The 288,358-nt window shown below is 47.9% G+C and overlaps 1 protein-coding gene across 3 annotated transcripts; it reads left to right on the top strand.

Moving 5' to 3' along the window:
- Nucleotides 1-178,880: 178,880 nt before the first annotated feature.
- On the top strand, nt 178,881-284,411 carry RASGRF1 (Ras protein specific guanine nucleotide releasing factor 1; the record flags this gene model as incomplete). Of its 3 annotated transcripts, none has more annotated exons than XM_080690553.1 (27): nt 178,881-179,442; nt 203,593-203,699; nt 209,697-209,844; nt 218,676-218,768; nt 221,106-221,359; nt 224,124-224,203; nt 225,305-225,498; nt 225,967-226,076; nt 229,461-229,579; nt 231,670-231,830; nt 236,210-236,273; nt 238,838-238,974; nt 240,668-240,750; nt 245,962-246,210; nt 247,429-247,799; nt 249,778-249,903; nt 252,072-252,242; nt 252,938-253,044; nt 254,022-254,134; nt 256,241-256,301; nt 261,014-261,117; nt 262,513-262,597; nt 266,639-266,836; nt 271,672-271,751; nt 278,721-278,838; nt 280,287-280,355; nt 284,319-284,411. In XM_080690553.1, the coding sequence occupies 27 exons, from the start codon at nt 179,167-179,169 to the stop codon at nt 284,409-284,411; spliced, it is 3,771 nt and encodes a 1,256-aa protein (XP_080546679.1). The 3 variants fall into 3 exon arrangements, with proteins under 3 accessions (XP_080546679.1, XP_080546677.1, XP_080546678.1); XM_080690551.1 differs by having other exon boundaries at nt 179,167-179,442; nt 247,354-247,799; XM_080690552.1 differs by having other exon boundaries at nt 179,167-179,442; nt 245,899-246,210.
- Nucleotides 284,412-288,358: the final 3,947 nt, after the last annotated feature.

Genomic DNA, 288,358 nt, shown 5'->3' with positions numbered 1-288,358 from the left:
AAAAGCACTAAACTATACAAAACACAGTTCATATAATGCCTAGCATATGGTAACTAATTTTAAAATGGGAGATAGTGCTGTGTTGACTGCACAATATTTATCACAATTAAGAAATATAAGTTCCTTAAGAAAATATGTGTGCCAGTTGTAGTGTTGCATGTCTGACATCCTAGTACTTGGGAGGCTAAAACAGGAAGATCACAGGATAGACCCCTCAGCAATTTGGTGAGACGCTTTCAAAATAAAAAAAATAATAAGACAGAGAGTAGAAGTGTATTCTGGAGGTAGAACTCCCTTGGATTCAATTCCTAGTGTGAAGGAGGAGGAGCAGGAGGAGGAGGAGAGGAGAGGAGGAGAGGAAGAGGAGGAGAGGAAGAGGAGGAAGAGGAGGAGGAAGAGGAGGAGGAGGAGGAGGAGGAAGAGGAGGAGGAGGAGGAAGAGGAGGAGGAGGAGGAGGAGGAGGAGGAGGAGGAGGAGGAGAAGAAGAAGAAGAAGAAGAAGAAGAAGAAGAAGAAGAAGAAGAAGAAGAAGAAGAAGAAGAAGAAGAAAAGGAGGAGAAGGAGGAGAAGGAGGAGGAGAAGGAGAGGAAGAAAGGAAAGATAGATTTATGTCTGTTTTCTTTATGGCTGTATTCTCAGTGCTTAGTGATGATTCACACATAATGACTAGGTTTCCTCACAAATAATCATCTAATTCTTGTTCTTATTGATGTTCTGAAAAAGAAGGCTAGTAGAAAATACACCAAAATGTTAATCCTTATTCTGGGTATTGGGATTATGGAGGGTTTCACTTTCTTCTTTTTTGCTATATTCTTAAAATAAATACACATTACTATTGTAATGGAAGGAAGGCAGTAATAAGTAGTGAAACAAAATTAATCTTGTCATCACTTTCTGGGCTGCGGTTTCCACTTTTCCAGCAGATGTCAGGATTCTCATTCTCACTCAGAATGGCTCTAAAAATGTCATGCTGTAGCCTTCCTGCTCCAAGAACTGGTGTGGGGCAAAGGATGGAGAAAGGGATTATCTCTTTACTAGCAAATATTAGGAAATACAATTCAAACCAAAGCTTTCTCCACTGAGGTTTGTCAAATCTGCCCTTTCTGTTTTCTTCTCCTCATATTGATTACTGAATCCCTGGACTCAGAACCACCACACCCTGTTGCTTGAGAGGCCTTTCACAAATAAAGCGTGATGGGAAACCATATGTGCCAGCATCTCGGCCAGCACAGCCTCTCTATTTGGCCACCCTGGGTCTCCTGCTTCCAATGAGCACGGCCCGTGTGATTTAACTCTCACCTCCCTGAGCTCCTTCCCCATCTGATCCAGATCATTATTTCTCTTACTGTACTACCCTGAACAATTGGTTCTCAATTCATAGGTTTCTATGAAACTGGAAAGCAAAAGCTTTTCTTGGTTAAGTCAAGAGATGGATATATATCCTTTTGAATACTTTTCTCCATGAATAGAAACTTTCTATGTTTTAAAAAAGACACCAAACCACACTTAAGTATAGAAAGAGGAAGAGGTTTTCTCAGCCGCCCCACCCCTTCTCAAAGCCACTCTCCTTTTTAGAAGTAACAGTTAGCAGGCTAGTCTGTCTCTGCTTCTAGTAATGTTCTCCCTCTTCAAATGTGCTGTTATGATGACTATATCTGAGTCTGATCTTGTTGCAAGTGTGTTTATAAGTTTCTACTGGATTTTTGTAAAAAGTGCCAGCTGAGGACCCTGAATATTATTAAATATATTGATAACAGGTCTCTGTTTCTGTCGCTCCAGATTCTTCTTTGTTTCTCTTTCAGTCTCCTACTGACCTCTCTTTATATCTATACAGTCATCATCATCATCATCTTCCTCATCAATCTTCACCCCTCAGTGTTCAGACACACAGTTACTGTGTTAGGCTCCTTTTGCACTGATAAGCTTCTCAGTCTCCTAGCTCTGGAGATCTAAAGAAGAATTTCCAAGAACTAAGTAAATGAAAGAGAATGACCAATGAGAATGTGCCTCTCTTCATCCCATCAAAAGGGTTCCTTAATCTTCCACCCCACTTACCTCCCTAGAATCATCCCCTGCAATGCCAGTCCTTATTCCTACTATACCTACCTTGAAATCTCTTTCCTCTTTTTTTTTTTTTTTTTTTTTGCAGTACTGGAGATGGAACCCAGAGGCATTCTACCCTCAGCCTTATTTTTTTATTATTCCTTATTTTGAAACAGGCTCTCACTGAGTTGCAAAGGGCCTCACTAAGTAGCTGAGGCTGTCCATGAACCTCACAATCCTCCTGTCTCAGCTTCCCAAATGCTGGGATTACAAGCATGCACCACCACGCCCAGCTACAAATCTCATTATTTTTCAAATGCGACACTTTTTCTCCCTGTCTTGGTATTTACGGTTTATGTTTCTAGCTTTAAGTCCTCTCTGCTTTTATTTTATTTTAATTTTTATTATATATATATATATACATATATATATATATATGTATATATATATATATATATAGTACTGAGTTTTGAACCTAGAGGTATTCTACCTCCAAGCTACACCACCCTAGCCATTTTTGTTTTCATTTTGTTTTAATTTTGAAAAAGGATCTTGCTACATTTCTGAGAGTTTCACTAAGTTACCAAGGCCAGCCTCCAATCTGTGATCCTCCTGTCTCAGATTTCCACGTGGGGATTACAGGCATGCACTGCCATGTCTAGCTGCTGTTCTTTAATTATTCATCATCTTTCAAACTTCAGTTCAAATGTTACTTCCTTTGCAATCAAAAGGAAAATCACTCAAGATCCAAGAGAGTTGAGTAAAATCACAATGACTCATATCCAGACTATATAAAGAGCGCCAACAAATCACTTCCTCCAAAAGAGGATGCACAAATGACCAATAAGCATATAAAAAGGTACTCAGCCTTGTTAGTACTCAAGGAAAAGCCAATTAAAGCTCAACGAGATGCCACTACACCCTCGCCAGAATGGCTAAAATTAGACAGACTGACAAAATCAAGAACGGATGAAGTCGGGAAGCAACAGGGACCTGCTGAGAGTATAAATTGCTACCACTCTGACCCAGTGATTCCGTGCCTAAATTTATACCTGCAATTGACTGTAAAACCTGGCTACAAAATCCTTCCATTCTGGTATGGATGCAAGAACTTGGCCCTGTGACATGATTTGACCAGTAAAATGAGGCAAAAGTCACTTATGTAACTTTTTTTTTTTTTTTTTTTTTTTTTGCGGTTCTGGGGATGGAACCCAGGGGCATTCTCTCTCCAAGCTACACTCCCTGCCCTATTTTTTATTCTTTTTTTTTTTTGAAACAGGGTCTCACTGAGTTGCAAAGGGCCTCACTAAGTAGCTGAGGCTGTCCACGAACTGGGATCCTCCTGCTTCGGCCTCCTGAATGCTGGGATTACAAGTGTGTGCCACCACACCCAGCTACTTGTGTAACTTTTGAGGCAATGCCTCTGTAGACCCTGCAGCTTCCAAGTTTACTCTCTTGGAACACAGTTGCTACGTAAGGAATTATAGGACATCTCACCAGAAAAGGCACAGAAAACATCAGCAGATGACCAGCTGGCTTCCAGAATGTAGGTAAGACCATCCTGGACCATCTAGCCACAGCTGGGCCCCAGATGCCTCCAATGGCCTAAGTGATTCCACAGGGGCCAGAAGAAGAAATATGAATAGAAGGTTATTGTTTCCAGCCACTTGTTTGAGGGTGGTTTGTTCACAGCAATAGATAATTAATAAGTACATGTATTGAAAGACACCGGCAGCATTATTTCTAAAAGATAAAAATCGCAAATAACCCAACATCAAAAAGAAAAAAGAGAGATTATGGTCTGTTCACTCTGGGATACTATAGACTATCTTGCTATTCTCTTTCTTTCTCTCTTACACACATGTTCACACACACACACACACACACACACACACACACACACACATATATATACTCACATACATACATGTACAACATACTGAAAGTAATAACTAGATGCTGCATGCCCTGTGTTTCTTAATGCATTGAAACGGTCTCTACTGGACTATTAATCTTCTTAATCATCTTCCTTTCACAGAACACTGAGCTCTTGCGGTAGGAATGTTATCTTTTCTCTCTTGTCAGCAGAGTGGTAACTGGAAATGAGGAGAGAGGAAAGGAGAAAGAGAGATAGGGAGGGAAGATGGGAAGGAGGATGGATAGATAACTGGGTCATCTTTTATTTGTATGTGTTGCAAACTGCACACCTCGGATCTACCTCAAAATCAAGGGAAGGAGGGAGTGAAAGAAAGAAGAAAAAAGGGAAAGAAATAGGATAGGAGGCTGCTTCTCTCCCTTTTCTTAGAATCAGTGGCCTTGCTCCTAATCAACTCTCCCCCAGCACCTAAGACACAGCATCCAAGTTCTTTCCCATGGCCTGGAATGTCTGGCCACCCACCCACAGACAGAACATTCCGTGAGCTCAGGGAGCTGTTTTATGGGCTGTCTGTCACCATTTTTTTTTCCCACTCTGGGCTTCTCAGCTGAAATTCCTTAAATGATGAAAACGCAAGAGGTCCGTTTGAGGACAGAAGTGGGCCCTTACCTCACCCTTGTAACCCAGATAAAAATGAGCTAATGTTAACTGTGGGCATGCTGCATTCAGCTGACAATTTTCATTTCAAGAACATCTGGTTTAAAATACTGCGGTGCACACGGATGGTGGTAAAATAGCCTTACAAGTTACACCAGGCCCAATTCACACATCATCCCAGATTTGCATAACCACATTTACTCCTCTCCCCAGCCCACCCCACCACCCCACATTGGCCACTTGTCCTCTTTCTTAGCAAGAGACAAATCTATTCCACAGCCTTAGAGTAGGATAACTGATACTGCTGATGGTGGAGACCACACCTGATTTCAGCTCATCAGGACAAACTGCCCCTGTCCTGACTTTCTCCAGTAGCTGCCTGAAAAGACCAGGTCAACTCTATCCAGAAGTATGGAGGAGTTAACCCTTTGTAGAACAGATGTTAGTCAACAGGAAGTAGGAGATGGGGAAAGAGATATATGGTAAACTCTTTTCCCTTTCTTTGCCCAATAGCCTGTTCCAAGATGCAATAGATTATATTACTTCCCCTAGACAGACCAATCCCTGAACCTCTTCTGAAGCTGTGGCTAGCTCAGGTATATATTCCCTTGTATTTGCTCTTCTTCCTTTCTTGCTTGCTTTATTTTTCATTTCTGTTTATTTCTACTGTCCAGGGACTTATAACTTAACAAGGCATTGATATGTATAATTTTGCCTTAGTTTGATTCCAGCTACTTACACGGAACCATGAAAGATCCCTTTCAAGAAGGTTTCTCCTTCTTTTCACAGATGGGGAAACTAAAGCCACACATGACAAAGTGGCTTGCCTGTGGTCATTTGGAGATCAGTGGGTGACTCTAGATTTCTTGCCAGCCCACAGTGACCCCTTTGTTCTGATTTCTATTCTCTCATGGAGTATGCAGCTCTTAGCAGATAGATTTTCTATTTTTTGACCTGCCTGGTGTCCACAGCTGAGTGGAACTCGAAATGAAGGCTAGAAATACCAGTTGTCCCAGGCTGCTCTTAGGAGCCGAAGCATTGGTAACTCTGGAGGTAAGGCTGCGTTTGTGAGCTAGCCCTGCATGCAGAAGGAGAAGAGTGAATAAGCACTGGGAAGCTGAGATGGAAGTTGGAGAGAGATCTCCCCTCTGGCTTCTGAGTTTTGTACATAATATGCCTTTCAATGAATTAGAGTGTTTTTGTTTCTGACAGCTTGAATTCATTTCTGTTACTGATTATCAAGTAACCCCTGACTAAAATATCAGCATCATTTGATCACCTGTCCACCCATTCATCAAACATATATCGACTACTCCATGCAAGGTGTTCAGAGGTATGCAGGAATAACTGCTAAGGTATTTGCAATCTTAGAGATAAGACATATATATTTCATAAAAATTATTATTTACAATATACTTACCATGTTCAAAATCAATATGCTGAATATTTGTTTAATCCTTACAACCATACTATGAGATGGATACTATTTTTTCCCCATTTTATCAAAAATCAAACTGAGTGTCAGGGAGTTGTAAAGTTACCCAAAATTACCCAGGCAGTGTAATGAGGAGCTGGAGTTCAAATCCAGGCAGTCTCCTCTACGTGAAGTAATTGTAATATAATGTAGTAAATCCCAGAATTGAAGACAAATAAATAGACAGCAGAGAGGCCAGGGAGCCATGAGGAAATAGGGATGCTGACTAAGAAAGGATTCATAAGGAGATAAAAATTGAACTGGAAAATTGAGCTTGGGAGGGGAGAAGAATCAATGTTTGCTCAACCAAAAAGGGGAAGGCATTTTGCTTAGGGGTGATTACAAGTTTCAAGACAGGTAGCAAAGCAAAGATGTTTGGAGAACCTCACCCTTAGTGCCAGGCTGTGGAAGGAGAAGGAGGAGTGTGTTGGTGGAACAAACAAATATGAGGAGGTCCAGAGAGATCAAACTCGAGACTCCCTGTAGCCTCCTCCTGCAGGTTGATGTCCATCATGTGGAAGTGGGGGATTAGTAACATGTTATAAGGACGGAAGTGACAAGATCATTGGCCACAGTCTGGAGATGGATTGAGAGACCGGGAGGGCCCCTAAAAGCCTCTGGGAGATGAAGAAAGTCAGATCCACCACAACAGGGAGGCCAAGGAAGAATCAAGCTGGACAGATGCCTGCAGGGAGAAGGTAATAGGCATCCATTAGATGGAAGGGTCAACCAAAACTGACTTTTTGCTGTTGTCTTAAATACTTTGTGGATCAAAATAGAATAAAACCAATAATCATTTATTTGGTTGATCCATACGAAGTGACTGTTTCTGTAGGTCAGGATGGTTTAAAATTATCAATTTTACATATTTATAGCATTTATCTAAGTATACTTTCAGCGCTATAATTACCCCATAATCCAGTTTCCTGAGGACATGCCAGCCTGTGGTGGGAGAGTTGTAGGAAAGAGATGCAAGAAAACTGATTCTAATTCCTGTCCTGCTACTAGGCACCTGAGTAATTTGGGAAAAGTGTTATTTTGCCCTATAAATAGCATAACCCCAAGGTGGATGTGGTGGAGCACACCTGAAACCCTGGTACTTGGGAAGGTGAAACAGAAGGATTTCAGGTTCAAGGCCAACCTCAATAACTTAGAGGGCCCCTCAAAAACTTAGTGGAAAACCATATTTTTTTTTAAAAGGCTGAGGGGCATAGCTCAGAAGTAGAACACCTCTGGGGTCAATTCCCGGAACCAATTAATTAATTAATTAATTTAAGAAACAAATTCTGCCTGTACTACAGGACTGTTAAAGGGTTCAAATGTTAAGCAATATGTGGACATTGTATGAAACCCTGTAAAAGTCTAAGGTGTGTTACACTGAAGTAAGCTCGTCCAGAATTCCTACCACTGAGCCCTGTCCCATAGTGTGCCTCTAGTGTTCATTACCAATCCAACCCTCTTCCTACTACCTGTTCCCTCTCTGGTCCTCTGTCCACCTGTTGCTGAGGCTGTCCTTGAACCTGCAATTCTTCCATCTCAGCCTCCCAAGTTATTGAGCTCACAGCCGTGGGCTACCACGCCTGGCTCAATAAAATTATTTTAAAAAATAAAAATTAAATAACCCGTGTCAGTGGGGCACAGGGGTACATGCTTATAATTTCAGTACTTGGAGGCTGAGACAGGAGGATAGTAGGTTGGAGTACAACCTCCGCAACTCAGTTAGACCCTGTTTCAAAATAAAAAGTAAAATAAGACTGGGAGTATAACTCAGAAATATAACCCCCTTGGTTCACTTCAATCTCCAGTCTCACACACACACACACACACACACACACACACACACACACACATGCACGCACAATAATCCGAGTAGAGCGTTTAGCACGGGGCCTTGGCACATGGTAACACTTTATAAATAATGTCAGACGTTTGCAGAAGTTTGGATACACCTCCCCAAATCCTAGAGGCTACACTGTTAGGCTGCAGCCTTTCGCGGAAGCTTGGGGGATATCTTTACACTCTGCCTCTTCCTTCTGCATCACGGGGAGCAGAAGCAGATCCCAAACTGGGCTTCCACGTTTGCTTTTGCTATTTGAGAGCCCTTTTTCGCGGAGCTGGGGGCGGTGTTTCGCAGCTGCCTATCGCAGAGTCAGCAGAGGCCAGAGACTGAGAAGCTGGGCGCTCAGCTCTCCCCGCGACTAGGAGAGGCTAAGGGGGGCGGGATCTGTCCAAGGTGCTGAATCCGGGGGCTGCGGCGGGCGAGGCAGCCGGGTGTGTCGGCGTCCATTGTTGGCAGAATCTATGGGCATCTTGGAGAAGGCCGACTGTGGGGACCAGGGAAGCCAGGGTGGTAAGTGCTTCTCCCACCATTTCCCGGAAGTGCTCACATGCAAGCCCCTTACAATTTCGTTCATATTTTCAGGATCAGAACCTCTCACCGCCCACTCCTCACAGATTCCTGCAAAAATATAAGATGCCTCCCTCTTCAGCTCTTGGGGGGGGGGGGGACAAAAACAAAAAACAGACGCTTACCACCCAGCCCCGCTTTGTGACCATTTCCTACAAAAACCCAGGCCCCTACGCACCTTATCCCCACGCGTCAATGCAAAAATAACTTAAATTTTTAAATAGGCTTTCCATTCCCGTCTCCCACAATTTCCTGTGATAAAAACAGGCTCTCCCCTACAAGTCCCCGCCTCTTGCCTGAGGCTAAACAGCTAGACTTACTTCTTGGGAGCTTGAGGTCCCACCTAGGCGACCCTTGGAGACCCCTCTGCAGGCGCTTACCTGATAGGGGCGCTCAGCAAGCCAGGCCACCTGGGCCGAGACCACCGGTGGTGCCATTATCCAAAGCACATTCAGAAGGCGCCCGGCATCTCCGCCCGGGGCCGCAGGCTAGGGTTAGGCAGGACCTGGGGCTACCCCGAGCCTCGCCGTCCTGCAGAGTGACTGTCCCAGAACTTCTTCAAGGCGCAGAAACGGTGCCAGTCCTTGGAAGCGCTTCGTGCTCCTCCAAGTTGCGGTGGGAACAAGGGAGACTTGTTTTTAAAGAGAAAGAAGCCTGAAAGAAACCTGAGAATTGCCCCTCCTACCCCCCCCGGTTCCGAGTGGCTGGTTTGCAGGTCTCAGGCGCAGTCCCAGCCCTCCAGCTCGGTCTTCCCGAGGCTCCGCGGGGAGCACTGTGCGGGGCGGGGGCGGGGGGAGGGCGCGGGGGCGGGGACTGCCCACCTGCGGCTGCCGGAGCCGCGCCCGCCGCCCCGCCCTCACCGGCTCCGAGTGGCCAGCCGGGCTCAGCCTCGCTCAGCCTGCGCCAGCCAGCGCGGGGGCGCAGGGACGGAGCCCGCCCCCGGGGCCCCGAGAAAGGAAGGGGTCGTCCCAAAGGCAGACACTGGAGTCTCAGACCCGAGCAGGGATTCGAACTCTTGCCCTGCCTTCCTCACAAATGCCTGGGGACCCCAGATGGACATCCACGGTGTGGGGACGAGAGGGAGAGAAGAGGGGGCAAGGGTGGTCCTTGAAACTTAGGGGCATTCTGATGGTCAGGGTCGGGGTCCATACATAGGCTTACCTTGGGGTTTCATTCCCAACTCCGTCCTTTCGCCCACCTCCGACCTACCCACAGGTCTGTTTTACAAAATTAATTCATGGCGATTTTACACCATCGAAAGCCCAAGGCGCTATGTTTAAGAAGTGAGGTTTCCTCCGTCCAACCCCAACTGCCCTTTTCCCACTAATCGATTTCCCAGAGATATCCTGAATTTTTTTATCTCTCTATATAGCGATATAAATACATAATTCATATATATACACATATACATTACCTAGATATACATAGCACCCATACACACACACACATATAGATAGATAGATAGATAGATATAGATATATATCGAGATAAATATATATGTATCTTGTATTTGCCTACCAAAAATTGTCCTACATCTAGATCAAGTTTGGTTATTTATATTTTCCTAGAAAAGTGTCCATTTCATTTGCATCTTCAAATGCTGGCATAAAGTTACATATAATAATGTCCTCTTTCCATTTTTTATCTCCTCAGAAATGGTTGTATGCTTTCTTTGCCTTCCTAATATTGCTTATATTTGTTTTCTACCATCCTATGCCTACTTGTTGTAACTAAACTCACTGGAGGATTATTAATTTTGTTGATCTTTTAAAAGTATAAATATTGCGAACTGTAATGTGTCTTTACCACTTACGAGTCTCAGTAGTATCACTTATGGAAAGGTTTTCCACATAGTGGAGGTTATTTGGGGAAAACAACACTGTTTTTATAAAGTTTTCCCCCACAGAGCAGGTTTGCCTAGTCAGATCTGCAAGCCTTATCTTTCATGGCATCTACATTTCCCATTTTGCTTAGGAAAGCTTCCTGCCCAGAATCACAATACTTCTCTACATGTTCTAATAATTTATAGCGGCGTTGTTGTTGTTGTTGTTGTTGTTGTTGTTGTTGTTGTTGTTGTTGTTGATGTTATATAGATTGTCAGTCCATCTGGAAATTTCACTTGTGTGTAACATAAGATAAAGATTTGACAAGAGTAAGAAGCCACCGTCCCCACTAGACTTCTTTAGAATCCACTTTTCTATTCACTGATTCGAAATGTTTTTAAATGTACCACATTAAATTGCCCAAACAAACTCTTTATAGGCAATGTAAGTTCTTTTACACAAAAAGAGTAGAATCATTTATTTTTATCAGGGTGGATTTTTCATTTACATTAATAAGTTGGGTTTTTTTTTTCTTTTTTAGGGGTGGTGAGGTGTTATTTAGCTTTGGGATGAGGTTATGCTAAGAGAATAATTTTGAAACCATTCTGTTTCTTCCCATCCAAAAAATTTAAGTTATTAAATAATTATCTGTTCACTGAAGGTTTACTAGAATACATTCATAAAAGCATCTACACATGATGAATTTTGTAAGAATAGATCTTTGATTTCTTTTTGAAATTTATTAATGACTGTCAGAGCTTTTATTTTCTTACTGTACTTGAGTCAGTTTTGGGTAATTTATGTTTTTCTAGGGAAAAAAAGTCCATTTCATTTGCATTTTCAAATCTACTGTCATGAAATTTAAAAAGTCCTCTCATATTGATCTTTCATCTTCTTTGAATCTGATCTTATATTTTCTTTTTCAAAGTTAATTATGCATTTATATCCGGGCGTGGTGGCGCATGCTTGTAATCCCTATGCTTGGGAGGCAGAGACAGGAGGATCGCGCTGGTTCGAAGCCAGCCCTGCTGGCTTAAGAGACCCTGTTTCCAAAAATAAAAAAGTATATAGGTCTGGAAGTGTAGCCCGGAGGTAGAAGGGCTTCCAGGAACCCCAGTACCACCTAAATAAATAAATAAATAAATAAATAAATAAATAAATAAAAATTTATACCCTCAATATATTTGCTTTGTACTGCAAGAGAGCATAGTGTATTGGCTAATAGCACAGATGCTAGAGCCAAATTGAGTTTTCTTTCCAGCCATGGGATCTCTAATGAGACACTAAACCTCTCTATACCTCAGTTTACCCCTTCACAAAATAGGGTTAATAAAAGCATCCACTTTACAGAACTGGGGTGGAGGCAGCCAAATGAACACATGTGAGGTGCTTAGTTCAGTGTTTTATAGGGAGTAAGCGCTACATATGTGTTAGCTGAATTTGTTTGTCTGATCTAACAGCACTCAAATTAAACTGTTAAAATCTCCCAGGATGCTTGAAATTTTTTTTCAGCAATAAAATTTATTGAGTCTGGACTATGACCTGATCTGCCTTCTTTGATGTAGTAGATAATCTGCTATGAACAAGACTGACATGTTTCCTTATTGGCTGGCTGGCTGGTTGGTTGGTTGGTTATTGTTTTGGTTTGGTTTGGGTTTTTTGCTTTTGCAAAGAAGTCTTCCAAAATTTTTGGTTTGATTGGGTTTGGGTTTTTTGCTTCTGCAAAGGAGCTTCTAGTGTGACCCTGCTTCAAAATAAAATATAAATAAATAAATAAAAACTGCTAGGTGTGTAGCTCGGAGGTAGAATGCCCCTGAGTTCAACTTTGGCACCTCCCTCCCCAAAAAAGAGGGTGTTATAAAGAATATGTGACAGAATTTGAGCATTGGTTGAGAGGATAGGGAGAAGGTTCACAACTTCTAATTCAACACAAGCAGTTGAATTATAAGAGAATCACATCAAATAGAATTCTGACACCAAAAAGAAAAATAGAACATGGTCCTCAGTGCATGGCTCCCCCTGCACTCCAGTCAGTGAATATTTCCCTTTCTTGAGCAGTTTTTATTTTCCGTCAGGTTTCATTTTCCATCAGGTTTTATTTTCCATCAGTTCTCTTCAGGAAGGGAGAGCAAGACAGGCTCAGGATGAACACTGAGATCCATAGGCCAAGGTGCTCGCAAGGATCCTGGAGATTGAGAGGCCAAGTCCTAGAGGGATATGATGCTTTCCTAAGATTGCACAGCAAATCAATACAGCACCAGGCCCCCGGGTCTCCTGAGACCAGAATGTACGATTGGATTTGTTCCAGACTATTGCAAATTTTAAAATAATCTTTACTGGATTTTTATCACAAATACGTTACATATATATTTCAGGAAAATACAGAGAAGACTTACTAAGTCCTTCCGTTTCACAATTTCATTTTTAAAAGTGTCTTTCCGGTATTTTATTACACATCTAAATCAGCCTGCCATCAATGGCCGCAAGTAACAGAAAACCCCATCTTAAACAGAGAGGAGCTTGTTCTCTTTTCTTTTAAAAAGTCTGCTATGAACCCTTAGCCAGAGATCTACTCTTATGGCAAATGTTTAAGTGTACAACACATCTCTAGAGAGGGACTTGTTTTCTTACATGGCAAAAAGTCTGAAGGTGGACACTGGATCTTGATGATGCAAAGGCTCAGAAGCTTAAGGGCAGGCAGCGATGCTCGTGGCCTTGCCTTTGAGCTCACTAAAAGCCTGCTGAAAGCTCCAAGCTTAGTGTTCATATTACAAACCGGAAGAATGGAAGAGTGGGGTTATACCTGAAAAATGTCCTCAGCAGTTCATTTCCCAACAGCAGTTCAAGGAGAAGCAGTTCAAGCTTCTCCTTGAGTTTTTTTTTTTTTTAAGTGGGTCCTATACAAGTGATGGTAGAAATGTGGAAAGCAAGATTGTCACGATAGTATGAGTGCGAGAAACAGTTTCCTTCCTTGGTCTGGCCTAATGGCACCCCAAAGAAAACAGAGTTCTGTTGGCAAGAAAATAAATGAAAAGTGGGCAAGGGGATTATCACATGCTTGTTATTAAAATTTTGCAAAATGAAATATGTATTATTTATAATAAATAAAAATATAATTTACCCAAGTAAAATTAAATAATAGAGCACATGATACTCATCCTCATTTCTTATTTATAATGTTGGCTATTTGGGGTCTCTTTTCTCTTAATTAGACTTGATTGGGGCTTGTCTATTTGGTTGCTTTTCTTTCAAAAATAGAACTTTTACATTTGTTGTAGTATTTTTTTTTTTTTTTTTGGTGGTACTGGGGTTCCTGGAAACTCTTCTACCTCTGGGCTACACTCCCAGAGTATTTAATATTTAATATTTTTATTTGGAAACAGGGTCTCTTAAGCCAGCGAGGATGGCTTTGAACCTGCGCTGTCCTCCTGTCTCCACCTCCCAAGTGCGAGGATTACAAGCGTGCGCCACCACGCCCGGCCTTGTTATAGTATTTCATATATTTAATTCACTTTAACTCATATCTCTACCTATTCCATATTCCTGTTCTCTTTAAATTTGTTTTGTTATGTTTCCCATGTTTTTTAGCTGAATCCATAATTCAGTTTTATGCTTATAATCCCAGTGCTTGGAGGCTAAGACAGGAGAATCGCAGGTTCACAGCCAGCCTCAGCTACTTAGTGAGGCCCTCCGCAACTTAGTGAGCCCCTGTTTCAAAATAAAGAATAAAAAATAGGGCTGGGAGTGTAGCTCAGAGGTAGAATGCCCCTGAATTCAATCTCCAGTATCGCACACACACACACACACACACACACACACACACACACACACACGATTTACTCTAGAATCATCACAGAATGTTATAAAAAAGAAAACATTGGAATTTGGTTAGGATTACAGTGAATTTTTTTACTTGATGCAATACCAATTTGCCCTTAATAAAATCATCTTGCTTGGCAGTATGTTATCTTTTTCATATTGAACTTCCTATTTCTTGCTATACTTATTCCCTGATATTTTAAGCTTTTCTCTAATGAAATTTTATAATTTGTCAATTTACTAGGTACCCTTGATGTTTCAATTGACTCCTTTAGTTTTATAGTTTTCTTGTGGTACTTATTTTACCTCAGTATTGTGTGTATATTTTCGTATTTTATTTCTTATCTAATAACATTATTTAGCATTTTGGAAGTCACACTAAGGAAGAGAGATGATGGTGTAAATATATTCTCCATTTCTGATTTCATTGAAAAACTGGGTTAGACAGTATGATATTACTACCTTGGACTGGAAGACACCCTAACAAATCATTGGTGATGAATTATGACCATGATAAGTGTTCTTCAAGATTCACAAGTGATGTAATGACCGTATGCGTGAACCTAGGTGTTTCCAAAACAGGTGCAACCATCATATCAGTCATTAGAACCTGGTACCACACATCATCTTTGAGTATCCTCAAATAAAAGATTACATTTTTGCCGGGCGCGGTGGTGCATGCTAGTAATCCCCGCGCTTGGGAGGCGGAGACAGGAGGATCATGCAGGTTTGAAGCCAGCCGCGCTGGCTTAAGAGACCCTGTTTCCAAAAATAAAAAAGTATAAAAATAGGTCTGGGAGCATAGCCCAGAGGTAGAAGGGCTTCCAGGAACCCCAGTACCACCAAAAATAAATAAATAAATAAATAAATAAATAAATAAATATAAAATAAATAAATAAAACAAAAAAGATTACATTTTTAACCAAAAAGTATTCTCATTTTTAATTACCACGATACCATTCTATAATCTTCTAATTGTTCGGAATGACTCTGAGCTCTCTACGTCAACTAGAAATGCCTGGTGTTGTTTCTAAGAATTATCAGCTCCAGGCTGGTATTGAACCTCAGTCCTTCTCAAAGTGATTGGTGACCACAAGACTCTAGACCCCAGAGAAGCCCAGTCTGCTCAAGCGTAGCCTCCAAAGCCCAAGTGACACACTTGTCTGCAAGCTTCCCGTGCTCTGCCATCTGAGTCGGATCAGAGATGACTTTCTCCCCGTCACGCCCACACTGTGTTGGTTTGGATGAGAGCCACGGGAGCACAAGAAAGATTTTCTGACAATAACTTCTAGGTTTCTTTTATCTCTTTGAGTCTCTGCTAAAAGGATGGAAACATTTATAAAGATTGCTTGGATTACTCATTCTGGCTCATTCAACCAGTAATGGGAATAAGTCACCTAAAAACTGTTATATTTTGAAGGAACCACCATGAGCACCATCATCGAACGTGGTTTTCCGAGATACAGATTCAATTCACTTTCTTTATTCATTGTATTCACTCGGTGGTTTCAGCCAGCCTACATAATGCAGTGATGTTTTTGTAAGATGGTACCCAGCCAGGACTCATAGGGGTATATGTTGAATACTAACAAGTATCACGAACAGAGATTATGAATTTGCCAACAGCAGTAATTTTTCTTAATCTGCATTAATATTTTCTTCATTGCTCGTTTTCTGCAGTATGGACAATCAATAAGGCAATAAGGCAAGCCCTAATTTATTGCATTTGCTGCTTCTGTGGTATAGATTCCTTTATCATAGATTATTTCAAGTTATCAAAGGAATATCACTGAACGCAGAGTTGGGGAGAGTTGCAAACTATTGTATGGTATTTCTACCATACAGCCACAATAGGCCCATAGCCTCGAAAGCATACATAATGGTGAAATGTGTTAAATCATTAGTAAGGGGTGAATTCTGAGCATTTGTTTCCAGTAGACTTCATTTAATTGTAAGTTGTTATAACAATTTTAAATAATGACTATGTTTTGACAACCGGCTGGCAAAATTCCAGGAAACTTAACTGTCAGTTCTCACAAGCTGTTACAAGCCAGCTCCGAGACGCTCTCATCCAAGCTCTCCCAAATTATGGAAGGGCTGAGCGTGAATGGCCCCTAGCAATGACGTGGTGCCATTCACATTTGGAACCGGTGGAGAAGCCACAGCCTTTGGCTTACAGAAGACTGTGGCTACAACTGTTGACGAGAACAAAGCCCTCATTCTCCCAGCAGCTGGTCCAGTATGATCTACTCTATATCTTTCTGCTCAGTGTATGACACCAATAGGGACGGCATCATGTGGAAGCTTGTTGGGAATGCAGAGTCTCGGACCCCACCCAAGACCTGTTGGATTAGAATAACAAAATCTCCAAGTCCCCAAGTGATTTTTATACACACATTAAAGATTAATTTCTCTTCACTTTCTTTTTTTTTTTTTGGTACTGAAGATTGAACCCAGTGGCAGTCTACATCCCCAGCTGTTTTTTATTTTTTTATTTTGAAATAGGGTCTTGCTAAATTACTGAAGATCTTGCTAAATTGCTGAGGCTGACCTCCAACCTGCAATCTTCCTCCTATCTCAGTCTCCCAAGTGTTAGGATTACAAGCCATCCTGGCTTAAAATTTAAATTTCAAGACAGTAGTTCGGAGGCAGTTTGTGCAGTAAAACCACTGGGGATATTAAAAACATCCTCAGCTGGGCATGGTGATACACACCTGTAATCCCTGTACTTGGGAGGCTGAGACAGGAGAATCGCAGGTTCAAGGACAGCCTCAGCAAGTAGTGCGACTTTCATCAATCTAGCAAGACTCTGTTTCCATATAAGAAATAAAGTCAGGCTGGGGATGTAGCTTGAAGGTGGAATGCCCCTAGGTTTAATCCCCAATGCCACAAAAAATTTAATTAATCAATTAATTAATCAAAACATCCTCATACCTGGATCTCACCCTCAGAAATTGTTTAATTGGGTAGTGCAGACCCCAAGTGTGGCTAGCTATTTATTTACTTATTTATTTATTTTTGTGGTACTGGGGATTGAACCCAAGGGCAGTCTACCTCCCATGCTATACACCTCCAGCCCTATTTTTTATTCTTTATTTTGAAACAGGGTCTCACTAAGTTGCGGAGGGCCTCACCTAAGTAGCTGAGGGTGGCCTCCAACCTGTGGTCCTCCTGTCTCAACCTCCCAAGTAAAGAGATTACAAGCGTGTGCCACCACATCCGGCTTAATTATTTTCTATTTTAAAGATTCCCCAGATGATTTTCCTCTGGAGTCCAGAACAAGGATCTTGGCTGGACTACATTGTCTCCATTGATACCCGAAGCTGCTGCTTCGAATTTCTCCAGAAAAACAAGAGTCAAAGCAGCCTCACCTGGAGGCAGCCCAGTGACCAGAGTCTGGATGGCTGAAAACCATCTGGAACCATCTGAGACCTGGAGGCCCCCACAATGCCCAGGAGCCCCATTTCCTCCTGAGCAGATGGTCATGACCCCTTGGAACTTTAGTACTAGCCATTGTGAACTGTGCTGCTATGAACATGGGTATACATATGTTACTGTAGTTCTCTGATTTCAACCCCTTTGGAAAGATACCCAGTAGCGATATAGCTGGATCGTATGGTGGATCCATTCCTAGTTTTCTAAGGAATCTCCACGCTGATCTCCATAGCAGATGAACTAGTTGGCACTCCCACCAACAGTGCAGAAGAGTTCCTGTTTCCTCACATCCTCACCAGCATTTGTTGTTATTTGACTTCTTTATGCTTGCCACCCTGATTGGGGTTAGATGGGAACTCAGTGTAGTTTTGACTGCCCATCTGGGACAGTGACCGCTCTGGGGTGCCAGTAGAGGTGGCCTCTGACAGTGGTTTTGTGATGCCAAATTCACGCTGCCAGCTCTGTTCTGGCTCTGTCTTCACCCCAAAGAGACCACGTCGAAGGTGTCCCCATAAGTGCAACAATATTGATTGCCATCATCCTCCCTAGCATCTTCTAAAGGCTCCTACAGAAACGGGTTCATCTCTTCAGATTGAACATACTTCATAAAAATATTCAGCAAATATTTCAGCAAAAATAAATGTCCCTAAATAGCCGCTCTCTCCAGTTGCAGTCATGATCACCAGTGTTCCTCCGAAATACCTAAAATAGAGTCCCGGCTTGCAGTTCCCTCTAAGGAGCGTCCTTGTTTAGCTAACCTAGTTAGAAGCTGTGAGCTTGTGCTTTTGGGCCCTGTGAGAGCCTTGTGTTTTTAAAATAATCTTGTCGAAAAACCCTCACTTCTCCCAAAGGAGGTTCAGGATATGCAAATTTCCAGGAACCGGGAGCCAAGAGCTGGTCTGCGGGTGGAGATGCGGCCCTTGTTTGCAGACTCCCAGAGGGAGCCATCTGCTTAGACTTGGACCAGGGGCAGCGTCCGAGCAAAAGGCCCTCTGGAGACCCTCTGGAATGCTTCCCTTGGGCTGTTTCTCTGCTTGTGGTGTTGGCAGGATGGAGTCCACCCCTCAGTAGGTTCTCCAAGGACCCCTGTGTCCCCCAACATCTTTCGAGCAACAGATGTGAAGGACAGGTCCTGCATTTTAGCCCAATTCTTGCTGTGACCTAGGAGGGAAGTGGGCATCCACCCTCACCTGCAGCAGAGAGGGCACACCTGTGGCAACAGGGACCAGTCTTCTTATGGCTGAATTCGGCAGCTGACTAAAGCAGTGGAGTTAAAGTTTATTATCAGTCAGGCATGGTGGCACACACCTGTAATCCCAGTGCTTGGGAAGCTGAGACGGGTGAATCACAAGTTCAAACCCAACCTCAGAAACTTATCAAGACCCTTAGCAAGTGAGTGGGACCCTGTTTCTAAATAAAATCTAGAAAAGGGCTGGGGAGTAGCTCATAGGTAGAATATTCCTGGGTTAAATCCCCAGTACCAAAAAAAGAAAAAGAAAAAAGAAAGAAAATCTGTTGTCAAAAACCAATAGTGGCAGAGGTGTCCAACTCACCCTAATCTGCCAGGGACTTTGAGAGTTTAAGCATTGCAGAGCCCAGGGTCGCAAGAATCCTCTCAGTCCAGGAAATCCAGAAAACTGGATTTGTGCTACTGGTGGTAACACAAAGCTACCTCTCTTAAGACCTGGAATAGCAGCCATCAGCTGAGTTATCATGGTGACATTTTATAAAATTAAAAGACAAAACAAATATTCCATGTCCATGAGTCAGATGAGTACAATTATTATTACTACCATTATTATTATCATTATCATTACACTCATCATTATTATTATCAATCTTGTCATACTGGGGATTGAGCCCAGGGTCATTCTACCTCTGAACTATACCCCCCACCACCACATTTTAAAGCAGTGTCCTGCTAAGTTGCAGAGAGTCTCTCTAAATTGCTGAAGCTAGCTTTGAACCTGCAATCCTCCTTACAAGCACTGGAATTACAGGCATGGACCACTGTGCCCTATTAACCAAATTTCACTGGGGGAGGGAGTTTAAGAAGGGTACACCCAGCAGCAGCTTCAGGGCCAAATCAGAGCTAAGGCAAGGGACCCTTCCCAAGGAGGCATCTGCTACGGGTACCAGGGAACCGAGGCAAGCTCAGAACAGAGCAGGCCGGGGTGAGAGTCAGGTGGACGTCCGAGGGAAAGAAGCTGAGCAACCGCCATGGGCTGACCGTGGCCGCAACAGCACAGACTCACTTTCCTGGCCTAGCTGGCTGAGCGTGGATGAGTCAGGCTGCTACCGACTCCTGCACAGAGACACTAAAAGACGAAGAGGAAGGAACTGTTAAAGCACATTCTTCTTTGTTACAGAATCAATGCACTTCTAATGGGGAAAATGGGCAAAGTATAGAAAAATACAAAGATTAAAAATGTCATAGAAAAACATCACCCCCAACAAGCCGGTTTTTAAATTGATGTATAATCCTTTTTCCCCTAAAACAAACAAACAAACAAAAAATTCATGTGGTCCAGTCCCAAATACTTATGTTTAGGGGAAGAAAACCACTCTCCAAAAGTAATCAAAAGCAACTGAGATTTTTCACTGGATATTTTCAAAGGAGCAAAGGGAATCTCATTTATGATGTACAGAAATATTTACAAATCCCATCCCTATCCTCTTGAGACCCCTCAGACCTACAGATCCCCCGTGCTCCTAACCCCTCCCTCCCAACTACCACCCCAAACACCGCCATAAACCTCAGTACCCAGGTGTTTCTCTCACAGCTTAGTTAGTGCAAAGAGATGGAGGATATGAAAGAAAGGAAAGCACATGGTATATTTAGCAGTAATGAATACCTTTAACTATTTATTATTAATATTCTTAGTGTGGGGATCAGATCTCACCAGGCTAAAATTGAGGTGACAATCGTGCTGTCTCCTTTCAGAGGCTGCAAAGAAGCGCTTTTCTCTCCTTTCTCAGCGTCTACTGGCTACCTGCATTCTTTAGTTCCTTACTCAGACACTTCCTTAACTCTCTCTTGCCTTCCTCTTTTTGAGACCCTGTAATTACAATCAGGGCTCCAGGATATCCCAAGATAATCTCCCCATATCATGGTCCTTAACTTTTTAATATCTGCAAAGCCCCTTCTGCCATGTTAGGTAACATATGCACAGGTTTCAGGGATGAGCCTGTAGACATTTTCTTAGTCTGTTTTCTGTTGCTGTAACAAGAAACCTGAGACCAGGTAATTTATAAAGAATGGAAGTTCATCGGACTCACAGTTCTAAAGCTGGAAAGCCCCAAAGCATGGTGTAGGCATCTGCTGAAGGGAGTGCCTTCTTGCTGTCTCACAAAGTGGCAGAGGGGACCACCTGGTGCAACAGCAAATATGCTAGTTCAGCTAGCTCCTCTTCCTCTTGGTAAAGCCACTAATCCCATCCTGAGGGACCCATCCTTTCGATTTCATCTGATCCTCATTTCCTCCCAAGGTCCCACAGGCTGCTAACATATGACTATAAGCTCAGAATGGCGGGAATGTCTCTTGCTTTGTTCAGAGCTATACTTGGTACTTAGGACAAATGTAAGAACAGTAAGAGTAACCTATAGCATGCTGCCTCTTGGTGGTATAAGACAGATGGATATTTGAATGAATTAATGAATAAAATAACATGCCACAAAAGATAGCATTACTAATTAAAATTCCAAGGAGACAACATATTTTACTATTATATGTTTGCAAATGCAGAATCCAAATGATGTATGGCACTCCCATAGACTTGTGTTAGGGATACAGAATGGCACAGACCCAATTCAGAAGAATTTGACAATATCTAGCCAAAATACACAGGTAATTGCCATTTGACCCAGCAAACCCACGTCTAAGAATCTGGCAAAATGATACATTGGCAAAAGGGATAGAAGACACCTGCAGAGGCTACCTGCCGTGCGGGGCTTGCAGTAGCAAAATGGAAACTGGAACCAACACAAATGTCCATCAACAGGGGACCGGCAGAATAAGGTGTGGTACGGCTGTGCAATGGAGGTCTATGCAGTCCTACAACAAATAAGAATGACCAGCAATTCCATTCCTAAGAATCTGGCCCAAAGAAATAAAAACACATGCCCTTATGTGCATAGCAGCGTTAATTGGTAATAACTCCAAACTGAAAGCAATCCAGTTGTCCATCAATGGGTGAATGGATGTGCAAAATATGGGATAGTCATTCAGTGGGGTGTGATTAGCCCATTTAAATTAACAAAGTACCAATACATGCCACAGCATGAATGGAACGCAAATAAAATTACAGTCAATGAAAAATATCAGGAATAATATGTTCTATGACTGCATGAAATGTCTTGAAAAGGCAACTTCGTAAAGCAAAACACAGACCAGTAGTCACCTGGGTGTGGGGTTGGGCGTGAGGATTGGCAGTCAATGGACACAAGGGAACTTTTTTTTTTTTTTTTTTGGCAGTACTGGGGATGGAACCCAAGGGCATTTTACCTCTGAGCTACACCCACAGCCCCAGTTTTTATTCTTTATTTTGAAACAGGGTCTCACTGAGTTGCAAAGGGCCTCACTGAGTAGCTGAGGCTGCCCACTAACCATGATCTGCCTACCTTAGACTCCCAAATGCTGGGATTTCAAGCGTGTGCCACCATGCCCGGCAACAAGGGAACTTTTTTGGGGGGGGATAGAAATGTTGTAAAACTGGTCTGACTGTAGCAATGGCTGAACAATGATAGAAATTTACTAAAATCATTGAATTATGCATTTTCAATTGGGTAGACTTATGGTCTGGAAATTATACCTCAATAAAACTATAAAACAAAAAAAGGATTTAGCAAAATTTAAATGTTCAGCCATGAAATGATTCTATGGTCTGAACACACTTGAATGTGTCCCCTAAGGTTTCCAGTGTCAAGTAAAGTATTAAAATGCTGGAAAATTAATCCAACCATGATGTCTAAAGGGGAAGTCTTTGGGGGATAATTAGGATTAGAGAGTCATGAGGGTGGAACCCACAAGATTGAATACTATCAGCTTTATAAGAGAAAGACCATACACACATGCACACACACACACACACACACACACACACACACGCATGTACATACATACACACACACATACTCACACACACACACTGTCTCTTACCATGGGATTTCCTACTGGTGTAGGAATCTGCCAACCTGATGGCCATCACAGATGTTTCCTGGGACCTTCAGAACCACATGCCAAAATAAACCTCTTTTCTTTCTTTCTTTCTCTCTTTCTTTCTTTCTCTCTTTCTTCTATAAAAGAAAATGCAGAAATTTATCGAGTATGCCTTAGGGATGAAGAGAAAAGTCTTACGCTTTGTACTGTAACAAGAGTCAAATGGTCTTGAATTTTCATCTCTCCCTACAAGTTTTCCAAGCTTCCACTATACCGTAGCCTCCCTCCCATTTTTTTTTTCTCATCCCCAAATTGAAAACCTCCAAACTGGGGGCAGTGGTGCACATCTGAATCCCTAGTACTTTGGAGGCTGAGACAGGAGGATTGCAGACTGGAGACTGTAGATCTCTTTTCTTTACAACTCATCCAGTCTATAGTATGGTGTTATTGGCAATAGAAAATGAGCTAATGCAAGTGATCTTGTATTAGTACCAAGTTTTTTTTAAAAAAAAAAGCAAGGTGGAAAACTATGTATTGAGTGATATGCCTTTTCCATAAGGGAGAAGGTATTTTAAAAAGAAACAGTAAAAATAGAAATCCAAAATTGACAACATAAGTTTCTATAAGGAGAGGGATCCTTCAGAATTGGAGCGATACAAAACAGAGCAAGCTTGCTCTGGATTCTGGAAGGCAGATTTCTTTTGTATTTTACTTTTGAATTCAAACCATTAAAATGTTTCTTGTAATTGAAAATATAAAAATCAAAACCAGGTGCAGTGGCTCACGCATGTAATCCCAGTACTTGGGAGGCTGAGACAGGAGGATGCAGGTTCACGGCCAGCCTCAGCTGCTTAATGAGGCCCTGCTTCAAAGCAAACAATAAAAATAGGGGTGGAGTGTACCCTGGACGCGGACAACCCCTGGGTTCAATCCTCAGGACTGCAATAAATAATTATTTAAATAAATAAATCTTTCAGGTTCCTCAACTGGAAACAAACTGTGTATCAACTTTGTTACACAACTGTAAGAGTTATTTCCAGTAGGACTTTGAAACACATTATCTTGACTGTGCCTCTCCAACGAAACTGATGTTAAAAGCATCCTCGCAGGGCAGTCAGTGCATCCTGACTCGGAGCCCAGGCTAAGTGGCGAGGAGGGCCAGGACTGCATCGGCCACCCAGGGCGGGTGTCATCAGCGGCCGTATCTCGGTGCTTGAGTATAGCAGAAGCACAATAAAGGGTGAGAGAATAAAGGGACAGCAGGTTGGCAATTCGCTGTCAAACGGTTCAAAAAAAGAGAAAAAAAGTCTCTTTGAGCTATTCTTGTCATTTTTTTTTTCTGTAAACTAAAAATTATTTCAAAGTAGGAGACAAGACCATGAAAGAATGGATGAGGCACCAATTTATTTTTCTGCAAATTATTAAATAAAGAGAAAGGGTCTGATACTTATCCCACTTGTTCTTCCTATAGTTTTCATCTCAAATATTTCCTAAATGCCCGTGTGTGAAAGTCCTAGTCTAGTGTGGTGCTAGTCAGAGGTGGTGAAAGTTCTGAGAAATGGGGCTTATGAACATCTTCAGGTTCCTGGGGGCATGCCCCACAAAATGTAGAGGGACCCCAGGTTCTTCCTCTGTCTCTTTTTCACCACCTGCCCATGGTACAGCCATGCTCTACCACATACTGCTACATTGATATTGGCTCAAAGCCAAGGAGACCAACTGAGCGAACCTTTCCTCTCTACTAGTTCATTATCTCAGGCATCTTGTTCTAGTGACAGAAACAGCTAAAATAGCAACAAAATAGCTAATTGGATGATGTTTTTTGACAGAATAGTCCAGCTGATGCTGACAAAAGCAAAGGATTGAGGAAGAAAAGGTGCTCAGCAATCCTGGGTCTATGCTGCACGCATCCACAGATGCTAGGACTTCTAGAAGGGTTGATGGAACTGTTTGGCAACAGTTGAATCAGGGGTCAGTCTGAACATGATCAAAAGCAAGGCAACCAGACATTAGAAACATGTAATAAGAAATACTCTTAGCTGGGCATGGTGGCGCATGCTTGTCATCCCAGTATTTCGGAGGCTGAGACTGGAGAATCACGGTTCGTGGACAGCCTCAGCTACTACTTAGTGAGGCCCTTTGCAACTCAGTGAGACCTTGTTTCAAAATAAAGAATAAAGCCGGGCGTGGTGGTGCACACTTGTAATCCCCACGCTTGGGAGGCGGAGATAGGAGGATAGCACAGGTTAGAAGCCAGCCTCACTGGCTTAAGAGACCCTGTTTCTAAATATATATAAAATAGGTCTGGGAGTGTAGCCCGGAGATAGAAGGGTTTCCAGGAACCCTAGTACCACCAAAATAAAGAATAAAAAATGTAGTTCAGAGGTAGAATGCCCCTGGGTTTCATCCCCAGTAACATACACACACAAAGAAAGAAATACTCTACCTATCACCTACCTATTCCTGCCAAAATAGAATCTGAACCCAAATCTAACCCAGTGCCTAGAACTTCCAGAGCAGGGGGGATTTCAAGGGGTGATTTTGTCCCCTGGTGAACATTTGCAATGTCTGGAGTCCTGTGGGGTGGTCACAACTTGTGGAGGGGAATGTGCTACTGGAACTCTGATGCAAAGACCACAGTGGTGCCACTAAAGCCCCTGTGCACAGGAGAACCCCCCAGAGTAAAGAATTGTCCAGTCTAAAATATCAGCAGTGCAGGTGTGGTGGCGCACACTTGTAATCCCCGCACCTAGGAGGCAGAGACAAGAGGATTGCACAGGTTCCAAGCCAGCCGCCCTGGCTTAAGAGACCCTGTTTCCAAATAAAATATAAAATAGGTCTGGGAGTGTAGCCCAGAGGCAGAAGGGCTTCCAGGAACCCCAGTACTACCAAAGATGATAATAACAATAACAACAACAACAACAACAACAACAACAACAACAACAATAATAATAATAATATATCAACAGCACAGGGGTGGCAGACACTGTTCTAGATCCAGATGCCTGTTTATAAAATATATGGGAGCCGGGCGTGGTGGCGCACACTTGTAATCCCCGCGCTTGGCAGGCAGAGACAGGAGGATCACGCAGGTTCAAAGCCAGCTGCACGCGCTGGCTTAGGAGACCCTGTTTCCAAATAAAAAATGTAAAAATAGGTCTGGGAGTGTAGCCCGGAGGTAGAAGGGCTTCCAGGAACCCCAGTACCACCAAAAAAAAAAAAAAAAAAATTAAAATATATGGGAGGCACACACAAAAAGTTAAATGACAGTGGGACGAGGCATCAGCCAAATCCAGAATACTTGAAATTGTATGGCAGAAATCATCTGCTTTCCTCCACAAATAAATGGATGAAATGGAGAAAGGAGGGAACGCTAGAATTGATCCCTCAGAGACAGAAAATAAGCTCAAGGTGTGGTCATCATTTGGATCCTGGCGCAAGCTAAACAACTGTACAAGACATTTTTTTGAGACAGTAGGAGATACTCAGACACACGTTGACTATTATTAGATAATGTTAAGGACGTGTTAATTGGGTCAGATGCAGTAGTAGTACTGAGGTTATTTTAAGTCTTTATTGGAGATGCATATTAATTATTTGCAGGTGAATGATACGAAACTTTTAAGCTTTGCTTAAAAACAGTATTTTTCAAAATGCAGGTCCTAGACCCCTGGGAGGAATACCCAAGATTCTTCCCAGGGATCTGCAGAGTGGAAATTATTTTTATAACAATATAAAAAAGTCCCTTGCCCTTTTGATGCTTTGACATTTGTGCTGATGGTACAAAAGTGGCAGTAAGTAAAACCGCCCGAGCCCTACACACCTTAGCAGAAATCAAGGCAGTGGTGTGGGATTGTCCTGGGAGATGGTTTGTTCTCCACAGCCATTTATTCAGAGTAAAAGGGGGGGGGGAAATAAAACTTTTAAAGGCCAACTCCACTTCAGAATGTACTGCATGAGACAATAAAATTTATACATTTTGTTAAACCCTGATCTTTTGAATATACATCTCTTTGTTTTCTGTTTAATTTTGAAACAGAGTCTTACTAAGTTGCTGAGGCTGACCTCAGACTTGCAATCCTCCTGTTTCAGCCTTTTAAGTGCCAGGATTGCCAAAGTGTTTCAAGCACATTTGTTTTACTATTTCATCTGATAAAATGGAAGCACACATCATGAACATGTGTTGAGCACCAAGGAATTATTGTTGTCTACACTAAAAGCACTTGGGGAATTATTTGAGTTTTGAGCTGAACCAGCTGCTTTTTCCATGGATATAAGACCCTGTTTCAAAATAAACAATAAAAAATAGGGCAGAGGGTGTAGCTTGGAGGTCGAATGCTCCTGGGTTCCATCCCCAGACCCGCAATAAAAATAACAAAGTAAAATAAAATAACCAGTAAATTATGGTCAATTCAGACAGGAATATGGGAGACACTGTCCCAAAACATCAACAAAACAAAGTGTCATTTCAAAGTAAAATGGTGGATAAAATTTGTCCACTGGTCAGGGAATTTGAGCTTTCAAATGAAAATCAGAATTTGAGAAAAATGAGTACCTGCCGACTTTCTAGAATGTAAGGAGGTTCTGATGACATGGATGTAATTTTGTTTATATTGTACCATGAAGTATATCAACACTTGAAATTTCTGACTTAGCCATATGACCAGACCACAATAAACACCAGCTTGGGTGAAACATAGATTCCAAGTGCAAGAGGTGTAGATCAAAGGTAGAATGTTAGTGGGTTCAAACCCTAATACCGAAAAAAGGATAAGGAGGAGGAAGAGGAGGAAGAGGAGGAGGAGGAGGAGGAAGAGGAGGAGGAAGAGGAGGATGAGGAGGAAGAGGAGGAGGAGGAAGAGGAGGAGGAGGAGGAGAAGGAAGAGGAGGAGGAGGAGAAGGAAGAGGAGGAGGAGGAGGAGAAGGAAGAGGAGGAAATTGAAATATGCCTTCATTTTTTAACTCCATGTGTGAGGCCAGGTTTTCTTTAAGTATTTCAAATAATAAATTATAACTAAATGAATAAATTATAGCTAATTAATGTCCACTTTGGACATTAAGAATACAACTATCTTCCACTTAACTAGAAATTGAAGAGATTTGTAAAAATGTAAAACAAGCTTACTCTTCTTGCTAGTTTTTTTTTGTTTTGAAAAATAAATTTTTCATTAAAATATGTTGTTTATATGAACATGTAATGGATGTGTTGAGAAAATATTTTAAAGTTTTTTTCAGTTTTATTATCTACTATAAATATACAAATTTAACTTTCATAAACTAAAGCTCTTCAGGGTCCTCAATATTTTTAGAAGTGTGAAAGAATGCTGAGACCAAAAAATGTTTAATATGCTTTGATGGGTGCATTATAGTCTCACATCATAATGTAAATTATGTGAGACCAAAATATCTCAGAAATGCTTTAAAATAATTCAGAAACAAAATGAGCAAACAAAAAAACATGTTGTATGATGGGAAAGAAGAAGACAGGCCCGGCTAGACTGAATTGAAGTTGGGTGATGGCTGCCTGAGGATCAGTTGGACTACTCTCTCTGTTCTTAGTACATTTTGAATTTCTATAACAAACTCAAGATTGTATTTCCTTCCCTCAGATGTTGCTAATGCATCTGTACATGCCTTCCTGTGACTCCAGGACCAGAGTTAAGAAAATCCTCTGTGCACTTTGTCAAGCCCCTGTGATCTAAGAGTGTCTTAGGAAAGTGACTTCAGTGCAGCAAGAAAAGTGTCAGGTCACAGCCCTCACCTAGGCTCGAGGCTAAGGCAATTGCCCCAGGAGAAACATTTGGGAAATGGGGAGGTCTGAGGTCCCTTCTCTGCATCCCTAGAAACATGAGCCACATTGTTGAATGTGGTATGTCTTACTGGAGCTGTCCAGTGGGTGCATGGATCTGGAGCTCAGGGAAGTGGTATGAATTAGAAACAGGTTTTGGGACTGTCCACTTCATTGACAAAACAATGAAGAATATGTGTGTGTGATGGGTCATCATCCCGGAACACAAAGGGGACAAGGAGAGAGGCTTGAGAAAAAGCACACTCTAGAGAGAAACTCGGGCATGACGGCACACTCATAATCCCAGTACTTGGGAGCCTGAGACAGGAGGATCTCGGGTTCCCAGACAGTCTCAGCTACTTAGTGAGGCTCTCCGAAACTTAGACCATTTCAAAATAAAGAATAAAAAAGGGCTGAGGTGCAGCTTGGAGGTAGTATGCCCCTGGTTCCACCCCCAGTACCAAATAAGAGAAAGTGGGGACGGAGGGAGGGAGGGAGGGAGGGAGGGAGGGAGGGAGGGAGAGAGAGAGAGAGAGAGAGAGAGAGAGAGAGAGAGAGAGAGAGAGAGAGAGGAAGAAGAGAGAGAAGAGAGGAAACTGCTGCAGGAGACCAGTAAGGAATTGGCAGAGGGCATGGGAAAGGAGCCCAGGAGGCAGGAGAGTGTGTGGTCAGAATGTCAAGGAAAAGAGAGAGCAGCAGTGTGTCCGATGCAAGAGTCTAAGTGAGAGTAAGGATGGCCAGCACCTGGTGAACTGCTCCCTCCGGGAGGACGGACTTGGTCCTGGGAGGTCAGTGGTAGGTTTGTCCCAAGCAGTTTGGTGGTGCAGCAACCAGACCAAAGAGCACAGGAGGTGCCGATGGCTGGTACAGACAGCTCCTAGGAAGTTGGGCTGACAGAGGAGGATGAGCACCGCATTGAGGAGCATGTGTTATTTATTTGCTTAAAACAAGAGAGACTTGAGTTTGGTTTGGTTTGGTTTGTTTCTGTTTTGTTTTGCTTTGTTGGTGGTACTGGGAATTGAACCCAGGGGCATTCTAACTTCAAGCTATACCCTCAGTTCTATTTATCATTATTATTATTATTATTATTATTATTATTATTATTTTGGTGGTACTGGGGATGGAACCCTTCTACCTCTGGGCTACGCACCCAGACCTATTTTATATTTTTATTTGGAAACAGGGTCTCTTAAGCCAGCACGGCTGGCTTCGAACCTGTGCAATCCTCCTGTCTCTGCCTCCCAAGCGTGGGGATTACAAGCCTGAGCCACCACGTCTGGCTTCATTATTTATTTTGAAACAGGGTCCCACTAAGTTGCGGAGGGCCTCACTAAGTTGCCAAGCCTGTCCTCAAACTCACGATTCTCCTATCTTAGCCTCCCAAATACTGGGATCACAGGCATGCACCACCTTGCCCAGCTATTTATTTTTTTATTGGTGCATTGTAGTGATACATTTTAATGGGATAAAATGCCCAGCTATTTTAAATGAACATTTTAATATTTATTGGTTGGTAGAAAGAAACCAATACATAGAAGTCAAAAGGATAGCAAAGACGGTGGAAAATCAAAGGGAGGAGAGGATGAGGAAGCAGACTACAAGGAACAGAAATGACCCACAAAGAGCTGCAAATTCAGGCAACAAGGAGATGTTATTTTTTTCACAAACCAATTTGGCTTTTTACAGATAAAAAAATATGGCACAGATGGGTTAAGACCAAGACCACACAGGCAGCAAATTACAGAGCCAGGATTAGAACCCAGGCAGCTTAATGACAGTCTGACTTCTCACCCACAATGTGATTTTTTTCCCCTAAAAATATATACGTATTACATCAGTATACATTTCTATAAATAAATGCATACACATACATATAAATGCAGATAATTCACATCTATATTCATGAAGAAAAAGCCAGTTACCAAAATATGAAGAGTGGTTATCTTTGGGATTCTAGCTGGTTTTCATTTTCTTTGCGCTTTTTCCATATGTTTTAAATTTCCTACAAAGGGCCGATGCTTTGTGTTGTAATAAAAAAAAAACAGTTATTTTTTAAAGCCGGGGAAGGAGATTGAGATGGCGGCATAGCTCAGATTCTCATTGTTCAAGTCTTGGCTTGAAAAAAATCTCGTGGCCAAGTGATAGCGGAGCATAAACGGATGACTGTGCCTTCCAGCAGCGCCGTAGGACCCACAGGACATCTCCTTAGTTTGCTCAGAAGTTGGACCTCCTGCTTAGCACCTGCCAAAGCCAGGGGCACTTTTCCCTGGTGATGACTGTCACCTGTCTCTAGCAAAACTGCTCTATCTGGGGACCATGACACAGGATCTTAGCCTCCTGGATAGAAAAATCCCACCATGTTTTCTCCATGGCCTCTCTGAAAAGAAATCAGGAAGTCTTCATCCCTTCTGGACATGCATCCAGTCAACTGGAAGGGTACGCCCCTGGCTCTTTGCACACCCAGGACCGGGTCAGAGGCTTCCTCCCGGCCTCCACAGGTGCAGATCCCTGTGTGGGCTTCCTGGTGAGCTGGTTCTCAGGACATCCACAGGAGGTTGCTCCAGAGTGTACCACCCCAGGGACCCACTCTGGGGAACCATTTCTTCCCCCTCGTGGAAATTTCTCCTTGGAAAGACATTGTAACCATGGAGACAGGTGTGATGTCTGCCTGGTGACAGGCATTCTGCAGCCCGCCCTCCCTGCAGCAGTCCTCTTTGGAATGACCAGGGCAAAGGCTGTGTCGTACTGCTGTTCCCTCTCCCCACTGGTCCCTGAGCAGCCATGACCTTTTTTTTTTTTTAAACCTGTCAAGTTTGGCATGAGTAACATATAGTTACTAGATTCTGTAAACTCCTATGGCTGCTCAAGAGAGCCAGGCATGGTGGAACATGCCCATGATCCCAGTACTTGAGAGGCTGAGACAGGGGGATCACAGGTGTGAGGCCAGCCACAGCAACTTAACAAAACCCTGTTTCATAATTAAAAATAAAAGAAGAACTGGGGGATTAAACCCATGGATCTTCAATCCTCAGTACCACAAATATAATTAGTTAATTAACTAAACATCTTCAAAGATAATTCACAGGCCAAAAAAAAATGGAAAGGAAGAAATGTTTGGTCGTTCTCAGAGACAAGAACTGGGCAATCCACAGGGACATGTGATGGACTTGTGGACCACAGGGCATGGACAGTGACCGCAGGAGGTGGTTTAGGTCCAAGGCCAGGTCTAAGGAAAAGAAAGTTCGGAGTGGGGAGGAGCAGGGATGAGAAGCAGACACTGACCATCCAGGGGAGAGGCGTGCAGGACATGGGTGGGTGGGGGGTAGGCGCAAAAAGCCAAACTAGGAAGCATCACAACCCTCCTGTGGGGCCTTTGTTCACATCTGGACTCTAAGAGGTTTCCATGAGAATCTGCCCAGAGAGTGACACTCCATCTCTGGCGATGGCTGCCGTCTTTTACCTCCAAAGATTCACATGTCTACACATCCACCAGCACTCATGTGCCCAATGCCCGGCTCCCAGTTCTCGAGGATACTGGATGGGGGAAGGGCTCCTGCCCTCAAGCTGCAGCCACTCTCCTCTGCCTGACTGGTGTCTCTCCTCCATCTAGAAACATCCTTCAACCCCACTGACTCCTCTCCTCCCCTCCAAGGGCCAAGCCGAGAGGAAGGAACCAGAGCTTCGGAGGCAGCCCTGGCAAAGTGCACGTCTCATCTCAGCCGCCCACGAGGCAGGTGGTCTTGAGCCCCTGTCTGTCTCCTCTGGACCTCAGCATCCTCCTTGTGAAGGGCAGATCATGTTAAATAAGAGGTGCTCCAGAGGCCTGGGCGCCTCGCTCATCCTGGATGCTCTTCCTGGGGGCCATACTCACTCTCACCACCAGAGACAGCCTTCCTCTCTTCTGCTCTGCATCGCCCTGTGTTCATTCATTCCTTCATTCAACAAATATGAACTAAAGTCTTCGTGTCCTCCGGTCTGGTGCTGGGCACTGGGTCACAAAGTGGAAATGCACACAGCCCCTGCGCTCCAGGTGAGAAAGGCAAGGCAGGGCTGTCACTGCCAAGTAACCCGAGTTGGGGAGCTCCTGCACGTGCATCAGCACCCCCTTGCCTGGGGGAGGTGGGCACAAAAGGCTTTTCTGCAAGGGGAGTGATTCATAAAATGTGGAAACCTAAGCAAATGTGTGTAATGCCCGCGAGGACATCGGCGATGTGTAAAACAAGGTAAATGGCCGGGCGTGGTGGCGCACGCTTGTAATCCCTGCACTTGGGAGGTGGAGACAGGAGGATCGTGAAGGTTCGAAGCCAGCCTCGCTGGCTTAAGAGACCCCGTTTCCAAATAAAATATAAAATAGTTCTGGGAGTGTAGCCCGGAGGTAGAAGGGTTCCATCCCCAGTATGACCAAAAAAAAAAAAAAAGTAAATGACACTGTCTCTGTTTCCACACTTTAGAGACATCCGTGAAATGCTAACAGGGGGCAGAGGTGGGGAAGGGTAGAAGGGGTGGGATTCCCATGGATGAAGATGGTGACAACAGAAGCTAATATTGAGACATGCCAGGGGCTTTCCTGTTTCCCCAGGATCCTCATGAAGGGAGTAACTTTTTGGGATTTTTTTGTTGTTTTTTTTTTTTTTTTTTTTTTTATTGAGACCCTTACTTTGCAAACGAGGGAGCAGCGTGAGCGGTCCTTGTTCTGTCTGTCAGTCGATGACCTCGACCGGGTGCACAGGGGACTTAGCAAGAAGAGCAGGCGGCCTGCATCTTGACTGCTGTCAGAGGCCACCTGGTCCCCATGGTTCTCACGCTACCATGGCGACAGTCAGTTAAAAATAGTTTAGTCACAGGTTGAGGAATCAAGGCACAATGGCACTGGGAAAGCTCCTGGCTCTCCGGAAGGATGAACCGCAGGAGCTGGGGGCTTCTCATAAAGGGAGCGCACCACCACATCCTCAGAAGGGTGTGGCGGGTCTTCCTATGGAGGTAGACGCAGCTGCTAGGTCAACTAGACACGGCCGCTGGGGAGGCGGAAGCAAGCATAAGGAGTCAGGACGACGCAGCATCCTCCTCCCCGGCTCCCTCTCTGTCCAAGGAGTCCCTCAACCTTGTTGCTTTGGCCCTTCACCTCTAAAGAGAGCTTCTCACAAGTGCATACATGTAATTCTAGCACTTGGGAGTCTGAGGCAGGAGGATGGCAGGTTGGAGGCTGGCCTCAGCAACTTAGTGAGGACTTTAACAACTTAGCAAGGCCCTGCTTCAAAATAAAAAATAAAAAGGACTGAGAGTGTAAGTAGAATGTCCCTAGTTTCAATTCCCAGTACAAAACAGAAGAGCATCAGTCTTTTGTGTCCAGACCTCAACCCCAATCCCCCCCCAGCTAACGCAGAGCCTGACTTCTAGTGGGTACACAGTACATGCTTGTCAAATAAATAAATAAGGAAGTGAAAATTACTGTTTTAATTCCTCGCTTTGAAATGTATTTTAATATTTCGGACTCATGCACTAGCAAGCCACGATATGTTTTTGTTGACGAGACTCATACTCAGCATGTCTGGACTGGATCGATAGGACCAAACACTGGTTAGCTGCACAGCAAAGCAAATTTTACTTTTTGCATAAAGGCTCTGCCACCAATCCTGGTAAGCAAGCACACGGAATGGGAAGCCCGACCAGTCTGTATCCCTAACGCAGATTTCTGCGCGCTAACCCTATCGGCAGGAGCTCGGCTTCACAGTTTTAGGTTATTGTCTAATTCGTCTAGCGTGAGCATGAGCACCAGGGAAAGGGTAGACGTGTACAGTTTTCAGGAAATAGAAACTTACAAGCCAGACATGGTAGCACATGCTTGTAATCCCAGCATTTTGGAGGCTGAGACCGGAGGATCACAGTACAAGGACAGCCTCAGCTTCTTAGTGAGGCCCTCTGCAACTCAGTGAGACCCTGTTTCAAAATAAAGAATAAAAAAATAGGGCTGGGGTATATCTTGAAGGTAGAATGCCCCTGGGTTCCATACCCAGTACGAAAGGAAGGAAGGAAGGAAGGAAGGAAGGAAGAGCCGGGCATGGTGGTGCATGCTTGTAGTCCCAGCATTTGGGAGGCTGAGACAGGAGGATCGCAGTTCAAGGACAGCCTCAGCTACTTAGTGAGGCCCTGTGCAACTCAGTGAGACCCTGTTTCAAAATAAAGAATAAAAAATAGGGGAGGGGGTGTAGCTCAGAGGTCAAATGCCCCTGGGTTCCATCCCCAGACTCACAAAAAAAAAAAAAAAGAAAGAAACAAAGAAACAAACAGGAACAACTTAGACAAGGTTACAGAGTGGTGGTTTTACAAAATGGAGTTACTTTACGTTAATCTTTGCATAGAGAATATCTAATTATATTCTCAAAGGTAGCTCCCCACCCTCATTAGGCTAAAATTCAGAAGGCAACTTGTCCTAAACCACACAGCATCTGTCTTCTGAGTATCATGTAGGCCCTTATTACCAGACTTTTTGTATCTAGATATAGAAATTGACCTCATACCCAGAATGATGTTAAGACACTTCTGCTCAGAAAGATCATTGTTTTAAAGAGATGTTCAGGTACAGTGTTTGGATGCCTGCAGGAAGATGAGGGCTACACGTTGGCAGCACGGATGATTCCAGAATCCTGGGAGAGGAGTGTGAGCCTTTCGCCTCCCCTGTCTGCGCCACAGGACAGGTTATTTGCATAATGATCCCAGTGCATACATTAGCTCCTGGCTCTTCACAATGCCGAGAGGCCAATGGGTGTTATTACTGTGATTTTATCTAGAACTGGGTCACAAGAAAGGACAGAGTTTCCAAATAGTTTCCCAAAGATCAGACTCTGCACCTGCACATTGAAGACATTAGTGAGAGCCCCTGAACTGCTAGAACTAGTTGGACTGTCAGCTCTTCCTTTCAGAGAATACATTTCAAAGCAAGGGGTTAAAACAGTAATTTTCATTTTCTTATTATCACTCGAAAAATATAAGTATGTACTGAATACCCACTAAAGGTCTGCTAGGGAAGGGGGTTGGGGAGTGAATGGACAGAAACCGACTCCGATGGGCCCTCTTCCTCCCAAAAAATCTTACCTCACCCCTTTGTGGAGCCTCTGCCATCTTCAATCACATCCTCCATCACCAGCGTGCAGTTCCAATCACCAGGCCTTGGACTTGGAAGGTGAACGACACCCAACTATGTATCTGCAGCCCATGTTTTCCGCTAAGTTTCAGACATATATCCATCCCTCTGCCTAGGGATGTCTCCACGTGGTGGTCTCGAGCCTCAAACAACACATCCAAAGTCAAGCACAGCCTCTCCTACTGAAGCCATTCACCTCCTTACATTTGTCTTTTGGTCACAAACCCTGTCACATAACCAGAACCCAAGTGAGTCACCTCTTCCAGCCACACCTCCTCGATTGATTGGCCAACCACTGAGTCCTGTCCACGTCCCCTGTGAAATGGAGGCCTCCTTTCCATCACTGCACAGCCTCACCTGCATAATTTGGGCAGTTGCTAGAATGATCTTCCACCTCTGACCCTGGCCTCTATGCCCGTCCCAATCCATTCTCCACAACTACATCTGTGGAACTTCCTGGTCCAGCCGTGGCGTTTCTCCGCAGAACACCTCTTTTTTGAAGTCCCTGAGGCTCTGAGACAGAATGCATGGTATGGTCTGGGGCCCTCTGACCATTGCTCACCCCTCCAGTCGCACTGCATCCCTTCCTTGCATGGAGTTATACCCTACGTGCCCTCCGTATTATTACTTGTAGCAAGCCCCAAATACATGGTGCTCCTTCTCACTACAGCCAAAGCCTGTTGAAGGTTGAAGAATACAGTGTATTTAAAATATAAAGAAGCACCAGGCGTGGTGGCACACGCTTGTAATCCCCGCGCTTGGGAGGCAGAGACAGGAGGATCGCGCAGGTTCGAAGCCAGCCACGCACGCTGGCTTAGGAGACCCTGTTTCCAAATAAAAAATGTAAAAATAGGTCTGGGAGTGTAGCCCGGAGGTAGAAGGGCTTCCAGGAACCCCAGTACCACCAAAAAAATAAAAATTAAAAAAAAATAAAATATAAAGAAGCACCAGGCATGGTGGCGCACGCTTGTAATCCCTGCGCTTGGGAGGCAGAGACAGGAGGATCGCGCAGGTTCGAAGCCAGCCACGCACGCTGGCTTAGGAGACCCTGTTTCCAAATAAAAAATGTAAAAATAGGTCTGGGAGTGTAGCCCGGAGGTAGAAGGGCTCCCAGGAACCCCAGTACCACCAAAAAAATAAAAATTAAAAAAAATAAAATATAAAGAAGCACCAGGCATGGTGGCGCACGCTTGTAATCCCCGCGCTTGGGAGGCAGAGACAGGAGTCGCACAGGTTCGAAGCCAACGTGCTGGCTTAAGAGACCCTGTTTCCAAATAAAAATATAAAATAGGTCTTGGAGTGTAGCCCAGAGATAGAAGGTTTTCCAGGAACCCCAGTACCACCGAAAAATAAAAAAATAAAATATAAAGAAGTCCCCACATAGGATTTTAAAAACAGTGCCTTATTTTAAATGTGTGTGACTAACCCACTAATGCCAATTTGAAAGAAAAACATCTCAATGCAAAGTAATTGAAGTGATTGAAAGACAAAGGGTTGGTTATTTATACAATAATTCACACTGCCTTTCTAGCCTAAGGTCTAAGTAGAATGACCATACATCCTGATTTGCATAGGATTGAGGGGGTCCCAGGAAATGGGATTTTGATGGTAAAATCAGGAAAGTCCTGGACAAACCAGGACAAGCTGGTCACTCTAAATATAAAGCAGTAGTTGATAGTGTATGAGGACCTTCCTCCAAAGCTCTCCAGGTACCTCTCTGCTCTGGCTGGATAGGATGTATAGATAAAAGGCCACATTTGAAGCAGGTAATAAAAGAAAAGCCCAGGCCCTCCACACCTGTTGCCTGTCCCTTTCCTGAACCATGTCAGAAGCCATTTCTTTTTTTTCTTCCTGGCTCAGCTCTTCTGGGTTCAGCTCACCCCACTACTGTCTGCTGAGAGCTCCCTGGCGTTCTTCAGCTCCCTGGCATTCTTCCTATCAGGGGTCACCTGACCTCATGATTTTCTGCTTGTGTGTCAGTTTCTTCCTCTAAGAGATGAGCACCTGAAGGCCAGGCTGACCCACAGACACTCGGTGGGCCATTTGTACAGCCCACCCTTCAGTTCCACCTGAACTGTTGGGGATGGACAAGATGGTAGACCCAGACAACTAAGGAGGTTTCCTTGGCACTGCCTCTAGGCCAGGCACAAAAGGTAGAGAGATGGCTTGAGCCTAGCCCCAGTCTCAAGAAGCTCAGCCTCACTTGAAGAGATTAGGAAGGTGTCCAGAGAGAGAACGAAGAGAGCCCAAGTTCCATCATCAGGGAGATTGGAAATGAAAGGAAAGCGTATATTCACACACACAGGCATCAAAGGGCAGAGCACTCAGGAGGCCCTTTCCCAATCTCATCAATGTATCAGACCCCCCCTTTCTGTCTCCAGGGAGTAAGAGTAGGGGCAGGCGGGGGAAGGGGGGCAGCCTTCTGGGAGGAAGGAGACCTTGGCTTCCTGCCCCCAGAGGCAACAGACGCTGGGTCCCATGTGGGTCCACTTGTGGGTCTTTGTGGCCACTGGTGCACCAGACTCCAGCCTGGCTCCCTCTGTTGCTCTGATCTTCCTGCACATGCACAGGTGCACAGGTGCACAGGTGCAGGAGGGAGGCCCTGCTCCATCTGTACACACTCTCCATGGGAACCCAGTAGTGGAATATAATTCAATTGTTGGCTCCAAACAGAGCATATGCTTCCCTGCTACCTTCCCAGTGGCCATAGTAATCACAGGCTGTGACTTTCTCTCCCCAGAAAAATAAAGGACAGAGCGTCTGGTTTGTCACAAGGGTCCTTTAGTCTCCTTGATAAGCAAGGTTCAGGACCATAGGACACAGAACTGGCTTTGAATCTCTGGACATATACCAGCCTTGAGATGTTTCTAGGTATGATGTCATCTCCAAACTTCTTTCCCATCATCAAGATAAAAGGGATGTTAGTGATAGCATCACAAGATACCATGGGGCTTATTGAAAATGTATAGGCAGCACGTCATAAGTGCTTAATAAACAGGCTCTTCCCTGTGTTATCTTGTCACTCCAGATAAACACCACCACCCCTAGTTCTGAGCTGGACCCACCTAAGTTCTCTGCCTGAATCTACACAATGGATGCCCAATGGACAACAGCATCCTGGCTAGGCTGCTAGGTCCTAGGATGTAATGATATTTTAGATATAGTTTGTATGGCCCCATAATTCTACAGGATTGAGGATGTTGCTCTCCTTCTGTCTCCTTCCAAACTGGAATAGGGATGGGGCAGAGCCTATAGATGGGGCTCTCAGAACCTCTACTTGAGTGGCCCAGGGCACACAGAGACAGTTGAAACCAGACAGGTCCCTCCTTGGCTTCATACTTTAAGCCTTTACAGGACAGTCAAGCATATGTTGCTGTAATCTATTTCTGCACATCCCATGAATTTCAACTCTAGCTCTGCCACCAAACACTGGGCATGACCCAAGAAAGTCCTTTCACCTCTTAGAGCTTAATTTTTTCTCATCTCCAAATGGGATAACGTGACCTCCTTTGAGGGAAGGGCCTTTATATGTATTCATAGGTATAAGCTATTCTTTGTAAGCTGCAAAGATATGAAGATTCATGCACTTAGAAGGAGTGGTGATTATGGAAGCCATCATCAAAGGCACGTGTGTTGCTGTGGGAAACTAGGCGCTGGACCATTTTCTCATCTTTCCACAGGTTGCTGGAATCACAACTTCTAATTAATGCACAGTGATATGGCTTGACCCAGTTTCTCAAATTAGAATGTTTTAACTATAACTGATGAAAAAGGTGAAATTCTTGATAAACCTCCTTCCCTTGGGCTTCAAGCTTACTTTAGAGCTAATGGGTAAATGTATGCATTGAAAAAATACATGCATACATACAGACATACATACATACAAATATATTTGCTTTTATATAGATGTATTTATATATGCACTTATTCAGCAAATCTTGATTGAGTGCTACTTTGTACCATGTGCCATGCTTAACATTTTATCTGACTTCTGCTGAAACTGCACATGGATTCTATGTGGTAGGTAGATATGGTTACTATGATGTACAAATAAGGAAACTAAAGCTCTTAGGGGAAGGGATACTGCATTGGGGGCACATACACAGCAAGGGGCAAAAAGACAAACCCTTTTCCTTGACCCAAGCATCTGTTCTTTCATGATACCATATGATTTCTCCAGGCCTCGAGGAGAGGAACCAGGGTTATGTCTGAGAAGGTGCGATTTAATGCTTGCTAAGCAAGTCAGGATGGATGACAGGTTGTGATTTTTATGTGCCCTGTGTCTCCTTCAACCATCCAACCTTCCCTGGAACCCAGTGGCTCATCCTTCTCCCTGCTCCAAGTAGGGCCCTGGGATATACTTACTCTTTCTTTTCTTGCCAGAATCATCAGTTCTATAGCTTTAGGCCACTAACTTATCCTTAATCCTGTTTCTTCCATGCTCTCCTTTTCTCCATCCCAGGCCTGTTTATGCCTGTACTGGCCCTATGGCCCCATCCTCTAAAATGGGCAGCCACATCTTTACTGCACACAGCCTGGTAGGCAGCTGCTGGCCCAGGAAATGGAGTCCAACAGATCGAGGCTCTTCTGATTGCTCACCATTTGTCTTTGAAGAAAGTGATTGGATTTCTCTAAGCCTCAGTTTTCATATTTAAGCTGAGAGTAACAGCTGTCTCCCAGCATCATTGTAAGCACTGAGATAAGGTGCCGCAAACACCTGCTGCATACATTAGGCAGTTCACAATTTGTTATCTTTAAATATTTAATTTTGGTGAGTAGAATAAGATGTAAGTCTAATTCCCTTCCCAAATTCAACCCCAATAGATAATATCCAACATAATATTATTTATTATTTATTATTATTATTATTATTATTATTATTATTATTATTATTATTTCCTTTCCATGTTTCTTAGTGGTGTTTGGCTCAACATACATTACAGTCTTTCCTGAATTTAACCCAATTCTTGGTCTTCTTCAGTATGAACTACATACAGTTTTCTCTTTGTATCTGCATTCCAACTGTTTTTATTCCTGTTGCTTCAAATAGGATTTTATAGCATGCAGGGAAATCCCCCAGTCCCTACTCTCCCCACTCCCCAGCCCCTACCCTCCGCCAGAACTGCTTCTTATCCTTGGCCATTTATTCTTCAGCCATACTACTTAGTCTAGTTTTAAGAGAGGTTTGGGAGCTTCAGGTCAGGATTTGCTCACCTACACAGAGGATGTAAGTGCTGGAACGTTCGGAAACTTTTGTCTAAATTCCATGAGCCTTGAAATCTTAAGCACTCAGATGTGTACACACACACACACACACACACACTCACACACACACACACACACACACACACACACACCTACTTATCCCTTCCCCACTAATAAGAAGAAGACAAGGCTGAGACCGGAGGATCGTGGTTTACGGACAGCCTCAGCTACTTAGTGAGGCCCTGTTTCAAAATAAAGAATAAAAAATAGGGCAGGGGGTGTAGCTTAGAGGTAGAATGCCCCTGGGTTCCATCACCAGACCCACAAAAAAAAAAAGAAGAAGACATTGAAGAATGACAGTTCCCTCCCAGGTGTTCATCCATTCAAAATCTTGTGGAACAAAGCTAGAAATTCATTTAGCAGGCAGAAAATTCAAAGGGGACTCCAAGAACTCTCAAACCCATAGTGCTTTGCCAGTCTCCCGTTATTCTAAACCCTAAGATGTTTCACTAATCTAGCAGTTCTCAAAGTGAAGTCCCCCAACCAACAGCTTCAACAGCTCTTGGGAACTTTCTAGGAATGCAGATTCTCAGGCCTTGCTCCAGGCCTACTGAATCAGAGCCCCTGGGTGTGGAGATCAGTGTCCTAAGCTTTAGCAAACTTCCTATTTGAGAATCACTGGACTACACAAGCAGAAGTTTACTCGGAGGCTACCAAGGGTTTCAAAACGCCGGTCACCTGGTGGTCGGCAGTGCAGTCACTTGGAAGGATGCAGCATGTACAACAGGAACCACAAAATGACCTGCTGCAACTGGACCATGTGTGATCTACAAATTGGCAGGAAGCAGATTAATACCCTTAAGATTCTATTGTTCCTGTTCACCATGACCATGCAATACTCTATTTATTCTGGTCTCCTTTTGAAATCAAAAACACTACAGCTTTCTCAACCTGGGTCACAAACATCCTACACTGAGTTTATCCCAAGGTAGCTGATACATTCTGTAATGGTGAATGGAATCGCTTCAGCTGCAGACGCCTACCATGGACGCCTGGTGTTCATCCAGTATCCTGAACATTCTTTCTTAATCGGCCACTTTTCTAACTCTTTAATTCTTGTCACTGGGGAGGGGGGCATTGAGGTTTGAGCCCAGGAGAATTCTACCTCTGAGCTGTACCCCTAGCCCTTTTATTAAATTTCAAAACAGGGTCAAAAGTTATGTTATATGCATGCACCAGTGTGTCAAGATCAAAATCACAATTCTATATAATTACTAGGACACAACTACAAAAGAAGAAACTAAAACTGAAATTCTTACTCTTACCAATTATTTTCTATTCGTTTCTCCCTTTGTTCTTTGTAAAGGGTTTCTGGGTTTTGTTGTTGTTGTTTGTTTGTTTCTTTTATTTATTTATGTGGGCACTTTTTTATGGTACTGGGGATGGAACCCAGGGGTATTCTACCTCCAAGCTACACCCCCAGCCTGATTTTTTGTTCTTTATTTTGAAACAGGGTCTCACTGAGTTGCAATGAGCCATTAAGTAGTAGCTGAGGCTATCTGAGAACGGAGATCCTCCTGTCTCAGCCTCCCAAATGCTGGGATTACAAGCATGCGCCACCACGCCCGGCTTTGCTTTTTTACTTAGGATTTAAAGACTTAATACGTCTATTTATTTGTTGGAAATTTTGCCTTTACTCTTTCATTTTGCCTTAGACTTTTATTTGTGTTAATATCATAATTTGTTATTTTGCTTTTGGTTTTCTGATATGAATTTATCACCCCTTTGTAGATGAGTTTTTATAAACAGTTTCTTTCTGGGTTTTGACTCAGCTGATACACACTGTTCAAACTGCCAATTAAACACAGAGAAAGTGGCCAGAGATGAAAAACAAAAAGGGATTGGTCTACTCCTAGTGAATATAATTTATCTGTGGGGAGAAATACAAGAACTTTACATCTAGAGAAGCTCCCCATACACACACAGCACTGTTGAAATCGGTGGTTGGCTAATTCTCTGTTGTGGTGTGTTGTCTGTCCTGTGCATGGCAAAAGGTTTCTCAGTATTCAGAGCCTATACCCACCAGATGCCAGTTGTGACAACCAAGGATGTCTGTAGACACTGCCCAATGTCTTATGAGGGGCAAAGTCCCCCCCTTTGAGCATCAATCTTCTAGGAGGGACATTTCACACCTTTCTCCTGGGCTACTCCTGGCCTGTCCCCATCTCCTTCCACCAAAGGTTTCAGAGTGAGATGTGCAGCAGATAGTCTGCCTGGCAGCAGTGGAGAAAGTTTCTGCTCTGACTTCTAGAAACTTCCATGTCTGATGATACCTTCCAAATCTCTGGTGGGAGATTTTGTAACCCTTCATTTATTTGAATGCAACCCGATGATCCCTTGCTCTTTGCGGAGGGGGCGGTTTTGTGTTCCTCTGAGTGTGGCCATCTTCCCACAGCTGTCTGCTCCTGCAGTTCCAGTTATGAGTTCTCTTCACTGAGTATCTCTGACACAGACTTCAGGTTACAGGAAGCATGTAATTAAATCTGTAGTCAACTCTCATCAGACAGCATTAAATGGAGGAACCTGGAACAAGGAACAGTGTTCTCTAAAGAGAAAAATATTTTACATGAATATTTTGGTATTTGGTAATGTGCTGGAGTTCATAGAGGGGTGTAGGAGGTGCTGAATAGAAATCCAATTTGTAGTGATTATTTCCAAATTAAGATTAGCACAGAAACCTTTCGAGAGTGGGAGGTAGAGTCTGCTGTTCCAGAGAAGAGGATATAAAGGTGTAGGTGGGGAGAGTGAGAAAAATGGAACATAAATGTTCTTCTGATGGGAATGGGGAAAAAGCCGGCAAGTCTCCTGAAAGCTGAGAGCTAAGGAACCATTTAGGGGGCTATCCACCAGCCCAGAGACCACCAGCAGCGGCCATTCCTTAATCCTGACCTGTCGGCGCCCTTAAGCGCAGCTGATAGCTTACAGATTGCAGTTTTCACATGGTTAGCATTTAAAGAAAAATGAGTGAATGCATGTGAAAGCCTAATAAAGGGATTTATGGTGGGATCCTACATAAATGATTTAGATATGCTATATAAGTTGCACTGAACTCTCATTATATTCCGTAAATATGGATAGAGTAGCTGTTTTGGGTTTCAAATAAAATTTATGATGTAAAGATAATTGGTCCACATTCTGTGCCATTGAGAGGTTCACACAGTACTGCAGAAGGTGGAAGGAAAACCCTAATTATAAGCACACAGCAAAGGCATCATGGTAGATCTGATGGCTGTCCAGTGGAGGGATACCCACTTCTGTTTGGGAGACAGTGAGGAGAGAGAAGTCAAAGAAAGCTTGCTGGAGGAATTAAAACTGAGCTGCAGCTGAGTGGGTGAGTCACAGTTATCCTGGCAAAGGGGTAAAGGCATTCCTGGCAGAGGAGTCCACTTGAGTCTTGAGGCAGCTTGGTGGGTGCAGAAAAGACAGAAGTAGTTTGTTATCACTGAGGCATTGGGTTTATGATTGGTAGTCATCATAAGGGCGTGTGTGTGTGTGTGTGTGTGTGTGTGTGTGTGTGTGTGTGTGTTACTGAGGATGGAACCTAGAGGCATTCTACCTCTGAGATGCATCCCCAGCCCAATTTTATTTTTTACTTAAAGCAGGGTCTCACTAAGTTGAGGAAGGCCTTACTAAGTTTGAGGCTGGTGGCAAATCTGCAAAACTCCTGTTTCAGCCTCCCAAGGCCTTGTGCTCTTTTACAAATCCTGGTATTTCATTATGTTAGTGATGGGAACCCACTAACCAAACCCACTTTTCTGAGTCATTTTCTTCCATGGCTTCCAGAATTGAGGGTACTTTCCTGATTTTCTTCCCCAGTGGTTGGTCCAACTCAGTCTTCATATGTGGATCCTTTTCCTCTTCTACTTTCTACATATTAGCATATCCGAGGAGTCTGCCTTTGGCCTTTTCCTCTTCTCTCTGTACATACATTCCATGGTGTTCCATACCATCTGTCTACTGGTGAATCCAAAATGTGCATCCATAGCTTCATACCCCTACCTCCCACACCTAGGCACATTTATTCAATTGCCGACTTCCCATCTCTAGTATTGATATAGCTTAGATCTGGGAATGTCCCACAGACTCCTGTGTTGAAGCCTCGGTACCCAGTGCAGCAAGGCTCAGAGGTAGCGCTCTTGGGACCGAGAGGGCTCTGACATTATCAATGGGTTAACCCATCGCTGATGACATTTTTGAGAGGTAGAGGTAACTGTAGTTGATTACTGGTCAGAGGTAGTAGGTTACCAGGGCATGCCCTGGAAAGGTATTTCTTCTCCCTAGCCCTTTCCCCTCTCACTCTCTCCTTCTGGATTGCCATGGGCAGAGCATCTTTTCTCTGCCACAGCCTTCTGCCTTTCCTGAGGCCCAAAGCAATGGAGCCAACAGACCATGGACTAGAACCTCTAAAACTTGAGCCGGAGTGAAACTTTCCTCCTTTAACTTGTTTTTCTCAAGTATTTTGTCACATCAACAAAGAGCTAACACAGTATTTGTATCAGAATTAATGTTCAGTCTCATGTAACAAAGATCCAAAATAACAGTGGTTTTAAAAGTAGAGAATCTTGAAAATAAGATACATGCAGCTGATAAATGTTATCTAGAAGCTCCCAAATACCCCCCTCTTTTTTATCTTTTTATTCAAACAAATTTAGAGCATAACCACATTATCCTCTTGGCCCAAGATGGAACCCCATTCATTCACCATGACAAAGTTCCAAACATCTGGATAAAAGAAAAGACGATGAAGGAGCAGTGGCAAGCCACGTTCCTCAAGCATCAGACGTGGAGACAGATATTTTGCATGCAGGAATTTTATTAGGATGTATACTTGAGGGAACTCTGTGGGCAAATGAAGAAAGTGGGGATTAGACAGAGGGGCTAGAAATTCCAAGGTAGCAATATTGAAGTTAAGCCACAATAAAGTATTTGAAGAAGCAGGACCAGGGATGAGGCTTTTAGAATTGTCCAGGCAGGAAATATGTGGATCTAATAATGGAATATTATTAGAACCTGACATTTTCTTCAACAGGAAAGCAAGCACTTGGCATCCAATTAGTGTCTCTGGGTACATCAGGAGGCATACTGTAGGTTAGGAAAGACATTTGTTAAGCTTTCTCTGCACTCATAGAAGCAAAACTATTATAGGACCATTCCAAAAATAACTGAGCCAAACTGGTGAGCTGCGGTTCAGCTATACGTCAGCTCGATCAGCAGAGACACAGAATATTGTCACTCCAAGAAGATAGACAGGTAGACTCTGCATCTGTCCCAGAGTTCTCACCCCAGCCTTTGATCTCTTTTTATTTTTCTGTCCCAGATCATTTACCACCCTCCACCAGAAACTCAAGATATTTGCATTTAGAGTTGACATCTGCTCTGGTCTCTTCAATCTCATAGAACAAGAAGCTTATACAACACATTTTTTTTATTTTCTATTTATTTATTTATTTATTTTATTGGTGCACTGTATTCATACATCATAGTAGGATACATACTTTTGTAGACATACATGCACACTTTTCCCAGTCAGCCCCCACCCAATCCCCACCCCATTCTCTCCCTATCTCTCCCTCCCATGCTTGGCTTAGTAGTTGACGTCTAGTATTATGGCAATTTATCCAAAATTAAAAATGATAATCTCACATAACAGTTTCATTTGTCTGATACCAAGCTTTTGATGACTTAAAGATAACATTTCAATATTTCTTTTTGCTTTCTTTCTTACCAGAGAATATTTTTTTTCTATTTTTTAGGTGAAACTATCATATATTTATATATTTATTTTTCAGAAAAAAATCTATCCTAATATGGAATATGGACTCTAGGTACCCAAAACGATCTTGAAAAAGAACAAAGCTAGAAGATATATATTTTCTGATTTCAAACCATATAAAGCTACAATAATTGAAACAGTGTACTAATGTTCTAAAGGCAGATATATAAACATTGGAGTTAAATAAAAGCCTAGAGCTAAATTCTTCCCTATATTGTCAAGTTATTTTTGACAAGGTTTCCACGAACATTTGGTGGTGGAAATATTAATCTTTTAACTAAATATTGTTAAAAATAATAATTACATGGAAAAGAATAAAATTGGACCATTACCTAATCCCATATACAAATATTAACTCAAAATAGATAATAGACCTAAATATAAATCTTAAGACTATAAACTTTTAGGAGAAAATCTGGGTCATTAAACTTCACAACATTGAAATTGGCAGTGATTTCTTGGTTATGATTTCAATGGCACAGGCAACAGAGGAGTATACAAACTCCCTAAAAAATAAAAAAAAATATTGTATATCCAAAGACAATGTAAACAGAGTTAACAGTTACTAATAGAATGGGATAAAATATTTCCAATTGCTATATCTGAAGGTATATTAATATTCCAACTAGAAATCCTAAAAATTAACAACAATAAAGGCAAACAATACCCTTTAGAGATAGGTAAAAGACTAACATAAATATTGAATCTCCACAGATAACCAATCTTAGTTGTCTGTTGGATGGAAAATCTTGTTTCTCTAGTTCTGGAGTGTGTTACCTATTTCTTCTTTGTAGTTAATCTCTTTGAGTATTTTCTCTAGTGCTGGTTTTGAAGACATAAATTCCTTCAGTTTCTGTTTGTCATGGAAGCTTCTTATTTCTCCATCTAATTTGATAGAAAGTTTTGCTGGGTAGGAAATTTTTGGCTGGAAGTTGTTTTCTTTCAGAGTTTGGAATATGTTACTCCAAGCCCTTCTGGCTCTCATAACTTGGTTTGGGAAGTCTGGAGTGATTCTAATTGGTTTGCCTCTGAATGTCACTTGGCCCTTTGCTTTTGTTGCCTTTAAGATTCTCTGCTTGGCTTCCACATTGGTCATTTTAACAATTATGTGGTGTGGGGATCCTCTTCTCTGATCCTGTCTAAAGGGAGTTCTATAAGTTTCCTGGACCTGTGTATCGACTTCTTGCTCTATGTCTGGAAAATTTTCTGCTATTACTTCTTTGAAGAGATTGTTGATCCCTTTGGTTTCACTTTCTTTTCCCTCCTCTATTCCAATTATTCTTAGGTTAGCTCTCTTAAAATGGGCCCATATTTCTTCAATATCAGATTCCTGCTGTCGGATATTTTTTTCTAGATTAGAAACTATGCGTTCATTTTTGGATTGCTCATCTTCTAAGAGCGAGATTCTGTTCTCCATGTGTTCTAATCGGTTGTTTGTGCTTTGAATTGAGGCCTTTACTTCATTAATTGCATCCTTTATCTCTTTTTGGCTCTCTCTGAGTTCTTTTCGAAGCACCTCTATTATTTCTACAGTTATTTTCCTGATTTGATCTTCTAGAAATCTCTGATTTTCAGTTTTATTGGGTTCTGATGTTGTGGGGTTGTGGGCATTTATTGCTCCAGTATTATTCCTCTTTCCCATGATTTCGGATGTTTGTGCCTTCTCTGGGTTCTTCCCTTGGGTCACTATGACTTCACTTAAGGTGTTCTGGATCTTGAGTCAGTAGTATCTCAGACCCCACTACTCCTTTACTGGGTTTTATCACAGAGTCTCCGACCCAGAGAGTCAATAGAGGCTGCTTTAGACTGTGGGGGGTGCCAGGTTGCACGTTCTCCTATGGTGTGATATCTCTGCCACCGCCCCTCCCCCACTGGGTCAAGACCCAGGGAGTACAGTACTAGGATTTCTCCTCTGTGGCCCGCAATTTGACTCACTTTTCTTGAGTACGCAGATGTAGCTGTACTGGCCTCGCTGAATTCGGTGCTGCTGCTGCCGGTGGCAATATGGCGCCACTGCTATGCCCTCGGCTGTGGGGCTGGTGTTTTTCTTCTTGGTTTTGATTTCCACTCTGAATCCCTGCAGCGTGTGCTGAGCTCGGCCACTGGGAGCTTTAGATGCTCTCTGCGTGGAGAAATCCCGCCTGGCTGTTCCGCAGTGGCTCACCTCAGCGTGCTGTAGCCATCCCGTGAATTCGCCGGTGCCGCCGGCAGTATGACGCTGCTGCCACGTCTGCCGCGTCCTCGGGCGTGAGGCCGGTGTATCTCCTCCATGGCTCCGTTCTCAGTCCGCTTTCTCTCTGGAGCCTGGTGAGTCTTTGTTTCACTGGTGATGGTGTTTTCTGGCCATGAAAGGCGCTGATTTTGTGGTAATGGAGATTTGTTGTTAGCGGGGCTCTTAAGCCCCGCTTTTCTCGGTCGCCATCTTCCCGGAAGTCTATACCACACATTTTTGTCATGCCTGACCGTGCCTGTCATACCCACTAACCCAGATAACAAGTTCAGTAAATGCCAAATGGAATTGAAAGTATCTTGCAAGTGAGATCACAAATCAATTATCAGCAATAGTAATAATAACAACAATAACAGAAAACATTTATTGTGGCCCCTCCTTTAAACCAGGCATACTGCCAAGGGATGTACATGTATGATATTATTTAATTCTTTCCCAAACACGGTGAAGTATGATTGTCCCCATTTGAGACAGAAAGAAACTTTGGTGCAGAGTTAAATAACACTCAAGCCCTCCTTGCAAGGGGTAGTTCATCTGTTAAAAAAAAAAAAGAAAAGAAAGAAAAACAGATAGAAGGTGGGCATGGTGGTACATTCCTATGATCCCAGTACTTGGGAGGCTGAGACAGGAAGATTGCAGGTTCAAGACCAGCCTTAGCAACTTAGGGAGACTCTCAGAAACCTAGCATGACACTGTTTTGAAAAAATAAAAAAAGCCGGGCGTGGTGGCACACGCTTGTAATCCCTGCACTTGGGAGGCAGAGACAGGAGGATCGCGCAGGTTCGAAGCCAGCCGCGCGTGCTGGCTTAGGAGACCCTGTTTCCAAATAAAACTGTAAAAATGGGTCTGGGAGTGTAGCCCAGAGGTAGAAGGGCTTCCAGGAACCCCAGTACCACCAAAACTAAAAACTAAAAAATAAATAAAAATAAAATAAAAAGGGCTTGGGGTGCAGCTGGGAGGAAGAATGCCCCTGGGTTCCATCCCTAATAGCAAAAAATATTTTTAATCTTTAAAAGTACCTAAATTGAGGCCATTACTAAGACCCAGCAAACGTGACACCAATTCTTGCATGATCCCAGAGCTATCTGTGACCTTAATGTCTACGAGGCACTTTCAGAAGAGTTAGGAACCAGCACATGTTCACCAAGAATGAGCAAGCTAAATCAACCTCATTTCTTTTCCAAGTATTCATTTTGCCCCAGCATCCTTGAAAACACCCTGCATCAATGGCCATGTATTCCAAATCCTGCCCCCCCCGCCTCCAACCCTGCCGCACAACCTCCAGCCATATGCTCCTCTGGGAGTTTCACACATCCCTTTTACGTAGGCATTTATTTCTAAGGCATCAAAGGTGTCATCACAGCTTCTCTGTCATCCCTCCTCCACAGCTGTTGCCCTCTTCCTGCAAAGTCCCCATCGTCATCCCTCAGCACCAGGTGGAATGCACCTGACCCTAAAATTATGAGACCCAGCTGCCTCCAGCCACAGGCAGAGCAGCATCAACTGAAGCCCCAGAGTCAGAACAGCCTCATCCCAGCTGCCTTGGCTTCTCAACTTGTCCGCCCCAAGGACAGGTTTGCTCACACAGGCTGGGACAAGGAGCCAGAGTCCCACCCCTGCTGGCTGACACGTGCCTTGGCCACTATATCCCTATCCCACCTCCCTTAGATGTGAAAGGGTACTGCAGAGGGACGGCCATAGGTATAAACATGGATATAAAGGGCTTCTTCAGTTTTATAGCAATAAAGCAAGTAATCCATTTTAAAAGATTTAAATTTTAAAAGATTTAAAAGATTTTATCCATAGATAAAAGATTTAAATAGACAGTTCTCAGAAAAAGACATACCCAACATTACTAACCACCAGAGAAATGCCAATCAGAGCCACAATGACACATTACCCCATTGTTAGGATAGCCAGTATTTAAAAAGAATTAAAATGATTATTAATGATATGTTTTGTAGGGAATGTAGAGAAATTGGTTCCCTTGTCTATTGTTGGTAAAAGTGGGAAGGAGTGCAGCCACTATGGTAAATAAAAAAATTTTAACTCCATATTGTTCAGCAATCTTACTTCTATTTAATCAAAAGAATTAAAAACAGGATCTCAAGAAGATATCTGTACTCTCATGTTCACTGCAGAATTATTTACAATTAGCCAAGAGGTGGGAACAACCTCAGTGCCCACTGATGGATGAATGGGCACTCATCTTGGTATACACACACACACACACACACACACACACACACACACACATATGTATGTATTATTCAGTCTTAAGAGAAGGAAGCCCTGCCATATGTACTAATATAGATAAACCTGGAAGACACTGTGCTAAGTGAAAGAGGCCAGTCCCAGAAGGACAAAATCTGCATGACTCTACTTATGTGAGATATCTAAAGTAGTAGGCCGATAGATGCAGAGAGCAGAATGGAAGTTGCCAGGGGCCAGGCAACAGGGAAATGGGGAGTTGTATAATGGGTACAGAGTTTCAGTTGCACAAAATGAAAAATTCTAGAAATCTACTGTAGAACATTGTGCTGATAGTAACTATACTGTATACTTAAAAAATACAGGATGACAGGCATGTTAGGTAGTGCACATCTGTAATTTCAGTACTTGGGAGGCTGAGACAGGAGAATTATAGGTTCAAGGACAGCCTCAGCAAGTAGCGAGACTCTCATCAACCTAGCAAGACCTTGTTTCAAAATAAAAATAAAATAGGGCTTGGGTGCAAGTTGAAGGTAGAATGCCTTTGTGTTCAATCCCCAGTAACACACACATACACACACACACACACACGTGTGTGTGTGTGTGTGTGTGTGTGTGTGTGTGTGTAGATTCAGTGTTATTTTCACCATTTTTAAATGTAAACTAATTCTTAATTAGCTGTACATATCATTGTTCTTAACCACAACACTTTTAGACTTGTTTTAATTTTTTTTAATTAAGAAAAAAAAAAGCAGGAGAAGAAGAGTGTATAATCCAGAGCTGGTTTCGCTTGCTCTTTAAAATTCATCTTGACCTGGATGGCAGCTACATGGGCATATAGGTGTATAAGAATTTAGGTTTTGCCGGGCGTGGTGGCGCACACTTGTAATCCCCGCGCTTGGGAGGCAGAGACAGGAGGATCGCGCAGGTTCGAAGCCAGCCACACACGCTGGCTTAGGAGACCCTGTTTCCAAATAAAAATGTAAAAATAGGTCTGGGAGTGTAGCCCGGAGGTAGAAGGGCTTCCAGGAACCCCAGTACCACCAAAAAAAAAAAATTAGGTTTATATAGACATATAAATTTGTTAATGTATATAAGATCATTGCATTTAATCTATGTATAAATGTTGTACTTCAATATAAAAAGGTCAATTAAAGGGTTAAAAGTAGCCCAATGCTTGGAGAGCCTTCACTGGCCAGCTGAAGAGTTTAGACAGTCTCCTGGGATCAAAGAGGTCATGAAATAGTCCGAGCCAGGGAAAGGTCCCAGTGAGAGACGTGCTATCTCTGAAACCTCAAATTATTTGGCTACTTTATTTTTCATCTCTGTAACAAACTACCTGAGGAAACCAACATTAAAAAAAATGAAAGACTTATTTTGACTCAGAGTTTCAGAGTTTCAGTCCATGGTGGCTGACTCCATTGCTTCTAGGATGATGGTGAGGCAGAACATCATGGTAGAAGGGAGAGAGGGAGCAAAGCTGCTCACCTTGTGGCAGCCAGGACACAGAGAGAGAGGTAAGGAATAAGACGTAGTCCCCAAGGGAGCCCAAGGACTCATTCCCTTCAACCAGGCCTCGCCTCCTACAGCTTCTGCCCAGTTCTGATAGTTCTCCCAGCTCTGAATCCTTCCATGGCTTATCTCATTGACTACTGGGCTCTGTACCAGCAGCGCTCGGGGCCACACATTGAAAAAATACTCTTGAGACTTTATGTTTGGTCTCGAAGAGGGGAGAGGGGAGAAGGCAAGAGAGCCAACTCCCTGAACAAAACTCAGCTCTTCCTTTTATTTCACCTTTACAAGATCAGGATCGGGTCGTCGAGTTCTTGTCTGTCTCTAACTATAGACATGAAGCCTCATGTTAGGCATGTTTTAGAAGGTGAGTTCTGTCTGGCAGTTTTGCAAGGACATCAGAGATGCTGCCTTCAGCTTTCTCATGTGTGGCCTTCTGTTCTTCAGCAAAGCAAGCCAAAACAAGTACAGAACAGGGTGAAGTGGCTTCCATAGCAGAGAGGCATGAGATGACTGCCTTCAGTTCCCTCAAGAAAGGCAGCCTTCTGCCAAATCCAGCAAGAAGCTCCTTGGTCCTTTAGCCAATAGACTTAGAACCCTTTCCTGCAATGAATGAAGTCAGCACCCTCATATTCCAACCACTTTCCCAAAGCCCTACCTCTGAACATTGCTGTGTTGGGGACCATGCCTTCAATATGTGAGCCTTTGGTGGACATTCCAGATGAAAACCATAACATTGCCCTTATATGTGGGATGAGTGCACTCCTTCACTTTCCCACCACCCTGAGCTCCGTGGGGGTGGGGGGTTATCATGGTAACCACTTAGCACCCAGTGTAGTTCCTGGTACCCAATCACTTACAGGAAATCAACAGAAAAGGCAGGCTGATGCTGAAGGCCAGCCAGTGTTGAGAGGGCACCTGCTGCAGGCAGAGTTATAAAATGGAGGCCAGAGGTGCTACTGGGATACATAAATATTCCCAGACTTTTCTCCTCAAAAGGAAAGGCCTTCTGTCTGAATGGCTTCCCTTAGAAGCTCTGGTTGATAGGGTTTTGTTGTTCTTTTTGAGGGGAGTGCCAGGAATTGAACCCAGGAGCATTCTACCTCTGAACTATACCCCCAGAATTTTTATTTTTTATTTCTAAATAGGGTCTTGCTAAGTTGCTGAGGCTGGCCTTGACCTGTGAGCCTCCTATCCCGGCCTTCCAGGTACTGGGATCATAGGCATGGGCCACCATGCCCATCTCTGGCCAATAGCTTTTAGTGTCAAGTTTCACCCACAGATACTCTAATATTGGATATAGCTTGCCAATTCTAGTTCAAACATTTTCCAAAAGGAGATTAATGAAGATACCACTTTGGGGGTTAAAATAGTCTCTCATTGCCATGGCAACCCTGCAGGTCACTGAAAAGAAGGCGCTTAGGACTGGCAGGTATCCTGCAGTTCCTAGGGCAGGCAGGAATGAAGGGGGAAGTGTGCCAGAAAGAAGAACAGTCAGGGAGGTAGGACTCTTTATCAGGAAGGATGCCAACATGCCCCAGCCTCCTAACAAGACACAGACCGGAAGTGGTAAAAAAAGGCAGGCATTCACAGGAAATAACCAAACTCTTGGGTTCAGTTATGTTTGTGGAAGGAGTCAAGAAAGACATTCTTTGTGCAGAGATGAATCAGGAGGCTCCTGAGCAGGCCCCTGCATCTGGACAGTGCAGAACATCTGAACCCACAACCGCAAAAGAACAGGAAACTAGAATATATACTCTCTCCAGTTTGTGCACCATCCCAGAGGGGGCTGAAGGATGGAAGAGAAAAGAAGTGATAGAGAAAGGAAGGGATGATGAAGGGTCTGATCATAACCAAGACAGCCTCCTCTGTTCAAGGCCCCCAGGCAAATGCATAGAAGTCCGAGGCCAGACTGGCTCCCAGCTCCTTAAGACCTCAAGATAGTCACCAGCCTGGGAAGAAAGCCAAAGACAGATTTTGAACCCACCTCAGGGGCAAAAGCTTTCCTGAGATACTTCAGGATCATTCACCACCCTCCTCCAATTCAGGATCTTTCCTCCATCACCATGACAACCCATACTTCACAATAATGGGCAGGACTCTTTATCAGGAAGGATGCACAAAGCAAACCTGCAAAGATAATGGTCCCCCACTTCAGAAGGATTTCTGTTAGGATCTCCCAGACTATCAGGAGAGCTGTTGAGACCCCTGGCCATGGGCAATAAGAACCAAAGGTGCCCAAGTCTGACAAAAGGGACTCTGTTAGAGCACAGATGCCTGTCCAGAGAGCACATAGATAAGGTGAATTCCAGTATTCTGTAGCCCCTAATAGCACAGATGAGGAGGCTGAAGAATTCCAATTCTAACTGTGCCTAATCACAAAAGGAAGCTATAGAACACCGAATGATGAAAAACTGACATGCAGAATGGAAGCTACCAAAGAATGAGAAAAGCACAATCCCGTGATACAGAGAGCAGAGGCATGCAAGCCAGGCTGTTCAGCACGTATGTAGTAGCCACTTCACTAGTTAGCCTTGAACTGAGCAACCAGTACAGTTCTCCCAAGTGCTGTGAGTACATCCCAACACCCAATGCCCCTGCTCCTATCAAAGCTTCTGCTACAGAGCAAGCTTGCTGTAAAGTGGGGGCTAGGACCATGGACAGCAGCCTGGAGGCTGCATATTGGACTTCTCCAGAGGTTGCCTGTGAATGGCATTCTAGAGTTAAGCTTCACCACTGGGCATACAAAGAGAAGAGAAGTGGCTAGTCTGCTAAGCCTGGTCCCAGAGGGTATCTGAGTATCCTTAGGCAGAATGTCTTGGGGTGAGGGTACAGACACAGGGGAAGCCAAGCACATTCAGCACAGTTGGTTCTACAGGTCAACGGGAAGACAAACTAACCCCTCGGGAGAGAAGAGATGATAGTCTGGTGCAGGTTCAGGCCTAGCCCAGTGAAGGCAGAGAAACCAAAAAAAGCCAGAATTTGAGGAATTCGGGACTTTGGCTAAAGGTTTTTAGAAATTACATAGCTCAACAAGTTCTTTACATGGGGAAGCAAAGACCCTGAGATCACACAGAAAGTCCGTTCTGATACTAGAATAGACCAAAAGCCCCAGGCTCAGATGGAGAGTGGCTTTCAACACACCCATGAGGTCCTCATACAGCTTGGAACTAGGAAAATTTGCTATCTCATAATGAGCAACAGAAGTAAAGCCTACCCCTGCCTGTCAGGGCCTTGGAGTGTTCAAACAGCACTCTATTACCCTATGAGGACAGGAGTCCTTAGTTGCTATGTTAAATTTTAAAATGTGGATATAAAGCAAGAGACACAACATCTTCCTTCCCTGCCCACTCTCCATTAGAAAACAGTTTCTCCTCTAATAACTTTTGGGCAAATATCTCAAGATTGGTGGGGTTTTTTTTTTGTTTTTGTTTTGGTACTGGGGTTCCTGGAAGCCCTTCTACCTCCGGGCTACACTCCCAGACCTATTTTATATTTTTATTTGGAAACAGGGTCTCTTAAGACAGTGCAGCTGGCTTCGACCCTGTGCGATCCTCTTTTCTCCACCTCCCAAGCGCAGGGATTACAAGTATGCACCACCACGCCCGGCAAGATTGGTATTTTAAAGAATAATGGAAGGGGCAAGCATGGTGCTATATGCCTATAAACCCAGTACTTAGGAAGTCGAGACAGGGAGGGTTGCAGGTTTGAAGAAAGCATCTGCAACTTAATGAGATCCTGTTTCAAAATAAGGACTGGGGGTGTAGCTCAGAGGTAGAATGTCTCCCCTCAGTTCAATCCCCAGTAGTAAAAGAAAAAAGAAAGAAAAGATTAGTGGAAGGAGATGGAGATGGAGAAATGGAGGTGGGAAGAAGGGGAGGGTAAAAAGGAGACATGAGGAAGAAAACAGATCAAGTAATGTTATATTTATATATGAAGGTATCACCACCAATCTCACTAACATGTATAAAAAGGGAGGAGGGGCAGTGGGGTGAGATCCGGAAGGAACATACTAGATATGTGTGCAGATATGTATGGCTTAGATTTAGAATGTCCTTCCTGATCAAGTTGTGCGATCAGGTTTTTTTGGATTAAGACAGTGAACATGTTGACCAAGACAATATATAAATGTATCACTTTGAATCTCACTGTGTTTCATAATTACAGTGCACCAGTAAAATTATTTTAAGGGGTCCTGAACTATTAGTGTAATGGTGACACTCCATGCACAGTCCAGCCCTGTTCATACACCTAGACCCAGTAGCAGGGCAACGGGTAAGTTACAAAGCTTAGTTCAGAGATACCGGCAATATGGAGGGGAAAAAATCTAGATTCGAGAGCTCTGAGTGACATTCTCACACCTTCGCACCTGGCCGCACAGGTGTTCTGGAACAAGAGGTTGCTTAGTCAGGGTTTTCCTCTTGCTCTGAAAGTATAGCTAACACCCACTGTTGAGAACAAAAGGTGGTGATTACCCCACACTCCTAGTCCAGGCCACCGCCAGCACTAGGGTCAGTTTCCTAGCAACAGGGTCAGCTTAGAGATGCCAGTGCGGACTCTTGGCCCTACTCCCATCCCTAGACAGAGGGGGTCACAGAGTGGGAATAGGCACTGTCCAGTGAATGACACATTTGTGAAGAGAGGGAATTTCAGTTTGCTTTTCCCACTCTACATGGGATATGAGCTATTTCTCTACCCCAAGGAAGAAGAAGGAGGACCAGAGAACATGTAGATTTATAGGGGTGCTTTCAAAATGAAAAGACTGGATTTGGCTCCCTGGTAGACATCTGCTTGGTCTCCTATACTTTCAAGTATGTCTATGTGACCTGTGCTTGGAGGAGCTGTCTGAGAAGAAGGGATGTCATGGGAGAGACATCCCATGTAACTTGCTAGAGAAACAGGAGGTCAGGTCATTCCCTCTGACCACCAGTCTCCAAGAGGGTGGAAAATGATTTCTATCTGGTTATAGTTGGTGGCTTGGCAGTGCCGGCCAGGCTAAAATACCACTGCAACCAAGACATAAGAAAGCAGATGTCTTCCTGCTTCTCCTCCCACATCCACTCCCAGGGGATGCTCTGGCATCAGTGGACAGTGAAAGAGACCGTACCTCACCCCACAGCCCCAGTGGCCAGGATGCATCCCAAGCCCTTAGCACTCACAGTCTCACCTGCTAGGAGGAAAGAGGAGAAGACATTTAAGTAGGTGTGAATTCAAGCTGGGCATGGTTGTACATGCCTCCAATCCTAGTACCTGGGTGGCTGAAACAGGAGGGTCACAGGTTCGATGCCAGCCTTAGCAACCTAGTGAAACCCTGTCTGAAAAATAAAAAAATGAAACAGAAATAGAACACCCCCAGGTTCAATCCCCAGAATGAAAGAGTGGATGAATGAATTGATTGATTAATTAATTAATAGCTGAGAACAACATTTTAAATGACCAGGACCAAGTTCTCTGTTAGGGCAAGTGACTCACTTTTCCACAAGTAGCCTGTACTATCACTAAAGGAACTTATATGAGGGGAAGAGTGTGCCAACAATTGGGGAAATTACTGGGGAAAGAAAGAAAAGAGAATTCCATTTCACCTGCATATTCTATTGCCTCTGCTTAACAAACCAGTCATGCTAATATAAACTACTTGGCTCAGAAGCTTTCTAAACCTGGAGGAGGGCAAGTGAGGCTCACACTCAGAGACCACAGACATGGCCAGAGATGGGGCTGCATGGCAGAGGAATGAGAGGTCCTGCTGCTAAGGCCAGCTGCTTAACAAACACAGGAGAAGGATATGTCAGGCTGGGGGCTTAAACTTGAGCCCAGACAACAGGAGAAGAACTGGTTGCCTGAAGACGTTCGGGCATTCTCATGTGGAAGTTTATCCCCCATGGCTTAATTGATCACCTGCTCTGTGCCTCCGCGACTGGGCTCCACAGTGTGGGACCTGTGGGAAGATCTGGAGACAGGGGTCACCCACACACCATGAAGCCTTAGTCCTGCCACCAGTTTGTGGGCTTTTCTCTCCTACAGTAGATACCACACCAGGTGGCCACCAGCTGCTCATAAGACTTCTCCCACCCCAACCTCTGACTCTCAATAGCAAAGAGGACTCTTGATCATTTTTCTCTCCCAGCATCCAGTAAGGGCCAGATCATAATAGCTTCTCAATGAATGTTTCTCAAGTGAATAGCTAGATGAATAATGGGATGGATGGGCGGACAAATGGCTGAATGAATGAATGAATGAATGGTTGACTGCATGAATAAATCCTCAGAAAACAAGCAAAATTTCTCCCTATTGTATTCTGCTAAACAACGGTGATCAGGCTTTAGACTGAATCCTCAGAGGATAGGAGATGTTTTTGCTATGAAATATCAGTGATCTGTGGTTTCTAACTGAGCTAATAATGATGGGCCTGTCTATAGTCAACTATGCTTTCCAGAATCATCACAAAAACAAAGCTTCAAATGTCCACCCTCTAGTGTCCAATTGCTAGACTGCACCTCTGCTTCTCATTAGTTGGAAACATTAGTCTTCAAGAAAGCTTGGGCAGGGTTTTTTTTAACTAGGAGCACAAGGGATTTGACTTGGAATCATTCCACTTGTCCATCTGTGGAGAAAAAGACATTGTCTTCACAGTCCTATGTCTCCAGAGCAGAGCATCTTGTGGCATCCCTGGTATTTTTAGAGTAACTATCCTACCCAAATATATGTGTTTGCAAAATAGAACTTTGATTATTTTCAAAAATATTATGTAAGACGGGTGTAGTGGTGCATGCCTGTAATCCCAGTATTTGGGAGGCTAAGACAGAAGGATCACAGGTTCACAGCCAGCCTTCGCTATTTAGCGAGGCCCTCTGCAACTTAGTGAGACCTTGTTTCAAAATAAAGAATAAAAATATTGGGCTGGGGGTGTCACTCAAAGGTAGAATGCCCCCGGGTTCAATCTCCAGTCTTGGAAAAAAATCACAATATAGAAAATTGTCTGGATTTGAAATTTATTCATAATATACAAAGACATTATAAACCCCCAAAGGGGGAGGAAATTTTGATTTTTAAAGCATGATTTCAAATAATGAATAATATTCTTAATTTTGTATCAGTTACTTGGGTGAGAAATTTTCTAGTCATTATTTATTTAGCCTAAATAGTTTGATCAACAATTTCATGTAGCCATTTCAGGTACCAAACCTGATATTTTTAAAATAATAGATGCCAATTCGAGTTTTACATAAAAATTTAAAATACTTTCTCTATAAGGTTTATATAAATTTAATCCCTAGCATTTTCCCAGTATTTTATATTATTTTCTAATCCTAATTATATGCTACATGTATAATACATTTTCTCAACTCACCCCATAAATGTCCAAAAGTCTTCTCCAGCTTTCCCCATGTGCAAAGCAAATGTTATTTTCTCTACGTGCCATGATTTGAAAGCATGTTGTAAAGGGCTTGGATAGAAGGTCCAACTCAGAACCTCTATTCCAACTCAGAACTTCTAAGATTTTTGTTTAAAAAAAGTGTGAAATTCTGGCATGATTGTATTTTAATAACTTAGAGTTCATTTTAAATAAATAGATTTATATAGGTATATAGATGCCAGATGATAAACAGATAAATTAGATAGATGATAAACTGATAAATAGAGTGAGTCAGAGGTGAGAGTCTAGAAAAGTTTCAAAACTTGACTGCCACGATTAATGTGCATCAGGTTATATTCTCCAAGGGTGACTATAATAATTTCTTGCCTCCCACATGATCTCCTTACACTGTGATTTTGGTTTTCCTCCCATAACAAAGTGGAGTCTGTGTCTCCTTTCCTTAAGTCTAGATTTGTGGATTTAATAAAAGATGTGTCATGTGACTTCCAAAACTAGGCTATAGAATGCAATACATTTTCAGTGCGGCATAGTGATCCCAGTACTGGGAAGCTGAGACAGGAGGCTTACAGGGTCAATGCTAGCCTCAACAAGTTAGGGAGAGTCTCAGAAACTTGGTGAGACCCTGTTTCAAAGTAAAAATCAAAATAAAGTAAGGCTAGGGGTATAGCTCAGAGGAAGGAAGTATGAAAGGAAAGAACGGAGGTGGAAGGAGAGAAGGAAGGACATTTTTCTTCCTGGTACTCCTGGCATGCTGGTTCTTAAAACTGTGCCACCATTCTTTGAGGAAGCCCAGGAAGCCCTGTGCCAAGATTACATGTGAATATTTCAGCTTTGGGCCCAAATCAGCACCCAGCTGATGACAAGCACAACCTTGCCAACCATCTGAGTGAGACATCTTGGAAGGTTTCTTAGTCCCAAGCTAAGCCACCCTAACTGACACCACATAGACTAGAGTTCAGCTGTCCCATGGAGCCCTCCTAAACTGCAGCTTGTGAACAAAGTAAATGACTGTTGTCCTTCAAGCCAGGAAATGTCACAGTGATTATTCAGAAATAGAGAGCTAGAACAACAGAGAAACAAATTAAGTCAGAAGAGGATAAATTAGCAATGCTTATTAGAAGTTTCCAAAAATATACATGCCCTTAAACCCAAATATTCCACTTTGGGTCATTTAATCCTAAGGAACAAATTAAAGATGTGAACTAAGATTTTTACTATATAAGAATTCTTCGAAATAGCAAAAAGTTGAAAAGAACCAGTTTCAGCCACCATTCTCACTGTTGTGACCCAAAATACCTGACTGCCACAACTTAGAGGAAGGAAAATTTATTTGCTCACAGTTCTGGAGATTTCAGAGGTTTCAGTCCATGTTAGGCCAGGTGATGTCTGTGAAGTTCAGGGCATGGCTGTGTGAAGCAGAGAGAGCACAGAGTGACTCCACTCGTACATCATGTAGGCCTGAAGCAGAGAGAGAGAGAGAGAGAGAGAGAGAGAGAGAGAGAGAGAGAGAGAGAGAGAGAGAGAGAGAGGAAGAAGAAGAAGAAGGAGGAGGAGGAGGAGGAGGAAGAGGAAGACGAGGACAAGGAGGAGGAGGAGGAGGAGGACGAGGAGGAGGGGGGTCACATGTATATGTATTCCCTGATGCCACATCCCCAAGCACCCCTTCCCAGCAATTGGCTCTGCCTCCAACAGGTCTGCCTTGCCCAAGATGTGAGGTCTGGGGGGCATTTTAAGTCCAAACCATAACACAGCCTAAATTTTCAATAGAGAGGTGGGTAATTCAGTTGTATATCTAATTCTGTTGGTCTCAAACTTGATCATTACAATCACCTGGGGATTTTCTAAAGAAAAATTAATCTCTCCTCTGGATCCCTTATTGATGAATATTAAAGCTGTTTCTAGTTTGGAGTTCTTAAAAATAATTTAATATATTAGACTTTTATTCTTTGGTACTGATGTTTTATTCTCATACACTAATAGAAGTGAGTTAGATATATCAAAGGCATATATAATTTTAATTGTAATAGATAACTTCCACAAAACATATAGTATTTACATTCCTTTTAGTAATATAGGACTCCCAATTTCTCAACCCTTTTAACAAGCCTGGGTGTAACTGACTTCTTAGATTTTTTTCAATGTGATGTAAAAACATTGATTTTATCTTAATCTGCATTTCTCTGGTCACTAGTGTATGCAAGCAAATGTTTCTTCTTCTTCTTCCTTTTTTTTTTTTCAGTACTGGGGATGGCACCCAGGGGCATTCTACCTTTGAGCTATACCCCCAGCTCTATTTTCAATTTATTTATATTTTTTGTGATACTGGGGATGGAACCCAGGGGCATTCTACCTCCAAGCTACACTCCCAGCTCTATTTTTTATTCTTTTTATTTTGAAGCAGGGTCTCACTGAGTTTCAAAGGCCTCACTAAGTAGTAGCTAAGGCTTTCCTCGAACTGCAATCCTCCTATCTCAGCCTCCCAAATGCTAGGATTACAAGCGTGCACCACCACACCTGGCTTTATTCTTTATTTTAAAACAGGGTCTCAATGAGTTGCAAAGGACCTCATTAAGTAGCTGAGACTGTCCATGAACCTCGATCCTCCTATCTCAGCCTCTCAAATGCTGAGATTACAAGCATGCACCACCACTCCTAGCTCCTTATGTTTCTTCTTATAGGAATTTTCTTTTTATACTATTTATCCATTTTTCCCCCTTCTGAGAAAGTCAGTCAGATAACTTATCAATTTGTAGGAGTTGTTTATTAGGGATACTATGCTTGGTCGGTCAGATAAGTTTTAGATATTTTCTCTCCGGGTGATGTTGACCAACACAACAGCCACCAACCACCTATGGCTACAAATATCTAAACTAACTTTAGTTAAATAAAATTTGAAATCTGAAAGGTTGAAAATAGAGTTACGGAGTTTAGGAGGAAGGTAAAAACACCAACCGGGTTATCAGAGACCGCTGCTTTATTTGGCTCCAACCCCAGTACCCTCCGGGAAGTCAGCCGGCCGTGGGGGAAGGGACCAATGGGCCACGCGTCTGGAGAGTTGCGCTTAGTCCTGATCAGCCAGCTGAGTCACGTGGGGGATCAGAGGTACCGAAGTTTTACAGGCATGCCGATTCTCTCGCGACATCTGTAGTCTCGCGATGTTAGGAGTCTCGAGGCACCTGGAGTCTCGCGATATCTCCACTTCTGGCTTCCGGGGTTCCGCCTCCTGTTCCCTCTGCGAGATCACGTGGGGGAGGGACCCAACTTATCAAAATCCATTTTTTTAGTCAGACAAGCTTCACTTCAAGTACCCAGTAGCTACAAATGACTGGTGGACGTTATACTTGACAGCGTGGAGCAGAACATTTCCATCACCGTGGAAAGTTTTACTGACACTCACTCTTCCATTTGTCCCCCTTTATTTATGTTACCTTTGGGCATATTAACTTGAATTTTTATATAATTAAATTTAACAATCATTTCTTTATATGTATATATATTTTTCCTATATATTTTCTAAATATATCTTTCTTAAGCAAGCCAAACCTTTGCCAAGGTTATATTTTTAAAGCGTCTAGTCTTACTTCTAATGCTTATACATTTTTGTTTCATCTTTAATCTGTAAAGAATTTTCATTTACTCGTGAAAAGACTTTGCATCTAGCCTTGTTTTCTTCCATGCATGTGTATTTTTTTAAGTAGCCCACTTCCTTATTTGTGTAGTTTGTTTTTAACGTTCTGATGTGCGATGCCTGTAGTCACACTGATTTTTTTTTAATGAGTCATGTTTTGTTCTCATGTTAGACAGTTGATCAGTGAACATTCACTTGTATTTTAATCTAGGTATTCAGCAACAATGTTCCTTCCTCAAAAGTGGGGAAACTGTGTCCTGGGAATGGTAAGTACGCAGCTCAAGGTATAAGGACAAGACTGAGGCCATGAAATGCATCTGAGAACAGCCAACTTGCAGAACAAGGATCTCACAGTGTCCACAACACCATATCTGCCTCCTGCACATCTGCTAAGCCGCTCTTCTACCACCAGTGCCTGAGCTCAGCTGCAGACACACAGAGATGATCTGGTGTCAACCCAGAGCCCCAGTGTCCCTGGTCACCACTACCATTCTCACACATGCATAACCTGCTCCCTGGCTGGTGCCCAGACACACTCTGAGACCACCCCTGGGCTCAGCCCCTGGATACCAGAAGTGTGATGCTACACCATGGCTCATTCATGTGGAAGAGCCAGCAAAGAGGCCTCCCTTGGAAAGAGGACTGGCCCATAACTTGTGAGGCCCAGTTAAAAATGAAAGTGCCAGTTTCCTTATTAAAATGTGTTGTTGTTGTTGTTGAGTTTCAAGATGGTGATAACGAAGTGTAACCAAGTGCAAGACCCTCCAAAGTATGGGGCTTTGAACCTCCGAGGGGTCATAGGCCCAGGGAACTGGGTCCCCACTAGAGCTGCTCCCACATTCAAATTGAGGCACCTTGTTCCCCTGGCACCAGAGCCTGGAGCCTGAACAGCAGGGTTTGGGAGTGTCCCATCCTCCCTTCACTCCCCCAGGCCCAGACCATGCCTCAGTGTAGAGGCTCAGCCTTAATTCCCCTATTTAGAAAAGTCAGCTCCATAGAAACCCCAGGCTCTGAGTCATACATAGCCTAGCGGTGGACAGTAGTGGACAGAGCCCCTTGGGCTCCTACAGAAGAAGCAAGAAGCTGACTCAGGACCACAGGAAGGGAAGGCCTCATGCTCTGGAACCAGGCAGCCATGAGGTCATATTCCAGTTCACCTCGTACTGCTTCCAGGCAGTAATCCCTTCTAGAAATAAGTTGTTATAGGGCAGAGGCCATCTCTTCCTCGATTCTTGCTTTTCTAAGAGAAAAAATTCAAATGCAAATCACAAATAGCATAAATTTTTGTTTGGTTGTTTTATGTATTTATGTATTTATTTGTTTATTTATTTTTGTAGTACTGAGGATAGAACCCAGGTACATCTGAACTACACCCCCAGTCCTATTTTCTAGTTTTTAGTTTGAAACAGGTGCTCACCAAGTTGCTGAGGGCCCTGTTAAGTTGCCGAGGCTGGTTTCAAACCTTTGATCTTCCAAGTCCTGGGATTACAGGAGCACACGAGGTCTAGCTAGGGAAGTGAGGGCATGCATAAAAGAAAGTCATGATAAAGGTGTTACATTCAGAGACAAGCTCCAAAAAGGGTTACTTCCCTGGAGTGGAAAATGGCATAGATAGAAGAAAGTGGTCAGATTCCAGAAACAGGATCTGGAACTGGCCGCTTCCTACAGAAACTGAAAGAAACTGAGATTTTTTCAGCCTGAAAACTTTCCCCCTTGTGTTTGGGAAGGCCACTCTCTCTTTTCACACCCTAGCAGAGGAAACTCCCACAGGTGTCTAAGTGAAACCCTGGGATGGAGTTGGTAGGGTTCGTCGGTCTAGAGGGCAATTGCCTCTAGGCAGAGAAACTTAATCTCTTCTGCTGTGAGCTGCCAGACCTGCTCCTCAGTTCCATTCCTTTCCTGGCCTGTGCATCTATAACCTAACTACGCAATAGTTAACTACCTGTGGGACCCTGTGGTCCTCCTGTACTTCAGGAGCTGCCGTGTGGGTCAAATGAAATGAGCCCCCAGCACCTGGCACAGAGCAAAGACAAATGAACAGCCACTGTTAAGAAGAGGCAGTGTAGCCACAGGGCCAGAGCACGGGCTTCCCAAACAACCCATCCTGCCACCTGCCAGCCCTGCGGCCAAGGTCCCCAACATCTCCCTGCCTCCACTTCCAGGGAGGCGGCGAAAGCTGATCCTTCTAGCACATTCCTCCTGTGTCCTTTTAAGAATTAAGCATGTTAACGTTTACAGCTCGACTCAGGACACTGCCTGGCACATAACAAGAGCCATAGGAGTATTTGTGTTTTGATTAGGGGTTATAGATGAAAGCCGCCTGAGTACGTGGGGTTTGGAATTAGGAGAGTTAGGTTGGAGGTCTTTCTCTGTCTCTTCCACCAAAGAGTCTCTCCCCCGCCCCCACTTTGGTACCAGGGTTTGAATCCAGGGGCATTCTACCTCTGAGCTATACTCCTAGCCCGGAAACAAGGCCTCACTAAAAGTGGCTAAGGGCCTCTCTAAAAGTTGCTGAAGCTGTCCTCAAACCTACGATCCTTCTGTCTCAGCCTCCCAAGTGCTGAGATTCCAGGTATGTGCCCAGCGACCAAGGAGTCTTAAGCAACCATACATGTCTCTTCTCTGAGCTGCAGTCTCCCTGTGCACTTCCCGGACAGAATGGTTGGTGTCTTCGATTGTTGGCAGGATCAAATGCTCTCCTGGTGCCAAAGTGCTGATAAGCCAGATGCCAGTGCTGGCTGTTGTCATGGTGATTGTCTTTTTGCTCATCAGAATCCCTGGCCTTGTGGGGCCCTGGGCAGAGCACAGACCACATTCCTTCCTTTGGTGATGTTTGCTGCCCACACTGCTCAGGGCTGGGTATATGGAGGTAAGTCAGCACCTCTGCCCTCCAAAAGCTCACAGCCTCCTACTGTGGCAGACAAATAAACACATGAATGATGCCAGAGGACAGCTGTGTTCCAGAGGCCATTGTGCCTTCACTGCCAGTGGGATCTCGGCCAGGGACATACCTCTCTGAGCCCTGGTTTCCTCACCTATAAAGTGGCTACAGACTGGACTCAACAAAATAACGTGCAAACGCTCCACGCATTGGAAAGTAACAGATGTTGCCTCTGGTGTGTTCTCTTCTAGCCAGGCATCTCAATGATGACAGAAGTGGGAGGAACCCTGCACTCCAACCCAAGCCAAGGGAGTTCACCCAGAGGTTGCCCTGGGGTGGAGGACCAGGGTCTGGGCTGCTTGGATCTCTATCCAGAATGAAGGCGATTTCCTGGACCTGGATTTGCTGTGCCTTGTTCTCTTTATAAGCGTTTGATGCTTCCTCCATCCATAAAGATGAAGACATTCTTCTGCAGGGATTTAATATCAGGGCTGCTTGCCTGGCCCCTGAGGGAGCCCTCCCTGGTTTCCTCGTCCTTTTGAATCTAACCCAGTACAGTTTTATTCTCTCCAGACAAGCCTGCATTCCCCTTAATGCCCCTGGAATTGCTTGCTCACACCAAAATCCGCTGCCTCAGGGGTTTCCAGGCAGAAGTAAGCCTTCTTTTCATGAGCAGTCAGGCAATAGCCTGGAGCAGGAAGGGGGGGCGCCTGCATGCCCGGCTGGGCCTCTGCAGATCGCGGGTCACCCCAGGCCTCCCCTCTCGCTGACCCTATGCAATGACTCCTGGGGGTGGCACCCAGGCCAGGGAGGAGCTGTGCAGTGACAAGAAAGGGCATTTACATCTACATCTGAGCCCATGGCCTGTGACTGAGGAGCCCTAAGGATGTGAGGTCCCTTGCTGGGAGATACCATGGTATCACTGGTTTAGAGCCTGGGTAAAGAAGATGAACACATTTTGAGGTGGAGGACCAGATGTAGACATGTCTACAGAAAGCCATCTGCTCCTCCTTCTGGAGCTGGAATTCATAAGCCGGCATCTCTAATAGGCTGTAAGGGGTGGACATGTCTGCATGTGTCTATTCTTTAGGGGCTTCTATTCAGCAAACATTGATTTGGGGACCACCTTGTGCTGGGCATTAGGCCAGGGGCTTGGAATTCCAGAATGAATACAAGTCATCTGGGCCCACCCAGCTCTGCCAGCTCCTGCGGGGCTCTGGGTAGGAGCTCAGACCCCAACCCTGGAAAGTGGCTCCGGCCAACCCTTGCACTCACCAGCCACGTGTTCTCAGGTGTGTGACCGCTTCCAGAAGGCCATTCTGCAGCATGTGTGCAGGCCTAAACCCGCCTCCCAGGACCATTCATTCAGGAGGTGGACTGATGCTGTGTAGGGGAGAAGGTCGCTGTCTCTGGTGGGGTGCTACAGCTATAAACTGAGGACAGCCCCCACATATCCCCAAGGTCCATTCTGGGAAGCAAGTGCAGAGGCCACACACTTTGCCTTCGGGTTCCCACAGTCCAGGGCTCAAGCCTGGACTCTGTCATCCATTGTGTGACCTGGGACATGTCATTTCTTTTCTTTGGACCCCAATGCACCCAACTATAAACTGGGGATGACGATGGTAGTACCTAGCTCAGATGGATGTGCGATAATTAATCAAGCTGATCAAAGGTTTTCAAAAAGGGTTTTGCACAGGGGTGTTCCTGGCAAGCCCTAAATAAATGAAAACTTTCCTTTAAACCATTAATAATCCTTGTAATCCAAAGAGCAATGTAAAATTTGTTCTTATGTTTCTTTATGTATGTGTTTGGACCAATCAAAAAGTTGGCAACGTGCACTGCACCGAGTTATGAGGAACTAGGATAATAAAACCTTTGGAGAGCCAGCCGCAGGCATGCCGCTTCTGACATGCCTTTCTGTGGTTGTTTTGAACAGTACCTTGCCAGGTGACTACCAGTCTTTCCAGCGTCATAGGCTACGAGGGACTCTCACGTCCCCTTTATACACCTGCACCGTCCAGCCACTGCTATTGGAGGGAGGAGGTGCGGCCCCTGGGCTGTGAATCTTGCTCATCTGAGCCGCCTCTGCCTGCCCACCCCATGAACCCAAAGCTCAGAGGCTGAGTCTCTCTTGGCAATTTGCAACCTCATGAAAGTGCTCAGGAGCCCCGGCCACCTCCAAGAGCAGAAAGGGCTCTGTGGGATATATGCTCCACTCACTGTCTCCAAGTTCTGGTTTACACAAAGGGAAACTGAGGCGTAATAAAGGTTAAAGGTCATCTCTGGAGTTGAGGACTCAGCCAGGGATAGAAACTGGGCACTTTAACTTCTGGATCATCAGCTACCATTACAGTTGTACCGTGGAGTCCTGGTACAGGACTCCTGCATCAGAATCACCTGGCAGAGCGACAGTGCCCAGGCCACACCTGGACCAATTAGACCAGAATCTCTGAGGACGAAGGACATGGGCATCTGTATCAGAGAGCCAAACTTGTACACTGCTGCAGTTGAGCAAGGAGACCCCGTGTGAATCTGTCCTTTTGCGTTATTTTAAACCCTGCTTTTGTCCTGCCAAATTCCAGGAATTCTGATGTAACGGGATAGACATCAGGTCATCGGGATCATTTAAAACTGCCAAGTGACTCCAACAAGCAGCAGAGGCAAAGAAGCATTGGCTTAAAGTATCATCTTGAGCCAGGCATGGTGGCCATACTTGTTATCCCAGCATTTGGGAAGCTGAGACAGGAAGATTGCCCTTCACAGACAGCTACTTAGTGAGGTCCTTTGCAAGTCAGTGAAACTCTGTTTCAAAAAAAAAGAATAAAAAAATAGGGCTGGGGGTGTAGCTCAGAGATAGAATGCCCCTGGGTTTGATCCTCAGTTAGAAAGAAAAAGAAAGAAGAAAGAAAGAAAGAAAGAAAGAAAGAAAGAAAGAAAGAAAGAAAGAAAGAAAGAAGGAGAGAAGGAAGGAAGGAAGGAAGGAAGGAAGGAAGGAAGGAAGGAAGGAAGGAAGGAAGGAAGGGAGAGCCTCTTACTATAAAGCCTTTTACCCCTTTTTTTCCCTGGTACTAGAGGTTGAACCTAGGGGCATTCTACATCTCATCCCCACACCCAATCCTTTTTATATTTTTGTTTTGAAACAGTAGCTCACTAAATTGCTGAAGCTGGCCTTGAACCTGTGAGTCTCTGCTCCCAGGGTCCCAAGTAATGGGATTACAGGAGCATGCCACTGTGTCAAGCTCTGTATTTACTCTTTAAGGAAAATAATGAGACTTAATTGTACATTTTACCTTTTTGGTTGAGATGCAGTCCATTGCATGTTAATCTGCATTCATATTTCTGGAAAGAGTCCTGTTCATAGCACAGAAGTTTGCCCTGTGGTGTTGTGCTTTTGCACACAAGTGTAGTTTGACTTGCGTAGATTCCACTCCATGGCTTCCATTTGCCAGTTCAACAGAAATTTATTGAATTTTATTTTATATAAGTAACGATGCGCTATAAAGGATCAATCTAAATCGACGACATGATCAACAACCACCTTTAATATAGTAGGAAGAATATAAGTTTAGTTAGGACCATGAAATGTTCTCTTAACATACGCTCCTATGAACTGAAAAAGACAAAAACATTTAGTGAATATCTGCATTTTCTGAAGAAAGCGTTTGGGATAGACTTCCACTCAAATCAGACAGAAACCGCGACTCTGTTGTTTTAAAGAATACCTAAAATTCCAGAGCTTTGTAGTGCTTTAATTTACCTACCGGCCATTTTGGAGAAGCCTCAGAAATAAGTATTCTTCCATCCCAAACTTGCAACTGCTGCTTTCTTTGGGGAAGCCCTCAACCCAGCCCCAGATAGCACATTTTGAATACTCAAAGTCAATACCTTGCTCAGTATAAAACACAAAGGCTGCTCCTAGAATCCTCGGGCGGGGAGCAGAGGCTTGAGCCCCGATGCCCAATGCCCAAGAAGCCTCCTCCTCCACTTCTGCACGGTCCTCAAGCATCCAGCACAGGAGCAACCAGGTTTTCCCAATACAGGTGCAGGTGCCCCGCTGGGCTTCCGAAGGCTGTGTCAATCACCCACCCTTATCAGTTCTCCGTCCAACACTTAGAGTCACAAAGCTGGGCTGGAAAAGTGATAAGGGGATGTGACTGGCTGATGAAGAGGTTTTGGTGGAGCTTTGCTGGACCAAATGGAAAAGCGACATTTGAGGTCCCGTCCGCTGGATCCTCTAGGCAGCTCCTCCCCCACCCCCTGCCATTCCCTGCTCTTCTGCTCTGTGCTGGCTCTGCCCAGCCTCTCCCTCAGACACCTGGAGAGATGCTTCTGCAGAAATGGAGCCCCACAGCCCTGGACAGCTATGGAAAGTGATTGATTCTTCGAAATTAAAAAAAAATAATAATTAGAAGTAAACATTATTTTACATTTTTAAATTATTAAATTAATCAAAGCAAGTGAAGTCTTTACCCAGTGGCTTCTGCAGGTCCGAGATCGAGAGTCCAATAGGTCCTGTTCTTCCTCGGGTCTGCTGCTAAGCCCACACCCACATGCCATTCATAAAGTCCCTGCAGCAAGTCTCCTCCTCCAGCCAGGATTGGTCCTCCAGAGGGGCTGGCCCCAGGCCAGGGCCCAGCAGCCACAGATCTGCTGCAGCTGGTTGTGTCTGTGGTGCTAAGTGGCCTTGATAGGATTAGACCAGGGTGGAGTTGGGGTCTGATGGTGAGTGAGTTCTCATGGATCCAAGCCCCATGCCCTATCATGTCAGGTTCTTCCTCTTGACTGTTTGACCTTCTAGGCTGATTCATACACAGAATCTTTGAAAACAGAAAACTATTGACATGGCTTCCATTGTAGAGGCCTTAATATGATTCTCTATATTGGAATGAAGTCAAAGAATAACCATTCAAGCCAGGTGCGGCAGTGCACACTTGTAACCCCTGTACTTGGGAGGCTGAGACAGGGAGATCACAGGTTCGAGGCCAGCCTCAGCAGGGGGAGACTCTCATCAAATTAGCAAGACCCTATTTCAAAATAAATAAAAATAATTAAGCTGGGTGTGGTGGCGCACGTTTGTAATCCCAGCATTTGGGAGGCTGAGACCAGAGGACCGTGATTCGCGGACAGCCTCAGCTACTTAGTGAGGCCCTCTGCAACTCAGTGAGACCCTGTTTCAAAATAAAGAATAAAAAATAGGGCAGGGAGTGTAGCTTGGAGGTCAAATTACCCTGGATTCCATCCTCAACCCCGCAAAAACAAATAATAATAATAATAATAATAATTATTATTATTATTATTATTATTATTATTATTATTAAAAAGGGCTGGAGGTATATCATGGAGGTAGAATGCCCCTGAGCTCAAGACCCAGTATCAAAGAAGAAAAATCAATTTCAGGAATGAACTCCTATCCAGTAGTGCATTGTGAGAAGACCATCGATTGCGGGTCCCATCTTCTTGTCATTTTCTAATTATATAGACTTACAATTAATTGAATCTCTTTGAGCCTTGGTTTTGTAACCTATAAAGCAGAGAAAATAAATACATCCCTTAAATCATCCCTAGGCTGCTTAAAACACCTAATATAATGTGAATGCTATTTAGATAAGTAAAGGAAAAACAAGAAAAAAAGCTGTACAAATACAAATTTTCCCAATTTTTTTCCCCCTGTGGTGCTAGGGATTGAACCCAGATCCTCGCTCAACATGCTAGGCTATAGGATAAGCCATATCCCCAGAACTTCCCCAAGTATTTTCAATCCGCCACAGGTTGAATCCACAAGTGTAGACCCTGTGGAGGTGGAGAGCTGACTGCACCACCCGACCCCCGAAGTTTTGTGAGCGTTCAGTGAGAAAACAGAGGGAACTAGCTAAGTTCACACCCCAGGCCACCTACGCCCTGGTTTTAATCTTATAGGTTTTAGCAGGTCTCTTGAGCTCTCCAAAACTCAGTTTCTTAATATGGGGGTTATAATAACCACCTCGAAGTGTTGCCCTGAAGATTAAAATACACAGTATCAGGTTAAGAGCCCATCTGTGTAGTAAAACTGGCCTGGATTTAAATCCTTACTGGCTCTGTGTGAGTTACTAGAATACAGTCATCTCACTTTTGATATCTGCAAAATGCCCATGACAGCAGGACCTCACAGTGAAGGTTGTGGAGATGAGTGACCCAAAGCCCTCAGCATAGAAAACTTAACAGAAGGGTAACTGATGCTAACAGGACAATGCCACCAAGAACAGTGACCCTGACACAGGAGGTCCCCATTGATGGCTACCATTCAACATTCCATGAGTATTCCAAAAGGTGTGTTGCTTGTGCCTCGTGGATGGCTCCCCAGGGTGGGACTGGCAAGTCCTGTGAACGAGCCCCCTCTCATGCCTGTGAGAGGGTCACCAATTACACAAGCAGCTCCTTAACCAAGACCAAGAGATTACACAGCTCTTAATCAGATCTATGGGGCTACACATCTCTCTCCCTCTGACTCTTGAAGGTGGAAAGTCAAGGGTCCAGGGTCCAGGATTCAGGATCCAGAGAGAGACCTGGAATCAGGGCCTCTGGGCCAGTGAAGCCCATCCCAGGACACAGGATTAAAAGCTCTAATGCACCAGGCATTCAGTCGATTGAGAGGAGAGGAGAAAGAGCCCCGCCTGTAAATTGGTGGTCTGAACCTAGTTCAGAGTCCTGAGGCCAGCCTCGGGGCACTTGTACAGTGACCATATCTGTGGTCCAACCCCCTTGTTCTACAGATGGGAAACGGAACCTGTGTTGAAATCAGGCCAGGGCCTGAAGGATACAGCAGTCTATTTCTGCCCCTTGCTCAGAGTATGCTCTTGATGCAGACTAGAAGGTAGGCGTGTTCAGAGAGAAGGAGAGCAGCCTCTGAACAGGGGACGGGGAGCTGGTACCCAACTGGCCCCTGGACTGCAGGGCCCCGTCATCATCTCCCAGGGGCCCACACTGTGCAAGATAGACAACAGGCAAGGCTTCATGTCTTCCTCTGTGAACGCAACTGTCCTATTTCTGGACTCTGATGATGCCCATTTTTACAACGCTGGCCTTCATCCCTAAATACCAACAGAAGCTTGGGAACTGTTGGGTACTCTGGATGTTCAATCCTAGAGCACGTCTATAAAGCCAACTCTACACCAGGTTAATACAGAGGGAATGTTTGATGGGTAGAAGGAGCCAGGTTTCAAAGGCCCCTTCCCCATCGAATTGCTTTCCTAGTACAAATGATGTTCACATTTAGGTGTCTAAATCAAGTAAACACTCAATATGTATATTTCTTATAAGCATTCTATCAAATTCACTTACATGGGCTTTTTTCATTCAATTTAATTCATCCAGCAGACATTGAAAGGCCCTCTAATTGCCAAGGGCTGTAGCCAACGTTAGGCAGAGCAATGAATGTGGGCTTTGCACTTGTGAACGTGAGACGGTCATGGCTGATACAGACCTGCATGCCACAGAGCAGAGAAGGGAGCCACACTCCCTCTGGAGGAGACTGAGAGCCACTGGTGACCTTGCCCCGGAGCAGAGGGAAGAGAATGTAGGACAGAAAACAAGGAGTGGTGAGGGAGAGCCAGCTTCGGGACAATGAGCAGCCCAGTGAGAGGGTGGGTGGCCACAAGGATGGAGTGTACACCAGCACCAGCCACGACACCCCGCACGTCAGGTGAATTAATTTTGCTTCTACCTGGTAAGGAACGGAAATTTCTAGGGCTCCGAGAAAAGTCACATCTGAAACAGGAAGCTAAGGAGAGAAGGTTTAGGAAGAGACTGGTACTCGAGAAACCAGTTGGACAGTTGCTCTCAGCACAGGTGAGAATTTGAATTAAAGCTGTTTGTGGGGAAATTGTGGCCTTTTCTTTAATTTCAAGTGTGTATGTGTGTGTGTGTGTGTGTGTGTGTGTGTGTGTGTGTGTGTGTGTGTGAGAGAGAGAGAGAGAGAGAGACAGAGAAAGAGAGAGAGAGAGAGAGAGAGAGAGAGAGAGAGAGAGACTCTGAATTACACCCCAGCCCTATTTTATTTATTTATTCATTTATTTTTATTTATTTATTTTTATTTATTTATTGGTTGTACTGGGGTTCCTGGAAGCCCTTCTACCTCCGGGCTACACTCCCAGACCTATTTTACATTTTTAATTGGAAACAGGGTCTCTTAAGCCAGCAAGGCTGGCTTCAAACCTGTGCGATCCACCTGTCTCTATCTCCCAAGCGCGGGGATTACAAGCGTGCACCACCACACCCAGCTTTATTTTCTTTTCTTTAAACGTCTCAAGGTCTCACTAGTTTGTTGAGGGCTTTGCTAAATTGCTAAAGTTGGCCTAAAACCTGTGATCCTCCTGCCTCAGCCTTCCAAGTATTGAGATTACGGGCACGCACCACCACATCTGGCCTTAATACATTCTCCAAATAACTATTTATACGTAAGTAACCGAGTGATTATATTGGAGCAATATCTCCATGACACTTGTTGGGCTCAACATGGCACTGTCACCATAATGCAGGGTGTATTGAGGGTGAGCTCAGCCTTTCTTTGGGGACAGCAAAAGTCATAGAAAACCTTCAAGGAAGCCGGGCGCGGTGGCGCACACTAGTACTTGAGAGGCCGAGACAGGAGGATCACAGGTTCAAGGTCTCTGGGTTCAATTATCAGTACCAAAAGAAAGGAAAGGAAAAAAGATTTGACCTCCAAACCTCCACCAGCTGTCAAGGAGACTGGTTTGAAGGCAAAAACAGAATAATTGCCAAGGTTTAGCCAGGCCTTGCCCATCTTTCTTTTTCTTTTCTTTTATGATATGTAGGATTGAACCCAGGCACATTCTGTCTCTGAGCTACATTCCCTGCCTTTTTTTTTCTTTTTTTCTTTTGAAACAAGATCTTGCTAAGTCGCTGCCGCTGGCCTCAAACCTGCAATCCTTCTGTCTCAGCCTCCCAAGCCCTGGCCATCATTTTTAGGTTTCCCAAAAGTCACCCTAAGGCTCCTCCCAGTGGCTTCTCTAACTCTTCTGGCCTCGACTGATGGTGTGGGTCATGGAATCCCACCCTCCAGTTCTCGGCTGGGCGCTCTGTCATATCGGCTTTTCATCTCACACAATCCTTTCCTGCCGACTGACTGGTTCTGCTACAGCCTGCCTGCCTGCCTGCTTGTAAGTTCCTTCTGGCCAGGGCTGTGGGTGACCTCAGCCAGCCAAATCCCCACCCCGGCACAGACCTACTTGCTCCAACTGGGGGCTATCAGACTGTAGATGGGACAGAATCAGGACAGGCAGAGGGAAAGACGGCGACAGAGCACCAATCACCTCTCCCCTGCAGCAGGTGCTGCTGCCTGGCCCCAGCTATGCTCAGGGACGACAACCGGCCATCTGTCTCCTCGCTGGTCTCCATCCGGCTGGGCTCACTTCGCCCAGTTTAATGAGCTCAGGAATGTGCTCGGTTGAGATGCCCAGTGTTTGGTTTGGCATCTTTGAGCCGAAACGTGCCCCAGGCTCTGATCACCCACCTGCAGGATTGTGCAGTTCAGCCCTCAGAGAGCACCCGCAGAGAGGAAGCTCAGAGCCCAAGGGTCATACGTGGAGAAGTGTAATAGACACCGGCCAGGCCTGGCCCGCAGAGAGGCTGTGGACCTGGACTGGAAGCACGTTTCTTTGAAATCCATTTGGACTCCCCCTCAGCCTGCTTCACCATGGCAATCTCAGTGTTGGAGGCGGGAGGTCAAGGCAAAACGACTCCCCTCCTAAAAGCCACTTGGTCCTGAGGGTCCTGGACAGATCTGCTGCCCTCTGAAGCCCACGTGCCAATAGGACATTTTGTTTGGAAGGCTCTGTCAGAGCTGAGCCAGAGATCTCAGGCTGGGGCCAGTCGTCACTAACTCTGATAGGAGAGATAACAGAGGCCTGGAAATGGGGCCTGGATTTCTCAACCCAATTCAGCATCTGGTTACAATTTTGTCCTAACTCAAGGCATAAGAAAAAAATATTCTTTTATATTGGGATGGTTATAGAAAATCTGGGTTGTAAGCAGAAAGTAGAAAAGAGGTGAGAGCTAGGGAAGCTACCTGTGTCCTGCTGGAGGCCAGCGCAGGGAACATTTGAGCCAGACCTTGGGGTGAGGGCAGGTGCGGCTGGAGAGGTGTACAGGCACACAGGAAGGCAGGCCCTCTCCTAAAACCAGGGGCCAAGAAGGATGGGAACCAGCCCGTACCTCACACACCTCTTTGTCCTTTGTTTACGCTCTGTCTCCCCCACTAGGACAGAAACTCTAGGAGTTTTGTCTGTTTTGTTCACTGCTGTTTTCAGAGCAGAAGCTACAGATGGTGGGTGTTTAATGAACATTTGGTAAATAAATGGATTAGCAAGGAAATAATTTACTCATGGTGTGTGTGTGGGGGTGCAGCTTAGGAATTTAAGTTTTGGTCAATACTGGTCCTGGTTCTAATACTCTTAAAATTTAAAAACAAACCCAAAAGTTTCCTTTTTCTTTCATGACACATCACCAGGGCCCCTTCCCAACACAAACCAGTTATCCTGGGGAAACTTGATTCTGCCCTCTGCTCCTGACATCCTCTGACCTTTGGGATTTTCATCTTGGCGTTAACCTTTCCCACCCTTGATCTTCAAATCCAGATCACTTGCAAGATTCTTAATGCAGATTAGACAGAACCAATCCGGAAGCGTAGCCTCTCCCACCAGAGAAAATAGCCCCACGGGACAGAGCAAGGTAGTTCCTGCGAGATTAGATCAGGTTTGAATGTAAGGTCTGTGCCTGGCTCTCCCAAAAGAAGAAAGAGAATCAAATAGGTAGATGCTGCTTTTCTGAAACCTCCATTCACAAGAAACCACACCCCTGCCACCATACTGGACACTCTCAGCAAGCTTCCACATCCATTTCTAAGCTGGGTGTTTCTGATTCACAGGGAACATCCATAGCCAGGTTCTATAAAGTCCTACACCTCCCCGCCTTCTCTGGGTTCCCATGGCCCCCAGCCTGCTGCTGAGTCTCAGGTCTCCATATACCCCAGCCCTCTCTTCCCTTTCCCATACGTGTCCATATCTTTTTGTGAAGCTGAGGCCCAAGCCACATCAGGTGAGCCAATAAAACCCTAACACTCCCTCAACTTCCTTCCTCTTTCCTCTATGCCTTTGTCCTTGGTGTTTCTCTACATTGGAAGTGCCTGCTCTCGCCAGTCCACCAACTAGCCCAGGAGCATGTGTTACCAACTGCTTTCCTGGATCCTGACAGTCAGCAGGAAGACCCTCTGCTCTGTTCTTCCCTGCAGAACTTCTCTCCTGGTCCTTATTTCCCTGCCTCCTGCTCTAGTTATTTTGACTCCATCTTTCCTTGAAGGACAGGGACCATCCCCATCCCCTTGAGGGATCCTAAATGTTGTGTGCCTTATGTTTCAGTCAGCATCCCTACTGCAATGATCCAAAGTACCTGACAGCCACATCTGAGAAGGAAGATTGATTTGCTCACAGTTCTAGAGGTTTCAGTCCATATTAGGCTGGGTCATGTCTGTGGAGCAAAGGGCATGATGATGGGAAACAGGGAAGGAGGGAGGGAGGGAGGGAGGGAGGGAGGGAGGGAGGGAGGGAGAGAGAGAGAGAGAGAGAGAGAGAGAGAGAGAGAGAGAGAGAGAGAGAGAGAAGGAAACCTATAAACATATTTATAGTCCCCAAGGCCACACCCCCAATGACTTCCTCCAGTCAGAGCCTACCTGCCTACTCTATTACCCAATAAATACATTAATCCACCACCGAATTTATCCACTGATGAAATTAGAATGCTCCTGATTCAATTGTTTCACCTCCAAACATTTTTTTACATTGTGTCTATACAAGCACTCTTCCAAGAAACATTCTATATCCAAGCCATAACTGTCTGCCATAGTGGATGTTCACAAATTACTTATCAAAGTGAGAGGTGTTGGACCCATTTCTTTGTACTCTCTGCAAATGGTGTGGGAAGAATGAAGATGAAAACTAATGACTCCTTGGCTAATTTACTATAATTGAGAGCGCATTAGTGGGAAAAGAATCAAGTCTTCATTTACACAATGTGTAACCATTTAACTTTAACCATTAAGCCATTTGATGCTGTCACTCAAATCTGGCAAAGAGAAAGCACCCTTCCTTCTACCTTTTTCTACCCTCCACCCCTACTCTGGTGAACGTCATATGGGTTCACAGAGGTTCCCTATGGTGTGTATGAACACAGGCACCTGGCTGAAACCTATGCTGATCCACCTGTTCCTAAGATGCACCAGTGAAGATCCCGCCTTCCCTCTGACAATGTGGGTGAACATCACTACATCTCTGTAGTCATGACCATCCAGTGCAAGAGGCCCTCTCCTGCCGCAGAGAGGCACAGGCACCCCTCACCAAGCTGTCCAGCATGATTCCTGGCCACTTTCTTCATCTTAAGAATTCTCTCCCTATGTAAGTGTATGATGAGAAAATGGTTGGCAAAGCTAATTTTTGAATGAGCTGAAATATGAGAAGCTGGAGCTAGACTGAATACCTCCTTGTATTCTAAACGAAGATGGGAATTTGACTATAAGGTAGCTACCAGATTGGCATAATGCGGACTAAGCTAAAAGAAAGGTGGCTAAGGCGTGCTGTCTAAAATCAATATTGACCACCAGATACTGACACGTGGAAATCTTGAAAAACAGAGGCAGCTGTCAGCCGTGGATAATTATTTCCATCCCGAACAAGTCACTGCATATAATGGGTGTGGCCATGTCCTAGCTGGGATGATATATAGTGAACAACAGAGTGCCCAGGGAGGGGGATTGAAACCTGGGATGGGGAGCTCTATCCTTGAAGATCCTTTAAAAAAAAATTACAGTTTCACTAAGTAGTTCCTAGCCTAACTGTTGACAATTACAATGTAACTGTACAATGTAATCCTTTACAATATATTCCTATTGTCTTAACCATAAATGTTATGTACAAGTAGTTGCAGCCAGAGTATAGTGGTTAGAAGCAAATATTTATGGCTAAAACACCGTGAAGGCTCATTTGATTCAGATGGATGGATGGATGGATGGATGGATGGATGGATGGATGCCATTGGGGTACCTAAAGGAGTACTAGATAAATTTTAGATTAGAAACCAGATTGCTGCAAGACTTGTATCTGTGTTAATTTGATGGTCAACAGTTAATAAAAACTTAGAGTGGATTAATTCTATTACAATCAGCATAGGTTTGTTAACTATAGTAGGGATACGATACAAGGAAAAGCTGAAAAACAGATTTGCTTCAGATATCATCCTATCTGAAAAGAGTGGTATACATGTCATGATTGGAAAATGATGTGCTTTTATTCCCAATAATATGGCCCCAGATGGAACCATAGACAAAACTTTGGAAAAATTAGCAACCCTAGCAAATGAACTCGCTGAAAAGTAAGGAATAGATGACCCCTTCGCTGATCTAGGTAACTGAGGCTGGCCATGAGTCTGGGAATCTCCTGTCTCAGCCTTCCAAGTACTGGGATTACAAGCGTGCACCACTACCTCCGGCAAGGTGTGGATTTTCTCCAGGTGTCTAAGTGAAACCCCTGGGGGTTGGGGTGGCTCTGAAGCAGCAACTGAGGAACCTTATGTCTTCTCTTGAGGTCTGGTGGGATCCTCTATTCCTTTCCCCTGCTCATTTCTAATCTACCTAACAATAAGACTTTCAGAAAAGACTTTTAGGAAGTAACTTGAACCTGACCACGACTTTTAAGACCATTTTTTTTCCTTCTGGTAAAACTGCCTCAATCGATCCTTGGATAATGTAAGCACCAAGTCAGTATCAAGGTACTACCAGTGCCTCAGAGAAGAGGCCTTCACCAGCCAGGTGTGAGCCAGCAGCCCTCCTGCCTCCCCCCAGCTTCCTGGTTACCACGCAGACATGTGATGAGCTCTGACCAGTGGTCTGTGGGAGGGAGTGACGTAAGCACCCGCGAGTGATCAGCTCCGACCAATGGGCCATGGGAGGGAGTGACATAGCACCCAGCCCTAACCTGGAGGAGCTTGGAGCCTTGCTTGTGAGTCTACCTGGACTCCCCTCCCCTGCCCTTAAACTTTTAATTTGTTTTCCTCAGCTTCTTTTAGGGAAGGGAGGCAGTGCACCCCCTTGCCACAAGGTGCACTGATTACTTTCTTTGCTACCAGGTATATTGATTATTGTGCTGCCTTGATGCAGTACTTTGTTTTATTACTGCTTAATTCATCGACCTGTTTACCAGACCTTAGGAGATCCAGACGCCTGAGCAAAGTTGGCTTGGCAGGACATTTGTCTGCAGGTTCAAGGCTGGTCACCCTGGGCCAACTGTCAAAAGGCTGGCCTCAGTTCACAGACAGTTCTGACAGGTGAGCAGAGGCACCTCTCTGAGGTCTCCCGTGGGGAGGGGACGCGCTGCCCGGGACCAGTCTGTTCCAACCAAGACTCCAGCATGGCTGCTAATGCTCCCGGTCAACTCTAGATGCCAAGATCCTCCCTGGAATGGTGACAGGACTTTTTCTTGTCATTTCATATGCTTCTGTGACCTTGATTGCTTTCATAGAGTTTTCTTGTGTCTTAATTTTTCTCTATTAAATTGTTATTAAACTGTCTTATCCTTTTGCTCTCATGAGAATGGTTTCATTTTTGCCCATGAACTCGACCCTCTAAACAAAACCAGGAGCCCGATGTGACCCTTTTGGCTGTCTCTTCCCTGCTATGGCCATCAAAGAAACCAAGAGCTAAAGATGGCTCCACCGTCCAATGACCAAGCCTTTATTCACTTGTTCCCTACCAGCCCTTAATGAACAGACAGACAAGGGGACTGAAAAATGAACCTTCATTGAGAAAGCCTCTAGGATCCTGGGAGAATTGCCCAGCCAATCCTAACACCCCCAGTCACCCAGATGTTAGCCTGCAGTGCTGCAGCTAAAATCACCCGGGAGCCTTTTCCAAATACCAATTCCCAGGCCAGCCCTTGGAGAGCTTCTGATTTTATTGCTGGAGTGTGATACAGGCATTGTCTCAAAGCTTTCCCCGGGGTGATTGTTCTGCACAGCCCCATTTGCAAACACCACTGCTCTAAGGTGAGAAGCTATGTGTTGCATAAGGTAGCATTGTCCACAGTTCACTTCACCTGTGAGTCAGCAGCTGCCCCACACACTTGGGTCTCTCCCTGTAGCAAGCAGCACACCTACAGTTTACATTGTATTCATACCATCCTGAGCTCCCAGGGAGCTGCTCATTCTGGAGAAGCCCCTTGCATGTGTTTATGAATCTGAGAATCAGAGGAAAGTAACCACCTTTGCCTAGTATTACAGGTGCCTCTATAAATAGGTTAGTCAGGGCTGGAGCGAGAAACTCAACCCAGAATGCTCAGTGCTCTACACACTGAACACTCAAAACCAAGACCCTTGTGGTGGTTGGAGGCACAACGACCTTGCCCTTGGGTTCTGATGTCATTGTCTTGCTGGGGCAGGACAGAAGCTGTGGTGTGAGGTACAGTTTCCATTGAAGAGAGTGATCTTTTCTGCTGTCATCGTCAGCCTGAGACGAGGTGTCAGGCATGGAGCTTGGATTCCAGAGGGCCCAGACAGACTCACGATTGCTCTCAAGGCGGGCTTGCAGGCCCAAGCACACGGGGCAGGTGAGCGCTGGGTGGGGGAACCCTCGTGTGAAATGGCAATTTTCAGTTATGAGTCAAGTCTCATTAACATTTACAAACTGGCTTCTGTGCCATTTGGAGAAATTAAGGGCCCTGGTCATGCTTGTGATAGTACGTAACCTCTCCTGTTCTCCCTTCCCGGCCTGCACGGTGGCAGGACCCTCCAGAGATCAGTGGACCCACAGACTCACGGGGAGGAACAGAGGCCACCACGCATGTAGAGACCCCAGACGACCCATCGCTCCATCCCTGGGAACCCCCTGCAAAATAAGGAAGGAAACATCCAAAGCAAGCTTATAAATCTGGCCGACTAGAACTCAAAGCTGTGGTTGCTGGAGGCAATGTCCGAATGTGACTCCTCTGTCTCCCATGATGTGATAAAGGTGGCATCTCACCCGAAAGGACCAGGGTAGGAGAATTCAGAAGCAGTGGGACCCGCCCCAGGGCAGAGGGCTGATCGTCAAGGTCACCGTGTCAAAGTAGCCTGTGGCTCTGCTAGGGGGTGTCGTGGAGTTCCTTGACAGGCCAGAAGTTGCTTTAGTGCAGGGGTTTTGTGGCACTGGCGGGGTCAGAAAGGGGTGCGGAGGAGCATGGTGAGAGCCAAATGGGATGAAGTGGAACCCTGGATAGGAGCCGGGGGAGGCAGGAATGAGGCCATTAAGAGCCAGGCAAGGGCCCAGGGCCCAGCCAAATTCAGGGAAGATTCTATTTCCAGAGAACCAACCAGGATACAAAGGTGAGTCTGTTCTAGCAGAGCTCAGAGCTGCTGGGTGCTGGGCAACAGAATAACCCAGACGAGCCCCTGCCTGCTGGTGTTCATCCGTGGACCTGAGGGGCTTCTCCTCAGCACCGCTGGGCAGCTAGACAGACATGAGCAGGTCAGACCGAGGGGACATTAGGCAGACCCTCATGAATGGAAATATGGCACTCCCCACCATGCTGTGGCCAGAGGACTGCAGAAGCATCAGGAGGCTGAACTCGATAGACACATGCGCAACCCCTGGGGTTTCACTTAGCAGGAAAAGTAGGTAAGAAGCTTCCAATACGGGGAGAGTAGCACAGATCCACCAAGCTTGGCACCCATGCCGCTTCCTCTCCAAATGCGAGTACAGGACGGGGAGAATATAGCTCGCCACAGGCCGCTGTCCACTGCAAGGAGCGACTCATTCCTGAATCCTCTGGAAAGTAACCCCGTTACCACAGCCCTCTCTTATCCTGTACCTCCACTTACCAAAACAAACCTCTCACATCCCCATTCATGCTCCCTGTTAGAAATAGCAAGAAGCCGGGCATGGTGGCTCACACTTGTAATCCCCGCGCTTGGGAGGGGGAGACAGGAGGATGGCGCTGGTTCGAAGCCAGCCCCGCTGGCTTAAGAGACCCTGTTTCCAAAAATAAAAAAGTATAAAATAGGTCTGGGAGTGTAGCCCAGAGGTAGAAGGGCTTCCAGGAACCCCAGTACCACCAAAAAAAAAAAAAAGAAAGAAAGAAAGAAAAAAAAAGAAATAGCAAGAAAAGGCAAGAATTGGGGAAGAGATGATGCCCTTATACCCTTCGTTTCTAGAAGGGCCCATCACCCTGTAACAGTATGAAGGCTCTCTGGGGATATATGTCCTGCCATATATCCTCTCAAGGATATATGGATGGAGCCTCAGAAAGGAAGGCTGGATGCAGCTCCTCGACCAGTGGGTGCCACGGAGGAGGCGGTGGGTATGGATTAATCAGACCTGGCAGATCCACCGTGACTAAGCAGGAAGTGGCCTTTCCAGCCCACAGCGCTGTCTATCTCTGACCATTCTCCTTACCCAGCCCCACAGTCTTAACCCAGCTCACTCCACCTGACACACCGCATGCTGATCTTGGGCATAGAGACCTGAGACTTTAGATAGCCCAGCAGCTCTGCAATACTCAGCATGTAACTGCTACTTTCCCCTCCTGGGCCACAGCAGACATTACCAAACAACCCAGCAGCCTTGCCCACCACACCTGCACGAGGCCTTGGGCTCCTTCTCACCACAACAATCCAGGCAGCGGCCACCTGCCATCCAAGAACAAGGTGGTATCAACTGGGTCCAGCAGAGGTCAGTGAACCACAACCCCTGAAGCCACGCCCAGGCCAAGCAGGAAGCGCCCACCCATGTGGGCAGGGTCTACGCAGATGGCACACTGCAGATGCAAAGTTGAGTCCTGTGGCAGAGGCTGTGTGGCCAGCTTGAAAGTATCTGTTAGGTGGCCATTCACAGAGATTTCCTGACCCCACTCAGAGGCAATGAATGCTCAAATTTGTTTCAAGTTCCAGAATAATAAAAGTGTCATTAAATGCATAGAGTACTGATGATACCCGACTCACAATGGTTCAACTGACAGGTTTTTTTACTTTACACAGGCACACCTATGCACCGTTCTACTTTCCACTTTCAGTACAGTATTCTATAAATGGCATGAGATATTCCGCACTTTATTATAAAATAGGCTTTGTGTGAGATCATTTCAGGCTAGTTTAACTGTCCTGAGCATGTTTAAGATAGGCTGGGCCAAGATGTGATTTTCGGTAGGTCCTAGGATGTAACCCCATGGTAAATTGAGGAACATCTGTATATGAACCTATCTGTGTGCAGTGGCGCATGCCTGTAATTCCAGTCCTTGGGATGCTGAGACAGGAGGATCACAAGCTTGAGGCCAGTGCATGCTAATTTAGCAAGACCCTGTTTCAAAAATGAAAAAATAAAAAGAGCTAGGGGTATAGCCCAGAGGTAGAATGATCCTGGATTCAATCCCCAGTACAAGAGAAAGGGGAGGGGGAGAAGAAGGGACCTAGTTATCATGAGAGTCGAATGCTGAATAACTCCAAGGTGTTACTCTCTCTAGTTAACACGGCCATTTGGCCTGAAAGTTTGCTTAACTCTCCCTGGACTCAGAATCTGCACCACCAGGCCTGTTCTCTGGTCTTGAGTCTTTAAGTTTGCAGGGAAGCTCGCCCTACACTGGCTTATTGTACAAGGACCCCCAGGGAAGGGGTCGCCAGAACCTTCCAGCTGTGCTATCTCCTCCCTGTTCAACACAGGATGGAGAGAGATCTCTGGGCTTCATCTTCTTTATTATCCCATGCCATCCTTCTAATTAGGAAGTGGTTGCCCAGGTGACTCAGTCCTGTCACCTCAGCCCCTGGCTCTCCGAGGTCATTACCAGGGCTCCTTGAAGAGTCATTTAACATCAGACACATTAATGTAGCCTGCTGCTGCTTTTTATAATCACTGCCCATTCTTAGCAGTAGCTTTAAAGCCACCTCCCCCTACAGAAAGCATTATCTGTACAAAGCATATGACTAACCCCTCCCCAGGCTTTAAACAGCTATGCCCTCATACTTCTGAAGTGAAAAATCACCTGCCCTGTAACTCAACCACATAAGAACCCCTCTGTGCTCCCTTCAACAAGAGCCTGTCGGGAGCCAGGTGTGGTAGTGCACGCTTGTAATCCCCGCTCTTGGGAGGCTGAGACAGGAGGATTGCATAGGTTCAAAGCTAGCCTCAGCTACTTAGTGAGGCTCTCGGCAATTTAGTAAGACCCTGTTTCCAAATAAAGTATAAAATAGGTCTGGGAGTATAGCCTGGAGGTAGAAAGCCCCTGAGTTCCACCTCTAGTATGAAGAAGAAGAAGAAGAAGAAGAAGAAGAAGAAGAAGAAGGAGGAGGAGGAGGAGGAGGAGGAGGAGGAGGAGGAGGAGGAGGAGGAGGAGATGGAGGAGGCTGGTAAATATCAATCCTTGTCTGTACGACCAAGAGATGGGGTTAGGAATCAGGGTTCATCCTTCTTCCTGCTTCACAGACATGTGGTGCCAACTTTTATGAAGAGGCCGCAGCTGCTCTAATTGTTTCAACAGAGAAGTAGCTCACACCTCACAGCGAGGCGAGGGAGGCATGACCAGGCTGGAAGGCAAGGTCCGCACGGGTCTTGGAATTCTCCACCCAAAGGAGCATCGCCCATCTCCCTGGTCATCCACGTGGGGACAGTTGAAGCCACATCCAGAACAGCTCAAAGGTGAGACCCACAAATTCAGGCTCTATCTCAGCAAGTTCCTGGAGTGGAGTGGTACGTGAATCATACACTCAGTTTTGGAAAATTGATCTTTAACATCTACAAGACAGTTAATAACTGTTTCCATATAAACTGGCTCACCCCCAAGACAACTGGAGATGTTAGTCCCAAACCATATGCTCTATCACAGTGAATGAGAATTTTGAGGGCACCATTTTCAAACACAGCCAGCCATCTGTCCCGTTGTGATGGTTCCCTGTGCTTTTCTCAGGTGGCTTCCAGAGTCTGAGTTCTCCCCAGGAGCTGAGGATAATACCACTGCAAAACTCCTAGCTGCTCCTCCTGACCTGCCTCTGACCTCACGTAGCTCACCCAAGGTAACACGGTACAAGTGAGACCAAGATTCTAAAACCATGGCAGCTACAGGGTTATTAACAAGACAGGTGAGTGAGGGGAAAGGGAGGTGAGTGAGGGGACTCAGTTGGAAGCCAAGTGAAGATTCCAAGAAAGAAAGGGACCTTCCTGAAGAGAGATCTTTATGGACCCAAATCCTTTCCTTTATTTAAGAGGGTTACTAGATTGGTTCACCTAGATTTAAGGGAGGTATATAATATGACAGCCGTATGAACATGTTAAAGCAATGTACAATTATACATTCCAGGTCAGGTGGAAACCAACTCAACAACTCTAAACAGAGACTATTGAGTCAAGGCATTTGACACCTGGGAGGATGTAACACCCACTAATTAGCCTCCACCATGACTTGGCCATGGATGTGGAAGTCACACTCATCTTTTGCAGATGCCCGGAGGTTGGGCATGGGTTATGTCCGGATCCACAAAGCTCTTACCTCTGTGGAGCATAACATTTGTGGTATAGTGCACAAGCTTTGAGCTGCATCTATCTGGGAGGAATTCCAAGCCCCAACCTCTGCTAGCTAGTTATCTCCAAAATAGCTTGGGCTCTGAGTGTGAGTGCTATCACCGAAATGAGTCTCTCCCTCCTTAAACCAATGGCAGAAATGGAAGGGAATTCTATCTGTAAAGTGCTCAGAGAAGAGCTAGTAGTATTCAGCTCTGAGGCTGGGGCATTGGGTAACTATCATTTTAGCAGTCAGGATCTCTTTGAGAACAGATAGCACACTCAAATTAAGATAATTCAAGAATGGATTATTTGCAAAGGGACCATTTGCAAAGGTGGGGTCAAAGTCTGAAGAACCCCAAATACAGTACTGTAACCCAGGGTAGAAACAGTGGAGCTGTTCCCTGGTCACAACGTTTGTTGAATGGTGGAAGGGGGGAATGAGGAGAGCTTGCTTTAGACAGGAATGCCACGCACTCATGGGACCTCAGTTCCCTCAGGCCCCAGGTACAAAGGAAAAAATAATATTCAAAAGCTTGATAGTTTCCCACACGTTTAGGACACCCCAAGTGCAGAAGGGTGGGGAGGGTGAAGCGATTGGGTGGTGGCAGCCAGGCTCCCTTCAGGGAGCACAGAGGCTGGGAGCAGGGAGAGGGTAGGCTCTCAGGCAGGTGGGGCCCCCAAAGCTGTGGGTCTGAAGGTCCTGCAGGGAGGAAGTATGGACTTCCAAGTGGGTGGACCCCAAGCCCAGCCTGGGCAGAGCCTGGGAGTGTCAGAGTCAGATCCTCAGTCAACCAGAAGCAATAAATCTGAACAGCAGAGTCAATGAGCAATTTGAGGCTGTTGTTTGGCAGGAAGGACAGTCCAGGATCTGGGTGAGCCCCCAAACTCCACATGCTCCAGCCCAGGTCTCAGCCAGGCATGAGGGCCTCCTGCAGTCCTGAGAGCCACATGGAAACCCCCTCCCCATAAGTCCTCAGAGCCCCTTAAGCACAGGTTGCAAGACATGACTAAATAGCTCAGCACAGCTGAGGTACCATAGAAGAAATAAAATATTAGGCAGAAAGGAGACAAACTGGGAAGGAAAGGAAAATATAGTTTTAAATTCTAGAAAGTATATCATCTCTAGCCTCATCCTATAGGGTGTGTTGTGCCTCAATGAGCCGCACCTTTAATCGCAATGGCTCCTCTCCCTACCCAAGATTCCTGAGATGCTTAGTAAACAAAGGGTCCATGAGGAGGACAAAGGTTGGACAGCAGCCACCCATCACCCTTGGATGCCCCGGGACCTGAAGATTAAGAGGAAGCCTAGACCTCCACTGGGAAACCCTACCCACTTCCTCATGGGGGTTCTACACAAGAACTGAAAAAGCTGCAAAGATTCTCTCGCTCAGATGTTCTCCACCTCTTAAGATGGCCTTTCCCCCTCGAATCCCTCATTTTCCTAAATAAAACCTCTGCCAGCAATACCACTCCTGGGTATCTTTCCAAAGGGGGTGAAATCAGAGAACTACAGTAACATATACATACCCATGTTCATAGCAGCACAATTCATAATAGCCAAAATATGGAACCAACCTAGGTGTCCATCAACAGATGAAGAGATTACAAAATTATGGGAAATACGCACAATGGAATTCTATTCAGCAATAAAGAACAAAATCATGTCATTCACAAGAAAATGGAAAGACCTGGAGAACATTATGTTAACCAAGATCCCCCCAAGCACAGAAAGAAAAGGGACATATATTTTCTCTAATATGCTCAAGCTAGGGAGTATTAGGGATACCGGAGGGACTCCAGACAGTGGAGGGGAAACCTCAGCGAAGCCAGGAAGGAAGAAGGCTGTGGCTCATTCATGGAAAAGCTACCTGCAACTACGTGATGTGAATACAACATTGTTAACCAAGACACTCAATATCGAGGAGGGGGAATGGAGAAGCAGGGGAGAGCGCACCAAGTGCTATGTGCATATATGCCTTTGACGACATGATCCACAGTGTGATGTGAGACTACAGTGCACCGATTTAAAATAAAAACTCAGTCTTTTTCTCTGATCTTGTGTGCTGAAATTCTTTCCTGCCACGTAAGCCAAGAACCCTACAGAATATCATGTTTTCCCGAGACACCGCCACCCCCGAGTTTTCTGATTTGGGGCAAGTCACATCACATTTTGGAACCTTAAAGTCTTCCATCACGGGACTCATCCTACTTCTCAGGGCTACTGTAAGGAATGAGAAAACGATTCCATCTGTTATTAATACCTCCCCTTCTTCCTCTTGCCTCCTTGAAGCTCTGCAGCATTGTGGACTGGGGCGCCGGTGGGGAATAGTTGTGAAAGCCCTCAGGGTCTAGGGAGGGACCGAGCAAGCCTAGGACAACTGGGCCTACACCCTGGCCTAATGATAGAACTCCCATGGGGCAAGAAAGCCAGACAACACCCTTGGCCGGCAGAGCCTGGGCGCTGGGGAACGAGCCCCATCTTAGGTGGGGGCTTTTGCTTTTCATTTCCTTTGATTCCCTTAGCGTTTCTTCACATCACTGGCAACTGTGATGCATTTGCCCAGGGTGAATGCTCTGAGCTCTTTGAGTATAAGAATGTCCCAAGGAGACCCCTAGAGTTCCAGCACCTTGGATGCCCTCATGGCATCTAGACCAGGGCTGCTAAAAAGGGCTGAATAGAAGACCATTTTAAGAAGGCATATATAAAGTGCTAGCCTCAGCTCGGCACATGGGCTCACAACTGTAATTCCAGTACTTGAGAGGCTGAGACAGGAGGATCACAGGCTAAGGCCAGCCTCGGCAACTTAGTGAGGCCTTAGTGGGTGGTGGCTGGGTGGCACCAGAGCTTGACCTTCCTAGGGGTCCCTTGCTAACTATGTATCTCAGGTGGAAAGAAGGGCCATTATGATAAAAGTGGGGGCCTATTGAGGATTTTGCCTAAGAAAGACCCTGAAGGGTGAAGGTTAGGATATGAAGTCTCTAGATTTTAACACTATAATTTTTCTTTCCATTTGTCTCCCTTTTGCCCATTTTATTTTTTCCTATTCTACTTCTCCCTCACACTGCTGACTTTGGAGCTGAGATCCAGAAGGGAAAAGGCCTTTGGCCTAAATCACACAAGAGTTATGGCAGAACTAAGGGGAATCTTTCCCACCATATTTCTTAGTGACTCCCTAGGCCTGTGATGCTTCTTCCAGGACAGGGACATGAGGAATAAGAGAAGATGCCCAACAGCAGAGTCTCCAGGTGAAACGCCATTCTGGCCAGGAGGCTGGGTCCTCTGTGTTACAGCGTCACCTTTGCTGAAGCTGGGGAAACAGCAGGGCTTTTTCCCGGGTGCCAGAGCCCCTCTGGCCACTAGGTGGCGCTGGTGCCATGTGTTACCTGAACACAGCCGGAAAACACCCTTAAAAACGAGGGTGCGCTAACCCCCACCCTTCCTGGTTATAGATGGAGAAAGCCAGGGGCGCCTGCGTTGTCCTGGACAATTGTCTTCCTTCTTTGTGCATCCTCCCTTGTCCAGCCCCAGGCCAAGCATATGGACTAGAACAATGTTCCTTGGGTTTAGTGGGGTCCTGGTGAGCCGGTCCTCAGGCCTCCAGAGGGAGGAAGCCACCAGCCCCGTTCTCACCGGCAACACAACACGATGCGGGGCTTCAGTGTAAGATCTCATTCAGAGGGTTCTTGGACTAAAAAGTGTGGAATTCCGGAGCCTGGGTGTCTGCAGAGGGTACCAGCTCTCCAGCTCTACTCCAGGTGCTGGCGGCTTCAAAGGCCTAGAAGATTCCAAACTGATAAAGGCATGTGGTCCACAGAGTCCCGGAGGACAGAACGGTGACTGCGGCCAGCCTGGGCGCGCCTGTTAACTCAGCAGCCCCTGTAGCGCGGCCGGCTTCGGTGGAGGGGTCCCTTCCGTTGTTTATCCTGCTTTCCCCAGTGATCGTCGCTGGGTGGAAGGACCGTCCCCCTGTTTTACAGATGAGGAAACTGAGGCTCAGGAGATCTGTGTAAGAAAGAAAAAGGAGCCAGATGTCTTCAGGGGTGAAACTACTTTGGTGTCCCGATCTCTCCAGGAGAAACCTAGATAAAAGGCAGAAAAACGGAGGGTGTCCCAGAGCGCCCAGCCCCACACCGCCCCCTGAGGGTCAGCGTGCCCAGACCTTTGGATACATCTCTCCATCCCTCTTCCCTGCCTCCTTCCCACCGTGGGCTCCCTGGCATGCCCAACATTGCTGCAGACACCTGTCAGCCTCCTGCAGACTGGGACTCCAAGAGGCCCAAAGCCTGCATCCCTCCCCCACTGACCACACCCACAGCCCACACTAAGAGCCAAGAACTAAAATTCCCTGGGAATACACACATTTTAACCTAAAATCAGATCTGAGTCCCAGAGCAAATGGGTACCCAATCTTTTCTAGAGAGCAAGAAGAGAAAGTAAAATTATAGGAAGGTCCCTGGAAGACAAAGGGGTCCCTTGCAGGGAAGAAGTGTGTGCTGGACAGATGCTCTGAGCTCCAGGGACGTGTTCATACTCTCATGCTCCTTCAGACACTCACAGTCTTTTTTTTGGAGGGGGGTGGCGGGGAGTACATGTGGTGCCTTGCCTAGGCGTGGAAAAGGAGGAACTGTACATCATGTGTGGGGGAAAATCAGATAGCACAGAAGAAATATGTAGACAGGAGAGAAAGAGGGAAGGGAAGAGGGACTGTAGCTTTAAGTCTAAAAATTCCATGATCCCCCTCCCCTTTACTCTAGAGGCCTGTTTCCCTTTACGCCTGAATTCTTAAAAGAGCCAGTAAATCTTAGGGCACTGGAAGTCCAGTTAACTTATGCCTATATATTTTGTTAGTTTCCAGAATGTATTTTTAGACTAATCGAAAGAAGTCTAGAAAAAAGGCATTGTTCAAAGCCCAGTGCTATGAGGACAGCCCAAGTGATGGCACCTGTCCATCAAGAAGATAATGTCGGCCTGAAGATTGAGAAGAACCGACCCCACCGCCATCCGTGCTCCATCAAAGGCAGCGAGCTCTGTGGGCTGGCACCGCCCCTCTCCTGCTCACCATTTCCAACCTTTCCTATCAAAGGAGAGCGGTGCACACCCACAGATGTCTCACTCTGGAGATGGCCTGCATTCTCCCTTGAGTGTGTATTCCTTGGTTTTTGTTTTGTTTTGTTTGTGGTGCTGGGGGTGGAATCCAGGACCATTCTACCTCCAAGCTACAGCCTCAGCCCTCTTTTTTATTCTTTATTTGGAAACAGGATGTCACTAAGTTGCAGAAGGCGTCACTAAGTAGCTGAGGCTGGCTGGAAACCTCCAATCCTCCTGTTTCAGCCTCCCAAGCCTCCCAAGGATTACAAGTGTGCGCCACCACACCCGGCTGTATTTCTTGCTTTCTTAAACCAACCTATCTGTTCTTTGCCAGCCCATCTCGGCACTATGGCCATAGAGATTGTACCGGAGGCAGTCTATCTTTGAATTACACCCCTAGCCCTTTTTTGTGTGTGTGGTACTGGGGTTCCTGGACGCCCTTCTACCTCCGGGCTATACTCCCAGACCTATTTTTATATTTTTATTTGGAAACAGGGTCTCTTAAGCCAGCATGGCTGGCTTCAAACCAGCGCGATCCTCCTGTCTCCACCTCCCAAGCGCGGGGATTACAAGCGTGCGCCACCACGCCCGGCTACCCCTAGACCTTTTTATTTAGTTATTTTAATTTTTGAAACAGGGTCTTGCTAAGTTGCTGAGCCTGTGATCCCCGTGCCTCCTGAAGACTGGATGACAGGTGTGGGCCTCCATGCTCAGTGGACTCTTGTATTCTTCAGTGTCTGCCGGGGCAGGTCCAGTGCCGGTGTCACTGGAGAGAGCCTAATGTCAGTTCAACACAACCTGATGTGAGGGGACTTTGCCAGCACTGACTTGTGTCCTGTGGGAACCCGGAGCAGAGGGTACTGTGCCCCAGGGGCAGGGCTCAGCTTCAAATCAGAAAAGATAATCTGAGTCAGTTCCAGTTTTCATGAGACTTGAGGCTTATACCGGGTGTGTGTGTGTGTGTGTGTGTGTGTTAGTAGGGATGGCACCACAGGGCATTCTAGCTCCAAGCTACACCCCTAGCCCTAGCCCTATTTTATTTTTATTTTGAAACAGGGTCTTGCTAGGCTAATGAGAGGCTCACTACATTGCTAAAAGGTGTCCTCAAACCCGTGATCCTCCTGTTTCAAGTCTCCCAAGTACTAGGATTAAAGGCATGTGCCACCATACCTGGCTTGATTAAATTATCAAAATCTAATACTGATTCTTCCGGGCGCAGTGGTGCACGCTTGTAATCCCGCGCTTGGGAGGTAGAGACAGGAGGATCGCGCTGGTTCAAAGCTAGCCCCACTGGCTTAAGAAACCCTGTTTCCAAAAATTAAAAAAGTATAAAATAGGTCAGGGAATGTAGCCTGGAGGTAGAAGGGCTTCCAGGAACCCCAGTACCAGCAAAAAAAAAAAAAAAAAAAAAAAGAAAGAAAAAAAAATCTAATACTGATTTAGAACAAAAAGTCACACCAAATCATGATTTTTGTAAAGCTGAAAAATATTAACAACTTTACAAATATCAGAAAAAGAACATTATTTTCACTCATATGCTTTGAGTTGCCTCTAAAACACTTTTTTCCTATATTATTGTCTATTTGATCTTTAAATAACCTCTGCATGTGACAATAAGTTTGTCATGTCCTCTTTTCTGATCAGGAGGACGTAAAAATACATCAATCATTTCTCCAGCAAGATCAAGAAAATAAATTACTGTTGATAATTCCACAATTTATAATTTATAAAGTCAAGTGAACTGAAACACTGTTGTCAACATGTATCAAGGATCTTCTACATGTGAACTACAAGACTTCAAAGTATTTCAAGTCTTCTTCTGCAAGGATTTATTTTGAATTCTCTTTAAATTGATAGCACCCATGAGCCACTTTGTTACTAATATACTTGGTATAGCAGTTGGGCACAATGGCACACACCTGTAAAATGATACTTGGGAGGCTGAGAGAGGAGGATCATAGGTTTGGGGCCAGCCTCAATAACTAATCAAGATCTTTTTTCAAAATAAAAAGGGACTTGGTGGGAGGTACCTTAGAGGTAGAAGAGAAGGCCCCTGGATTCAACCCCAAATACCAAAAAAGAAAAAAATATATAACCAATGATAAGCCCCACTAATAAGCTAAGAAGAAGCTGGAGAGAGATTCTCAGGGCTAGATAGCAAAAGGCCAGTGTTCCCAGCTGAGGGCGTGACAGTACCACTGGATCAAGTTCCCAGATTGTAGGGACCGCTCTCCTTCCCCTCTACCTGCCTGGGTTTCTGAGGTTTTATTCCCCTGTCTTATTTTTTCTTATTTGTAACTAAAGACTTTTTTTTTTTAAGTTCTGATCAGCTAAGAAGGAAGTAGGACTTGAAGGATAACAGGATCGTAGGAGTGCAGAGAGTCACACTGGGCCCCACGTGACCAGCACTCTCTCCTTAGGCACCGTGCACCTGCCTCGCTCTGGCAGCCTTGGGGTGGAGAGCCGCTTCAAGACAGGAGGCAGAGGAGGCGCTTGCCAACGCGAGCCACAGGGCGGAGGCTTCATGGTTCCCCCCATGCGTCGGCCACCTTGGCCTCATTTCGATTGAAGACCTCGCATCACTGAGAGGCGGCCGGGCAGTTACTAGTGCTTGGATTTCACAGCTGAGGGAACCGAGGCCCGTGGGGGCCTGGATGACTCACCATGAACAGGTCAAGAAGGCCCCGCCACCGCCCGTGAGTCATCCTTCCGGCCGGCAAGGACAGTCGGCCTATCAGCTGTCATAGGACCACCCGCCTCGGGAGCCATGGCAAAGGTGATCCGAGCTGCCGGCCCACGGAGGGCCCGCGGAGCCGCTGTCCTCCCCACCCACCGCCACCCACCTCCCACCAGCATTCCCAGACCTGCAGGTAGCAGGGCTGAGTTCTGTAGGCGACCTCGGTCTACAGAAAATGGCCTGACCTGTAGTCCTCTGCTGAATTCCAGCGGTCCTCACCAGCCACAACCCGCTTTGGCCACACGAGGGGTAAAACAGTGCTCCACATGGGTGTGTGTGGTGCACGCCTGTAACCCTGGTGCTTGGGAGGCTGAGACCAAAGGATTGCAGGTTGAGACACACACACACACAAAAAAAAACCCTCCAGAAAAGCTCTATGACACATGGACTCTAAGCACAGGCTCAGCTGACCGGGGACCCGCCCCAGAAGTGTCCATCCCTCCGCAATGAGAAGGCTTTGAAAGAAAAAAATCATTGCCAAATCTCTTCCTGATGACCCTTAGGGCTACTGTGGAGGCGCATCCCAGCTTCTGGGTCTGAGATGGGAACGGATCAGACCACAGGGTGGATGGGGTCAAAGATGGCCCTGAATGGGACGGTCTCATCTGAGGCCCAAGATCTACTGGGGTCCCTGTGTGGAGGCCCAGCGGCCCTGAGCTCTGCCCACACACACGAAGAGGGCATGAGCTCTCAAGTTGTGGCTCTCTTTGGATTATTGACATCTCTGCTTCTCACATTGTAATGTGCACACAAGTCACCCGGGGATCTGAGAGGGAAGGTCACTGAGACTCAACCCTTGAAGGCATTCTCCCTCTGACCTACACCCACAGCCCTGTTTTATGTTCTCATTTTGAGGGTCTCACTAAGTTGCTAAGATGTTAAAGTTGGTCTCAAACCTACAATCCTCCTGTCTCAGCCTCCCAAGTACTGGAATGACAGGTACGCTCAAGGTGCCCAGCTCCCTGAAGGTCTTTTTATTTATTTATTATTTTTTTATTTATTTTATTTTATTTTATTTTATTTTATTTGGTGGTACTGGGGTTCCTGGAAGCCCTTCTACCTCCGGGCTACACTCCCACGGGCTACACTCCCAGACCTATTTTATATTTTTTATTTGGAAACAGGGTCTCTTAAGCCAGCGCGGCTGGCTCCGAACCAGCGCGATCCTCCTGTCTCCGACTCCCAAGCGCTGGGATTACAAGCGTGCGCCACCACGCCCGGCTCCTGAAGGTCTTTTTAAAAGAGACTCTAAGTCAAGGCAGCTGGAGGGTCTGCATCTCTACAAGCCCTTAGGTGGTGCCATCGCTGTCTGGGCCACAGATGCTCTTGGGTCTCCAGGCTTTACATGGCTCTGAGTCCTTTTGTTTCCTTCCAAAGTCATGTAAATAGAGGGGAGGGCGGGCGGAGGGGCAGGACAGACAGACGACATCATAGCCAGGGCATCAGTGACAGCAGCCATCGGGGTCTCTCTTCTCTTTAGAGAGTCTCCCATCCCAGAATCCAAAGGCAGCCCCCAAAACAGCTTGATCTTTATAGCATATAGGGTGTTATACAGAGTATAGAACCCTCACTGAGAGGTCTGTAAAGTGCTGCCGCCTATTAATTACTCAATAAATGCTCATTGTCATGAACAATAGTATAGTCTAGTATGATTCAAGATCAGAAGTGATCCCAAAGGTCAATCTGCAATAAAATGGTTCTCCAGCTACTGGAACCCAAGGTTCACTGCACCCCAAAACCCCCTTTCCCACTAAGATGAGTCACCAATTGGCAAATGATGGAAGATGGTCTTTAGAGACACCAGAAGCCTCCTAGTTCCAATCCTCCCCTGTCACCCAGACAGTAACCCTTGGTAAGCCTGGCAAGCAAGCCTGGATTTAAGCATTTGTGTCAGAGCATGTTCATTATACTTTTACACAGAGGAGACTGCATTAGTTTCCTGCAGTTGCTATAACAAAGCACCACAGACCAAGCAGCTTAAAACAAGAGAAACAGGTCCACTCCCGTCTGGAGGACACACATCTGAAACGGAGATGCTGACAGGGCCATGCTTCTCTGCAGGGTCTAGGGAGAGTCCTTCCTCCAGGATGTGGCAGCTCCCAGCATTCCCTGGCTCCCAGAGCATGACTCCAGTCTCTGTCTCTGTCTTCACATACACTATTCTCTATATGTCCTGCCATCCTTCCTTATCTTACAAAGATATCTGTCCTTGGTTTTATATTTATTTTACATATGGTACTGAGGATTGAACCCAGGGGCATTTTACCCCGGAGCTGCACCCCAAGCCCTATTTTATTCTCCATTTTGAAACAGGGCCTCACAAGTTGCTGAGGGCCTCACTAACTTGTGGAGGGCTTCATAAATTGCTGAGGCTGGCCTCAAACCTGCAAGCTTCCTCTCTCAGCCTCCCAAATACTGGATTACAAGTGGGGACCACCATGCCCGGCTTCATTGGTTCTAATGTCCACCCTAAAGTAAAGATGAACTTATTTCAAGATCTCTAATGAACTCATCTGCAAAATCCATATTTCCCAATCAGGTCACTGAAGTTCTGAGGTTCTAGGGGGTACATGAGTTTGGGGAGGAGATACTATTCGACCCATTATATAGATGGTCCTCAAAATTGGATGGCACCATTTTTCCACTTAATCACCATAAATGTCCTAGTACAGTGCATACATATGGAGTGTGCAAGATGGTGGGCATTTGGGGGGGGGATCATGCCCTCCCCCCCATGGCCTGGAGGGTCATGCCTGGAGGAAGGTGTCCTGGGCTCCATGAGTCTGGAAGGTGTGACTTGCAAACAACACCAGCCACTGGAGACATCCAGCCTGGAGAGACAAAATACAATGCTAGACAGCAAATATAGGAAATTGCCTGCAGTGTGTGGAGATGCAGGATGGGGAGGACACCGCGGATGCTCTAAAGCAGAGTCTAAAGGGAGGCTGTACTTAGCTCCATCCAGAGAAGCTTCCAAAGATGTGGCCTCCTCTTTCCACCTGCCCCTAGAGTTGGCTGCTCCCTGAGGCTCTACCCTCAGCCCTGTCTCTCACCCCGTTCCCTCCGCAGAAGTCCACAGCAGCCACTGGGTGTTCTGAAAGCACAGGTGGGGTTCATCAGCCAGAGACGTGGCTGCGACACCTAGTCGCTCTCCCTCGCCCGCTCCCCTTTCCTGAGCTCCAGACATGATATCCACCATCGACAGGAGACCTCTCCCCACCCCTCACACAAGACCTGAAGACACAGCTCCTCCACTTTCTTATCTTACTATCATTTCCTCTCACATCCCACAGGACAGAGTTTCTCGACTTCAACACTAGTGAGCTAAGTAATTCCTGAGTAAGTGTGTGCGTGAGTGTGTGTGTGTGTGTGTGTGTGTGTGTGCACGTAAAGGGAAGCTGTACGGAGCACATTTTTTAAAAAGGGATCTACTTAGAGCTGGGCGTGGTGGCGCACGCTTATCCCCACGCTTGGGAGGCTGAGAGGGGGATCACATAGGTTCAAAGCCAGCCTCGGCTACTGAGTGGGGCTCTCAGCAACTTAGTGAGACCCTGTTTCCAAATAAAGTATAAAATAGGTCTGAGAGTGTAGCCTGGAGGTAGAAAGCCCCTGGGCTCCACCCCCAGTACCACAACCAAAAAAAATTTAATAAAGGGATCTACTTAGTAGAGCCCCTCCTTAGCATAATGCCAAGGCTTTACTCCCAAAGCACACCTAGGCACACAGCACCACACCGGAGCATGATGTGCAGTGCCCACCTGTAACTCGAAGCACACTCAGACATGGCACAACATGCCCTGGTATCATGGGCAACATGCACACACAGGCACCGGGCATGACAGGCAACGTGTAGGTGCCCAGACATAACCAGAATGCACCTTGGCAACCGGCACAAGCCCCCACAGCCTGAGGGCTGTAACTGTCAGCACCAAACACCTGCAGATTCCTCTGCCTTGGGGCCCTGCATTCTGACTATCAAAAGGAATCTTAATGCTGACTCGGGCCCTGGTTGCTGCCAGGTGTTCCTCCCTGCCGGTTCTGGCTGAGGCTACCTGTCCATCCTCTCAGGAAGCACTCACTGGCTAAGGTCGGCCTGGAGACCCAGACCCAAGATGCCAACTCAGCCTCCTGGGCTTCCTGAGAAAGGGCCTGCCTGACCTGCCTCTCCAGGGGGCTAATCCCATTGTCTCTCTCATAGAACTCTCCACTCTAAAATATCACAAGTTATGTAAAGCCTGTGGTGTATTAACAAATAAAGAACCTGTCTTGGTCCGGACTGCAATAAGTGATCTTGAAATGACTAAGACCATGTTTTGGTTTCCACAATCTAAGTCTGTTCAGAACAGGGGCTGTCCTGTGACCTATGGGATGTCTACCCATAGTTCTACTGTGAACTATGGGATGTTTACCCATAGTTCAACTCTATTACAAACCTCTACTCACAAGATGCCAATAGCAGTTCCCAACCTCCCGATTTGTGATAATCAAAGTGTCTCCAGATGTGGCCAAATGTCTCCTGGGAGGCAAAATCCCCCATGGTTGAGAAACACTCCAGAGAGAAACCTCCAGGCAACTGACTTGAAATCTAAGCACTAGCCTAAACTTTCCCTCCAACTAATGGTCCTGCCTATTCTACCTAGGATTTCTTTCTTACCCCTCTCAAATCTAAACCAACTTCTAGAGCTCCTATGTTGGGGTTCCTAGACTATCAGAACAGTCTTCTAATTATTCCCCGACTTACTGCCTCTGCCACAGTCAGTCTTGTTAGCATCAGATTCATCAAATCCACTTTCTGTACTGCCCTGAATCCTCTTTCTAAAGCAAATGCCTGGCCACGTTGCTTCCCTTCTAAAACCCTGAGTGGCTTCCTGTCTCCCCAGGTAGTGTACATCAGGTCTACGCACAACTTCCCGAGGTGAGGGCAACGTTTGATATCTGCACTGTGCAATATGATGGCCACTAGCCAGGTGTGGTTGCTAAGCATTTGACATGTGCTCAGCGCGACTGAAGAACTGACTTCTTCGTTGCATTTAATTTTCTAGACTGTGCGGGTCTATATGCTTGGCCTACGCATCCTTACACGGTCTCCTTCAGCACTGGTTCTCAACTTGGTGTTAGAATCAACTGGGATTCTTAAAAAAAAAAAAAAAAGAAATCCCAGTACCCAGTCACTCAGAATCAACAGAGGTTGGGCACAGTGGTAGCATTTTAAAAGCTCCTTGGATGATTCTCTTGGGCTCATAAGACTGAAAAGCATTGTCCTAAGTCAGCCTACCTCCTGGCCACTGGCCTTCAAGGTTCCCAGCACACACCCCGCCAGCTCCAGACAATCCCTCATGATGCTGTTTGCACGCTCCCCAACAGAAGGCCATCCACACCCCGGGCCCAATTCACAGTCCATCCTTCTGCCTGAAATGCTCTTGTTCACCCCATTTGGTTTGACACACAAAACTGAGGGCCAGAGGCCTGGCTGGTGGGATCACGAAGCAGCTTGTAGTGTCACAGAAGAAGAGGTGCTTCAGCGAAGGTCAGGAGTTCCCAGTGAGGAGACAGGGGAATACACCTCAGGTCTGGTGAGATCCTTGGCTTACATGACAAAAAAGAATCTACACACACACACACACACACACACACACACACACACACCAGTCATAAACATAGACAGAGATTTCTTTGGGAGAGCAAGAAGCACATTGGAGACCAGGGGCCATCTCCAGAGTGAGAGACACATTTAAGGGTTCACGGCCCTTCTTTTATAGAGTTTCACAAGGGGTAGGCAGGAAGAGGGATATGAGGAAGACATCAGTCCAGTGGTCACAAGATGGTCTAGGGTGTTTGGGCTGTCGTGTGGGTCCTGATGGGGCCTTCACAGTCTGATCAGTAGGTTTCTCTTTGGTTAAGCTACTCGGGGACACTAACAGTGCTCAAGAGGGTTGCTCTTGTGTTTAAACTCTTCACAGGTGCGAAGGCCAGCAGTACCCAAGGATCGCTCTTTTGTGTGATCTCTGCCTTCTTGTCAAAAAATGTCTCTCCTTGCTTCAATATTTCTAGGTTGGATAATTAAAAGTTTATGGTCTTTTGTGAGCGGATCTACGGATGGTGTCCTGCCACCTTTCAGGATCATTTGTGAGGTCTCCGTTGTCTGACCAGTAGAGAGATGCCTCTTTGAGGACAGTCAGCCACAGTGCTCAGGGTAATTAGTCAAGACGTGCAAGTTCCTCTGAAACTTGGGACTAGCAGGCCTGGCTGAGGAGTGAGGCTCTGGGGGATGTTGCCGCAGGCTTCCATGTTACAGTGGCATTCTCCTCGTTCTCCCTTTCCATCTCCTTGCTACCTGTTTATTTCTTCTATTCTGCCTCAATAGGATGAGGGAAAGGGGCAGGCGTGGATAGGGAGCATCCCTGGCCTGGGAGGGGCTGAGTCTTCTGGAAGGAAAGGGTGAGGAGTATTTGCCTGCCCAGACAGGGCAAGGACCCCTCAGGCAGCCGTCACCAGAGTCACATGTGCCGAGGAGTCAAGGGACCAGGTGACTGGGCTTGCCCAGTCCCTCCCTGCATTGGTTACTTGTTTCAGAAGTAGATCTTAGTTCTACTTTACTGGGCAAACTCTAACCCTCAGCCTTTTCGTCCACAAAATAGGGATAGCATATAACATCTACTTTTTAGGGTAGATGAGTTGATCTAAGCTGGGCATGGTGGTGCATGCCTGTGATCTCATTACTTGGGAGGCTGAGACAGGAGTGTCACGGGTTCGAGGACAGTGTACGGTAACTTAAGCAAGACTTTTTTTTTTTTTTTTGGTGGTACTGGGGTTCCTGGAAGCCCTTCTACCTCCGGGCTACACTCCCAGACCTATTTTATATTTTTATTTGGAAACAGGGTCTCTTAAGCCGCATGCTGGCTTCGAACCTGCACGATCCTCCTGTCTCCGCCTCCCAAGCGCGGGGATTACAAGCGTGCGCCACCACGCCCGGCATTTTTTTAAATAGAAAATGAAAATGGCTGGGGGTATAGAGTCCTCCTGGATTCAATCCTCAGGGCCAAAAACAAATGGTGGTGGGGGTATAGCTAATAATAGAAGACCCTGGGTTCAATCTCTAGTACCACCAAAAACAAACAAAGAGCTGATATACATAAAGAATATATAACTACACCTGACACATAATAGACTATAAATGTTACTATCGTTTATAATATTAGGGACAGAATTTAGACCCCATAATAAGTTGTTTACGTAGATAACATATCAGTGTTGCAGTGGCCCGTATGTTATGCGTGCCTAACACTTTACATACATGACCTCATTTAAGTCTCCCAGAGATGACGATGTCTTATGGGTACCATTATCATCCCCAATTTAGAGATGGAAGCGTTAGATCTCAGGGTGGCTGGTGACTCGATCCCAGGTCACACGGCTAGTGATAGTGCCAGAATTCAAACTGGCTCCAAAGCCCAAGTCCCTCTCACCTATGTTACTACACTGACTCCCAACACTGTCAATTAACACTCACTCTCCCCATTGTCTAGACAAGCGCGCGGGCTCAAAGACACAGCCCGGAAGAGGTAGGGAGCAGTTCAGAATCAAGGCTCACTCCCACACTTACTCCCACACCAGTGCTTTTCTACCCAAGACCGGTAGTCCCTCGCACCTCCACAAATCTAGTGCAAGTTGTTTACAAAGAAAAGGAGCCTTTTGGAGCACAGCCCTACCAAAGGAAACAAGGCTCCTCCTCTGACAGCCATCTGTTGCCATGGTCTCTGTGTGCTCTTAGCAATTAATTACCACTATTAATTTCCTCTATTACCCGGCTCACTGCATTTCTTTTTCTCATGCCCATTGCCGGCTCTGAAGCCAGGCTATAGTTTTGCAAAAGGGTCACCAATCCAAGCTGGTTTCAGAGAAAACAGCCCAGGGCCAGGGACCAGGACCGCTCGGTGAGTTCAAATGCCTGCAGCTCTCGGCAGCCAAGGCTGGGAAAGACCGGATGAAGATTCTCCAGCAAGCTGGGTGTGTTGGTGTGTGCCTAGAATCCTAGGATTCTGCCCTTGAACCCTCAATCCTCCTCTCTCAGCCTCCCCAGTATTAAAGTTACAGGCCTGTCCTTGAGGCGGCCTTCTCGAGGAAACGGGCCCACATGACCAATTTATTTTCCTTCCATGTATGATTACCAAAGACAGGCCTATTCCACCAAACTGCAAACAGGAAGCATGGAGATACCGCTGTGCAGGAAGAGTCTGGACAGGGCTCCCCCATCTCATCTGTGAACCGAGGAGGAAAATAATGAGCCGAGCTCAGCTCCACAGGGAGATTGACGCTGCAGTTTAGCCACTAGGTGGAGGCCCCCAGGTTAGCCCAGTTTAAGCCAAGAAACACAATGCAGGTGTGGCTTCCCTGGAAAAGTGATTTAACGCTTGTCTTTTTAAATCTTGAAGAATGTATCTGCAACTCCAAAGCAACCCCTGTTGTTTACTTTGAAAACTACTTTTAAGCCTAAAATGCACAGAAGAGTACTCATTCAAACTGGAATTAGGCATCTTTGCGAATCCCGCTTCCTCTAGTCTATAAAAGGGAATGTTTATTCAACCCACCCAGAAGGCACAACTCTGGACTTCCCGGTAGAAGGCGTCCTCCCAGACCTCTGTGTTTAAATAAACACATGCTGACACGTGCGACCGATAAATATGGTCAAAAACATCCTAAGTCTCTTCTTTTTGTAGGAAAGAGCAATAAGTATGCTAAATAAGAAAGAAATAGGGAATGTAAAAAATATATAAACATGGAGAAAGGGCGCCCGACCAGCCGACTGTCTCTAGAGTGACTCTCAGCCCGCAGTTGGGGGTCAGTGGGCTGCGAGGGCCGCAGAGAATGGCTGACATGCAGTCCAGCCACTGACCCTGGCACACAGGAGAAGGCAGGCAGGAAATGTCAGGGGCACGTCCGGAAACGCCGGCGCCGCCTCCGGGGAGCTCCAGGAAGTGCTCGCAATTGAGCTGACAGGCCCATTAGTTGCCAGCTCTGGGCACCTCTTACCAGGGCCCAGCCCACCGCCAGCCAGGAGGAAGATTAGCCAGATCTCAGGATCCCGCAAAGTGTAGCAGGAGCATCCGACCTCTGCTGACACTCTTAATAAATACCAGTTCGGGGGTGGCGGGCAGTATTACCATTTAATCCCCCCCCCAAACGCCCCTGTACCATAGCTATTACTGACCCCACTTACACGGAGGGGAAACTGAGGCTCCGGGTAAAGTCAGAGCCCAAGATCACACTATGCCCCCCAGTGGTTTGAAGGTTCGGCAAGATATCTTACTCGCCGTGCCCTTCCACGAGGAAGGTAATTTCCTTACTTGACAGATGAGGAAACCGAGGTCCCAGGGGTCAGGATCCACGCCAGCCCTGGAAAGGCCTCTTCCGCCCTCTGCCGGCCGGCGAGGGGGTGGCGCCGCGGAAATCCGCCGCGAAGGAGAAGTTGCATAACCCGCCTCTTCCCCAACCAGAAGCTGCAAACACCCACTCTCCCCATTCACGAATCTGGGCGATGAGTGGTGGGAGTCGGGGAAGGATGTATTTTTTTTTTAACTTGCCTTTAGTCAGGGAATTTCACAGTATAATTATATAGTGAGGACACCAAATTAGCAGAAAGAAAGAACTGTCGGAGGAAACAGGCACACAGCACCGCTTACATCCCGGAGTCACAGCGGCGCACGGGCTCCTGGGTGAGCCGGGGAGCTCTCCCTCCAGACCCTAAACACACACCACTCTTCAAGTCAGGAAGAGTCCTCAGGGACCATTGCTCCCCACACCCTCACCCTAGGGGAACCGAGGTCCCCAGAGAAGTTCTGTGCTTGATAGGCTCAGGACTGGGGCACTCACACACACACACACACACACACACACACACACACGCACGCACGCACGCACACACGCACGCACACACGCATGCACTCCAGCCCCACCCAAGCCAAGAGACAGAAATAAACCAGGCTGGGGATTCAGGAATCCAAAATAAACACATGTACAGCTCTTTGCATTGTTGCCATGGTTATAGATAACAAGGCTGTGGCAAAGCACAGCAAATTAGTTAATGATGAGCGCGAAACTCCTGACAGTGACACATTCCACACCGACGAGCTTCCGCTGGTCCCCAGTGGCAGGCAGCAGGTTGGTGATGGTGGAGGGGACCTTACTCACCCCTGTCTCCATCCCTCTCCCCCGCTCCCTCCGGCACCAAAAACAATGTGAACGGAGGCTCAGGTGCTCCATGTCCGCCTGGCTTCCCACCAACAGCAGTTGTATTAATTCTCTCCAAGATCCAGGAGGAGGCGGCAGGTGGCCCTAGCAAGGTGGGTGAGCACCTGTGAGAGGGCTAAGAGCCAGGTAAGGCTAAGACTTACGCCTCTGGGGAAGCTTTGCTGGATCTCTGGGTGGATTTTCTCTGTGCTCTCAAGCTCCTGAGTCACCTGTTTCCGGTCCTTACTGCAGCGGTGATTTGAACAATTGCAGGCCTTGTGATCTCATTACTTGGGAAGCTGAGACAGGAGGATGGAGGGTTCGAAGCCAGACCCATCAACTTAATGAGACCCTCAGCAAGAGAACCCTTAGCATGACCCTGCTTCAGAATAAAAAATAAAAGGTCTGGGGTGTAGCTCAGAGGTAGACTGCCCCTGAGTTCAATCCTAATAACAACAACAACAACAACAATAATAATAATAATAATAATGATAATGAAGATGATGATTCAATCATCAGGATGATGATAATAAATAATAATTACTGCAATTATTCCCTTCCTTGTGCTCACTCCTCTTTGCAATGTGACTTTTTTTTTTTTTTGCGGTACCGGGGATGGAACCCAGGGCCATTCTACCTCTGATTTATACCCCCAGCCCTATTTTTTATTCTTTATTTTGAAACAAGGTCTCACTGAGTTGCAAAGGGCATAAGTAGCTGAGGCTGGCCACGAACTATGATCCTCCTGTCTCAGCCTCCCAAATGCTGGGATTACAAGTGTGCACCACCACACCCGGCTGCAACGTGGCTTTGTAGCTCCATCAAGAAGAGTGCACCCCCCCTTTGAGTCCCGGCTGTCTTTTTTTATTTGTTTTGGCCAATGGAATGTGTCACTGTGCCAAGAGTACTCAAGCCCTTTATCTGTGACCCAGAAGTCTTTGGCCAGCATCCCTGAAAGATTCAGAGGCCAATCTGTGAACATGTAAATAAAGTAAAATCAAATCTCAGAAGCCAGGCCTATGGCTTCGGCCGGTAACTTGGAAACCTGAGCCAGGAAGGCCACGAGTTCGAAGCCAACATCAGCAACTTAGTGAGACCCTGTTTTAAAATTTAAAAATGAGCAGGGCATGGTTGTGCAGACCTGTAATTCCAGTACTTGGGAGGCTGAGACAAGAGGATGGAGGGTTCAAGGCCAGCCTCAGCAACTAAGCAGATCCTGTTTCAAAATAAAAATTAAAGAGTTGGGGATAGAGGTAGAAGGTAGAATGCCCTTGGGGCTCAATCCCAAGTACCAAAAAGTGAAAAGGGCTGAGGTGAATTCTGGGTTCAATCCCCAGTAACACACACACACACACACACACACACACACACACACACACACACAAAGTCTCAGAGCTAGGCAAGGTGGCAAATACCTGTAAGAAAATTCACATGTTTGAAAGTGACTCTGCAAAGTGATTTTACTTTTTGCAAAAGGGATCCTGCCACCAGTAAAGTTAGGCGTGCAGGAGCAACATGGCAGAACTTGCTGGGTCTTTTATTTCCAAGGCCAGGCTCCAGTGCTACGCTCCTATTGGTGAGAGCCTGGCTCAGAATCTTACTCCATTGGCTGAAGGGGATGCTTAATATTTCCAGAAATGGTGTCATTACCAAAAAGTATAAGTGCACACACGGTTACCCAAGGGCGGTTTTGCAAAACAGAGCTTAAGTCAAGCCATTCTTTTGATAGAAAGATATAATTATATTCTCACAGTCAGAGACAAAGTGGAGGACACACGTTCAAGGGAGAACAAGAACACGGACCATCTCAAGAGAGAGAGCCCCTGTGGGACCTTGACCGTTCTATTTTATAGGAGACCACCGTGAGGGGTTGGCTTGGGGTGTGTGGCAGGGACTGGGGGTCTGGGCTTGTTTTGAACTCAGGTTCCTGACATCCTATTGGTGGTGCTGGGTGGTTCCTGGGCTTGCCCAAAGGTCAGACATTTTTAGGGATCCTTTTTTTAACCCCAAGGATTCTTAGAAATTTCTAGGAGGAAGATGGTTATGATTATGATTAAAAGTGTGGGCCTACAGAGGATTTTTGCCAATAACGAACAATCCCTATAAGGTGAAAATAAAGACTATGAAGTTTTTAGATTTTAAAACTATGGTTTCCCTTTCCTTCCCAGTTTGTCTCCTTTCTATCTATTATTTTTATTTGTCCGGTCCTACACTAGGATGATGATGCCATGCTAACTTCAAGGGAAGGAGAAAAGAGAGAGGGCAGAAAGGAGGTGTCCCCCTGTGCTATGGGGTCTGAAGAAATTTGGGCAAAACCTCCCAGGGGTGCCAGCCGTTGGCGGGAAGCAGCCGTGGGAGAAGGGACTTCACATAAAGACAGTGACACGCTCAAAGCAGAGCAGCTGAGGCCTTTGCTTAGTTCTGTTCCCTGTAGTAGGAGGGTGGCAAGACCTATTCTCAGAGCCACCATGAAGGCCCAAGGATGTTCTACCTCTGAGCTACAGCCCCAGCCCTTTTCATATTATTATTTTTTTTAATCAGGATCTCAAGTTGCTTATGGTCTCAGCTCCACTCACAGACCTTTTATTTTTCATTTAGAAGCAGGTTTTTGCTAAGTTCCTGAGGGTCTCACTAAGTTGTTGAGGCTGCCCTTGGACCTGCCATCCTCCTGTCTCCGCCTCCCAAGCCACCATGTGTGCCACGGCTGTGCTCTGTTTGTTGTTAGTGGTGGTAGTGGTGGTGGTTTTTTGTGTTTTGTTTTGTTTTTCAGTACTGGGGATGGAACCCAGAGGCATTCTATCTCCAAGCTACATCCCTAGCCCTATTTTTTAATATTTTTATTTTTGAAACAGGGTCTCACTGAGTTGCGAAGGGTCCTGCTAAATAGCTGAGGCTGTCTGCGAACTGCAATCCTCCGGTCTCAGCCTTCTGAATGCTGGGATTACAAGCGAGTGCCACCACACCCGGCTGCTCTGTGCTCTTTAATTGTACTTATCATCCAATCGTTACATAACTTCTGGCTAATTCTGTCTCTTACCGCCAAAAGTTAAGCTTCCTGGCAGCAGGAATTCTTGTATCTTTTGTTCACGAATATATGACCAGCATATTGAACCATGTCTGGCACTCAAAACTTAAAAACTGACAAAAGCATGAATGAATGAATGAATGAATGAATGAATGAAATATTCCCTGATAGGTACCAAAGGATCACTTTCCAATTGTATGAGCCCCAAGTTATAGATAGAATGTGTCCTCCCAAAATTCATATGTTGAAGCTTTAGCCCCTGCTGTATTTGGGGACGGGGCCTTTGGAAATAATTAGGGTTAGATGTGGCAGGGCTCTCATCATAGGGTGGGATTCCATATAAAGAAGAGATCAGCAAGCCTCTCTCTCTCTCTCTCTCTCTCTCTCTCTCTCTCTCTCTCTCTCTCTCTCTCTCCACAGCATTCAGAGGAGAGGCCATCTGAGCAGGTAGAGAGAAAGGAGTCATCAGCAAGCCAAGAGGAAGGTTTTATTCCCCATAAATAAACATAGTTTATTCCCTATAACTCCAAACTTCAACCGGAAGTAGGACCACCTTTCTGGTGGCTGCCACTAGTTCACAAGGAGACTGGAGGTGTCTGGTATATATAAGGTGAGAAAGGAAGACGACATTGTTGGTTGAGCCTCTGATTTCCCATCCACTTAAATTTCCTGTCTTGGAAAAGCCCAAGCGCTCCGGTTGGCTGTGGCCCCGGAAGACATGCAATGACAGGAGAGAGTGGGCTGGCCCTGTGGGCTAATTGGCCCCTGAGTCTGGGGGCAGTGTTCCCTACCTTGTTGCTATGGCAACAGAATCTCAACAGCAAGTGCCCACCTGTCACCTGTCACCACGGTAATGCCAGACTCTGAACGTCTCCAAGCGCGCCTGCCCGGGTGGGGAAGCAGGAGCAGACCTGAAAAGGCCTTGTGTCACCTTAGGACACTGGAGTTGGCAGCTGGGAAGCAAATCCGGGATGCAGATCTGTTGACATTCTCAGCTGAGTGCCTGAGCCCTGGGCTATGTGCACAGAACCCCAAGGTTGCCCTCTTCCCTGGGGCAGGACCACAGTGAACACGAGAAGTACTGTGCCCCCCGATGGGCAAGCACTGGTGGGTGGGAGATTCAGAGGAGATTCAGGGATAAAGGCCCTTCCTGTACCCTCCCCTCCCCCTCACACATCCCCACTGCTGCCAGAAACTTACAACATGCCTTAGACTCATCCACCTCTTGGATCCCATGATCATCTCCAAACCGCTCCCCCTGTCTCTGGCCCATGTGATCCTCCACCGGTGTGCTACTCTGCCCCAGCACTAGTGCCATCCCCAAGGAGACAGGACCGTGCAGGAGGTGTCAGTCCCAAATTGTCAGAGAGAGCAGCATGCTCTGTGGTCACTGGGCTAGGTCCTCAGGGAGCTCTTCTCCCCTCCCCTCCTCAGGCAAGCTAGCCGGCCACCCCACACACACTGCCCCATGGCCACCTTCCTGGACCAGGTCACTTTTCCCTTGGTTTGGACTATTGCAGTAGCCTCCTCAGTTACCCCCTGCTGCTACTCTCCCCTTGCTGTTGCACCCCAAAGTGGCTTGGGCTCTGGGTTTCTCCCCATCTTTCATGACTGTGGCTCTTTGGACCCCACCCAGACCTCTCTCCATCATGGCTCAAATTCAATTCCTTAAAGAAGTCCCAGTGTGCGTGTGTGTGTGTGTGTGTGTGTGTGTGTGTGTGTGTGTGTGTGATCCTTTTGACACTCCCTCTAGTCACCTCATTTCTCCAGCAACTCCACCAGTGCATAGACCCAAATCTCCCTCCTCCTCCAGGCCAAGCCCCACACTTGTTGACACAAGCAGATCCTTAGGAAGCAGGGTACCCAGAGCCAGGTGTTTGCATGTGACAGCTCTGTTCCAGTCAGAGTACCCTCTTATGTTGGTAGCAGTGACAATATATGTGACCACAAGGGATAGAAACCAACACAGAACCTTCCACAGATGTATTATCTCCTATAAGAAACCCGGGGCAGGGCAGTTCTGGGTCCCATCAGTTCAGCAGCTCAACATTATTAGGAACCCAGTTTCTTTCTTTCTTTCTTTTTTTCTTTTGTGGCCTCAGAGGACTCCTCTCCCCTCATGGTCTCCAAATGCCTGCCAGAGTTCTAGGTATCACATGCAGTTCAAAAACAAGTAGCAGAGAAAATAACTTATTATCTCTTGTCTTTCCAGAGCAGGAGAAATATTTCCCAGAATCCTCCTAGTAGTCACAGCTCATTGGCCCAAATTGTGTCCCAGGCCTATTTTTAAGCCAATCACTGGCAAGAGGGCTAGCATCATTATGATTGGCTTAAACTAATAAAGAGTCACACCCTGCTTGGACTAGCACAGGGCCCTATCTACCTGACAGTGGAGGACACAGGGACCCCGTAAGCCAAGGTGAAGAGGGTGTCTGCTGGGGAGACAATCAGTATTCCGGCTTGGTATTCACACTCAACTGGCTCCAACGTGGTAGAGCCAGGTCCCCTCTAAACTCCAAGGTTAGACCAGGTCCTGGATCTGGGAGTGAAGCCAGGAGTGGGGGCAGTGGAAGACAGACCTTGAGGACATGAACACCATGGTCCAACCTAGAAGAGGAATTCAGAAGAGTGTCTATGATGGCTAGAAGAGAAGAGAGGAGACAGGTTCAAGAGAAATCTCAGCAGTAGAGACAGTGTGTCTTGACAAATCCTTGGCTGAGGGGGTGAAACATGTCCCGGGGGTTGCCAGCCAGGGTGACTTTGAGGGTAGAGGCGCCATTGGTGATGGTTGGGCTGCACACAGGCATTCTGGGTAGCTGAAAAGGTACACATGAGAACGTGCTGGGTCCAGGCTCTATGGGGTGTCACTGGATCCTGGGTCCTGGCCTGGTTGTGCCAGGCCGGCTGGGAAAGGTAATGGTGTTCTGTTTTACAGAGGGGGACACTGACATTTGACACATGAGTGTGTGCCCAAGTGAGGAAGCCTGGAACTGGAGCACCATCCAGGCGCCTGAGCCGGGTCAGGTCAACCCAAGCTGCGCTGGGCTGGGCTGGGCTCCACTGGTGCTCTCAGACTCTGCCCAGGAAAGGCAGCTCCATTTTCTGGCCTCAGAAGTTGCCATTTCTTCTTTCTCTGTGGTTCATATCAGAGCCTCTTTCATTGGTCAGTCTCAAAGGGACCAATTTCCTTGTGCTATATTTAACTGATATTTTTGAAGCATAATAATTGGACTTTTTAAATTTTTTTCCCAGAGTGGGGAAGGACTTTCTAAGTATGACTCAAACCCAGAGGCCAAGACAAAGAGAAAGAGAGAATGAGAAAAAGAGAGAGCTAGAGAGAGAGAAAGGAAAAGACTGATAAATTTGACTCGAAGAAATAAACATTGCAAAGACCAAAATGCAATGTAAGAACATTCCAATATTTGTAATTCATATCACTAACATAGAATTAATTATTATAATAAAGAGCTCTGCATATCAATCTAAGGGGAAAAGACCAACAAACAAATAAGAAAGCGGGAAAAGAACATGAACAGAAAGATTTCAGAAAAGAAAATTCATGTTTCTTGAACCTAATAAAATATACTCAAACTTCAATTAAATGCACTGATAAGCCTTTTTTTTTTTCACTCGGTGGTTTGTCAAGAAGCAAAGAGACTGATACTGTTTGATGAGAATAAGAGAAACAGATTCTCATATCTTTTTGGTAGAAGAATGAACTATTTTGAACTTTACAGAAAAGAAGCAACAACACTATTGTAAAGATATATGTTCTATCATCCTGAAATTCCACTTTAAGAAATTTTTCCTGAAGAAATACATCTGTGTCATATTCCAAAGGCACAGACTCATGTTACAATTTGTAACACAAATGATTGGATACTACCCAAAACCCATCAGTTGGAAACTGGTTATTAAATTATGATCCATCTAGCTAGGTGTGGTGGTGCACGCTTGTAATCCCCGCGCTTGGGAGGCTGAGACAGGAGGATCGCGCAGGTTCAAAGCCAGCCTCAGCTACTTAGTGAGGCTCTCAGCAACTTAGTGAGACCCTGTTTCCAAATAAAATATAAAATAGGTCTGGGAGGATAGCCCAGAGGTAGAAAGCCCCTGAGTTCCACTCCCAGTACCACCAGTATATATATTCCATCTATCTAAAACAGAATATATATATATATATTCCATCTATATATATATTATATATATAGATGGAATATATATTCCATCTATATATATTCAAAATATATATATTATATATATAATATATATATATATTCCATCTATCTAAAAAAGAAAGAACTTTGGTGGTACTGATGTACAATAGCCTCCAAGACATATTAACTGAAATACAAGGTGCAAATCAGTATGCATAGCCTAGTGATGGTTAATGCCAAATAAAAACATATATGTAGGAGAATTTTCAAATGGATGGGTAGAATTTCCCTGGAAGAATAAATAAGAAACTAGTAGCACAGGTTGCTGGGGATGGAGACCAAGTATCAGGGAACCAGAAGTAGAGAGATTCTTTCCTATAGACTCTTTTTGGTTCTAAATTCTGGTGCCATAGAAACTTATTATCTATTAACATCTTATAACAAAGTGGAAATGTAAAGTTTCCCTGAAAGGATGGAACCTGTACTTAGCATGCTTTCGAGTATGGGAAATGGATATTGCATGCACTTCCTAGACGAGCTTAAAGGAACACACAGCATCTCACCGTTTCCACCGGCCAGGAGTCCAGACAGGGTTCAGTTTAGTCCTGCACCTTGCAAGGTCATCATCACAGTGCCTGGGTGGCTGCATCCCCATCTCGACCCTTGAGTGGAAATGAGTCCAATCCCAAGTTCACTGAGGCTGTTGGCAGAGCCCATTTTCATGAGGCTGCGTGGCTGAGGGCCCTGACTGTTTGTCGACTGGAGGTCCTTATACTTCCCTGCCACGGGAGTCTCTGACAACCTGCTTCCTTCTTCAAGCCCCAAAGGAGAGTCCCTCTGGTCTCCTACGATGGAGTTTTATGTGACAAAACACTGTCACAGGGGTGACATCCCAACACACTTATGTATTCCATTGGCTAGAAGCAAGTCGCAGGTCTCTCAGTCCCTTAGGGGTTTGGGGGCATCGCACACAAGCATGAACACCGGAAGGTGCAGACTGTAGGGGGACACCTGCAGCCTCCCCCCACACCCTGAGTTGGTTCTCAAAGTAGGAGGACATGCTTATGGTGGAGGCGACAGGCATCCAGGGTCACTGAGACTGGGGAGGACAGGATCCCCAGATACCCACGCTCTTTTTGCCCAATTTCTCTGCAAAGCATTAACTCTGCCCCAAGAGCCCGCTCACTGCTGAAGCTCAGTTTCCCCCAGATCGTGAAGCTAGAACTGCTTTTGGCCTGTGCCCGGGAGGTACCCCAGGCCAAGCCAATTTGGCCGATGCCCCCCCCCCATGTCCTCCTGTCTCCTCTGGCCACTTTCCTCACTCCTGAGGTCTCAAGGCTCAGTCATGAGTCTTCTCCCAGACTCCTTTGCAGTTAAAGCGGTGACGGAAGTCCCTTGGGCAGCTCCAGGGCCACGCTCTTCCTACTAAACTGATGCAAGTTACATGGACTTTCATGTCTCACCAGCATCAGCACCATCACAACTACTCTCTACTGACCCTTCACATGTGCCTGATCCCACCACAATCTTGCTAGTCAAGTCCCCTTTTGACACATGTGTAATCTCACACCCAGAGAATTTCAGAATCGCCCGAGACTACCCAGACAGGGAAAGAAGAAGCAGAATTCATAGCCAAGCCCACGATGCTGAAAGCCCCCATCCCTTTCTCCCTGGCTGCTGGCTGCTGGGCAGTGTGATCATGTGGTCAGCTCTGTAGCGCAGGGACCATGTGGTGACTCACGGGTCTCTGCCTCCTTGCATAGGGTCTGCCGCCCCCGCAGGAAGACAGCCCTTCACCTCCCTCCTCCGACAGCTCTGCAGAGGTGCCTCGGAGTGCTCTGGGCTCAAAGCACAGAACCTCTCTCTCTGCCAAAGCTGAACAGGACCCCTCTCCTTGCCCTCCATGTGGGAAGAGAAGAACTATTACTAGGACACCTTTAGGACTCCCTGTCCCACCATATAAGGCAGAAGCATCAAACCTGAAACTGACAGGCCCTGCAAAGTCATTGGATCCAAACGAGTCCTTCAACACCTAAAAATACTTCCTCTCTACCCCATCCCTCCCCCAGGGCTCTACCAACTCCATACTTAACCAACAATGGTGAGTTCACTGCTACAGCAGGGGCAGCCCATTGCCAAGCAAACCAGGCCTCCTTCCTAAAAAGCTGAATTTAACAGCCCAGCGAATGGCTGGACTTCTTGAGTCAGAACACAGAAAGAAACTTCCAGGTGGAGAATTTCAACTAAATCATTGAAAAAAATCATCACAGATTAAGAAGCTAAGCCTCAGGTCAAATTGGATGACAGCCTGCCTCTGAGGAGTCTTAATGCATTCGTGTTGCTATAACAGAATACCTGAGGATGGGCCATTTATAAACCTAAGAATGTATTGCTGACAGTAGTGGAGGTTGGATGTCCAAAAACAGAGGCCTCTGCCTCTGACCTCTGTTGAGGGCCTGCTTGCTGGTCCTCACGTGGCGGGAGGCAGAAGGGTGAGGGAGAAAATGGTGCGTGAACCTCCTCCTCTGAGGGCCTCTGTCCCATCCATGGGGGGATGAGCCCCAATGGCCTTGTCGGTTCTTAAAGGCCCCACCTCTTAACACCATCACAATGGTCACCGAGGCCAGTGCCTGAGCTTCAGAAGGGACACATTTAAACCAGAGCCACCCCTGTGCCCCGGATGATGCTCAAATTCTCCCGTGCGCCCTTGAAGAGTCATCCAGTCATCAAGGGCTGGGCCCCTCTCCTCCACACCATCTGCTTCTTGCTCCAGACTCCTGCCCAGCACCAAGCTGCTTCCCAAAAGCCCCTCTGCCCCTTCTCCCAGCTAGGAGAGACGACGCTTCCTCTCCCGGAGACCATTTCCCACCATGGTCCTTCACATGCTCTTTGGCATCTTCTGAGTCTCTTCTGCAAAGCCTCTTCCAACCCCTAGAGTTAGTTCCTCTGTCCGTCCAGGTCTCTCAGTGCTTATAACAAGGTAAGTCGCTTCCAGTACTGAGCACCTAGTACTCATACTAGACTGGGCATGTATCCGCTTTAGTTTTGTAGAAAAAATAATAATAATATCCATTTAAGAAAGCGGAGAGGGAAAGACATTTCGAGATGCTGCGTGGACCTGTTCATGTCAGGCCTCTCTTCTTTTTCCACAACTGCAATTCCAGCGTATTGGAATATCTCTTCCCCTTCTAGGCCCCTTCTGAAACTCCGCTAGGCTTTGGGCCTTAACAACAAATGCATTTTATATCAAATCTAGTACTCTCCTCATACAGAAACCTTCCTGAAAACAAAATCTACCCTCTCTGCTTTCAGCACACTATAATCTTATCTTATTTCATTTTCTTTTTAAATACTTTTATTGATGCATTATCCTTATACACCACAGGGAGCTTCAAAGTGATACCAGCATACACGCACACAGAATTTGGTGTGTTTCCCCTCCAGATCTCAGCCCGCTACCCCAACACACACACACACACACACACACACACACACACACACGACTGGTGGTGATACCTTCTTCCTGTATGAACACAGCTTTATTTGAACCGTTTCTAGCATCCCTTCCCCCTTTCACCCGTCTCTAGCTCCTCCCCTTTTCTACTTGTGTCTCTCTCCACTGATCCGAAGCCGCCTTTGTCTCCTGTTTCCTCTCTAGCCTCCACGTACAAGAGAAAACACAGGATCCTTGACTTTCTGAGACTGATCCCACTTAGCACAATGGTTTCTAGTTCCATCCGTTTTCCTGAAAATGCCGTAACTGTGTTCTTCTTCTTGGCTGAGTAGAACTCCGTTACGTGTGTGTACCACACTCAACCACTGACGGACACCTTAGGTTGGTTCCATGATTTGGCTGTCATGAATTGTGCTGCTCTCCTTCCTCTAAAATCTGGAACAAGACAAGGATGCCCAATCCTCTCCTGTTCCATTTTCTTAAGTGCTGGCTATGACTCACTAAACTGATTTCATGACCCACTCACGGGTGTAGATTCCAGCCCTACGACACTGCTTGCGTACGCAGCTGCTGCGTTCACAGGCCTCACCTAGAGGCTGCCATGAAGTCAGAAAGCTGATCTCCAGGGAGCTGGCACTCTGCCTTGGCCCCCTGAGGTAAGTGACCCTTGAAGCCTACCGTCAGGACCCTGGGCCCAACCTTTTTCCTGTGTTATATTCAGATGGCCACAGAAGCTGCTGGAATAAAATCTGAGAACCGACCCTGCCCAAAGCACCGCAGGAGGCATGGCTGCGCTGCCCAGTGGGGATGCGGCACCTGTTCAGAGCCCTGCACTCTCTGCGCTACATTGCCCCAGCCCCCCAGGGCAGCGGTGCCCGCCAGCCAGGCAGTGACAAGGTGAGTTCTAGCAACCCTGGATTTCACCTCTGACTAAACCAAGCCTGAGCTCACCAAGAAGTTAGGTTCTAAATTTAGTACCAACCTCTGAGAAACTGGTGCATTCGCCCCACCGCCCGCGGCAAGGCAGACTGTGAGGTCGCGGCTCTATCGCTCCCACTCTGGCGCCCATGACTCATGCAGGGCTTGGGCTTCAGGACCCTCCTCTGCTGTGCACTGGGAGGAGGACTGCTGAGACCTTCAGGGAGTGCTCAGTTCCCGAGGCCTGAGGGTGCCTCTGTGGACCCCAGGTGCCCCACCTTCTTCGGGTTCTCCCAAAAGGAGGCCATTCTATTGCATCTCGTCCTTTTGACAGCAGAGGGTGAAGACTCTTTCCCCAGGTACTGCCCCAAAGCTTTCCTTGCAAGGGCGAGCTCTGAGCATGCACACCGCCCTGAGGGCAGGCTGGACTCCTGATCCTGGTGAGGGAGAATAGAAGAAAGAAAAAAAAATGCAAATAGGCAACATAAAATCTGGGCATGGTGGTGTACCCTGTGCTGTAATCCCAGCACTTGGGAGGTGGAGACAGGAGGATCACAGGTTGGAGATCAGCCCTGGCAATTTAGTGAGACTCTCAACAACCTAGTGAGACCCTGTTTCCAAGCAAAGAATAATATAAGTAAAAAAAGGGCTGGTGGTATAGCTCAGACGTTGAATGCCCCTGGTACACAAGCGCGCGCGCGCACACACACACACACAGCATAAAGGGAGAACAGGAAAATGTCACTTTAATACAGAAGCCTGTGGCATCACTTCCCAAGACCCTTACTCCTCAGCCAGACCTGTTAGTCCCAAGTTTCTGAGGGACTCCACAAGTCTTTAAATAATAACTCTGAGCATTGTTGACTATCCTCTAAGAGGTATCAACTGATGGACAACAGACCACACGAAAGATCCAGAAAGGTGGCAGACACCATACTAGAAATGCACTCGCTTAAAACAAACAAAAACTTGAACTGTTGATTATCCAACCTAGGAACGCTTAAGCAGGAGAGATACCTGTGGCAGAGGACAGAGGTCGCAGGAAAAGGCATCCTCCTGGGGCACTGCTGGCTGTCCTGGAATAGGCCAAGCAAGAGAGAGGCCTGCTGATAAGACAACAAAGACCCCATCAGCCATGCGCCCGCAGGTGTCTCCCTCTGGACAGGGCCATGTTCTCCCTTGTGCGTACACTGCCCACGTTCCTGGGTGAGCCTCTGCGTCTGTCTGGCTCATGGTAAAATTCTTTTGTCATGTCAGCCAAGGCCGCTGCAGGTCCTGAGTCATGGTTCCCTCTAGGGATACCTCCCTAGGAACTCCTCTAGACCCTTCCCCAAGTCAGCCTTGCTCCTGTGACCGTGGGATCATCTCCCTGACCCTCGCCAAGCCCTGTGAGGTGGGCACTATGAAAAGCCCATTTTGGCCAACCGAGGCAATGCAACTGGCTTCAAGAAGAAAGTACTTAAGCCGGGCATGGCGGTGCATGCTTACAATCCAGCATTTGGGAGGCAGAGACAGGAGGATCACAGGTTTGAGGACAGCCTCAGTTGCTTAGTGAGATCCTCTGCAATTTAGTGAGACCCTGTTTCAAAATAAATAATAAAAAAGATAGGGCTGGGGATACAGCTCAGAGGTAGAATGTCCCTGGTTTCTATCCCCAGTACCACAAAAAAAAAAAAAAAAGAAAGGAAAGGAAAAGAAAAGAAAAGAAAAGAAAAGGAAAATACACAATTATCAAGCTATTTGTCCCTCTGCGGGAAGGGGCAGCTGTGCTCCGGATTCAGCACTCGGTTGAGCAGACTCCTAAGCAGCCTGTGTTAATGTGAAGCCAGGAAGCCATGACACCTGTGGCATCATCCAGGGCCCGTGACCGTCCCTGTTGCCACGCACTGACTTCAGCTCTAAGGAGAATGGCTGGGTTGGAGGCTGGGAGACAATGCTGGAGCTACTGCAGTGGCAAACAGAGGAGGCATGCCTGGGCCCTGTCGTCATAGCAACCGCACAGTAAAGCTATGCAGTTGTTAACTCCTGAGAGAAAAGGCAGGACAAAAATTAGTGTCAAGTGAGAGTACAATTTGGACGGCGGGCATTTAACCTCTGTCTCCCCAACACTCCTGTGAGTGCACCCAGAAGGTTCCCAGGGAACCCTGGCTGCCCTCTCTTCCACGCCGCAAACCAGAGCCAAAATAGCTAGAGTGCAGTCACTTGGGGATGGTCCCCAGGACCGCACTTCAAACGACACACTGCACAGGGACCCCCGGGACTCAGTTAAAAATGCATAGTCAGCTGGGCGCAGTGGCGCACGCTTGTAATCCCAGTACTTGGGAGGCTGAGGCAGGGGGACCGCAGGTTCATAGCCAGCCTCAGCAGCTTAGTGAGGTCCTCTGCAACTTAGTGAGAGAAATCCTGTTTCAGAAATAAAGAAGAAAGCCGGGCATGGTGGTGCACGCTTGTAATCCCAGCATTAGGGAGGCTGAAAGCAGAGGATCGAGGTTTGCGTACAGCCTCAACTACTACTAAGTGAGGCCCTCTGTAACTTAGTGAGACCCTGTTTCAAAATAAAGAATAATAGGGCAGGGGGTGTAGCTTGAAGGTCAAATGCCCCTGGGTTCCATCCCCAGACCAAAAGAAAGAAAGAAAGAAAGAACAAAAGAAAGAAAGAAAGAAAGAGGGAGGGAGGGAGGATAGGGTTGCGGGTATAGCTTGGAGGTAGAATGCTCCTAGGTTCTAACCTCAGAACTGCAGAAAGAAGAAAGAAAGAAAGAAAGAAAGAAAGAAAGAAAGAAAGAAAGAAAGAAAGAAAGAAAGAAGGAAAGAAAGCAGGGAGGGAGAGAGGGAGAGAAGGAAGGAAGGAAGGAAGGAAGGAAGGAAGGAAGAAAGAAAGAAAGAAAGAAAGAAAGAAAGAAAGAAAGAAAGAAAGAAAGAAAGAAAGGCATAGTCAACAGAAAGGCAGGCCTGGGGTGGGGGCCAAGAGCCTGCATTTCTGAGAAGCTCCCAGCAGGCGCCAATGCTTCTGATCCACAGACCACAGTTTGAGTAGCAAAACCCTAATCTAGACTGCTAAGCCTTTACAGAAGAAGGAATCAGAGCCGGCATGTCTTCCCTTCTGGTGTACCTTCAGCAATCCTGTGGACCCAGAGGTGTGAAGGGGGAGAGAAGAAGGCGCAATAGATGCTACTGAATGAATGAATGAATGAATGAATGAATGAATGAATGAACGAACGAATATTAGATCCATCACATGTTCATGCTGGTCATCTTTACTGAAAAGTAATGAGCGCTCATGATGACACTAGGAAAGAGCAATGCAGCTGGGTGTGGTGGCTTGTAATCCCAGTACTTGAGAGCTGAGAGAGATAGGAGGATCGCAGGTTCGAGGCCAGCCTCAGCAACCTAACTGAGACCCTCAGAAACTTAGACCCTGTTTTAAAATAAAAGAATTAAATAGGGCTGGGAGGTATAGCTCCGAGGCAGGCAGAATATACCTAAGTTCCATCCCCAGCACCACAAAAATAAGTAAGTAAATAAGTAAATTAGCAAGCGGTGCTTTCTTCCTCCCTGGGCTCCAGTTGCCTTTTAATAGGTTTTGGCTTGTTTTATTTACTTATTTATTTATTTATTTATTTATGGTGGTACTGGGGTTCCTGGAAACCCTTCTACCTCCGGGCTACACTCCCAGACCTATTTTATATATTTTTTTGGAAACAGGATCTCTTAAGCCAGCAGGGCTGGCTTCAAACCAGCGTGATCTTCCTGTCTCCACCTCCCAAGTGTGGGGATTACAAGTGTGTGCCACCACACCCAGCTTGACTTGTTTTATTTTATCCTGCCAGAAATTATGGTTACTGCGTATTATTTTTCCTGGGAAGAATGGGAGCGTAAAATAGGCATTCTTTCTTTTCTTCTTTTCTTTTTTTTTTTTTTTGTGGTACTGGGGATGGAATCCAGGGGCATTCTACCTCCAACCCATACCCCCAGCCCTATTTTTTTTATTCTTTCTTTTGAAACAGGATCTCTCTGAGTTGCAAAGAGCCTAGCTAAGTAGCTGAGGCTGTCTGCGAACCCTGATGCTCCTGTCTCCGCCTCCCAAATGCTGGAATTACAAGGGTGGGCCACCACACCCGGCTCAGGCATTCTTAATGTCTTGTGGTTCATTTCTCTTACTGTCTGTATGGGAAATTGCCATGGTTTGAATGTTTGTGACCTCCCACCCCCGTTATAGTTAGATATAAAATGTCCCCTAAAGCCGCGCGTGGTGGCGCACGCTTGTAATCCCCATGTTTGGGAGGCGGAGACAGGAGGACTGCGCAGCTTTGAAGCCAGTCGTGCTGGCTTAAGAGACCTTGCTTCCAAATAAAAAAAATATAAAATAGGTCTAGGAGTGTAGCCCGGAGGTAGAAGGGTTTCCAGGAACCCCAGTACCACCAAAAAAAATGTCCCCTAAAGAGCTCATTGACTCATGCTTGGAACTGAGGTAGTTGAGTCATGAGGGTTGTAATCCTGGCAGTGGATAAATCCATTTTAATGATTTATCTGGGTGGTGACCCAGGCCAGTAGGGTGTGGCTGGAGATGGGTCCTGGGGGTGCAGCCTTGGGAATTACATAAATGGTTCGTCCTCCCCAATCTCTCTTTTGTGCCTGGCCTCCATGATGTGAGAGCACAACCCATGCGCTCTCCCCCTCCTGCCTCCCACAGCCATCCCCTGAGGTCCGTGGTTCCCGGCCTCATATGGACTGAACCTGAAACCATAGGAAAATAAATTTTCTTTCCACTCAGTTACATGGCCAGATCTTCAGGTGATGGCTGATGTTATAATTACACACTCTCAAAAATTCAGATGTTGAAACCCAGCCCCAGGGCGATGGTACTAAGAGAGGGCTTTTGAGGAGTGGCTGGGTCAGAAGGCAGAGCTCTCATGGGTGGGATGGCATACCTAGAAAGAGGCCCAAAGAGGCCTCTAGCCCTTCCTTCATGTGAGGCGCCATCTCCGAACCAGGACACAGGCCCTGGCCAAGCACCGTACCTCTCACCCCATCCTCCAGGACGGGAGAAATCAGTTCCTGTTGCTGAAAGGCTCCCTAGTCTATGACATCCTGTGACCACAGCCAGGATGGGCCATTCAGTAATGCAAGGCCCTGAGAATAGCTTCAGCTGGGTCCTGCAGATCTGTGTTGTCCAGGAGTGACATGCAATGCAGCTATTTAAATTTGAATCGAAATTCATTAAAATAAGTAAAACTAAATATTTAGTGCCCTAGTCAAATTAGACTGTTTGTTTCTTCTTTCTTCTTCTTTTTTTTTTTTTTTTTTGTGGTACTAGGGATTGAACCCAGGGATATTCTACCTCTGACCTATACCCCCAACCCTATTTTATTCTTTATTTTGAAACAGGGTCTCACTAAGTTGTGGAGGGCCTCACAGGTTGCTGAGGCTGGTCCTGAACCTGCGGCCCTCCTGTCTCAGCCTCCCAAGTACTGGGATCACAATCATGTGTCACCACATCCAGCCAAACTACGCATTTCTGATTGGATCAGTAGCAATATGCAGCCAGGTGTGGTGACATGCACCTGTAATCCCACTACTTGAGAGGCTGAGACAGGAGGATCTCAAGTTTGAGGCCGGCCAAAGCAACTTGGTGAGATCCTGTCTTAAAAGAAAAGATTAAAAAAATGGCCGGGGCAGCCGGGCATGGTGGCGCACGTTTGTAATCCCCGCGCTTGGGAGGCAGAGACAGGAGGATCGCGCAGGTTCGAAGCCAGCCGCGTGCGCTGGCTTAGGAGACCCTGTTTCCAAAATGAAAATGTAAAAAATAGGTCTGGGAGTGTAGCCCGGAGGTACAAGGGTACAAGGGCTTCCAGGAACCCCAGTACCACCAAAAAAAAAAAAAAATGGCCGGGGTATAGCTCAGAGGTAGAGCATTCCCAGGTTCAATCCCCAGTGAAAGAAAAACAGAACAAAAGAAAGAAAGAATGGATGAAAGGAGAAAGGTGAAGGGAGGGAAGAAGAGAGGAAAAAAGAAAAAAGGAAGAGAAAAAGAAAGAGAAAGAAAGAGAAAAAGAAGGAAAGAAAAGGAAAAAGCAGTACATGGCTAGTGGCTACTGTGTTGGACATCACAAACATAGACCTCCTCCTGCCAGGCCCCGACACTCAAGAATATTCTATGTCCATGTACTCAGTTAAACTCCTACAGCTACCAGTGACTGAAACCCAGCTCAGACTCATTTAAGCCCTAAAGGGAAACCATGAGTCCAGTCCCTCCAAAGCGCCGGAGCACAGCTGGCTTCAGCACAACTGGATGTAACGCTTCATTTCTCTCCATCTTTTGATTCTGTTTGTCTTGGCTTCCTCAAATCATATCACCAGGGTTCTCTTTCTCTCCTGGTCCTCTCTCTTTCTGTTTGACTTTTCTCTGCTCAACTTGGCAATGTGTGTCAGAGCAGTTACTACCACCTACAAAGTCAGACCTCCTGAATAAAGAACCATGAACATAAGCAATTTATTACTTACACTCTCTATGCCTCAGCTCCCTGCTGGAAAACCCTACCGCAGAGAGGTGTTATGTAGACTAAATGAGAGAGAGGGGAAAAAAACATACACAGTGCTTGAATCAGTGCCCGACTCCTGGACATTCTCAAAAAACACTAGTCATGCTGGACGCAGTGACACATGCCTGCCATCCCAGTACTTGGGAGCTGAGGTAAGAGAATCATAAGTTGGGTTCAAGACCAGTCTTAGCCACTTCACAAAATTCTCAGCAATTTAGTGAGCACCCTGTTTCAAAATAGAAAATGAAAGGGCAGGTTGTAGCTCAGAGGTAGTGCACACCTGGGTTCAATCCCTAGTAGTGTGTGTGTGTGTGTGTGTGTGTGTGTGTGTGCAGAAAGCTGTTATATTAGCAAGTTCTCTCCATGTGGCAGAGTATTTGGCCACTGGCAGCTACAGGCTCAGATCATTCAGATTTAGCATTCTCAGCTAAAAAAAAAAAAAAAAGACCATCTTCTCCTTGAGCTGAAAAAAATCTCAGCTAGGATTCTTTTTAGAGTCAATCATTATAGTTAAATTTTTAAATTTTGAAACAGGATTTCACAGGTTACTCTTGACCATCCAGGGGCCTGGGCCACGTGCCCCAGCTCTTGTCCACAGTAAGATTAGTCATGACGATTAACAAACACGTCAAGACAACAAACTTTTAGCCGGGTAAGGCAGTGCACGCCTGTAATCTCAGTATTTGGGAGGCTAAGACGAGGATCGCTGGTTTGAAGCCAGCCTCAGCAAGTTACAGAGATCCTGTTTCAAAGAAAAATAAAGATGGCTGAGGTTGTAGCTCAGAGGTGGAAAACGATGGAAACATTTTCTAAGCCCTTCTTTCACAATCGCATGCAGCCAAAGAAAACCACCCATTCTCCAAAAGTTCAATGGGGAATAAAGATTTCCTTTTTGCATGATATGAGATGGCTGATGGGCACAAGCATAATTCTATCGCCAGACATTTCTGCCATTTTAATTCAGAGTTAGCTAGTACTCTGAAAAAAAAAAAAAAAGCCAAGTGCCATGGCACACACCTGTAATCTTCCAAGTGTTCTCCTGAGACAGGAAGATTGCAGGTTTGTGGCCAGCTGCAGCAAACTCGTGAGGCCCTCCACAACTTGGTGAAACCTTGTTTTCCAATAAAAATAAGATAGAGCTGAGGGTGTAGCTCGGCAGTAGAATGCCTCTGGGTTCAAACTTCAGTACCACACACCAAATAATTAAATAAATAAATAAATAAATAAATATCAATGTATTAAACTTTGAAGGGCATGCTAAAACTGGAATTGAAATTTCATATCTATAAGAGACCAGTTTCCCTCCTCACCTTTACCCACATAAGGATATCCACATAGAATAAATAAACAAGTTCACAAGTACCTACATTAACTATTCTTCTGTTGGCTGATCTGTCCTGATGTGACAGAGGCATCCAGCAGCTCTCTGGCCCCTTCAGTTAACTCATACCACTGTAATGATGAGGATTCTCAGCGGTAAGCAACAGAAATGGAATCTAACTGATTAAGCAGGAAAGGAATTTATTAGTAGCCAGCATGGTGGCACACACCTGTGATCCCAGAACTTGGGAGGCTGAAACAGGAGGATCACAGCCTCCAAAGTATTAGTTCACGGCCAGCCTCAGCAACTTACTGAGGCCCTGTTTCAAAATAAAAAAGTAGCCGGGTGTGGTGGTGCACGCTTGTAATCTCAGCTTGGGAGGCTGAGACAGGAGGATCGCGCGGGTTCGAAGTCAGCCTCAGCTACTTAGTGAGGCTCTCAGCAACTTAGTGAGACCCTGTTTCCAAATAAAATATAAAAAAGGTCTGGGAGTATAGCCCGGAGATAGAAAGCCTCTGGGTTCCACCCCCAGTACCACTAAATAAATAAATAATAAAATAAAAAAGTAAAATGGCAAAGGCTCAGAGGTAGAATGCTCCCTGGGTTGAACTCCCAGTACCACACACATACACACAGTAATTCATGAAAGGAGAGTACATTGCAGTCTGAACTATTGGGCAGCTGAAGCTTAAGTATACTATTTCTTGATCAATGTCCAAAATCCCACTGCAGGACTGCCCTGCCCACCACTGTCTCCCTGGTTCTGCTCCCCGTCTGCAGACCCCAGCTCTGCCGGCCTCAGTAATACCTGTGTCCACAGCAAGACTCTACTCAGAGCCTCCTCCTCCTGTAGGGGGCCTGAGTAGTAGAAATGAGGTCGTATACTTCCAGGCAAGCTGGAGAAATACATGTTCAAAGTTCTCCCAGAGGAAGAAGATGGGACTTAAAAGGCTGGAAATTCTCTATATGAAGCAATGTGGCCCAAAAGATTCTAAACATCCATGAAATGTGATCAATGCCCATTTTGAACATCCAGCTTGGTTTTTCAGCCTAGAAATCTACATGTTTAGATGATTTAGTTGGATAATTGTCAGCATTACTTTATTTTTTCTTTCTTTCTTTTTTTTTTTTTTTTTTGGTGCTGAGGATTGAACCCAGTGGGGTTGTACCTATTGAATTAGACCCCCAGCCCTTTTATTTTACTACCACTACTACTATTTATTATTATTACTAGTATTATTATTATTATTTGGCAGAACTGGAGATTGAACCCAGGGGCATTCTATACCTGAGCTACACCCCTATTTTTTATTCTTTGTTGTGAAAAGGGTCTTACAAAGGTTCTGAGGCTGGCCATAAAGCTGAGATCCTTCTTTCTCAGCCTCCAAACTACTGGGATTACAGGTATGCACCATTCTACCTGTATCTTTAGAAGTTGTAAACATCATTTCCCAGAAGTCTGTGGACCATCTCTTGGACCGATGCAATTGAGACCAATATCTCTCCACCTTCTTTTCCACGTTCTTATTAAGTTGATCCTAGAAAAACCATTGCTGAATGAACTTCATGATGAACAAATTTGCTTTAGATAGATTCTCTGTTCTCTACAAGGTAATAATGAGACCCCTTTTCCAAGCAGAGAATTATGAGACTTTTCCCAGCCTCCAGTGTACATCTGGTATACCTGGTTAGTTATTCTCAATGTTATGAGTCAGCTGACTTAGGATCTGCCTCTTGTATTTAAATGAGGTCTCTTAATAGCTGCCTTCTTGTGTTTATTTCCCCCTCTGAATATCAGAAGCCACAGTCTAATAACAATCTTGATTCCTATGCCTGTATTGATGAACTCATTTTTCTTTAGCATCTGGACCATTCTAATGCATTCACCAAGAAGGTGTCGGGTGACTTATAAGGCTTTTCTAGGGGCCTCTCTTTGGACACCGGGGTCATCACCAAGGCTGCTGTAAGAGGGAACATCATCTTCTCTCCCATCCCACCCTGAATACCAGCAACCTCCACCGAAAGTACATTAAGTGTGGCTGATAATAGAGAACATTTGTCAACCCTCCTACAGAGCTAGGATTCAATATGAAAGAGCGATGTTATTTGAAAAAGAGTGGGTCTTCATTTGCATTCCAGGATCCCTGGAGGCTCTTCTGGAGCATTCTGATCCATATTTGATATGTAGGTTGAAAGAGAACAGACCGGATTTTGATTGTTCTCCCCCTAGCCCCCACATACAACCTCAGTATCACAGACACAAGCCAAAGATAAACTAAGTAGATTTGATCGTGTATATTGGTGGCCGGGGCCATACAGATCGATTGCTTTACTTGTCTCAGACATCCTTCAAATTAATTTAACGACCCACAAAGTTCATAAAACCAGCAATCTACTGCCTTTTCTTTCCCCTTTCATCTCCTGCTATTTCTTCAGCTATCAATTTCTTGCAAGATTGACTTTCTGCTGTAATGGATGCGGATGCCACTTCTAAAACTGATCCCTTTCCTCCACCCCTGCCCAATGTCCCAGTGTAGCTGGACTACTAGAGATCTGCTTTACAGTCACCAGCAACAACTCACACAGTAGACTTGTTCCATCCAGTGCTTTTCCCCTTCCAAGAAGAGAAGCTCAGGGATGCCTTCTCTATTTCTAGCTCTGTCAGTTGTACTTCTGCCTTTGCGTTGTTAACACTGATAAAACTGACATTCTAGCCTATAACAAAAATTAAACTCTCTCTTTTGTCTATAGGGTGAAACTGTATGCTGAAGCATTTGTGCTATTGTGATTTATGACTCAGCTGTCCACTGAGGAATCAAGGGCTACTTGTCCTTTCTTACATAGTGAGAGCTTTTCCTAAAATTCATAATTATGCTCCCCATCTCTCCCTCACTCTCCCTGGTACTGGGAATTTAACTCAGTGGTGTTCTATCACTGAGCTATACCTCTATCCTTTTTATTTTTTTATTTTGAGACAGAGTCTCACTAAGTTGCTGAGGGCCTTGCCAAGTTGCTGAGGCTGGCCTCCAACCTGAGACCCTCCTGTCTCAGCATCCAAGGTGTGCAAAATTGAAATCAGACTTCAGTTGTCTTCTACAAAACCAGACATTGAAAAAATTTGCAAAAGTGTTGCTTTTCATAAATGTTAACATTTAATGTTAACATTAAATTTTCTCCAAACTTTAAAGTCATTGTTCTATTGTTCTGCAGACAGGAAAGCCACTGGTAATCTGAACTTCTTTTTTTAACTTCGGGAAGCATAATGGGAGATGAACCCAAGGGCATACTACCTCTGAGATATACCCTTAGCCCTTTATTTTTAATTTCAAAATAGGATCTTGCCAAGTTAATGAAAGTCTTGCTAAATTGCTGAAACTGGCCTCAAATCTGCAATCTTTCTGCCTCAGCCTCTCAAATACTGGGATTACAGGTATGCACCACCATACCCAGCTACCTACGCTTTATTCTTAAAATGACCAGAGCTATCTCTGAAGCCTCTTAGGCTCTTGATGGACTGACGTTCTTACAGTAATGTAGCTATATGACAGTCTTCTTCATTCCTTATTTCCTTTTTATTTATTTGTGTGTGTGTGTGTGTGTGTGTGTGTGTGTGTGTGCGCGCACGTGTATTATTGGATGTATTGTTGGAGGTTTAACCCAAGAGTGTTCTACCTCCAACCTACACTCCCAGCCCTATTTTAATTTTTAGATTTTTCAAACAGGGCCTCACTAGATTTCTGAGGTCCTCCCTAAGTTGCTAAGGCTAACCTTGAACCTGCAATCTCCTCTCAGCCTTCCAAGTCCTGGGCTTACAGGCTTGTGCAATCATGCCCAGCTTGTTCCCTCTTAATTAAAAAAAAAATGTGCCCCTCACAGAAAAATAATACTATGTTTTTACATAATTTCTTTCCACCTGCTTTCTAAGTGTCTGAAATTCCAATTAGTCAGACAGTGACCGTCCTTATGTGACTCTTAACTTTTCTCTCTCTCATATTTTCCATATCTACTTTGTCTTTTTTATTCAACTTCCTAATGTATTTTTTTTTTTATCATCCAGCTCTTCCTTTGAACTTGGCGATGCCATTCGGAGAGGTACGGAGGCCAGAGAGGGCGCCCCGCTTTGCAAGATTAGAAGCACAAAAGTCTCTTTTGAAGCATTGAGAAAACAGTGCTAAACATCACGGAAAGAAAGCCGCACGCCAGGGTCTGCGCCGCCCTTGTTGAGGGACTACTGTGCACCAAGCACTGTTTGGTGATGAGGGCCCAGGAGTGAACCAGCAGCCGCTCTGTAACCACGTAAGCAAGCCAGGAGGGACTGGAGCAAGGGAGGAGAGAAGCAGGGAAGGAGGGGAGGGAGGGCAGGAGAGAAGGAAGAAAGAGAAAGAAAAATAGGAACTGTGCAAAAAATTAGCACAGGGTGCCTGAACGGCAAGTAGGTGTGGGTTAATTCAGGTTGCATGTTTAAGAAAGGTCTCTCTGCGTTCATGGAAGATAACAAGAAAGGAACCTCTCCTGCGGCCCCATCTCCCAGACACACGTGGGAGATGGCTGAGGGAGGTCTGCCGATCCTTTGAGGTGGGTGCTGTCACCATTCCACAGATGAAGTACAAGCGTGCCGGCCAGGCAGGGGGCAGTGGCACACACCTGTTATCCCAGTAAGATAGGCTGAGACAGGAGGAGCACAGGTTCACAGCCAGCCTCAGCAACTTAGTGAGGTTCTCAACTACCTAGTGATACCCTGTTTCCACATAAAAGATAAATAGGGCTGGGGATGTAGCTAGAAGGTAGAATCCCCTTGGGTTCAATCCTTGGCCCCACAAGGGGGGGGGGAGCGAAGAAGAAGGTAGTAGAAGCTTTCAGAGGTGGGGATGAGCAGAAGGTTGCAGATCACTGGGGTTGGACGCTAGCAGGGGACAGCGGGAATCCAGGGTCTTGCAGTCTCTCGTATCTTAGCCACATGGTGGGCAACTTCGCTCCACCAGGCACTCCTGCTGAACCCTGACTGACATACTCTGCTACTAAAGATTGGCCCACTGCTCCTTCTAGCCTCCAGAGCTAGCTCTGCATCTGCAATCAGCACAAAAAAGCAGAAACAATTCTGGGACAATTACAGAGTTTTCTGTCAAGGCTTAACCTTGGTTATTTCTCAGACAGAAGCAGTTGGTGGTTATAGGTAATTGTGTGTGTGTGTGTGTTACCAGGGATTGTACACGGTGCATTCTACCTCTAAGATACAACCCCAGCCCTTTGTTTTTTAGCCTTAGTTTTTATTTTGAACCAGGGTCTCACTAAGTTGCTGAGCCTAACTTCAAACCTATGATCCTCCTGTCTCAGCTTCCCCAGTTCAGGGATTCCAGGATGCAGTCTCTTTATCCCTCAGTAATTTCCAGTGCATCTTTTCCAATGCTTTTCACAAAACCTCATTATGAGAGCCTGTAGCAGTGCTGTTTCAAAATGTTTGGTTCTGGTAGGTGTTGGGGAATTGTGATTAAGACAAAATCTCTTTCCAGCCCAGAAAACTTCTCACAAAGGTGGAAAAAGAGAAAGAAAGCAGTTTTATTATTGAATATGTGTTAAACCAGAAGATAATTCACATCTTGGGCAATTCTCTAAGAGATGGCAAAGATAGGGAGAAATGTCCCCTTTCATAGAGGCAAGCCGGCGTGCCCATTACACATGTGTTCCCAACAATAACTAGCCCTCAAGCACAAAGACTGATGGCACCACTTGTCATACAAAGTCCATCTTAAATGCACCGGATAGTTGGAGTGATCCCTGTGTGGCCAACGGGCTCTGCCCAAAAGCAAAATAAACTTCTCCTACTTTTAGGACTGGAGGTAGTGTTCTTGCCTGGAGGCTCCTGCCCTCCATGGAAACCTGGAAACAGGCCCACCATGTTCTTGAATGATCACATTTTAAGTGATGGTTCCCACGTCCTTAAGAAAGGCTTTCTTGAAGCCACAAGCCTGTCACCCCTGCACTTGGGCGGGCCGAGACAGGAGGGTAGTAGGTTAGAGATCAGACTCACAATGTAACAAGGCCCTATTTCAAAAAAATTTTTTTAAATACCCTAAAAATTGCTGAGGGTTTAGCTTAGAGGTAGAATGCCCCTGGGCTCAATCCAAAGAAAGGAAAGAGAGACAGGCAGACAGACAGACAGACAGACAGACCGACCGACTCTTGGGTGCGTGGGTTACAATGCTGGCATCCTTTATAAAAGGTAGACAAGCACTTCAGGGCTGAAGGTATAGCTCAGTGGTAAAGCACTTGCCTAGCATGCCTAGCGTCTTCAAAGGAAGGGGAAACCGCTTTCCTTATTTTCAACAGGGAGAATCAAGTCTCTTTTTATTCTTATTGATGTTTGCTCTTTCCTGGGCATGAAGAAGCTATTGGCAAAACTTTATATTTAAATGGTCCTTTTTAAAAAAAATGTGAAATGCTTTTAAGGGCGGTGGGAGGTAAAATTTCTTGGAGACTAAGGCTTGACGGAAAATAAAGTCGCCGCTCTCGATGATGTAAAGTCACTTTATGCAAAATGAATTGCACATTTTGAAGCAGCTTCAAAAGTCAGCAGTTGTGCAATCAACAGCAGTTGTCATGGCAGCAAAAGTTAGCGTTATTCTAATCCACTTGGTGCCACGTTGGCTGGAGCTGCTGCAGGGGGCAGAAAGCCATGTTCTTTGTGTGGAGTTTCCAGTTTTGCACCGTATCACAGGCAGGAACAGGCTGAGCACACTCTGTAAAAAAAAAAAAAAAAAAAAAAAAAAAAAAAAAAAAAAAAAAAACAGGGTGCCAAATGGGACACAGACACAACACTCAGTCTCCGCAGCCGTGAGTCCAAAATCAGAGAAACCCAGAAAATTAGAAGCACTTGGGCCCTTGCTTTCCATCCAGTCCTCACTGAGAACTGAGATGCGGCTGGGAGGGACAAGAACACGGCCACTGCGCGCCCTAGAGAAGTCCCTGGTCTCTCGTTCATCTCCGACCCCTCCAAATTGCACCCCTAAGAATCTCTCCTGCACATCACTGCTAAAAGGTACCATCTCTTCCTCGATTCTTGTTTCTTCTAAATAGCCTCTTGCACTCAAATCCTGGTTCCTGGGCTGCCGGGGACGCGGCCACTCATCAGCTCCATGTGTGTGCTGCAGCCTGGAGCTGGGCGGCCCAATCCTGCCAGTGTCTTGACACTTCAGCTAAGCCTTCTGCAGGGGCGGCCACTGCTGTCGGAGGCTGGCTGCCTCCAGCTGCTGAGGCGTGTGAGAAGACCAGTGGAATTTGTTGCTGTGCACCACCTTTAGACCTCCTCTTTCTACAAAATAGCTCCCTCCTGCTGGATTTTAGGGAAGGAGAAAGAAAAGAAAAGAAAAGAAAAGAAAAGAAAAGAAAAGAAAAGAAAAGAAAAGAAAAACATCATGAAACCAAAAGTAACTTGGCAAGTTACTTTGAAGTGGAGTGAGGTGTAAGCCCACTTGGGGGAAGAACAGTCCACTCAGACTTGCCTTTTTTTTTTGGGGGGGGGGGTGGGTACTGGGGGCATTCTACCTCCAAGCTACACTCCTACTTCTATTTTTTTTTTTTTGGAGTGCTGGGGGTGGAACCCAGGGGCATCCTACCTCCAAGCTACACTCCCAGCCCTATTTTTTACTCTTTATTTTGAAACAGGGTCTCACTGAGTTGCAAAAGGCCTCACTAAGTAGCTGAGGCTGTCCATGAACCGCGATCCTCCTGTCTCAGCCTCCCAAATGCTGGGATTACAAGCGTGCACCACCACGCCCGGCTCCACTCAACCTTTTATTCCCTAACATTAAAGCCACTAACTACGCCATCCAACTCTGGCTGGGGTGTGGCTTTTAGAGTCTAATCTGATTGGCTAGTTTTCACAGATTTTACAAAAGGAGAAGCAGGGAAGCAGCACATCTGGCAGTGGAACATAAAGACACCTGCACAAAAGTTACAAGATATATACCTATGCCACAGTTACAAAATGGAAGCCTGCCAGTTACTGAGCGATGCTGTTAACTTTGAAAGAAAAGATTGCTTTACATTCCATCTTTTTTATTATTTTAGACGAATTCTGTTCACATGAGCTGACTTTAACTATTTGGATTTTCAAATAGAAAAAGGTTCCTATGGCAGAGGAGAAGAGGCTGTTTAGTAACGGCTGTCTCTATAAAGCATTGGAATAATCCTCATATGTAAGGGATTACACAGAATTCTACCAAAATCATCACTCTGGTAACAATTATGAGGGATGTCAGGACAGATGTCATTATTCCCTTCCAGTTACCGAACCATTGTCACATTAGATTAGTGAAGGGATTATCTATTCCTGAATTTTCAGCGGGTTCGTTTGCTAGGGCTGTTAATGTTTGTACAGCAAATTTATTTTTCCATGTCATCTGGCTCGTAGCATCTAATTGTTAGGTTACCTATTCTACAGCATCTTCAGTATAGCTGACAAATCTCTATTGAAGATATTATAAACAAGTGATTTGTTCTGCATTTTATAAACAAGAACACAGCATACAATTTAACATATTTACTAATAACATCCTGTCTGTTAGTATTTGTTCATTATAAGGGTTATCCACAACTATCTGTCTTTTGTGTTTGCAGATTTGACAGACCGTCTGTAAATCAAGTACCTTGTTTCTCCTGTATGTGACCGGTGGTCCTGGACCTGCAAAACTTCAAGAGGAACAAGTGTTTATAAAGACAAGTTTTGGACATCAGTGCCATATTATTTCTTCTGTGAGCCTAAAAGCAGAAGTACCATTATAAATTATAAGGTAAAATATAAGGAAGAGCCAAAGCCAGAAGGTATCTACTGAAATCATCTGGAGTGTGTGTGTGTGTGTGTGTGTGTGTGTGTGTGTGTGTGTGTATGTGTGTGTGTTGGTGGTGGTGGTACTGGGGGTGGAACCCAGAGGCTTTCTACCTCCGAGCTATATTCCCAGACCTATTTTATATTTTATTTGGAAACAGGGTCTCACTAAGTTGCTGAGAGCCTCACTAAGTAGGTGAGGCTGGCTTCGAACCTGTGCGATCCTCCTGTCTCAGCCTCCCAAGCGCTTCTCCATCACTGGCCATCTTTCTCATGGGATTTTCAGTCACTTCTTAGCACTAGGCAGACGGGTACAAATCCTTGGCTAGGTTAACAAGGACGACCATTAAGCTGCTGAAGACACCAACAAACCACAGTTTAGAACTCCACACTTATTTCATGCTTAGACACGTCTCCTTTACAGTCACACGCCTCCAGAAAGCCTTGCCTGCCAAGGAAATACTTGGCCCCTCCTGTGGAGTTTCTTAACTTGGTTCCTGCATGCAGTCTTCTGGCCAGCTGGTATTTGCTTAGGCCTTTCCCTGTGTCACCAAGAGACTTTTACCACCAGGTCTCAGCTAGTGAGGGACTCGCCAAGTTGCCCCCAGCACTCAGGAGCTACCGTGAAGAGGCAGTAGGATGCCCCCTGAATGGTGCAGATCCTGGACATGCTCCCAAACAGATTTAAGAGAAGCTGAAAAAAAAAAAATTCATGACCCCAGTACTGAAAAAAAAAAAAAATCTCATGAAATCAAAGGTAATTCAGCAAGGCTAAAAAATTTACTTCTGCACGAAAGGGCGCAAGCTCACTGGGCGGCAGCTGCTCAGCCTTTTATTCCCTAACACGAAGGCCACTACATCTTTCCCCATTGGCTGGAGTATGGCTCTTATGATCCAATCCGGTTGGTTAGTTTTCACTGGGTAGATTTTACAAAAGGAGAAACATGAAACCATTGCAACCCAGAGTGGGACATGCAGACACGTGTTCAAAAGTTACAAAATGGATGCCTAAGCTCCCTGTGCAAAACAGAAGCCTGCCAGTTTCTATGTGATCTCGTAGCTTCCATAGAAGAGACTGCTTTGCATTCTTACTATATCGGGCCAATTCTGTGTCCAAGATGGGAGTGTTAGCTGAGACGTCATAGCTAGGGGAAGTAAAACCCATATCCAGAGCAGTGAAAAATCTTAAAAAATCAAATCTGTGATTTGATGTGTGATGCCCCTTTAGAAAAGGAGGGATCGATCTGCCATTAAGTGGCTTACAGTTTTCTCAGGCAAAATGCATCTGCCAGCACTCAATGGCAATCTCAACTTTGTTCTTGATCTTTTACAGGTCTTAATAGACCCGTGGTATTACTAACTTGCCATCTGTGCTGTAAATATGTCCCCAGTTTTATTTTACCTGTAGGTTTTTGTATGATGGCTTTATAGATATACCGAAAATAATAATTCAGTATATTTATGAGACACACTGTATTATTTTCATCAATTTATACACTGTAGAAAGATTCAATAACCTAATGAACAGCCAGGCTCCATAGCACATGCCTATAATCCCTGTACTTGGGAGGCTGAAACAGGATTATGGCAGGTTCAAGGTCAGCCTCAGCAATTTAATAAGTCTGGGTCAGCTAAACCTTCAGAAATTTAGTAAGACCCTATTTCAGGATAAAAAATAAAAATGGTGGAAGTGTAGATCAAAAGTGGAATGCCCTGGAGTTCAATCCCAGTACCAAAACAACAACAACAACAACAACAACAACAATAATAATAATAATAATAATAATAATAACAACATATTCAGTACTTGAAAACTTATTGTTTTGTGATGAGAATGCTATAAACCTATTCTATTAGCAATTTTGAAATATATATGACGTTGCCAGTTGTAGTCACCATGTAGTGTGTGGATGAGTAGTTTGAGTTCCATATATATTTTAGATGTTTTCTCCCAGCCCATAGCCGCCTTGTCATGCTTAACATCTCCTCTGCTCTGCAGCAGCTCTTTAGTTTATTACAACCCACTTGTCTATTTTTGCCTTTGTTGCCTGTGCTTGGGGAGTCCTATCTAAGAAATGACTACCCAGACCTGTGCTGTAGAGCACCTGGCTATGTTTTCTTCTAGTAGCTTTATAGTCCTCACTCTAATAGTTAAGTCTTTTATCCATTTTTGGTTTGCTTTTGTACACAGTGTGAGATAAAGGCCCAGATTTATTTTCCTAAATGTGGATATCCAGCTTCCCCAGCACGATTTGTTGAAGAGACTGTCCTTTCTTTATTGTGTGTTCTTGGCACTTTTGTTCAAAAGCAATTAATGAAAAATACTTGTGTTTATTTCTGGCTTTTTAAACTATTGTGTTGGTTGCTGCATCTGTTTTTATGCCAGTGCCATACTGTTTTGATTGCCATTGCTTTATAATACGTGTTGAAGTCAGGAAGTGCGACGCCTCCAGCTATGTTCTCAAAGTTGTGTGTGCTTAAAATTGCTTCGACTATCCAAGGTCTTTTCTAATTCCATATAAATTTTTGGATTTTTCTATTTCCATGAGAGAATGACCTTGAAATTTTGATAGAAATTATATTGAATCTGAAGATGGCTTTGAGTGGTAGGGACATTTTAACAATATTTATTCTTCAATACATAAACAACAGGTATCTTTTAATTTATCCCTATGTTCTTTGATGTCGTCTGTCATCAATACTTTATAGATTTCAGTGTAGAGATCTTTATGTGTTTGTTAAATTTACTCCTAAATATTTATTGGTTTTGATGCTATTGTAAGTGGAATTGTTCTTTTGATTTCTTTTTCAGATAGTTCATTGTTAGAGTATAAAAGTGTTACTTATTTTTATATGTTGATTTTGTAAACTGTACCTTTACTAAGTTTTTTTTATCATTTTTAACTTTTTTGGTGGAATCTTTAAAGTTTTCTGTATTTACATTATGTCATCAACAAATTGTTGATGTCCACCCCTTCCTTTACTATATGGGTGACTTTCGTTTCTTCTTCTTACTTTCCTTGCTCTAGCTAGGACTTCTAATACTGTCTAGACTAAGAGTTGAGAAGGTGGGCATCCTTGTCTTGACCTTGACCTTAAAGGAAAAGCTTTCAGCTTTTCAACACTTTGTATGACGTTAGCCACATGCTTTCCATAAATGGCCTTCTATTTGTTTTTATCATGATAAGATGTCGAATTTTGTTAATGCTTTTTTATGTCTAAGGATCGTGTGATTTGTGAGCTTCATTTTGTGGCTGTGGTGCATCATGTTCATTAATTTATTTATGTTAAACTCTCCTGGTATCCCTGGGACAAATCTCACTTAATCATGATGGATGATCTTTCTAATGTGCTGTGTTCAGTTCACTAGTGTTTTGTTGAAGATTTTTTTTGTAGGTACTTTTGTTTATTAACATCTACATAAATATAGGCGCAAAAAATTTAAATATCAACTCAATATTTCCCCTGTGGTTTTTATTTATTTATTTATTTATTTATTGTGCTATGGATTAAACCTAGAGGAATTCTACCTCTGAGCTATTCCTTCAGCTCTTTTTATTTCTTATTTAGAAACAGGGTCTCAACAAGTTTATGAGGCTGGCTTTGAACCTGCCATTCTCCAGTCTCAGTCTTCCAAGTACTGGGCTTACAGGCACACACCACCACTCCTGGATCCCAGTAATTTTTCTTTTTTTTTTTTGCAAGAAAATTTTTATTTTTAAATTATTTTTAAATTTATTTTTATTGGTGCATTGTAATCATACATCACATTGGAATACAAGACCTGAGAGGATATACAAGCACACATCATCCAATTAGCCCTCACCCAGTCCCCATCCCATTCCCTCCTCCTCCCTCGATCCCATGCTTGTTTGGTGATTAACTTTGATATATTTGTTTATGTACCTCCTGCTTTTTAAAGAGGCTCCATCCTCCCCTATTCCATACCCTCTGATTGGGCACCTTAATTGCTTCCCTATAGGGCCCTTTCTATATCTTGACCACTTCCTGTTGCCCCTTTCCTCCTAGTTATTGCTGATTAGGGGAAGCATCTGGTTTTAATTTTCTGCGATATTTCTCTATGCATGCCACGTTGCAAATACCGATCCCACTCTTGACGGCCCCAGTTGTGGCCTGGCTACCCGGTGGACTGATCCAGACCTCGCTGGCTCCAGCAGCGGCCTTGCCTCACGACAGGCTCCAATACCAGCTTTGCTGTGTCTGTCGCCGGCCTCACCCCTCAGCAGGCTCTAATCCAAGCACCCTCTTCGCCCAACCATTTGTCCCACGTTCTCGAGGGTGCATGGTGGTAGCATTCTGCCTCTGGGGTCATTACTTCAAAGGTTTCAGGTGTAATGCATCAGATCTCTGCCTCCCCTGAGTACTGGCCACTGCCATTGCCACTGCCCCCACCATTTCAAATCTTTCCCAAGCTCTTTTTTCACTCTGAATGTTGTCCAGTCTTCCTAAGCATGCACAACAGTAGCATTCAACCTTTGGTGTAATTTCTCCAAAAAAAAAAATAAGGTTGGTAGGCTCCGATTTCTGCTTCTCCTGAATACAAGTCTCCACCGCCAACGCGGAGACCACTTTCAGCACCGCCTTTCTCCTTGGTCTCCACTAAAGTCTCTCTCCTTACAGGTGATGTCCAAGATTCTTAACAATGTAGAGAAGAAGCAGTCCTCCTTAGCGGGGAATTTTTCCAATAATTCCAGGTCATTTGGATAAGTTTTGTCTGCAGATGGATGATCTTTCTAATGTGCTGTGAATTCAGTTCACTAGTGTTTTGTTGAGGATTTTTTTGTAGGTACTTTTGTTTATTAACATCTACATAAATATAGGCGCAAAAAAATTTAAATATCAACTCAATATTTCCCCTGTGGTTTTCATTTATTTATGTATGTATTTATTTATTTATTTATTTATTTATTTATTTATTGTGCTATGGATTAAACCTAGAGGAATTCTACCTCTGAGCTATTCCTTCAGCTCTTTTTATTTCTTATTTAGAAACAGGGTCTCAACAAGTTTATGAGGCTGGCTTTGAACCTGCCATTCTCCAGTCTCAGTCTTCCAAGTACTGGGATTACAGGCATACACCACCACTCCTGGATCCCAGTTGTTTTTCTTTTTCTTTTTCTTTTTCTTTTTTTTTGCAAGAAAATTTTTATTTTATTTTTTTATTTTTTTTATTTTTATTGGTGCATTATATTCATACATCATATTGGGGTAAAAAACTTGTGTGTACAGACATGCACACATCACTGATTTAACCCCTACCCAATTCCCACCCCATTCCCTCCCCTTCCCTCCCTCCCTTACATCTATGTTCTTCAGCGGTATTAGCCTGTAGTGTTGTTGTTGTTGTTGTTGTTGTTGTTGTTGTTGTTTCTTGTAGTATACTTGTCTGGCTCTGGTGTTAAGATAATGCTGGCCTCACCAAATGTGTTTATAAGTGTTCTCTCTTCAACTTTCTGGAAGACTTGAGAGAGATTGATATTGATTCTTTAAATGTTTGGTAGAATTCAGTAGTAAAGCTGAATGCTTATAATCCCAGGATTTGGGAGGCTGAGACACGAGAATCACAGTTGTCAAACAGACTCAGCTACTTAGTGAGGCCTTTTGAAACTCAGTGAGACCCTGTTTCAAAGTAAAGAATAAAAACAGGGCTGGGGTGTAGCTTGTAGGTAGAATGATCCTGGGTTCTATCCCCAGTACCATAAATAATAATAATAATAATAATAATAATAATAATAATAATATAATTTAGCAGTGAAGCCATCAGGTCCTGGGACTTTCTCAGAAGACTTTTTATTACAGGTTTAACCTACTTACTTGGTATTGGTCTGATCAATACCAATTGGTCTGTTTCTTCATGATTCGCATATTTCTAGAAACTCATCCATTTCTCCCGAGTTGTTCAGTTTGCTGGTGGATAGTTGTTCATGGTGGTCTCTGATGAGCCTGTGTATTTCAGTGGAATCCGTTGTAATGGCTCCTTTTTCTGATTTTGTTCTTTTGAGTCTTACCTCTTTTTTCTCTTAGTCTAGTTAAGGGCTTTGTCTATTTTGTTTATCTTTTCCAAAAAATCAACTTTAGTTTTGTGGATCTTTTCCATTGCTTTCATAGTCTCGCTATTGTTTATTTCTCCTTGGCTTTATTATTTTCTTCTTTCTATTAGATTTAGGCTTATTTTGTTCTTCTTTTTCTAGTTCTTTGACATGTTTGCTTGTTTATTTGAGAGCTTCTTTTGTGAGGTACCTGTTTATTGCCATAAACTTCCCTCTCAGGGCTCCTTTTGCCTCATCCCATAGTTTGGGTGTGTTTGTTTCCATGTTTGTCTCAGACATTTTTAAATTTCCCTTGTACTTTCTCCTTAAACCCACTGCCTGTTGAGGAGCATGGTGTTAATTTCCACATATCTGTTTTCAAAAATTCCTCCTGTGGAACTGGGCATGGTGGCGCACGCTTGTAATCCCTGCTCTTGAGAGGCGGAGACAGGAGGATCGTGCAGGTTCGCTGCCAGCCACGCTGGCTTAAGAGACCCTGTTTCAAAAAAAAAAAAAATCCTTCTGTGATTGATTTTTTTTTTTTTTTTTTTTTGGTGGTACTGGGGTTCCTGGAAGCCCTTCTACCTCCGGGCTACTCTCCCAGACCTATTTTATATTTTTAATTTGGAAACAGGGTCTCTTAAGCCAGCGCGGCTGGCTTCGAACCTGCGCGATCCTCCTGTCTCCGCCTCCTAAGCACGGGGATTACAAGCGTGCACCACCACACCCGGCTGATTTCTACTTTTGTATTGTTGTGGTCAGAAAAGATATTTGGTATTGAATGAATTTTCCTAAATTTATTAAGAGTTTTTTTGTGCCCTACCTTATGGTATATCCCCAACAATGTTCTGTGTGTATTCTTTGTCAGTAGATGAAATGTTCTTTTGTTTGAGTTCCTTGTTTCCTTATGAATTTTTAGTCTGGACGATCTGTCCACTGTTAAAGTATGGAATATACTCTTGTATAAACTTTGGAAGATTTTACTGTATGTATCTGTTTTAAACAAGTACTACAGACTTGATTGTGTGTGTGTGTGTGTGTGTGTGTGTGTGTGTGTGTGTGTGTGTGTTATGTGGGATGGAACCCAGGGACATTCTACCTCCAAGCTACACCCCCAGCCCTATTTTTTATTCTTTATTTTGAAACAGGGTCTCACTGAGTTGCAGAGGGCCTCACTAAGTAGCTGAGACTGTCCACAAACCACTATCCTCCTGTCTCAGCCTCCCAAATGCTAGGTTTACAAGTGTGTGCCACCACACCCAGCCAGACTTGATTTTTAACATGCTCTTTTATTCCTTATAGAGTATGTATTGATAAATTAGGAAACAACTAGGAAGAGTAAGAAGCAATGGGATTTAGCATACTACTAATAACAACAATTAAGAATACATACCCAAAGCAACAGCACACACTTACCAGAAGACATATGAACAAAACAATACGCACTGACTACATTAGAAATTCCTCCTGGGGGAGAGACAGCAAAGATAGGAAGGATGGGATTAAAAGGGAATTTTTAAAGACTGTTTTATAATTTCTCTTCCTGTTATGCTTAAGTTTAAAATTGAAATTTTCCCCCTTCTAAACGAGGAGAAAAGCCTCCCACCTACAGTATTCTAGGGAGAGAAATGAATATTCACCGTCTAACTTTTGAAATTAACAGCTATTTTCAGTTTCATATTTGCTTTTAAAAATACTTTTATGAGTGCATTGTGATTACACATCGTAGTGAGGTTCAAAGTGATACGAACATACACACACATACTTAGTATGTTTCCCCTCAGATCCCACCCTGTGCCCCCCTTTCCTTCCGCACACATACTAGCGCGACCGGTAGTGATGCCTTTCTTTAGACGTGGACATGGCATTCTTTGAACTGCTCCCTTCATCAGTTCTTTTAAAAGTTTTCCCTCCCCACCTCTATCTCCCAATTCCCTTCCACTCTCCTACTGGTATTTCTTCTCAGTTATCTAAAGACCGTTTTATTTCCTTTTTTCTCTCTAGCTTCCATATATTTGAGAAAATATTCAACATTCAACCTTTGAATTTTTTGAGACTGGCTGATCTCACTTAACATAATATTTTCTAGTTCCATCCATTTTCTTACAAGTGACATGATTTTGTTCTTCTTTCTGGCTGAGTACAAGTCTGTTGTGTATATATGCCACATTTTTGTCTGTTGACGGACACCTAAATTGATTCCATAATTTGGCTGGTGTGAATTGTGCGGCTATAAACATAGGTATGCATGTCTCACTGCAGTATTCTGACTAATTCTTTTGGAAAGACACTGAGGAGTGATATCATTGGATCATATACTGAGTGGTTCCATTTCTAGTCTCTTAAGGAACCTCCACTCTGATCTTCGTAGTAGTTGTACCAATTTTCAATCCCACCTACAATATATCAATGCATCATATCTCATTTGAAATTGACATTTATTTTGTGACTCAAGAAGAAAAGGTGGCGGAGATAAATAATATATCTAGGGAATTTATTCTGTAAAATCGGGGAAATAAATTAAGTTTTATTAATAAAATTTGAAGTAGGTACATTCGTCACTTTGGGGGCTTTACTTACCCAGTGATCTTAATTTGAAAGAGAGAAATTTTAATTATTGACTTTATTTTAATGGGAATTCAATTATTTTTCTCTATAGTGTGGGTATGCATATACCACTGGATGTAAAACCTCTCAGATGTGACATTCTCATTCAGTAATGATTTTTGAACACAGAGAGCCATGGAGCCCACTGACAAATCCTGAGTGATGATTAGCCTCTATGATTGTTCCCTGTTGTCCTCTGGTTCTGGGATCTTAACCCTATTTTTTTATTCTTTATTTTGAAACAGGGTCTCACCAAGTTGCAGAGGGCCTCACCAAGTAGCTGAGGCTGCTTGTGAGCCGCGATCCTCCTGTCTCCACCTCCCAGGTACTGGGATTACAAGCATGCACCACCACAGCTGGCACATCTGGGTCCTTCTGAGCTGATCCTAGATGAGATTTTTGGTAGCACCAGCATTCAAACATTGAGCCCCTTGGCAAGATAGGATTTCCAGCTCAGGTGGATTGGGAAGGAGCCGTTAGAGGAACAATCACTCAAGGCTCCTTGTGGCCTTCCTGGTCCTTACAGAGTCGGGCATTCCATTCTTGATTTGGGATGAGAAATTAGAAACTCCAAAGTGAGACATGGAACACACCACATTCCTTGATAACATTTTCAGTGGTGTTGGTGGATGGCACCAGCAAAGATGTCTCTAGAAGGCACATAGGACCCTCCAGCAGGGAAATGACCTCCCAGAGAAGAGATATGCACCTCTCTGCACCACTTTCCAGAACCAGAGAGGGGTGCTCATTGTCCTGCTGGGTGTCCGATGTTGGGGGAAGTACTCCTCACACTTACAGAGGAGAGAAGGGTAGTGTCAGCAAACTTAGGGTGCAACAGCTGCAAGATGCCAATGGCAGGTAGGCATGCAAGGCCAGGAGTGATATTGCAGTTGTCCATCACTAGCAAACTTAGTGCCTTGAGCCGGGCAGGGTGGCACACGCCTGTGATCACAGCTACTCGGGAGGCTGGGACAGGAGGATCATAGGTTCAAGGCCAGCCTGGACAACTCAGTGAGACCTTGTTTCAGAATTAAAAATAAAAAGGACTGGGGCTGTAGCTCAGAGGTAGAGTGCCACCTGGGCTCAATCTCCAATACCACAAAAACAAACAAACATTCTATTTGCTCAAGATTCTGAGCATCCAGAATGCAGACAGGGCCCAGCTAGGTGATTCTTCTGTTCATATACTGTTCCTCCATCGCATTCAGCTGAGGAAGGGTCCAGTTGGAAGGTCCAGAAAGCTTCAATCACAAGTCTGGTGCTCAGCACTCCTCCCTGTGACTGGCCACAGCAGTGTGTCTGTCTGTCTGTCTGTCTGTCTGTCTGTCTCTCTCTCTCTCTCTCTCTCTCTCTCCCTCCCTCCCTCCCTCTCCTTCTCCCTTTCCCTCTTCCCCTCTCTCTCCAATGTGATGGTCTGGACTTAAAACAAGAGAGGTGGGGCTGGGCGTGGTGGCGCACGCTTGTAATCCCCGCGCTTGGGAGGCAGAAGCAGGAGGATCGCACAGGTTCAAAGCCAGCCTCAGCTACTTAGTGAGGCTCTCAGCAACTTAGTGAGACCCTGTTTCCAAATAAAATACAAAATAGGTCTGGGACTATGGCCCGGAGGAAGAAAGCCCCTGGGTTTCACCCCCAGTACCACAAAATAAGTAAGTAAGTAAGTAAGTAAATAAATAAATAAATAAATAAGGACTTCCGGGAAGATGGCGACCGAGAAAAGCGGGGCTTAAGAGCCCCGCTAACAACCAATCTCCATTACCACAAAATCAGCGCCTTTCATAGCCAGAAAACACCATCACCAGAGAAACAAAAAAATCACCAGGCTCCAGAGAGAAAGCGGACTGAGAACAGAGCGCAGAGCCACAGAGGAGATAACCGGCCTCACGCCCGAGGACGCGGCAGCAGTGCCATACTGCCGGCGGCAGCGGCAAATTCACCGGACGGCTACAGCAAGCAGAGGTGAGCCGCTGCGGAATACCCAGGTGGGATTTCTCGCCGCAGGTAAAATCTAAAGCTCCCAGTGGCTGAGCTCAGCACACGCCACAGGGATTCAGAGTGGAAATCAAAACCAAGAAGAAATACGCCAGCCCCATAGCCGAGGGCGTAGCAGCGGCGCCATATTGCCACCGGCGGCAGCAGCAGAAAATTCACCGAATCCAGTACAGCTCCATCTGCGTACTCAAGAACAGTGAGTCAAATTGCGGGCCACAGAGGAGAAATCCCAGTACTGTACTCCCTGGGACTTGACCCAATGGGGGAGGGGCGGTGGCAGAGATATCACACCATAGGAGAACGTGCAACCTGGCACCCCCCACAGTCTAAAGCAGCCTCTATCGACTCTCTGGGTCGGAGACTCTGTGATACAACCCAGTAAAGGAGTAGTGGGGTCTGAGATACTACAGACTCAAGATCCAGAACACCTTAAGTGAAGTCATAGTGACCCAAGGGAAGAACCCAGAGAAGGCACAAACTTCCGAAATCATGGGAAAGAGGAATAATACTGGAGCAATGAATGCCCACAACCCCACAACATCAGAACCCGATAAAACAGAAAATCAGAGATTTCTAGAAGATCAAATCAGGAAAATAACTGTAGAAATAATAGAGGTGCTTCGAAAAGAACTCAGAGAGAGCCAAAAAGAGATAAAGGATGCAATTAATGAAGTAAAGGCCTCAATTCAAAGCACAAACAACCGATTAGACCACATGGAGAACATAATCTCGCTCTTAGAAGATGATCATTCCAAAAATGAACGCATAGTTTCTAATCTAGGAAAAAATATCCGACAGCAGGAATCTGACATTGAAGAAATATGGGCCCATTTTAAGAGAGCTAACCTAAGAATAATTGGAATAGAGGAGGGAAAAGAAAGTGAAACCAAAGGGATCAACAATCTCTTCAAGGAAGTAATAGCAGAAAATTTTCCAAACATAGAGCAAGAGGTTGATACACAGTTCCAGGAAACTTATAGAACTCCCTTTAGACAGGATTGGAGAAGAGGATCCTCACGCCACATAATTGTCAAAATGACCAATGTGGAAGCCAAGCAGAGAATCTTAAAGGCAACAAAAACAAAGGACCAAGTGACATTCAGAGGCAAGCCAATTAGAATCACTCCAGACTTCCCAAACCAAGTCATGAGAGCCAGAAGGGCTTGGAGTAACATATTCCAAACTCTGAAAGAAAACAACTTCCAGCCAAAAATTTCCTACCCAGCAAAACTTTCTATCAAATTAGATGGAGAAATAAGAAGCTTCCATGACAAACAGAAACTGAAGGAATTTTTGTCTTCAAAACCAGCACTAGAGAAAATACTCAAAGAGATTAACTACAAAGAAGAAATAGGTAACACACACCAGAACCAGAGAAATAAGATTTTCCATCCAACAGACAACTAAGATTGGTTATCTGTGGAGATTCATTATTTATGTTAGTCTTTTACCTATCTCTAAATTGTATTGTTTGCTTTTATTGTTGCTATTTTTAGGATTTCTAGTTGGAATATTAATATACCTTCAGATATAGCATTTGGAAATATTTTATCCCATTCTATCAGTAACTTTTAACTCTGTTTACATTGTCATTGGATATACAAGTCATCAAAAGCTTGGTATCAGACAAATGAAACTGTTATGTGAGATTATCATTTTTAATTTTGGATAAATTGCTATAATACTAGATGTCAACCACTAAGCCAAGCATGGGAGGGAGGGATGGGGAGAGAATGGGGTGGGGATTGGGTGGGGGCTGACTGGGTGATGTGTGCATGTATGTCTACAAAAGTTTGTATCCCACTATGATGTATGAATACAGTGCACCAATAAAAAAATAAATAAAAAATAAAAAAATAAAAAAAAAATAATGTAGCTACTCTACAGCTTCTGAGCCCAAACCTTAAAAAGTGCACAGCTTTCACCACGACCTTTGTTCTGTCGCTGCTCTCAGGATTTCCTACAATTGCATATATTTTTAAGTAGAGCATACTGGGCCCAAGAAGCCACAGATGACAAATCCAAGCCTGGTACTTCAAAGAAAGGCAATTCCCATTGTCCTTCTGCTCCAGCCTCCATGTAAAAAGCCCTGCCTTCCTGAGGGAGAGACTATGCACCCACAGGGAAGTCCAGCTGTCCCTGGCTGTCCCAGACACCCTGGCTGAAGGGAGTGGCACACGGGGTTTTTGAGAAGTCCAGGTGGAGAGGTCAAGAGGACAGTGAGCCACGGGAAACCCCCTGGATTTCTTGGAATGAGAGCCAGGGCCTTTCCTTGGGGCTAGGACAGAGCTGAGCTGTACCGTCCAATGAGTGCACACCGGAAATGACAGGTATGTGTAGGTGCACACACATGCAAGTGGGTGTATGGGCTGAAGTTTGAAACAGGCCAATGTAGCCTCCCGGGTCCTCACAGCCTCTTCCCACAGACAGGCCTCGGCCAAAACCACCCACCTCCCAGCTCAGTGGAGACCACAAGTCCTGGGGCCCCAGAGCAGTGGCTGAACCCCACCTAGCCAGCCCCTAAGGGGCACTTGGGGCCCCTGATGGCCCAGCCTTTCTCAGATGCCCTCTGTAACCACCCCAGTGAGCAGCCTCTGCTGAAGCTGGCCTCCCAGCCTCCACACCCCACCCGTCTCCCTCTGCTGCACCCCTCCCTGGTCTTGCCCTTGATCCTCGCCCTTGCCCGCCCCCAGTCGTGGTTCTCCTAAGGCTTCCCTTGCGCCCCAAGATTGGTGCTGCTTATCCTCACACACACCCCATTCAAAGGTCTAGAAGCCAGGTCCTGATCCTCTGGAGCTCAGTATCCTCTCCTCCATCATTTGGCAATCTGGACCAAAAAGGACCAGATTATGCCCAGCATCTAGCCTACTGGCTGGTACATACTAGATGACTAATAAACGCTCCCTTCCAAGACCCTCATTCCTCCTAGGCAGGATTTCCAAAGGGTTGAGCAGACTCTAACATGGCTCAGGGTAACAACAGTGGACAACAGGAAATCCTTCTGCTGGGACGGTCCAGCGTTAGAGGCCTTTCCACTCAAGGTACCATGTACAGCTGCTCAGGCCGTTTACTGTACAAGACATCCAGCCAAGGGGGCAAGAGAAGGCTGAGGTTCAGCCAACTCTCCCTTTGCCAAGCCTTTTGCCCTTGCACCAGGCTGCATCTACCCACTGGGGCACCTTTTTCTAATTCATAGGAAAGTCCCATGCAGGCTGGCTGCAGTTCCTGTGCACATGTGGCAGAACCCTCACTTATTACAGGCCCAAGCCCCAAGGGCACCAAAGAATTCTTGTCTAAGTGTTAGTCCTGATGCAAAGAAAAAAGTCCTTTGCCACAGCTGTGTGGCACTTATTCACGCTATTCTATCTCCTGGAAAGTGCACAAAGGTAATATGACCAGACCCCAGTGCACACATGCTTACCTTAAATCATGAGAGTAAGTGTGATTCTTACTTTTGTCTGTGAGCATCAACCACATGGTCCAACACAGAAAGGGCCCATGGGGCTTGATAACGTCAGACAAAAGTTAGCGCACAGAGATACCCAGCTTGGGGATAATATGACCACTGCCTTACAGTTCAGCCATGAACTTCCAAGTGGCCCAAGTTCTAAGAGACCCTTGGGCCATTACATAACTCATTCAGTCAACCCCATGGCTCACGTTACCAGGCACAGAGCTCACAGCATGTCTGGTAGAAGTGACCCAGACAGCTGGGGGTGGTGGCGCACGCTTGTAATCCCCACGCTTGGGAGGTGGAGACAGGAGGATCGCGCAGGTTCGAAGCCAGCCGCGCGCACTGGCTTTAGGAGACCCTGTTTCCAAATAAAAATATAAAAATAGGTCTGGGAGTGTAGCCCGGAGGTAGAAGGGCTTCCAGGAACCCCAGTACCACCAAAAAAAAAAAAAAAAAAGTGACCCAGACATTAGGATCCGGCTCCTAAGCCTCAGTTTCTCTACCTACAGAATAGCACCACATCTCCCCCTGGGGCTGCAGGAGAATCAAAGGGAAGATGCCTATTAAGTGGTACAGTGTGCAGCTGTGCTGGGTCCCTCACGCCAGCAGCCTCGCTCTCACAGACACACACTCCGTGCTGGTCCTTATCAACGCTCTTCCTGAAGCTTCCACGGCCTGTCGACTCCTCACCCTGCAAACAGGCTGGGAGGCCCTGGGTTTCCTGCGTGCCCTTTGCAGAGGTCTGAGGCTCTGCCTAAGCTCAGCGCCCCTGTCCTTTTTGCCCAATTCCAGCTTGACAGCGTGTTGCAATTATCTGTTTGATGCTGTCGGCAACCAAAATAGAAACCCTGTCTCCAGCAACCCTGGATACAGCTTGTCACTGTCTTTGGAAGACAAACTTGCTGATGGGCTCACTTCAAAGTCTTTCTAGTAAAGGGAGGAGCCGCAGAAGCTAAAGAGCGAATCCCTTCATCCACATGGGTGGCAGAAGGTGACATTTCGATCACCCCGTGCATGCTAATAGTGTACTCCAGCTAACTTTGCTCAAAGTACTGAAAGCCCCTGTGTGTCAAGCTCTGACCTGGGGCTCCACGTCTGACACCATTAATGCTCATGACCACTCAGCAAAGCAGAGATTCCTGTGCCCATTTTAGAGATGAGAAAACTAAGACTTTAAAAAGGGCAGTTTATTTGTGCCAGAAAACTCTGCTACACAGTACTAGGGCTGGGTTTGAGCTCAACTGTCCTGCTGCTCACTCCAAACTCGGTCAGCTCAGAGACATCTTCCATCCCTGGCTCTGATCTTGGTCTCAGCTGGTCTTGGCTCTGCTATCAGGTTCCCAGCAGTCCCCACCTGTGAGCTCCTGAGTTAAGATGTAGGATCCTGGTAGGCACCACAGGTGCTTGACTTCTTTATCCATTGTTATTCAATAGGTTAAATGGTCCCGAGGGGCCTGGCATGGTGGCACACACCTGTAATCACCATACTTGGGAGGTGGAGATAGGAAGATCACAGGTTTGAGATCAGCCTCAGCAACCTAGCAAGGCCCTCAGCAACCTAGTAAGACCCTGTTTCAAAATAAAACCATTTTTTTAATGGCTGAGGATGTAGCTCAGAAGTAGAGTTCCCCTGGTTCCACTTCATGTAACAAAAATAAAGTAAAATAAAATAAAATAAAATCAGACCCAGGGAAGGCTGTGCCAAGTGTCACCCAGGCCCTGTGTCCCACCCACTGGGCCTATGCTTGATGTCTGCTTCTCAATCTGACCTCTGCCCTGCTGAACAATCTAGAAGAGCTTGGAACCCACAAGCTGGAGCCCACTTAGGCCTCCTGCTGGTCTCTGCAGGCCCAACCTCCAGCCCTTGGACCTCCTGGTTGCCCACCCACCAGCCTGGGCTCCAGCACTCTCAGGACCCTTGGGGCCCTGGGGTTCAGGCCACCTTCCCACCCTGATTATAATCCTGGACTCACAGTAACCGGTTCTGAATATCCTGCCTCTGTAGCTCTTTCTCTCTGCTAGTACCCAGCACCAGCGCTCAGGTAGAAAGGCAGGAACCACCGCTGACCGAGTGCTCTACAAGACGCAAATGCACAGAGGCTGTGGATGGTGAAGGGCGTGTCCACCCACAGGCCCACCTGACATACAGAGGAGACTGTGCCCCAAAAAGGACGAGGCACACAGATGCTCTCCAGCAAAGGGAGTCCACCCGGTTGTGATTAGTATGGAGAATGGTTTCCAGAAGGCACTGCTATAAAAAATATTGGGCTGAGCTGGACATGGTGGCACACACCTATAATCCCAGAACTTGGGAGGCTGAGATAGGAGGATCACAGGTTTGAGGTTAGCCTCAGCAACTTAGCAAAACCCTCAGCTACTTATTGAAATCTTGTTTCAAAATAAAACATAAAAAGGGCTGAGAGTAGGGCTGGGATGTAGCTCAGTGGCAAAGCGCTGGCCTGGCAAGTGCACTGCCCTGGGTTCGATCCCCAGTCCAAAAAAAAGACCAAAAAAAAAAAAAAAATGTTGGGCTGGGTTCTTAGGCTAGTTCGGTCGCCATATAGGTTCCTACCGCTAGAAGAAGTCCCTTCCTTGGGCAGACCCAGCTCTGTGCCAGGGCAAAACCTCAGGAAGCCAAACGATGCTAAATGTGAGACCCACTTGCCTCTCAGCTCAGTACCATTGCGCAGCAAAGCACCTAAATGACTGTACATGATAGCCGTGCGTGTGTAACACGAAAATTATTTGCTTAAGGGTCGGCTTCTTCCACTGTGTTTGGGATCTTTGAGCATGAGAAGCCTTTTTCATTAATCCCTGCATCTGCCTCTGTCCTGGCAGGGCCTGGCCCAGGGGCGCCCATCAAAACCTGTTGAATAAACGCAAGAATGACTGAGTCTCTTTCTGGGACGTTGTCGTTTCCTTTGCCTGTATTCACCGAAGCAAATCTTACCTATATACAATTCAACTTCCCTGCACCTCGGTGCATCCCCTGCAACGTGGGAGTGCGGGCCTGCTGGCCGCCCTCCTCACAGGAGCGCTGAGGGCCTTAGCGGTCCTTCTCTCATCTCCTTGGAGAAAGATGCAAGCGGTTAGCAGGCTTTGCCGCTGAGATCCCCGCTGTTCTCCCAGACGCCCGTGGCTGCGCTCCTCCCTGCTTCGGCGAAGCTGGCTGGCTGGAGTTATTCTGGGCATTTCTTCAAGTGTCACTGGTAACTTAGAACTCATCAGTGACAAGCTGGCAGATTCGCTTACAGAATGCAGCTCCTGAAAGCAACTAATGATACCATGAGAGATGGGAGACAAGAACAGCAGTATTTGGTCTTCAGTTTAAGGTATAAATATCTGAAAATGAGAAATTCCTTGGAGCCAGCCTCCCCAATGGAACATTTACTGTTTGGTTATATAAAGAGCCACAGAGGTGAAGGTTTCAGGGCAGGGCCACAGCAAGGCCAAGCGGGGGGCCTGGGCCCCAGCTTGGGTGGCTCCTGAGAGGACCCCAGTGATATACCTATTGGGGTCACAAACAGTATGGCCCAGCTTGCCAGGAAGTGCCAAATGGCAAGCATCCCTCCATCCAGCCAGCCATCACTCTACTAAGTAAGTGCACAGTGCCGGCATGGGGGAGGGGTTAAGGTTAACATGGCAGCACTGCCCAGTGGACCAAGTGGGCATTGCTGCAGACTCAGCTGGGAGAGAAATCTGTAGAAAGCAAGGTGAGAAGGGCCCAGTCTTCTCTGCAGAGAACCAGGAACACTCTGCTTCCTGAAGTCTGTCCTAGGGGAGAGATGGCAAACTTTGATTTTCTCAAGTCGAAGCTCCGTGGACAGAGAGCTGACCAGTCTTGGATGGGCAGGGGAGGCTCGCTTTCCCACAGGCAGAGGATGTGGTGCCGTACTACCTAGCACAGTACTGCTCACAGCCAGGGGCAGTTCCCAGTCTACAAAGTTTACTGATTTCTGTGCTGTGAATATTTCCGCCATGGCCAATTTCAAACTACCAACTGTATGCCCCTGAGCAGGAAGTCAGGAAGAGGGGTCCAGTGTCAACTCTCCTGACCCAGCACCAGCCGACTCCAGCACACCAGGTCAGAGACCTAGACCACTTTCTTGTTAGCAGCTCAGGAAGCAGCAGGACCTTGGACAGGGACCGAAATCCACGCCTTAACCCTGTGAGCTGCTGCAGATGGTCTCTGAACCTGGTGTGGCAAGGAGACGGAGAGCCCCGCTTCCTTGGAATGAACATTTGGACTTAAGCAGGGGTTTCCAGCGGTGACCATATGGGCTTTGCTCAAGTTTCCAGACGATATAAACCATCCTGGCCCACCCCAAGGAGGAGGGGCTCCGGGCAGCGATTCAACCACAGCAACTGGAAGCTTGCAGCCAGACTCAATCAGATTTACAAAAATAAAACCCTGGGAGGGTTCTTGCACACGACTGCTGGAATGCAGACTCATACTGCTACAGAGAGATGGCTGGTTCTGCCGATTTTAGGGCATCAGCCCTCAGGTTTCTCTGCCCAGGAGAGAGAATGAAACAAAAGTATTCTGGTAACCATTATGCCCAAGAGAAGGAAAAGCAACAGAGTAAAGAAGACTGCTATCTGTGCACACCTGTAATCCCAGTACTTGGGAGACTGAGACAGAAGGGTTGAAGGTTCAATGTCGGCCTCAGCAACTTAGCAGGACCTTCAGAAACTTTGTGAGACCCTGTTTCAAAAATAAAACTAAAAAGTTAAGTGGGACTGGCATGTAGCTCAGAGGGTCAATCCCTAATACCAGAAGAAGAAGAAGAAGAAGAAGAAGAAGAAGAAGAAGAAGAAGAAGAAGGAGGAGGAGGAGGAGGAGGAGGAGGAGGAGGAGGAGGAGGAGGAGGAGGAGAAAGCCACTGCTTCAGTCAGCTTTGCATCACTGTGACTAAAACACCTGTCAGAAATGGATTTTAGGGAAGATGCAAATAAAAACTCTTAAAATTGAAAGTAACTTGGCAAGGCAATTTACTTCTGCAGAAGGGCGTGCAACCAACATAAAGTCTGGTAAGCAGCCCGACTATACAAAGCCATCTTCAAATTGAATAACATTCCTATCAAAATTTCAAGGTCATTTTTTTTGGTAGAAATGGGAAAATTTCAAAAAATCATATGGAACCAGAAAAGACCTTGAATAGCCAAAGCAGTTTTGACCAACATGGCTGCCTCCAGTGCATGAGGTCCAGAGGACATTTTAAACCCAAACTCTAACAGCCACGCATTGATACAGCCTCACCTTTGCAAAAAGCTTTCTCGTGCAAGGCATCCTGCCGTCTTCCTCATGCTCCTGACAGACTTAATAGGGTCCCATTTTGCAGATTTGGACACCATGAGTCAGAGAAGCCCCAGACCCTATGGTCCTTCAATGCAATGGCCAGCGCTTTCCTTCCTGTCTTCTACCTCTGACTCCGTGTTTATCCCCTATAGAGTGGCCCACTCAACCTGGGTTGCCAGAACTTTCCCCATTTTACAACAGAAAGTCCTGCATCTCAGGAAATCTCTCAAGCCCAGGCCAACCAAGATGGTTTGTCCAGGACTGATCTTAAGATGGAAAGGCCTGTGTCCCGTGAAGTCCTTGATTTGGACAAACAGGAACAGTTGGTGGCCCTGATCTCCCATCCTACTAGAGCCAAACAGAGTGCTGTGAGCTCAGGAGAGGGAGAGGATGAGACAGAACCCAGGAGGGCACCACCGAGTCCCAGCCATGTGGATCCCAAGAGGGGGGCACCCAGTCTCTGCCATGTGGAAATCTATCTCAGGAAGTGAAGATGAAGCCTGACTCGAGCTCCTGTATTGGTACCTCTGCCTGCTATCCATCCAATCAATTTCTGTCCTACTAATCTGTATAATGATGCCATTCGGGGCTCAGACCCAGAGCTTTGCTCTCTGAGCTTCACCAGTGAATAAACCCATTGCTTCCTGATCTGGCCTCTGGGTCTTGTATCTCTGTGGACCTGACTCTCCTGCAGCAAGGAGGTACTTGGGCCAGAGTAGCTGCAGTGAGGGAAGGGATTCTGGCACAAGTCCCCGCCGGCTGGGCTGCCAAGGCTGGATTCACATGGGGAGCCAGGAGAGGGTGCAGAGTAGGGAGAAGGACACTTTTCCAGCAGAAATGAAAGCAATGTAAACAGAGCAGGGGTTCCTGAGGCATTATGGGATTAGCCACTGACTTGGGACATCTAGGGATGAAGGTCCACTTCACCTTTACTTCAGGAAGCAACAAGGCCTCGGTACTAGAGGGCATTTTAAGAGGCAGGGACAGTGTCACAGGAACAGCTGGTCCTCTCACCAACATTAATTCTCTCCTTCTTCCTCAGTTATAGGAACTTACTTTGGACAACAATAGCTACAACCAGGAAAATGTTTCCAGCATCTCTTTCCCCATGGCCAATAAGGTCAAGCAGAGGTTGCTGGATAAGCTTCCAGAAAGCTCCTTTTAAGAAGTAGATAGGGCATGGTGGTGCACACTTGTAATCCCAGTCCTTAGGAGGCTGAGACAGGAGGATCGCAGGTTTGTGGCCCAGCCTCGGCAACTTAGTGAGGCCCTCTACAGCTTACTGAGAAACTGTTTCCAAATAAGAAATATAATCAGGCTGGTGGTGTAGCTCAGAGGTAGAATGCCCCTGGGTTCAATCCCCATGACAGATAGATTAGATAGATGATATATAAATAGATGATTGATAGATAGATAGTAGACAGATAGTAGATAGATAGATAGATAGATAGATGGATGAAATGACTCTTTCTGTTTTTTCTTCTTGCCTGAGACTTACATGTGATGGCTAGAATGCCAGCCACCATCAGGAGACCTTAAAGGTGAAAAGAGCAAGATAATAAGTTTGGAGTTGAAAGATAAAAGAGGGGACTTCCGGGAAGATGGCGACGGAGCAAAACGGGGCTTACGAGCCCCGCTAAAAACCAATCTCTATTACCACAAAATCAGCGCCTTTCATAGCCAGAATACACCATCAGCAGAGAAACAAAAAATGTAATTTTAAGGGACAGAGAAAGAGGGCTGGAAAAACGAGACACCAGAAACCAGACCACAGTGCTGCAGCCGGAGCCACGGCGTGAAGCGGCGGGCACCATTTTGCCTGGCAGCACCAGGCTCCAGAGAGGAAGGGAACTCATAACGGAGCCCAGAAACCAGAGAGGAGAAACGCCGGCCTCACACCCGAGAACGTGGCAGCAGCGCCTTACTGCTGGTGGCAGCAGTGAGTTCACCGGACGGCACCAGACCAACTCACTCAACAGCCCACCAAACTCCAGAGAGGAGTGGTGGACAGCGAGCTGAGCTGAGCCGCTGCGGAACAGCCGGGTGGGATTCGGCAGATTTCTCAGCTCACGGAGCATCTAAAGCTCCCAGGGGCTGGGCTCAGCGCACCCTGCAGGGACTCAGAGTGGAGTTCAAAAACAGAAAAGAAATACGCCAGCCTCACGGCCGAGGGCGTGGCAGCAGCGCCATATTGCTACCGGCAGCAGCAGCAGCAAATTCACCGAGTCCACGACAGCTCCATCTGCGCACTCAACAGTGAGTCAAATTGCAGCCCCTAGAGGAGAAATCCCAGTACTGTACTCCCAGGGACTTGACCCAGTGGGGGAGTGGTGGTGGCAGAGATATTACACCATAGGAGAACGCCCAACCTGGCACCCCCATGGTCTAAAGCAGCCTCTATCGACTCCCTGGGTCTGAGACTCTGTGATACAACCCAGTAAAGGAGTAGTGGGGACTGAGATACCACAGACTCAAGATCCACAGCACCTTAAGTGAAGTTGTAGTGACCTAGGGAAGAACCAGAAAAGGCACAAACTTCCGAAATCATGGGAAAGAGGAATAACAATGGAGCAATGAATGCCCACAACCCCACAACATCAGAACCTGATAAAACAGAAATGCAGAGATTTCTAGAAGATCAAATCAGGAAAATAACTGTAGAAATAATAGAGGTGCTTTGAAAAGAATTCAGAGAGAGCCAAAGAGAGATAAAGAATGCAATTAATGAAGTAAAGACCTCAATTCAAAGTACAAACAACCGATTAGACCACATGGAGAAAAGAATCTTGCTCCTAGAAGATGATCATTCAAAAAATGAACGCATAGTTTATAATCTAGAAAAAAATATCCGACAGCAGGAATCTGACATTGAAGAAATATGGGTCCATTTTAAGAGAGCTAACCTAAGAATAATTGGAATAGAGGAGAGAAAAGAAGGTGAAACCAAAGGGATTAACAATCTTTTAAAGGAAATAATAGCAGAAAATTTTCCAAACATAGAGCAAGAGGTTGATACACAGGTCCAGGAAACTTATAGAAACCCTGTTAGAGAGGATCAGAGAAGAGGATCCCCACGCCACATAATTGTCAAAATGACCAATGTGGAAGCCAAGCAGAGAATCTTAAAGGCAACAAAAACAAAGGGCCAAGTGACATTCAGAGGCAAACCAATTAGAATCACTCCAGACTTCCCAAACCAAGTCATGAGAGCCAGAGGGGCTTGGAGTAACATATTCCAAACTCTGAAAGAAAACAACTTCCAGCCAAAAATTTCCTACCCAGCAAAACTTTCTATCAAATTAGATGGGGAAATAAGAAGCTTCCACGACAAACAGAAACTGAAGGAATTTATGTCTTCAAAACCAGCGCTAGAGAAAATACTCAAAGAGATTAACTACAAAGAAGAAATAGGTAACACACACCAGAACCAGAGAAATAAGATTTTCCATCCAACAGACAACTAAGATTGGTTATCTGTGGAGATTCATTATTTATGTTAGTCTTTTACCTATCTCTAAATTGTATTGTTTGCTTTTATTGTTGCTATTTTTAGGATTTCTAGTTGGAATATTAATATACCTTCAGATATAGCATTTGGAAATATTTTATCCCATTCTATCAGTAACTTTTAACTTTGTTTACATTGTCATTGGATATACAATTTTTTTTTATTTTTTAGGGAGTTTATATACTCTTCTGTTGCCTGTGCCATTGAAATCATATCCAAGAAATCACTGCCAATTTCAATGTTGTGAGGTTTTATGACCCAGATTTTCTTCTAAAAGTTTATAGTATTAAGATTTATATTTAGGTCTTTTATCTATTTTGAGTTAATATTTGTATATGTGTTAGGTAAGGGTCCAATTTTATTATTTTTCATGTAATTATTATTTTTCAACAATATTTAGTTAAAAGATTATTATTTCCTCCACCAAATGTTCGTGGAAACCTTGTCAAAAATAACTTGACAATATATGGAAGAATTTATCTCTAAGCTTTTATTTAACTCCAATAGTTTATATATCTGCTTTTAGAACAGTACTATACTGTTTCAATTATTGTAGCTTTATATGGTTTGAAATCAGAAAATATACATCTTCTAGCTTTGTTCTTCTTCGAGATTGTTTTGGGTATCTAGAGTCCATATTCCATATCAGGATAGATTTTTTTCTGAAAAATAAATAAATAAATATATGATAGCTTCACCTAAAAACAAAAAGAAAAGAAAAAATATTCTCTGGTAAGAAAGCAAAAAGAAATATTGAACTGTTATCTTTTAGTCATCAAAAGCTTGGTATCAGACAAATGAAACTGTTTTGTGAGATTATCATCGTTAGTAATGGATAAATTGCTATAAAACTAGATGTCAACTACTAAGCCAAGCATGGGAAGGAGGGATGGGGAGGGAACGGGGTGGGGATCGGGTAGGGGCTAACTGGGCGATGTGTGCATGTATGTCTACAAAAGTATTTTCTTTATACCATTATGATGTATGAATACATTGCACCAATAAAAATAAATAAATAAATAAATAAATAAATAAATAAATAAATAGGAAAAAAAAAAAAAAGAAAGATAAAAGAGGCTGGGTGCCTTGTAACCACAGAGTGGCCGTAACCGTTTTGGGCCATCTACTTCCAGACTTCCAGACTTCTTTTCATAATAAAGTATTCTATCTCCCCATACGTATTTAGGTCACTGCAGTGAATTTGGTGTTGCTGGCCAAATATAATCCTAGACAAGAACCAGTTTAAGCAAAGGCACTGTGGCAAGAATGCACCAGGTTTGGGGATTGTTGGTTCCTCCTCCAGGGCTCAGACAGGTCTCTTGAGATTTCAATTTTCTTTAAGATCTTTTCTCAGCCTTCATTTATAAGCCTCTTCTGGGGGCTTACAGTGGTGTGTAGGAGAGTCCAGACCCAGGGTCTCATCCTTCTTTTACCCCTGGGTATGTCAGTCTGCCTCCTAGCCTTTTACCCAATCAGTCAATTTCATTAATGACCACAGGGAATGAGTGCACAGAAAAAGAAAATAATAATATTGGCTTCTGAATTACAAAATAGATTTTGGAACTCATGGCAAACATAAGCAAAGCTTTTGGAATTTTTAAAGTCTGAGTACTGTAATGGCTGTGGAATTTTAGAATCAGTAACAACAAGATCAAAAAGACCCTACAAGTTTCCAAAGAGAAAAACAGATAAAAAGCCAAAGAGAGGGAAGAGCCTGCATGATTTCTGCGGCAAGTTACTGGAACACAGTGGAGCCCTGACCCCAAGACCCCATGGAAGATACTGCCTCCAACCTAAATGCCTATTTCCAGGCTAATTCTCAGTCAAGAAGGAGAGCAGATTAAAGACGCATTCAGACCTCCACAGACTCGGATTTTCTCTCTTTCCCACACTCCTTTAGATAGCAGGTGTAAAACAAGAAGGAGAAAGGCACTGGAGCCAAAAAGCAGGACCCTGTTATGGTTCACATATAGAATGTGTCCCAGAGAAGTTCTGTGTTGGCAATGAGGAAATGCTCACAGGTGAAATGGTTGAGTCCGGGTTCTAACCTCATCAGTGGGTTAATAATTTGAATGGGTTTACTGAGTGGTAACTGCAGGCAGGTACGGCATAGCTAAAGGAGGAGGCAGGCCACGAGGTGTGGCCTCGGGGACTGTATCTGTCCCTGGTCCTTTTGATCTTTCTCTCTGCTTCTGGCTGCCCTAAGCAATTTCCCACCACCACCCTCTGCCACCGTGATCGCTCTGCCTTGGAGATGGCCAACCATGGACCGGGCCCCTGAAACCATGCGTGAGCCTCAATCTCAGTTGCTCTTATCGTGTCTGTTGGTCACAGCAACAAAAAAAAAAAAAAAAAAAACTAACAGGATTCAATACTGGAGAGCCACAGAGGGAAGCCTCGGGGAAATGTAAACAGTTGACCTGGAGCATAGAAGAAAATCTGTAGCCATAGGTATCCAATAAAGCAGGTGAATGACAAACGAAGGCATTATTAATGCCTGGACAAAGGGTCAAGCAGGCTGGAGGGCCATAGTGGACTCTGCGAACCTGGAAACACCATTTGCATACTATATGATATGAATGCCAGGTGACAAATTGATGGATATTTTGAGAAACTATGGTGGGCAGGGACCAGAAGTGGGAGGTCTGAGGAAGAGTTAAATGTATGCCCATTGTGGCAATACATGACTCAATAATATTTATCGTTAATAAATGACCCCATATCCAAATAAAAATGTTGCTTATCGATGTGGCAAAAAGAGAGAATCCAGAGAAGCTGAGGGATTGGCTCTGGGGATGGAACTAAAGACGTGAGACTAGGCGAGAAGCTATCTTTTTAGTCATGCCTATGTATCAAATCATGAAGTGTAAATAATGGTTCCTAGAAATTTAATTTAAAAATAACAAATTTTTTTAAACGTGTTACACAGTGGACTTGGACATACCAAGGAGAAGCAACACAATCTCTGCATTTGTCATTGATCATAAAAAAGCTATGTTTATATTTATACAATAAAATGTTAATCAATCATTTAAGCTAAGGTCCTAAAGGTACAAACAATAGATTTAGAAAACATTTGTGATAGAGAGCAAAGCCAAGTTTTTCTAGTACATGTAGATTTTTTTTTTTTTTTTTTTTTTTGGTGGTACTGGGGTTCCTGGAAGCCCTTCTTCCTCTGGGCTACACTCCCAGACCTATTTTATATTTTTGAAACAGGGTCTCTTACGCCAGCGCGGCTGGCTTCGAACCTGCGCGATCCTCCTGTCTCCGCCTCCCAAGCGCGGGGATTACAAGCGTGCGCCACCACGCCCGGCTAGTACATGTAGATTTTTAAGTTTTTATTTTGAAATAATTATAGGCGCATAGGAAGTGGCAAAAAGAGTAGAGAGAGATCCATACGCCCTTCACCCAGTTTTCCCCCATGGCTACATCTTCATAATTATAGTATGAAGCCAAAACCAGGGGACTGACGTTGGCGTAACGTGTGCGCATGGTCGTATGTGTAAATTTATGTAACCGCCACCATGATGAAGATACAGAACAATTTCCCTGCTGCAAAGACTGTTCTCCTGCTATTCCTCAATTCCTAAGCCCTGGCAACCATTAACCTGTTTTTTACCTCAATAGTTTTAACATTTTTAGTTCTATAAATGGAATCATATAGTACTTGGTCTTTTGAAATTGGCTTTTTCTCATACAGCTAAGTGCCCTTGGAATTTATCCAAGTTCTCAAGACATATCAATAGTTTGTTCCTTGTTACTGCTAAGTAATATTCCATGGCATGGCTGTACCACCATTAGTTTTTTCATTACCTCTCAAAGGACATTCTGTTTGTTTCCAGTTGGGGCAATTGCTCTAAAGCTGTCACTGGTATTTCTATACAAGTTTTTGTGTGGGTGTAAGTCTCCATCTCCCTGGGATAAATGCCCACGAGTATGATTTCTGAGACTTTGTGTAAGCACAGGTTTAGTTTAACAAGAAACTGCCAAACTTGCCCTGAGTGGTTTACCATTTTACATTTTCACCAGAAATGTATGAAAGATACAATATTTTATATCCTTGCTAGAATTTAGCATTTTGATTTCTTTTAATTTTAGCTCTCCTAATAGATATAAAGTGAAAATCATCATGGTCTTCATATGCATTTTCCTAATAGCTAGTGAATTTGAATATCTTTTCAGGTGCTTATTTGCTATCCATATGTCCTCTTCAGTGAACTGCTATTTCCTGGTTTTTGCCGTGTGTGTGTGTGTGTGTGTGTGTGTGTGTGTGTGTGTGTGTGTGTTACTGGGGATGGAACCCAGGGGCATTCTAGCTCTGAGCTACACCCCTGTCCTATTTTTATTATTATTATTTTCTTTTTTGTGCTGAAGATGGAATCCAGGGGCCTTCTACCTCTGGGCTACACTCCCAGACCTATTTTATATTTTTATTTTAAAACAGGGTCTCACTAAGTTGCAGAGGGCCTCACTAAGTAGCCAAGGCTGGCTTCGAACATGTCATCTTCCTGTCTCAGCCTCCCAAGTACTGGAATTACAAGTGTGCGCCACCACACCCAGCTGCTTTTGCCCATTTTCTGATTGTGTTGTTTATTGTTTGAGTGTTGAATTTTGAGTAAGATATAGATGATAGAAATATATAAATAAATTATAAATAGACCCATATTCTGAATATGAATCTTTTGTCCGGAGATATTTTCTGACAGGTTTGCAAAATTTTTCTCTCAGACTATAGCTATAGGTCATTTTTAATTTTGATTAAGTCCAATTTACAGATACTTTTTTAATAGATTATACTTTGTTGTCATGTGTACTTTCTCTTGACCAAGCCTGTCTCCTGATTACTTTCTTCTAAAAGCTTTATACTTCACTACTTACACTTATATCTGTGATCCATTTTGAGTTGATATTTCCATGTGGTATGAGGTTTAACTCAAGGCTCATACATTTGTGTGTGGTTATCTGCTTGCTCTGGCATGCTTGTCGAAAAGGCCACCATCCCACTGAACTGCTTTTGTACCTCTCTCAAAAAATTAGTCATATTTGCTTGAATCTATTTTTTGAGCTCTTTCTTCAATGTCTATGTGACTATCCCTCTGCCAGTAACATTCAACCATGTACTGTCTCAAAATGAGAGAGAGTGGCTGAATGTGGTGGTGCGTACCTGTATCCCCAGTACTTGGGAGGCTGAAGCAGAGGCTCGCAGGTTCACAGCTAGCCTCAGCAATGTAAGGGAGGCCCTCCAAAACTTAGTGAGACCCGGTTTCAAAATAAAATATAGGGCTGCCAGTGTAGCTCAGAGGTAGAATGCCCCTTGATTCAAAACCGAATACCCCAACACACACAAAATAACCGAGTACCCCCTCCTCATCTTCTTCCTCTTCTTGTCCTAACTATTCTAGGTCCTTTGTCTTTCTATACAAATTTGGAACTTTGATAGGAATTGCATTAAAACTGCTTATCAACTGGGAAAGAATTGGCATTTTAACCATGTTAAAATTTCCAACCCACACAGTATCACTCCACCTACTTATTTTTCATTTATTTCTTTTTTATGCGTGTGGTGCTGGGGTCAAAACCCAGGGGCATTCCACCCCCAAGCCCAATTTTATTTTTTTATTTCAAAACAAGGACTAAGTTGCAGAGGGCCTAAGTAGCTGAGGCTAGCCAAGAACCTGTGATCCTCCTGTCTCAGCCTCCCAAGTACCGGGATTATAAGCATGCAGCACCATGCCCAACTATTTTTCATTTATTTCATTAACCGCTATAGTTTTAGGTGTGCACAAGTCTTATGTGTATTTTGTTAGACTTATGCCTAAGAATTTCATTTTTTGAGCAACTAACTATAAATGGTATTGCATCTTAATTTTGGTTTCTAGTGTTTATTGCTATTATGGAGAAATACAATTGATTTTTATGTGCTGATCTTGTGTCCTCAGCCTTGCTAGAATGTTTTTCCTCATCAATTCTTTGGGCTTTTTCTACAATAGATTAGCATACCATCCAAAAATAGATACAGTTTTGTTTCTTCCTTTCTGACCTGCATGCCTTTCATTTCCTCCTCTTGCCGTATGAGCTATTAGGATTTCCAGTACTGGGTAGAATTATTTAAAGAAAAATTAACACTGGTTCTATTCAATCTCTGATAGAAGATGGATGAGAGGACACTCTCCAGGGACTTTTATGAAACCAGTAGTGCCCTGATAGCCAAATCAGACAAATACAGCTCATAAAATAGATCCTCAGATCATATCATTCATGAATATAGATTTTAAAAAAATATCCTTGCCGGGCGTAGTGGCACATGCTTGTAATCCCCGCGCTTGAGAGGCGGAGACAGAAGGATCGCGCAGGTTCGAAGCCAGCCGCGCTGGCTTAAGGGACCCTGTTTCCAAACAAAAATATAAAAAATAGGTCTGGGAGTGTAGCTTAGAGGTAAAAGGGCTTCCAGGAACCCCAGTACCACCAAAAAATATATATCCTTAATAGCCGGGCATTGTGGCACATGCCTGTAATACCAGTACTTGGGAGGCTGACATATAGTACTTGGGAGGACCAGACAAGAGGATCAAAAGTTTGAGGACATCCTCAGCAAATAGTGAGACTCTCATCAAACTAGTGAGACCCTGTTTCAAAACAAAGAATAAAAAATAGTGCTGGGGTTGTAGCTCAGAGGTAGAATGCCTCTGAGTTCCATCCCCAGTACCTCAAAAATAAAATAAATAAATAAATAAATAAATAAATAAATAATAAAACCCTATGGTTAATACACATCATCCTTTAAAGGTGAAGAAAGCCTGAACACTTACCCCAAGACTGAGAATAAAACAAAAACAAGTGCTCTCACCACCATTATTCAAGAGACTATATATTTCTACATATTTTTTCCTATTATATAACTCTTGTTCTGGAAGATGGGGGAAAAAAACAGGCAATCAGGAGAGTTAGAAGGCAAAGTGTAATAGGCCCCCTTCTTGGAGGCCCAGTCCACCACTCCTGGGTTGGGCTCTATGGGAAGGAAAATGGCAGGAATTCTTATCTACCGGGAACCATTTAGCAGAAGGAGATGTTTAACATGTGGAACTCAAGATGGTGCATTTCAACCAGGCGTGGTGGTGCACACTTGTAATCCCAACATTTGGGAGGCTGAGAGGGGAGGATCGCAGGCCACAGACAGCCTCAGCTACTTAGTGAGGCCCTTTGCAAGTCAGTGAGACCCTGTTTCAAAATATAAAGCTTTAAAAAAAAAAAAAAGGGCTGGGGATGTAGCTAGGAGGTAGACTGCCTCTGGGTTCCAACCCCAGTACTGAAAAAAAAAAAAATGGCTCATCTCCCAGTTTCTTCCCTCAGCCTGGTGCTAGTGCAGCAGGTCACAGCTGACTTCCTTCCTCACCTACCTAAGCAGTGGTCTAAGGAAGCTTCAGAATTCTCCAACCCCCCATACATAGGATGGAAGAGATGGTAAAGGAGCCAGATGTCTCTAACCCCAACATGGTACCAAAACAGCTGTGAGAGAACCGTACCAGAGAAGACCTGCAAATCAAGGGTGGGGCAGCCACAGCAATGACCTGTGTGTCGGTCATCAAGGTCCAAACAGCCAGAGTGCCTCAGTACATGTTCAAGCGGCCAATGGCAAGACCGCACTGCATCTTCTACAGTCTACACCACCCAGAGTTCAGACACAACACCAAAGACAACCCTTGAATCAACTGAAAACCTGGTCTGATTAGATACACTGCCTCCTCTCAGAATTGGGCTCAAAATAGAAATGAAGCTCAAATATAGGAAACTATAGTGCTTTGACATACAAGTTTATGGCCTGAGTTGGCCTACTGCCTTCATGCGAAGGCATTTGTCCTTTTCCCTGGGAAACTTGAGGGACAATGGCCAATAAAGAAACCCAGAGAGCTCAATGGTGAGACAGAATCCTTTAACCAACTTGGGTACCCGGAAGATCACAATGGAGCCAGGCACAGAGCACACCAATAATCCCAATACTTGGGAGGCTGAGACTGGAGGATTGCAGGTTCAAGACTAACCTCAGCAACTTAGTGAGACCTTGTTTCAAAATAAAAAGTAAAAAGGTCTGGAGGTGTGGCTTGGAGGACCCCACGGTCCCCAGTAACACACACACACACACACACACACACACACACACAGGAAAGATCACAACGGTGGGAAACCCTTACATTCTCAACATAACTAGACATTTAGGAATTGAGTTCCAGGTCCACAAAGCTTGAAGGACCTTGGAACACAAAGCTCCTAACATTTCAACTCACCCACACTCAGAAACACTCAAAATCAGACCCTTATGGCCAAAGCCTTTTCTTTTTCTCCTATCTTTCTTTCTTTCTTTTTTCTTTTTTTCTTTCTTTTTCTTACTGGGGACTAGGCCCAGGGGCATTCTCCCTGCAGGCTGTACTTTCATCACTATTTTTTTTTTTATGGTACTGGGGCTCCTGGAAACCCTTCTACTTCCAGGCTACACTCCCAGACCTTTTTTTTTTTTTTTTTTAATTTGGAAACAGGGGTCTCTTAAGCCAGCATGGCTGGCTTCAAACCTGCGCGATCCTCCTATCTCCGCCTCCCAAACTCGGGGATTACAAGCGTGCGCCACCATGCCCGGCTTATTTTTCTTTTGAAACAGGGTCTTGCTAAGTTGCTGAGAGCCTCACTAACTATCAAAGGCTGGCTTCAAACCTAATCCTCCAATCTCAGCCTCCCAAGTACTGGAATTACAGACATGTGTCATCATGCTGGGCTCCAAGCTTTTTCTTAAAGGACAAGCACTAAATTTCTTACATGGGAACCTCAATAGGATTTAAAGCGTTTGAAGTCAAAGCCTTCTCATCTCCCACCTGGATCTGTGACTGATAAGCCAGTTAAGATCAGGAGGTCGTGAGGCTGGGATAAATATCATCTTACCACAGCTAAGAGAAATTCCCTGGTATAGCCAACCCTCTTCCCTGACAGACAACAGATAGAAACCAGTGACCTAGGGAAAAAAAATACAGGTATAAATCAGGCATGATGACATGCACCTGTAAGTCCCAGTAGATGGGAGGCTGAGACAGGAGGATCACAGATTTGAAACCAGACTCAGCAACTTAGAGCCTATTTCAAAATTTAAAAAAAAAAAATTAAATAAGGGTGGGGGTATAGCCTGGAGGCAGAATGTCCTTGGGTTCCATCTCAAGGAAGGAAGGAAGGAGGAAGAAAGGAAGGAAAGAAGGAAGGAACGGCCAAAAGAGCTCAGATGTGGTTTTGATACGATTTTGGGTTCTACACTGGGGCTCCTACACACTGTGGTCCCTCATATGCCTCTGTCATATTTATAATCAAGGGACATCCTACTGCGAGACTCTGAAATCCCTTCCAGGGATCATCCCACAAGCCACCACACCCACCAGAGGTAGAGAGGGAATTAGAGTGACCTCCAGCAGCACAGACCTCTACCGAGCTCTCAGGTTGCCACGCCTGCGCAGACCTGCCCGGGGTGGCACATGGGCCGCTCCCTGAGTCCCGTTCTCCTCCTGAGCTTTGCTTCTTTCATCTGCCAGTTGGGGTTGGCAGGGAGAGGGGCGTCCAAAGGAGCCTGCAGTTTCATACTTGGGCTCCCAGTTTGACCCACGCACAGCAAATCCAAGGGCAAGGCCATTTGCTTCACTTCCCTTTCAGCCCCATACTGCCCAGGGTTCTTTCAAGCACTAGAACCTCCAACTGGCTTAGGCAAAAAAGAGAGAGAGAGAGAGAGAGAGAGAGAGAGAGAGAGAGAGAGAGAGAGAGAAGTGAGGAGAGGTTCATTGGCTAATATAATTGAAAATAGAATTTAGGCACAACTGGATCCAGTCTTTAAAAAAGACACCAAACTTAGTCTCTCTCCTTCCTCTTATTATTACCATGTTGGTTTCAGTCTTGTTAATAGTGGCAAGCCTGGCTACCAGCAGTACTAGCCTTTTATCCTAAGGAGACAGCATCCCAAGCAGAACAGAGAAGACACATTCCCCAGAGCTTCAGGATGCCCCTGGAATTGAGTTTGGGGGCTCTGATTGGTCTGTCTAGGGTCACATGACCATCCAATTATTCACTGAAATCAGAGGAATGTAGAGCTCTGACTGGTCAGGCCCAGAGCTGGGGCAGGGCCACCTTTTATTCTTGCCTTATGGCGACAGGAAATTCTGGAGCCCCAGAGAAAAGACAGGATACTCTTACCAGAACGGGATGGATGCAAGGTGGCTAGACGGGTGGGTTAACCCAGAATTCATTGGTCCTTACTCTTTCAGAAGATGTTGTCCTCAAGCTAGAAGTCTGGCATCTTAGATTTTTGAGATCCCATAAGCAAAACTGTACTCAGCCTGGCTGGGAATGGGGAGTTCCCCTGGTACCCTGCAACAATCAAGGTCTGAGGCAGAGTAGAAGAGGGATAATCCCACCTATCCCTACTTGCAAAGAAGGTGAAACCTGGTGATTGCAGGCAGATACCCAGCTGCCTCCATGCCTACCACATCAACCCAACTCCAGGATTCAATCCCTAGTACCAAAGGGGGGAGAGAGGGGGGGGGGCAAGAGAGAGAGAGAGAAAGGGAGAGAGAGAAAGGGAGAGAGAGAGCAAGAGAGAGAGAGAGAGAGAGAGAGAGAGAGAGAGAGAGGGCAAGAGAGAGAGAGAGAAAGGGAGAGAGAGAGCAAGAGAGAGAGAGAGAGAGAGAGAGAGAGAGAGAGGGCAAGAGAGAGAGAGAAAGGGAGAGAGAGAGAGCAAGAGAGAGAGAGAGCAAGAGAGAGAGATAGAGAGAGAGAGAGAGAGAAAGGGAGAGAGAGAGAGAGCAAGAGAGAGAGAGAGAGAGATTGTATTTTTTTTTATACTGGGAATTGAACCTATAGGTGTTCTACATCTGAGCTACACCCTCAGCCTTTTTATTTTTTATAAGCTGCTGAGGCTGGCCTCTAATCTGCTGTAGCAGCCACCTGAGTATGGTGATGACAGTGTGCGCCACCAAGCCTAGTGTTATGGGTTGATTTTAAAATGCCCCTCAGACAAGGCAGCCGTGTTGGAGTGGGGGTTGATTGCTGAGGTGGGGTCCCCGGAGCTGCGGCCTTGGGGATTCTGTCTGTCCCTGACCCTCGGCCCCTTGGTCACTCTCGGCCTCTGAACTGTGTGATGTGACAACAAGGTCCTTACACTCAGGCTCCTTATCTGTGAGCAAATAAGTCGTCCTTCCTCTAAGTTGTGGTCATCAGGTATTTTGGATCACACAGGTGAGAAAAGTCTGAAAGACTCAGCACTGCCCATTGTAAAGGGCTGTTGTAACTCAGAGTCAATAGGCACGGCCAGAAGATCAAAGGGGAAGAAGGCCTGCCAGGCAAGGAGGCTGCTGAAGGATAAAATAGATCACAGGGATGCGCATATTCTCAGGACCAAGTTCCCCAGAGATGGGGAATTTGGAAGGAAAGAGGCTCCCTGACTCCAATCGTGGGAGAAGGAGCCTGATGAGTTCAAGGCTCTACCCTGGGCCTCCAAGACACTCAGAGCCCCAGATGCTCCTGGAGGAGAGGCACTTGGGGCTGAGACGGGCTGCAGCCCCTGAGCTAGACCTATGGGGAAGAAGCAGGCTGAAAAGCCCCGCCGAGGATTGGGAACTATTAGGGGATAATGCAAGCGGCCACTTGGAAAACCATGCAGGGGACCAGCATTTGACCAACCTGTCAGAGTCTGACCCAGTGTGTGTGGGAATGACTCAGAGAGCAGAGGACTGCAGCTTCTAAAGGTGGTGCCGCTGTGCGCCCCTCCAGGCAGAGCTGCAGAGAGTAGAGAGGGAACTTGAGGGAAGTGAATGGCCATGGGAGCAACTGGCTCGGTGCTTGAGGCACTTTGTGGACTCAAAAACCTGCAGGGAAAGGTGGCAGGCTCCCCTTGGTTGTCCGGGTCCTTGAGAGGCAGCTTGATGTTGTGAAAACCGTGGGAGAACCACAATCACATCAGGTCAACCGTGCCCCATATGAGTGCTAAAACTGCACCCCAGCAGCTTCTCTTTTACCTTATTTTTTATTTTATTTTATTTTATTTATTTTGGGTAATGGGGATTGAACACAGAGTCATTCTACCCCTGAGCACCACCCCAACCCTTTTAATTTTTTTTTTTTTGAAACAGGGTCTCACTACATTGCTAAGGCTGACCTCAAACCTGCAATTTTCCCGTCTCAGCCTCCCAAGTACTGAGATTTACAATGCGCCACCACACCCAGCAGTTTCTCTAAGTCAGCCTGAGTTTCAATCCAAACCTGCTATCCCCTTCTTTCTTCCCAGGCATTTTAACCAATCTACATTTCCCAACTTCCCTTGTAGTTGTGATTGGCCAAATGGCTAATTCTCCCCAATGAATGTTATCAGAAGAGACTGTGCCACTTCTGAGGTGGAAACTTTAAGAAAATGGGTATGGCTCCCCCACACCCTTTTCCCCTACCAAGATTAGAATCTGCCTGTGGGGAACAGCAGAGCCACAGCTGAAGGGAACTGGGTCCCTGAACCCCTAAGTTGGATGACCTTCACCCAATATCCTGAAGAGCTAATAAGCAAACAAACTTCCACTGCACTTAAGCCATAAGCTTCTGGGTTCTTCTGTTAGTGGGTTCAGTCCATGCAGCTAAGACCCTGAGGCCGACTTGGAGCTTTGTTTCCAGTACATTCGGGGCTGTGTTCAAGGAGTTGGCGCATGTAAGGGTCAGAAGAGTGGGACAGTCTCAGAAGCTATTAAGAGACTATCCATCTTGGGCAGCTCAATTCCAGTAAGAAACCCCTCGTTGATTTTCTTTTAACTTAAAATACTGAAATCAGCCTAACAATAATACATGGATTCTTTTAAGCTCCCTAAATTTCATTTAAAAAAAAAAAACCTTTTTATTTTGAAATCTGCAACACACCTAACCCAAAGAATCCATAGGAGCCTGGGGCCAGCTATTCCGCATGAGACGACACAGCAAAATTTCTCCTCTAGGACACTCCAGAACTCTCCAGAACCATATCATTATGGATAGATGAAGAGTCTAAATAGCTAAAGATATATGCTTGCTTTTTTAAGCACCAGAGGTTTTGGAGTGAAAGCATTTCTCAAAAGTCTTTTTATGTCCTTTTATTTCTCTACTATAGTTACTTTTTATTACAAAAGCAGAAAATACATATAAAAAAAGAATAATGAATCTAAATAAGAAACAGAGCACATATGCCTACCTCCCCTCCCACTCTGCTAAACTGATTCAAAAGATCCGATTAGCTGGGCCTGATTCCAGTGAAGGGGGTGGAAAATCTTTGACTTGTTTCTCATATTATTCCATGCTCATAAGTCAATGCTACCCCTCTGTCTGTAACAAAATCTGATCCACAGAACGAATACTCGAGAGGAAAGGATGGCAGACCAACACCCCAAGGCCCTGGCTTCTCGTCCCGGCCAGTCATGAACTTCCTATGACCTGGAGTCTGTCATTTTCTAACCAAAAGGTGAGGAAGCTGGACTGAATTACTCCTGAATTTCCTACCAGCTCTGTATCATTTAGGGTTCAACGGGAAACAGATGGGACTTCTAATTAGGCAATTTGAGAGGATGGTATAATAAAGGGACTACTTGCAAAGATTTAGGCTGGGAGTAGAAAAACCAAGGAGCCGATTTGCTACCCTAGAGTAAGTAGCAGCCCTCATCCTAAGGAGAGGGGCCAGTGACTGGAACCTAGGGACAGAGCTGCAGAAAGAGGGGCACAGCCAAGAGAGTACCAATGGCATATTCCTCCTCCTCCTCCTCCTCCTTCTTCTTCCTTCTTCTTCTTCTTCTTCTTCTTCTTCTTCTTCTTCTTCTTCTTCTTCTTCTTCTTCTTCTTCTTCTCTCTCTCTCTCTCTCTCTCTCTCTCTCTCTCTCTCTCTCTCTCTCTCTCTCTCTCTCTCTCTCTCTCTCTCTCTCTCTCTCAGGAAAAAATGCTGACCAAACACAACCAGAAGCCAGAAGCCCTTCATCTGGTTAAGACCAGAGAGTAATAGCAGCCTCCCAGGCCACAGGGCTGGGCAGGGAAGAGCGTGCAGCCAGTCACCTAGCGGCTGTGCCCACGAGGAAGGCAGATGCTTTCCTTCGCCGATTGTCAGCCATCTGCTTGGCTCACTCATCTGTGAATTTTTTGTCCCCAGTCCTTGATGAGCTAGGAAGCTCACTGGAAGGTGCCGTACGATGTTAATGCAGAGGCAAGGTCTTCGCCCTCACTGCTGCACAGACTGGGTAATATAGGAACAAAAGAAACGCACTTGACTCCTGGTTCCAAGACTGGAAGTCCCAGAGCATGGGACCAGCATCTGGCAAGAGCCTTTGTGCTGGTCACCACATGGCAGGAAGGCGAGCAAACGCATAGGAGACAGAGACAAAAAAGTGTGTCAACTCATCCCTCTCCTTAGGAGCCCACTCTACAGTAACTCACTACTCCAGTGATACCGGTGTTAAACCCGGAGCCGCGGGACCCGATCCCCTCTTAAAGGTCCCACTTCTCAAAATTGTTACACTGGCAATGAAATCTCAACATGTTAAAGGGAATAAACATTCAAACCATGGAAAGTATTATAGTCTGGATATAGAAGGTCCCCTGAAAGAGTTCATATATGGTGATGCAAAAACGTTCAGAGGGGAAATAATTCAATCCTGAGGGTCCTGATCTCATCAGCGGATACCTTTATTGATGGTTAATGGATTTTTGGGTGGTAAAGATCGGCAGGTCAGGTGTGACTAGAGGAGGGGTAAGTCACTGGGGATGTGGCCTTGGGGACTACATAATGTACGTCCCTCTCTCTGCTTCTTGACATCATGCCAGAGCTCTGCAGACGTGACTGGCCTAACATGGCCTGAAATCTCCAGAACTGGGAGTAAATAAATTTTCCTTCCTCTAAACTATGGTCGTCAGGTATTTGGGGCCAGAGCAATGAGAATGCAGATTGAAACAGCAAGTGATGAGCTGGAGCCCAGGCGGGCTGGACTCTAGGGAAATCAGAGTCAGAGACCATGGGTGCTAAGCTGCTCTTCGGGCTACTCAAAGGCCCTTTCTGTTTGTTTCCTGGTCCGCTGCTGAGCTCTGAATTCTAGCAAGTTCCAGAGCCACAGAGATTGGACTGTGCTAGAAGGGATGAATGTGAGCTTTTCCCAGCCCTGGTGCTCACAACCACACAGCCTTATTTTTTAGTCCTTTTATTTTTGAAACAGGGTCTCACTGAGTTGCGAAGGGCCTCACTAGATAGCTGAGGCTGTCCGCGAATGCGATCCTCCAGTCTCTGCCGCTCGAATGCTGAGATTACAAGCATGTGCCACCACGCCCAGCCCCTCACATTTCCCAGTCTTGGGAGGCTGAGACAGGAGAATTTAGGTTTGTAGACAGCCTCAGCTACTTAGGGAGGCCCTCCGCAATTTAGTGAGACCCTGTTTCAAAATAAAAATAAAGAATACAAAATAGAACTAGAGGTGTACTCAGAGGTAGAATGTCTCTGGGTTTAATCCCCAGTAGCGCAAGAAAAAAAAAAAATAGGACTGGGTATAGCTTGGTGTGTAGCTTGGAGCTAGAATGCCCCTGGGTTCCATCCCCAGTACTGCAAAGAAAGAAAGAAAGAAAGAAAGAAAGAAAGAAAGAAAGAAAGAAAGAAAGAAAGAAAGAAAGAAAGAAAGAAAGAAAGAAAGAGAGGAGAGAGATAGAGAAAGAAAGAAAGAAAGAAAGAAAGAAAGAAAGAAAGAAAGAAAGAAAAAGGAAGAAAGGAAGGAAGGAAGGAAGCTGAGAAATGTGAATAAATGATCTTGGAAATTATAAGTGACCGAGATGGATTTGGAGAAGATAGACAATGATACTGTAAAACCTTCACCTCTAAGTGGAATTTGTGTAAAAAAATCATGAATGTGTAAGTACTGGGAAGTATGTTAATATACTCTCGTTACCTGATAAATTAAACAGATAAATTAAAAATCTAAAAACAAAAAGAATTCAAGGCAGTAACAGCTTCTTCGAAAATAAATATATGAATAGTAATGGCTTTCTTTTATCCCAACAATGTCTAGATTTGTGTGTGTGTGTGTGTGTGTGTGTGTGTGTGTGTGTGTGCGCGCGCACGCACATTCTCTGGGGATGGAACCCAGGGGCATTCTACCATCAAGCTACACACCAAGCTATACCCCAGCCCTATTTTTTTTTTCCTGTGCTACTGGGAATTAAAGCCAGAGACAGTCTACCTCTGAGTACACCTCTAGTTCTATTTTGTTTTGTTGGTGGGTTTGGGGGTTTTTTTGTTTTGTTTTGTTTTGTTTGTTTTGTTTTGTTTTGTTTTTTTTGGTGGAAACCCTTCTACCCCCGGGATACACTCCCAGACCTATTTTTTTTTTTTTTTGAAACAGGGTCTCTTAAGCCAGCAAGGCTGGCTTTGAATCTGCACGATCCTCCTGTCTCCGCCTCCCAAGCGTGGGGATTACAAGTGTGCGCCACCACACACCCAGTTCTTGTATTCTTTATTTTGAAACAGGGTCTCACTAAATTGCGGAGGGCCTCACTAAGTAGCTGAGGCTGGCTTCGAACCTAAATCCTCCTGTCTCAGCCTCCCAAGATTGGGATTACAAGCATGCACCACCACTCCTGCTTATTTTTTATTTTGAAACAGAGTCTCTCTAAGTTGTATCCTCAAACCTGCAATCCTCCTCTCTCAGACTCCCCAGTACTAAGATTACAGGCTTTCACCACCATATCCAGCTCAGAAACCATTTTTAAAAGATTTATCTAAGACTGATATGGTGCCCCACACTCGTAATCCCAGCATTTAGGAGGCTGAGACAGGAGAATCGCAGGTTCACAGCCAGCCTCAGCTACTTAGTGAGGCCCTCCGCAACTTAGTGAGACCCTGTTTCGAAATAAATAATAAAAAAATAGGGCTGGGCATAAAGAAGAACAAAATCATATCATTTGTAAGAAGATGGAAAGTCCTGGAGAGCATTATGTTAAGTGAGATCAGCCAAGCACAGAAGGAGAAGGTACATATGTTTCCTCTAATATGCCCAAACTAGGGAACGTAGAGGATACCAGTGGGACTCCAGATAATGGAAGGGAAATCTCGGCAAAGTTTGAATGGAAAGATAGGAGAGGAGGAAGGCTGAACTCGATTAATGAGGGTCTACATCCAAATATGTGTAAAATTATGAATATGGCATGGTTACCCTGGACAATCATTGTGGGAGGGGGGAAGGGAAAACGGGGGCGGGGTGGGAGAGGGTACCAAGTATAGTTTAAATGTATACCATTTATGTTCAATAAAAAATTTGTATTAAAAAATAGGGCTGGGGTCATAGCTCAGAAGTAGAATGCCCCTGAATTCAATCCCCAGTACCACAAAAAAAAAAAGATTTATCTATACTTTAAATTTGTAACAATCTAAATAAAGAAATATGCAATAGGTCGATAAGGCATCAAAGGATTAAAAGCCAAGCAACAAAATGACAGAAGCCAATCACAAGCACACACACACTGTATCATCCAACTTATATGAGATGCTCAGAGTAGTCCAAGTATAGACAGAAAATACAAGTGTGTCTATCAGAGCCCAGGAGGAAAGGGAATGGAGAGCTATTGTTTAATGGATACTGTTTCAATTTTATAAGATAAAAGGTTTTGGAGCTGGATTGTGGTGTGGTTGCATATTAGGAATGTATTTAATCCCACCAAGCTGTATGTTTTAAATGCTTAAGATACAAATGTTAAGTTATGCATATTTTGCCTTACCAATAACAAAAATGACAAACATGTAACTGTAGAAATTGTATGCATCGTGGATGACAGCCAACGGTTATGGGTATATAAAATACTAATCAATCTACAAGAAAAATACAAACACATTTGCAAAATTTTAAACTTTTTTGTAGCCAGGCATAGTAGCACATGCTTGTAATCCCAGTACTTGGCTGAGGCCGAGAGGAGGATCGCAGGTTCACAGCCAGCCTCAGCTACTTAGTGAGAACCTGTTTCAAAGTAAAGAATAAAAAAATAGGGCTGGGGCTGGGAGTATAGCTCGGAGGTAGAATGCCCTGGGTTCAATCCCTAGAACCAAAAATTATATATATATATATATACACACACACACACAAATAACTGCAAACCTACAGCAATTAATAAGATAAATTAATAAGATAAAAGAAAATTAATACAATAAGAGATACTGCTTTTGTCCCATCAAAACAGGCACACATTGTCAGGCATGGCAGCACATGCCTGGAATCCCAGTGCTGAGACAGGAACATCACAGGTTCCAGTAACTTAGTGAGGCTCTCAGCAACCTAGTAAGACCTGGTTTCCATAAGAAATAAAATCAGGCTGGTGTTGTGGCTTGGAGGTAGAATGCCTCTGGGTTTAATCTCCAGTACCACAAAATAAATAAATAAGTAAATAAATAAATATTTATTAAAAATAGGAATGGGGTACAGTTTAGAGGTAGAATGGTGCTCGGTTCAATCCCCAGTATCAAAAAGAAGAAGAAGAGGTAAATATTTAGTAAAAGATCGACAATAGCAATATCCAGGCTTGACAAGTGGATAGAGAAATTGGCTTTCTCATCCACTCTTGGTGGCAGGTAAAGAGTAAGAGCCTCCAGAAGTGGAGTAATATGTACCAATGGTTAAAATTTGCATCCTTTAAGAAATACTTCTTTGGGGCATTCAGCCTGAGGGGACAGTTTATATGAAAAATATTAATTGTAAGCATATTTCCCAAAACTGCAAACTGAAAACAATTTAAGTGCCAATTCTAAAAATAAAATTTTTAATAATATGAAAAATAGCCCCTTAGATTATTAAGAGACAAAAAGAAAATGAGATCGTAAAACAACACGTGTTGACCAAAATCCATTTTGGTAACTACATTTACATAGAAAAAAAAAGCCACAAAGATCATATAGCAAAAAGGAAAACATTGATAGGAAGTGTCATCTCTGTATTTTCTATGCTGTCTCAATTTTTTACAAAGAGCCTCCATCACATTTATAATCAAGTGGAATAATATGGCATTTTCATTGGACGCCCCAGTGCCCACATCTGGGCGCAAAGCTGCCCCATAGAACCCAACGTCGGATGGTGTAGGAAATCTTCATGGACAAAGGCTGCCACCGCCAAAAACGATTCTGACTTTGTATACTTCAGAGCTCGTTTTTTAAATGATGTGGAAACTACATTTTTCCTTTGGAAAATATTGCCAAAGGAGTAGTTTCTTCTAGTGTTACACACACACACACACACACACACACACACACACACACACACACGTCCTCATCAGCCAGGCCCACAGAGCATCTATATCAACAAGATAGCCCCAGCCCAAGACCTAATGGAAATCCCCCATTGTTATACTTAGATAAACAACAATGTCCCCTAAAGAGGTCACTTAATGTTTGGAGCTGATGTTATTGAGTCCTCAGGGTTATAATCCCAGAAGTGGATAAATCATTGTATTGGATTTATATTGGTGTTGCCAGGTAGGCTGTTGGGGTGTGGCTGGAGGTGGGTCCCTGGGGTGCACCTTAGAGATTATATTTGGGGTTTTTCATCCCCCTGTTCACTCTTGCCTCCATCCTCCATGATGTGAATGCGGTCCATGTGCTGTCCCTCCACCGTGCTTTGAGATCCCAGGTCCCCAGCTTCACATGGACTGAGCCCGAAACCATAAGGAGAAATAAATCTTCTTTCCTCTAAATTATGTAATCTGATATTTAGATTACGGCTGCAAGAATGCTGATGGATACACCCATGAAGACGACGCAAGCCTCTGAACTGGGCCACATCCCTGGCATTAGCTAGCCATTTCTAGACGCAGAGATCAAAACCTCCACAATGGTCCTTAATTTTTCCTTTTCCGTTGCTTATCTACAGAGACCTCAGCCCAGAGGGCCAGAAGGTGGGACACCAGTGAGCCAGATCCTCTGCAATGAGCTTAGGACGAATAATCAGGATCCCTCCCCCTCTCCGCCCCTCTCTGTAAGACTCTGGGTCCTCTGTGGGCCTCACCTTCCCCACCTGTGAAATGGGGTTATTTTGTCCAAAAGCCGTGTTGGGGAGGAAGATGGTACAAAACAAGGCAAAGCCCAGCTGCGCTTACCATGCTCCTGTGGCCATCCTGTCCACCCTTCCCCAAAAGGGAGGGTGGGCCTCGGGCCTGAGGGCAGTCCATGCAGTAGTAGATGTGCCTACTCCCTCCACCCTGCCCTCTGTATGGCACCCCACACCCTTGCCCCTGCGGGAACCAGCGTTCGGGAGGCTGAGACAGGAGGATCGCGGTTCTCAGGCAGCCTCGGCTACTTAGTGAGGCCCTTTGCAACTCAGCTGGACCCTGTTTCAAAATAAAGAATAATTTAAAAAAATAGGGCTAGGGGTGTATCTCAGAGGTAGAATATCCCTAGGTTCCACCCCAGTACCTCAAATAAATAAATAAATAAATAAATAAATAAATAAAGTGCACTGAGGCAGCAGCCCTCTGGGGTGAGCCCAGTTCTCCTGATCTAACCTCTGATCAGATCCCTTCCCCAGACCCAAGGAAAGATGCCTTCCTCCAGCTACACAAGGGGCCAGATAATCAGGGATAACTCTGGGCTGGCCTAAGCTTCCCCAGGTGGCCACTGCGCTTTATCACGGTGTCCCCGGAGGCCAGCCGGTGCCCTAAATCTCCCAGAGTGATCTGCAGGCCAGTAGGGTTGCATCACTAGTGAGCCTGTTAGAATTGCAGATTCTCTGATCCTGCCTGGGATCTACGAATGAGAACCTGTATTTTTAACATGTCCCAGTGATTCATGTGCCTGTGACCGTATCATTGGTACCACCATATGCCAAGAGTTCTTCTACTTCACTGCACATCAAATGGCACGTGAAAGTATGTTACCCACCCAGGTGCAGAAGCCAAGTCCTGTAGGTCTGTGGACACCTGCCTCCACACAAGCCCAGCCTTCGCTCTAGTCCATGGGGATGAGTCTCTCCCTGACTGTCACGCCCCTCCTCTGGCTAAAAGCCATCCTCTCTGCAGCCCATAAAGCACTCACTCAGCTCTGCGTGTGTCTCAGCCTGGTTCAGATCTCACTTCTGCCCCTTCCTAGCTGAGTGACGGAGCCAGTTGCTGGACCCCTTCTTGCTGTTGATTTCCCCATTGGTATGAAGGGGCTGGATGGGGAAAGAGCGCACCTGCCCTCAAAGCATCGCCTGAGTAGATAAGAGACCCGGCCCCCTTCTCTGAAGTGCCCTTAGCCTCTGTATCAGGTTTCCTAAACCCCAGCTTAGATGAAGGGGCCCTAGATTAAAAACCTCAATCCTGGAAATTCTGCTTCCATGCAGGGCAAAGAGAAGTCAAGGTGGGCACGGTCTAGGATCTCTCTTGGGAACATCAAGACTGCTGAAGAGGCTCAGCCATCGGCCCTCTTTGCATTATTTGTAAAGAAAAAGCAGTATTGCCAAGGAACACGAAATTGGACCACTGTGCCCAGGAGAGAGAAGGCTTCATTCCGCCGCAGCAGCCTGCTCTCCAAGCCCGAGCTAGCACTCGAAACCTGTGTGTGCGTGTGTGTGTGTGTGTGTGTGTGTGTGTGTGTGTGTGTCGGGGGCAGGGGAAAGGAACCAGCAGATTCCATGCAAAAAGATGGTGTCCGTCCAGGTGCAAACGCGGGCCCGGAGCTGCAGCGGGTCCCAGCGAGGCCCCTGCCCTCCCTCTGCGGCAGACGGCGGCGCGCTCCCCGCTCGCTGGGGCTCGCCGGCGGCCGCGCGTTCTCCCATGGCAGCAGGCAGGCGCTGTGACGTTCTCGGATAAATGCCGTGTAACTGTGTAGGCGAACGGGAGCTAAAAATAAGAACGGAAAATCTATCATTAAGGTATCATTGCACCAGCGCAGCTATTTGAAGGCTCCCTTGGTCCCGGGCGCCTGTGTTTGAAGCCCGCCTTCAGGCTTGGGGGGCATTGGCAGAAAACTCCCAACAGCGGCTCACCAGCCACACCTCGGGGCGCAGGGGTGGTGGTGCTGATAGTTATGTCAAAGCTGGAAATAAAATAAAATAAAAAATAAAATAAAATAGTGCACGCTCAGCTCCCCACCTCGGCCCAGGTTGTCCTCAGGTCGTTGGGGGGTGGGTGGCCGCGGGAATCCAGCTGAAGGCTGAAATACATGTGATCGGCTTGATTATGCAAAGCGCAGCTCAGGAGGCTGTATCAGATCTATTTCGCCATCCACCTTGGATTAGAAAAATAAAGTACCGGGGCGATGGGGCGGGGTGGGGGGAGCCTTTGGAGGAGAAAATGACAACTGAGATTTCACCCTAGGTCTATAGTGCGCCGCGGTGGGGCGAGGAGACGCGAACTCCCTGGATGTTGCGCCTCCGGGGTTCCATTGGGTTAAACGAAAATTGATCTGATTTGCTTTTAACACTCGTGGGGGAGCAGGGGAGGCCGGGGGGAGGCAGGGCAGTGTTTGTGCGTGTGCGCGCGTGTGTGTCCGGGGAGGGGGAGGCGCCAAGGTGCAGTCTACGCGCTGCCCTGCGCCTCGGCGGGGCTGCGTGCGTGTGTCCCTGGCCGCGCTGCTGAGACGGGCTCTTCGAGGGATCGGCGTCACACGACTCCGCCTGCCCCTCGCCAGCGCGCAGAGAGCCAGTCCCCCAGTTTGCCCGGCTCTGGGAGAGGGGCAGGCCGCTTCTCCTGAGCCCCGGGGGGCTCTGCGGAGGGGAGACGAGGCTCCGCAGGGAACAGTGCATCGGTTTTCCAGAAGCCCGGGTGCGGCGGAAGGTCCCGGAGTGTAGATATTTGGAGGGGGAGGGGAGAGCCAGCGCGGCGCGCACCGCCTGGGGGCCGCACCGGGGGGCGCGCGGAGAAGATGTAAGCGCGTGGGGTCTCGCTGGCCTCAGAGCACCATGCAGAAGGGGATCCGGCTGAACGATGGCCACGTCGCGTCCCTGGGGCTGCTGGCGCGCAAGGACGGCACGCGCAAGGGCTACCTGAGCAAGCGGAGTTCCGACAACACAAAATGGCAAACCAAGTGGTTCGCGCTGCTGCAGAATCTGCTGTTCTACTTCGAGAGCGACTCGAGCTCTCGACCCTCGGGGCTCTACCTGCTGGAGGGCTGCGTCTGCGACCGGGCGCCCTCCCCCAAGCCGGCGCTCTCGGCCAAGGAGCCGCTGGAGAAACAGGCAAGTCGAGCGCCGCCGCGTCCTGACCTCCCCGCGCCCCGGCCGCGGCCGCCCCTCTACCCCACGCGCCCTGCGCGCTCCTGGCGCCCTCAGCGGGATGGGAGGGTTGGCCGGAGCCGGAGGGCGACCCTGCGGCGGGAGAAGGGGGCAGGGACTGCGGGCCGCGAGCAGGTGTGGGCTGCGGCTGCCCTTCGCCCCTGAGCCCTGTGGGAGGCGGGGGACGGAGACCTGGAGGGGCAGAGGGAGTTGGGGTCCAAGCGCCGGACGGAGACGACGAATCTGGACCCATGTCCCGACCAGCCGTGGTGCCCACAGCTCTGAGAGCCGCGATCGTCCGCCCTAGCCCGGGGGAGGTGTAATTCCCTCCCCCATTAGGCTTAGGAAGGGGAGACAGAGGCATCGGAGCCCCGCCGGCCCCTACCTCACTGCAGCCAGGTGCCGGGAGCAGCCTGCGCTTAGCTCCGCGGAGTTGGGGGTTTGCTGGGCTGCAGAGGTCGGTTCCGGGCGATCGAGCGGCTGCGGGGCGCCCAGCCCGCCCCAGGCTAGAGCAACCAACCTGGGGGTTCCAAGGCGGCTCTGCTGCGCTGGGGCGCGGGCCAGGGCTGCTGCGGAGGCAGCGGGACAAGTGGGCGCCCTTCTCCTCCCCGCCCCCTGCGCCGCCGCCGCCGCCGCAACTGCGGCTGTAGCGCTGCTCTCCTTTCCCCAGTTGCAAAGACTAAGCGGCCAGCCAGGCCTGGATCTGCCGGGCCTGGGCCTCAAGGGGGTGCGCCTTTGGCAAGGAGGGAGGAGGGGCACCTGCGGCCTCCAGGTGCGAACACTGACCGAGAGAGAGAGACGGCAGCCTTTAATATCGATGCGATGCTCTCTCCAGAGGTATAGGGTCCCTCCGCCTCTGGAACAGTAAAAGGATAGTGAGTCCCAAAATGTCACCACTGGGAGAGAACTGGCGTTGATGGGGCCCGACCAGCTGGTTATTCCCTGCGTGGGGAGCCCTGAGGCCCAAAGAAGGAGAACCACTTGCCCAATGTCTTGGCAATAGTTGAGGCCACCCCAAGGTTCTGCAGGCAGACTGCTTGCCATGAAAAAGCATTGATTGAAGTCTCCCATCTAATTATCAGGACAGAGACAGGCGCTCAGCCTCTCCAGTCCATCTCTCCTCTCTCTGCCTTTAGCCCCCCAGGTATTAGAAGATGATTGCTGGGGTCTGGAAACTGTGGATAGGAATTCTTGAGGGTGGGTCTCTAGGGATGTCAAGCCAGAAGAGGAGGCAGGGGCACCCAGATCATAAAACATGGAAAGGTAGGCAGCTCCTTACATGGAAAACCAGGACGAAGGATTAGAAGACTTGCCTGGGAACCAGAGACCCAGGCTGAGCCATCACTTGCCCTTCTCCAGCCAAAGTGCACCTGTATCTACTGATGGCTTTCAGCTAGAGCCTCCCCTCAGACCTCTGGACCACAGCCCAGAGCTGAGATTCTGGGCTGGCAGGGAGGGGGAGGTTCAGACACTAAGCAGAGAAGCTCTGTGTCTGTTCTTAGCCCCCTGGGCATGAAGACAGGACTGAAATTGAACTCGGTTCCATAACTTCCTACCTGTGTGACTTTGTTTAGCACATTAAACTTCTCTGAACCTGTTTTATAATCTACCAGATGGCCATAGTTTTACTGACCTTTCTGGGGGGTTGACAATACTAAATTAAATAATGTATGTGAAAGGAATTTCACAGTACATTTTAGTGGGATCTAACAACATCTTAATGAAATTTGAATTATACCTGTCCAGCAGGGTTATTTAGGTTACTAGTTACTGAATGCCAAAGCTGAAAGGAACCTCAGAGAGTGTACAGCCCACCCTCCCTAGTTTAAAGACAGAGAGAAATTGAAGGCCAGAGAAGAGGAGGGAGTTCCTCAATAGTACAGGGTAATTCTGGTAGAATCGGACTCAGGATTCACTCGGTATCTAAGAATTCCTGAAAATTAGATCCTACATTGATTCTAAGTCATCCCGTTTTTGCCTTGGTATTGAATCATGCTAGCAGTGGGTCATGGGGGAGATGGGGGACGGGAGTAGAAACCAATTGAAAATAGGCACAGGTGTTCAGAATCATTTCCCAGATCACCACTAGTCAGAGATCTGCAGGGGTGTTCCCAAGAGGAGCCCTCCTGGCCCGAGACAGGAGAGGAAGCTGGGGAGTAGCAGGGGTTGGGCTAGCACCGCCCGGCTCAGGTGGATTGTTGTTATAGATGCATGCCTCACCCCATATGCTGATATTCGTGCTGCATTTGACTCTGGAGAAAGCTTGACACACGTGGGGAAGTGATGCTGCTCCTTTGGCCTGTACATGAGTACAAAAGTTCATAACTTTTTTTCCCAAATATTTGAGTAAAACTGACAGCCTCTGAGGCTTCAATTGGTGTGACTGCCCAAGTTTACAGGCCTCAAGGAAGCTGTCGGTTTGACTGGACTAGCTAGTGTCTGGTACTTGGTTTTAGTAAGTCCCAACAGCTTTCTCCTTGAAGAGCCATGGATGGTTTCTGAGAAATAACAACCAGATCTTAGCTTGGGACACCCCACCACCACCATCATGGCAGTGACCAGGTCAGGGATGCACAGAAGATGCTGAACTTGTTGGTGTATCTTGTGTTCATTCTCTATTTTGCATCCTGAGGACTGGCTGGGTGCTGAGCCCCATGCTAGACTGCAGGCCTAAGAAGTCGATCATAGGTCTTGGCCCCTGGAAGATACACCACAAATAAGGGTGAGCATCTCACCCTAGGAAGATGCTCTAATACTGGGATATGCCATTTTTGAGCACCAAATCCATCCAAGACTCATGCAGCCTCCCCGGGCTGCACCCAGATTCATCTGACTATGTCGGGTACAGCTCCAGTGTCCAGGAGCTCTGGCCTGGGGTCCCAGGGTCTCATGATATCAGCCCCCCATACACACACATTCCCTCTGGCAGCTGCAATGTACCTCCCTGGCTTGCTCAGTCCTGACCTCTTCTCCCCCCAGCCCTGCAGCCTGCACACCAAAGGCCTATGTGGTATGGACCTACGGTTCATACTTCCCAAGAGTACGAACCTTGGGTCTGGCTTGCCTAGAAGTTGGCCTGTGGTATGCCCCACCCGGCTTCAGGAATGGAGTCACCACACTGGCTTTGCCAAGTTCCCTGGAATAAATCTTTGAGGGATGGGTTCTCAGTGGGGAGCCCAGTCACACCTACCCCAGCACTCCCCTCACATCCCCCAACCAGCTGGGGTCAAAGCTTGGGCATCCTGACTCACTCAGGACAGAGGGGACAGATAATCCTTGCAGCCAGGGCCTTAGGCCCCAGCGTGGACAGGGGCTCCCAGAGCTGGGGGTCTCTTACTGCCTCCTGCACAGAGGCTGGTGCCTCTCCTGGAGACAAGTTGAAGCCCTGTCCTCATCATGCACAGGACACTTTTCTGGCTGGCCTGGCAGATTTAGATCCACAGCTACCTGGCAGCCATACGTGTGCTCATTTTGCAGAAAAAAAAAAAAATCTCTCTAGTCCTGGCTTGGCAGTGGCAGAAATGTGACTCGCTTTCTGGGTGTCACCCTCTGCTGTTGTCCTGGGGTCACCACAAAACACACCCTCCCCAAGCCGGAACACATCCAGGCCTTCTGTCAGTCAGGGAAACACAAAGTCCAGTGAGGGAGAACTGGGTGTTCTAAATACAGCACCCCAAAGACATGGGAGCCTGGGACGCTGACCAACAGGTGGGGCCAGAGGCTCAGAACAGGGGGGACTTGTACTTACAGGAAGCCAACAGGGCTGCCCAAGGGTTCCAGCAGGTGTGGGGCCAGGATTACGGTGTAGAGTGCCCCACTTCCCACCCCATCCCTCAGCAGAAATGACACTGAAGAGACTCCCTGATCATGTCTTGAATGGGACCGGAAGGATCTGCTTCCCCCAGCCCCATGCTGGATGACGGGGGCCCAGGGCCAGGAAGTCCTCAATCTAAGCTAAAATCTCAGTGTTAGCACCCAGCTTGGCTCTCGGTGCCCAGCCTGGGCTGAGCCATGCCCAGGTCAAAGAACAGAACCACCAAGTGCAGGGAACACTCTCCCCACACCAAGATCCTTGGGCTTTCCCGGCCCCTCCTTGGTTAGGAGTTCTTTCTGCTCTGTGTGTTGAATGGCCTCATCCTTATCCCACCTCAATTCAAGTTCCCACTCTAGGCTACAAGCAGATAGAGTGTTCTTTTACATACCTTATTATATCCTCCTTAAATTTTTTTAGCTGGATATGGTGGTACACACTTTTAATCCAAGTTACCTTGGCATTTAAGACAGGAAGATCACAGGTTCAAAGCCAGTTTCAAAAATTTAGCATGACCCTCAGCAACTTAGCGAGACCCTGTTTCAAAATTTTAAAAAAAGGGCTAGAGGTGTAACTGAGAGATAGAATGCTGCTGAGTTCAGTCCCTAGTATGGAAAAAAATAATTTGGTTGACTGTAATAACATATTTGTACATGTATATGAGATACAATGTGATGTTTTGATTCATATATATATATATATATATATATATATACATATATATATATATATATATATATATATATATATATATATTGGGCAGTGATCAACTCAGGGTAATTAACGTACCCATCCCCTTAAACTTTTATTATTTCTTTATGATATGTACATTCAAATTCCTCTCTGGAGCTACCACCCAGAGGACCCCTTGTGGTCCAGCCTGCTAACCCGTCTGGCCCAGCGCCACCCACCTCTTCTCTTTCTTCCTCTCCCCACTCAGACCACAGCTTCCCACTCCTGCACAGGCCTACCCTTCCCTCCCCTCTCAGGCTCTGTTGGAAGCTCCTTCCCCTGCCTGGAGTGATCTCCATTCTATGCCCATGTCCTTCAGATGGCCAGACCCTTCTCTTTCTGCAAGTCTCTTGCAGGTCTAAGGGTTGCCTCCACAAAGCGAGGCAGCCAGCACAGCCCCAGCTTCCTGCACTGAAGATGTGTACAGCCCTCGCTTCCTCATTCCTACCAGTGACCGTGGTCTGCAATGACACCCTGCACTCGGCTGGCCCTTTGCAAATGGCTGTTTCCCCACTAGAACCGAGTGCCGGGGGAGCAGGAGGCAGCTGGGGCTGGCCATGCATGGGGGCCGGTGTAACTGAGGCCAGGTGACAGGTGTGGAAGGAGAAGGGAACAGGGTCTGCGATAAAGACCTACCCAAGAGATGCTCTCATGGGGAATTGGCAGGGCCTGTGGCCCCATTGGAAGGGACATAAAAGAGGTTGGGAATCCTAAGGTCCATGTTTTAACCTTAGGTCCCCAGGTGATGCTGGTCTCAAGCAGAAAGGGAAAAGTGAAGGGAGGAGCAGGCCTGGGACAGTGGAAGATGATGAGCTCCAGACTGGGAGGTCAGGTTTAAGATGCCTGCGGGAAGAAAAGGACTTTTGTCTTTCTCCAGGTGTGATGGGCAAGGATGCTTATTACAGAGGCAAATGAAGCCCTAGAGGAGTGCTGGGGGAGGTGGACAGGGCATGTCAGGAGCTCAGCAGGTGGCTGCCCTGTTGCCCAGAGCCCAGGGAACGAGGTGATGTGGCCGCCAGGTGCACAGCCGGGATAACGGGCCAGCAGAGGACTGTGCCAGCTGGGCAGAGCCTCACTTAGCCCCTTGGGCTCTGCCTGCGTTAGACTCTTGCCTTCTCAGCCTCTGCTTTCTCTTCTGCAAGAGCAACTGGCAGGGGGAAGATGAACTTCTTGGCTCATCCATGCTCAGTTTCAGTTTCTTGACCCTGCCAGGCAGCTACTGTGGCTCCCAATTCACAGGGGGGAGATGGGAAGCCAAAGGATTCGCCAAAGCTGCATGACAAGAGAGTTTGAAATTTCTCTTTCACTGTGGGGGGCTCCTTAATTCCCCTCACCTATGGTTTTTCTACCTCATTCTGAGGGGCCGGGGCCTGGGGGCCACACCCCGACATCAATCAGAGCAGTCTCATTTTACTGTTTTATATATTAGGTGTATTAGTGGGGTTTTTTGGTCCCTGTAACCAAAATACTAAAGACACAAACAACTTAGGGAGGTTTATTTGGGTTTGTGGTTTTAGGGATTTCAAAGATTCAGTCCATGGTTGCTGGCTCCAAGACAGAAACCACAGTAACAGGGTGCAGGATGGAGAAAAGCTGCTCTCTAATCATGACATCTGGAAGCAGGGAGAGAAAAAGGAGGGGGCCCTGCCCCCAATAACCACCCCTGGCCCCCAGTGAGCCACTCCCATCCATGCCCCACCTCTGAACCTTGCTGCACTGGAGACATGCTTTCAACACATGAGCATTGGGGGACATTCTATTTCCAAACCCTAACACTTTCCCTGACCCCCCAAAACTCATGCCCATCTCACAATACAAAATGCATTCACTTTACCGCTAAGAGTCCCCATAGACATAACAGTTCTAGCATCGCTCAAAAATCCCAAGTACAAAGTCTCCTCTGAGACTCAAGGCGAACACCTAGCTGTGATCCCCTATGTAAATAAGAAGCAAGTTACATACATCCAGTGTACAACAGCACAGGGTAAACATGCCCATCCTAAAAAGGAGGCATAGGAGCAGGAAAAGAAGGAGTGGGACCAAGGAAAGACCGAAACCCAGCAGGGCAAACAGTAAGTTCTGTAGTTCCGTATCTGGTATCCGAGGCACACGGTGGTGAGATGTGATCTCCAAAGGGCTCCAGCAGCCCTTCTCCTATGGCATTGCAGACTGCAGCTGCCGTGACCGCTCTCTCAGCCTGGTTCTGCTGCCGGCAGCCTGCAGCCATCTTTGGCAGACGTTTAACGTTCCTGGTATCTCTTAATACCCAGGGCCTCCACTGCAGCTTTGACTTCACCCTCACAGCTGCACAGTTTCCCCCCTCAGAGCCTGCCCACGGGGATTACACTCCTGCCACATGTTGCCTTGCCCTCTCCAAGCCTTCCTTTGAAATCTGGTTAGAAGGCACCATAACCCCTTAACTCCAGTATCCTGTATTACTGCAGAATCAGCGCCACATGGGCTTGGTCGAGGCCTGCCATTAGTTCCAGCAGTAGCTGTGCCATCTGCGATTAGGGCTATAGCAGCATCTGAGTACCTGAGAAGCTGAGTACATTGACATTAGTTCTGGAGAAACAACCTAGGCACTCCCACGGGAAGCAGAGCACCCACATGGCCCCTTCTCAAAGCAACCTCTTCCGATTAAGTCCCCCGGAATGGCCCTTGAGCCTGGTGTGGGTAGGGTCTTGCTGATTCCTGAGATACCCTCTAGGCATCTTTCCTATTGTCTCTGTGCAAAGTATTTAAGTTCTCCTTAGTGGTCATGATCTCTTTAGTAACCATATCCTCATTGGCCCCAATTTCACAGACACCTTTTCTAGACAAAGGGCAAATTTCTAAGATCTTTCTCCTCGGCTTTTTGCTCTCCGTCTTTACAATACACTGGGATGTGAGCTGACAATAATGACCACGCTACTATCTGAATGCTCTGCTACTTTGACACTTTCCTCCACTGGGTTATAATCATTTGCCTTTAAATTCTCAGGATAAAGTCTCAGGACAAGGGCAAAAGGCAGATAAGTTCTTTGCCAGAATGTAACCTGTGTGGCTTCCAGACCCATTCCTTATGGCGTCTTCCTTGCCCTCTGACACCTCACAAGCACATTCCTTACTGTCTGCATTCCTATCAACGTTCTGGCCTTTCAAATTTTTTTCCTCAAAAATCAGCTCCAAAGTTTTCTAAACCGCATGGCTAGGTTTAGACACAGCTGAAACCTCACCTCTCTGGTGCTAATTTCTGTTTTAGTCAGCTTTGCTTGTCACTGGGACCCACATACCTGGCAAGAACCACTTAGAGAAGGAAAGGTTTATTTGGGCCCAGGGCTTTAGAGGCTCAGTCCATGGTTGGCCAGCGCCAAGGCAGAAGCCATGGCAACAAGGTGCCTGGCTGCGCCACTTTCCAATCATGGCAACTGGAAGTAGAAGAGCCAGAGGAGGGGACCCATGGGCATATATATAGTCCCAAGCCACCCCCCAGCCATGACAACCCCTGTAGCCATGCTCCAGCACTAAACCTTGTGGCATTGGAAGTGTGCTTCCAACATATGAGCTTTTGGGGCCATGCCAAACCCACACCATAACATAAGGTTCCCACATAAGAATTCGTCTTTATTAACAGTTTGAATTTTTTGACCTTTACCATGGTTATTACTAAATGTTCTTCAGCTCCGACATGCTATGAAGGCAGTTTTTTGTTTGTTTGTTTTTGTTTCTGTTTTTTTGCGGGTCTGGGGCTGGAACCCAGGGGCATTTGACCTCCGAGCTACACCCCCTGCCCTATTTTTTTATTCTGTATTTTGAAACCGGGTCTCACTGAGTTGCAGAGGGCCTCACTAAGTAGCTGAGGCTGTCCTCAAACCGTAGTCCTCTGGTCTCAGCCTCCCTAATGCTGGGAGTACAAGCGTGCACCACCACGCCCGGCTCGAAGGCAGTTTTAAATGGGTGTCATTTTATAGTAGGATGCTTCACCGCATTAAGCTGAAACCACTGAAGGATAGTAGTACGCGCTATTTACTAAGCACTTACTATGTGCCAGCCAGGCACCAGAGTGCATATTTTACATACAGCACCTCCCTTAATTATCCCAGCAGCCTTGTGAGGTTATCACTGTCACCGCTTGTCCAAGATGGCAAAACTGAGTCTCAGAGATGACAGGTCACACATTCAGTGTCACAGAGCAAATGAATGGAAAAGCTGGCACCTAGGTCTGCCTGACTCCGCAACCTGAGCTTTTCAACCACCAACACAACATGAAGACTCAGGCTGGAGGATATTTTCTTACCATTTTACCAGGACAGAAAGAGGAAGAAAAGAAGCTGGGCATGGTGGCGCATGCTTATAATCCCAGTACCTGGGAGGCTAAGACTAGAGATTTGTGGTTTGCGGATAGCTTCGGCTACTTAGTGAGGCCCTTTGTAACTCAGAGAGAACCTGTTTCAAAATAAAGAATAAAAAATAGGGCTGGGGGGTATAGCTCAGAGGTAGAATGCCCCTGAGTTTCATCCCCAGTACTACAAAAATAAAAGAGGAAGAACTAACAGTAAGTAAAAATATGTCACAGCTGCTCCAGTAATGTGTGTGTGTGTGTGTGTGTGTGTGTGTGTGTGTGTGTGTGTTGCTGGAGTTAACAATTTTTGTAAAGGCAGCTTTCATTTCTGCTTGGGTGGGAACCTTGCAACTCTGAATCCTACAATCAAGGGGAAACACTCCAAGTCAGGCATCCGCATCCCACAGTCCGGTTTCCCTGGAGTCCATGGGAGCCTCGAGCTGGTGCCCACATATCTACAGCCAAGAACAGAACTCAGCCCCCTGCTGTTTATGTAGGAGCATCCATGACGTGGACTTGACAGGGGCCCAGAACACTGCCAACGCCCAAAAGCTTCCGTGAGGGTAACCATCGTGCAGGGAGCAGCTGGGAGGCTCCGACACCCCCACTCCCCGTCCCCCGCCCAGAGAGGAGCGCACAGCCTGGACATTCAGCCCCCTTCACTAAGGTGCCTCTGCTCAGAAGCAGAGGGATCTCCAGCCTTGCATTTCTAGGCCCGCTGTGCTGCCCCCTAGCTTAGCGAGGTCTCCAGGTCTCTGAGCCTCAGACTGTATCTCTGTGCTGAAATGTATCTCTGTGCTGAACTGGGTGTTGTGTGGGAGGTCCTGGCACAGCACACAGGTGGTGCCAGTACCTTGTGTAGTTACAGCCTCAGTGTTTGCCAGTAAGACAGCAAAGCTGTTCTTCAATGGAGCAGTGGCCCAGCTCACCTGGGTCTCTGGCAGTTTTGCAGCGAGTCAATACTGAGCCCTGATCCTGTATATCAAACTAGGGTGAAAAGAACCTATGAGTTCCTGAAAAATCTAAACTGACATGTCCTTGTGACAGTAAAGGTGATCACCGCAGAAACTGCCTTCAGGCCTCGCAGCCACACCATCACCAATCTCACATCCAGCCTTCTCTTCCTGCGCTGCTCTAGTTCGGATTACCCATCTCTTTTCTGCAGTTACAAAACCGCTGCCTTGCTGGTACACCAGTCAGGACAAGCTGGGTTATGCTGCTGTAACAAGCCAGCCCCCAATTTCCATTACCACCTCTGAGGCATGCTTTAAATCCTGCACAGCTCATGGCAAGTGCTCAGGGACCCAGCCTAGTGATGACTTCATCCTGACACTGGCCTCTGCGATCACCTTAACCACACAGAAGGGATGTTCTCTTCCAAAGCCTCCGCCCATGCTGTCTCCCTCCAGAACTGTCCTCCCTGAAGCCAGAACAGTCTTTCTGAAGCTCGTGTCTGACCATCACACACACACACACACACACACACACACACACACACACACACATACGCTGCTGGAGCCTGCATGACCAGCTCAATGAGGAGGCAGAGGGTGGAACTAAAGGAGCATGTGCTTCAGGAGCCGGGACCCTTGTCAGTCCTCCCCTCCCTTCATTAAGCTCAGGGCCTCTGTCATCCTTGCCTGAAGGATTTTAGCTGGCCCAGAACTAACAATGAACAGTGTTTTAAACCAGGAGCAATGGCACACGCCAATGAGCCCCGTACTTGGAAGGCTGAGACAAGAGGATCACAGGCTAGAGGCCAGCCTCAGCAATTTAATGAGGCCTTGTTTCAAAATTAAAAATAAAAAGGGCTGGGGGTGCAGCTCAGTGGTAGAGTGCCCCTGAGTTAAATCCCTAGTGCCACCAGAAAAAGAAAAAGAAAAGAGGGATGTCTGAGAGCCTGACGTGTCATCCTGAGCTTACTGAACACACCATCAATGGCGGATTTGCTCAGCAGAGACTGGCGGTGGCTCAGGCCTGCTTTGCAGGCGCTCACCACCTACTGAGGAGACAGATGGGAATAGACAGTGGCAAGACGCAATCCCAGCTGGTCCAAAGGAGAGCCGGAGTGGGGGCTATGGGAGCCCAACAGGGGCACCTTGCCCAGGCCAGAGGCCAAGCAGGCTCCATAGAAAAAAGACATGTCAGGCAGGGCCTGTGGGGTGCAGGGAGGCCAAAGCTTTCTGATGGCCTGTGTGCAGAGCTGCAGAGCCTGGGCCTCCCCCCTGCACGTGAGGAGTCAGAGCAGGGCTGAGGTGGGCGGGCCGCTCCCCTCTGGGTGTTGGGAAGGTCCTCACAGTGGGAGGGGCAGGAGGAAGGGCCAGGTGGAGACAGGAGGCTGCAGAGCAAAACACTGGCAGAGGCCAGGATCTGGGACATGGCGCAGCCCCTTCACTATCACCCAGCCCTGCAACCACCCCGCTGGAGCCTGAGCTTTAGTGCTGTGCCACCAAAACCACCCCGAGCTCGGGGTCCTCGCGTCTGCACCCCACACTCTCTGGGGCTGCCCACAACCTTTGCTCCACGCCTTTTTACCCCAGCCTCACACCTAGGAAATAGGGAAGGCACCTTTTCACGCTGCAAAGCGCACATGAAAATAGCATTGCAGTCGGCCGGGCTGGTAACGTCACGGTGCAGTTACCACGGTCCACAGCGGAGCCCTCACCATAGTGGAGCAGAGGAGGCAGAGATGGGGGCGTTTGGCTCGCCCCACAATTAGCTGTGATCTGTGGTGTCTACTTTGTGCCCGGCACGGAGCTCTTGCCTCCGAGTGTCAGAGGCAAAACGTGAAGCAGGCCTCCCTGCTCCGGGTCAATAGGTCAGTGGACTTTCAAGCCAATTACTAAATTAGGTAAATTTTTTTTTTGCTTTAAAGACTAGCTCTTATTAATTCTATAGGTTTATCAACCTTAACTGGTATTCCAAAAATCCATCTAGAAATGCAAAGAAGCCTGGCCTGGACTCATTTGCCCTCTGTCAGACTACAGGAGTGAAATAGAATCAACTGTATTTAAGTACCTCCGGGGCTCTTATGAACACTCAAGAGACTGGTGACATCACCTAGGAGAGCCAGGTCACAGGCAGTGTCCGCAGCCTGCCGGTGCCCCGCGCCCCGAACGGGCACTGTCCTTCCTCCCTCTTTACTTCCTCAGTGCCCTGCCCTGCCCTCTGCCCACACTGGTTTCTGCCTGGAGTCCCTTGACCTCTGGGCAGATCTGCAGGCCGAGGGAAACTGGGAGACAGAAGGCAGGTGTGGTTTCGGGATGACAGCAAGTGCTGTGTGGGCATGGGTGAGCACAGGTGACTTGTTTCCTCTGAGAGCTTCCTGGTAGCCTGAGCAAAGAGGAAAGCAGGCTTCTTATGAGACTCTCACTGCCTCATGGGTGAAGTGAACAAGAGCACTTGTGTCCTAGGGGCATTCCTAAAGAACAAGAGACTGACCTGGAGGGCAGAGCTGCTGCAAATGCAGGGGCCTGCCCTGTTGGCAGCTCCGGCTGGTTGTCAGGGCATGCTGAGCATGCTCCGTGGAGGGCCCACTGTGGAGGTGAGAGCCATGGGGTCAGAGGGAGGAGCGTCCCAGTGGCTAGAGAGTGCAGGCGCTGGTGCGTCTCAACACCTAGAGATGGGCAGGCAGTCAGACACTGCCAAACAGCCATTGCCTTTATTTATCTTAAATTTTAGAATTGGTAGCTCATTCCCATGCCTTAATACTCCAAAGATTTAATGAAGTACGCAGTGAAGATGCTCCTTCCCACCTTAACCCCAGCTCACGCCCCCAGGACACGGTTCTTGTTACTGGTGTCTTGTGCTTTCTCCCAGAGAGCATATGTATGCAAATACATGCCCATGTTTACGCATGTTCACATAATTGGTATACAAAATGTGATACCCTACAAATGCTATTCTACACCTTTTCTTTAGGAGTATATTGATTTTCCTCATTCTTCCACAATATTATTCCTCCATAATATTCCGTTATGTGGCTGTGCTAGGTTTCTATTGTTGTTGTTGTTGCTTTTAAGACAGTCTCTCCTTGATAAGATATTTGGGTAATTTAAAGGCTTTTGCTAGCCGGGCATGGTGACACACACTTATAATCCCAGTACTTGAGAGGCTGACAGGGAGATCACTGGTACACAGCCAGCCTCAGCTACTGCTTAGTGAGGCCCTCTGCAACTTAGTGAGACCCTGTTTCAAAATAAAGAATAAAAATAGGTCTGGAAGTATAGCTTGGAGATAGAATGCCCCTGGGTTCAATCTCCAGTTCTGCAAAATAAATAAATAAATAAATAAACCCTTTTGCAATTTATAAAGAGAGATAAATTAATAAAGACCTGTGTGCTTAAGTTATTATAACCAGGATTTTGACAGAAGCTGAAGGGCAGACATATGCAGACAGAAATCCCAGCCTTCATTCAGCCAACATCCAGAGAGATGGTTGGTTGGAAGATGGAAGGCAGGCTGCCTGGGATTCAATGTTAGATCGAAAGATGTCCGTTCAGGATCAGCCAAGTGTGACAGCCCCCAGGACCTGTTCCATCTGTGGCCCTAACTCCCAGGGTGCGGAGTCATATAGTGTACATTAAAACAGAGACCCTCCAGCAGGCAGAGCGTGTGTCCCGCGCTGCCAGCCCCAGGCCTTTGATTCTAAGGAAGAGTAGGATTCTAAGGAAGAGTAGTCCTCACTCTCCTCCCTGCTGCAGGGGAGGCCAGGTAGAGAGGCTAGATGAGCAAAGAGGATGGTAAATAGGAGGTCAGTCCCTGAAGAAGCCCTCGGTCCTGCCTGGGTTGCAGGCCAGAGGGACACAGGGCTCAGACCCCATAGAAGACCAGGGATCCAGACGGGGACCTGAAACAGGCACTGAGCCTAGGGATAGAGCCAGGGTCGCAGTGCCCTCAGCAAGACCTGGGAGACTTGGATTTGAGGAGGCAGAGGTTCAGCAGAAGTAAGCCACTGGAGCTGGGAAAGGCTCCTGACCCCGCAAGGCCACATCAGGCGAGTGGATGCAGGCAGCAGGGCATGTCAGTCCTCCCTGGACTGCCCTGGGAGCATCAGTGAACCCCGAGGGCGCCATACCCCAATGGAGTCATTCTCTTTGGGAAATCCTACACCAGCGCTGTCCACACTGTGATCCAGGTGGAAGGTGGGTGCAGCCAGGCTGGAGGATCCAGCACTGGGGCGCACATGGGTCCCCCACGGCACAGCACCCCTCTCCGCACTGGGACATGGACAGCACTTGGCCGCGAATGGGTAGGAAGGGGTCAGGACACAGCAGGGGAGCGGCAGGCCGCAGGTGGGCCTGGGGAGGAGTGGGGCTGTACCAGAGCGGTGCATCCCCTCATAGCCCACGCCTCCTCATGGGGGAGGGCAGCGAGCAGAGGTGGGAGAACAGAGGGCTGCTCCCTGGTTCAGGCAAGAGACGATTTGGCAGAAGGAAGGCAGGCTGCCTGAGATTCAATGATAGATGGAAAGATGTTCTTGCAGGATCAGCCAAGGAGGATGGGGAAGCCAGAGACAGACGAGAAAGAGCAGATGGAGCAGGGTGGTCAGTTGAAGAGGGAATGAGGCCGAAACAGGAACTGAAGATGGTGTGACGGAGGCTGGAGCGCTAAGTCCTAACAACCCACTGATGGCGGCGCTGTGACTGCTCTGTTTCAAGCCCCTTGGGCCTCGCCCTCCGGTGCTGGCTGCATCCCGTGCTGTGTGTGTATGTGTGCACGTAGGCAAATGCACACGAGTGTTTTCCACTGACTTACTATGACAGATTGACTAGATCCACCCCGTGACCTTTGAGTGATTCAGCGGCTCAGGAAACGGCATTGGGCCCTTTGACACTCTCACATTATCTACGCTGAACTGGGTTTTGTGGAAGAAGAAACTGTCCACAGAGCTGAAGAGAGGTCACAGCTGAGCCACCGTGGCGCACCCCGGGCACCCTAGTACTTGAGGGCTGAGACTGGAGGATCACGGGTTTGAGGCCAGCCTCAGCAACTAAAATCAAAAATAAAAACTAGGGTATAGCTCAGGGGTAGACAGTCCCTGAGTTCAATCCCCAGCAGCACAATGGAAGGAAGGAAAGAAGGAAGAAACAGAGGGAGGGAGAGAGGAAGGAGGGACTCCAAAAAAGAATGCTCCCAGTAAAGGAGAAGGAGGAAGAAGAGGAAGAGGAGGAGGAGGAAGGAGGAGGGAGGAGGAGGAGGAGGAGGAGGATGTCCTGAAGCCCCCAAGCTAAATGATAAATTTAAACACATATCTTATGACTCTAAATCCTGGCACATGTCACAACCCGTCATTCAAAGGTGACTCCCTAGAATCCTGGTTTTACAGAGGGTAGATATTCCTCTCTAAAAATAAAATAAAATAAAAGAGAGAGAAGGGAAAGGGATACGTTCCACAAAGGTTTCTTGACCGCTCAGAACCTCGGGGCTCTCTCTGAAGAGTCCAAGACTCTTGGGTGAAAAGCCCCTCCCCCACCTGTTCCAGAGAGTTCTACCACCCATGCTGGAGGAGCAAATCTCTGCCCCTGCTCTGTGTCTTTTGCTATTAGGCAATTAATTAATAAACTGGGCTTATGAATTTGGTTACCTATTCAACAAACAAGAGCTGTTCTGTGCCCAGGCCGAGGCCCTGTGCCAAGCTCCGGGGATAATTCTTAGTCAGATACCTTTTCTTTGAAAGGAACAGGAGCCCACACAAAGCAACCAAAGCAAAATAATGAGAGCAGTAATTAATGGAACCCAAACAGAAAGCCATGTGTCCACGGCCGGTCGAGGGACCATCTCTGCCCAGGCCTGCTCCGCACGCTGGAGACAGTGTCCTCTCTGAGCCCCTCTGCTTCTCTCTCAGCCTCTGCACGTGCACTTGGAGTTCAGCAAACGCATTCTGATCTCTCCACCTTACTACTGCAGAGTCCCAGCTGCTCTGGGCTGCGGGTCTTGATGGGCATGAGGGGCAGGGGAGAAAGGACCTATGCTTTCAGGGCAAACACTGGGTTGGGAGTGGCTTTGATGGGAGGGACTGGGCTGGGGAAGCCTGTGGCAGCCAGCCAAGGGACTGGGTGCTGGATGACATCAGAACCAGTGGGGGCAGGACAGGGAGGTTTCAGAAGTACCAGTGCCAGCCAGGCGTGGTGGCGCTCACCTGTAATCCCAGTACTTGGGAGACTGAGACAGGAGGATCGCAGGTTCAAGGCCAGACTCAGCAACTTAGAGACCCTGTTTCAAAATAAAAAATAAAAACTGCTAAGGGTGTAGCTCAGAGGTAGAATCCTCTGGGTTCAATCTCTCGTATAAAAATAAAGTGCCAGTGTCCATAGACCCATCCTCACTCTGCTTTTGAGGGTCTGTGGGGCTTGAGTATCTGCAGTTCTGTAAGTTTCCAGGTGTCACTAATGTGTGGCTGAACGGAAACCCCCACAATAGAAAAGACTACTAGAAAGTCACTATGAGACTTGGGCATGGTGGCGCATGCTTATAATCCCAGCATTTGGGAGGCTGAGACCGGAGGATTGCCGTTCACAGCCAGCCTCTGCTACTTAGTGAAGTCCTTTGCAACTCAGTGAGACCCTGTTTCAAAATAAAGAATTAAAAAAAAATAGGGCTGGGGGTGTAGCTCGGAGGTAGAATGCCTCTGGGTTCCATCCTCAGTACTGAGGGAGGGGGAGGGAGGGAGGGGAGGGAGGAAGAAAGGAAGGAAGGAAGGAAGGAAGGAAGGAAGGAAGGAAGGAAGGAAGGAAGGCAGGCAGGCAGGCAGGCAGGCAGGCAGGCAGGCAGGCAGGCAGGCAAGCACTGTGATCTGGGTTGGGAGTGGCTTTGCTGGGAGGGACAGGGCTGGGGAGCCTGAGGCAGCCTGCCTGAGCCATGGCGCCAGGCACAGGCCACGAGCTGGGTGAGAGGAGTCCCCGAGCCTTTCTGGAAGCTCTGTGAAATCACACTGTGAGGTGAACGTTGTCATCTGTAGCCAGGAGGCGAGCTGGTGTCGTCTGCAGGGCTGAATTCATGTCAACTGACTTAATGAATGAAAACTCACTCGAGTAGAGAGCAAAAGATGTGAGAACTTTATTTTCCACTATTAATGTAATCGGGCATGGTGGCGCATACCTGTAAGTCCAGTACTTGAGAGGCTGAGACCAGAGGATCGAAGGTTCAAAGCCATGGTCTCAGCAACATAGCAAGGCTTTCAGTAAATGAGCGAGACCCCATTTCAAAATAAAATGAGGTTGGGAATGTAACTAGGAAGTAGAACAGCCCCAGGTTCAAGTCCCAGCACCAAAAAATAAAATAAAATAATGCCGTTTGTTCGTAGCTGACTGAGACAAGGGCTGTAGTCTGTCTGTGAGGAACCCAGGCCTCTGAGAGGCGAGGAAGCTGCCTGAGGCCCTCAGCTCTGAGAGGCAGAGCTGTCCCCAGACCCAGCTGTGGGGACTGCCACCGGCTCCATGAGTCTTCAGGGTGACCCACAGTCCCACTTTGCTCAGGACTGTACGGATTCAGCACTGCACACACAGACACACCCAGGAAACTCCTGCTTCCCAGGGAACCCCAGGTCAGCTGATCACACCTTGCCTGCCACGGTGTCCAGTGTGCCGTATTCTCTGGCAGTGCCAGGGGCAGCGGGGCCTCGGGGAAGTATGTGCTGAGCAGGCGGAGCGCCAAGCGCCTCCCGGCTGCCAGAGGCTCACGCCCCCCCTTAGCTCACATAGGTGGTAGAAGTTTCTTTCAATACCAGTACCAGGAACTTTGGACACAAAGGCCGGAGGCAGGGAATCACTCAGTGCAGACTGACTTTGGGCGTACCTGCCCTGTGGGAAAAAGTAGAGAAGAGTCCTGGGGAACCGCTGAAGAGGAGGTGCAGGAACAGAGACAAAAAGAGAAGGGGCAGAGAATGGAAAAGAGATGGAGGGAAATGGAAGAACTGAGAGACAGGGAAATGATACTTTTCAAGGCCAAAGAACCAGGAGGTGAGCTCTTTCTAGAAATTTGGTCCCTCCCAGCCAGCAGCAGCCTGAAGACCCAGTGAGGAGAGTCGCCCTCTCCGGACCGCAAAGCCACCACTGAAGGCAGGGCCGCAGTTCCAAGCCTGTGAGGACTGCAGTCCCTCTGCTTAGCATCTTTTCTCCTTGAGAACCCTTCAGGATCCAGGCCCGCAGGTGTGGCTGCATCCTGGGAACAGGGGAGGCGGGTACCAACAGAGGAAGAGGTGTGTGAGCATCCCTGGGGAGGGTGCATCCGATCTTTGGTATGTTCCCAGACAGCCATCAGTCACCCAGAAGGTAGGCGTTTCAGACCTCCAACCACTTCGCAACTGTTTTTTTGTCCAGAACCTCGCCCCAAACTCTAGAATGAATCAAAGCCTGGAAGAGAATCATATTTTTTACCCCAAACCCACAGCAGAACATACCAGCCAAGAAATCGCCTGTGTTAGGAATTAGGCTCAGCTATGCTGTCCAACCCAGGTTTCCAAGGAGAGTGATGTTATAAAGATATTAATAAAACAAGCTGGGCATGGTAGCACATGCCTGTAATCCCAGTACTTGGGAGGCTGAGACAGGATGATCGTGGGCTGGAGACCAGCCTCAGCAACTTAGTGAGACTCAGTAGCCTACCGAGACTGTTTCAAAATATAAAAATTAAAAAGGGCTGGAGGTGTAGCTCAGAGGTAGAATACTCCTGGGTTCAATCCCCAGTACCAAATAAAATAAAATATACAGCAAGCCAGGCATGGTGGCATGCTTGTTAGGAGGCTGAGACAAGAGGATCACCTGCTTCAAGGCCAGACTCCAAAATAATTATTTTATAAAAAGGGCTGGGAGTGTAGATCAGAGGTATAATGCCCCTCGGTTCCACCCCCAGTATATATCTATATCTATATTTATCTCTATCTATATATGCAGTAGGGGCCTGCTTGTCAGGCACCAGTTCTCTCTCTCAGTTGACCCTCATGGGACTCTTTTCTTTTCTTTCTTTCTTTCTTTCTTTCTTTCTTTCTTTCTTTCTTTCTTTCTTTCTTTTCTTGTGGTGCTGAGGGTTGAAACCAGAGGTGTTCTGCCTCTTTTTAAATTTGTTTTCTGAAACAGGACCTCAGGATCTCCCTGAGTTGATGAGATGAAAGCCCTTAAGCGACACTCCCAAGGTCATGTTGCTACAATTAGTACCAAGAATAGCGTTTCTCAAATCACACCATGTCCGAACACCTTTCATTTGCTGTCACCCAAAACATAGGAAGATGAACCACCCCTCCCTCTCCCCCTTGGATTTCCTCCAGCACCAGCACGCCCTAGCGAAGCTCCCCAAGTGGGTGTTCAGTGGGCACAAGCCTAGACTCTTCCAACTGTGAGACCTTCATGTGTTCTCCCTGTCAGAATCTCAGGACATCCGCGACCCTGTCACAGACAGAGCCTCACATCCAGGGAGGGTAGAAAACAATTAAACTGGAACCGGGTGTGACTTCAGCTCAACTTCACCCCCAGGCACTTCCCAAGCAGAAGGTAGAGGCCCCGGCATCATTCCCGGCCAGTGACCAGGCAGAGCTGACCTGCGGTGTGGGAGGTGGCTCCCGCTGTCTTCAGGGCTGCCAGCTCTTGCTGGGGGATCTTCCATCTGGAGTCACCGTGCACCAAGAACCTGTCATGAAGCTTGTCTGCAAGTGCCGCGGGGTGTAACAGAGGAATCGGGGTGGTGGTGTAGTATTTTAGTACCAATGTAGTATCATTGTAGTATTCTGACTTTACTTCTTTGGGATGGAGCTTTATTCAGCCTTGAAGAAAAACAAAATGGAGACATTTTACAGGAAAATGGATAGAACTAGAGGATATTATGCTAAGTGAGATCAACCTGTCTCAGAAAACTAAGGCTGAATTTTTTCTCTCTCTTATGTAGAAAACAAGCAGGACTTCAGATAAGTGAGGAGAGAGGCCAGGGGAGTGGTGGGAGGGTCTGGAGGAGGGAAGAGGGGAGGGAGGGCGGAGGCTTAACGAGGGGAACAGCTCAAACAAAGCTGTGTCCATATGTGAAATATTGCTCCCCGTCTCCCTAACCAGGTATGGGGAGCAGGGGATGCAGAGGGGGACACGCCCAGTGCCGTGTTAGATGCATATGTTTGCATCGCTTTGAACCTCGCTTTGCGGTGTAATTATAACGCACCAGTAAAGGTATAGAACAACTTGAAGCATTTGTGAGTGCTTCAGTGAAATGTTGCCAGAGGGCGGGACAGGGAGGGAAGGTCAAGGCTCTCTGCCCAGGGGCTTCCAGGCCCTAGAAGAGGCAATAGAAAGTCCCTTCTCTGTCCTGCTTTGCTTTCCCTTTCTTTTGAAACCCCAGGGCATCCATAACCTTTGCTTTGCTGATGCCATCACACACACATAAAAAAAAAAAAAAATCTCTTTTCTCTGAATCTAACAGAACTTCCTTCCCCTGGGAAAGTTTGTCCGATCCCTCTGTCCTGGCCAGAGAGCAGGGAACAGGTTGGCATGGTGAAAATTCTGTCGCCTGCAGTGCCCACCCTCGGGCTCTGGCTTGCTTGGGATGAACCTTCCCTGGTGCTAAACCAAAAAAAAAGTGACAGCAGACCCCGTGAACCCCACGCAGCCCTGAAGGAGGTGGGCTGGGACGGCTGGCACGGGACAGGGAGGGTTGCTTGCAGTGTTGTTATTAATACTGTAAGGGGGGGGGGACCCCAGCCTCCTGGACGCCTGGGCAGGATGTCAGGAGCATGGGGTAGGACGAATCTCTTCATTCTCTCATTCTGCAGACACTTATTAGCATTCACTCCGGGGCAAGCGCGGGCTGGGGAGAGCCTGGATGAAGCAGACATGGGCCCAGGGCCTTGAGTAGTCTGAGACCATGCTCAGCCAGGTGGTAAGACCCCAAGGCAAGAGAGGCCTTGGAAAAGGAAATCCTCACAGGAAAAGGGGTGCCCACAGACACCCCTCACCAGCCTGAGCTAGGCCAGGCCTGAGATCCAGGGAAAAAAAAATAAAAAACTCTTCCTAAAAACCTGAATCTCTGGCCTGTGTGTTCCCTGGGACCCTGGGCCTCCAGCCTGTCCATCACTCAGAGAGGACACTTGCTAGGAGACTGTGGCCTCTCTAAAGCACTGGTGACAGGGACAGGGCAAGGCTATGGAGAGGCTGGACAGGCGGATGGATGGATTCGCTTGGCACAGTGAGGAGGTCAAGATGGGAAAATCTCTGGGTAACGTTGGCAAGAAGCTCTCTGCAGTCTCCGGAGAGAGCCGCCTGCCGGGCCAGAGGTCTCCTTTGGCTGGGTTCAGGTCTGGGGTCTTCCTGGCTTTCTTCCTCATGATTAGACCTCCAACAGGGGTGGTGTTGCCAGTGGCAGAGGGAGGCTTGCAGTGCTCAGGGGAACCATTTGCTTCTCCCCTAAGCAGGATTGGTTGGGAAGAAGCTTCTAGTGAGGGGAGGGCAGTCAGCCAAGCCCATGCAGCCCTGAGGGGCCAGGCTCGGGGGGCCCCCACTAGGCCCAGCTGTCTCCAGGGCAGGACCATGGAGCCTGGGTGGACCCGTTGAGCTCTGGAGCATCCCCTTGGGGCTCTAAGAGGACAAGCAACTCACCATGCCTACGTGCAACTAGAAGAGCCTTGTTTCCAAATGAGGAGCCCGATCTCACCTACTACGCTCTCTTGGAACTAGGGACCCAGCTTTTTCCAGCTTTATACCCCAGGGCCAAGTCCAGGGCCCAGGTGGACGGTAGGCGCCCAGGAGGGTGTCCCGCCCTTTGCTCAGCCTCCTTTGCTTTCCAGCTGTGTGTGTGGCCTCAAGCAAATGGCTTATCTCCTGGGATATAGGACCCAGAGCCCCTTGAGGAAGACTCCTCTAAGCTTCAGGTCCCCCAGCTATCAAATAGATGATGCGTGGAGCCCTTGGTGGATGGGGGAAGGCGACCATGGGTGATGAGCACTGCTGTGTTCCCATCCCAGAGATGGGGGAGGTACCAGGCAGCCACCTGTAGCTCCTCCCGGTGGGAGAGGGGGTGCCCACCGAGCCTTGTGATTCAGTTATTTGAAGCTGTAGCTGACATTTCATTCCACAGCCCCAGTTATCTGTTTCCCAGGAAACAAGGAGAGGCATCGACTCTGCCGCAAAACACTCTCTCTCTCTCTCTCTCTCTCTCTCTCTCACACACACACACACACACACACACACACACACACACACACACGCAAGCTCTGGCTGCCACCTAGGATGATAATTAACAGAAATACAGTAAATGTCAGCAGAAGCTAAAATTAGTTTACACACCACCCTTTGTGCCGCTGCTTCTGGACACTGAGAAGCTACACCCAGGCCGACATGAGGATATGGCTTGAAGGTAGAGCGCCCGTGGGGTCAATCCCCAGTAACACACACACACACACACACACACACACACACACACACACCACTAAAGACAACTCCTAGGTTTCTAGGTTCAACTGGTAGGTGGGGTGCCATGGACTGGGGTGGACCCACCAACCTAGGCGCTGTCTTTGGTGGTGTGTGTATGTGGGCCTGGGGATTGAACCCAGGGGTGCTCCACCGTCACACTACACCCCCAGCCCTGCTTCTGGACACAGGGCCCTCTGGGGACCTGCTCCCTACCCTTTTCTCTCTGTGTTACCAGGAGCCAGCCCAGGGCTGACCCTCTCGGCCCTCCTACCCTCTCACCCTGAAGCCGCCCCTCAGGCCCATGCCTCAGGTCTGAGAATCCCTCCCCCATCTCTACCCTTTCCCCTAGCAATGAACTCCAGTCCATAGCACCCCAGCCTCCAGTTGAAACCTAGAAACCTAGGAGTTGTCTTTAGTGGTGTGTGTGTGTGTGTTACTGGGAATTGAACCCAGGGGTGCTCTAACTTCAAGCTACATCCCCCCAGCTCTTTGTGTGTGAGTGTGTGTGTGTGTGTGTGTGTGTGTGTGTGTGTGTGTGCTTGCAGTACTGGAGATGGAACCCAGGAGCATTGTACCTCCAAGCTATACCCCCAGCCCTATTTGTTATTCTTTACTTTGAAACAGGGTCTCACTGAGTTGCAAAGGGCCTCACTAAGTAGTAACTGAGGCTGACCACAAACCACAATCGTCATGTCTCAGCCTCCCAAATGCTGGGATTACAAGCATGCACTACCACTCCCGGCTTGTGTTTTTTGTTTTTTGTTTTTTGAAACAGGGTCTCACTAAGTTGCTGAGGGCCTTGCTAAATTTTTGAGGCTAGTCTCAAACCTGCAATCCTCCAGTCTCAACCTCCCAAGCACTGGGATTACAAGTGGGCACCACCACACCTGGCCAGTGCTCTCTTCTCCTACCCGCTGCCTGCACTCTGCACCCCAGGTCGCTGCCCACCGACATCCCTGTCCATCTCCACCAGCTGTAGTACGTGCCCCTCCCCTCCCCAACATACCACCTCTATAGGGTGTCAGTCCTTCAGCAAACTGAAACAGAACCGGGGCAGATGCCCCATCCTCCAGGAAGCCCTCCCTTATTTCTCTGGGCTAAATCAGTGGTTGGCTTTCTCTACGCCCCACAGCCCTTTTTTCTTAGCTCCAGTACAGTAACAATCACACCGCATTAATTATAGCAAACACTTACACGGCACTTAGCAAGTGCCGGGCATTGTTCAAAGAGCTTTATGAGTATTTAACTCACCTAACAATGTCACAGATGTGCGTCTATTGTCTGGCTCCTGGGCTTCCCTGGGACCTCATCAGGCAGGCCCGTGGCTGACTCAGCTCTGCCATCACCTGCCTGGAGCCCAGAGGTGGCTTCCAGTGGGTTTTTTTAGGGATCCTGTCTGTTGATTCTCTCCTCTAACCCCAGGATCTAGAGCAGCGCTTAGTCGGTTTCCCTGGAGTGAATTCAGTGCAGGTTGCATTGAATGCGTCTCCAGTCCCCACAGGGGAGTTCCCTGCGTGCATTTTTTCTTCTTTCCCTCCAGCAGGAAGGTTTTAAACTGGCATTTTTGTTGTTGGTGGTTTTTGGGTTTTTTTTTTTTTTTTGTAATTTGTTGGCAAATAGGGCTTTGCCGGTTTTGTTTGCCCGTTCTGTCCTAAGCACAGGTTTTGTTGCAGTCATACAAAGGCCTTTTTAATGAAGAGTGTGCAACTGCTAAGCAGAGTGGCGTTCGGATGATCGCAAAGAACACATCTGTGCCTGGCCCAGGCGGCTGGAGCTCTTGGCAAAACCACCAGACTAGCAGCAAGCGCCGCCGCTGGGTGTGCGGACACCTGGTGACCCGGGATGTCTTCTTTTTGGCACAGCATTACTTCACGGTGAACTTCACCCATGAGAACCAGAAAGCACTGGAGCTGCGGACAGAGGATGCAAAAGACTGCGACGAGTGGGTGGCAGCCATCGCTCATGCCAGGTAGGTCACCGCCCCCGGGCGGGAAGCCCACCCAACAGTCCAGCAAACCCAGCCCCGGGGAGGAGGGCCTGGGAAAGAAGGAGAGGGAAGACCCCATGGGCCTCCAGGATGTGCCCCAAGGGCCATAGGGGACCGGAAGCCACTGGGAATGGCACTGTGGCCCCTCTCAGTGCCAGGAGAGCCCCGTTTGGTGTCGGAAGGCCCTAGCAGGATTTGGTTTGATTTTGATTAAAGGATTACCAAATAAACAGCTACCAAAGTCTGAGACCTCCGGGCCCCAACTCAAACACAGCCACTCATTTGCTGCCTGACCATGAACTAGTCCCATCTTCTCTCTAGATCCCCGTTTCCTCGTTTAGATACTGAAATCCCCTTAGCCGGGCATGGTAGCACACGCTTGTAATCCCAGCATTCGGGAGGCTGAGACTGGAGGATCATGGTTCGCAGACAGCCTCAGCTGCTTAGTGAGGCTCTTTGCAACTCAGCGAGAGCCTGTTTCCAAATAAAGAATAAAAATTTAAAAAAAAGCAAGCTTGGGATGTAGCTCAGAGGTAGGATGTCCCTAGGTTCCATCCCTAGTACCGAAAAAAAAAAAAAAAAAAAAAAAAACGATACTGAAATCCCTTACACTGCTCAGGGTTGCTAGACCTGCTCCTTCCCTGGGACTCGCTGGGCGGGGGAGGGGAGAAAAGTCAAATAGCCATGAGTGCTGGCCAGAAAGCAGAGGCTCCAGGCCAGGCTGAGCCAGTCCTGGGAAGGTCGATTTGCAGGCCAGGATGGCCCCCAGAACTGAGCACTGTGGAGACCAGCAGCCCCAAGTTCACCCGCTGGTCTGCCTGGCTCAGTAGACGATGGGGTGTTACTGCGTCTACCTCCCTATACAACATAAGCACCCAAGCGCAGGGACCAGGGGTGACCCTTAATCTTCCCAGGGATTGGCAAAAGCAGAGAAAAGGTGCTCGGCAGACGTGCGCGGAGGGTGGGAGTGACCGGAAGCTGGGCTTCTGCGTGGAAGACGAATGGAGGATAGTTGGGTGATCAATGGACAAGTGTGTAAAGTTTATGTGGAGCACGGACGGACAGACAGACTAATGGATCCCAGCACCTGACCTTGAGGCCTAGAATCAGGCTAGTTGGTCAAAGCCCCGTATTCTATCCATAGCAATCAGGCCCTCTCCATTTCTGTCCTCTAAGAGTGTCCAGTCTTAGCCCTGGACACCAGGTATTTACCTATGGACCAAGAGAGGCAAGCCGAGCCTTGTGTGTTGCTGGGGCAATGGAGATTGACAGGACACAGGTGTTCTCCCAGAGATACCAAAGCCTGATCAGGAAGACATATGAACAGACAGCTCCAGGGCATCGAGGTATTAAGTACATAGCACTGATGAGGTACCAGTGGGCTGAGTGGAGAACCAGGGAACAGATTTGATGGGTTTAAGTATGATCATTTCAACAACACTCCCCCCCAAAAAATTTTTTTTTAATTTAAAACACTAATACAGGAAGCCGGGCGTGGTGGCGCACGCTTGTAATCCCCGCGCTTGGGAGGCGGAAACAGCCGCGCGCTGGCTTAGGAGACCCTGTTTCCAAATAAAAATGTAAAAATAGGTCTGGGAGTGTAGCCCAGAGGTAGAGGGGCTTCCAGGAACCCCAGTACCACCAAAAAAAAAAAAAAACTAATACAGGAAAGATAATTACAAAAATAATCAAGCAACAAAGCTTGGGTGTTCTAACGTAAATGAGGGTAGATAGCCAGATGACCTCAGACTATAATTTATCTTAAATATCCCACTGGGCTGTATGGCCTTTTCCTCTGTGAACAGTGGGGAGCTGCTACTGAGGGCTTTACATGAGGGGTGCCATGGTCAGAGCTGTGATTTGGAGCAGGCACTGCCAGAGACAATTGGGATGGTAAAGGTCAAACATTTCATTTGAAGGTCAAATGAAAATATTTGCATGAAAGAACTTTGTAAGTATTGAAGCATATAGAATTCTAATTCATTATACAATCCAATAACCAGGACCGTGTTGGCTCAAAAAATTAACTAGCCAGCCCTGGTGGAGCACACTTGTAATCCCAGTACTTGGGAGGCTGAGACAGAAGGATCGCAGCTTTGCAGCCAGCCTCAGCTACTTAGTGAGCCCCCCCACACACACACAACTTAGTGAGACCCTGTTTCAAATCAAAAGAATAAAAAATAGGGCTGGAGGTGTAGCTCAAAGGTAGAATGCCCGTGGGTTCAATCCCCACTACCACACACGCAAAAAAATCAATCAATGCAAAAATTTCTAGAGACAATGAAATACCAATATCTTTATGTAGAAGAACTAAAATGATACAGACGGACAATAACAAGTATTATAAAGGGGTCAGAACTGCCATTACTCTGAGGCAGTGCTAGAGAGGGCTAAAAAAGGGCACACCAGTTTGGAACACTGTCAGGCAGTCGCTTAAACGTTAAATGTATATCAATTCTATTATTCAGCCATTCTACTTCTTGGCATTTATCCAAAAGAAATGAAAAATGTCCACAAAAAGTCTTATATATGCAAATGTCCTTAACAGCTTTATGCACCATAGCCCAAAAAACTGGAAATAGCCACGGTGTCTATCAACAGGCAAATGTAAAAACAAACACTGGTACATCATGCAATACTGTTGGGCAATAAAAAGGAATCGACTACTGTTAAGTGTAGCAAAGTGGATGGATTTCAAAATCAATATGCCAAGTGAATATACCCGTGCACACCATGAGAGCCCAGTTGTGTGAAATTCTAGAGGAGGTAAAACTAGCCAGGAATGATAGAAATCAGAACAGCCATGGCTTCCAGGGTGGGGACCGACTGGGGAAGGGCTTAAGAGAACTTCCTGGAGTGGCAGAGATTGTCTTTATCTTGATTAGGCTTTTTGCCTTTATCAAAACTTAGCAAGCTGTGCACTTAAGATCTGTGCTTTTCACGATATGCTTATTAAACCGCAAATTTTAAATGAATTGTAGACAAAGGTATAGAAAGTAAAAGAATGTTTTAATTTTCTTTTGCTACCTATAAAATAACAACAGAGAAGCCAGGTGCAATGGCGCACACCCGCCCACCGTGATCCCAGTCCTTGGAAGCTGAGATGGGAGGATCGCGGGTTCAAGGCCAGCATGCAGTCACTTAGTGAGACCCCCTGTTTCAAAAAAAAGATCACAAACTTAGCAGCTTGAAACAATGTCCTTTTATTATCTCATAGTTCTTTGGTGAGAAGTCAGGGCTTGGCTGAGGTGTCTGCCCAAGACCTCCCAAGGCTGATATCCAGGAGTCAGCTGGCCCAGCTCCCACCTGCCTGCTCCAGGGAAAGAAGGTCCATCCAGCCCGCCTCTTGCTGTGGAACTGCCGCACCTGTTTCCCTGCTGGCCATCAGCCAGGGCGGCTCTCAGCAAATAGCCACCCGCGTCCCTTGCCACATCCTCCATCCGCAAGCCAACAATTCTCCAGCCTTAGATTTTTTTCCCCCTTAGTCAAACAAAGCTCACTCAGGGACACTCTACCTCCAAGCTACACTCCCAACCCTTTGTTATTTTTATTTTGAAACAGGGTCTCTTTAAGTCGCTGAGGTTCCAAGTTGCTAAGGCTGGCATTGAACCTACAATTCTCCTGTCTGTCTCCCAAGTACTAGGATTACAGGTGTGCGCCATCACGCCCAGCCAAAGCTCCCCTTTTTCTGAATGCCTGTGTGATTAGGCAGTGCCCACCTAGATAATCTCCCTATCACATCAGCTCGATCTAGATCTGAACTCCCAGCTGAGGGCTCTGTGACTCTCAGGCAGTGCAGATGTAACCCAGACCAGAAGCCTGCTCCCCCAAAAGGGTGGATGGGCAAAGAGACGCACCTTCCTTTGAACAGACACCTCTCCATGTTCTGCATCCTTGTGCATGCCTGGGCTAGGTGCCGATTCTTCTCCACCTTCCAAGCCCTGAGTCTGCATCAGCCTGCTGGCCTCAGAGGACAGTGTCCTACTCAGACGGGGGCTGGCCCAGGGATGGCCCCTGGTAAGGAACACTGAGTTGCCTCCCATGCACCCAGGCTGAGGTTATGGGGCAGCGCCTGGGACATCAGCCATTGAGAGCTGGCTGCAGTTCTGGGGGGACACTGTAAATCATGGGCTTCGTTTAACCTCAGGTCTCACTGTGTGTGTGTGTGTGTGTGTGTGTGTGTGTGCTCTCTTCCACAGCCATACTGAGTATTAAGTATTTTTACATATTCCCAATTTAGTTTTTATTTACATATACTTAATAGATAGATTGCATGTACAAAAATAAACATTGTAGTGTATTAATACCGTGTAGAGACACAATGTTCCCTCACACTGTATTATAACAATCTCCTGTTATGGGATCCTTCTGTGCTGTGTGTACACAGTGATTTCCAAAATGGAACAGCCAGTGTGTTTCATAGTCTACATTTTAGTGAGGAGAGCCAGATGTCCAACCCGGCCGCTGGCAGGAGAGGGTAGAGACGGCTTGTCCGGCACCAGCCCCCCGCATCGGCTCCTGCTTTGACGCTGGCCAGTGGGTGCGTGGAGCCGGTCGCTACCCTTTTCTGGCCTTGGCTTGCTCACTTATCAGCTGGGGCTGTGGGCTGTCCCGATCGCTGAGCTCCCTCCAACTCTGAGAGTCTGCGAGTCTAGAAAAACAGTGTCCAGTGCCAGCAGAGAGCAGCTCAGCGACAGTGATCTTCATTGCAAGGGAGGGAGACAGGAAAAGAAAAAAAAAAAGGAAGAGAGGGAGGAAGAGGGAAGGGAGGGAGGCAGGCCTACCACCCTGCAGATGAGACTGGCTCCTGCTTGCAGCACTAGGTCACCTGCCCTTAGTAAGACTGAGGAAGCTGCCCGAGGGGTGTGAAGGCAGACACCTTCTCCTCACAGCTGAGTTGCATCTATTGGGAAGCTGGAAAAACTTGACATCTGATATACACTTTCCTAAGAGAAGTGCAAACTCCCCTCCCTCTCTCTCTCTTTTTTTTTTTTTTTAAATGGTTCTGGGGATTGAACCCAAGGCTGCTCTACCCCTGAGCTACACCCCAGCTCAGGTCTGGCTAAATTCCTGAGGCTGACCTCGAACCTACTATTTCTCCTATCTCAGCCTCCCAAGTACTGAGATTACAGGCGTGTGAAACTAAGCCAGGCTTAGAGACCCCCAATTTAATCAAATAGTCTTCTAACCCTAAGCCCCCTCTCTTGTAGCCTATTTATTCATCCTTGGTGAGGGGGTGAAACAAGGAAGAATGGAGACTTGCTTTCTGGGTCAGATCTTTTCCCCAGGTTCCTGCCCAGGCCCACTGCTCTGCCTTCGTTCCATCCTTAGCCAGATGGCCCTGCCCCACTCCCCCACCCCAGGCTGCAGCCACAGGAGTCTCCTCTAGAAAGCACCTTTCCCACCTGGAGTTTGAGCCCAGGGTTGTTATACCTCCAAGCTACACCCCAACCTTTTTTTTTTTTTTTAAGCAGGCTCTCACTAAATTGCTGAAGCTGGTCTCAAACCTGCGATTCTCCAGTCTCAGCATCCCAAGTATTGGGATTACAAACTTGTGCCACCACTCCCCGCTAAAATTATTTTTTTAATTTTGAAATAAGGTGGTCTCACTAAATTGCTGAAGCTGACCTCAAACCTGAGATCCTCTTGTCTCAGTCTCCCCAGTACTAGGATTATAGGCGTGTTCCACCACACACAGCTGCCACCCCCACTGCCACCACCTTGATCCAGACCCATTTGCATTGCAAGACTCTTTCCCACCACGGCCTCTTGGCATCCTAGCCCCAAACCTGGGGGTTCTAGAGAAGCTATCATTGTCCCAATTTGCCTAGAGAGTCACAGAGGCTTAGTGACCTTGTGTGACAGACTCCTGATTCTGTGGCAGAGATGAACCACTCATGCGCCAGGCCCATGGAGTGACCAGAAGTCAGCAGGTAAGCCAGTGTGCAACACCTCACCTCAGTGTCCCTCCGCCCACAGCTACAGGACGCTGGCCACAGAGCACGAGGCGCTGATGCAGAAATACCTGCACCTGCTGCAGATCGTGGAGACGGAGAAGACGGTGGCCAAGCAGCTGCGGCAGCAGATTGAGGACGGGGAAATCGAGATCGAGCGGCTAAAGGCAGAGGTGATGGGGGCTGGGGCACTGCGGGGCAGGCCAGAGGCACCCGGAGGACCGGGCGTACGGTGGGCAGCAGGACTGGCTCCCCATCCTCAGAGGGTAAAGTGCGGGGATGCTGCAGAGTGGGGTGGGAAGGTCCTGAAGTCAGAGCTGGTTCAGACCCCATCTCTGCCAGGTACCAGGTGCTGCCTAGATCAAGTTCCCCTAGTTCTTCATTCCTTGGTTTTGGCTTCTTTATCTGTAAACAGGCCCTTTGTACTTACCTAACTCCTCGGGGAGAGCGGCTCCCAGGCTGTGCTGGGGCCATGGTGGCTCTGTGCTCCACACCATGGGCCCAGGGCTCTGAAGGATACTCAGAATGGGCTTGGAGCTCAGCCTCAAGGAGGTCCTGCTCCCTCTGAGGCTCACCAAGGAACAGCATGGCTAGACAAGCCTCCCAGAGCTGGGCGGAGAGCATCCGCTCACCTGAAGCTCCCTGGGAATGCAGAATCCAGGCCCCCCAGGTCAGAATCTGCACTTAACATCTCGCGCGGAACTCTGTTCACATCAGTGTGCAAGAAGCATTGGCTCCCAGACCCTCAGGGCCCTCTCCACTGGTCCACCCCACCACAGGAGGACCAGTGGCCTCCCTCTCTCCCCTCTCCTTGCTTAGAACCATCTAGACACATCAGACAAGGACTGTGGATTCTGAGCCCAGAAGGGGAAAATTAAAACATACACTCTGCCGGGCGTGGTGGCGCACGCTTGTAATCCCTGCGCTTGGGAGGCTGAGACAGGAGGATCGCACAGGTTCGAAGCCAGCCTCAGCTACTTAGTGAGGCTCTCAGCAACTTTGTGAGACCCTGTTTCCAAATAAAATATTAAAAAGGTCTGGGAGGATAGCCTGGAGGTAGAAAGCCTCTGGGTTCTACCCCCAGTACCACCAAAAAATAAAATAAATAAATAAAACATACACTCTTTTGCTGGGCGTGGTGGCATACGCTTGTTAATCCCCGCGCTTGGGAGGTGGAAACAGGAGGATCGCGCAGGTTCAAAGCCAGCCTCACTGGCTCAAGAGACTCTGTTTCTAAATAAAAAATATAAAATAGGTCTGGGAGTGTAGCCTGGAGGTAGAAGGGTTTCCAGGAACCTCAGTACCACACACACACACAAAAAAAAAACATTGTTGGAATCAGTCCTAATCCACAACCCATTGTCCCCACGTGCAGTTTGCAGCCTCCCCTGACATCCCTGCTGGGACACACTCAGGACCTGTTGGGGTACTCAAAAGGTCTCTGCCAAGTCATCTGTTCAAAGAGGACATGATTAGACTGGGCATGGTGGTGCATGCCTGTAATCTAAGTACTTGAGAGGCTGAGAGAGGAGGATCCCAGGGTCACAGCCAGCCTCAGCAACTTATGAGGCCCTCTAATAAAAAAAAATATGGACCTGAGGTAGAATGCCCCTGAGTTCAATCCCCAGTACTGAAAAAAAAAGAGTAAGATTAAGTAACTTGATTAAGAATTTCAAGATGTCAACCCCAGTGCTTGAAGACCCAACCATGTCCCGTCACATGCCCATACAACCAGTTTAGCCTGCAACATTCTAAGACCTGAAGCCACCAATTCCACCTGGATCTACACAGCAAAGCTCTGAACCAGCAGTACCATCAACTGGGAAATTCACATTCCAAAAAAAATTCCAGATTCAGCACCTCCTCTATCCCTGCAACGGTACCTTCTGACACACCTCCTTCCTCAGTCCCCACGGCCATCCTGATGGGTTGGCCACCTGTGTTTCACTAGAGAAACGAAGCTTAGAGAACCCAAACCACCTGCCCAAGCTCACACAGCTGGAAAGTGACAGACCCTGGACTGGAACCCAGGGCTCCTGGCTGCTCTCCAGGTCCTTCACTCTCTCTCCCCAGAATCTCCCAAAGTCTAGCTCACGGCTGGCCCCTCTCCACCTGCCAGGTTCATTCTAGATTCAGTCCCTCCCTGGAGACACTCCAGATTCTGTCCTAGCCCAGTGCAGATCCTGGAGCCCCAAGAGCGATCACGGAGGATCTCTACACACACAGCAGCTCCCGGCACCAGCCAGCACGCCACAACTGTGCACAGGCCCACCTGCGGGCCTTTGCCCATGCCCACACTTCTGTTTGGAACTGCACGTCTCCACACTTGCCAAGTAGCCCAGTCCTAGAAAGTTCAAATGCCTCCCCTTGGGGGCTTCTCCAGTGTGTCCTTTGTCTGTACCTACGTGCACTACAGGCAGAGCAGGCTCCATCTGTGTCTGTGGCTCCAACGGTCTGGTGGGGACTCCTCAGAACAGGGCAGTGTCCTTTATCCTCACTCTCCCCACTCTGCCCGGCACATAGTGGGTGCTCAGTAAAGGCTTTCCGAGCACACAGATGCCAGCTCTCTGGTGGGGATGCGGGAGTTTCTACCTTCAGGATCTGGTTGTGGTAGCGTGTAGTTGGTGCCATAATAGGGCTGTGGTGTAGACCTATGTCAGGAAGTGAGTCCTTTTTGCAGCCAGGGAGGGTGTGGATTAAAAGGTTTCAGGGCGGGGGAGGTTAGGCCAGAGAGCGCTATGGGTGCAAAGGGCAGCGCCCACTGGGGTGCTGGGGAGAGAAAGCAGGTCAGTCAGGAGTGCGTGTGTGTGTGTACATGGCAGCAAGGCCCATTTGGTGGGAATTTGGAGCAATGTTTCCAATTGAGTGCACTGACCTCCAGGACTAAAGATGTTTTAAAAGACAGCTTTGGGGAAAAAGACCAGCTTGGTGAAGCTGCCCAGACTGTGTTCTCATTCTCATTCATTCTCTCTCTCTCTCTCTCTCTCTCTCTCTCTCTCTGTCTCACACACACACACACACACACACACACACACACACACGGCTTTGCATGGGCTCCAGGAATATGGGGCAGATTTCAATACTGCAGAAGCAGCCATTGAGTAGGCAGGAGGCACGAAAGCCCGGTAAGGATGGCTGGCCCTAGTAATGACGATGGAGGGTAGTAGAATGTCAGAGCCCAAGCTGGGCAGAGCAGCACACTCCTGTAATCCCAGCACTTGGGAAGCTGAGACAGGAGGTCACAGGTTCTGAGGCAGACACTTGGTAACTTAGCAGGACCCTTTCAAATTTTAAAAAAAAAAGTAGATCATAGCCGGGTGTGGTGGCGCACGCTTGTAATCCCCGTGCTTGGGAGGCTGAGACAGGAGGATCACGCAGGTTCAAAGCCAGCTGCGCTGGCTAAAGAGACCCTGTTTCCAAATAAAAATATAAGAAATAGGTCTGGGAGTATAGCCCGGAGGTAGGAGGGCTTCCAGGAACCCCAGTACCACCCAAAAAAAAAGAAAGAAATTCACTGGTCACATGACAAGGGAAAGGAGCATTGGCAAATGACACGGGATACAGGACATGTTTGCTCACATTTCATTGGATAGAGCAAGTCACATGACCATGCCCAACTTGAGGGAATCTGAGATATATAGTCCTGCCATAAGAGAACCAAAGAACAGAAACCCAGTGGCGGCTCCTCCTTCAGTCCCAAGCCCCACCACAGGCTGTGCTTGTGAAAGACTGCGGAAATGTCTGGATGCTATGGACACCTTGCACTGCTGAAACAGAAAGCAGCTTGAAAAAGAGCAGCAGGCAGTCCTGCCCTTGCGTCACCCGGCCATTTCTGCTAAGACACTTCCTCACTGATGTGAAATGGGCTGAGGTGGGAGGAGTTACACCATGGGAATTGGCAATGCTGTCCATCGAGCATTCTCCTTCCAGGGAACAGGTCACTAAGCACTTGTACTAGACCATCGTATGCCTCTCTTTCATGATCAGACATATAAGCCGGGCACAGTGACACATGCCTGTAATCCCAGTACTTGAAAGCAATAGCAAACAGCAAATGCTTAAGTCAAGCATGGGATTTTTTTTTTTTTTTTTTTTTTTTTTTTTGGTACTAGGGATTGAACTCAGGGGCATTCTACCTCTGAGTTACATCCAACTCTGCTTGTTTGTTTGTTTGTTTGTTTGTTTGTTTGTTGTTTGTACAGGGTCTCACTAAGTTGCAGAGGCTGGCCTTGAACCCGGAATCATCTGGTCTCATACTACTAAATCCTGGGCATATCAAGTGTGCACCACCACACCCAGCTAGCACTGGGCCCTTCTAAACACGGGCCTATGTGCAAACGCAGAAGTCGGTCAGCCATGAGGCCAGGCTGTCTCTCCTCCCTCTGTGCCCCCTCCAAACCCTGTCATGCCTACCCCTAGCCACTCTGTCTGTAGGTAATAGGAGATGGTGCCCAAACGCCTGTAATTTATTTATTTATTTATTTATTTAGTGGTACTGGGTTTCCTGGAAACCCTTCTACCTCCGGGCTACACTCCCAGACCTATTTTATACTTTTTATTTGGAAACAGGGTCTCTTAAGCCAGCGTGGCTGGCTTCGAACCTGCACCATCCTCCTGTCACCGCCTCCCAAGCGCGGGGATTACAAGCGTGCGCCACCACATCCGGCTGTAATTTTATTAAGTGAAATAATCCTGTTCCGTCTTGGTCTCTCCTCTCCCATGTAAACAATCCTAGCGGGCCTCATATTTCACAACCAAAAAGCCCCATCAAGGAACCTATAAAACAGAGGGAGAGTGTGCTCCGAGAAGAGTCCTCCCCTTTCCTAGAAGGCTCAGTTTGGCTCTCTGTTTGATCTCATAATAGCAACATTCTCCGGTTTACAGTCAAAGTACATTTGGAGATCTCGGACAGACAGGATAGGAGTTTACAGATGGTCATAATATTATACTCACATGTAAGTACTCAGAGTCCTAGAGGTTGATTCTGGAAGGAACTGCAGGAATCTTGTCTTTAAGGTTTAAAATAAAAATAACCTCGAGCCAGGCATGGTGGTACATGCCTATAATCCCAGTACTAGGGAGGCTGAGACCGTAGGCTCACAGTGTGAGGCACAGCCTCAATAGCTTAGTGAGTCACTCAGCAACCTAGCAAGACCCTGGTTCAATTCCTAATACCCAGGTACAAAAAAAAAAAAAAAAAAAAAAAAAGCTTGGATTCAGTTTGTTTGTTTGTTTGTTTGTTTGGTTGTTTGGTTGGTTGGTTGGTTTTTTGTTTGTTTTGTGGTACTGAGGATGGAACCCAGGGGCTTTCTTCCGGGTTACACTCCCAGACCTGTTTTATATTTTATTTGGAAACAGGGTCTCACTAAGCTGCTGAGAGCCTCACTAAGTAGCTGAGGCTGGCTTCGAACCTGTGCGATCCTCCTGTCTCAGCCTCCCAAGTGCAGGGATTATAAGCGTGCGCCACCATGCCCGGCTTGGATTCAGTTTTTCAAACAAACTTTGCCATGGAGCTTCAACATAGAAAATAGGTAGAAGATGTGGTAGCGCACACTTGTAATCCCAGCATTTGGGAGGCTGAGACGGGAGGATCGCGGGTTTGCAGCCAGCCTCAGCTACTTACTGAGGCCCATTGCAACTCAGTGAGACTCTATTTCAAAATAAAGAATAAAAAATAGGGCTGGGGGTGTAGCTCAAGAGGTAGAATGCCCCTGGGTTTCATCCCCAGTATCACAAAAAATAAAAATAAAAAAACAAAATAGGTAAAAGAGAAGACTGCTATGGGAGAAGCAGGACCCCAACGCCACCAGCATGTCCCTCATCAGGGCCTCCCTAGTGCAGGCCCTGCTTCCCGTCTCCCCTCCTGCCACCTTCCCACCCTAGCCCTTGCTGACCTGGCCCACGACCCCAGTCACATCCTTTCCTCTATTCAAACGTTCTCCCTCCCATAGACCACCTTTTGGACTCCCATTTGTTCTTCCAAACATCTTCTGGAAATCCCCGCCACTCCCAGGATAAGGCCCTCCCAGAGCCGTGGGTTCACGCCTCTGTTCTGGCCCTGCCTCATTGGATTCTAATTACCTCGGTGGATGTCTGACCCCCTTCTTAGGCTGGAACACTAAGCGATCCACTTGACTCATCCACCCAGCTCTGTCTCCAGCACCTCCACCCTTCACCCCATGGCACCAACACAGAGAGACACCATCAGGATGTGCCGATGGGGTTGGAACAAAGGGTAGAGGTGTGCTCCTGTTGGGCTTGGGAGGGTCAGAGCGAGGGGAAAGCAAGGGGAGAGAACCCAGTCATGGGGCAGCAGTTTGAAAAGCAGGGAACACAGAGGTCTTTAGTAAAACCTGGATTCCAGCCGGGCGTGGTGGCACGGACTTGTAATCCAAGTACTTTGGAGGTTGAGACAGGAGGATCGCAGGTTCACAGCCAGCCTCAGCTACTCCGTGAGGCCCTCTGCAACTTAGTGAGACCCTGTCTCAAAATAAAGAATAAAAAATAGGGCTGGGATGTAGCTCAGAGGTAGAATGCCTTTGGGTTCAAGCCTCACTACTATCACACACACACACACACACACACACACACACACACACACACACAAACTGGGTTGCTAACTAGAAAAACAGCAACCTGAATTAATTCCAGCACTGGGCACCACACTGCCTAACCTCAGTCAAGTTTAAGTGTGTGTCTTCAGAGAGGGAGCAGGGCAGGGCAGAGGGGCAGCCCAGACTCCAGGCGCTAAGTGAGCAGTCAGGTAGCCAATCAGGTATCGTGCCAAAGGCCCAGTTCCCAGGACCACCACCGACCAAAGTCAATCAACAAGCCAGAAATCCATTGCCAGAGGGACCTGGCAGGGTCAAAAGAAGGTCACCTCTGGGAGGAGGCACCCCAGCAAGTCCTCTGCAGGTTTGAGACTACCACTGCCATCCACACAGGCTCCTCGCAGGGACAGGCTGTAGCCCAAGACCTCTGCAGGGTCCCAGGCTGCTAACTCCGGGAAGCTTCGCCCACCCCGCTGATCCTTAAATAAAGACTCTGAGGCTGCCAGCATCGCCTGAGCACACAGCCTAGTGTCTGACCTGATTGCATCTATTTTTTGCCTGGGTCCCCACTGAGTAGGTGCCCTGGAATGCACCGTCAGTTTTAAATACAGACTCCCAAACACATTATGTGAAGTTACAGAAAAGCCGCGTTCAGCCATGGAATGTTAAATTGCAAATCAGTAGAAATGGAGTGGACCTTTTAAGAGTACAGATATCATTACCCTCCTTGTTCTAGAAGCCAGAAATTTTCTATTAATTACACACACAAAAAAAAAAAAACTTAGCATCTATGTTGAAATAAATACAGACTACTCTCCTCTCCCACAACACAAGCACACACACCTACCATCATCATCATCATCAACATCACTCTAAAGAGAAAAGGGATGCCACACGCCAAACCCAAAACTGGCAAAGAAGGCAGATTGGCATGGTGTTGATGACATCAGGCCGGGACGAAGGCAGTGACCAGATCCCACCTCTCTGACCAGACATCACCCCAAGCCCGAGTCTGCGTGTGTCTCTTAGCCCCTTCGACCATGGATCAAAAAGCCATTCCAAAAGATGGAAGAGGGCAGGGGAGAGTGGGGGAGGAGAGAGAAAAAAAAAAGAAAAACAGAGGCGCCCGTCTCCAGGTGGGCATCCTGTCTCCGGGTGGGTGCCCTCCAGTCGGTGGTTCCCATCTCTCTGTGAGCCCAGGCTGGGTCATTTCAGCAGCCAGCCACAGGTACAGAAAGACATGTTTGTCCATCTGTGGTTGGAGAGCCCTTCATTCCAGGACTGGAGTGACCTTGAGGGGCACCTGTGAATCCCCAGAGCTGCTCTCTTTAGACGTGGTTTCCTTTGATGGAGGGGTCCATGGCTACCGGAGCTCTCATTCCTTCTGAATTCACTTCTTCTCAGCGCAGGCGAGGACGTGTTGAGTACCTGGTCCCACGCTGGGTGCCGGAAGCATTCTATGAATGAAGTAACTGTAGCCTCTTTCCCTTATATGAGTTCCCTGGTATAAAATTCACACACTCAAAGTAGGATGGTCCGGGGTTAAGGGAGAATAAGGGATTATTATTCAAATGGGTGCAGAGTTTCACTTTGGGAAGACTAAGAAATTCTAGAGATGGATCGTGGGGATGGTTACACAATAGTATAAATGTACTGAATGTCACTAAACTGAGCACATTAAAATAGAAAAGTGGGTGTGGTGGCACACTCCTGTGATCCTAGTCCTTGGGAGGCTGAGACAGGAGAATCACAGGTTCGAGGCCAGCTTCAGCAACTTAGCAAGGTTCTCTGCAATTTAACAAGACCCTGTTTCAAAATAGAAAAACAAAAAGCGTTGTGGAGTAGCTCAGAGGTAGAATATCCCTGGGTTCAATCCCCAGTTCCCCTCAAAAGATGATTAAAATAGTAAATTTTGCTGGGCATGGTGGCACGCTTGTAATCCCCATGCTTGGGAGGCAGAGACGGGAGGATCAGCCAGGCTTAAGAGACCCTGTTTCCAAATAATAAAGTATAAAATATAGGTCTGGGAGTGTACCCTGGAGGTAGAAGGGTTTCCAGGAACCCCAGTACCACCAAAAAAATAAAATAAAATAGTAAATTTTATGTTACATATATTTTATCACAATATAATTTTAAAAATAAAGGGACTGATGGTTTGGAGAATAGGGGGGAGAATCAGATTCATGGCGAAGTCTGGCACCCCAAGAGCAGAAGGGCCTTGTAAGGGTCACCCCGACTTCCCCACATGGAGGTGGACTGGTCCTCATGAAGTACTCACTATCTTGGGACTGTCTGGGGAGTGTCAGATTCCATGACCAGCATGCTCAGTACAGGGGACACCCAGGGCAGCATCCCTGACTCTGAGGAGAGAAGAGCCAGCCTCCGCGTTGTGCCTGTGTGCTGCTGATGGCCAGACCCTCTCTGCCGGCAGCTGACCTGTGCCTCCGTTACAGATCGCGTCCCTTCTCAAGGACAATGAGCGCATTCAGTCCACCCAGACGGTCACCCCCAACGATGAGGACAGCGATATCAAGAAAATCAAGAAGGTCTGTACCCTCCCCCCCCCCAGCTGGCCCCCTTTAGAGCTTGCCCACCTCCTGCCTACGTGTCCCCAGGGCCTGTCGCACACCACTCACCAAAGCTCCATGAGCGACGCCTTGTCAAGCCATTTCTTTCTGTTATCTGGGTTCAAGCCCCATTGTATAGACAAGAAAATGGAGAGAAAGGGATAGGTAGAGACAGGACCCCGGAGCCCCCCAGGCCACTTCGCCGCCATTGTACCCTAGCTTCGCGCCCACACCAGAGCCCAGCGGAAGCCTGGCTTTTACAAGACCCACAGTGGCCCCTGCTGTGTTGACCCTACCAGAGGTGACAAGGGGCGGACATCTCAGGAGGCGCCAGGAGAGCGGCAGGGCTGGCGTTTGTGGCTGCCCGGTCCGAGGCACGGAGCCCAGAGGAGCCAGTGTGCTGACAGTGCGGCAGGACCCAGTGCCGCCCAGCCCAGAAACCACGAACAGGAACCCCAGGCCCAGTTCAGCTTCCTGGCGCGCGTGTGGTTTCCAGCCCACGCAGCGGTTTTTTTTTTTTTTTTTAATTCCTTCTTTATATTTGTTGCTAGTGCTTTCAAGGCTAAACACCTCACACAAAAGTCTGGATCTCTGGTTTCTCAAAACCAGGAATAGCTAACATTCATTAACCACTTTCCCCGCGCCAGACACTATTTTAGGAGCTTGGTACGGATTAAGTGGATCCTCACAAAAACCCTCTGTGATGTTTATTATCTCTATTTTCGCACTTGGGGAATCGGAGGCGCAGAGAGGCACAGTCGCTTCCCAAGTCGACACAGCTCAGTGTGACATTCAGGGCCCGGCCACTAGCTCCAGGTCTGTGTTCCCCAGACACACAGCAGGGCTAGACCCTGGACGACCCCCATCCATGGTGACATCGACCCAGGCGGGAGGGACTGACCCTGCACGCTCCCACTGTGCCACGCACACCAGCCAGGCCACAGGGGCATCAGGATGCCATCAGAGCTGAGCTGGCTGGACTTCTCTGCAGTGGCCCCCCCAAGGCCTCGGCCTCCCCTCCCTGTCCGCAGCCTTTCTCCCCTGGGGCATTTGTTAAGGGCCATTAAAGCCCCCCTCCTGTGCGTGTCTCCGTTTTCCTCAGAGGCATATGTCTTTCCCTCCTTGACAAAGCCCTTCCCATCTTCAGGGTAGCCACAGGACCGTCTCTGCAGCACACGGCCCTAGCCGGCAGTTTGGCACCCACATGGCGGGGCCTGCGGCTCTCGGCCAGTACCCTTGAGGTAGAAAACACCCCATGCAAGTGCTCTGGCGGTTCTGTGTCTCTCCCACGTGGATCATGAACGAGCACACAGTCTAGCTGCAGAAACGGCAGGGATTTAGCTGGCCACTTGACTAGAAGCATAGCTTAAAGCAACTGTGTGTGTCTGTGTGTGTTAAATCAAGGCGCTCTCCCATGCCCCTGCTGACACAGGGCTTTTCCACACAGCCCAGCTCCCAGGCCGCCGAAACCCGAGTCCACACTCCTTCCCCCAAGTCAGGAGAGCCTCCAGGCAGGCAGGCAGGCAGGCAGGCAGCAGCCACTGCGAAGGCCCAAGCATAAGATTAACTAATCTGCCAAATCCTGTTCAATTGGATAATCACCCTCTCTCCAGATGAGCTCTAATTGAAACCTCTGCATTTTCAGGGGCCCTTGAGTCATTACATAACAGGTGTGGCCCTCTCTCCCTAGCCACCTCCCTTCTGGAGGCCTCAGGTGGCTTGTTTACTCCTTTGGAGGAACTCTTCTAAAGCCACCCAGGGGCCAAGCGGGCGTGGTGGCGCAGGCTTGCAATCCCACCATTCAGGAGGCAGAGACAGGAGGATCGAGATTCGCCAACAGCCTGGGCTACTTAGCGAGGCCCTTTGCAACTCAGTGAGACCCTGTTTCAAAATAAAGAATAAAAATCGGGCTGGGGGCGTGGGTGTAGCTCGGAGGTAGAATACCACTGGGTTCCATCCCTAGTGCCACACACAAAAAATTAAGAAATAAAATAAAACCACCCAGGGATCTTGTTGAAATGCAGAGATCTATCCAGGGCATGGGCCTAAGAATTCGCATTTCTAACAAGCCCAGGCTGTGGTCCATGTGGAGTTGCACCTGATCTCTTTGGCTCCATTTCACAGATGGGAAACCCAGCTCGCAGGGACTGAGCCTGGCATCACGCAGGAAGCAGAGGCCGGCGGGTCCCTGCCTGAGCCCTTTTGTCCCTGCAATGGCCAAAGTCTTGGTCACCTCTCTCAAAGCTCCCGCCCCGGAAGGATGAGCATGGCCGAGACTGTCTAACAGGAGTCTGTCCCGCCGGTCTCCACCCCCAGGTACAGAGCTTCCTGCGGGGCTGGCTGTGCCGACGGAAGTGGAAGACCATCATCCAGGACTACATCCGGTCGCCGCACGCGGACAGCATGCGCAAGAGGAACCAGGTAGTGTTCAGCATGCTGGAGGCCGAGGCCGAGTACGTGCAGCAGCTGCACATCCTGGTCCACAACTTCCTGCGCCCGCTGCGCATGGCGGCCAGCTCCAAGAAGCCCCCCATCACACACGACGACGTCAGCAGCATCTTTCTCAACAGGTGAGCACCCCGAGGGTGGGCCACGAAGACCCAAAGGAGATGCTGAGCCAGACCTTGACACAGCCCTGATCTAGAGCCCGCCGAGTGCAGATGAGGGAACCGAGGTCCAGAGAGGAGAGAGAAGTGGACCAAGGTCACGTGGCTGGGAGACTCCGGGGCCCCACAGTTTTGGGACCTGGGGCAGGAGTACAGATGGAGGCCTCTGTAGAATGTGTCTAAACTCTGTGGCTCTCAACTGTGGCAGTTCTGTCCCCCAGGAGACCCTCAGCTGTGGCATTTTTGATTGTCACAAATTGTGGAAGGTTTTTATCAGCATCTAATGGGAAACGGTAAGGGATGCTGCCAGCCAATCCTATAACACAAGACAGGACCCCAGAGGGAAGAATTCTTTCACCTCAGATATCAACAGTGCCACAGTGGAGAGGCCCTGGCCTCAATGTTTCAGAGTTATGAATTGTCTTACCCCATTTTGTATTGCTGTAACAAAATGCCTGAAGATGAGTACTTTATTTAAAAAAAAAAAAAGAAAGTTTATTTTTAGGAGCTGGGCATGGTGGCGCACGCTTGTAATCCCAGCACTTGGGAAGCTGAGACAGGAGGATCGTGCAGGTTCAAAGCCAGCCTCAGCTACGTAGTGAGGCTCTCAGCAATTTAGTGAGACCCTGTTTCCAAATAAAGTATAAAATAGGTCAGGGAGTAGAGCCTGGAGGTAGAGCGCCGCCGGGTTCCACCCCCAGTACCACAAAAAAATAGAAAAAAAAGTTTATTTTTACCCATGGGTTTGGAGCACTAACAGCGCAGCAGAAGCCTTGGCTCTGGTTAGGAGCAATCCCACCTGGCAGGAGTGTGCGAGAGGGAGGTGTCCCATGGTGAGAGGAGCTAGGGAGCCAGGAGGGGCCAGGCTCCATTTTTTGCAACAATCCACTCCCGGGAGAACCAGTGCACTCCTTGGAGATCCCTGGAGATCCCTGCTCTGTGAAACTACCATCAATCTCTTCACCAGGTGCTCAGGACATAGCTACCTCCCACCGGCCACCTCTCAGAGGTCCCACAGACTTCTTTCTTTCTTTCTTTCTTTTTTCCTTTCCTTCCCTTTCCTTCCTTCCTTTCTTTCTTTCTTTCTTTCTTTCTTTCTTTCTTTCTTTCTTTCTTTTTCTTTCTATTTTGTGTGTGTGTTCCTAGGGATTGAACCCAGGTATATTCTACCTCTGAGTTTCACCTCCAACGTTTTTTATGTTTTGTTTTGAAATAGGGTCTTGCTAGGTTGCTGTAAGTCTCACTAAGTTGCTGAAGCTGGCCTCAAACCTGCAATCCTCTTGTCTCAGTCTCCCAAGCACTGGGATGATAGGTGTGCCACCACGCCCAGCTCATTATTGCCTTTTTGTGTGTGTGTGTGTGTGGTACTGGGGGTGGAACCCTGTGGCTTTCTACCTCTGAGCTATACTCCCAGACCTATTTTATATTTTATTTGGAAACAAGGTCTCACTAACTTGCTGAGAGCCTCACTAAGTAGCTGAGTCTGGCTTCGAACCTGTGCGATTCTCCTGTCTCAACCTCTCAAGCGCAGATATTACAAGCGTGTGCCACCACACCCAACTATTATTGCCTTATTTTAAGAAATTTTCACAGATCTCCAGCTTTCAGCAACCACCACCCTGAGCAGTGGGCAGCCATCTATGGGGAAGCCGGCACAAAGAGCTCATCACTCAAGTGCGGTGGTACGCACCTGTAATCCCAATATTTTGGAGCAAGACCCTCAGTAACTTAGTGAGACCCTGTCTCAAAATTAAAAAAAAAAAGAGCTGGTGTGGTGGCACACATCTGTATCCCCAGGATTTGGGAAGCCAAGACAGGAGGACTCCAGGTTCAGGGATAGCCTCAGCAATTTAGTGAGATCCTGTTATAAAATAATAAATAAAATAAGGCTGCTGGCTGTAACTCAGAGGTAGAACATCCCTGGGTTCAATCCCTAGTACCACAGAAATATTAATAATAAGTAAAATAAAATAAAAAGATAAAAAGGGCTGAGGTGTAGCTCAGAGGTAGGATGCCCTGGGTTCAATGCCCTGCATTACAAAAAAAAAAAAAAAATTAGCCCTCATTGAAGGTTCAGAAGATCATTCTTAAGACATAATACATTTGGTTTCGGTTTGTGGGTATAACGGAGTTGCTGGCTGCGCCCTTTCGCCTGGAGGAGCTGTGTTCTAATTCCCTTGAGCCCCTTCCACCACCACCTTTTTCTCCTTCCCCATCGTACCTGCCTCTGCAGAGCAGGATGCAAAGGACGTTTCATACCCTCTGAGGTCAGGAGCCTCTTACCTCTCCAGGGCACCTCTGTCCACAGGGCCTGCCCCCAAGGTCCACGCCCCCTCTGCAGGGCTCACCCAGAGCCTTCCCTGGCTCCTGTGCTGAGACAAGGCACTTGCTTCCATGGGGAAGCACAGATCCCTGGGCCCCTCCACACACTGGCCAGGCCAGCTCCTGCCTTGGCCGTCTTCATAGGCGCCCCTTCCTTGACTGAGCTTAATGCCCCATGGGCCCCATCCTGAGACACCTAACCCCAGGTCCACCTCTCTGCTGGCCATCCTGCCCATGGGGTCCTCAAAGCAGGCCTCACCTGAAAGAAGGGTCTGCTTCTGCATAGACCCACGGGCTGGCAGCCACCACCTTTACTCACGCCACCCTCAGCACACTGGGCTGGGGTGAGGGTCCTCAGAGGGGCAGCGAGCCCATGGCCTGAATGCACCCATGCTTTCTCTTCCAGTGAAACCATCATGTTTCTGCATCAAATCTTCTACCAAGGCCTGAAAGCCCGCATCTCCAGCTGGCCCACGCTGGTCCTGGGTGAGTAGCCAGCTCCCACGGCTGCCCCAGAAGCCCCTCGCCAGGGGTAGCTCTCCTGCCAGAGCATCAGAGAGCCGAATCCTTAAAACAAACACACAAAACCAGGCACACACCTGAAATCCCAGTACTTGGGAAGCTGAGACAAAAAGATTGCAGGGTAGAGTCCAGACTCAGCAACTTGGTAAGACCTGGTGTCAAAGCAAATAAGAAAAAAGGGCTGGGGTGTAGGTTGGCGGTAGACAGTACCTGGGTTCAATCCCCAGTGAAGAGAAAGAAAGAAAAAGGAAGGAGGAAGGAGGAAGGAAGGAAGGAAGGAAGGAAGGAAGGAAGGAAGGAAGGAAGGAAGGAAGGAGAAAGAAAGCCCACAAACTTCCTTGAAGTGAGCAGGAAAAATAAGTTGTCAAAAGGTTTATTTCTAGGAGGAAGCACTATATCTTCAATTTCTTATTTGCTTTTCCCTTTTAAAAAGAATATATACATACCCATTTGGGACATTTGAAATCCCAGAAAAGTAGAAAGTTTAAAAATATCATGCATCATTCTGCTTCCCAAAGACAACCACTATAGCCATTTTGGTATGTTTTCTTCCCATTTTTCTGTGTATAGATCCTGAGGGGGTTGTTTTCCTCATTTTATGTCATTGCAAACATGCTCAATTATAGAATCTGAATCTTGCTTTGTGTTGTTTTGATGTTTTTTGCTTAGCTTAATAGCAGAAGTGTTTTCTCATGCTAAAACCTTTTTGATGGCACTGTAACGCTCCAGCATCCCCTGAATATGTCCGTCATCATGTAACTGGCCTGCATTTTTAGGTCTTAAGAGTTGTTCCAAATTGTTCTTATCAGACATAACCATCCCTGCAGAGGAAGACTTTTTCATATTAGAATGCATTCCCTTGGGAAGCAAAAGGTATAGCATGTTTAAGGCTCTAGCCTTTTTCCAACTGTCCACTTGCTGCCCAAGAAAGCCATACCACCCGCGTCCCAGGATTGAGGACAAGGGAACCTCCTCCCGAACTCCCACCTGGCTCTACCCAAGGGCCTACCAGCCCTCTATCCCAGGGTGCCCTGGGCTGCCCACTGAACCCCGCCCGCCTTCCAGCCGACCTGTTCGACATCCTGCTACCCATGCTCAACATCTACCAAGAGTTCGTCCGCAACCACCAGTACAGCCTGCAGATCCTGGCCCACTGCAAGCAGAACCGGGACTTTGACAAGCTGCTGAAGCACTACGAGGCCAAACCCGACTGTGAGGAGCGGACCCTGGAGACCTTCCTCACCTACCCCATGTTCCAGGTGGCTGGCGGGGAGGGCCAGCGGGGACCACCCTTGCAGAGGGAGGGCGAGCTGACCGCCGACCACCCTGTCCACTCGGGCAGGGCAGGAGGGCCGGAGGCAGCTCCTGGAGGCGGCCATCGGGGACCCTGCCCTCCTGGGTCTCCAGGCAGGCTGGGGCGTGTCTGTGTCCGCACAGCTGCCTGCCTGCCTGTTGGTGGGAGCCTTGGTATTAAGAGGGCCTTTCCTACCTCCGTGTCTCACTGACCATCCACTTCGTGGCCACTCTGTCCCTGTCTCTCTCTCTCTCTCTCTCTCTCTCTCTCTCTCTCTCTCTCTCTCTCTCTCTCTCTCCCTCTCTCTCTTTCTCTCTCTCTCCCTCCCTCCCTCCCTCCCTCCCTCCCTCTCCCCCTCTCTCTCCCTCCTGCTCACGGCCCCTCTCTCCACCCCACTGTCTCCCATCTCTGGGCTTGGTCCCTGCTGCTTCAGATCCCTAGATACATCCTGACGCTGCACGAGCTTCTGGCCCACACGCCCCATGAGCATGTGGAACGCAACAGCCTGGACTACGCCAAGTCCAAACTGGAGGAGCTGTCCAGGTGAGCCGCGGCCGGCAGGGCGACGCCAGGCACCCGTGAAGCCCCGGGCGGGCGGGAGGGCACAAGTCTGCCCCGCCTCGAGTCCACTGCCCCCAAGAGCCCTGGGGGGTTCACAGCTCACGTCCAGGGGCACATGGGGATGGACAGTGTGGGGCTGGTTCCCAGGAAGGACACCAGCGTGGACCCAGCTCCCTGCAGAGGGCGCCTCTCTCCTCTTTTCCATTGTCAGTGTGTAAACCTGGGGTGAAGGAGCCCCAGTGGGAGTCACAGGTGACAGGCACCCAAGCGCCAAAGCTCCGGTAGACAGCAGGGGTGACAGTGGTCACAGAGCCCTGGCTTGTCAGACGCTGAGGTCCTGGTCCTCTACTCAGGACCGCCCACCCGGCCTTCTCTCAACCCCTTGAGTCCAGAGGGGACCTTCCTTCACAAGGGGAGTCTAGGGTCTGGACTTAGTAGCATGAACACAGAACTGTAGGGTTTCCTGCTGGGTTTGTTATGGGGGGAGAAAAATAAGAGTCTTTTTTATTATTATTGATGCTTGAACCCAGTGGCAGGGGTCAGGAACTTCCTTGCAGAGCCTGCTGGACTCGAGATGCAAATTTGATGTCCAATTGGGGATGGCGAGGGAATGGGGTGTTTGAGTCTGGAGTTGAGAGAGGAGAGGAATTCATGCCATCTACTTGGAGATGGAACTGAAAGTCACAGCACCAGGAAGATCCCCAAGGGAAGGAGTTTAAGCAGAAAGCAGAGGACTGAGGGTGGGCCCTAGGTCCTCCACCACAGGGAGGCCACGGGGGAGCTGCAGCATTCCGGCCACTCAGTGCCCCCAGCAGCCTCTGAGCCCAGCAAGAGGCAGCCAATCAGGTTGCAGCCCGTGCTGGGTGGGGGAGGACCAGGCTAGACCAGGGCAGGACTCAGGCTGCCCCCACTCTGCCCAGTACCCAGCGGAGTTACAGATCCAGAGTGGAGAATCAGGGCAAAGTCATCATCAGGGTGAATTGCAGAGAAACAAAACCACTGTGGGAAGAAGAAAATTCAGTGCTCTCCTGCCCAAGGAGCCAAATCCTGCACGCTCTTTTCCAAGGGAGAAGACGCAGGATCCCATAAGGCCATGGGGCTCCTCAGCACTGAGAGATGTGTGTCCAGGTGCAAATAGGGGCACAGGCAGCACAAGCTGCCAAAGTACTTGGCCTAAGACCCTGATCCCCATCCCCCGGGATCCTGGGTTTGCCGCCCACTCTTTATTTCTTCCACACGACCACCCACTACAGTACCTGAGCCTGAACCCTGAACCAGCCCCAGTGGTATATGGGAGGTTTGCCTGTCACCATGACAACAATCCTTCCAGCTGAAAAATTTGCCTGGCAGGCAGGAGCCGTGGATGGCCAGCCCTCCCCAGCTGTGCTCAGAAGCACCCTGCACCTGTAGGGACTGGCCCTTCTCATAGCTTTGATCCTGAAACCCCTGTGTCCTATGCTTGCTGATAACCCAAGGCATTAATCATGTCCAGGTCCCCCAGGAGCCTGCCCAGAACGTACCCTGACTAATTACAGTCTGTGCATACAACACTGGGTTCCATCCCCAGTACCGCAAAAAAAGAAAAAAAGATCTAGGGAAAGGGTATTTGTGGGAAGAAAACACCACATACAGCCAGCCTTCCCCAGCAAAGCCCGTACCCTCGGTGACATCCTCACCACCAGCCACTTCCAGCAAGAGAGGCATCTCCAGGGAACTAACCTATGCCCAAAGGGGGCCTGTGCTTCTGAGAAGAGCATCGCTAGGGAGGAAAAGGGGAAACTGAGGCTCCTGAAGGAGATACTCCATCTAAATGTTCCCAGACTGTTTAATAGTCTAATGAGTTTAAGCATTAATGCAAGTCCCAAACCAGAAAAAAAAAGGATATTATTTTTTTTTCACCACTACTGAGAGTGACAGTGACAACACCCCTTGACTCCAGCACCCATCACGTGCGAGGCCCAGAGCTGGTGCCTCCTTCACCCCAACATTCCACAGATGAAGAAACCAAGGGTGGCAAGGCTGAGTAAGGTCAGCTGACCAGGGCACCCCAGATCCCACCCAGTAGGGTCGCCTTTCCTTCTTGTGAGGTTCAACCTGAATCACGCCCACAAGAGAACTTTGGGGCTGTTCATTTGTTTGCTTGTGGCACACAGAGAATTGAACCCAGGGACATTCTACCTCCGGGGTGTACCCTATTCCTAGCCCCTTTTATTTTTAAAAAAGGATCTTGCTTAGTTGCTGAGACTGGCCTTGAACCTGTGACCCTCTTGTCTCAGCCTGATACATAAAGGGATTACAGGTGCTTGCCGCTTGTAAAGCTACACCTTTTGGGTCTTAATTGTGGAATTTCAGAGATCAGTAAATAAGTCTTTGTGCTCTTCTTGGAATGGGAGGAATGCTTTTCCAGAGATTTCCCCTCCCTCAAATTGCTCAATACTTTCCTAAGAATCCTGGAAGCCCTCCAAGGCTTCCAGAAATTGTCAGCTAACACCCACCTTTTCCCACAAAGCTAATTGTTAAAGCAGTTCAATGTCGCCATCTGCTGGGATAATGGGGTTTTGCAGTGGTCAGAACTGGAACAGACAGGAGAGGTGTTGGCATCACCTTGTGGCAATGAGCTCAGGCCAACCTCCCTGAGCCAACTGGATTGCCAGACACTCCAGAAAAATAAGCCATTCCAGGACACGGGAAACATTAGCAATGCATCCATACAAAGATCTGGGGAGGAGCCAGGCGTGGTGGTTCACACTTATAATCCCAGTACTCGGGAGGCTGAGACAGGAGGATCGTGGTTCTCGGACAGCCTCAGGTACTTAGTGAGGCCCTTTGCAACTCAGTGAGACCCTGTTTCAAAATAAAGAACAAAAAATAGGGCTGGGGTATCTCTCAGAGGTAGACTGCCCTGGGTTCCATCCCCAGTACCGCAAAAATGGGGGAAAAAAAAAAAAAAAAGATCTGGGAAAAGGGTATTTGTGGGAAGAAAACAGCAAGCACAAAGGCCCTGCAGCCAGAACCAACTCTGTTCTATGATGGTTGTAAGTTGGACAAGCGGTGAGGTCATGGGCAAAAGATGTGTCCTGTACGCCGCTTCCTTTCCAGTGTCAGGGCTGAACCTGCCGTCTTCGAACTACGGTTCAGAGTTTGAAATCTGACCGGCCTGCTTCCTAGCTGCCCACTCCTGATTTATTTTTCTGAAATAAGTACGTCTGGCTCCCTGAACTGTCCAAAGGATAAAATGAGGTCACACCCAGAAGGCCTTCCCCTTCGCGACTAGAGGCCCCCCTGAGAATCCCGGTGCCAGCCTATTTTCCTCAGAGACCTGCCTTCTCCCCACCTGTCCCTGACTGTTATTTCCTGTTTCCACAGGATCATGCATGATGAAGTAAGCGAGACAGAGAACATCCGGAAAAACCTGGCCATCGAGCGCATGATCATCGAAGGCTGTGAGATCCTCTTGGATACCAGCCAGACCTTCGTGAGACAAGGTTGGGCGTTTGCACCCCAACGCAAACACTTTGTCCCACGTGGGAGGGAGGTGGCACTCGGGGACACCACTGCTTGGTTCGTACGCTGCCCGGTGCCCAAACCTGCCGCTTGTGAGCCGCTGGCGGGACTCAGCGGCTATGTCGAGGATGGTATCTGCACACATAGACCCAGACATCATTGGTTTTCACAGTTTCCTTCGATCCGGATGTAAGCAGCATTCTCCCCAGATGGCCTTGTTTCTTCTGTTGTAACCACTGACATGTCCTTTTTGGGGGGAGAAAGTACAAGGCAGAGAGGACAGCGAGGAGCCGCTGGAGTTGCGCGTACTCTCAACATCCCCAGGGAGGCAGACCGCCAAGCCGCATTCACAGCGCTCCTCCTGGTAGAAGGCCTCCCCTCCTGCAGCCCCAGGTCGCCTTGGAAACAAGGGCCTGAGAGGTCCCACCCTGTCCCGCTCGCTCGGGTGCGGGGTTCTGACACCCAGTTGACGGCATCTGAGCTGCAGTGTGTGGGAAGGTCGCCTCATTCACCTCTCATATTCTGTGGGAAGCAACTCCAGCTCCTGTGCCCCAGAGGTGACTGCCACCTCCCGCTGGACCGCCTACTAGCCTTCGGCCATATTGCCCTGGGAAGGGCCTGGTGTCCTTGGAATTTTGTCCCCAGCCCCAGGTTTGACCTTTAGGCCCTTCCCCAAGCCCACCCTGTGACATACCCAACCCAGAGCCAACCTTGCCGGTCTCCTAGCTCCCCTGAGCTGGCCTAGGTGCTTTCTTTTTTTTTTTTTTTTTTTTTGGTGGTGGTGGTGGTACTGGGGTTCCTGGAAGCCCTTCTACCTCCGGGCTACACTCCCAGACCTATTTTTACATTTTTATTTGGAAACAGGGTCTCCTAAGCCAGCGTGCACAGCTGGCTTCGAACCTGCGCGATCCTCCTGTCTCTGCCTCCCAAGCGCGGGGATTACAAGCGTGCGCCACCACGCCCGGCGGACTAGGTGCCTTCTATGCCAGAAGCACCCATATAGCATTGATAGTCCTCTTGAAGGATGCCCCAGTGGGCTTGGCTTAGAAGCATGACTCCTCCAGCCTGGGCGGTGCCCTTACAGGCCAGGAATCTGCTCCATCTGACAGCCCAGGCATCTCCCCTGACTGCAGACATGGCAGGTGGCCTTTCTCATGGGTCACTCCTGCAGCTGACACTGATACCTCCCCTCTCCACGCGAGGCCCCCATGGGGCTCTGGGGCTGTAGGGTGTGAAGCCGTCCAACCTCTAGAAGCCCACTGTGCAGAGGGAGAGGCAGGAAGAGCCAAGCACAGGCGAGCCTCCCAGGTGGTGGGTGCAGCAGGCTGAGTGGCCCTGGCCAGGGCTCTCCCCAGGGGGCAGCTCAGGGGAGTGTGTGATGCAGCAGAGGGGCAGGGGGGCGACATTCACAGTAGTGTAGCCAAGAATGGTCACAGGAGGGAGACAGCGGCCAGAGGAGCTGAGAGGTGTGCGTGGGCCAGACCACGCTGGGCCTTGAGTGCCTGAGTCCTGAGGATGGCCGGGAAAGAGGCCTGGATGGCATGGATTAGGGTATGGGAACCACAGAAAGGACAGCAAATGGGTTTCACCTGCTCTACGCAGCAATGGCTTCCCAGTGCTCCACACTGAAGTCCGTAGGTCAATCAGAGCTCTGCAGCTAAAGGCCACGGTTGACTAGTGATGTCTGCCATGGCCAGAGGTGGTAGCAGGGGTGCTGTGTATCTTGCTAATCTTTGGAGTCCTTGGCCAGCTCGCCTTGTTCAGCTCCTGCTGCCCTCATACCCTGACCTAACCCTCCATTCTTACCACATGGACTCTTTCCTTTAGGGTTCCTGTGTCTGTCAAGGCCCTGGCCCCTGGCTGAAGGTCAAGGGCCCCCACATAGAGCTTCCCTGGTTCTGCCCCTGCCTGGCCCTGAGGAGGGGCTGAAGAATGTCCCTGGGGCATTTGCTGCCAGGTGCTGGGATTGCCTTTCCCCAAGGATGATGCTGCCAACACCTCAGCCTCAAGGCCAGGTCAGAACCAGCCGGCATCCTGGGAGACGGGCTCAGGGTCTCTCCTCTGCCCGCAGGTTCCCTCATCCAGGTGCCCATGTCAGAAAAGGGCAAGATCACCAGAGGACGCCTGGGGTCTCTGTCCCTGAAGAAAGAGGGCGAGCGACAGTGCTTCCTGTTCTCAAAGCACCTCATCATCTGCACCAGAGGCTCTGGGGGGAAACTTCACCTGACCAAGGTAGGCGCCACGGGAGAGACGCTGCCGCTGCCGGGGCTGGAGGCTCAGGGTCACGCAGGCTCCGCCCTGGCCACAGGGGTGCACTGACCCTGACCTGAGGGTGAGCAATGGTGTCAGGGCACTTGTGTGCACACACACACGCGCACACACACACACACACACACACACACACACACACATCCTGGTTTAACGGAGGCTTGGAATGAGCAAACCTTTGACTGGTTTTCCACTGAAGAAATCACGGAGAAGAAGAAGGTAAGTATCGAGACCCCAAAGAGGCTCCTCCAGCTGGACACAGGGCAGAGGATCCAGGGGGTCTGGAAGAACCCCTAAAAAGCAGAGGTGTTTGTATATGTGTGTGTGCTTCTGTGTACATGGTATATGTGTATATATGTACTTGTATTTATGCTTGTGTGTGTATATATGTATTTGTGTATGTGGTGTGTGTATACTTGTATGTATGTGGTATGTTTATTATGCCTGCATGAATACATATGCATGTGTGTACATGTGTATATTTGTATGTTAGGCATGGTGGATCAAAATATCTGATACAGCCAACATAGAAGAGAACAAGTTTGTTTGGTTCATGGTTTCAGAGGTGCAGCCCATAGTCGTATGGCCCAAGGCAGACATCATGGTGGCACTTGCATGGCAGAGGAAAGCTGAGCTCAATTCAAAGGCAGAAGGAAAAGAGAGAGAGACAGGAAGTGACCAGGAACAGATCCAGCCCTCAAGGGCATATCCCAGGTGGCTTTTCTCCTCCAGCCATGCCCCACCTGCTCACCATACCACCCAATGAATTCGTTCAGATCATTAAGCCTCACCTCATGGTGACCAGAAGGAGAGGGAGCTGGGAGAGAGGACAAGGGACTCTCTAGTCCCCAAGGCCATGCCCCCAGAGACCCACCTGCCCAAGATACCACCCAGTAAGTCCATTCAGATCATCAGCCCTTCGCTGGACTGTCCACTGGATGTTCATCATTGCATTGGGAACATTGCATTGGGAACAACACATGAGCCTTTGGGGGACATTCCAAACCCACACTGTGTGTGTGTGTGTGTGTGTGTGTGTGTGTGTGTGTGTGTGTGTGTGTGTAAATGCATGCGTATGTGTTGGGGCATAATGGAGGGCCACCCTGGCTGATGGCCAGAGTAGTAGACCCTGAGCCTTTCTCTCATCTCCACCTACAAGTTGCTCAGACAGGCCCTCCAGGTCCCCTTCCCAGCCAGGCCCTGCTCCATCACAGAAGCCCTGCACAAGGCTTGCCCTCGGTGCTCACAGCACACGCTCAACTCCCTGGCCCAGCTTAAAAGGGAAAGAGGGAGAAAGAAGCCTCTCCAACCTCTGCTTCTTCCCCACAAACCTCAGGGCCTTTGTTCCTACTGTCCACTCAGGCATGCAGCCTTCTTTGTCACTGGCAGACCTTCTCTGGGCCTGAGCAAATGTCAGGTCAGCTGTTCAGCCTGTGGCCTGGGCAGAATCTCCACTCCTCAAAGCAGCTCATTGCTTGGCCCATTGTTCCAGACTCGGGGCCAGCCCCCAGCTCTGTCACACATGTGACCCTGGAAAAGGCCTTGTCCCTGTCAAACAGGGACAACTGTGCTCCAGGGGCATCGCACAGAGGAGCTCACAGGAGCCCATGGCGGCCACGCGTCTGCTCTCAATTACAAAGATTTCTAAAAGCTACTGTCTCTCCCCACCCACATCCATCCCCGTGGAAGCAGATTGGATTTCAAAACATGTTGCGGCCTGGAAAGGGCCAGAAGGTGCCTGTAATTAAGTCAGAGCATTGGGAAAACTGTTCTACCGACCCTGCATCCTGGCCCGTGACCTCCCGTTAGCCGTTAGAGCAAGCAGTGGCCTCAGGAGCGTCCTGCTTCTGTTAACATGTCAACAAATTAGTTGGTTGGCTGCACAAGGGGAAATTAATTTACAAATATCAAATCCTCCAGTTCCCACCAAATTGTGTGTCATCATTTATTAGCTCTGGAGCTTCTATTCCTAAGACCCCTGTCCTGGCCGAAGGGTGGTGTCCCCACAGGCAGGGTGGGGACAGGCAGGGCACACTGGGCCCCTCAACGCAGCTCCCTGCTGACAGTTCTAAAGCCTGTGTTTTTATGTTGGTTAGTTTTATTTTATTTCTTTCTGGTAGTTATTTTGTTTTGTTTTAGTTTTGAAAGGTTAGCAAAACCCCTTTAAAGGGGAAAGAACACAGGGTCAAGCTGGGCATGGTGGGGCATGTCTGTAATCCCAATACTTGGGAGACCGAGACAGGAGAATCGCAGGTTCAAGGCCAACCCCAGCAACTTAAGGAGATCCTCGGCAACTTAGTGAGACCCTGTCTCATAATTAAAAATAAAAAGAGCCGGGGGTATAGTTTGGAAGTAGAATGCCCCTAGGTTCCATCCCTAGTATAAAAAGTTAAAGAAAACGAGAGTCCTAATGTTTCATACACCACCAATACTCAGTAGGCTAATAGCCATTGTCACTCTTAAATGTATTATAATGAACTCATGATGATGATGATGATGATGATAATAATAAGCCCTTGCATAATGATTACTGTGGACCAGGCACTATCCCTAATATCTTATGTGTATTTAATTTCTAGAAAAGCCCACTGAAGCAGACACTACCACTTTCCCCAATCTATAGATCAAGGAATTGGGACCGAAGCCAGCATGTGGCTGAGTAGGAATTTGAACCCAAGCAGTCTGTGCCCTTCATCATCTATGCTGTACATAGCTAAAACTATAATCTAACTGCCCTAGCTAAAACTATAATCACTCCTCTTTAAATATTGCACGTGAAGCTAAGTCCATTCTGAAAGGAGCAGGCTACAGATCTGCGAGACTTAAGACTACTCGAAGAAAATACTCGCGCCTCAGATGGGGCTTCCAAGGTTGCCAGTGACGTCCCCAGCAAGGTGAAGGCCCAGGAGCTCCCCCAGACCCCTGCAGGGCCAGGCAGGAAGCGGAAGCCAGGGCTTGGAGCCCACTCTGTTCTCCCCAGGCCCCCTGCCTCCCAAGGGGCAGCCTTCCCCTTAGCCTGTTCAGATGTCTCTGGTGTGGCCAGTTAATGGCTTAGTTCTCGGTTGCCCTGTAACAGATGGAATGGCGTAAGATGAACGTGCTTCTGAGTCGAGAGTTCAGGAGTGACACTGCAGTGGTCTGGGTCCCTCATGAGCGTGTGGCAGGACGTCAGCCCGGCGGCACTGCTCTGCAGGCTCGGCCGACCCGAGGAACCCTTTCTAAGCTGATATATGCACACGGCTGTTGGCTGTACACCTTTCCCTGAAAGGTGAGCCAAGGGACAGCAGGGCTGCAGTCTCCAAAGCCACACACCATCACTTTGACTTCTGTTTTGGTTTGGTTTGGTTTGGTTTGGTTTGATTTGGTGCTGCTGCTGCTGCTGCTGGGGATGGAACCCAGGAACGTTCTTCCTCTGAGCCAGACCCCCAATCCTACTTTATTTTTTTGTGTTGAAATAGGGTCTCGCTAAATCGCTGAGGCTGGCCTTAAACCTGTGATCTTCCTGTCTCAGCTTCCCGAGGGCTGGGATTTCAGGCCTTCGCCACCACACTCAGCTTGCTTTGTTCTTTTAATTAGTTGATAGTCACCAAAGCCAGACCACACCTAAGAGAGAGGAGATTGGGTGTCACCTTTGGAGGGCAGGAGTGTCAAAAATTCTGTGGGCATGCCTTACCACTAACACAGTTCTCATATCTCACCACAATACCAAGGGACCTCACGCCCCAAAGGAGCTCACACGTGCAGGGATGGGAGGCATGTGTGTGCGTATGTGAATATTCCTAATAATTGGAAGTAACTGACCGTGGGCTGGGATCAGACCCCTGGGGCTCTCTGCAGACTCTACCACTCACCGGCCAGGTGACTTGTGCACGGCACTTAGCCTCGGTGAAGACGTCTTCATCCACAGATGAGAACAACAGCGCCTCTGTGGGCCGCAATCGACCTCTGCCTCCCTGTGCGAAACATGAGGGGTCTGGCCTTGGGGAGGGGACTTCAAACTCCCATAGATTTGGGGCTGTGGGGTGACGTTCAGGGATGCTGCAGGGGGCAAGAGAAAGCCAAGCAGGACACACTGGCCCCTCTGCCCACGTCTGACCTCAGCCTTGAGCCACGGAGGGCCTTCTCTGAAACAGTTTTGTTTGATCCACTTTGATGGGCTTCGCATATGAGGATAAAGTCCTTCAATTCACAGAACAAAACACCACCTTGGCCTCTGATACACACACACGCGTATGTGTACATGTGGACGCTCTCTCCAGAGCCCTCCCCAACCCCAACATCCCAGGGCTCCTGCACTAGCTCGTTGTCCTCTGCTCAGAGGTGACACCGCTGTTCTTTTTCAGAATGGAGTTATATCCCTCATTGACTGCACTCTATTGGAGGACCCAGAGAGCACGGAGGAGGAACGTAAGTGTGCAAGCTGCTCGTGCATGACCACGCGCGCACACACACACACACACACACACACACACACACACTCCCCCAGAAAAGCCAGGGCCCAGCATCAGCTTTATGGGAGGGGGAGGCGATGCTGAAGTGCGGGGCCCCTCTCCCCAGTGAGGATGAGCCTGGGCCAGGGTCTGCATCTTTAGGGAAAGGGCCCTGCAGGTGACAGCTTCCAGCCGCCTTCTTGGTCCTTCCAAGCCCCTTGGCCCTGGTGATGCCATTAAGTTTGGGGGTCATGGCATCTCAGTCAATACCTTTACACACACACCCATGGGTTACATGCACAAGAGCTCAGGGAGGTACTTGCCCCATTTCTGCTCCCTAGTGAAAAGGGATGGGATGGAATATACTGTCTTAGTCTGTGTGTGCTGCTGTCACAGAACCTCACTGGCTGGGAAACGTAGAGATGATGGGAATTCATCTGGTTTATGGTTCTGGAGGTAGGGGAGTCTAATATCAAGGGCCCCTCTGGGGAGAGCCTTCTCGAGTGCCATAAAATTGCAGAAAGCATCACATGGCAAAGGAGGAGGTGAGAGAAGGAAGTGAACCCATCCTTTGTAAGGACTCCACTTCCACAGAGTGAGCATATTCCCAAAGCCACTCTGCGTTTACTGGCCCCAGCCCAGGGTCGGCCATGCTCTGAAACGCCTGCCCTGAAGGGTGCCAACAGGACCGTGGCCTTTGCGCTTCCCATGCTGGGCTCCTCAGCCTCCCGGCCCCCGCACAGCTAGGGCTTGGAGTTGGGGTTGCTCCGTTCATATATGACTTGCACTTGTGTAAGGATGTCCTCTGCAGCCACAGCAGGGCTTCACTCCTCCCAAGTTGCTGCACTGAGGGCACAGACAAGACTTTCACCAAGGGAAGAATAAATGTGCTTGGTGATTTATCTAAAGCACCATTTTTTTGGTTTTTAGAGGATATTTTAGTGGTCCTAGGAATCGAACCAGGGGCACTCTATCATTGAACTATACGCCCCAAACCCCTTTTATTTTTAATTTTGAGATAAAGTCTCTCCAAGCTGCTGAGGCTGGCCTCGAACCTGTGATCCTCCTGCCTCAGCCTCGCAAGTACTGAGATTATGGGTGTGTGCCACAATGCCCAGCTCCTCGGGCATTGTTACCAGCACAGCCTTGCTAGGCCATGAGAAAGCCCACACCCAAGCAGGACTGTCAGACCCCAAAGCTCTCCTTCCTGGGTCCAGGGAGGCAGGGGCGTGGCCTGAGCATCACCCACCTGTAACACCCACACTCCTCTCAGAGGAGCCAGTAAGGTCCCCAAGTGACCACACAGGACAAGCTTCCCTGTGCCCAGCAAGGAATGCTAAAATTTTGAGTGTCAGAACTGAAAGGGAGGGACCTCAGCAGCATCAAGTCTACTCCTGTTGCATGGGTGGGGGGTGCTGGAGCCCAGCAGGGGAGCCCACCACGCTAAGGTCACACAGCAGAGAGCCCTCGAGCAGCCCAGAGGCAAAGCAGACACTCCACCCCACTTAGCGCACTCCCAGTTCATACAGATGCGCTGAAAGAATCCTGAAACTACAGCCTTAGCCTTTCCAATAAGCAGCTTTCAAGAGCTCAAGGAACTTTCCAGGTTGAGAGCCATAATAAAAATACCTAGAATTTGCCCGGTACAGTGATACACACTGGTAATTCCAGTACTTGGGAGGCTGAGGCAGAAGGATTGCAGGTTTGAGGCTACCCTCAGCAACTTAGTGAAATCTTATTTCAAAATAAAAGATAAAAATGTCTGGGGATAGAGCTCAGAGGTAGACTGTCTCTGGGTTCAATCCCTAGTACCACAAAAAAAAAAAAAAACTAGAATTTACTTTTGCTCTAGGGAGCTCTAAACTTAGCTAGATATCCAACCCAGCCCATAAACGTGGTGGGTTTTTTGTTTTGTTTTTGTTGGTGCTGGGGGTGGAACCCAGAGGCTTTCTACCTCCGGGCTATACTCCCATACCTATTTTTTATATTTTATTTGGAAACAGGGTCTCACTAAGTTGCTGAGAGCCTCACTAAGTAATTGAGGCTGACTTTGAACCTGCGCAATCCTCCTGTCTCAGCCTCCCAAGCACGGGGATTAACGTCCAAGCTCCTTGCTGGCCCAGGTACCACCATGGGATGGCAGAAAGGCCCAGCTGTGCGGCCAGTTCTCGTCCAGGCTCAGCAGGTGCAATGCTGGGGGGCTTGGCTAAATCCTTGCTCAGGATCTCAGCTCCCCATGGGTGCAAACGTTATAATTTTGGCTGAGTCTAGAACAGTTCCTGCATGCTGGTAAGCTACTTCTGAACCCCAGGTCTCTATTTCTCCATGTTTGAAATGGGGACTCCCCATTTAGGAAAATGTAGATAGATAGATAGATAGATAGATAGATAGATAGATAGATAGATAGATATTCTGAAAGTATCAGCCAGTGGCCTGGTGCCCTACCAATACTAAGCCTCCACGAGTAGGTAAGACAGTTACCAGGAAAACTCCCAAAGGGCCTAAACTTACCCTGCTATCTCCATGTTTGACAACCGGAAGCCAAAGGATCCGGCCAGGACATAGACCACTTGGATTTTAAGATCGGAGTGGAGCCAAAGGATTCCCCGCCCTTCACAGTCATCCTTGTGGCCTCATCCAGGCAGGAGAAGGTGGCTTGGACTAGTGACATCAGCCAGGTGAGTAGCATCAGCAATTCGTGACAGCAAGTGGTACCTTTATTCCTGAGATGGTTGGGGACCTGATGGGAAGAGGGATAGCTGCATTGTTCAGCTGGAAAAGTCCAGAGAATCCCTCAGGTCCACCGCCCACCCAAGGCTGAGCTCAGCTGCCTTCAAAGTGGGAACCCCCTGCCGGGCGTGGTGGCACACACTTGTAATCCCCGCGCTTGGGAGGCAGAGACGACAGGAGGAGCGCGCTAGTTCAGAGCCAGCCTCGCTGGTTTAAGAGACCCTGTTTCATATATATATATATATATATATATATATATATATATATATATATATATATATATATGTCTGGTCTGGGAGTGTAGCCCGGAAGTAGAAGGGCTTCCAGGAACCCCAGTACCACCAAAAAAAAATAAAGTGGGAACCCCTTGCATCTGGGTCACCTGGCAAGGTGGTTTAAAAAACCTCAAATTATTAGCCAGGTGTGGTGGCACATGCTTGCAATCCTAGTACTTGGGAGGCTGAGAGCAGAGGATCTGGGTTCGAAGCCAGCCTCAGCTACTTGGTGATGCCCTCTGCAACTTATTGAGACCCTTTTTCAAAATTAAAAATTAAAAATAGGTCTGGGGGTATGCTCAGATATAGAACGCCTCTGGGTCCAATCCCTAGTACCAAAAAAAACCCTCAAATTATAAGTGTGGTGGTGCACACCTGTAATCACAGTACTTGGGAGGCTGAGACAGGAAGATTGCATGTTCAAGGACAGCTTCAGCAATTTAGTGAGACTCTCAGAAACCTAGGGAGACCCTGTTTCAAAAGAAAGAAATAAAAAGGGCTGGGGTGTGGCTCAGAGGCAGAATGCCACTGGATTCGATCCCCAGTACCACAATAATAAAAATAAAAAAAAAAAAACTTAAATTCACCAGGCGTTGTGACACATCCCTCTAATTCCAGTACTTGGGAGGCTGAGACAGATGAATCACAGGGTTGAGACCAGCCTCAGCAGCTTAGCGAGGCCCTCCACAACTTAGTGAGACCTTGTTTCAAAATAAAAATAAATAAATATATAAATGTATGTTTGGGTGGATTTTTTTTTTATTCAAAGCCACACTTGAACTGTGAACAGGCCTGAAGGCTGGGGGGACATGAGCTTGTCTTCCCCGCTGCCGGCGACCTCGCCTGGCACTCCACAGGTGCGCATGGCTGACGAGAGATATGGGTGGAAAACCATCCACTCGCTCAGTGTTGGCTCTGGGGTAGGCAGAGCGCAGAGAGGCGCGTCCAGCACTCAGGTGCGGGGGCTTGGAGGCCCTGGCAAGCTGGCGCCCCAGGAGACAGAGCCCTAATCCTGTCCTCAACACTGGACCTCAGAGGTGGGCAAAGGAGTGGCCAGTGTCAGGTGCATCTGTGCTGCAGACAACTCAGTGAGGCAGGAGTCCGTGTCCCCACTTTTCAGATAGGGGAACTGAGACTCAACACTGGTCTAGTAAGCCCCCCAAGGTCATTCAGCAGGGACCCGACCTCCAGCCAAAGTCTAAAGATGCTCTTTGTCAGCTCAGCCTTACCCTGGCCGAGACAGTGCTCTTGAAGCTCCAGGCCCCTGTGCCGGGCCGGGGTGTGTGAGCTTCCCAGCGGACAGAGCTCCCAGGGAGCCCGGAGCCTGGAGACGCAGGCCCTGACCCCGAGTCCCCTCTGTTTCCAGTGTGTGGATAACATCCGGTGCAACGGGCTCATGATGAATGCCTTTGAAGAGAATTCCAAGGTCACTGTGCCACAGATGATCAAGTAAGTGCCCTGAACCGTTCCCACCAGGCTGTGTCCCGAGGCTGGGTGCCACCGGCGGTAGCCAGGATGCTGGGCCTCGTCTTTGCGGTGTGGGACGGTGCTTTTCTTGGCCGTGTGGGGTTAGTGTCTGTTCAGATGCTGGCCTTGGCTTCACTTTGTTGTGGTTTTGCTTGTTTTGCACGTGCAGATAATCTGTGTAGTGGGCTGTTCGTAATATTATATGAGGATACCTATATACCATGACACCAGCACTTCAGAGGCTGAGGCAGGAGGCTCTCAGGTTCAAAGGAAGCCTCAGACTTACCATGACTCTCTGTAACTCTGCAGGATCTTTTTTCAAAATACAAAAGAACTGGGAATATAGTTTGGAGATAGGATGCCCCTGATTTCAATCCCCAGTGCCATGCATACACACACACACACACACACACACACACGTAATATTGTATATATGTGTGTATATATAATTAAATATACATAGATATAAAATATTAGAGACAAAACTTTATGCACTCTTTTTGGGGGGAGAGGATATTAGGGATTGAATCCAGGGGCATTCTACCTCTGAGCTACACCTCCAGCCTTTTGATTTCTTATTTGGAAACAGGATCTCGATAAGTTGCCGGTGCTGTCCTCAAACCACAATCTCCCTTATCTCAGCTTCCCAAGTACTGGGATTACAGATGTGTGCCACGACACCTGGCTTATGCACTTTTGTTGGGGGGGGGGGGCCTGGGGATAGAACCCAGGGGCATTCGACCTCCAAGCTACATCCCCTGCCCTATTTTTTAGTCTTTATTTTGAAGCAGGGTCTCACTGAGTTGCAAAGGGCCTCACTATGTAGCTGAGGCTGGCCGTGAACCACAATCCTCTGGTCTCAGCCTCCCAAATGCTGAGATTACGAGCGTGCGCCACCACGCCCAGCTTATGCACCTTTTAAAAAGAAATTTTTTTTTCTTACTAGGATGTAGCTCAGTGCTAAAGTACTTGCCTTGCAAAAGCAATGCCCTGGGTTTTATCCTCAATACCAAAAAAAAAAAAAGGTATTTTCTTCTTCTCCTAATCACAAGTGAATGAATAGAACATAGAATATTTCAAATACACAGAAAGACTGGGTGGCGGTCTCCAGGTCCAGCAAATTTTGTTTGAGCAATCCCCAGGGACAAAAGGGCCAGAATCCTGCTGGACACAGCCCTCCCGGCCCCCAGAGGACCTGCACTAGGCACAGTCCTCCTCCACTGACCTGCACCCCTAGCCCCCACCCTGCCCTCACCCTCCTTCCTGGCCTGCCCTGCAGCCCACCTGCTCCCCAGCTTTCATTCCAGCCTCTGGGCCCCCACACCTGCCAATGCTCACCAGGCGCACACCTGGACCCAGCTCACACCCGGGCTCCATCTGGTAACCACCAGTTCTGCTACTTCAGGTATATGCTCTGGAGAGCTGCACACAACAGTACTTAGTGTCCAAAAGGTGCCGGACATCCTCCGTGCACACCACCACCAATAGGAGGGCGGATCTGATGGAGTGAGTGCTTGGTGAGCCGATGACCACGCCCACAGGGGCATCAGCAGTTCCACAACCACTGGGTCTTTAAGCCTGTGCACCTCAGAGGAGGAATCATAGTAATGGGGCCAGCAGGAAGGGCAAGGTTTGAAGGCAGCAGCTCTGGTTCTCAGCCACAAGTCAATCTTGAAGGGTGTGTGTGTGTATGTGTGTGCGCATGCGCGCGCGTGTGTGTGTGTGTGTGTTAGTCACTAGGGGTTGAACCCCTAAAGGACATTCTACCTCTGAGCTACACACCCCAGTCCTATTTTATTTTTTAATCTTTGAAACAGTGTCTTGCTAAGTCACTGAGGGTCTTCCTAAGTTGCTGAGGCTAGTCTTGAACCTATGATCCTCACACCTTAGTCTCCCAAGTTCTAGGATTACAAGCGTGTGCCATTGTACCTGGCAGACAAGTCAACCTTCTGAGCTTCTCACTTCTTAGTAGGACACAATCAAACCTGCCTTCTTCCCTCCTGGATTTTTTTTTTCAACAATGAAGTAAAAACACTCACTGAAGCCGGGTGTGGTGGCACACGCTTGTAATTCTAGCATTCGGGAGGCTGAGACAGGAGGATTGTGGTTCGCCGACAGCCTCAGCTACTTAGTGAGGCCCTCAGCAACCTAGTGAGACCCTGTTTCAAAATATAAAAAATAGGGCAGGGGGTGTAACTCGGAGGTCAAATGCCCCTGAGTTCCATCCCCAGACCCACAAAAAATAAAAAATAAAAACACTCACTGAATTGCCATTAAATGTATAGTATGCACTTACAATACATTTGGAGGTGAAGTACTAGAGTTAATTAAATCCAGGGGCATTCCACCTCCAAGCCACATCCTCGGCCTGTGTTTTTTTTTTTTTTTCTTTTAAATTGTTTTATTGGTGCATTATATTCATACAGCATATTGGGGTAAAAAACTTTTTTGTACAAACATGTACTCATCGCTGATTTGACCCCTACCCAATCCCCACCCCATTCCCTCCCCATCCTTCCCTCCCTTGCTCGGCTTAGTGATTGACTTTGATATGTCTAAGTACTTTATGTGTTTTAGAGATTTTCCTCTTCCCCCCTCCTTTCTCCTCCTTTAGGTTGTCTTGTTTGCTCCTCTATAGGATTTCCTTTTTCATCTAGAGTTCCTCCTATGACCCATTTCTCCCTAACTCTCACATATTAGGGAAAGCATCTGAGTTCTTATTTTTTGTGACTGACTAATCTCCCTTGGCATAATGTCCTCCAGTTCCGTCCATTTCCCCGAAAATGATGTAATTCTCAGCCTATGTTTTGATTTTGGTTTTGAAACAGTCTCACTGGGTTGCTGGAAGTCTTGCTAAGTTGCTGAGGCTGGCTTTGAACTGTCGATCATCCTTTCCCAGCCTCCCAAGTACTGGGATCACAGGCTCAAGCCGCTGTGCCTGGCTTCCATTTGATTCTTCTGTACTTTCCTATGTTCAGCACACACGTGCCCTAGTGTACATGTAGATCTACCATGTCTCACAAGCGGTCTGTTCCTACACTTAGTTTTATGTCTCCTACTTATATTTTTACAACACAATTGGACTGCCTTCAATCACACAGGACTCACACTACATGGTGAGAGAATACCAAACAAAGAAATAAAATGTCTCTGGTGGTATGTCAGGGGACAGCACATGATACAGTAGCTTTGGGGGCTGCTGACCTGCTAAAGTGCGGGCCCAGCTCGCTTCCTCAGCCCCCGCGGTCTGGCTGACGGCACTAGACACCTGTCTCCATGAGACCTGCTGCCACCGGGCCCAATTTGAAAGTCCCAGAGAAGGGCTCGGATTGGTCTTGCCTGGGTCCGAGTCTCACCCCATGCAGTGATCGTCTTGGCCAGCATGAAAGACTTTTGCTAGATCTAGCCTATCATACCTACCCACCCCTGAGGGTTTCACTTTTGGTCAAAGACCCGAAGTGGAGCTGATCCTTGCTGGCTGAAGACTTATCCTAATGCTCAACGGGCAGCCAAGGTAGGGTCAAAGACAGGATGCCCTCCCTATAAAAGGGCTGAACAGATGGCAGAGACATAAACTGCTGAGCAGTCCGTCCACCTGGGCACAGGCGCCAGAATTGCATAAGGAACACCCATCACAAAGCTAGTTCCATCTTTAGTGGCTCTTTGGGACCAAGGGAGGGAAAAGGTTGGCAGGACTGATTGGCCTTGAAGGCTCCCTAGGCCAGGAGATATAAAAATTATTGCTGGTTGGCTCATAGCAAATGGTAGTAGTTTTCACATAGGAAAAAATTAGAGCCAGGCATGGGAACACAGGCTTGTAATCCCAGGACTTGAGAGGTTGTAACCGGAGAATGCAGGTTTGAGGCCAGTGCTCAATAACTTAGTGATATCCGGTCTCAAACTTTAAAAAAAATAAATAAAGCAGGGATTTTGGGAGTGTGGCTCAGAGGTAGAATGTCCCTAAGTTCAATTTCCAGTTCCACAATAAAATAAAAAATTAGACTTTAGCGATGTAATTTAGTTATTCGCTATATCTGCTGACTCCTCTCATGGTAGCCTAATCCCGTGTGTGCTTCTTGATTTTGGATTGTGAGCTTATATTCATAGAGACTTATCCATGAATATCCTATAGAGTCTGGTTGAGAGATGCCCTTTCAGAAAGGTTTTGTGATTATTTCCACTGGGTACCACAAAGGCATTACATCCTATGACTTCTCTTTTTTGTGTGCCTTTATTTTTGTGGTTGCTGGGGTTTGAACCCAGGGCATTCTACCTCCGAGCTACACCCCTACCGCTATTTTATTTTTTATTTGAAAACAGAGTGTCACTCATGAGAGCCTCCACTAAGTTGCTGAGGTTGGCTTTGAACCTGTGTTCCTCCTGTCTCAGCCTCCCAATTATGAGATTACAGATTTACACCACCATACCAGGGCTTTGGTGCTTTTTGTTTGAGGCTCCTCGACCACAAAAGCGGTGCATATTTGTATTTCGTATTCACTGAGTGCTGGGCGTGGCGGCACACACCTGTAATCCCAGTACTTGGGAGCCTGAGACAAGAGGATCGCAGGTTCCAGGATAGCTTCAGCCTTAGCAAAACCCTCAGCAACTTAGTGAGACTCTGTTTCAAAATTTCGAAGGTTAGGGAAGGGAAGGGGACCTTGGGATATAGTGCGTAGTGTTGGGTGTCCGGCTTCGGCCACTTAGCCTAATGTTAAGGCCCATCCACGTCACAGTGCATATCAGTGTGCCATTCCTTTCTGTGGCCGCATACTACACTACCCTGTACAGATGTGACACACCTTTTTTGTCCACTCATCAGCTGATGGGCATACAAGATGTTTCCACTTCCAGGATACGACGAACAGTGCTGCTATGAACATCCATGTACACATTTTCCTATAAGCAGAGCTCCTGAGTATCCCAGAATTCAGCAACACATCCTCTCTGTTTCTCATGGTCTGTACTAAAGGTTTCTAGGGTGCTGGGGACAGGAGCTGCAGCCCTTCCTCAGCGCCACCCTTCTACAGCTTCCCTTGCTTTCTCAGTAAGGCCAGCCCTGGCTGCGGTGTGAGGAGAGAAGAGACAGATGAGCCAGCCCTGGTCCTCGGGGAGCTTGTGGCCTGGTGGCAGGGATGGCGTGAGCCCAGACAACCTGAGCCCCATGCCGCCTCTTCCTCCTACCTCCCGCCTCAGGTCCGACGCCTCCCTATATTGTGATGACGTGGACATTCGCTTCAGCAAGACCATGAACTCCTGCAAAGTCCTGCAGATCCGCTACGCCAGCGTGGAGCGGCTGCTGGAGCGCCTGACGGACCTGCGCTTCCTGAGCATCGACTTCCTCAACACCTTCCTGCACTCCTACCGCGTCTTCACCACGGCTGTCGTGGTCCTGGACAAGCTCATCACCATCTACAAGAAGCCCATCAGCGCCATACCCGCCAGGTGGGCGCAGCTCCTCCTCCTCCCGGACCCCCAGGCCGAGGAGGGAAGCTGAGCTCCGGGCCAGAGGTGACCTGGGAGGTCCCTGGAGAAGCTCAGCGCCCTGAGCCAGGGTGCTGCGGCACCGTGGCACATTTGTATTTCAAAACCACCATGAGGCCGGGTGTGGTGATACACGCCTGCAGCCCCAGTACCCAGGCAAAGACAGAAAGCTACTTAGTAAGACCCTCGGCAACTTAGTGAGACCCTATTTCAACATAAAACATAGAAAGGGCTGGGGGGTATAGCTCAGAGGTAGAATGTCCCTAGATTCAATCCCCAGTAACATACACACACCAAAAATAAATTCCAAGGGAGCTTTGTGATCTCCCGTTCCTTCCTCCAGAGGCAAAGTGGGCTGGCCTACAAGATGCCAATGTTCAGTCTCAGCCTCCACTGCAGGCCCTGGTGGGGGGAGTCTAGGGGTTCATGTTGCTCTCTCCCCTACTCTTACCTCTTAGCCCCAATCTAGGAAGCACAGGGCCCCACCCCTGCAGGGAAAGAAGAGGGAGGAAGCTTTCCCAAGCTCTGCTTAGACCCGTCCTGCTTTGAGGAAAAAGAGGGTGCTTTCTGGGGGCATGCTTTGGGGGTACAACACGAGGAGGGCAGGCCACCTTAGCTACGGCTTCGAAGCCATCCTTCCTATCCACATCCTGGTAGCTCGGCTCTGCCACTGGCCAGCTGGGGCCCTGGAAAGCCAGGAGGCTTTCCTCCAAGACGCCTAGAAGTCTGTGGCTGAGCAAGTATTTGAGTCCAGGTCCCTGGGCTCAGGATTGCTTAGAGACTCCACTTCCAGTGTCCCAGACCTCTGATAAGGCTTCAGAGTTGGAGGCATCAGATGAATCATTTCCTGTCTCTGAGCCTCAGCCTTGTCATCCACAAAGCTTCCCCTCTGTAAGGATGAGGACAGACAGCGGCCCTGGAGTAGGAGGGGGGCATGTCGGGGCCCTGAGCACCAGGGCCAGACACCGCTGCCCGCCAGAGGGAACATCATATCCACCCACTCCTGCCATGCAACGTCACGCCCCCCCCCACGCAGACCTGGGGCGCAGGTCACCTTCGTTCATATACCCTGGGCCCCAAGCCCCCGGCTTCAGGAGTCACTAGCATGAGGACGCCCTGCCTGCTGGAGGTGGGAGCAGGCTCACGTGGACCCTGGTCATTTCCCCGTCCTCCCTGCAGGTCGCTGGAGCTCCTGTTCGCCAGCGGCCAGAACAACAAGCTCCTGTACGGCGAGCCCCCCAAGTCCCCGCGTGCCACCCGCAAGTTCTCCTCGCCGCCGCCCCTGTCCATCAGCACGTCCTCCCCCAGCCGCCGGCGGAAGCTGTCCCTGAACATCCCCATCATCACCGGCGGCAAGGCCCTGGACCTGGCCGCGCTCAGCTGCAGCTCCAACGGCTACACCAGCATGTACTCGGCCATGTCGCCCTTCAGCAAGGCTGCGCTGGACACCAGCAAGCTCTACGTGTCCAACAGCTTTGCCAACAAGATCCCAGATGAGGGTGACACCACCCCAGAGAAGCCCGAGGAGCCCTCGGCGCTCAGCAAGCAGAGTGAGTACCCTCAGGGCTGCTCCTCCAAGTATGTGTGTGTGTGTGTGTGTGTGTGTGTGTGTGTGTGTGTGTGTGTGTAACACTGAGGATTGAGCCCAAGGGCACTCAACCTCCAAGCTATATCCCCAGCCCTATTTTTTATTCTTTATTTTGAAACAGGGTCTCACTAAGTTTCTGAGGTTGGCCAGGAACCTTGTGATCCTCCTGTCTCCGCCTCTCAGGTACTGGGATTATAAACGTGCACCACCACACCCGGCTAAGAGGAGGCCTTTGATGGTCACGATCGAGTTGAGAAAGGGAAGGCAGAGATCACCCCCAGCAGAAGCCACGACTGGGAGAACTAGAGCCCCCCGTGTCTCTGCCCCAGGCAACATTCCTGTGGCACATAGACAAGTGTGTCACAGCCTCCCAGATAGCCCCAAATGCCGTCCCACGGAGGCCACAAACAGGACCCATGGAGGAGCCAGAATTCCACCCAGCAGAAGCCTGTGGTGAATCCACACTGTCACGTTGTAGAGCATGGTTCAAGAGAGTCCTAAGAAGTCATCTGGTAGTCGGGCGTAGCAAAAGCCTGTAATCCCAGTACTTAGGAGGCTGAGACAGGAGGATCATAGGTTCAAGGCCAGCCTCAGCAACGTAGCAAGACCCTGTCTCCAAATAAGTAAAAAGAACTGGGGATGTAACTTAGAGATAAAACCTCTAGTAACAAAAAGAAAACATCTGGTGTCTGGTACCAGGCTTCTTTTCTACACCCTTCCCGCCCCCCGCTGTCCCACAGTGCTAGGGATCAAACCCAGAGGCTCGCACACGCCAGGTACATACTTCACCACTGCACTGCACCACAACCCACCAGGCTTCCTCTTCACTAGTGATCCAGGGACCCCCAAACAGTGTGTGAGTGTGTGTGTGTGTGTGTGTGTGTGTGTGTGTGTGTGTGTGTGTGTGTGAGCATTCTTTTCTAAAGAAAGGATCTGTGGCTTTTTGGGTTTTTCCAAAAGATCAAGTATAACTGCACTCAATTTCTAGCCCAAAGTGGTTAAGAAGTTTTAACCGAGCAGAGCATAGTGGGGCACACCTGTTTTCTCAACACTTGAGAGGCTGAGACAGGAGGATCACAGATTTGAGGCTAGTGTGTTGTAACTGCAAGGCTGATTGATTCAAAATAGAAGGAACCGAGGGTGTCGTGAAGAAGTAGAACGTGAGTTCAATCCCCAGCACAAAAGAAAAGAAGACCTTTGACCAGTGATTCAGCATGCCAGAGGGGGATATAATTCATCCGCTTTCCCAATGTGTGTAGACTGTGAGATTCCCAAAATTACATGGGGCAACAGGACTGTCCTGGGCTACTCCAGGAAGATGGTCACCCTAAGACACAAAATGAGAAAGAGGGAGAGGGAGGGGGGGGAGAGAGAGAGAGGAGAGAGAGAGGGAGAGAGAGAGAGAGAAAAGAGAAGAGAGAGAGGAGAGAGAGAGGGGAAGAGAGAGAGGGAAGAGAGAGAGGGAAGAGAGAGAGGGGGAGAGAGGGAGAGAGGGAGAGAGAGGAGAGAGAGGGAGAGAGAGGGAGAGAGGAGAGAGCGAGAGAGCGAGAGAGAGAGAGAGAGAGAGAGAGAGAGAGAGAGACTTCTACTCAATATGCCAATATGCAGTGAGCAGTCCATGGCCACCGCTGGACATCATCGGGAACTTGTTAGAACTGCAGGCAGTCAGGCCTCACGGCAGACCTGAATCAGAATCCGCAATCTAACAAGATCCTGGGTGTCCCCTGAAGGTTTGAGTAGCTCTGGTAGCACAAAAGCCATCTTGTAAATTCACAATATCCTTTCCCACGTGGAAGTTTCTACAATGCCTGGAGTCAATAAAGCCGCTAAAACTGCCTTCTTCCAGGATATCCCAAACTTACTCTGTTCTGCTTTGATAACTTAGAGAAGTGAATTTTCAAATCAGTGGATAATTGAGAAAAGTCTTTCTTTTCTCCCAGGCTCAGAAGTCTCTGTGAGAGAAGAGTCAGATGTCGATCAAAACCAGAGCGATGACGGAGAGACTGAGACATCGCCAACTAAATCTCCAACAACACCCAAGTCCGTCAAAAGCAAAAACTCCTCAGGTACACGCAGCTCGCCGGTGCCAAAACACGGGTAGAGCCCCAGAGGGGAGAGGGCGCAGGCGAGTGGAGACGAGCAGATATCATCCTTTGCGTCCGTGAGTCATGCTCAAGGGCGCTGACCGCTCTGATATCCCATAGTCCCCAGTGGGGACTGTGGTGCCGAAACATTGTTTGAGTACATCTGGCTCAGTCAACTTCTGGCGAGACCATTTAACCAGCCAGCTGGGGGGAGTGGAGGCCCAGCCTGGGGGGCTTGTGCAGGGGAGATTCAGAGTCTGAGGTGCTTCCTGGGAGCCCATGCCAGGCTCTGTGATAAGTCCTGTCATCTTCTCAACAGGACTCATAGAGAAGGCCAGGTTATACCTAGTTTTCAAATAAGAAAAAAGACTCCAAAAGGTAATGACATCACACATGGGCCATCTCAGTCCCAGGCTCCTGAGAGGGATCCACCCTGGTCTCTGGTTTCTATAAAGTTCTCCTCACAGCAGAGACACCCAGGGATGGGAAGAGAACTCATAGGACCTCGGCTCCCAGGGTGGCCCTGCCTGTGACTCCTCCTCCTGGAGATGGCGTCTACTATGGTTACCACTAAGAGGCTATTATTAAAAAGAAAAAAAGAAAGTACTTGGGAGGCTGAGACAGGAAGATTGCACGTTCGCGGCCAGCCTCAACTACTTAGTGAAGCCCTCCGAAACTTAGTGAGATCCTGTTTCAAAATAAAGAATAAAAATAGGGCTGTGGCTTGGAGATAGAATGCTCCTGGGTTCAATCCCCAGTACTATGAAAGAAAAGAAGAGGAAAAAAAAGAAAGAGAAGGGAAGGGAGAAAGAAAAGAAGAGATTTGACAAGGCCTTCCCACCCTGGGATAGCCCTACAGATGTCAGGACATGACCATTCCCAGAGACACTAACAGACCCCCACACACACAACCAGTCCTGGTACAAGAGACAGAGCTGCTAGTTCATGTGTGTGTGTGTGTGTGTGTGTGTGTGTGTGTGTGTGGTACTGGGGGTGGAACCCAGGGGCTTTTCTACTTCCGGGCTATACCCCCAGACCTATTTTTTTATATTTTATTTGGAAACAGGTTCTCACTAAGTTGCTGAGAGCCTCACTAAATAGCTGAGGCTGGCTTCGAACCTGTGCAATCCTCCTATCTCAGCCTCCCAAGCGCTGGGATTACAAGTATGCACCACCACGCCTGGCGAGCTGCTGGTTTTTGAAGCAGGTGTAGCCTCAAGACACCTGTTTTTCCTTTCTTTTCTCTTTTTTTTAATTTTTGTTTTGCAGTACCAGGGATGGAACCCAGGGACATTCTACCTTCGAGCTACACCCCCAGCCCTATTTTTTATCCTTTATTTTGAAACAGGGTCTCACTGAGTTGCAAAAGGCCTAAGTAGCTGAGGCTGTCCGCAAACTGCCATCCTTCAGTCTCAGCCTCCCGAATGCTGGGCTTACAGGCGTGCGCCACCACGCCCGGCTTTTTAATGTTTTATACTTTTATTGCCGCATTGTGATTACACATCAGAGTGAGGTTCAAAGTGATAGCAGCAGGCGTGCACATGGCACTTTCCCTCCGCGTCCCCCCCAGACTCCCAATCCCCGTACGTGTTAGTGAGCTCAAGGGCGATACCTTTACATCAAGACCTAACAACCTTTGCACTCATTCCTTCATCGGCCCTTTCCCTTCCTGCCCGCCCTCCCCGTCTCCTTCTAATGTCCTACTGTGTCTCTCTTCACGTATCTGAAGCCCTTCTTGTTTCCTATTTTCTCTCGCTTCCACATATAAGAGTATCGCCCTTGACTTCCTGAGACCGGCCCATCTCACTTAGCACAATAGTCTCTAACTATCCATTTTCTCGCAAATGGCGTAATTTTGTTCTTCTTTAAGGCTCAGTAAAATCCCCTTGTGTGTGTGTATCTCCCAATTTTGTTTCCCACTCATCTGTTGATGGACACCTGGGTCGGTTCCATAATTTGGCCCATTGTGAGTTTGTGCTGCTATAAACAGGAATCTATGCGCATTGTTATTGTATTCTGACTTTAATTCTTTTGGAAAGATACCGCGGAGTGGCAGGGCCGGGTCCTACGGTGGTAGAGGTGCCTGCTTTTCTACCACCCTGAGGGCTGGCCCCAGGACCGGCTGAGGGTTGGTTTCGTCTTCCCCACAGAGTTCCCGCTCTTCTCCTATAACAATGGAGTGGTGATGACCTCCTGCCGCGAGCTGGACAATAACCGCAGCGCCCTCTCCGCCGCTTCCGCCTTTGCCATAGCAACCGCAGGAGCCAACGAGGGCACCCCAAACAAGGAGAAGTACCGGAGGATGTCCTTAGCCAGCGCAGGTGTGCGGCGCCTCCACTCCTCGGCCACGGCCCTGGGACCTGCCCCGCATTGGCGTTCAGCATGCGCTTCTGCAGACACAGACGGTCCTGCTACCAGTGCCACCTCCGAGAGCCCCTACCTCCCCTCCTTCCTCTCACTCTTCGGAATCCATGTTTCCCACACCACTGTGTTGCAGTTTGCTTTCCTGTTTTTTATAGAGATGTTGAAACATGGCCTCCATCTCTCTCTGCATCTGCTGGGGCTCTGCACCTGCCCCCCTGTACACGCCTTCCTCCCCACCAGCCTCCTCTGCTACCTGCCCAGATTGCACTCCGCAAGGCCCCTCAGCCCCAGGAGCCCCGTGCCCCCGCCCTCCCACCTCTCACTTTGTACAAAAACAGGCTGGGGCAGGGGCTCCTGAGAGCTCTGGTGCCTGGGGTGGCCTGCACGGTTCTGTCATGGAGGGCTTCCTGAATCATTTAGTAGCCCCTGAAAGATGCAGAGATCTGGCAGAGGCTGGGCGTTCATGACAGTGTCCACTGAGAAATTGTGGCCTCCATTTCCTGGGTCAGAGGCCAGCTGTATTCTCCCCTGCCGGCAGCCCTCTCACCCAACAGACACGGAGCAGCCCCAGATCTGGGGGTACACCCAGACTAGAGCGAGCTGTTCCTTGGCCTCACCTCTTCTCTCTCCTTTATGGCTCTCCTGTCCCCAGGGTTTCCCCCTGACCAGAGGAACGGGGACAAGGAGTTTGTGATTCGCAGAGCAGCCACCAACCGCGTGCTGAACGTTCTTCGCCACTGGGTGTCCAAGCACTCTCAGGTGGGTAGGAGCCCTCCTGGCAGGCTGCTGAGGACCACCATGTGCTGGACCCAGGAACCAGCCGCTCCCAAAGCACTGCTGTCAAAGTGAGGGCCACCCTAATAGTCCCAGAATCCAGGGGACAAGGAGGCTCTGTCTCTCCACCTCCTTCTGCAGCAGGGATACAGGTAGGCTTGTGCCTCCCTGGCCCGGGCACAGCGGCTGATGGATGGCCCATGGTCTCACCCCTGTGCCCTGTACCTAAGGCCTTGAAGCCCCAGTCGTGCCCTGCCACAGTCTATGAGAGAGTATCAGAGGTTTAGTCGGGTGCAGTGTGCATGTCTGTAATCCCAGTACTTGGGAGGCTGAGACAGGAGGATTGCAGGTTTGAAGTCAGCCTCAGCCATTTGTTGGGGCCCTTAGCAACTTAGCAAGACCCTGTTTCCAAATAAAAAAATAGAATAGAGCCAGGCATGGTGGTGCATGCTTGTAATCCCAATACTTGGGAGGCTGAGACAGGAGGATTGCAGGTTTGCAGCCAGCCTCAGCTACTTAGTGAGACCCTGTTTCAAAATAAAATAATAGGGCTGATGCCGGGCGTGCTGGTGCATACTTGTAATCCTAGCATTTGGGAGGCTGAGACAGGAGGATCACAGTTCACAGATAGCTTCAGCTACTACTTAGTCTCTTTGCAATTCAGTGAGACCCTGTTTCAAAATAAAGAATAGAAAATAGGGCTGAGGGTGTAGCTCAGAGGTACAATGCCCCTGGGTTCCATTACCAATACTGCAAAAAAAAAAATAATAATAAGGCTGAGGATGTAGCTCTGAGGCAGAATGCCCCTGAGTTCAATCCCCAGTACTACACACACACACAGAAAAAAAGTGTCAGAGATACAGAGCCCAAGTGGCCCACCAGAGCCGCTCCCTCCAGCCTGGCCAGGCCACTGCAGGGCAGCTTAAGAACGGTGGCCAGAGCCAAACTCCTGTCCCCCGCAGGACTTTGAGACCAATGCCGAGCTCAAATGCAAGGTGATCGGCTTCCTAGAGGAGGTCATGCACGACCCGGAGCTGCTGACCCAGGAGCGGAAGGCTGCTGCCAACATCATCAGGTAGGACATGCTCACCTCCCGCCCAGGATGGCCCAGTGGGACAGGAGCCCTGCGCCCATACGGGCCGGCTGCAGGCAGGGGTCAGGAGGGCCCTCAGGCTGGACAGCCCAGGCCGGCACGTCAGAGCTGTGCAGGCCCTCCTGCACCCCCACTCCACCGAGCCTTGATCCCCTTGACACAAGAACCCCCCTGCTTCTCCATGCTGCCCAGAGCTGACACCTGTGAGCCCAACAGCAGGGCAAACACTCCATGTGACTATTTATAACTCTTAGCTAATTATAGAGAAACACTCCAAGAGATGCGTGCATGTTTGAATCTATCACTTTAAATCTCTCATTACAGTGTGCAATTACAGTGCACCATAAAAGTATTAAGAAATAAGAGATCTTAGTTCATTAGAAGTGAGTAAGGCCAGGCGTGGTGGCTCACGCTTGTAATACCAGTATTCGGGAGGCTGAGACAGGAGCATTGCGGTTTGAGGCTAGCCTCAGCTACTTAGTGAGGCCCTCTGCAACTCAGTGAGACCCTGTTTCAAAATAAAGAATAAAAATAGGGCTGGGGGTGTAGCTCGGAGGTAGAATGCCCCTGCGTTCCATCCCCAGTACCGCAAAAAAAAAAAAAAAAAAAAAAAGGAAAGAAAAAAAAGTGAGTAAGATGAAAATCCACATGAGTCAGTCCCAGGAGCTGCATGTGCTGGCGTCTCCGCAGGCCCCTGCTGGAGCGCACTGGCGGCAGGGATGTCCGCTGGACTGACCGCAGCTGCCTGTCACCGCCCCCAGCCTGCCTCTCCTGGAGGAGGTTGGAGCCCAGGCAGCCCCACGCCTGAGCCGGCCTGGCCAGTGACTCGCCGTTGACCTGGCCACGTCCCTTCTCTAGGCCTCGTTCTGCACCTCTGTAAAATGGGTGAACAATGCCTGCTCCAAGGGCCGGGGTGAGGCCAGGGTGAGGTTGTGGGTGTCACTGGCACAGGCCGCTCAGGGACCCACCGTCTCCTGCTCCGCTTGAGGCTGTCGCCCTTCCTACTCCGCCTGGGTGTGACAGCTCAGGCCTCTGACCTCCAGACCTTTGCCGGCCACCCCTTACCCCACCCAGTCACTGTCCTGTGACAGGGCTCAGGCCTCCCAGCCTCCGTCTCCCAACCAAGCTCAGCCTCACATTTGAGGCCCTGGCATCCCATCCCCGCACCCCAGCTTCAAGTCCTAGACTGTCCTCAGGCCTCCTTCATCCTCCATGCCTACCAGGGGGTGCGCCCTGGACCCGAGAGCCTCTGCTGGCCCCAGGCCCTCGGAGTCTCCCTCAGGGTCCTCCCTGGGAGGTCCGTAGGAGTGCACCCAGCCCAGGTCAGCCCCAATCACGTGCCCGAAGCCAGGTGAGATCTAGAAGCTTGTCCTGTGTGCTTCCTTTTCTTGGTGCTGTAGGAAGAGCAGGCTTGGCCCGGCAGACCCCCGAGTGCTCCCAGGCTGGCCGCCATCCCTCCTCCCCTGCATGCACAGATGGCGGCCCTGAGTTCCTTCACAGCTAGCAGAGGCACTGGGCGTGCTTTGGGGGCCCACCAACATGTCCCACCGTGACCCGCCCCCATTCCTCTGCCTTCTCCTTAGCACGACCCCTCCCCAACCCTGCCTCCTCTGTACCCTCCCAGGGGTCAGGACCATCAGGAAAAGGTGGTGAAGAAGAAAGGAGGGCCAAGCATGGTGGTGCACACCTTTTATCCCAGTCTTGGGAGGCTGAGACAGGGGGATCATGGGTCTGAGGCCAGCCTCAGCCATTTAGTGAGAGCCCTCAGCAACATCATGAGAACCGGTTTCAAAATAAAAAATAAAATAGAGCTGGGATGTAGCTCAGAGGTAGAATGTCCCTGGGTTCAATCTCCAGTTAAAAAAAAAAAAAAAAAAAAAAAAAGGAGGAGGAGGAGGACGATGAGGAGGAGGACGAAGAGGAGGACGCGGAGGAGGATGAGGAGGAAGAGGAAAAGGAAGGGAACTATGGCCCTGGCAGAGGACAGGAACCAGCCCAGGGAGGCTAGGGTGTCTCAGGGCCTTCTGTCTGACTGTGCTGGGGAGAGAGTGGAGTTCAGGGTGGGGTTCAGCTGCCTTCTCCCCCCAGGACTCTGACCCAGGAGGACCCAGGTGACAACCAGATCACGCTGGAGGAGGTCACGCAGATGGTGAGCAGGCCGCCTCCCTCCCCCACAGCTCTCCCTGCCCCAAGACCCCCGACCCAGCATGGCCACCTCCTGTGGCTACCGTGACAAAGGTCCACAAACTGGGTGTCTTGAAACAAGAGAAGCATGCTCACCCAGCTTTGGAGGCCAGAGGCGCCCAAGGTGGCCCCAGGGCTGGATCTCTCCAAGGGCTCCCGGGGAGGGCCAGGAGGGCCCGCCCTTGCTCCTCTCCCGTGTCTGGCGGGCACTCCACATGGCTAGCCGTGTGTCGCTCCCACCGCCACCTCCGAGGTGTCCGGCCATTTCCTCCTGCGTCCCGCCATCCCCTTCCCTCTGAGCATGTCTGCCCTGTGTCCGCATCGCCCCTTCTTATGAGGACACCAGGCTTATTGGATGAGGGCTCACCCTGGCAACTTCCTCTTAATTTGATTACCTTGGCAAAGAGTATTTCCAGGCAGGGTCACAGTGAGGTTCCGTGCACAGGTACCAGGGGCCGAGACCTCCGTGCATCTTTATTGAGAGACAAAAGTCAGCTTGTATCACCAGCCTTTCCCTTTTTTCCATCCTCGGTTCCCATCCCTGGTCCCCTCTGCTGCCTCTTTCTGTCACACTACCCCTGGCAGGAGAAGAAAGTTGGTGGCTTGCTCTGTGTGCTGGGCCTGTCTCACTCTGAGACCCCGACACTGATCAAGGAGGCTGATAGTTTTCTTGGTTCTCCATTTTGCAGAGGGGCGGCACTCGGGGCTCCTGCAGTTCACTCATGTGGCGGTAGGGGGCAGCAGTGAGAGCTGGTGTTCCCACTCGGGTGTGATGGGTAGCCCTTAGAATTTTAGATTCTTAGGATTAGGCTCCATTCCTTTGATTCTAGAAATAAGAGGATTTCACGCTCTATTATTTACTCTATCGAAGCCATTCTTTTATCAGACATATATCTTATGTTTGTGGTGGAATGTTTAATATGATTACAGGCACAGAGGTACCTCATATACATGAGAGTTGGGGTAAGAGGTTTTTTTATAGTAGGTATATTAATTGGTCATATTGCAAGTGTGGGTATGATGCTCAGATTCATAAAAATACAGACTTTAGCAGGGCATGGTGGTGCACTTTGTAATCTCAGTGCTTGGGAGGCTGAGAGAGGAGGATCCCAGGTTTGAGGACAGCCTCAGCAACTTCGTGAGATCCTATTTCCAAATAAAAAACAAAAAGTTCTGGGAATATCACTCTGAGGTAGAGTGCCCCTGGGTTCAATCCCCAGTACCCCCCCCACACACACACACAAATAGGTTTAAAAAGGGGGTTTAGAGCCAGGCATTGTGGTGCACACTTGTAATCCCAGCATTTGGGAGGCTGAGACAGGGGGATAACTGGTACACAGCCAGCCTCAGCTACTTAGTGAGGCCCTCCACAACTTAGCAAGACCCTGTTTCAAAATAAAGAAGAAAAAATAGGGCTGGGATGTAGCTCAGAGGTAGAATGCCCCTGGGTTTAACTCCCAAAACTGCAAGAAAGAAAGAAAGAAAGAAAGAAAGAAAGAAAGAAAGAAAGAAAGAAAGAAAGAAAGAAAGAAAGAAAGAAAGAAAGAAAGAAAGAAAGAAAGAAAGAAAGAAAGGGGAGAGGAGAGGAGAGGAGAGGAAAGGAAAGGAAGGGAAGGTTTTGGATATAAAGTTGAGTGAAAAGGTTTCTGGGTCTGGGATTATAACCAGCCGGCCCTGGAGCAAGAACGCACTTTCTGCCCCATGCTGTCTCGGGCCCCGGAGGCAGGATCCAGCTGGCCACCTGCCTAGAAGCGGTGGGTCCAGGGAGAGCTGTACCTCTTACTGTGGGATTGCTCACAAGCCTTACTAATTGTGATGGGAAACGCATCTAATGGTGGCACTGGGCACAGCATACGGGAATGGCAGTCTCAGGGGCTTCTGGAGTCTGGCTAGGGCCCACTTTTTCTTCCAGGCTGCTGAAATGCACCCCAGACGGCCATCATGAGCCACCCCAAAGAGCTCAGTCTCTGCATCATGGTGGCCAGGAATGCTTTAGACAGACTCACTCCGACTTCCCCAGAGATGGTCGTGCCCTGCTGCCCAGCCCCAGGGTGGCCGGGGAAAGTGGCCAGTGTGAGGGCTTAGTGTGCTGGGCCCCGCTCCCCTCACCAGCCCCTCCTGATTCCTAGCACTGAGTGTTACCTGGGGCCCCCCACAGAGCAGCAGGGTACCCCAGGGCTGGTGCCTCTCCCCCCACAGCCCACACACGCCCCTTGGCAGTGAAGTTGGTGGCACCCAGAATCCACTTTCTGCAAACTGACCTGTGACATGAGAGTGCCAGGCAGGCCCTCCCCCAAGGGAGTGGACCGCACTCCTACCCCTTGCACAACGAGGTGGCTGGAGTGTTTGCCCATCGAGAGCAGGAGGCCCCTCGTCCTTCCGTGAACAAACTCAGGCTTTCCCAGAACAGAGGGCCTTGGAGCCCCCCAGAGCCATCCTCTGGCCCTGACAGGGGCCCCAGAGCCTGGGCGGGACAGATCCAGTTTGGGATGGGGTCAGGGGACAACGACCTCACCAGAAGGGAGAGAGCCTTCTTAATGTGAGATGGCTCACAGGCCTCATGAACTGTGATGGGAACCGTAAGCTCCGACCTCTGCCTCCAGGTGACCCTCTCCTAAGCCACACCAAAAGGCAGCAAAGGCCGTCTGCCCCACCGGGCCCAGCACACCCTCTCCTGGCCCGAGCCACTGGGACATACCCCAGCCCAACCTCACTCCTGGAGCCTGCCTTCAACCTGACCAGTCCGCCATCCTGGGCCTAGCCCCGGGGCCGCAGGACCCTCGGGCAAATATGCTGAGCTGTCTGCCTGCGTTCATTCATTCACCCCTTTCAGAGCCTAGATCCCCTCCTGTGGATGCAAGGAAAAGACTCCACCACAGGGTCCCTGCCCTGCAAGGCAGGAGGTCATCCCCTTGGTCGTGACATGGACACGGGTTGGAAACAAATTTCCAAGACACAGAATAGAGCTACAGGCAGGTTTATTTAGAGAAGTAAGAATTATACATTCAAGAGAGAATGCAGGCCACCTCCACGTGAGAGAGATTGACCCTCTGGGGAGCGTGGCTCCTCTATTATAAGAAACCTTGTAAATGAAGAGCGAATGGGGTGGCGAGCTCGGCTCCTCTGATCGTGGACTGCAGGGCTGAGGTGGTGGTCTGGTTCTCAGAATCCTCCAGTGGATGTTATCTGGCTGATGATGGATCTTGAACCCTACCCATATCATCAGGCTTTAGGCCATGTCTTTCTCCAGACTTCTTTGATCAGTCTAAAATACATCCTGTAAGCTAACAAAATCCATAGGCGCCAATTAACTGAATTTACAGTGCTCTAAGATTTAACGGGGCCTTTTAAAAAATCAGGCTTAGAGGAAAACGGGCCTTCAGAGCGAAGGCGGAGGTGATCATGGAGTTCTTAGATTTAAAGCTAAGGCCCCCTTTCTTCCCCACTCGTCCCCCTTCTACCTGTTTCCCTTCCTTCTCCTTTCCTACCTCAGCCCTCCACCTTGCTACTTGGTTCACAATTCTTTTTTCCACACCTATGATCCTGCACCTAGGCTTCTGCCCCGGTCCACTGGCAAAAAGCATCCGTGACCCCCACGCCCCCCACCCAGCATGAAGGCGTGTTCCCGGCTCCACCTGCGTGCCCCAGCGGCCCACCTGAGCTGGCCGCAGTCAGCAACTGTGCCTTCAGGTCTCTGTTGCTCTGTGTCCAGCAAGGGCCTGGCCATGCATTCCTCAGTGTCTGCAAAGGACATGGGAGGGAGACGCTTCATCCAGGAGGAGTGGCTTGCTCCCTGGGCATGGGTGGACCCCACTGACCTTATAACCAGTGCAGGTGGGCCGCTGTGCGCTCGGGTCAACCCGCTGCCACTTCTGGGCAAAGTGGAGTAAACAGGAGAAAGCAGAAGCCACAAGGGGGTGGGTGGTTCCCTGTCTGAGCCCGTGCTGCCGGAGGGGCTGAGCCCTCTTCTCCTCTATGGCCCGAGGGCGCAGGGGTGTGAGGATCCTTGTTCCTGGCTCCTCCCAGGACCAGCACAGTGTCTCTTTCCTCTCCTCCCTCTCCTCGTGCCCGCCCCGCAGACCCTCCCCAGGCCAGCAGACCTTCTGCGAGACCACTGTGCTCAGGCACACCGGGCTCCTTGTGCCTTCTCCTCATCCGATCCCTGCCGGGGGGCCCAGGTGGTGGACACCCTAAAGTGCTCCATGGGTGACCCCCAGGCACCAGGGTCATGGTAGCCCAGAACTTAGGCCAGATGGCTATCTTCCGCGTGCCAAAGGAACGCTGTCCCAGGTCCTAATCCACACCTGCTACTGAGTCTCAAGTGGGATTTGGGGTTGAAGCTACTTGAGGCCCAGGCAGAAGCTTAAGGGAGAGCCTAGTCACAGCCTAGAGTCGGGCGACCTGCTTCTCGCTGAGTGACGTGGGCTGGTCCTTAACCTCTGGAAGCCCTACTGTTTCATTCATTTGCTGGGCGGCCTGGCAGGGCACAGGGTGGCTGCCCGGGACAGTCCTCACACACAGGGTGCGCTGCGCCTGGCTCCTGGCCCCTCTCCTCCTTCTCCTCGCCACGCCTCCTCCCCGTCCGCCCCACCAGAGTCTACCAGAGTCCCTTGGCAAAGAGGCCAGGAGAGCAGGAGCCGGCCCTGGCGGGCCTGACCCCAGACCTTGCTTCCTCAGGCAGAAGGTATGAAGACCGAGCCCTTTGAAAACCATTCGGCCCTGGAGATCGCGGAGCAGCTGACTCTGCTGGACCACCTTGTCTTCAAGAAGATTCCTTATGAGTAAGTGAGGGTTGAGGCCAGGGAGGTAGACTGCCAAGCCCCTGCACGAGCTGGGAACAAGAATGCATGGGCCCCCTCCCGCCCACACTTTTCCACAAGCATCTGACTCAGGAGGTCTAGAAAGAGTCCACATTCGCATGTGTGGACAGAAGGACGCAAGGAAATGTGCACGTGCAACCCCCAGGGGAGGGCTTTAGGGACAGCTGTAGATGCTGACGAAGCCCAAGGCAGGTGCTTCCCCCTCCGGCCTATAGCTAGTCACCACCACCACCACCACCACCATCACCCCGTGACTCCCAATATTCACTATTTTTTTTTTTTTGGCAGGTCTGGGGATTGAACCCAGGGGCATTTGACCTCCGAGCTACACCCCCTGCCCTATTTTTTATTCTTTATTTTGAAACCGGGTCTCACTGAGTTGCAGAGGCCTCACTAAGTAGCTGAGGCTGTCCGCGAACCGTGATCCTCGGGTCTCAGCCTCCCGAATGCTGGGATTACAAGCGTGCGCCACCACGCCTGGCTCCAGTATTCACTATTAGTATGGTTACAGTCATCTTGCATCCCTCTTCCTTCATCTAACAATATACCAGGATGGTATTGAAAAGTGCTACTTTGATAAGTGCACAGTATTCCCCAACACCGCATTCCTGAGTCAGGAAGTGGTCCTCAGTTTTCACACTTACACTGAAGGCTGAACTACACACTTCTCCTGCTTCAGCCTCAGAGTACTATCATCAATAATCCCACTTTACAGATGAGGACACTGGGCCCTGAGACGCAGAGGGCTCGCCGGGAGCCACTCGGCTGACGCAAGTCAAAGTCGGACTTGAGCCCAGGGTTGCTTCCTCTCCAGGGCTCTGCAGAAGCTTGTGCACCCAGAAACGGCCACTTCAAAAAGCAAAGAGAAGCCGGGTTTGGTGGCACACACCTGTAAATCCAGTACTTGGGAGGCGGAGACAGGAGGATCACAGACTTGAAGCCAGCCTCTGCAATTAGTGAGACCCTTAGCAACTTAGCAAGACTCTGTTTCAAAATTAAAACAGGGTGCCGGGCGTGGTGGCGCACGCTCGTAATCCCCGCGCTTGGGAGGCAGAGACAGGAGGATCGCGCAGGTTCGAAGCCAGCCCCGCTGGCTTAAGAGACCCTGTTTCCAAATAAAAAAAGTATAAAATTAGGTCCGGGAGTGTAGACCGGAGGTAGAAGGGCTTCCAGAAACCCCAGTACCACCAAAATAAATAAAGAAATAAAACGGGCTGCGGATATATTGCTCAGTGGTAGAGAACTTGCCTAACATGTGCAGGGCCTTAGATTCAATCCCCATCACTGCCAAAAAAAAAATCATGAAGCCATGAAATCATCAAAGCAAAGCCTGTCCTCCCCCTTTCCTTCCTGCAGAGAGTTCTTTGGTCAGGGCTGGATGAAGCTGGAGAAGAATGAGAGGACCCCTTACATCATGAAAACCACCAAGCACTTCAACGACGTGCGTACAGGCCACGGCGCCTTTCTCTTTCGGGTCCTTGAGGAGCTGAGCGGCGGGAGGGAGGCTGTCCATGGGTGGAGGGCGGCTGCCCGTGTGCAGGAGCCAAGACACCAGGGTCCTCTCTAGCGCCCTGTGGCCCGGGGCCGGTGGCTTCCCCGCGTCTCGGTTTCTTTGCCTCTTGAATGACTTACTGCTGAAAGGTCACGTGAAGATTAACTGGGACAGTCATCCCCTGGCTTCGGGGGGCCCTCCCTCAGCCTGGGGCGTGGCGAGCCCATAGCAAAGAGGATGGACGGACGGACGTAGCAAAGGAAGGGCGGATGGGGAAAAGGGCTGAAGAACGCCCTGCTACGCTTCTTATTTTTTAACCTCATCTCAGTATTAGAAACTAGGGCGGTGCGAGCTGGGGGCGGGGCCGTGGAGAAGCACGCAGCCCTTGCCTGTCATCCCAGTACTTGGGAGGCTGAGACAGGAGGATCGCTGGTTCAAATCCAGTGCAGAGTAACTTAGCCAGATCCTGTTTCTACATAAATAGGGCTGAAGGTAGGACTCCCTGGGTTCATTCCCGGCACCAAGAAAAGGGATGGAATAGTTGGCTGGAGGACGCACATTGCTAGAACCTTCTGAGCCTCCTGCATCATGGGCGAGGAGTTCACACTGCCCCAGAAGTGATGATGTTCTCACCACCCCCCACGGCTCCCAAGATGGGTGACATGTGGACATCCCAGAGCTGCCCGGGGCCAGTCTGGGTGGAGCCAGGGGCTTGCAGGTGTCCCTGGGCAGGGTGAGGAGGGCCGGGTGTGTGCTCCCCCAGCCCTCCACTGCTGGACTGACCACCCCACTTCCCTGCAGAGGAACTGTTGAGATGGGACCAAATACCAAAACAGCAAAGCAGCCCTGTGTGTGTAACAGGAAGGGCCTGGGCTAACTGGCCAACTGACTCAGTTACCAAGATAAGACGGTGCTGTGCAAGCCCTGTACCCCAGAACCCCTTCTCAGGCAGGCACAGAAAAAGCAGCAGAGGCCCAAAGCCTTCGAAGGCAAGGCTTCCGGGAGCGGGAGCACGGGCAAAGTAGCAGCTGCCCCTGAGTTGCTAAACTATACTTTTTTCTTTTTTCTTTTTTTTTTTTTTTTTTTTTGGTCCCGGGAATTGAACCCAAAGACTTTCTTCCTCAAACTATATCCTCAATCCTTTTCATTTTGAATTTTGTAACAGGATCTCCCTATGTTGCCAAAGGTCTCTCATCACTAAGGCTGGCCTCCAAGCTACAGTCCTCCTGTTTTGGTTTCCCAAGTACTGGGATCACAGGTGTGCACCACCACACCCAACCCTCGTGCTGTGTTTTATATACACAATTATCTCATTGATAGCTCACACCAGCTAGGCATTTTGGCGCACGCTTGTAATCCCGGCATTCAGGAGGCTGAGACCGGAAGATGGCGATTTACGGACAGCCTTGGGTACTTAGTGAGGCCCTTTGCGACTCAGTGTAACCCTGTTTCAAAAATAAAGAACAAAACGTAGGGCTGAGCATATAGCTCGGAGATAGACTGCACCTAGGTTCCATCCCTGGTACCACAAAATAAATAAATCAATAAAATCAAAGCTCACACCAACTCTGAGAGCTGGGGGCTGTTCTCATATTTGAGATCCTGAAAACCCGAGGCTCTGGAAGGGTCTCTTGAGTCCAGAGCGTGGCAGCCCCTGCCCCCATGGCTCCAAAGTGGAAGATGGCTCTGGGAGAGAAAAGCAATCACTCCTCACGACTCCTACGCATTGGCCCCAGTTCCTCCCCCTGGATCCGCAAGACAGCCGGCCTCGTGATGGCCCGGAGCACTTGCACTCAGTGTGTTCATTCCTCTGAGCTTAATCATCAACACGCGTGGAGAGCCTTTGATGGCCGGCGGGAGCGCATGACTCCACTTGTCCCGACCACACAGCCAAGCCCCGTCCTGGCAGGGCCCTCCAGCCAGGAGGAAACGAGAGAGAGGCCGCGTCCTGCAGCCCGGGGAGCGGGTGGGGCCTACCAGCCCTGGGTTCCAGGGGCATTTCTGTAGTGAACTGCACAACAGAATGGAGACCTGCCTGTCCCCCAGGACAGAGAGAATGGCTGAGACCAGGAGCGGCCTCAGAAAACAGCTGTAGCTGCCCACACCCTGCACGCTTGCACGGCACCGAGCAGCCCAACGCTGCCGTCTCCTTCCCCTGCCCCACTGTATGCCCAGGAAAGAAGCTGGCGCTCAGTTCACCACGTGACAGGCACTGTGCTAAGGGCTTCACAGAAATGGTCTCTCTCTATCTCTCTTTTTTTTATTACTAGGGTTTGAACCCAAACCCTACAGCCCATCCCGCTTTACTTTTTAGTGTAAAGCAGGGTATCACTAAGTCACCATGCGCTGGTTTCAAACCTACAATCTTCCTGTCTTAGCCTCCCAAGTACTGTAATTACAGGCATGTGCCACCGTGTCCGGTGCAATTGTCTCATTTAATCTGTTATTCTCGTTTGATAGAGGAAGAAACTGAGGCTCTGAGGTTGCATTGCGCCCCCACAGTGCACTGCGGGGAGCCCCCTTGGGGCTGCCCTCAACACCACCGGCCTTCTGCCCTCTGTGCAAATCATTTCCTTCAGAGACACGGAACGTGTGTCTCCTCGGCAGCTGCTTTCTTAATCTCTCCTGGAACTGTTCTATTTGCTGTCTTCCAGGCCTTTTCTCCCTGATGTCTTTGTCCCACTGATTAGTACTGGCTAGGATCTCTGGTACGAGGGCCAGACCCAGGGCATGGCAAGCCAGCTGGCCAGGGTGGGCAGCAGAACGGGGGCCACTCGCCCCCCCCCCCGGCAGCTGCGCCCGGGGCTCGCGCGCCTCCTCCCCACCCTGACCACTCCAGGCACTGCGGTGACAGTGGGTCTCATTCTGGACCTTTAGGTTTTGTTTGTTATTGTTCCCGTCGTCACAATGCTGGGGGTTCTTTTCCTCCATTCAAATCAATATGTTGAATCGGGAAATTAAAACTGATAGCTCAGTTTGCTTTATTACGGAGCCAACAGGAAATGGAAAGGGAAAAGAAGAAAAGCAGCGTGCCTGAAAGACACACTGCAGAGCCCGAAAATGAAATTCTGCCCCACCCAGACCCCAGTCCTTAAATACAGTTTCTTACTGGGACGTGCTTATCAGCGTCACCGAGGCAATGGGCTAGTAACTTATGTCTTAGGCAGGTGGTGCCTCTGTCTCTGGGCTGTGTATCTACTAAGCACAGGGGTCAATAGTCTACCTTGCTTATATATAATATAACCTCTGTTATATTGGGCTGTATGGGTTGCCCATCAACTATGAGTTTCTTGAAGTAACACTTGGAATTTACTTTTTCCATACCAAGACCGGGTCCCAAAAAATAGGAGGGAAACAGAGACACTAATTATAGCCAGTGTGACTGTGTCTATTCTCTAAGAGCAGGGCAGAAGGCTCTTGCTATATTTACGGCTCTGAAATGTGCCAGGCAGAGTCAGTGTGATCTTAGAGTTTTTATTGTTTTTATATATTTGTAGGACCATAGGCTTTAGCTGCCTTTGCGTATTTCCAAGCTCAAAGGCTTCAATTGTCTCTATGGGCTTCTAAGGCTTGCGACCCTCCTGTCTCGGCCTCCCAAATACTGAGATCACAAGTGCGCGCCACCACGCCTGCCTTATTCAAGCTTTTTACACTCTTTGTAACCTTTTCCTCCCACATAACATCCTACATGGTTCTCATTACGTTCCTAGGTAATTTATACATCCCCATTGTTATTTTGAAGGTCATCTGTTTTCTGTTGTATTTTCTAATGAGTTATTGTGAATTTATAGAAAACTTCTCATGTTTGATATAGAGTCCTTAACTAGCCACCCTAACGAGCTCTATTATTTGTCCTTGTAGCTTTCCAATTCATTCTTTTCGGAATGATTTGGAAAACGGGCAAAACCGAGTGTGTGAATAATAATTTTTTTTCTCTTTACCATACTTATTTCTCTTACTTTTTTCCTGTCTTATTGCATTGGCTTAAAGATCAGTAACTTGATTGCTTCAGAAATCATCCGCAACGAGGACATCAATGCCAGGGTGAGCGCCATCGAGAAGTGGGTGGCTGTGGCTGACATCTGTCGCTGCTTACACAACTACAATGCCGTCCTGGAGATCACCTCCTCCATGAACCGGAGCGCAATCTTCCGGCTCAAAAAGACATGGCTCAAAGTCTCTAAGCAGGTGCGCGCAGGAGGCTGGCACTGCTGCCACCTGGGCCTGGGCTACGGTTGGGACGGGGAGTCTAGGGGGTTGGCCACTGGGCAGCCACGGGTGGGTGAGGACCAGGATGAGGGCTCGCACTCCCAGGTAAAACAGAGACTCTCATCCCCTCTATCAACCGGGACCAGATATCAGGCCCACAGACATGGCTTTGGGACCTGTGGGACTTTAATTCCCATTAAAGTAATTAATACCCAGAGCAGGAAGTGTGAGGCGGTGATTATTGGTCCCAAAACTCTTCTCCATGGGTGGACGAGAGTGGCCTCTTCATGGAGAGAGGGTGATCAAGTGGTCCCTCCCCGGGACTCTAATTTCCCCCGCCCTCCTGTCACCCAAGGTAGCTGGTCCCCGTTATCCACTGGATCATCTTAAATACGAGCTTGGTCTTTGTTTAGAACATGATGCTAAAAATTCACCAGGTGGATTCATCCTCTGTAATAAGGGGGCTGTGAGGGGGCAGCTCTCCTTAGAGGAAGGCACAGGGATACACTTGGTTCACCTTCCTGGTGTGCTCGGCGGATGCCCAAGCCTCAGCCTGCATGTCTGCAGGAGGCTGAACAAGCCCCACCGCGGACAGGGGAGGCCTCCAAAGCCATCACCCTGGCATCCGGGCCATGCAGGACCCAGTGTCTCCAAAGGGCCTATCTCGCCTGCACCACTGTGGGTTTGCACACGCTGCCCCACTCAGATCATCACCTGCTCCTCACCATCCCTTGATGCTGATGACAGCTCACACTCCTACCACCGAGCAGGTGCACACATCCTTCCTACTTAGATGAGCTGCCAAACTCAAGATGCCCGGGACATCTCTTCTGCCCTTCCCCTGCCTTCTGGTCATTTCCACCCTGATTGCCGCAGGGCCGCAGAGCATGCCGGGACAACCTCTTGCATCCCAGTAAGGCTGGGCCTCTTGCTTCTTGTCATATGGAGATACCAGGGTCTGGGTAAGGACTGTGGAAGATGCCATTGTTGTTAGGAAAGATCAAAGGCCGGGGAGGTAGGAGCTCAGGCCTGCAGGTGCATCTGGCCACGTGTGGCACGTGCTCTTAGGTTGAGCTCGGCTCAGCAGAACCTTTCAGTCATCTGAGCTGATTTGGGCCCTCGAGGTTCAAGCAGGGTTATTGGCAGGGTCGGGGCAGGGAGGGGGGGCTTATTTCAGATCAGGACCTTCCTCCTGCTGCCCTGTGCTATGGGGATGATATCATCCCTTTCAGGGGCCCTCCAGACCAGCCTCCACTTTCCCACCTCATTGGGATCTTCCTGGAGCCCACACTCTGAGACATTTCTCTGCCTCATTCTCCAGCCTCCGCATGGAGTTAGGAGGGCACCACCTGGCCATCCTGAAAGGCTCCGAGAGCTCAAATCAAGGGCAGTTAGCACAGCCAGCGCGCCCATGGACTGCGTTCTAGGATGGCACTCAGGACCTGAGGTCCACCAGCCTGGCACAAGCATCAAAGATGCTCGTGGCAGCACGTCGGGGCCTCCGCCGCCTCCTGTGGCAGACTGGACCCAGCTAGCTTCCCCTCTGCAGCTCCTGTGGCAGCTGTGTATCTGGTTCCAAGGGCTTCGGGGAGCCCTTGGCCACCGCTTGAACAACAGCAGCCAGGGTAGGTTCATCGTATCTCTGCAGGAGGCTTGCAGACCCTGACCCACGAAACTGGCTGCTCTTCTCAGAGGCCTGAAACGTAGCCTCAACGGACCATTCTTCTCACTCCCTTAAATAGGCCGGTCCACAGCAGAAGAGCATCGTGTCAGGCCCAGTGCAGCCCTGGACAGGAATCCAGCAGCCAGGCGCGGTGCGGAGCTTTTTACCTCCCCCCTTCTTCTTTCAACCCCTCCCCAGCCCCCTCACAAACACTCTCCATCAGGAAAGGACCTCACGATCCTGCGTAGGAGGCCACTGAGCAGTGACGTGGGACTGTGTTTCCTCTCCCCGGGACGGTTGCATCTATAGAGCAAAAGTCTCTTTCTGGCTAACAATTAGGGATGGTATTTAGGAGGCCGCACAGCCGTCTTTCTTCCTGACTGTCTCCAGGGTGGTCTCTTCGCCACCCTCCCCCTTCCCACCCACTAGCATCCACACTCCAGCACAGACGCTCGGGTGCTGGGCCTGGTACCCCGGAGGCATCAAGTGATGGGCGCTCCCGACGTACAGGAGCTGCTTCAGGGTGGGACGTACTTTTTAAGTAGCATCTGGGAAAATCCCTAGGTCTTCCTGGAGAGGGCGTGGCAGCTCTAGAAGTACCAGACACACACAACATGTACGAGGATGTGAAAGGAATCCCAGTGTGCCCCGCTGAGGGCCTCTGCTGGTCCCAGATACCAGCACCACTCACCAGAATGCATTGTGTGTGTGGTGCTGAGGACTAGACCCAGGGGCATTCTGCCCCCAAGCTATACACTCATCTCTATTTTATTTTATTTTTTTCAATTGAAGCAGGGTCTCACTAAGTTGCTGAGGCCAGCCTTGAATCTACAATCCTTCTATCTCAGCCTCCCAAGTGTTGGGATTACAGGTGTGAGCCATCATGCTCAGCTGCTTCTGCACGCTTTTGTGACCTCAAGGAACAGTGACTTTACCCAAGGCGTGGCCACCAGGGCCTCCTGATCTAGCCTCTGTATCTTCTTTATTTTCTTTTTTAAAAAAAATTTTTTTTGTACTGGGGATGGAACCCGGAGCATTCTACCTCTGAGAGACACCCCAGCCCTACTTTTTATTCTTTATTTTGAAACCAGGTCTCACTGAGTTGCAAGAGGTCTCACTAAGTAGCTGAGGCTGCCTGTGAACTGCAATCCTCCAGTCTCAGCCTCCCAAATGCTGGGATTACAAGTGTACGTCTCCACACCCAGCATTATTCTTTATTTTGAAACAGAGTCTCACTGAGTTGCAAAGGACCTTACTAAGTAGTAGCTGAGGCTGTCCTCAAACCGAGATCCTCCTTTCTCAGCCTCCCAAATGCTGGAATTACAATGTGAGCCACCATGCCCAGCTAGCTTCCGTACCTCCTAAAGCTCTATCATCTCGAAGCCCAGTTTCCCCTTAGGAAACAGCTGGCTATTCCTGCTCATTTTCCAGGTAGGAAGCTGAAGCCCATCAAGGTGAGTGGAGGGGTGTTTTGCCCATGGACATGGAACGGGCAAGGGACAGGCCAGGGAGGCCCCAGGTCTTCTGATGCTCAGTCCCCACGGCTGGGCTCACGCCACCTCAGGTCATTCCTCCGCAAGTGTGTGGACAAGAAGAGGAAGGAGAGAGCTGGGCGTGGCAGCGCACACCTAGAATCCCAGTACTCAGGAGGATGGATGGTTTGAGGCCAGCTTCAGCATCCTAGCAAGACCCTGCTTCACAATAAAACATAGACTGTAGATATAGTTCAGAGGTAGAATGCTCCTGGACTCAATCGGAAGGAAGGAAGGAAGGAAGGAAGGAAGGAAGGAAGGAAGGAATGAAGGAAAAGAGGAAGGAGGGAGGATGCAGGTGTGGGAAGGAATGGATGCAGGGAGGAAGCCGAGGCCCTGGGTGGGGGTGGCCTGGACACATAGCTTTGCTGAGAGCGCACTCATCAACGCAGCATCAGCTCTTGGCTCAGTACGACGGGTGCTGTCTTGGCACATGTCTCTGTCATCAGTTACAACATACACTTGGCTTTGAGCGGGGTCGGTCCAAGGCAGACATTGGTACTTCTTCTCCTGGTTTATAGTGCACTGAATCAAGTGGCGTGCTCCACCCTCCTTGCCCTTCAAAGGGTGCACCTTGATCTCCTCCTTCCAATTTTGCAAGAGGTCTCACTAAGTAGCTGAGGCTGGCTGTGAACTGCAATCCTCCAGTCTCAGCCTCCCAAATGCTGGGATTACAAGCGTACACCCGGCATTATTCTTTATTTTGAAACAGAGTCTCACTGAGTTGAGACTCATGGAAACTATGTGTCTCAACTCAGTTGAGATGCATGGAAACTTGGTCTTTTTCTCTGAGAAGATTTCTCAGATAAAACCTGACCCAAAGATGGAAGCCTCTTGGCTCCCACAGCCATGTTTCATCCCAGGGTGTTGGTGTTTCTGGTCACCCAGTTTCATTCTGGATTTGGAGAACCTCAGGGCTGGGAAGGAAGTCACTAATCTGTTGCACCCTTTTTAAACGAGGAACCCGAGAACCCGAGGTAAAGAGATTTCTCTCTAGCCATACCAGGAAAGGAATGCTGGGCCAGACCAACAGGTCTCATACCGGACCTTTCAAACACCAGCAACTGGAACTCAGCTCCGGCCAACGCGTGGGCTGGCCCAGGACGGTCATTGGCAGACCCTCTGTCCTGAGGTTTCTTCTCCACCCGGGCCTTCTCTTCTTTGATCTTCAATCCATCCGCCATCTCTTTTCTTGATTCTTAAACTTGGGTGATGTTCCTGGAAAATCAAAGTTTTGAGAAGATGGCTACTTCGTGTGAGCGCTGTTCGTGTGAGACGTTATGATAATGAGAAGTCACCCCTTCCCTGATCAGAATGTAGGCCCCTGGGAGTCACACACCAAGTTCCTATCCTCACTTAGGACCCCGCAGCGTTTCTGAGGACCACGGGGTGCTCGAGCCCCACACGCCCACTTCCGTGCTCTGAGTTGTGCACGAGGTCAGACGTACCTAACAAGGGCCCAGGCCTGATGCCTAAGGAGTCGGGCGAGGCTGTCAGACACAGGAGGCCCCAGGCCCAAAGCTAACGGGACCCTGAAGCCCCGGGAAGCAGCATGCTGGGGCGCGGGCCAGCGGCCTCCTGTGTCCTGCATGTTAGTAAATGCTTCTAATTCCTTCCAGACAAAAGCTTTGATTGATAAGCTCCAAAAGCTTGTGTCATCAGAGGGCAGATTTAAGAATCTCAGAGAAGCTCTGAAAAAGTAAGTCACGTGTCTTTTCCTCACTCTCCTGTTTAAAATCACAGGCGCACACATGCCACGTTTGCGGAGCGGGAGGTCTGTTTGTCTGTGTGTCCTTCTGTCTGCCCATAAGACCCCTAGACTTCCTGGACCCCAGCGGAAGGGCACCAGGGTTTGGTGGCATTTCCCGGGAGAAGCAGAGGAGAGACACCCAGATTCCCAGAGCCATCGGGGCGCAATACTCCTTGATTCTCGGTGCCCTTTTTTAAAAATAATTTTGACATCAGAGTATGTCTTCAAGCCAAGGCATATCTTTAATGTGGTTGTGTTTCCTTTTTTTACTTGAGAATTAGTCACCAAAACAAAAGTACAAGCCAGGTGCAATAGTGCATGCCCTGTAATGCCCTTACCTGGGAGGCTGAGGCAGGAGGGTCGCAGGTTCAAGGCCAGCCTCAACTACTCAGCCAGCTCTTGTTGCAAAATAAAAGTTCAAAAATGCTGGGGTGTTTTTCAAAGGTAGAATGCCCCTGGGTTCGATCCCCAGTGCCCAAAACAACAACGATAACAACCTAGACTGTGGCAGCTTGGAACCAAGAAATAACTTACCAATTATCACACACCTCACGGTTTGCAAAGCGCCGCCCTTGCCCTCGGCCGGTTTGCCCATCAACACCCCAGCCCTCTTGCCACTTTAGAGAAGACAGCTCCCTGATGCAGGGGGCTGCCTCACACATTGGGGGATGCCTCTACCCACAATAAACTAATGGCACCCTCCAGCTGTGAAACCAGAAAAGCACCCCCAAACACTGCCAGAATCACCACCACCCAAGACAGCTCCTCCCATCTCTTTTCTCCAATACAAAAGCTGAAGGGGGCCTGGCCTGAGAGCCCAGAATCTGCCCAGGCTGGCCTCCAGCCACTGGGCATTTTCCTGGACAGACCCGTGAGGTTCTGGCACTCTCCTGAGAGTCCGCGGCCACATGCTTCCAAGCACGGCTTTGCTTGTCAGAAGGCTCCCGTCAGGGGTCCCCACTAGCTCAGCCTCCTGCCGCTTTCCTTTCTCTCCTTGCCCACCTGGCTGCTCACCAGAACTTGGAGTGGCCCCAGGAGACCCCGGGGGTGCTGACTCCCTGTGAAGTCCAGGGATCCACTCCTGCCTTCTTTCCACCAGGGCCCCGCTGGAGGCCGCCGCCCCCGGCAGTGGCTCTGCCGCGCGCCTGCGCCCGCTGGGCCAGCTCGCCACCTTCGCACTACTTGGTCGCCCCTCGCCAGCTCTGCGCGCCATTGCCTTGACCATCTCCGCTCTGTTTGTGTCCTCAGACAGATGTTCCACCCATCTGTGCTGTCCGGCCGTCTGTCCTCCGCCCGGGCTCCCCGGAGCCCCTGTGGACTGTGCTTGTGGGCAGCTGCCCCACCGTGCATTCACCAACCTGTCCGCCCGCCCCCGGCGCCGCGCCATCGCGTCTTTCACGTTGGCTAACTCGTCCGCCGCCGCCACCGCCACCGCCTCTGCGGTCCCCCATTCTGTCTGAGTCCCCATCCTGACTGTCTCCCCTCTTGCAGGTTACCTGTGGGCCTGTGTAAGTGCCTCCTCAGACCGCTCTGCACCTGTAGCGTGGGGCAGACGTGGCGTTTGGGTGATGGGGAGCTGAGACCTTTATACAAATCGGGCTCTGGCCTGGGGAGCCGTAGGGAAGCCCTGAGACCTGGGGCAAGCCCTTCCCGATCTCCTGGGGCTTAAAGGTTTTCAGGTAGGATGATGCTGAGTGGACCCTGAGGGTCTGCTTCAGCAGCCAGGAAAGAAGGGGCAGAAGAAGAAAGTTAATAGCCCCCAGCCCAGCCAGCAACCCAGAAGAGGTGGCCTGGGACAGACCCCACTAGGTGGGCTCCCAGCACTACTCGTATATATTGGGCACTTTTTATTCACTCTATCGTTAAAATCTCCAATCTTGCTGGGTGTGGTGGTTTACACTTGTAATCCCAGCATTTGGGAGGCTGAGACAAGGAGAATCACAATTCTTGGACAGTCTCAGCTACTTAGTGAAGCCCTTTGCAACTCAGTGAGACCCTGTTTCAAAATAATGAATAAAAAATAGGGCCGTGGGTGTAGCTCAGAGGCAGAAGGCCCCTAAGTTCCATCCTCAGTACCACAAAACAAAACAAAACAAAACAAAATCTCCATTCTTAGCAGGGTGTGGTGGCACATGCTTGTAATCCCAGTACTTGGGAGGCTGAAATGGTTAGGGTGGGAGGTTCAAAGTCACCCTTGGCAATTTAGAGAGGTTCTCAGCAACCCAGTGATACCCTATTTCCAAATAAGAAACAAAATCAGTATAGTTTGGAGGTAGAAAGCCTCTGGGATCTATACCCAATACTCCCCCCCCCAAAAAAAAATCTCCAATCTTATGCTAGTACCAGGCTGGAAAATGGCCTTATTGCCTTTACCAGCCAAAGCTTCGTCCCCAAATCCTATATCCCAGCCACCAAGCTACGCTCTCAAATACCCCCTCACCCGCCCACAGTGCCATGTGTCTACCCCTGGCCCCCTGTCAAGGACACCACAAGTGACCTTAACTAGGTATGGTAGCACACACCTATAATCCTAGAACTTGGGAGTCTGAGAGAAGAGGAAGTCCAAGGCCAGCCTCAGCAACTTAGTGAGACCCTGATTCAAAATACAAAATAAAAAGAAAGTAGAATGCTTGTGGATTCGAACCCTAATACCAAAGTATAAAGTAAAATAAAAAGGGCTGGGAGGTATCTCAGAGATAGAATGTCCCTTGGTTCACCGGGCGTGGTGGCGCACGCTTGTAATCCCCGCGCTTGGAAGGCAGAGACAGGACGATCGCGCAGGTTTGAAGCCAGCCTTGCTGGCTTAAGAGACCCTGTTTCCAAATAAAATATTTTTTAAAAATAGGTCTGGGAGTGTAGCCCAGAGGTAGAAGGGCTTCCAGGAACCCCAGTACCACCAAAAAAAAAAAAAAAAAAAGAATGTCCCTTGGTTCAATCCCCAGTACCAAAAAAAAAAAAGTGGCCTTATTATCTGCCCTTCTCAATGCTTACGCCGACACCCTTGCAAAGCCCGCCAGGCTCCTTCCCACTTCAGCCCCTCCGTGACCAGAACCTTAACGGTACTCATGCAACAGAAACTTGGCTGAGAACTAAACTCTAAATTTAGCAGCAAAATTTGATTATTAGTCCTTTGGGGAATGATTCCAGTGTTGACTGCTCCATCCCACCTCAGCCCAGCATTCATTTGCATATCTGCACCTTTGGCCTTTATTTTAGAAGGAAGAAGTTCTAGACTTGGAGGAAGAGAAGGGACAGGCTTTTCCTCTAGGCTGCCTTCCTAAATTAAGGAGGAGACCACTCTGCAGAAGGTGACAGATAACCCTGAGGTCACCCCTGCCCACTTTAAAGGGTAGCAATCTGTTTATCTCTGGATACCAGGAATCCCAAGGTCGGTATTCAGGAGTGCTACAGGTGCAGGCCCTCCAAAAAATACCTATTTCTATCCTGGTTTTTTGCCTGTGACCTCAGGGCAAACTCAGTCTTCTATTGGTGATACCACCAAGCAGTCTGTGTACAGGCAGCAGGAAGGCAAGATGGGAAGGGCTCTCTGTCCAACCCCATAGCAATGATCGGACCCTGATCCCAGGGACTTCAGCCCACACAGCCCAGACCTAGTGCTCCTCCAGGCCTCCCTGAATGCCCACCACCAGCCTCAAGTCAGGAGACACGGTGTCACTTGTGATCACAGCACTTGGGAGGCTGAGACAGAAGGATCACGGATTGAAGACCAGCCTTGGCAATTTAGCGAGGCCTTAGCAATTTAGCAGGACCCTGTTTCAAAATTAAAAAGAAATCCGGGCATAGTTGCGCACGCTTATCATCCCAGCATTCAGAAGGCTGAGACAGCAGGATCCAGGTTCACAGCCAGCCTCAGATACTTAGTGAGGCCTTTGCAACTCAGTGAGACCCTGTTTCAAAATTTTTTTTAAGTGCCGGGCATGGTGGCTCACGCTTGTAATCCCCGCGCTTGGGAGGCAGAGACAGGAGGATCGTCCAGGTTTGAAGCCAGCTGTGCTGGCTTAGGAGACCCTGTTTCCAAATTTTAAAAGTATAAAATAGGTCTGGGAGTATAGCCCAGAGGTAGAAGGGTTTCCAGGAACCCTAGTACCACCAAAAAGAAAAATTTTTTAAGCTAAAATATATGGCTGGGGTGTATCTTGGAGATACAATGCCCCTGGGTTCCAACCCCAGTACCACACACACAAAAAAAAAAAACTTTAAAAAAAAGGGTTGAGGTTGTAGCTCAGAGGTAGAATGTTTAACAAGTCACTGTTTCAAAATAAAATAAAATAGGGCTGAGGGTGTAGCTCAGAGGTAGAATGTCTCTGGGTTCAATCCCCAGTACCACAAAAAAAATAAAAGGGCTAGAATGTGGCTCAAAGATAGAGCACCCCTAGGCTCAATCCCTAGCTTCACAACAAATAAAGAAAGAAAGAAAGAAAGGAGGGTAGTAGATGAAGGGAAGAGGGGGGGAGGGAGCGTGTGCACACATACGTGGTGCTGGGGATTGAACCCAGAGCATTCTACCTTCAAGCTACGCCCCCAGACCTTTTGATTTTTTGACTTTGAAACAGGGTCTCCCTTGGTTGCTGACCATCTAAGTTACTGAAGCTATCCTCACACCTGCGATCCTCCCATCTCAGCCTCCCAAATACTGGGATCACAGGTGTGAACCACCACACCTGGCAAGCCGAGACTTGTGAGAGGCTGCCCACCCCAGGCTGGGGCACGGTGTGGCCAGTCTCTCACAAGAGAGACCAGAAAGGCCAGAAAGAAGACACGGAAGCAGTGCTTGTCATGGGCCCCATTTCCTGAGGTTCGATGTTTGAGATAGCCTCACCTTGCTTTTAGAGGCCGGTACCCATTACTCTCTTATTATTCCACTGGACACCATCAAGAACAGCTCAGGCTGGGCGTGGTGGTGCACGCTTGTAATCCCAGCATTCAGGAGGCTGAGACAGGAGGATCGCGATTCAAGAACAGCCTCAGCTACTTAGTGAGGCCCTTTGCAACTCAGTGAGACCCTGTTTCAAAATAACAAATTTAAAAAAAAAAAAAAAAGTAAAGCTGGGAGTGTAGCTTGGAGGTATAATGACCCTGGGTTCCATCCCCAGTACTGCAAAAAAAAAAAAGGCTTTGATCACACACAGTCAGCAGGCAGTCCCTGGCCCCCTTCTCCCTGTAGCCATTAGGCACCGGGCTCACCTGGCTGCCATCCATGTGGCTTGTAGAGATGGCAGGAGAAGGGGGAGGGCAGCCCTGGGGACCTGCTGGTCGGCACACTCCCAGCCCCAGAGGCGTGTCTCAGCACATTCACCAGCTCCACGGAGCCTGAGCCTCAGACTTCAGTGTGAGAGAGAGGAATTGAAAGGCGGAGCCCTGACAGCATCACGTAAAGGAGCCAGAAGGACCTAGGGAGGCCTCCTGGGCCCAGAAAGCCTGGATCTTTTTTTTTTTTAATCACAGCCCACATTAAGAGGAAAAAAAAAAGCTGGGCATGGTGATACACGATTGTAATCCCAGTACCTGGGAGGCTGAAACAGGAGGATCACACAGGTTCGCAGCCAGCCTCAGCTACTTAGTGAGGCCCTGTTCCAAAATAAAAGAATAAAATAGGACTGAGAGGGTAGCTCGGAAATAGAATGCCCCTGGGTTTCACCCCCGGCACCACAAAATACTAATACTAATACTACTACTAATAATAATAATAAATTATCATGTTCCTCTATGTCAATATAGGCAAATATGGGTATTTAATCTGAGGCTGAGACCTGCTGCTGTTTGTTTAAAGGAGGGGGATGTGGAGAGAGGAGGAGCAGGGCCGGTGTTGGACGTATCAAAGCCATCCCATCAGCAATGGAGGCTGGCTGGGACGCGGGGACAGTGTCCTACCATGTGAATCAATGGTCATTTTAATGGCGCTGTTCATCACCTATGAGTCGACTCTCAGGCCACCTAAAGCTTTCCTAGCTGGCACCAGCACCACTGCGCACGGACGGCCCGAGGACCAGAGAGGGGAAGGACTGGCCAGGGTCACACCGCACACGGCTGAGGAGCAGCCTTGGGTTTCTGCCCTTGCTCAGCCATCCACCCTCTCGCCTTCCTCCAGCGTGGCAGGATTGTCAGGTGGCCGAGAGGAGCTGAGGGACAGGGGCTGAAAACGACGGTCACCCGCGTCGCTCACCGTGATTCCACCAGCACCCGTGCGCTGGGCTGAGAGGGGTCTATGGAGCACTGTGTGACGAGTCCCTGAAGGAGCTCAGTAGTGACCTCGGGGCTACATCACAGGCCCCATTAGCTTATCAGGCCCCCAAGAGTCCCCTATGGCGTAAATGTCACCCAGCCCCGCCCACAAGCCCCTCCCAGGCCAGTGAGCCCAGGGGCCCAGGGGGCCATGTGTCCTGCTTTGGAGCATCCTGTCCGAGGCAGGGGCCAATGTCAGGGAGCAGAGACAGATGGCGGGTGTGGAGCAGCCCTCCCCGAGGCGAGAGTCAGCCTCCGCGAGCAGGAGGGCGCTGGCGACAGAGCCCGGGGGACTCTGACCGGGACAGAGGGCAGAGAGGCAGAGGGCAGACGGCCCCCCAGGCCAGCTGACAGCCCCAGGCCCCAGCATGTACGAGTCTGTGCTGTTATTCTTGGTAAATACAAATCACTTTGCCTAGCCAGGCATGGCAGCGCACACCTGTAATCCCCATACACGGGAGGCTGAGACGGGATGGTCACAGGTTCGAGGCCAGTCTCAGCAACTTACCAGGACCCTGCTTCAAAATAAAAATTCAAACAGGCTAGGAGTGCAGCTTGGCGGGAGAATGCCCCCTTTGCTTCTTGCCAAGCCAAGTGCACAGGTGGGGGTTCTGTTCTTTGCTGAAGTTCCTCTTTTTGAGTAAAAACCTTTTGTTGATGTCATTTGCCTCCAAGCTGTGACCCGCCCTGTGTCCCTTACCTCGGGATGTACCTCACGGACCTGGCCTTCATCGAGGAGGGGACGCCCAATTACACAGAGGACGGCTTGGTCAACTTCTCCAAGATGAGGATGGTGGGTTGCCCAGAGTGAGCTGGGGGGGGGGGTTAACCCACTCAACTGGGGCCACCCAGGCTCACCCCAGCCCCGAGTGCTGGGCCGGGCTTCCCCTGCTCCCCCCTAGAATCCCACAGTCTGAGAGCCCATGCTCCTGTCACCCCACCACACAGATGAGTAGCCTGAGACGCATTGGGCGTGCGGCACACACCTGTGAGCCCAGCACTCAGGAGGCTGAGACAGGAGGATTACAGGTTTGAGGCTAGAGCATGGAAACTTAAATAGTAAAGGCTGAGGTGTCCAAGGTAGATGTCCAGCTGGACATGGTGGCACACGCCCGTAACCCTAGTGCTTGGGAGGCTGAGACAGGAAGATCGCAAGCTGGAGGCCAGCCTCAGCAACTTAGCAAAAACCTGTTTCAAATATTTAGAAAATCAAATAAAGCTGGGGTGTAGCTCAAAGATAGAATGCCCCCTGGGTTCAATTCCCAGTGCCCCCAGAAATCTAGGGCCTAGGAGGGGATCCCAGGAGACCTCCTCCATCAGGAGCAGGCCTTCTAGTTCCTCTCCTCTCGCTTCAACCAGAGTGCCTCTTAGGAAATGGGCTCTCACAGCCGGGCATGGTGGCGCACGCTTGTCATCCCAGCATTCAGGAAGCTGAGACCGGAGGATCGCGGTTCGCAGCCAACCTCAGCTACTACTTACTGAGGCCCTCTGCAACTCAGTGAGAGCCTGTTTCAAAATAAAGAATAAAAAATAGGGCTGGGGGTGTATCTCAGAGGTTGAATTCCCCTGGGTTCTATACCCCAGTACCCCTAAAAAGAGAAAATGGACTTTCAGGTTTCATAAAAAGTGTACCTCCCGCACTTTTTTTGTTGGTGGTACTGGAAGTTGACCCCAGGAGCATTCTACCTCTGAGCTCTACCCCCCATCAGCCCTATTTTTTCTTCTTCACTTTGAAATAAATTCTCACCAAATTGTGGAGGGCCTCACTAAGTTGCTGAGGCTGACCACAGACCTGCGATCCTCCTGTCTCAGCCTCCCAAGTCCTGGGATTACAAACGTGCGCCACGATGCCCAGCTGCCTCCGTCACTTTCGCAGCAGTTGAAGCACCATCCTGGCGGGGGCCCAGCGCCTTCACCTGTCGCTGGCACACACAAGACACCTAGATGCCTTGAATTTGTGCTGAAGTCCCGGGGTTTTGTTACAGCGATGCTGGAGGGTTCATCAGAAGAAAGGAAGCTTCTTCCCCCTCAAGCATTAGCATAATTACTCCCCAGGGTCTTGACAAGTCTCTCCCTTGGAAGCCAGTGGTTGGCTTACTGAAAACCCTGAGTCCTTGGTGGGACCTTCCCGGGGGCAATTGGTCAGGAATCACATGACTGCAGACTGGGCATGGGCCTCAGTCCAGCAAAGTGCAGGGTGTTACCACAAGCAGACTCTAACACTCTCCTGACTTCCCACAGATATCCCATATTATCCGAGAGATTCGCCAGTTTCAGCAAACTGCCTATAAAATAGAACACCAAGCAAAGGTAAGCGGCGGCCTCCTGCTGCCCCCTGGTTCCCTCAGGGTGGCGCCTCCTGGACGGCTGCTGCCTTTCCCTCTGTACCTACCCACTCTCCCTTCTCCAGGCCTGTGGGCCCAGCTCAGGTGCCATCTCGGTAAGGAGGTCTTCCCTGCTCCCTGTCCGCCGGTCCAAAGGGAGTGGTACCTTCTTATTTGCCATTCTGATTTGCCTCCCCCATAGGATGGGTTATAGCCATGGCTGATCTCCCCCAGGGCAAAAGGGGGAAGAGTTTAAGTGTGTGTGTGTGTGTGTGTGTGTGTGTGTGTGTGTGTGTGTGTGTGTGTGTGGTTTTTTTTTCCTGGTACTGGAGATGAAACCCAGGGGCATTGTACCTCCAATACTACACCCCCACCCCTATTTTTTTATTTAGGTTTTTTTTTTTTTTGCAGTATTAGGGGTGGAACCCAGGGGCATTCTACCTCCAAGCAACACTCCCAGAACTATTTTTATTCTTTATTTTGAAACAGGGTCTCACTGAGTTGCAGAGGGCCTCACTAAGTAGCTGAGGCTACTCTGGTCTCAGTCTCCCGAATGCTGGGATTACAAGCTTGCGCCACCACTAAAATGTTTCTTTTTAAGAAATGGCTATGTTCACACATCACAAAACTCACAGATTTCTCTCCTAAAATCAACAGTGTCCTCAGAGTTTCTTGAGTCTGTGTCCATAGGCAACCCCAAAACACACACAATTTTATATATTTTTATTGGTGTGATATGGTTATATATCCAAAGTGATACATATATATACATGCATTCAACATCTCTGAGTGTGACTCACTCCTAACCCTTTTCACTAATTTTTTATACCGAAATGGAGTAAACTCTACACTGCTCGGCATCATTCCTTTTTCCTTGACAATATATCCCAGGGAGCCTATGGTGGCATAAGCCTGTAATCCTAGCACTTAGAAGGCTGAGACAAGAGGATCACAGGTTCAGGAATAGTCTCAGCAAGCTGGGCGTGGTGGCGCACGCTTGTGATCCCAGCATTCAGGAGGCTGAGACCGGAGGATCGCGGTTCGCGGACAGCCTCAGCTATTTAGTGAGGCCCTCCGCAACTCAGTGAGACCCGGTTTCAAAATAAAGAATAAAAAATAGGGCAGGGGGTGTAGCTCGGAGGTCAAATGCCTCTGGGTTCCATTCCCAGACCTGCAAAAAAAAAAAAAAATAGTCTCAACAAAGCGAGACTTTCAGCCACTTAACAGAACATGCTTTCAAATAAAATAGGGTTAGGAATGTAGCTCAGAGGTAGAATGCCCCTGGTCTCAATCCCCAGTACAATTTTTTTAAATTATCTATTTCCTATCACATTCTGTGATCTCCTGATTCTGGCACATTAAAAATGGTAAGGAAGCCAGATGTGGTAGCCCACACTTGTAATGCCAATACTTGGAAAGCTGAGACAGGAGAAACACGGGTTCGAGGACAGCCTCAGCAAGTAGTGAGGCTCTCGACAATTTAGTGAGACCTTGTTTCAAACATAATGAATGAAGCCAGACATGGTGGCGCATGCTTGTAATCCCGAGGCTGAGATAGGAGGACCGTGATTTGCGGCCAGCCTCAGCCACTACTTAGTGAAGCCCTTTGCAATTCAATGAGACCCTGTTTCAAAATAAATAAAAAAAAAAAATAGGGCTGGGGATGTAATTCAGAGGTAGAATGCCCCTGGGTCCTATCCCCAGTACTGTTACAGTTTGAACTGTTATGGTTTGGGGGAACTGTGCCCGTGAACCTCTGTTAGGCTCCCGGAGATTGTTCCTGTGAACTGCAGGTTCTTGTCCAGATTAAGGATAAATATACACTAGTCCAGACTCTTGCTAAAGATTTAAATGAGTTTATTATTACAAAGATAAAAAATACAGGTTGTAACTGTTATGGCACCATTAGAAAGAGGGAAAGACAGAGCTTAGACTAAAGCCCTGTGCCACAGAGTGACATAGTGGGCTGACTCGGAACGAAGCCACCAGAGTTCAAAATACAAAACACCTTTTTGTAGATACAAAGCCCTCCATCTCACTCTACTACCTAGGTGTAAGTCCACCCCTTAACTTCCCGCCTAACTGCTGGCAAACACCTAGGTTTCTTTGTTTCAGACCAGGATGATTGACAAGGCCCAGGGCCATGTGGTACCTGCTCTCCTTCCTCAAAGGTCATCCCCTCCTCCCCTACTCTTGGGTAATCCTTAGCTAGATATCACTTATTATGCAGACCTGGTTTTAGACCGTGAAAGTCCTAGGTCCCAACTCCTATATCCACTTGCTAATTACTTTTAGCAAGGGTCCTTTGCATTATAACAGCTACCTGACTCCTGGCAGTAACCAAGCCCTGACCGCCCTTCCCTCAGTCACAGATCTGAACTCCATTTTCTATATGCCAAGTTTTGATAAATATATTAATAACCAAAACTTTTTTTAATCTGTTTAGGCCATTTCCTAATACTGGTACATGACCACAAAAAAAATTAAATTTAAAAAATAATGATTTAGCCGGGCGTGGTGGCACACGCTTGTAATCCCCGCGCTTGGGAGGCAGAGACGGGAGGATCGCGCAGGTTCGAAGCCAGCCGCGCGCGCTGGCTTAGGAGACCCTGTTTCCAAATACAAAATGTAAAAAAAGAGGTCTGGGAGTGTAGCCCGGAGGTAGAAGGGCTTCCAGGAACCCCAGTACCACCAAAAAAAATAATAATAATAATAATGATTTAAATAGGGCTAGGTTTGTAGCTCAAAGGTAGAATGCCCCTAGGTTCAATCCCCGGTACCACAAAAATAAAGAAATAAAGAAATAAAGAAAAATAAGCAGGGCGTGGTGGCACACACTTATAGTCCCAGCATTTCAGAGGCTAAAACAGGAGGATCATAGTTCGTGCTCAGCCTCAGCTACTTAGTGAGGCCCTCTGCAATTCAGTGAGACCCTGTTTCAAAATAAAAAATAAAATAAGACTGAGGGCTGGACGTGGTAGTGCATGCTTGTAATTGCAGCATTTGGGATTTTGAAACAGGAGGATTGCGGTTCCTGCACAGCCTCAGGTACTTAGTGATGCCCTTTGCAACTCAGAGAGACCCTATTTCAAAATAAAGAACAAAAAAATTAGAGCTGGGGGTGTAGCTCAAAGGTAGCATACCCCTGGGTTCCAACCCCAGTACTGCAAAAAAAAAAAGAAAAATTAAAGGTGGGGAGATTCTCCCTAAAGGGGCCGAAGTTTGGGCCTAGTGAAGAAAAGGGCTCTGAGGACCCTGGCTGAAGCTTTGTCACGGAGGGAATCTTTGTCATTGCCAATTTCCCTGGTGTAAATATGGCCAGCGGGTCCACTGTCCAGCCACCAACTTGACGTGGCTGAAAGCAGAACTGAGAAGAGATGCCTACCCTTGCAAGCTGCCATGAGCCAGCCCCGAAGCACCTCTGCATGTATTCTGCAAAAAATATCCGTGCCGGGGCTGGAGGCACAGCTCCCAGCATGCACGCAGTAGCTAGATCCCCAGAACCACAGACAGAGGGAGGAGCAAAGGAGACGTGTTAAGTAACAACACTAAGACAAATTGTATTTTAAGACAAAACACTACTGAGCTGGGCGTGGTGGCACACATCTGTAATCTCGGTACATGAAAAACTGAGGCAGGACTATCACAGATAGAGGCCAGCCTCAGCAACTTAGCGAGACCCTGTTTCAAATTTAAAGTAATTTTTAAAGGGCTGGGGGTGTAGCTCAGAGGTAAAAATGTCCTGGATTCGATCTCTAGTACCAAAAGAAAAATACTACTAAATGCATAAGTGCATTTTTTTTTTTTTTTGGTCTCATGCCCACCTGGATCTCCCCTGAGAGTGTTCGGGTCCCGGGGGCACACCCAGTGTCCACAGTCATAGTATTACAGAGTTCCCATGACCCTGCTGTTCCTTCCTCTCCTCTCTTCTCTTCTGCTCTGTTCTCAGGTAACCCAATACTTACTGGACCAGTCTTTTGTAATGGATGAAGAAAGCCTTTACGAGTCTTCTCTCCGAATAGAACCAAAACTCCCCACCTGAGCCCGCACCCAGCCCGAACCAGCTGCTCCCGTGGACACGTGCTATATGATATTGTACATAATCGTTTGGTTTCTCTGGATTTTCTTCTTCAGTTTGTGCTTCTCCAAGAATACAAATCCGTTCTCGTTCTTAGATTCCTGTAGAATTGGAATATGAATTTCTGCACCATTTAAGACTCGGCCCCGTCCCACCCCTCTCTCCTGCAGTGCCTGCTCCTCTCGAACAGCTGGACTCTCCCCAGACCCCCGCTCTTCTCCAAAGGGGAGACAGAACCTGCTAGTCTGTGGGTCTCAGGCTCCAGTCCCACTTCGCCCATTCCCAGCCCGGCCTCCAGGTTGGGCCGGCCACCCCGGACACCCCCTAGCATGTTCCACGTAGATGTTATAACTGGGTGGGGGTGGGGGAGGCGGGAGGGGAGGCCATTCCCTTCAGTCCGGCCATTGACAACTCTCCCCGCTGCCAGCGATGCCCAATTTCCAAAGCAGCTTTTTCAGCCAAAATCGCAGGTCTCAACACTCCTCGTCTACCAGCAACCTGGCTGGAAGGGGGTCCTCTCCTCTGAGAACCTTCCCCCCACCCCTGCACCAGTGCCGCCACCTCAGGCCCCACGTCGCTCTTTGCTCTAGGATTATTACTAGATTGCATGAAAAGCGGTCTCAACACAAGTGGACAAGGCCCTAGAACTTCCAGAGGAAAACACAGTCACGCCTAGCCGCGTCGACCCTCACCGACAACCGCCGCCCAGCCTCCGCCGCCCAGCCTCTGCCGCCCAGCCTCCGCCTCCGGGAGGCAGAAACACAAACGTCACTTTTCCTCTTTGAGCCGCCCGGTGGTCACCACAAGCTTACCTTGAGATGCTCGAAGTCCGTACGCCTTGTGATGATTAGTACCACACTGTAGAATTAGGAAATCAATAACCGAGTGTTTTTAATTGCATTTACTGCAGTCCTGTCTAAACGCCTCCTAGCAGGAAGATAGTAACGTAGTGCTTATTCTGTGAATATTACCACGTATTTTTTACATTCTACAGTATAGAGAACACAGGCTCACTCCAGAGTGGCAGGCATGCTTCACGACAACAGACAGACAACTTTTGCTGTAAGCAATACCTAGTGGTATGAGAATTCTCTTTCAAGTCCGAAAATATTTCAACTTACAGCTTGTTTGGAAAAAAAAAAAAAAGAAATTTCCATTTTTGTAAAAATATATGTTTCCTGATTACCTCTTGCTAATAAATCTATTCTATCTCAGGGTGAATGGTGAGTTTGGATGGGTTTCATTCCTTCACGTGATGAGTAGCTGGTGAGCAGCTCTTTGGTACCATGCTCTGGGCTGGGACCCAGAGGTCCAGAGTGGTAAGGACACTATCCCTGATTCTGGGGGGACCCATGGTCTGATGAGAGTCTGTTTCTGTTACTGTTGCACCAGAAACAAATCCCTCCAAAACTCAACAGTATAAAATTTCTTAGAGCCGGTCATGGTGGCACATGCCTGTAATCCCAGTACTTGGGAGGCTGAGACAGGAGGATTGGATAGAGGCCAGCCTCAGCAATTTAGCAAGACCCGGTTTCAAAATAAAAAGTAAAAAGGGCTAGGGTATAGCCTGGGGGTAGTTCAACCCCTAGTACAAAAAAAAAAAAAAAAAAAAAAAAAAAAAAAGGCCTCTTGAAATGGAGACCTCTGTGCCTTTCCCCATGAGACACGCAGGCAAGACAGACATGCCAGATAGTTAGTGATGCTAAGTATTTCTTCAACTGATCTGCCAAAGGATGAAATCACCACAATTTCTTTTGTGTGTGTGTGTGCGTGTGCATGTGCGTGTGTGTGTTTTACCAGGGATGGAACCCAGGACCCAGGGGATTCTACCTCCAAGCTACATTCCCAGTCCTATTTTTTATTCTTCAGTTTGAAACAGGGTCTCACTAAGTTGTAAAGGGCCTCACTAAGTAGCTGAGGCTGGCTGTGAACCTGCGATCCTCCTGTCTCAGCCTCCCAAGTACTGGAATTACAGGCGTGTGCCACTACACCAGGACATGTGTGCGTGTGTGTGTGTGTAAGAGAGAAAGAGAGAGAGAACTATGCCCTCAACGCCCCCTTTTTTATTGTTTGTTTGTTTGGTTTTGGAAGCAGGGTCTCACTAAGTTGCTGAGAGCTTCACTAAGTTGCTGAGTCTAACTTCGAACCTGCAATTCTCCAGTCTCAGCCTCCCAAGTGCTGGGATTTCAGGCATCTGCTGCCACACCTGGCTTAGTTTGAAGGTCTTGATTGGCTTTCTTTTGAGTTCTGGAGTCAGGCAACACTTCCTTCCATAAATGAGTGTTCCAACGGGCCGAGCAGAGGAGGGTGGTTTTACAGACAGAGAAGAGCTGGCCAAAGTAGAAACAGAATGCAGAGGGATCCGTTTCTTCAGAGTTGTTTCCCTTTTAAGGTGGGGCACACGGAGAACGAGTGACAGAAAATTAACTGATTGCCTAACATCAGGTAACCAGGTTAGCAGTTTTCCCCCAGCGCTGGGGACAGAGCCCAGGGGCACTCTACCTCCAAGTTACACTCCCAGCTCATTTTATTTTGAAACAAGGTTTCACTAATTTGTCCATCCTATCTCCATCTCCCCTTTTCTTACTTTTTATTTTGAAATGAGGTCTCTGTAAGTTGGCATCTGGCTGCCCCCGTGTTTAATGATCACAGTCTCTTTCCCCCTGGTGTCTCTGCAGAGGCTCCGCTGGCTGCAGGGCCAGGAGCCCCAAAGAGGCAGGTTGTTATTGTCCTGAGAGTAGGAAGATGCATTCAGATCCACCCACCTGCCAATCATTTGTTAAGTAAATGGTTATTAAGTAAATATCTCGGTAACAAGTGCCCAACCCAGTTCCTGACCTCCCCATTCAGTACCATCCCACCAAAAAAAAAAACCATTTTGAGAAGGCTTAATTAGTAATGCTAAATAGTAATAATGTCAGCAATTCCAGCAAAAAAAAAAACCACTTTTAAGTATATACCCAAAAAGAATTGAAAGCAGGGTTTTAAAGAGATATTGTACACCCACATTCATAGCAGCATTATTCACAATAGCAAAAAGGTAAAATCATCCCAGATGCCCACTGATGAATAAATGGATAAACAGCAGATAGTATATCCATACAGTGGAGTGCTGTTCAACCTTAATAAGGAATAAAGTGCTACCTGCTGCAATTTGGATGAGACCGTGGAACATGCTAACTGAAAGAAGCCAGACACAAAAGGTCAAATATGGTATTATTCTTTTTATGCAAAATACCCAGAAATGGGCAAATCCATAGAGACAGAAAGTAAATTAGTGGTCGCCATTGGATGTGGGAGTGAGACTGAGGAGTAACTGGGGGGCTATGAAGTATTGTTTTGTTTTTGTTTTTGTTTTTTAGTGGTACTGAGGGTGGAACCCAGGGTCTTTTCTACCTACGGGTTATACTCCCAGACCTATTTTATACTTTATTTGGAGACAGGGTCTCACTAAGTTGCTGAGAGCCTCACTAAGTAGCTGAGGCTGGCTTCGAACCTGTGCGATCCTTCTGTCTCAGCCTCCCAAGCGAGGGGATTATAAGCGTGCGCCACCACACCCATCTTAGGGTATTATTTTGAAATGATGAAATAGTTAGAAACTGGAGAGAGGGCAATGAATGAAGGAGCAGTCTAGCTCTGAGCCACACCCCCAATCCCTTTTCTGTTTTTATTTTGAAGCAGGATCTCACTAAGTTGCTGAGGCTGGCCTTGAACCTGCAATCCTCCAGTCTCCACCTCTCAAGGAGGATCGTGGGCGGGCGCCACCACACCCAGCATGAAAGGTGTTTTCTTTCTCGTGCAAACACTTCCACCTTGAGGGAGAGACCATCAGCCTGGAGCCAAATGTTTCACCTTTCTATAGCTATCAAATCCTCTGTAAACATCTGTTAGGTTTGCACTGTCAAGAGACA

The sequence above is a fragment of the Muscardinus avellanarius genome (assembly GCF_963383645.1).
Source record: "Muscardinus avellanarius genome assembly, chromosome: 3".
In the NCBI taxonomy this organism is placed as follows: Eukaryota; Metazoa; Chordata; class Mammalia; order Rodentia; family Gliridae; genus Muscardinus; species Muscardinus avellanarius.
The sequence above is the reverse complement of the archived record's forward strand: the minus strand, read 5'-3'. Positions and strand labels throughout refer to the sequence as shown.